The sequence below is a fragment of the Chelmon rostratus genome, chromosome 14, assembly GCF_017976325.1.
Source record: "Chelmon rostratus isolate fCheRos1 chromosome 14, fCheRos1.pri, whole genome shotgun sequence".
NCBI classification, from domain to species: Eukaryota; Metazoa; Chordata; class Actinopteri; order Chaetodontiformes; family Chaetodontidae; genus Chelmon; species Chelmon rostratus.
Window position 1 is genome coordinate 4,814,180 of NC_055671.1, and position 286,894 is coordinate 5,101,073.

A 286,894-nucleotide genomic window follows, 5' to 3' on the forward strand; every position below is an offset into this window, starting at 1 on the left:
GTCTCAAGTGGTTGGCTTCCGGAGGTTGCCGTCTGGGTGATATCCTCAGGGATAGGAAGGCATCACCAGATTTCTGTCTCTGTTTTTCTTGTGTTCCTCTCACTGGTTCTCCCTTGATGTCATGTGCATCAATCAGGATTTAGTAATAGTTGAAACAAATCTGATGACAGTTGTAATGTTGCCAATGGCTCAAGGCTGCAGAAGCGATAGCAGCAGCACACCCAAGATCTGTCAGCAGTCAAGTTGCATTGTGGGTAATAAAGGATTTGAAAAGAAGGAAGAAAGTGGATGAAAAAGACGATCTCTCTGTGTTCTGCCCCATCGATTTTTTTTTTTTTTTTTGACCATCGGGAGTCCAATAAAGTTATAGGAGTGTAAAGCTAAATCAGCCGAGAACTCTTTCAGTGTCAGCCAAATATGATAAAACCACACCCACACAGTCCTGATGAGGCAGAGTAGCTGGGATTCATTAGTGTCGCACTCTAAATGCGTAATATCTTCAGCAAATTTTCCAACTTTAACTTTAATTATTGCCCTTTTCAGTCATAAATGTGAACTGTTACAGAGAAATACTCCAAATTTGAAACAGATTTTCAGGGATTTTAAGACTGATGCATAAACGTACACTGTTCAATGTTCCTACAGGCCCCGTTTGGAAGTGGTTTATCCATACTGAGCCACATTTTCTTCAGAGGTCTTCAGTCTTCTAAAGATGAACCCACTTGCCATTACATGCTTATCATCCTTGGTGAGCTTCCGAGGCCGTGTGTCCTTTGTGGAGTTGCAGCTGTTCTGCTAATCCCGATACTGTTATTGATAGTTGTTATTATTGTAGTTGATGCCGGGCCTCCACCACCTACTAAAACACACCAGTGACTGACAGGGCTGACTGCTCGCTCCAAAAAAGGGTCAACTCACAGAAAAAAGCTACACACACATGATAAACAAACCTTTTTGTCATGGTTTCACAGGCACATCAGCACATGACACACACTTGTCCGCCCACATGTTTACAGAACTAATGAAACATACAAAGTCATTGACCTTGTGCATACAAACACATGACAAATTGACTTGTATGCAAAACAGATGTCCACCCTCTTTTGCTTGAAATATCTCTTGCCAATCTCATTCTCTTCCTCATCACTTACAACATTTTACAGAACCATCAGGCACTCTGGAGAAAACGGCCATCCAGTTCCAGATTGCACCAGATTCGAAGTTGGGGGAGAAAAGGGCTGAGGTGTTAAAAGTTAGTAGGAGGTCTGATCACCTCTATGAGAGCTGTGCTGCGAAGCATCGAAGCCCCAGAGAAATGGTGCTGCCCACGTTACAGTCTTTAAATAAAACGCTGCCCTGATTATACCGCTCTCTTCCCGGCGCAGAGCTCAGTTTCAGACACATGCAGCAGAAGGCAGCTTGCCTACGTGGCCTAGATGCAAAGCCCGGCTCAGTGCAGTATGGTGCAGTGCAACACGACGCAAACACCAAAGCTCAAACAAGAGTGAGAGCGGTCAGATCACGATACGGTGAGCCTCGTGTAGTCAAAGACGGCACCGACACTACAAAACCCTGCCAGAGCAGTGAGAGGATTTCACCTGTTTCCAAAGCAAAGCCGAGGAGAGTCTGAAAAGTTCCTGAATGAGGTGACTTCATTTGTCCACTTCATTTGTTTTGGCTAAAAGAGGCAAATCTGCATTAAGATTAGGTAAAACCTTGATTTTACACTTTACATTTTACAGCCTACTCACCCGAAGGAGTGCTGCTCAGCCTGCATTATGTCTGAGCAAATGCCCCCTATGTGATGTCATCAGGGTTATCTTGGGTCAGGTTTGGCTTCTTATCAAAAACAATACGCCTGCTTTACAAACTGGGATCTTGAAAGGCATGATGTCCTTCTCATTCTGTGTTCTTGTCTGCACTTGTGTTCTTGCACAGCCTACTTGAGAGATCATCGGTCACAGCTCAGGTACTGCTCCATTTCAAAACCCGCATCTAACCGAGGACAGTTCCAGCGACCGGATCTCTTGCTCCGTCCATGTTATCGAGGACACACCGGGAGCTGCCCTGTGAGGACTTTTTCAGTCAGTTTTTTCAAAGACGTGAGGATCAATCATTTCAACAGCTGGCCAGCCAGGGGGGACGGGGGAAGCAGAAGGGGTGGGTCTTCCGACTTCTGAGCTGCATTGTGGAAATTGTACAATCCAGTGTTTTTGGACCTTAACTTATGTCGGGGACATTTTTAGTCCCCTCTATGGGTCGGGCATTTGAAGATGTCTTGGCCACTGCTGCATCAATGTTGACCGTTCTAACCTGATGTATACTAACCTAAGATTTAGTATGTTTATTTCCGAAACAAAGACAATAGCACATTATTCAGTGCACCAACAGGAAGCAAGAATAAACCTGTTTACTGTTGTGGGCCCTCTGACAGGACATTAAGTGAGGGTTTGCCGACCTGAAGCATATTTGCCTAACAAATGATGGCAAGCAGGACTGGACTGGATGCAAACGAGGCTGAGATAATAGCGACTGAGGCTGGTTTCCCTGTATCACACACACTGTTAGTGTGTGTATTATGGCTGTTACCTATATGCTACCTTTAAAAAAAAGGGCAGACGTTATCATTCAGGTTAAATAAAAAATCTGCAAAGGATGGAATCTAAGCAGTATTTCAGATAATTAAACATAAAGCTTGCTTTTTGGGGGATATTAATGACACCTGTGGGCCAAATTCTGATGCACTTCCAGAAATGTGTGCACAAGCTCCTTGTTCCAATTATGTAAAAATCTCCCTCGGTTTCTCTGTTGTGCTTCAGGCTGTTTATCTTCAACCAGCTCTTAAAGAAGAGATAAGAAGAGTCTTACACAGAAGGGTAGAGAGACTTAGAGGCTCTAATTTAGCTTTGGAGTTATCAGACTCTAATTTAGATGGTAATGAGCGAGCACAGTGGTTTCATGATATGATTAGTGCTCAGTTGAGGCATAGCTATCGATGTGAAGTTGTGTCAGAAGCAGCATTCTTGGCACAGGGCCACGTTTGCAATCAGGCATAAATTCTCCATCCCCTAATTCTCTGAAAACAGGCTGGGGCTCACTTGATGTGATAGTGATGCATTAGAGCACGTCGAGTGGAAATAGATCATTTGAAAGCTGTGTTAAAGGACGTTGCGTATAAAGATGCGTTGAAAGGAAGTTCCCTATCTGCACTACTCATTCCTGGACTCCATTACGGCGTGTGTAATGGAAAATTTTTCGGTTTATGTGCGGGCTTCCACGCAGGTGGCTGAGACACCCGACTCTTAAACGCAGTGACAAACCAGCTGCCTCTGACAGATAGTCAGAAAGCTGCTTGCTACACCGTGAGTACATTTACTCCACGACTGTCTCTCTTTGCACTCTCAGCAGTTAAGAGGTGACACTCTGGAGAAGGGAAATCCCAAAGAAATCATTGTCTGGCATTATTTTTCCTCTCAGTGTTTTAACGATTTATTTTCCACAGTCATTCCTGCTGACATGAACGTTTCCAATCATTTCCAACTATTAAAGCAGCAATAATTTAAGACCTTTTCCTTTGGTCATCTGTCAACACAAAGGTTTCCTTAATAGCAAAAAAGCGGACCGTGTTTTTCTAACGCACACACAGCCTAGCATAAAAAACATGCATGCACACAGGCTCTGCTGCTCCCAAGTTCAAGTAATAATAGAGATGGCCATTAACTATTAACCAGCTCCTATTCATTTATGCTGAGGCTTCTTTGTCTGTCAAGGTCATTCGGAGAGAAAGGATACCGAGCCAGGAGGGCTCTATAAAAATGAGGGAATTAAAATATCATCTTTCGCAGCCATGACTCCACTGGACCGTCCACATTCAACCTGAATGAGTTCTAGTACAGTGATCACTTAAGAAGATCACATTGTGCAGCAGGGCTGCGAGTTAATGATAGAGTTACAAGCAGACTGCTGCAGCACATTGCTGTGCATCAGCGTGTGACCTGAATCCAGGGTGAGTGGATATAGAACAAGTGAGGCACGAGTTGCAGAGCGCTGTAAAAAATTTTGTCAGGCTTCATGAGTTTAAAAGCCATGTAAATCTTTACATTCCACTTAAATCAGACACTATAGATGCATAAACTGGATACGTATACAGAGTGTTGGTTCCGTGTGTGTGCACTCGCACTCCTGTCTGACTTTTCCATTTAAACCAAGAGCACCTGAGCTAAAATAAGTTGATGCAGGCAGTGAGTAACACACTTCTCACTCTGGCTCTGACTTGTGCACGTGTGCTGCACGATGAAACGCACATTTAAGAAATCAAGGCAAGGTCATCGATGGTGTGCAAAGCTTATTAACTTCTAATCAAATCGAGTCAAGTCAGTTTTATCTAAATAGCCCAGAATAACAAATCACAGTTCACCTCGAGGAGCTTTACAATCCGCAAACACAGGACGCCCTCAGTCTTCAGAGCCTGGTCATAGTTTTGACTACTGTAAAAAAAAAAAAAAAAAGAAAAGAAAGAAAAACATGGCTCGGGCCATACATCTGATTTTTCTCTTCAATGTCATTGTGCCCTCGCTGAAAAGAGGAATGATGCAGCTGAAGGTGTAATAGTTTTCCATTTAATGTTCGTGTGCATGTGTGCCGGTTTATCCTGATAAAGCCCAGTGGTGTAAAAGCAATAACCTTGCAGAGCAGAGGCTGGGTTCTGGATTCTCTGCTGCATAATGTCCTCTCTGTTCCTTATTACCCACCATCCCTTCCTCTCCCTGTCTCCCCGTCTTATTCATCATCTTAATAAACCCCAGTGTGTGTTGTGGGGTAAGGAGTATCCTGCCAGTCCCCTGGGCCCGGTTGAACAAGCTTTATCCCTGCAGGAGGCAGATCATTAACAGAACACCCAATATTTTCCCAAAAGCAGCTGTTTTAGAGTCATGAAAGTACGCAGTGAGCCTGTGTGCAGTGCCTGGTAAAGGCTGCTGTATATGAAGTGGTGGAGGAAGTATTCACTAACTTATGATATAAAAATGACATGTATTCAAAATAAAAAAAGTGAAGAGAGCAGCAAAAGGCAAAATCAACGGCACTTGTTTCGCCAAATGATCCCTTTCATAGTATGATTGTTATAACTGATGTGTATCTGGTTCAGGCAAATACTGTATTAAGGATTCAACCTGCAAAAACCTTGATCATACAAAGACATTTCCGGGTGTAGTTGGGACCATAAAACCTTAATTTGCAGAACAGAATATTTCAACCATGACAGAACAAGGCAGATCGGCACCAGACAAATTGATTTCAGAAAGTCCTTGAAGGATGACTTGCATTGAAAATGGGTTGAAATGCCTGATTTGGCATATTTTTTAGTATGAAAATTCACCTCAAAGGATTCAGTTCTAGTCTAAAATGACTGTATGAAATTGCAAATTAACTAGTAAGTCCATTTATCAGATGAACGTAGTGGAGTTAAAAGCACAATATTCCCCTCTGAAATGTAGTGGAGTAGACGCATAAAGTAGCATAAAATGGAAATACCATGTTCAAGTACCTTGCTGTTCTGTCACTGATGCCATGCCCCTTCTTCCACGTGCATTTCTTACCAATGAAGTATGTATTTATCCTGAGATCCTTTAGTCTGTGAGTGGCTGGAGACACGTGTGAAAGCTCAGCGTAGTCATAGCACCCAAGCAGTGAAGTGTTTCAGTCAAACTGCAAAGTTTCAGGATCATAGAGCTGACTTACTGTATAAAACCCTGATGTTTGACCAGACTTGTTTGTCACAGAGGAGCCGGCGAGAAGGACAGAATGATGGTGAAAGAATCGACGAGGAGGACAAAGCGAGAGGGCGGCAAAGGAGCAGAGAAGAGAGAGAGAGACGAGGGAGAGACACTGCTGTCCTCGAGGCGTGCAGGTGGGTAGGTTCACCAGGCGTGGGCAGGCGGCTGCGAAGCGTCGAGACACACAACAGGGACTAATGGAGGGTTTATGATTCTCTACCAGCTTTCGGCTGTCTCTCAGCACCTGACAGCCTCCTACAAGAGCATCATAACGAGCGGGCCTCCTGTGTCACAGATGAGCAGCGAGGAGAGAAGCGGGGAGAGACTGCACAGCTGATGGCAGCGCATCCCGAGGATATTTCATTACTTGATCCTTGCTGCGCTTGTTACAAGCCTTGAGATGTTTTCCAGCAGGAAGGAGGAAGCATAATACACAAACTCAACTCTGACTGACATTTGTTTGGAAAACAAAAGGCGAAGCCGGTGACGGCCCACTTGAGGTTTAAGAGTCAGCGATTTCTTCAGGAGCCATGTTTATGCTGTAGCTGGAGAAAGAATCAACACCCCGTAGGAGTGAAGCTGGCTGAGCAACATTTGGCCTGGCTGTTCACATGTGAATTAAAAAAAAACTCTCACAAAGGTAACTGAGACATGATTAGCTTAGCTTAGCACAAAGACTGGAAACAGGGGGAAACAGCTAGCCTGGCTGTGTCCAGAGGTAACTAAATTCACCCACCAGCATCCCTACCTCTCACAGTTTTCAGCTTGGTTGTATAGCAGGTAGTGTGCAGAGGTCTTGTGTCTGGGCCATGCATCTCTGTGGGCCTGGGGCAGTGACTTCCAGAAGCCTCTGCTGGCCGTCTGACTATCACTGAGACAAGCCTGCAGGGAGTCACTGCTCCCAGCCAGGACCAGGCCGGCACGAACCCCGGATACAAACAAGCAAGATGCAACATTTTTATTAGTAAGCTTTATAAGTGCTGGTTGGTGGACAGAGTGAGGCTAGCTGCTTCCCCTTGATGTTCTTGTTTCAATAAATCATTGAATTTTAGAGTGAAGGCTTGGGTTAAGCTCAGGTTTAGGTTTAGGTTAAGCTTAGGGTTAGGCAAGTAGTGGCTATGTTTATAGTGAGGGTAAGGCTAGAGGAAATGAATGTGAGTCTATGTAATGTATCCAAAAATGATGGAAGCACGACTGCATGTGTGTGTGTGTGTGTGTTTGTGTGAACCTTTCGCTCATACCAGCTGCTCTACCGAGGCGATTATATTCCTCCTCCAGGGACAAAATGCCAAAAGGATTGGAGGACATCTTGCGTAACTCTTTAAAGGCCTTGTCGTGTTTACCTGTGACATCCTCTCCCATAAGACAGAGCTGACTCAGAGGAGGCCCGCCGGCCCACAGACGGCGGATTTGATTAGCGTTTGTTTGTTGTTGGTTATCGGTGCACCATTCGCCGCTGTGCTCCTCAGTTTGGAGAGCATTATGGGTATATTATCATCTAAAAATCTTTGGTGCTCCCCTCCCTGGTGACCGAGAGCACCATTGTTAGCTGAGCCTTGATAAATGCTACATGCTGTTCATTAAAAGATGTCGGCCACACGAGCAATAATGATGTGATAACTCGCACTTGAGCGTGCGATAGCTTAGCATAACACCTGAACAAACGACACACCAACTCTGAGTCTTTGAATTGAACTGAATGAAACAACTCAAAGTGATTGGGAATGCGCCTGGTTGGCATCAGCTGTTTCATTCATGATTCACAGTCAGCGGCTCATTCACAGCTGTGCGTTGATCAGCTGACTGCTAGCTTCCAGCCACATTCATAAGGCCATCACTACCTGACCCCGCTGACTATTTCTGTGCTGAGACGCTCGTACCAGCGCTGTTTGCTGCTGCAGCTCCATCCTCCTCCTTATGTGATATGTTTCACTTTCGGTGCTTTAACTAAGGTTTAATTGACATGTTTGTTGATTAAGCGGAGGTAAATGCTAAAAATGGCCAGTTCCATGACGTACAGTGTTTCTGACTGGTCTGTGCCTGCCAGCTGGTACACATTAAGCAGCTTAACTCTATTTTGGCAAAGCTGTATCCAAAATAGATTGGTTTAAAGATATCTCATAAGGAGTCAAAGCTGGGGTTGGGTGAGTTAGGCAACCATCCAAAATCTCAACTGCTCCGTCTCTTACACGCTGGGCCTGACCCAGAGTGGTGTGTCCTTCAGTTAATTTGGCTGTTAGTGACCAGTCGCTGGTCAAGGTCGGGAACAAACATACCAGCTTCCATTTGACACAGGCTCAGGGCACAGCAGGGCAGTCCATCTCCTCTCATCTTCATCACATTAGAGCCACTATCTCCTTTTGGTCATACACGGCCCTCATCCTAATGATCCAGATTAGTTAACAGCCTTGGCACTGCGGCTGTCATGTTGGAACCCTCGGATATCCATTATAGTCCACCTTCTCCTGGTGCCACAGGTGGCCGTTCCAATAACAGCCCACCTCTAACCCAGATAGGAGACAGGCGAGAAATTAGATCAAAAGCAGCAAGCTTCTCTCTCCGCATGTGCGGAGCTGCTAAATATGGCTGTCGGGCTTCGCTGTGCCTTATTCTCACTGGATTGTTTAAACTACCCAATTATCCCCGAGCCTCATGAGAGGTGACCCACAATGGGCCCCCGGTCCCAGGAGGGCGAGAGGAAGTAGGTCTCATTATGACAAGGTGGAGTTCCCTCCAGCGTGGCAGCAGTTCTCATCAGCGGGGCTGTGGGTTCAGAGGGGGTCAAAGGTGCAGGAGGAATCGACGAGGAAACGCTGGTAATGGACCAGAGAGGACTCATGGCACCAACCCAGAACACGACCAGTGAACCCAAACACTCTCTTAAGCCTGTCTGCATGAATTAAGATACTTTATTCCTGATACAATCTGTAAAAACCTGTCTTTTTCACATGATTTGCAAATGCAAAATGTATTATTCATATGCAAAAATTCCATTTAATTTTAACAAGATTGCAAGCTTGAAAGTGCTTTTTACATTTTTTGATGATTTTAATGTAAAACACGCCCTCTGTCCTGCATCATTACTATTTTCACTAGTTTTCCTACTTGGATAGACTTCTAGTGTAATGACGTCTACATTAGTGTTTTATATTTGTAATTAATTTAGATCACGCTGCAGGAATCCCTTTGACATTAAAGGGTCTTTTTCTGTCGATCACTGTCAAAAAATCTACTTTGACTCAATGTTGTTTAGCAATAAAACATGAAAACTACAAAGGGGAGGTGAATGCTTTTTATAGGCACTGCATATTGGCTGAACTTCTGAAACGCTTGCATTATTCACAAAAACAAAAACCCATTAAAGTGACAGCAGACGTGAACGCTGCACCATTTTACCACAGACGAAAGGATCAATAAATTAAACAAAGTTGTGGGAGATAAGCTCCCACAGAAAAGAGAGCACGGCCACCCCAGAGCGGAGCTCTGAGGACACGTCTCTGCACCGGCGGCATCACCACAGACACAATCTGCAATCAAAACAAGTGACCACACATGAGCAGCCATTTGATTGTGTGCCTCCGAAATGACGCAAATGACACACTTAGCATATGTCTGGTGACAGCAAAGCTCCCCCGACGGGAGGAGGCAGGGAAGATCCACAGCAGGAGACAGAAAAGATGCAGAGGATTCAAACGGGCAACTTGTCCCCGAGCTGACCTCAATAATTGGAGTCATACTGCAGTTTCCTAATTTATCTGAATGATCTAACGGGAAGATGATGTGAGACGAGGGGGGGCGGCATGGAAATGCACGGGTACGGGTAGGAGGCTGCTGAGTTTCTGCTCCAGGCGACATTTTGGAAAACATTAAAAAATCTGATTCATTTCATGCTCATGGTGGTTCGTGATTCACAAGTGTAAACAACTGAGGGAGATGATCATGAAAAGCAAATGAGGTCCGAGACAAAATGTTGTGCTCAGTGACCATGGCCCCACGAAAAACAAGCGCGCTCTTGTGAATTTCACCCTTTTGTTTTTTAACTTTACTTCAGAGATGGGAGGCATGTCGACACTGCAGTCTAGTGTGCATATATAAAACAGAGAGGTAAAGGTGACGGAGGTAACTCTGAAGCTGCTGCTGTTGACGGTGTCTCTTCACTTTGATGCTTTGAGTGAAATAAACAACCAGGCAGGACGCATGTGCAGCCTTAAGATAAATAAACAGAAGGTGTGCTGTGTGTGTTTACAGCAGCGGCTGGAGGGCTGAGTCAGAATGACTTTCACATTGTTGCTGGTCAGCTAACAGGAGCTAGCTGGCTAAATGTGGTAGCATCGTGGAGCAGACAGGGTGCGTGTGATTGGCTGAAAGGTGAGAGGGTGATGACAACATCACCATGAAAACTGGCATTATGAAATAAAAACAGACTTTTGAAAAATTGCATTTTGAATTAAAAATAATTAAATAAATATTAAGCTCTGTTGTAATGAAACTAAGAACAAAGAAACAGATTTTTAATTATTTCCATTGTTTCTTTTATAAAATTTACAGAATTTGAGTATTTATTTTATACTTTATTTTGGGTTTCTGTCTGCTCAAACTGTCTAATATGGTACACTGTATGAATTAATTGCAATGGAAGCAATGTTTATTCTAACCAAAGTGACTCATTTATCATCTCAACAAGGCATCAGCCAGCTGTAGCAGGGCTCCCCCATATCATGGCATCACAGTTACTGTAAGCCTTTGTGTTTTCTCTCTGCCTCCTTTCACCTGGGTAAACGAGAGCTCGGGGATCCTGGGTGAAAACGAAGGAGACAGAGCAGGAGGAGGGGAGGCAGGAGAACTGACTCACTCCAGTGTGGGGGCTTTGATGGCGCAGAGGGGCACTAAATCATCTGGAACCTTATTGAATATTTCCTCCATTTGATGTCATTATCGCCCCAGTGATCATCACTCCCATCAGCAGCGCTGTCCCTGTGCCTCCAGATTACAGGCAGTGGAGAGATAGAGGAGGCAGGCAGGCAGACCAGGGGCTGGAGGGGCTTTGAAGAAAAACCCAGCATGCAAGAGGAGACTGAATAAACAGAAGGAATAGCAATGCTCTTGCTTGGACAAATAGCAGAGAAAATGATGTTTGTTATAAGGTGCTGGAGATGTACTTGTTTACTTAGAGGTAAAAGGAATAGAAGCAGCGAGAAAGCAAACTTTTGATGGCGTCGGATCACTGAGTACAGTATCTGCTGGCAGTGAGTGTGTGGGCTCTAATCAATGCGGACTAAACGATCAATACATTATTTGTTGCTGCACAGAAATGGCTCTGTTGAGCCTACACATAAAAAAAGATGACAGCAGGAGTCGCATAAGTCATTTCTATTTTTATTAGAAATGGATCACATTTCAACCCAAGCAGTATTTTTGAACCATCAATGTGCCATGCATACAAAATCAGAATCAAACTGTCCCTCTTTTAGTGCCCAGTAGAGTTTAGAATTGTAAGGGGTTGATATCAAAGTCTTTCTTCTGTGCAATTAATATTCACAGATATGTACATTCAAATTAGTCAGCCTCAAATGTCAAGCATCCTTGCAAAAAGAAACCAACATTAAAAGTAAAAAGATACAAAAACCTTCAAATTAAACAATATATCTCTCTTTTAAAATAGAATTAATAACTATTCGGCTAACATGAGTTAAATTATGATTGCTTCATTTTTAACCATAGGCACATCGTAGATAGGTGAGGCGTCGTAGAAGCCAAATGGAGGCCATGTATCTCTTCCTCTCTCCTCACTGCAGCTGATGTTTGTGTAAACAAAACCACCGAGCTATTCCGCGGCCCTCGCAGGGACCACTTCAAAAACAACGCAAGTAAAAAATGAAAAACGAAAAACAGAACAATGTCGAAAGGTTTCCTCTGCTCCGGCGTCTCACAGGGCAGCTATCTGATATGTGATCAACGGAGAAGGAACTCTGCCAGGAGCTCTTTCAGAGATGGTTCATGGCTCACAATGATTGGTTTCTTTGGTATAAACCACCATGACTTCCTCCAACTAAAAGAATCTTCTTCGTCTGATATGAATACAGAAATGACCGGAAACCAACCCCCATCGGATGTTTAGATTCATCGACGAACAAAACGTGATGCCTTCTTTAACACCAAAGCACATGACTGACCTCTGTGGGCGTGGCTACAAGTGGATGGCAGCTTTAATAAAAATGTGGGGTTAGCGAGATGTGATTGAACGCCACGTTAAACATTTAAGGAAGAGTCACACCAATTACCTGTTTAATTACAAAGGATGAGGTAATAAAGTGTTAAGAATCCAGCTTCCTCGTGTGTTTCTCAGGTGGATAATGTGTCTATTTTACAGTCACCTCTATGTTTATCAGTGTATCAACTTCAACACTTACAATGAGAGTCAACTAAGACTTTATAAATGAAGTGAGGGACCCATCTGTGTGTTAGTGGGAATCATCAGCCTTTGCTCAGTTAAAGATATTTGTGTAAGGACACCACTATTCTCACATTCATTACGGTACACAGAGTATGGGGACATGATAGTGTGATTAATTATGATTCAGCTTTTCTTTCACTGTTTTGAAAAATGACTCAGGTGCCTCATAAATTGTTGAACTTAATCATACATTAGATAAAAAAAACAACAGTTAATAATAAATAAATCGGTGGATAAAACTGAAGGCCTTTAAGAGATTCATCGTTTCTCAATGACACTTTTTTTTTTGCTGTTATTCATTTTCATGAACATCATTTGACATCATAATGGTCTTTCATTCATTCACTAGTAATGGAGTGAAAATTCTTCAACATATTGGTAGAATAACATGGAGGAATGCTTTGCAATAGTGTATTATCACAGTTTTCCCTCAGCTGTAAAGTTAATTCTCATCCTATGCAAAGACTATGGCTATTGTGAGTATCATCTTCATCCCGTACGGCACCATCAAACTGTCGTCAGTTCTTAAGTGGGTCTTAGTGCGTGTCAACATGACATGCTGCAGATCAGATACATGTTTAGGATGCCTATGATGATATATTGATCCTTCCCTTCAACAAGAGCCCTAAAAGTACTGTAATCTACTTCTGTTGTCTGAAAAGGAAAGAAGTAAACAGGGAAGGAAGAATGGGAGAAGGTGAGCAGGAAGAAAGGAAGTGTAGATAAAACAAAAGAAGGAAGGAAGGAAGGAAGGAGGGAAGGAGCAGAATGAGCTAGTAGGTCAGTACTTTCTCCCCATGGTGACTAATGAGACTCCACTGTCCTGGACAGTATTTTTAGGATGCTCTACATGTCCACTGAGACATGCAAGTCGCCAAGGTGACCTGTTTTCACCATGATCAACTATGTAACCCAGAGTGGCTGCTGTTTAGGAGGAAGAAAGGCAGGACAAAAAGGAATATATTTCCCCTTGAAAGTTGTGAATTTGGCACACTTCATGTCCTTTAGCACAGCATCTTCAAGTAAAAACATAATTTAAAAAAAAAAAAAAAAAAAAAAAAAAACAGACCTCGCAACTGTTCCTGTCCAAGTGAATGCACATGCTGATATAACTGATTCACCTAAGGCAAAAAGGATTGTGAGTAAGTGTGAAAAGTGCTCTTTGAGTACCCCTCCACAGCCCGTGTGCAGAGAACTGCAGAGAGTTACCGGAGTGGAGGGGATCCTGTTGGAGGGAAAGCACCGGATGGTCGGGAGGGGGGGCTTTTCTCCCTCGCATCTCGGCTCCTCGTTCAAAGCCGACCGGCTGAGTCAGGCTGTGTCCCCTTCAGGTTGTTCTCCTCCTTTCTCTCGGCAGAGCTCTCAAGGGGACATGTTGAGTAGCTTGGTAGATTTATTGGGATAATTGATGGCCAGGCTGATGGCAGCGATGTTCTTCAGAGCCTACACAATAAAATAAAGCATGTGAGTGAAATACAGGAGAAAAGCCGCGGGGAGAGAAAATCGAGCAGAGTGAACTGAGCGAATGAGACGTGAAAAACCTTGTTTTTCACCTGTGCTGTGCACTGCATGTTCACTGATGATAAACAGGTGAGTTGAGGGTGACTAAACTGATAATGCAAGTGCTTAACAGACTGAACTGCTTTCAATACTTTTGTTCTCTCCACTGACATTTGTTCACTGCGACCTGCGGGTGGTGTTATCGGTGAGCTGCTGTTGTTATGTGATTAAATCTGGTATGGTTTTCCACAGGAGGATTTCTTTTGATCACTCATTCTTTCAATTTCTTTCAGTTTCAATCAAAGTCTTGATTGATCTGAAAAACTTTCAATTGACTTGCTCTCTGTGGAGTCCCCAGAACAGCCCCATATCCACAGGAGACTTCCTGGAGTATTTCTGTTCATCTATCATTTAAAGCAATAATGGGAAATAATGGAAATATTGCAGACAGTATTGCTGGATGGATTTCAGGCATAGATTGAGGACTGAGAAGCTGCTGCATCTTTTGCATTATGATCCTCATGCAAGATTCACAATTGTTTTTTTTTTTTTTGTTTTTCTTGCTAAACCCATTTCTGCATGTATTTGTAATTTAGCCAATAAAACCACAACATCACGGTGACACTTCTGTAAATTTTGTGCAAAAGATGTTCTTTGCGACATAATAAATCACATTTTGACAGCACCATATGAGATGCGAGCCAGACAATGACAGTATAATAATGCCATAGAAGAAGAAATCAAGGTAAGTGTAATGACAGCACACTCATGACAAAGCACACATTGTTAAGTGCTGCTGCCGCTGGTTGAAGGCTGTATTTGAACTATATTTTGTTAATGCTAGAGAGGCTGTCTGATTCTGATCCAGACCTGCCTGCTACAACAGATGAACAGGCCTGTGGACAAATGACTACACGACACGATGCAAAATGCTATCGGAAAACACATGGAAAGGCCCAATGGCTGCCCATGGTGCGGGCCCACCCAAAAAGTGAATCTTTGCATACACTTTGTGTGTGTGTGTGTGTGTGTGTGTGTGTGTGTGTGTGCTCACATCACTGACATACGACACAACACATTTTAAAGCAAACTTTTTACACATTCAACAGCCACAGGGCAACATTAGCATCCATCTGAAGTCACGCTTCTGGCCACCTGATGAATGCTAGCCCAATATTGACTTTTTTCTAGTTAGCAAGTCTTTAGCCAGTTGCTAATTCGGTCTGCTGTTCGGTGAAGGTAGCTTAAAGTAGTTCTATTTCATCCTTCCTGACCGCCAGAGGCGGTGCTTTAAGCACTGAATGAGTCCGTCTCGCGCATGCGCAGGTCGAGAAGTAATACCAACAAAGTCACCTGTGAGTGACCCCCTGACGACCTCGGACAGGCTATAACTTCCGATGTCGCCAGGGGATCTGTTCCTTTTTTCTTCTCGCTTCGCAGGTGTACTACGGTCATAGCATTAGCTTAGAGCTAGTTATCACCGCTACGTACAGCAGTCTTGCAGCTTGTCGCCGGTAGCCTTGTGACCGCTCATTGCTGGTCGGAGCTGCGAGGTGCTCGCCCTCCAAGGGCTGCGTCAAGCTGTCACTCCGGGAGGCGGTGTATGCGGTTTCACCGGCATCGCCCCGGGCAGTGAGGCGCTCCATCCTTCGGATTATCCTGCATCACACGGTTGGATCCGACTGGTAAAGTACCGCTAATCAGACACATATTGTACTTTGTTGGTGACGGCAGTGTTTTCGCTCCCTCTCCCGGCTTAGTTGTGCTCTGTTACCCTCACAGTTAGCCGCAGTGTGTCCGCTTAAGCTAACTTTATTAATTGGCAGCAACTTTGGTTGCACCTGTTTTATTTAGTAGCTTTACAGTTACGACTTGTTGGTGACGGCAGTGTTTTCGCTCCCTCTCCCAGCTTAGTTATGTTCCGTTATCTTTTCAGTTAGCTGCAGTGTGTCCACTTAAGCTCACTTTACTAATTGGCAGCGACTTGGTTGCACCCGTTTTGTTTAGAAGCTTACAGTGACGACTTGTTGGTGACGGTAGTGTTTTCGCTCCCTCTCCCGGCGTAGTTGTGCTCTGTTATCTTTACAGTTAGCCGCAGTGTGTCCGCTTAAGCTAACTTTATTATTTCGTGGCAACTTTGTTTGTACTTGTTTTGGGCTAGTAATCTTGCAGTAGCGACCTGTTGGTGACGGCTGTGGTTTCGCTCCCTCTCCCAGCATAGGTGTGTTTTTTTCTTCGGTCTCGTTACGGTTAGCAGCAGTGCTTTCGCTCGAGCTAATCTGGTTGTTGTGGCAAGGACCTCGTACTTCGCAGCGTCCCTTTTGATTTAGAGTTGGCAATAGCAACTCGATCGTACCTATTATGATGAATTCTCACTCCTGTACCGCCTGTATGGCGCCTCTGCAGCCTGAGGACGGTCATGACCTTTGCCCCTCATGTCTTGGCATCGAGCACCTGAAGGAGGGTCTGTCAGAGGACCCCTGCATGAATTGCAGCTTCATGCCCCGGGCAGTGAGGGTTGCAAGACTGGCTGAGGTGGAACAATTTTTTAGTGGTGTCCCCTCACCGGAAGTCCTAACTGATACTCGCAGGCGGTCCCCAGCCCGACCTAGCCGGCCAAAACGTCGGGCTCCGGACACTGAAGGTGCTTCCTCCAGGAAGAAGACAAAAAAGTGTGAGCTTGCTTCCAGAGTTGACCACTTGACAGCAGAGCTTAATCAGATGAAGTCCATCTTTTTAGCCCTCCAGACAGGGACTGGTACAGGGAGTGCGTCTGCATCCGCTCCTCGGGTGACCTTGTCTGGTCCAGAGGATGACATCCTCTCAACGGCAGCTTCAGCCACTGAGTTTGGGGAATATGGGACAGACACTGTCTCTCATGACACTGTTTCCCATCCCTCACAAGCAGGCTCTCGTTCCTCGACCCATAGTTCAGGTGGTTGCTCAGAGGGTAGCTCCATGGGGGCCATCATACGTATGGCCTTGGCGCGCCTGCAGCTAGATGCACCGCAGGCCCAGTCGGCTCCAGCGAGCGCATTTTTTAGGCGCAGCACAGCCCCTGCCGCATTCTCTGTGCCTCCTTCAGAGGAGTACCTAAAGGAGTTGCATGCATGTTGGAGAGATTCTAAGGCTCTTTCTCATGCAACGTCTGATGGCCGAACACTAGCAGCCATGCAGGATGCGGCCAAGTCTGGTCTTGGCCGCATGCCGGCTGTTGAGCCCACGGTGGCCTCACTCATAGTCTCTCCTGATGAGGCCTTGAGGCCGAATGCGAGGTGTCCTTCACCCCAGTGTCGCATCACGGATGACTTACTTTCTAAGGCCTATGATGCAGCGGCTCGTATGGGCCGCATCGGGAACTCAATGTCTCACCTCATGCTCGCCCTCTCAGCCTGCCTTCAAGAGATTACACAAGACACATCAGCTCATAATTTTAGTGATGCGTCTCTGCAGGCCTTCGCCCTGATGACCAGGGAGCTAGGGCGTGTGATGTCCACCCTGGTCCAGGCTCGCCGGCAGGTTTGGCTGGTTCAGTCACCCTTCTCAGAGGCATGCAGAAGGACCCTTCGCAGCATCCCGGTGGAGCCAGGAGAGTTGTTTGGGTCGGCTGCTTTAGAGGCACTGGAACGGACGGTCCAAGCCAGACAGACCAGACAGCAGCTCTCAGGTCTCCACAGGAGTGTGCCCCCCCCTGCTCGACCTAGAGGTTCTTCAGCAGTTGTGCAGCGCCGCTCTCAGCCACAGCCTGGCTCTGGTAGCTACCAGAGGCCTCGGCAGGCAGTGCAGCGACCAGTGCAACGGTCAGCGCTGCAGCCTGCTCGACGGGCAGCTCAGGATGTCCGGGCCCCTGATTGGCAGCCCTCTAGCCAGCCTCGGGCCTTGGATGTTAACCGGCGCCCCCCCAGAGCCTCCAAAGGCCGGGGGGCCAGGAACTGAAGTTCCGGGGCCGGTCGTGGGCTGCTTTTCCCAGCAACAGCTCAGTTATTGGGCTGCTTACACCTCGGACCCCTGGGTGATGTCCACCCTAGCCCTGGGGTACAAACTGCAGTTCCGACGCCGGCCCCCTGCCTTCAGCCGGGTCAAAATGACCATCATAAGCGACCCGGCAAAAGCCTTAGCCTTGGACCAAGAGCTGTCTGCCCTCCTGGTCAAAGGTGCCATCGAGCCAGTAGATCCCCTGTCACAGCCCGGGGGATACTACTCGACGTACTTTCTGGTGGAGAAGAAAGATGGCGGATTTCGCCCCATCCTCGATCTCAGGGGCCTCAACAGATTCCTGAAGGTAATGCCATTTCACATGCTCACCGTTGCAGAGGTTGTACAGGTGGTTGCCAGAGGGGAGTGGTTTACTTCCATCGACCTGAAGGATGCCTATTTTCATGTTCCCATCATACCTCACCACAGGCACTTCCTCCGGTTTGCCTTTCAAGGCCGTCACTTTCAGTTCAGAGTGCTACCCTTTGGTCTCTCCCTCTCCCCACGGGTGTTCACCCGCTGTGTGGCAGCAGCCCTCTCTCCCCTGCAATCACGGGGCATAAAGATCCTTCCCTATCTAGACGACTGGCTGGTGTGTGCGCCTTCCCAGTCTCAAGTGGTGCAAGATACGGCTGCTCTTCTGGCTCACGTGGCCCGGCTGGGTCTCAGGGTGAACGTCAGCAAGAGCTGTCTGACACCTTCCCAAAGTATAACCTTCCTAGGTGTGGCTCTGGACTCTGTAACCATGAAGGCTTGCCCTTCACTTCGGCGGGTGGACGACATCCTCCACCTCCTTCCCCTCTTCCGGCAGGGCAAGTGGTTGCCCTACGTGCAGTATCTACGCCTCCTGGGCAAGTTGACAGCTGCTGCAACTGTTGTTCCTTTAGACTTGCTGTCACTTCGCCCTCTTCAACGGTGGCTGAACAGCCTTCACTTGGATGCCAAGTGGCACAGGCACAGGAGGATCAGGGCATCATGGCGCTGCCTCCTTGCTCTGTCTCCATGGAGGAAAAGGGCCTTCATGTTACAGGGTGTGCCAATGGGGTCTGTTCCGTTCCGTCGGGAGACTGTTACAATGGATGCTTCCCTCTCAGGGTGGGGTGCAGTGTGGCAGAACAGAACGGCTCAGGGACAGTGGTCTGCTCAGGCTCGCACGGAGCATATCAATGTACTAGAGTTACGGGCTGTGCACCTGGCGCTCAAGCACTTTCTCCCATACTTGAGGGGGAGGCACGTGCTGATACGGTCAGACAACATGTCGACCGTTTCTCAAATAAATCATCAAGGGAGTACCAGGTCAATGCGGTTGCTGCAGGTGACCTGGAGCCTCTTGACTTGGACAGCCCACCGTCTGGCCAGCCTCAGGGCAATGTATCTACCGGGGAAGCGGAACGACGTAGCAGACTTTCTTTCCCGCCGCAAGCCTCCCCCAGGGGAGTGGCGGCTTCACCCGGAGGTGGTGCTCCACATCTGGGGCCTCTTTGGCAGGGCAGAGGTGGATCTCTTTGCCTCAGAAGAGACTACCCATTGTCCTCTTTGGTTCTCCTGGATGGAGGAGACCAGCACTCTGGGGCAGGATGCCCTGGCACACGAGTGGCCAGAGGGTCTCTTGTACGCATTCCCGCCAGTCCCTCTGATTATGGCAACGCTGCAGAGGGTTCTTCAGCGGGGCCACAGACTGCTGCTGGTGGCCCCCTTCTGGCCGGGGCGGACGTGGTTTCCTCTCCTTCGCAGGCTCTGTCACGGCTCACCATGGCGCCTCCCCGACAGGAAGGACCTCCTGTCTCAGCTGGGGGGCCGGGTGTGGCATCCCAACCCTCGTCGTCTTCAGCTGTGGGTCTGGCCTCTGCAGGGTCCGATCCGCTGCTGAATGAGTGTATAGGCACCGTCCGCAATACTGTCCTGAACGCCAGGGCACCGTCTACCCGTGCACAGTATGAGAACAGGTGGCGGCTGTTCTCTGGGTGGTGTTCAGGAAGGCATGAGGACCCTGTGCACTGCTCTGTGCCTATTATTTTGGAGTTTTTGCAGTCCCTCCTGGATAGCGGTCGGTCACCCTCTACCCTGAAGGTGTACGTAGCCGCCATTTCATCTCGGCACGTTTTAATCAATAACAACACGGTGGGATGTCACAGGTTGGTGACGCTCTTCTTGAAGGGGGCTCTGAGACTACGTCCCCCACGACTGCCGAGAGCTCCAGCGTGGGACCTGCCTCTGGTGTTGGATGCTCTGTGCTCGCCACCCTTTGAGCCCCTGGCACAGGCAGGCCTACGGTGGTTGTCAGTGAAGACTGCCTTCCTACTTGCTATCACCTCGGCAAAACGTGTTAGCGAGCTTCATGCTCTGTCGGTCAGCAGTTCTTGCCTACGCTGGAACTCAGACGGTTCAGGGGTCACCTTATGGCCGAATCCTGCATTCTTGCCTAAGGTTTTGTCAAACTCGCACCTTAATCAGCCTATCCACCTGGCTCGGTTTGACCCACCAGTAGGGGAAGGGGATGGGAAGTCGGTGCTGTTGTGTCCTGTGCGTGCTCTGAGAGCCTATGTGGACAGAACTGTGGGTATACGCCAGTCGGACCAGCTTTTCGTGTGCTTTGGCGGTCCAAAGAAAGGTTTTCCTCTCTCCAAACAGCGTCTCGCTCACTGGATCGTGGAAGCCATTTGTCACGCATATAAGGCAGGTGGTCATCCTCTGCCATCTGGCGTGAGATGCCACTCTGTGAGAAGCGTCTCCACATCATGGGCTGCGCTGAGAGGAGTGCCTCTGGAGGCAATATGTGCCGCAGCCTCGTGGGCATCGCCAAGCACTTTTGCAAGGTTCTATCGGGTAAACATTGCCTCTCCTCACCCACTGGGTGTGGTCCTCCTACCAAGCTCTTCTGCTTCCAGTCAATAAGGTCTGTATTTCGGATTCCTCGTGACTTTGTTGGTATTGGTCATCCAGTGCTTAAAGCACCGCCTCTGGCGGTCAGGAAGGATGAAATAGAACGATAGTTACGCATGTAACTACGGTTCTATGAATCCTGGATGACCGCCAGAGCGTTCAGTCCCTCAGAATCCTTGTGGCTTCGCAAGAAGATTCTGCAGGAACAGATCCCCTGGCGACATCGGAAGTTATAGCCTGTCCGAGGTCGTCAGGGGGTCACTCACAGGTGACTTTGTTGGTATTACTTCTCGACCTGCGCATGCGCGAGACGGACTCATTCAGTGCTTAAAGCACCGCCTCTGGCGGTCATCCAGGATTCATAGAACCGTAGTTACATGCGTAACTATCGTTTTATCTGCTGCTGTTGCTGGAAATGAGGGCGATGAGAGCAGTGAGACTGAACCAAAACGGTAAAGTTGCAGGTTATAAAACCACAACAGTGAGCTGAAAGATACTAAAAAGCTCAGTAGAGCTGAGGGGGACTGTAGCATCAGATGAGGACTGTCTGTGGATTTGTTACTACAAGTGACCCCTTTCACAAGACACAAAGTCATCTGATCTGCTGATACTATAAAAATAACTATTAGCGCAGCTGCCTCCCGGCCACAGTGGTACTTAAAATAATTTGTTATTTTCAATAAAAGTTTGCCGCAGAGGAGACCAAACTTATTCATTTTACGTCTTTTTATGCTCCCTTCTGCACTTTTGTTCTTGTGGCTGTTGAATGATTTGTCATTTTTGAACACTCCAAAATTCCTGCTCCTTCAAAAGAGCCCTGCACCCAGTGATTTTTTTGGAGCTGAGAAGTCCAATACAGCTCCAGGTAATGCCCGGACACATAGTCATACTTGCTGATCTGCCTGTTGATGTGCTCAGGAGGTTTGGTGGGCGATTCCTTTGAAACGTCAAAAACGCAGGTATCTGTCACTGTTATCAGTGTTTAACTGAGTGAATGGCAGAATGAATAAAAGCTAGGGAGCAGTGAAGTGAACATGATTCTCTGAATACTGTCCAACTTGTGCTGTAGTATAATAAACATCAGAAAATAAGGAGCCACTTGAGAAGATAAAGCCTTCAAGAGACCTTGGAGAAAACATAGTCCCCAGTAAGTGAACCTGTTTGGTTTTGAATGGCTTTGGAGCATTTTTTCAGCCCTTTAAAATCTTTTATCTTGGACTTTTCATTGCTGCTATCATAACAGTTATGACTACTGCCAAGTCACCTATGGTTTTGTTTTCGAGCTGACAGGTATTAGGTAACCGCTCAACAGAACCACCCACAATGTTTTTTTCACCACCCCGCATCCTCTGCTCCTCTTAACTGCCTTCAGGCTCCTCTGTTGTATTACGGGGTCCACAGTACAGAGAATGCTGTGGCTCGCTCTGCCGCAAATGCTAATGGACTGTAATTACCAAATACATTAGTCCTGAGTGAGGCCCACACATATTCAAAACAAGGAGGGGGGGGGGGGGTGCCGAGGGATCTGCTGGGTGTCAACAGCTTGGTGATTCATTACCAAAAGAGACTCTGGCCGTGAGCTGACTCACAGCGGCTGAAGACTGTTCGATCAACGGAACTGCGTGTTTAAGAAAGAGAGTTGCATAATATTACAACACTTGAGGGTGCACGGACAACTTCTTCGAGCCACTAGCATCCATGTCAGGCAGCAGTTCACTACTGGAAACATCAAAGATGACCTGAGAGAGCCTGGCAGAAGGCAAGACTTTGAATTTAGAAAGGCAGAGATGTAATTCACAAGTGCAAACATCAAAGGTGACCTCAGAGAGCCTGGCAGAAGGCAAGACGTTGAATTTAGAAAGGCAAAGTTGTAAAAGTCATCAATGGTCATATTCAAAAACAGAAAAATGGTTTCAATCTTACCATCGCAGTGTGATTGAGAAGCTGCTCATCAGTGGTCATGGCTAACAAGTACTCCTGGAGGATGCCCTGTGACTGGAAAACACATCAAAGGCTGGTAAAAAGGGTGCACTCTGCCATGTTTCCAACTCCAGCTTGCAAAGAAACACAGATAACCTCACAGACCAGATACGAATAGAAGGAACTTCCCGGGACAGACTACCCTAAGAGGTTGCATAAGGGATGAATTCAATTAGAAATGAGGCATGGTTCCCTAACAACTCTTCATCTCCATCTCAGCATCAAACTGAATGGTGGAATGTTGGAATAGTCATTCAAAACTATAAACAAACTAGAGAGCGCTTCCACGAAGAAGCCCTTTGGGAGAGACATACCTCGGCTTACGTAAGCACGAGGAGTTGGGGAACACAGATAAGACTACATAGCAGCTAAATGGGCTGAGACTGGCCAAACGGAGCCTTTACAGCACTGGAGACACAGTCCAGAGCCCGGGCCTGCCATTCATCTCGCAGCACCCTGAATGTTTATGCTGGGGAACATCCTAGGACGATTTGTACAGTCAGTAGTGCATGACATACCGTTTTGATTCCGAATATAACTTTCACTTCCTGGAGTGGAGAGTTCATTGAATCTCAGTGGACCTGTCTGTGAACTTCATGTGCATACAAAGAACAAGGACTGACACTGGAATGTGAGCAGCACCGGCCACTAAACCTTTAAAAATAAGCTGCCTCTAGGCTCGGACCTAATATGGGCACAGAGGAGTCCACGATGTGACCGGCCACTCACTAGCTTCCCATGATTTTACAGTAGAGTCCACATGGAGCTGTTGAAGTCAAATGTTTGTCACCACTGCAGTGCAGCTCATATGTCAACATGACATGAGGGCCACCAAAATTAGTCCACACTAATCTTTACTTTTTAGGAAGGTGGGGACAGATGGTGCGGTGTGTTGGAGGTAGAGCACCAATCCCTACAGCTGATGAGGGTTTTCCAATATTTACATGTATATCAGGTTAAATAGTGACTTTCCCCTTTACACTGGTCTCAGAACAGTCCTGCCTCGTTCTAAAATCCTCTGTGAACTAATGCAGGAGTGCTGGAGCAGTGTAGCTGCAGTATGTCCACTTTCACTTGAGTCCAATCTTGTTGGTGCATAGCCGAGTTGTCGCCTGTGTAACCCAGTTTACAACCACACTCACTGGCTTTATTCAGGTTCACCTGACAGCTATATGCTGAAACTTCTTGGAATACTTTCAACCACATCCTGAACCAACAGCGACCAGCAGTCACTGTGATGGCTGCCACAAGAGGTGGCAGGTGTGTGGTTTAAAAGAAAAGAAAAGAAAAGAACGTGTTTCACTGTTTTATCTGGATATTGCTGGAAAAAGCTGTGGGAAGTGAATGGGTCAATGTATCTCTTTTGGACCAACTGTGCACCTGTGCAAAACACTCCTTACCACTAACAATACCATCCATTCATCCTCATTTACCTCTGTTAAGGCCTTCATCTCATACTACCTCAAACTGTGGATAAAGAGCTGGAGGTGATGAACCACTGCAGCACACACATTTGTGCTGTGCCAATAAAAGACGGGTCATGCTCTGTGATGATGCTCTGCTGGATGGAGGAGAGCTACGTGCCACACACCTAAATGTGTCCATCATTACTAACACAACACTGGAGTGTCCATGAAGGGCATCCCAGGAAAAACTGCTGAGTACTGCTACTGCCCCCTGGTGTTTATCATCAGGTAACTGCTCCACCTGAGAGCCCCATTCTCCCTAGCATGAAATAACATTCAGTCGGTGCAGATGGGAGTACACAATCCATCCTGAACGACAAATCAACTGATGTCATTTTACTGTCAGATCAGCAGCCTCGGGCCTCAGTGACCAGACCTGAGGGGAAGAGGAGAGGTAGTGCTTTTCTGGGACTGTCTGGTTCAATTGCATCTACAGATGGGAAACTCCTGGCTGACGGCATGCTCATAATCTTTGAGACTTCTCTTAATCAATAATTCAAGACAACTGAGAGAGAGAGGGCCCGTACACATCACAGAATGGATAGCATCTCTTCCTCTCCCAAGCAGTCTGCAGGGAGCCAGCGTGGAACTGTGCTGTCTGGCAGATGGCAGGGCCGGCTTTGGCCCCGAGCCCAGCAGAGAACAGGTGGGTGGAGGAAAAACATGCTCATCTCACAGAGAGACAGATATATACAGAGAGAGGGGAGGAAAGACCAAGGTAAAGAATAAGATGTTATTTCATAATGTCATTCAAATGGCCTTGAACTGAACACCACAAGAGAAAGGCGGACTAAACGCTTTCAACACAATCAGCCTTGTTGAATCTATTCTATATTTAATCTACAAAGTCAATCATGCTGTCATCGCAGCAAAAACAACCAACATCACTAAACAAACGCCACTCCCCCAGCTTTAACAGCAACACCTGTACAATACTAGATGTTTTTTTTGGTGGCCTGCATGTGTGTGTGTGTGTGTTTCACTCACAATGGCACGGGCCTCTGCAATGAAGAAGAGTTCAGTGAGGGCTCTGTGAAGAGGCAGCAGCACAGTGACACTGGTGGGATCCTGGCTCAGGCTGTTTTCCATGGACATAAAGAGCTGCCACAGAGGTCGCAGCAGAGTCAGCTTACAGGCTCTGGAGTGCAAACAAATCAATAGTTAGACGAACAAACACAAGCAAACAGGCAGGACAGAACAATGAAGTTACATTCTGAGAAAAGCAAAACTGTGGCTGAAAAACACAACCAACAAGAGCCACTTCATGCATTCATCATGGCTTAACAGCACATTTTGTAGACGCCTACAGTCATAAACGGAGCAAAACTTGATTGTTCAAATGTGGGGATGGACCTTTCATTGTGACTTGATGGGTCAGAAAGAATACAAATTTCAGAAAAGAACAAAGCAAGGCTTGTGAGACGCTATTAATACTGATAAATCTGTAATGTTTTCATTAACAACAAATCACTCCTGTATCTGTATGGTGAAGCATCATAACACACATACCTACACACACTTACAGTGCTCAGAAAGAGAAATCCTCAACATCTGTGTTGCGTTTCATTCTCAACTGACTGCTCTGATTCGTGCCTCTGACTGGCCAAAGGTGGATTAGGCTCATAAGTAGCATTTAGACACAGTGAAACATCCAGGCGAAGTAACAATAAGCGAAACACATTTGATTAAAGGAAACCTTAATGCCTAGAATTCAGTTCTAACAATGTGTTTTCTGTCTGTGTGAGCACTCCTTTGCATAAATTGTGTGATGTTGTCATTGTGACCAGCACTGGCTGAGTCAGGCTGCACATATGAAAATTTCTAAACACATCCTTTACCTCATTTCCGTGGTGGTGACATAAGGTATTTATGCAGGCTTTTAGGCAAACAGTGTGTGGAGGTGCAATCCTGCACCTCAAGGAGAAATACACCGCCGAGGTAAAAATGAGCACTGGATCCACTCACTCAAATTAGCATTACTTACGTCCAGGTGGATGGGCCTCATGCTCAAGAGACAATGTTTGTGCATATTACTTTAGGTGGCGACACATGCAACAAGTGTGAGAATTAGAAGGAAAGACACAGAAATGTAGAAGGAGGCTGGACTCTTACGTCTGGGACTGGCACTGCAGGAGGCGGAGCAACAAGTGAATGGCTTTGAGTCGCTGGCTCCCAGTCTGGCGACAGGCCACGCCCACCTGCCACTCCCAGATGTCAGCCAATGGCAGGTGACTGAGCACCTGGTCATCTGCTAACATTTGCTTCAGTATCTCAAATCCTGAGTGGAGACAAAATGGCAGAGAGGGTGACAACGTGACCAACCTGCAGATTCATTTTGAGGTTATGTGCATTTTACTGAGTAGTTTGCAGAGTTAGTCTCTAACAAAGGAAGCAGGTATGCTCAAATTTTAAAGGAGTGTGTATCTGTTCCAATGTGAAGCACCTGTCTGGAAACGTCCTCTGTGGCCTCCTGTAATGGTGAACTTGTAGCCCCACTCTGTGTTGCTCATGTCTGACATAAATCTGTAGTATAGGGTGTCACCTAAGAGAAACCCACATAGATAACACATGATGATAATCCTGATTTTAACAAAATGCTCACTACTTCACTACTGCTGAAATGTGCACAAATAGACACAAAGAGCAGAAAAGAAATAAACAACTTTTTTTTTTAAATTTCCTCACCTGGAATCTCAAAATCAGACCATTTCTGAGGAGAGCCGCTGAAGTTGTGGACGTCCTGGAGGAAATCACTGCTGCTGGACACGATGAGCTCATCACAGCCTTCCTCCGTGTAGCAGCGGGAGTCAAACTTTACTGACAGGTAGATGGCTCCTGGAATGTGCACCTTGTCCTTAAGGGAGAAAAGATGGAAACAACAGAGATAGATTGATAGTCTGACAGTCTTAAACTGAATTGGAAAAAGCATACAGTGTGGGAGTAAATGGAGAACACAATGGCACACTCCTGCTCACGCTCCTTTTCAAATAAGTATCTGTACTAATAGTTCTTTTTTGCCAAATCACCTTTAGTTGAACAATATACATTTAAGTCCAGCTCAAAGACTGACACTGATGAGATGGCACGACAAATGAGGAAATAATAAACCTCTTAAAAACAGTTGCTGTTCATCATGTAATTGATAATAAAAAGAAACAAAGACAGTTTACCCACCTCAAAGTTGGTGTTGTTGTCATATGGGTGTTTGGACTCTCTGACCTGTACGGCCGTACCTGGCTCCTCCATGAACTGGCAAGCAGTGAGAGACAGGCTACACAGCATGCTCTGGCTGCAACCCTTCAGCACCCTCTTGAGAATCTGATCATTAATGGATGAACACAATCGCATTAATCCACAGAACACATATAATGCATCGTTTGTGGAAACCACATTTTGTTCTCTTCACACACGACACAAACTCCACATTCTCCTCCCTTCTGCCCACCTTCTCCCAGAGAGGCTTCTCCTCCAGCTGCATTAACATGTCCAGGATGTAGGCCATGTGTGAGGCGCCGCTCAGTTCCAGAGCCTCCTCGCTCAGCGCAGACTCTGCAGGCCAGTCAGCCAGCAGTGAGGCCAGCACGTGGCGGGCGTACAGCGTGGCGATGGCCTGGTTGACCTTCACCAGGTATTGACGAACTGCCCGATTGCTGCGCACATCCAGTTCCTTGTGCAAGAGAGCTGAACTTTTGGTGCGCCTCTGTTTGGCATAGCTGAGCTGTAAGTCGCTCTCTGGATTTGTGATGAGCTTCTGGGTCACTACGTTGATCTCCTCCGTGGCCTTTTCACAGTGACTGGGTTTAGACTGTGGGAGTAAGGCAATGATGGGGATGTATCAGAATGTTACATCACCTCCAAACATTTTCTAAAAAGTCTCTCCTCTTCTACTTGTCCTAGTTAGTGATGCTAATATTGGTGATGTGCCAAACAGCCATTTCTGAGCAGTGCTTTTTGAATCTCACACTCACCATGCATGACACCACGATCATATCAGTGTCCACAGCCTTGGTGTTCCTCTCCTCAGAGCGAGGCCGCCTGGTAGAGTGCCATTTCTGAGCCAGCGTACGGATTGTCTCATCTGTTTTTATCTCTTCTCCATCAAATCTGAAAATAACACAACAGAGAGGGGCGATATTAAACTGTAAAATGTGACCTTTTCCATGGTGGACTATATAAAAAAGTAAAACAAAAAGAATTCTCTATTTGGAAATTGACGCTGACCTCTTCTGCACCTCCAGGAAGAAGGAGTCTGTTCTCTTCATCTGCAACTCATACATTGCTCGCAGGATGGGCAGAGGGGCGTTTAAGGCATCGTGGGTGATCTGCATTGAAAAAAAAAAAAAAGGGACTTCAGATGATTACATTATACACATACACATATACATTATTTTGCTGCTTGTATTGTATGAATAGTATCCTTCATCACCTGGAAGCAAATCTTTGTCTCCTCATCGAGACCCTCCAAGGGGTCGGCCTTGTTGACATCAGTGTCGTCAGTGCAACAACTGGAGTGGTCAGAGTCGTGCTCCTTGTCCTGCTCTCTCTGGTCTCGCTCTGGGTCCTGGGCCATGGAGTGGATCTCCCTCTTGGAGGAGTAGAGCATGATGGAGAGAATCTCCAGATCTCGCAGCAACCACAGCTTGCTGAAGCCTGTCCCTTTGCTGCACTTCCTCACCAGCAGCTGGGTCAGTCCTGCCTCCTGGATGTCCTCCTGAGCTTGCTCTACTCCGTGCTTCTACACAAGAGGACAAAACAGATACTTTCATATCATCTAAGCCAGTTGTACCTTCCAGGTCCCAGATATTGCTAATATGTATCAAATTATGGAATGGTAATGAAACAAATACCACTCCACCATTGCAGATTCCTATATCATGGCAGGTACCTTCAGTGTATTGTAGAGGCCTTTAAGGGCCAAGGACAGAACCCAGGATGCCTCCACAGCGTCAGGACAGCCATTGTCCTGGCTGGTCTGCAGCAGGTGGCTGATGATAGAGATGTAATTGCTCAGGTAGCGGCTGAGCAGGGTCTTTGGGCAGCCCTGGCCCTCAGACTGGCCTGGGAGACTGGCGGTAGTGGAATCCTGAGACTGGATGAGTTGGTAGTCCTTCACTAGAAAGAGCAGAATGCACACAGAGGGTTAATTCCACGTTTATTTCTACACACAGGCAAAGCTGTCTGAACTGCTACAACTACACAAACCTGTTTTCCTCTTGCGTGTCTTAACATCCACCACCGCAGCATGGTTCTTTTCTGTGAAGTGTTTGAGCAAGATCATGTTGTGCTGTTCATTTGCGTTGTCGATAAACACCGTCTGGGTGCCCACGCACAGCACCTGAGAGACACAGAGGAGTCACGGCTGAGCTTAGAAAGTCACGGAGCACAGTGTACAACCCTACACAGCGGTACGTGTTCCGCCTACCTCAGGGAAGCCCACAAGCACCAGCAGGGTGAAGAGGTTGGTGCGTTTGAGAGTTTGTGGCAGCTGATGGATACAATGGTCAGTGAAGGCAGCGATGACTGGGCTCCACTCAGGACAAGCATTCAGACTGTGTAAGACATCTGCAACTGTGCACGCCCAATCCAGACCAATACGACTGCCAAACACAGGAACAAGAACAGAAAAAAACGATTCACATTTCAAAATAACAATAACAGCTGATGGGTGGCCATTTCTATTTTAGTATTATTAAATGTTATAAATATCATTAAAGATGGAAATCAATCCCATGCCTACACATTCAGCCTATGATCACATTTCTAACTTTTATTTTGTGTCTGTACATAGTAAAAAACACAAATTTGCTTCAAAGATAACACTGAAAATAACTGGAACCACTTACTTACAACCCAATAGCTTAAAGCATATAAGTAATTTTATTTTCATCTTTCTTTGTGTTGATCTGGATAGGACAATATTTCGCATGGTTGTTCTGGATCAGCTAAAATCCATGGACCTATAAATTACGATAATAGTAAATTTCGCAGGCATCATAAGGTTTTCCTTCTTTTACCTGTCTAAACAGACAGCCCCTAGGCTGAAAAGCAGCTGGGTGGTCTTCCAGCCCTGGGTGTCTGAACTGGCTGCCTCTCCTTGTGTTAGCAACTCAAATTTGTCAGCCAGGGCCTCTGTGACGGCAGTGTCAGCCTCCATCGGAGGGATTCGGAGCAGCAGCTGACCCAGTAGTCCCAGGGTGAGGTGGAAGGTCTCGTTGAGAGAGCCAGCATTGGAAAAGACTGTCTTGAAAAGCTGGGGCAGGATGGAGCTCAGACTGGGCAGGGACAGGGTGCCACCCTGAGGATGCAAGAAAGATGATGTAAATGTTCTCTGTAGATAAACGGAAAATGTCAGTATATCAATATTGTAAACAGTGAGGTGAGCCTTCCCTGGTTGCCTGGCAACCTGGAGGTGACAAGAAGATCTAGGAAATCACTGCACCAAGCCAAGAAACAGTCCAGTCCCCCATAAAACATTTCTCTACGGATTAATGGCATAACGTGTCAGAATTGGCTGTTTGACGACATGGAATGGAATGCTGAGGTGATTTACAGCAACTCCAACCGGGACTCTGACACCAGGGACAATGAAGAGGTGTGAAGCGGGAGAGGAGCAGCACCAACACCTGGAATATTTTCACATCTAACTCTGAGAACCAGACTAGAATTTGTCTGATTGTTGCAACAGTGGAAAGACAAGATTTTTTTTTTTTGCTTGCTCGTATCAGTCAAGTTTGAATGAAGTGTGTTTATGATGAGTTAACTTGGCAGTTAAGCTTGCCTTAGTTCAGTAAAAGAGAGAAACTTGAATTTAGAAGGTGTACAGTTGTATTTATCTGTTTGATAAGGAAAAGAGTTGTAAGAATATTTTATTTCTTGACATTTTGTCACTTGATTTTGTTTATTTATTAGAATATAAAAGCTGAGAGAGCTTGTGAAACGTAGCGAACTTGCTGTTCGTATAACATCTTCCAGCTGAAACTACAGGGAGAAGGCCTGAGTTACGCTATCAGACTATCGCCTCTCGAGGTACAAAGTGCTATTATGAAACAGGATGGCAACTAACTTCAGTAGATATCTCTGCAACACAATACGCAGACGCCTTTGACATAATGTCAGAACTATTACTTGTGCACATTCTAGTATATTTTTTGAACATTTTAAATTAAAATTGCACCTGTAAACAAAATAGATAAAACATTAATTAGCGAGCTTTAGAGTGATAGTATGCAGATTTTGTTACCTATGCACAGTGCCAAACTAGCTGTTTTGCAGCCTTAATGCTGAGTTAAGATAACTTGCTGCTATGGCCATAACCAACCTAAGTCACGTAGTTTTCTGAAGGAAAGTGTATAAGCATATTCCCCAAATATTGAGCAAATCCTTTAGCATTACATAGAATCTCAACCCTAAAAACTGGTCTCACATACTGGTTTGGCTGGAGGCAGCATGGCTGCTAGTAGTCCCAGGATCCTCTCTCTGGAGCACTCTGAAAACACATGCTCCTGAAGGGGAACCTGAGGCAGCCTCTCATCTGTCTCCTTGACAACGTCAGATGCTGGAGAGCTGACTGTTCCTGGTCCAGACTCTGAAGCTGAGAAAGGTAAAAAACATACAAGGTTGACAGCTAAGGGATAGCCATAACCACAAGTGAGCAAAACCGGAGTTGTAAACACCCTGATGGAGGTAATCTCGGTACTTACGTCGGACCACAGGAGAGAGGGGGTCCTCACTGGACACAGAAGGTGTCTGGCTGAGACTGGGGGAGTCGAGGGTGTCTTGGGTAACCAGCTTCTTTTTCCCTCCCTCGCCAGTGCTTGGGGGGGATGACACCTCTGACGGAACAGGGGGAGGAGAGCCCACCTCCTTCACCTTTTTCTCTTTACCTGATGGTTTACTCTAATAGTGAGAGGATGACGACAGTTCAGTAGGTTCACAGACCAACAGTATGTATTATCAACATTAAAGACATAACAAGTACATGTATGATCTACCTGTTTTTCCAGTTATTCTGTGAATCAAATAGTGTGACACTTCTACTCTTGCACTCAACTCAACGGTGTGTATGGTACAAATACCTGCTCTATTTGCTTTTTTTTAGTGTTCTTTTTTCTACCACCGAAATGATCTACTCCCCCGACAGAACTCATTCAACCTTCACATTATCTTATAACATGGCTTCTGTTCCTCACCTTGTCTTTGGGAGAGGATGGGGAGCAGATCGCTGCAGTGCTGCCAGGGAGGGAGGAGGTGTCAGTGGCTGTACTGAGCTCCTGAGAGGACTCTGGAGACACTGGACACAGCTCACTATCAGAAGCTGATTCATTGGATGACAGCAGAGCGAGTAAGGCTGAGGAACGAAGACCTACATGGACGATGGCGTCGAAAGGTTTGCCATAAAGGGATAAAACATGTAAACACAGGTTAGAAGAATCTGAGATACCAGATAGTAAAAATGAATGGATCGAGGAAAGATACCATAATTTTTGTTTAAAGGAATCACTCTACATTTTGGGAAATGCGCTTGTTTTCTTGCTGAGAGTTATGTGACAAGATGAATACGACTCTTATTATCTGTACGCTAAACATGAAGCTGGAGGTAACAGGCCATTACCTTAGCTTAGCATGAGACTTCATGGTAGGGGGAAATGTGAACCATCATTCACATGTCAGTTTTTTTTCTTACAGAGCCAGGCTAGCTTAGCTAAGCTAACCAACTGAATCTCAGGAAGAAAGCACATGAGCATTTCAAACTATTCCCAAAAAACACACCGAAATTCTGGTTTAGATTTACCTTTGCCAGTCTGCCCCTTCAGCAAGCAGTCAGTGATGAGCTGGGAGCAGTGTGTCTGCAGGGCGGAGGCCTGGCTCAAGGTGTTGCTGTCCAAAGCCTCTCCCTCCATCTGCTTCTCACTGCTCAGCTCTGACGTGTAGAGAGCCAAAGCAGCAAACAGTAGCCAGGAGTAGTTGTGAATGTACGGCTGGATTAAGCGGTGACGATCGCTGATTCGTATGGTCACCATGGGGTACACAGTGATCCGATGGGTGGGCAGGTGGCTAGAGATGGGATGAAAAATAATTAGAGAGGCGAACCACTACAAAGTAAGTGTGTTTAAACAGAGCATGATCAGACTTGAGATGTGTCACCTGTCGGGATACTTCTTTGCATGGTAACAACCAAAGCACAGGTCAAAGTCCTCACAGACGTTGCAGTTGATCCTGCTGCCGACAATGAGGCCCTGGCAGTGGTCACAAGCATATTCCATATTCACCATCTCATGGTCATCCTCATGGCCTTCAGGCTTGGCACCACCTGGTTATAAACACACACATTCACATTTAGGTATGCTCTGTTGGCCTTATGCAACTTACAATTAGTGTAGTTAACCTGTTTCTCAAAACTCTGGACCAACAGATACTTCTGTATGTGTAGGGTAGTGAAATGTATGAACTTACTGAGGAAGCAGGTCTTGCAGAGGTCCATATCCATGCACTGTAGGCATCGGTAGCGGTGCCAAGGTGCCATCCTCTCACAGCCGTCACAGGAGATCACAACATTGAGCAGGTCACAATAGCGTGCAATGAACATGTGCATCTGTGGATTAAACCAGTTAATTATTTAAGGTACACGGTATTATTATCATCATCAAACTTTCCCATCTGTGCTAAGCAAACCTAGATCCTAGCTCAATCATCTACATAATACTTTCACACCTACAGCTTAACAAACTCTGTTTAGAGGTGTTTTGGGGATTTTGGATTGGATAATATTACGATAGGAAATAGATATTACAGCATTTATGTCAGTCATAACCATTATTGTGTATATGTGCTTGTCTCGTTAAATAGATTTGCACAAAATATTAATGTGATGCTTTCAAACACTTGCAAAAATAGTTCAATATGCAACTTTGTGTGATGTGATGCTAACATGTTACACTAACAGGAAAATGCTTGACATCAAACCAGATCAAGATCAGCATATTAGCAATGTCACTGTGAGCATTTGGCATGTTAATGTTCAAAGAAGCTCAAGCTCAAAGAAGAGCTGTGCAGTACAGTTTCACAGAGCCGCTAGCATGGCTTCATGTCTCATTGTTTCGTTCTAACCTTGTTGACAGATGCTGGACATATTCATTGATATTACACCATCCTTTCTAAATGACAGGCTGTAAGGTTGCAGCTTATCTTTCAATGAGTTGCCTGCAGGACTATATCTGCTCTATTCTCAGGATGCACAGAAAAAAAACAAAGAGCAGGGAAGCACTTTGGCCAGTCAGATTAACCAGAGTTCCACTTCTTTCCCCAGACAGCTCAGACACGAGACAATTTTCCTCGTTTGCTAATGACTGCACTATTAATGTATGTCTTTCATGCACTGTGATGTACCTTCCTCCTGTCCTCCATGGACTCCTCTTCATCGATTTTGTCATACCACTTCTCGAACATCCCATCCATACAATCATCCATCCACTCCTGGTTCTTTTTGTAGTCTGCGATTTCATCCTCCTCTGTCCATTGACTGAAGATCAATGAAAACCACAGACATAATCTATCATCTCTGCAAATTTAAGTAGCTGGGACACTACTTAACATATTGAATATGTAGAGATTTGAAATAGACACATGAAGCACAAAGCAGTTTAGACTCGATTTGTTAAAATGTAAAAATGAGAACTGTGTCTTTTGCTAGTCTTAGGTTATCAATAAGAAAAACATTGGATTTCCAATGTGCCATGCCTTGTTTTCTAAGATGGGTCTGATATTACCTGATGGCAATGTCATGAACACTGATGTTCTCCTGGGCCATGCTGAGCAGGAGGTCAGGAAGCTTGATATTCAGGAAGAGAGAAAGGTCATGTACCTCCCAGCTCATGTCAAGAAGGTGCAGCAAGCAGGTCTGCACACATGAGAGGGCTGGTAGCAGGGCTCTGGAGAGCAGAGGTGAGGGTCAGTTTACACCACTGCATACACACACACTTGGGATTACACTAATCATTGCAGCAAGCACAATTTCAGTAAATCTAGTTACACAAGAACATGGTATGTTAGATAAAAGCTTACTTCTCATTGAGGCTGCTGAAGCCTTGTACTGCCTCCACCAGCATGAGCACCAGCTGATGGTAGGAACACCTCACCTCCTCTCCTAGCTTCTGTCCACTGTCTGACAGCTGAGAGAAATAACTGAAAGAGACAAAGCAAAAGAAAATCTTGGGTCAAATACTGATCTACAGTTGTACCTTGGCATCCAGGGTTTTTTTTCTTAAACTTCATTATTTTCTCAAAATGTACCTAATATTCATATGTCTTGAACTGTTGAATTAATATCGATGAATGCTAACAACAACCTTTGTTGGCACCTCAATATCGTCATCAGGGATAGAAGTCAAGACAATCTTTTTTAGTACAACTATGATCCGTCTCAGTCTAGCAACTAAGAAACAAATCTGTAATGTTATTCCATAATTCCAGAGTTTGGGACAACCTTGTTCAAAATCACAAATATTTACTGAACTGTGAATGAGACTTTAGAATCAACCTACAGCAAATTTTCTGTTGTTCCACTTGAACTAGAAACATTTCCTACAGAAGTACCTGGTGAAGTCTTTCTGGCATGCCAGCAGCTCCTGTAGGAACAGGATGCAGGGCGCTTGGAAGAGGTGTGGCTTTCCCAGGGAATGTAAACACTGCTGAACCATCTCCAGGACCTTGCACACACTCACAGCCTGGGCTTTGCTCAGGGACAGGGTCTGCAGGATGCTGCAGGAGGAAGAATTGGATGACTTAACCCTGTTTGATGCAATACCACATATGAGCAACACAAAATAGAGGACATGGGGTCAGTCACCTTGCCGTTGTGAGAGCCTGGTCCCTTATAAAGTTCAGGATGTGTTTGAGTATTGGGTAGCGATCCTTGACAGAGGGGGTCATGCGGGGCTCTTCGACAGATCGACAGGACAGGAGGCGCAGGCGTGCCCGGCTGAATGGGGCTTTACGGGGGAAGGCGGAAGGTGAGGCTGGTTCCCCTGGCTGGGAGGAGAGGCTCTCTGTGGAGCCTCTGTGGCCTTGCCTGCTGTGCACACAAGAGGATGTGTTTTGGGCTTGAGCACCAGAGGGCGGCCTCTGTTCTGTCCTGGCCTCACCTCCCTCCTCAGTCCCTGAAGTCTGATGTCCCAGAGAGGGGCTGGCCTGGAAGTCCCCTTCCGAGATTGAATTTGAGCGAACAAGTGGAGCACTGTCTCCCTCTGCAGCTTTGCAAGAGTCACTGTCCTGACAAGGTACTCCACAAGGAGCAAATCTGAAGAGCAAGAGGCTCTTCTCAATGCACGTGTCAGCTAGACAGACAGAAAATAACACAAGTCAGCAAAGTAGAAAAAGAGATAACAGAGGGGTGGGCTTTAGCTTTATATCAGCTGGAGTCTCACCGAGTGTCTCCATGGTAACCTCATCATGACCCCCTTCCTTCTCATTAGGACCATTCATTTTGCCAACTAGGTATCTCTGCTTCATCTCCAACTGACAGGAAAAAAGAACATAATAGTTAAATAACATTATCATATATAAACTCAGCAGCAGACAGTCAACAGAGAGACGAATCCTGTTGGCAAACACTCACCATCCATGTTCTGATGTTGTCTGCGAATGAATAGACCTGCATGAACTCTTCGCTTAAGCAAGACTTGCAGTCCTGATTAACTAACCATACAAAGACAAAACAGACAAATCAACTGAGTGACTCAGCCAAGTTAATCAACCCTGTGGAATAACCACGTTAAACCACAGCAAGAAACTTAATACATAATACACCTTTTGCTCTGTGACCACTGATTATAGCCAAGCATTACCGTAGCTCCTCAGGGCATGGTTGAGGGCTGGTGTGTGGTATACCATGGCTGCCCAAATGGCATTCACAGCTTGGTCTGTCTTTGACCCGGCAGCAATCTCGTTCCTCATGAGCTGTTTTCTGCAGGACTGCATGAGGGTCCTCATCAGCTCTGTTCTACTGTCTGTTGGCTCCTGGGAAGGGTTCCAACGGGCATAGTCCTCCAGGAAGCTCATTAACTCATCAAGAGTCCATGCATTTGTCTACCACATGGAAAAAGTAGGATTAGCTTCTAGCTTCTGAGGTCAATAAGCAATGGAATAATATAAAGCTGAGAATAGAACGTGTAACTGGACTAAGCAGATTTGAAAATACCTGGTCTGTGGGTGTTTTAGTACAATTCGTCTCCCTTGTTTCACACAAACCGTGTCTCAGAATAGGTTTCCAAAGAGGAGAAGACTGAACATGGGACATTTTCCCTGCTGGAAGCTCCTTAACAGTGCGGACCTCTGGAATAGACAGCAACCCACATATATCAGCATTTCAGTCTATCATCAAGGGTCTGAAAAATGCTCCAGTATGATATAACTCTGAAGCAGTCTGAAATTACGTTTTCTCAAACCAAAATCAAGCATGTTTTACAAATCCCTAATCCCTGTTTACAAAAGTCCCAATGTACAAGATTAGAAAGATTCTATAGTAACTATGGTCCGAGTCACACAGAGACTCACTTTAGATGACAGGTGTTCACTTGATAAAGGTTTTGAAAACAGGCTCACCGTGAGGGGATTTCAGGGCGAGTGTTCTGGAAGCAAGACGACCCATCAGGCGAGCCACCAGCAGTTGCAGGTCTGACATCCAAGAAATAGTGATATCTGGGAGGCCCAGGGCTGTCACAGTGAACTTGTAACCCCACTCGTTATTACTGGTATCAGAGTGGAAAAGGAACTGGAGTTGAGGGCCGGCGTCAAATGTCACCTTCTGCAGGAGCCAGGAGGAGCAACAGACAAGTGTAAGGGAATTAAGAAACAACAGCGTTTCACATGGAGAAACTGAGTGCTTTCCCATATCCTACCTTTGGCCACTTCTCAGTTCCAACCTTCATGTCATAGCGGAATTTCCCGCCTCTAGAATCAGTGAATTCTAGGTAGTCGTACCTGTGAATATCGAGAGCATTGAGGATGGGTTCGAAAAATTCTCGCAAGAAAACATCTGAATATATAATATTTGACATTGGTCACCTCTTCTCTGTCTCACAGCGTTCGTCAAACTCCACCTCAAAGGAGGTAGCGCCAGGGCAGGCATAGATGGCGGTTTCATGGCGGCTGTTTTCGTAGTTGTGAGGGGACTCCATGTTCCAGGTCCTCAGCACCACTGGCTGCTGGGGCTGGTGCCAGCTGTCCTGATCCGCCTATAAGTGACATGGCACACAATCAATGTTTGCTACAGTCAATGGTAACTAAGTACATTTACTCAAGTATTTCATTTAAGTACAAATTTGAGGTACTTATATTTTAGTTGAAGATTAAAATGAATCACTGCACAGTAAAATGACATTACTGTGATTTTATTTGGATTTTATTTGCCTGTAGCTTCGTCAGGCTTGCTCAGCAACATTACACAAGCACTCACATGTGTGATAAATACATATGAGTCACATGACTAATCATCACAGTTTTGAAAAACAATGGAGTCTGCATACTGCAATATCGCTAATTTTACTTAAGTAAGGATCTGAGCCGGATCTGAACTTCTACTACCACTTGTTACAGCAGTGTTGCTGTGCATCACAAACCTCGACACCCCAAAATGGTCTGCATTTTCAGCTTTCCGTTCATGCTCATAAATTTTGGTACACTAAAGTCTACAGTTAGATTGGACTGACCTTAGAAAAGATATCTCCAGTATCACTGGCTAGGCTTTTGAGTAGCTCGACCAGAGAAGAGAAGCTCTTCAGCAGCACACTGTGAGGGATGTCCAGAGAGCACAGCTCCAGGAGTAAAATCATCTGCCAAGAACAATATTACAATCAATGAAAACACTCACTCACATAGTGGCAAGGCAATTGAAAATCAGGAGATAAAAGTGTGTTACCAGTTGTCTGAAGACTGTGGCTAGGATGGAGCTGCCTAGTTTGTCTGTAATTTCAGCACCGGTGTACCTCTCCAGCAGGGAACCAAGGGAAGCTTTCATACTTCCCAGGAACTGAGCCACATCTATTGAAACAAATCATTCAGTCAGACTGAAAGTACATCCTCTCGTCCACTCAACAATGAATTCTACTCAGTGTCAGTGTTCATACTGAACTGTTCTGCAACTTATTCAGACATTTTTTTTCTGCTGGACTGTGACATTTGGCTGCTCAGCAGCAGGCTGTGTGCCCTTACAAACACAAAATCTAAAATAGGAAGCTGTAATTAGGTCATTGGTGTCATGCAACATTGTTGCTATGTCTCACATTGTATTAGGATGTCTCTGGCCAGGTCCGCAGCAACACCAGTGGAGGCTCCTCCTTTGAGCTGCAGGTAGCACCAGGAGAGCAGGCTATCCTGCAGAGCCCAGAACAAGGACAGCAACACTGTCCTGCTGGCTCCACCACTCCCATCCACCATCATGACCTCACACTGAGAGATGGGAGGTGATTGAACACAGAACATCAGAAAAGTAGATAGAAACATGACATTTTGTATCATTGTGTCACGGAGGCCTCACCTCTCTTGTTGCCACCAGCAGCAGCGTCTCCATGACTGACAGTATGGGGCTGATGTCAAAGTCTGAGGGAGCTCCTTTAGGCGGGAGCAGGAGAAGGCCACTTGGATCCTGGTTACTGTGTTGAGAAAACCAAGCTGTTGTTGATCCACTGTGATCTGGATGCATACCAGCACAAGTGTTTGTATATTTACAGTATGCTTACCTGAAGTAATTACAAAGCGATTCAAACGTCACCTTCACTGACTCTGGCTGATCCTCTTCTGTAATATTCTTCTGCAAAAGGCATATTATTATATCAGATCACCATTATTTAAATTGACTTTATTAACTTTTTCAGTAACCTCACCATCATGTGGAAGAGCTTGTCGCGCCTGACGTGTTTATCAGGGAAGAAAACAGCCGCTCCATTCAGAATGGCTTTGACTGCTTCCTTGTGCAGAGCTTTTTCCACTAATGTCTCACCCTCTGGACCACCCACAACTGAAACACAAACATGACAAATATTACTGCTGCAGAGATTTTCACACATTCATAGAAACCGATTATGATCTGCTGCTACTGTCCAAGGCCTCTCAACAGAGAAAGTTAATCATTTGACCAAGTTTAAACATTCAACCAAATCCTTTCGCTCCGCCAAGCTGTATGAAAGCTGACAGGTTCTTACTTTGGCAGAGGTGAGTGTAGAGTTCCCAGACAGCCCTAACAGAGTCGGGCAGAGGCTCCGCATCGCTGGACGTGGATGGACAAGCTGCTGCTGTGGCTTCCTCCTGTGGCCCTCTGCTCTCCCCTTGGCCCTTGGCCCCCAGTGGGTTGGGCAGCATGGAGAAACAGTTCTGCATCAACTGGAGCAGCAGAACTCTGCTCTTCAACACCTCCTCTCCCTCACTAAGAAAAAGACACACACTCCATTACAGGTCTGTCTATACATGTCCCACTTACTGACCGATGAGCCTGATCATGCCGAATGGTAATTATTGTTTAACTAATGACTGTAGCAGGCGTGTGGATACATTAAAAAACAGCAGTGACACTGCTAATACTCACATCTCCCTGAGTTTACTGTAGAGGGTCCAGAAGAGTTTCAGACTGAGACCACTGAAGTCCAGAAGATACTTCTGCTTAAAGTGAGAGGAATCCTGCAGAAATGGAGAGAGAGGGAAACTGTCTGACAGCATTCACCAACAATAAAAAAAACAACACAGGACACGCAGCATTATAAATACGAAGCATCCGATCACTCTCACATAATGGCCACAAGAGGGCAGAATGAAAGTGAATAAAGAAAAATCACACATATAATTTAACTAATTTAACATATGAAATGTGGTATTTGTCCAAGTCTTAATACAAGACCACAGTCAAGTCTCTATCTTGGGCCAGTGGTATGTCAACTGCTAATACTTCTCATAAAACACTTCCTACAAATTAAACATGCTGGCACATGATGCTGTGTTATGAGAAGCTCACAGTGTTATGGTTATGGTTTTTCAAGGCAGCCATACTAACAATCCAATAATGATATTTAATTGAGTAGTGATTCCTGTAGTATTCGTTCGTGAAGCAGAGAGTGAAGTCCTTTGAGGCAGATTTGTGATGTTGGGCTATGTAAATAAAATTTGACTTGACTGGTTACCATGTCTCGTGTAAGCTGTTGTATGAAGAATAGCGTCTTGTTAAGTAGACAAAGGCCAGAGACCACATGACTGTCGAAGCGCTCTGCCTCTGGACTGAGGTTGTCCAGGTCTCCAAGCCTCTCTGCCCCGGGGCACAGGTAGCCACTGAAGCTGAGGGTCTGCACTCCAAGGCGCTCTGCTATCCAGTCCTGCCTGGTGCAGAGGAATTTTACCATCAGGAACTGGGAAGACAAGAAGACAGAGGAATAAGAGGTGTGATGACTAGATAGTGACAACTCATTTGCAACAGTATGAAAACATAATTTAAGTAAGACAACACACTGTTACAGAGGAACTTAATAACGTTCAAATGTGTAGAAAGAAGAGAAAAAAGTCTTCATTTTAATTGGATGCTGTATGTACCTTTACAATGCGACACTGCTGCAGCTTGATCTCCACATCGTTCCAGTCATTCTCAAGCTCAAACCAGCCAATCGGCTCGTCCTCTGACTGTGCTGACGTCTTCGCACTGCAGGTCAGGTGACAGCATGGTGTGTCAGTCATTCACACAGACAGCTGAGGCAGACCCCAACACTGCTGAGGGGTTCCATAACTCAGACAAACTTTACTCTGTTAGTATTGTCTTATTAGATTGGACAGTTCACTGAAGTGTTAACGTGCAGTCTTCGACACCAGTACAGCCATAGCTGTCTTCTCCCATTAAGCGATTGTCAAGATGTGAATCAACAAACACAAGGGCACACTAAACTAAAATATCAGTAATAATAATATTCAGACAGCTATAAAATGATCCTTACTTGTCTTGTACAAACTCTTTGTAGTCCTTGTAGTCCCACGCGTCATACTTCTTGAACCTTTTGAAATGTTTCTCTGCATCAAAAGGGTCTTCCTCCTTGTACGCAAACACCAAGCCGCATTTCGCTCCAATGGCTCCTTTTCGCACCTTAATCACACAAACCAGAGAGCAAGTGTTATCCAAAGTAATCCTCTATCGTTGTCTGTGTTCTCACACTTCTCAGTGAAATGGTGAAATAAAACAGAGCCTCACTTTGATCCTCATCTGAGTGACCTGGAAGTTACTCTGGTCCTCTGTCGACAGGATCACGCTGGCTTTCTTCTTGCCACTTTCTGTAAGAAAACCTTCAGACCAATGAAAACATTGCGTTACTCTTGAGGACGTGTTCAAAGTTAAGCTGAAGGCATCTTTAGCTTGAGTGTGAACTCCATGTTATTGTTATTTTCTCAGTGAATAAGGACGGTCTCAGGTCGTACCGTCTCCAGTGGCGGATTCTGTGAGCATGTTCTCTGGCCCGGATTTTTCCTCTTTACTCTTCACATCACAGGCTTGTAAGTGTAACTGGAGAGGCTTCCCTGTGATGGGAAATAAATCATTGTAAATGCATTTTCTTGAACACCACCGTTAATCACTTGATCATTTTCCACATAGGCTGTAATTTCAAATCTATACGGGGAGATAACTGCAGCTTTGCTACAGAATTAGCAATTTTCCACAGCATGACCCACTAATGCATCTCTTGTAGGAGATGCACTTTCTCTCCTCGGTATATGGTTTCAAATGATCTCATGTGAATGAGAGTAAGGAAGGGCTGGTCACGTTACCATTGCGATTAAGCAGCCGCAGCCGGACGGAAGCCATAGACACGATGAGGGAGGTGGCCTTGTACTCGGTTTCTAAATGATCGCTGATGCAGGACAGGGCCTGGAGCACCTTTGCCACACTGCCTCTGGCCAGGGCAAAGGCCAGGAGGGTCAATTCTGCTTCAGGACTCACACAGCAGCTACACAGAAGCAAAGACACAACACAAGTTGATTTTGGGGTGTTTTTAGTCACATTACATGCTCATCTGTGTCTCTATTTCAGAGTGTTGATCACATACTCATATGATCATATGTACACTGACAGCATAATTGGTCACTATAATTATATCAACTGTTCATGCTGTCTGTAGAGCATAATATCTAGACTGCTGAAGCCAGATTTTAGGTATACCTCAACTTTAAAAAAGCATTTTTGACTGAAACGAAGAGGCTTTCCGCTGTCACACACACTGAAATTGCTTTCAGAAGGGATCTCAGCAGATCACACGGCAACCAATAACCCTTTAACCCCACATCACAATTTAACCCAATTTAATTCTGGGTCAATACGGATTAGTGGCAATTACTATTGCCATGAATACTGAATATTGATATGTTGAAGAGTGTGGTTTAAACAGACCACCAGACAGCTCCGGGGTCTCACCTAAACACTGCATATCTGTGTATGTGTGTATGCAAACTGTTTTTACTACAACCTTTCAGTGTTTGAAATTTTAGCAATTGAAGTTTGAAGATTCGCAAGCAAAATGTTTTTTGACTGAGGGTTTGCAAAAGAAAACCCAGCAAACACCAAAAGACCAGACCATAAAATATTTCTCACAACATCAAATGCATGTGTGAATAAAAATAGTGTACTGTAATGGTTTTGATATTGAACTGATAATAGCTGGTGAGATTATTTCAGCCATGTTGCTGTTGCTGTTGTTGACTCTGACCACATCTGAAGGGTGTATAGTACATTCAGTGGAATGGAAATGGTGCGTCATCACCCACTGAATCAATACTTTTAGTCTGTTTTCACTGTGATGATGTCAGCATTATGAGCTCAGTGTGGCAGTGATGGGTGAGGGCGCTGAGGTAATCCCAGCAGGTCATTACTCTGCTATCCTGAGGAGAAATCCATCCACCTCCTCCAGGATGTTCAAAGAGAAGAACTTGGGGAACTCTGTGGATGACGGCGTTAGCGACAACGGCGGCATGTGCCGTAAGGCTTTTCTAGAAGAAAACAACACAAAAAAAACCTCAGAACCCAACCGCTGGACAAATGACTACACTTAAAACAATGCAATGAGAATGGAAACATCATATTCCTTTGTTTACATACATTTGTAAGAGAATGAGTAGTGTGTCTTACTGTGTGCTCTGGAGGACAGTCTGAGCCAATGCAGGGTTAGTCTCCATGGATGCAGTGACCAAGGAGGTGAGGAGAGACAGGTACCAGATGGCTGAAGCATCCGAAACAGACACCTCTTTACTCTTGGTAATCTGATAGCCCAGCGTCTTCAAGCCATGAATCCGCGTGTCACATCCGTCACTCAGGCACCGCTTAATGTTGATTTGGATGTCTGGGGTTTGGTGAAGAGACAATGTAGTTAGCACACTGATGGAAAACGTGATGCAAAAATGCCATAATCGGTTGCTTCATCCTGTAACAATGACATAATAGATGTTGTTTAAATTGGACACAAATTAAACAAATCCTTTCTACTTGTAACCAGAGAAGTGAAATCCATGCAAAGCCAGCCAATGAATTTCAATTTGCTTACTGTGATTTAGCAATACAGCCACAAAGCATATTATCATTTACAACCCTGATTCCAAATAAGTTTGGACGCTGTGTAAAACAGAAATTTAAACAGAATGCAATCATTTGCAACACTTATACAAAGTGTTCCTGTAGTAACATCCTTCTTTTGTTGCTCCTGTCCCAACTTGTTGAAAATGTGCTGCTGGCATTGACTACATGTCAAAAAGGATTAGCAAATTATAAAAATTCTGTTTTTGTTTATGTTTTTCTCTTGGCCACTCTTTACCAGCACCCCCCTGTGGCCATGGGCTCAACTTCCTACAGGCTTCCCCAGTGAATCAATACCAATAAAAACAAAGCTGCATTTCCGTGCACTACTTGCAAATCCTCAGATTGCCTCCACATTCCTACTGTTCTAACAAAATTAAGTCCCAGGAAAGCAAAAGACATAATGTGACTAAATGCCACAAAGAAAATTTAATCACTGTCACCGTAGGACCGCAGCAAGAACGGTCAGACAATGATGTTAGAGCACTTGATATCATCTCTGAGCACAATCTTGATTTTGTGTTTTGAACTAAAACATCGCTAAGAACTGATGGTGCGGCTATTTTTACTTAATCATGGAAGGAAAGAAAGGGAGCTTCTAGCTACGCAAAAAATATTAGATGCAAAAATCCAGACCTTGGAAAACAGTGCATGTAAAAAGCTTGCCATTAAAATATTGTGCAAGATGCCAGTTCTGCTGCTGAGCATTTATTTCACTTTCATCTTAACAAAATGACAGACACCACAGCAGAGGACTTCATGAAAATGCTGCTTTCTTTTGTATTAGCTCAGCACCTAACAGTGCCCAAACACATTAAAAGACGTACTCTTGTTCTGGTGATTGCTTATGGCCTTAACAAAGCCGTAAGTCGAGTCGCTGAAATTGCCAACAGATTCTACTTTTCCGAGCATTATTTTCTAAATGTGAGGACTCTGCCCTGTTCTTTGATCAGAAATCTGAAAACTCAGAGCAGATATAATGCACATTGGACTGTCAAACACAGTACACGTTGCATGCTGCCAAAGGGCTGCTATGGAAACTTTCAAATATTTTGGATGTCACCGAAGAAAAATTGCTACTCAGCTCAAAACAGCCACATGCTCTTTAAATCCTTTCCCTACTTTCTTCTTCAAGTATCTCATAGACATAGACCTCTCCACCAGCAAACTATGAATACTGAACCTATCACTGCAAGCAGGCATAAGCAGGCATCTATAATAATATCTAATAATATATAATACATCTTAGACCCTATTTGTCATTTCAGGATGCAACTAAACTGACCCATGTTTTTGTCTTCTCATGACTAGATTACTGTCCTGCCCAAAGACGTTAATTAGAAAAGCTTTGACTTTGTGCAGTGCTAACAAATCCAGAAGAAGAGATGTCGCTCCATTGCTCACCTCTCTGCACTGGCTGCCTATAATAACGTTCTTTTATTGGTTTTTAAAGATGTTAATGGTGAGGCACTCCCATACACAGCAGAATGTGTATCATACTATGCTACAGATTGCCCACAACAATCATCAGACTCTAGATTATTAACAGCTCCATGGATTCAAAATAAAATAAAATAAAATAAAAACTCACTGAAGCAGCCTTTCGTGTCTTTGCCCCTAAACTATAGAGCACACTACCAATGCCCTGTGCCGCCTTCTTTTAGACCAAGAATCTGACCTTTTAACCAGCCTATTTTACTATTCTTATTTATGCTGCAGCTCTATTTGACTCTGACATGATCATTGGCTGTGCCCTTTTATTGTTTTTGTTTTTTACCATGGCTCTTGGTCACTTAATACCTATTTATTTTACTATTGTCATTATTACTATTTATGTTTTGACTCTTAGAACAATTTTGCACATTTTATTGCTTTGTGAACTTCTATATGCTTTTTTGCAAGGTGGTATATAAATAAAAAATAATTATTATTACTTAACATAGTGATTCCAAACCTTTTTGGAATCGGGGTTGTACAAAATACGGAGCAGAGACTGATTCAGTCTGTAGAGCTGCAAAACAGCATGACTGCTTTCAAAATACATTTTAAATCTGAAAATGGCACCACTATGTGAGCCTCTGCTAATATTTGACTGTTGCTCTTAGCTGCCTGGCTGAATCGATTCTCACTTGATGTTGCACACACACACACACACAGACACACACACAGACACACACACAGACACACACTAATCTTAGCAAAGAAAAACAAAGAAAAAACAGCATGTCTTAGCAAAAACCGAGCATGAGTTTTAGCCAAGCTTCTGTGTGACTTGATAACTTTCAATGAAGGCAGATGTGTGGCCTTTTAGCTTTACAGATGGTCCTTAAGACCTGAGGAAGAAGATGTACATCCTGAGTTTAACCCCTGCTGAAAACAGACCAATAAATAGCCCCACCAATGCCTGGATTTGATGCCTGGATTCTAGCAACATGCAATCCTCGGCTCATGAAAGCTTGCATGTGGATTCAAAAGTGAGGCACTTAACCATCCAACTATCTATGAACCCAGTGGTGCTCTTCTGTAGCTGACACCATGCCCTATCTTCACAGAAGCAGGAGGAAATGAGAAAGATAGTTTCTCCTTAAGCACCAGAAGAAACACACAAGGAGAAAATAAAAAAAAACACTCAACAAAGCATACAGAGGGACAGGTGGTGACTCACAGGGGTGTGAGACGTTGGCATTCTCCAAGAGAGGTACGTAGCCCGTGACATTGCTGGGGATGCGGATATCTCTGACCTCCTGCAGGGAACCCCGGTTTTTCCCAACAGCAACTGAAACAAGCTGGGGCATATAGCTGTGGTCGTTAGAAGCCACAGCAATGGCCAGACGTCTCAAAACCACATCTGGCTTCATTTTCAATCTGCGAACAGAAAAGCGACGAGTTTCCACTTCAAAATTGACCATGTACACATTGACAACAAAACCCAATAATCCAAGGATTAGGCGCACACGACAATCGGCTGCAAAGCCTCGAGTCACATTTTACAGAGCGGATGCCCTTGCCTGATCCAGTGCGAGCGTGCACTGCCGTCTGACTGCCAGAAAGACGCAGTTTCTCCATTTGTCATCTTGTAAATGTCTGCAGCGTTGGATGAAGCTTCTATTGCGCTGTAGCACTGTGTGACCACCTTGACCCTGTCCACCTCTGGATCATGGTCCAGCTCTGCTCTGTACTGGATATCCAAATCTTAAAGACACAAATACAGATTTCCATGACAGTCTAAAAAGGGTGCAGCAGTGGGAGACAGATACAAGTCTAAATATGTCTTTAGTTTTACCATATTTTTCAAAATACACAGGGGAACATTCAGAAATGTACAGTTAAACCTCTTATTCAGCACTATATGGTTATTCTATTCATCAGAAGCTCTGGTGCTCACCTTTCTCCTTCTGCAAGAGGAATTCCAAGTAGTCCTGGACCACACTGGACCTCATGGTGCAGATACTGTTGTAGCCCTCTAAAACAGGGAAAGTCATGGCACTGCTGGGAATACGATTCCTGTGTAAGAATTTAAGGATCTTAGAGGCATGTGCCCCTAACCGGTCTTTGGTCTTGGAGAATATGTCAACAAAACCTGTGGGAAAAAAAAAAAATACAAGACAAAGGGTGAAAAAGATCTACATCCTGCTGGCAATACCTATCCAAATAAGGTTGACCTTGTTGATCCTGACAAACAAATCACATCTCCTACCTGGAGTTAGGGAGCACGCCTGTAGCTGTCTTATCACATGACTCAGCTCTCCCTTTAGATTAGCTCCATTGGAGTTCTTCAGAGCAACCAGCATGCTCTCTACATCCACCACCCCATCCCCCTCTGCATCGAACTGTCCAAAGGCCTGACACAGGGAAAAAGACAGTTTACATTGTGATACTAACCATAGTGACACAATCACTCCCATTTGTGCCCACCATTGCAAACCTATACTGATAAGACTATAAACACAAACGAGCCAACAACTGGTATCTCTTATATACGAGGCACACAATATAATCCACCTCTGCTGCTCATTATTAAGTTATACATATTTTATGTCTGTTGAACAAGTCATCTCTTGTTATCTTTGGGTCTTATAAGGGTTGGCTTATTACATGACACAAAGCATCATGTGGTGTTTACAGTATAGCTGTGGCGTTTCATGTGGACTCACACAAAGCCAAATGCAGAGTGAAGTACACATTCATTAGTTAACCCATTCATCTGCAACAACAGATGTCAGCCAACAAAGCAGCGAGTTATGCTGCAAGAGGCCAAAGCTGAATACCCAGTGATAATAGACCTGACAAGCAAAGGTGACATCATGATGGCTCATTACTTTAGATTTACTGCACATCCTTAAGGTTACCAAACGATTACAGGTTTATCCCCACTCCTGACCTCCCATGGCAACCATATCTTCTCATTAATCATTATAAATGGGCATGGCCACAGCTATAAACTGTGCAGTCCTTGTCCAAGAGTTCAGGGGTGGGCATGACATTCCAAACAATGACATTAACAAAGCTGTATGAGAGGTACGTTGGCTTTTCTATGGTTATATACCTCTTCACACTCATCTCTCGAGGCATCTCTGCTCTCCAACATCTCACAAAATTGTTCCACATTGACAGATTCCTCTCCTCGGTTTAACCGGTCCTCCAGCCACCGCACCAGCACACTTTCATTCCCGGACAGGACAGACTCCCGAATGGCGATCCCTGAGTCGCTAATGCGAGCCGCCGCTTCTCTCAGTTTGACTTGTTCTAGGAGGACCCCGGGGCTAGGTGGTCCACTTGTGGGCACGGACACGTTATTCGATCCCCTTCCGCTTCTACCAGAACCGGAGCCTCCACCGCCTCCGACGCCAGTGGCCGCAGAGGCCGGACTGTCTTCCGCGAAGCCCGGGCTCTCAGTTTCTATGTCTTCCTCGTCGCCGCTGCCTCCACCGCAGCCGCTCTCGGCGTTCCCCATGTTTGTTTCACCGACCTAGGACTCCCCCGAAAATCTCTGCGGCACTCTGGATGTCAGTTTTGAAACGGTTACACCGGTCTGTACACAGACCTCTAACCCGCAGCTAGAGCTCCGCCGTTCACTACTACCGCATTGACGTACTGTACGTGAGCTTCCTTAGCACGAACGTCCTTTGCGTCACGAATTTACGCATGCGCGGTAGAGTTACCGTAGTCGGAAGCACCTGAGTTGTTGTCATAGGGTGTGTGCTGTGATGTAAATGGATCACAGGCTAACATGCTCAGCTATGTGTTTGTCGCGTGTTTATCACTGGCAGTGTTGTTCCTTTCTCGCGAGTGGGTCGTTAAATTTAGAAGTGAATCAACTCCGGGGCCTTCTGTGCGCGTCCTGAGCAGCCGTGAATTATCACTGTACGACGGGGAGGAAGGCAGCAAGGGCCTTTACCTGGCCGTACTGGGCCAGGTGTTTGATGTACACAAGGGGCACAGGCACTATGGACCTGGTGGTGCTTATCACTTTATGGCAGGTGATTGACCGCTTGTCTATGGTGCCCACATTGTGTTAGCATAAATTTAACTCTAACCCTTGCACCCGACGTTCAATCTTAAACCACAGAGATCTTTTTATGTTTACAACAATGTTGTAAACATTATCTGTTGCTGTTTAATACCCCAAACCCTCAACAGACCTAAATCAGGAACATGAATTCCACTTTAACAATAGCACATAATAGTGCCATTATCCTCACTACTGTACTGTACATGTCTGTGTGTGCATTTTCAGGCAAAGATGCGTCACTGGCTTTCATCACTGGGGACTTCACAGAGAGTGGCCTGACAGATGATGTGTCCAGTCTGTCCCCACTGCAGGTGCTGGCTCTTTATGACTGGCTGGCCTTCTATCAGAGGGACTACCAAGCTGTAGGTATGTGATGCAACAACATGTGCATTTCTTCATTCAGCCAGTAGTTGCACTTCAAGCATCTTGTAAGATCAGGTTCAGCTTTATTCAGATAAATTGCTGTTGTTTGTCCCCTTTTCCTCCTTCACAATTGTTTGTTACTGGTTACTTTTCACATAAAAAATAACATATATGTATGATGCAGAACCATACTACTAATGTTGTATTGTCTTAATTTGTTTTTTATGTAAATGGGACTGCGGATGTAAATTAGCATCTTTACATGTTTTAACATGTTCATCAATATGCACTGTCCCATTCAAATAAACAAATAAAATGAATAAATAAAATAAATTTACCCAGCTGTAAAACTGAAATGCTCTTAGATGTAGTTGTTCGTAATAAAAACTGAATAAAATGATATTCTATAATTACACTGTGAAAGGAGCCATTCTGCAATATGAGCACTTTTACTTTTGACACTTTTTCCCAGGAGTACCAGGACTTTTTCCTGGTACTCCTGTCCTTTTCTGTATGTATTGTGTGAATTCAGGACTTTGACTTGTAATGAAGCATTTTTATTTCATGATATCTCTACTTAAGGAAAGGATTTAAGTACTTCCTCCACCACTGACATTCGTCCTTCTATCCCATTTTTGCATTAAATTCCTCATCATCCTGTTAAGATCTCTTGATTCCTTAACTCTATTACATTAAGGGCCTTAATATCAGATATATGAAAACCAGAGCTATGAAGGGGTCCTTCAAAAACTAAAAAATAAGCCAGTACTACCAGTGTTTGTATAACTCCAGAGTGTGCGGTATGAGATAGTGAAGCTACTGTTTCTCCATACCTTTTACAAGCTGGGTGCACACATGGAAACATCCTGGAGAGCTACAGCTTGTGCAGTATTTTGAACTGCAAAAGCTTATGGCTGAAGTGTTGCTCACTCAGGCGCTTCACCTCATTTCTCCTCATTAAAGGACATCCATCACTATCCTTAGTAGAATACCAGCCTCTCCTGTGTTGAATTTCAGGTCTGGTAATAGGCCGGTTCTATAGCGAGACCGGGCAGCCCACAGAGGCCCTGTTGCAGGCAGAAGCATCTCTAGCAGAGGGCCAGCAAATCAAGGCGCAGTCTGCAGCTGAGATGCTACGCTTTCCAGCCTGCAACTCACAGTGGAGTGCTGCCAGTGGAGGGAGAGTGTGGTGCTCCACAAAGAGGTATGGAAATAGTTCTGGCCTAATCAAATATTAAGAAGCTTACAGGGCAAATCATGCAATGTTGATGTGCTGCTTATCTGTAATGGAGCATGTCTTATGCCAGCAGGTTTTATTGGTATACATAAGGATTTGCAGGAATGAATTGGATCGTTTTTCTCTCCAGTGGTGGAGTGGAAAGAGCCTGGACCGGTGTCCCACGAAAGCTCTTCTCTCCTCGAACCAGTGGTGTTCGTTGTGTCTGTGTTGAAGACCCGTCTGCAGCAGAGGAAGACCCCAACCTGCAGAAGTATGATGGCTGCCCTCCACATGCTGACTCATGCTCTGTTAAAGAGTACTAGTCTCTGGGCCAGCCCAGAAAATGGACCTATTCATGGCCTGCTTTTTAGCAACACAAAACTCAGGAAAACACAGGGACTTTTGCCAGTAAATCACAGCGATGAACTGAAGTGTAATAAAAAGGTAGAATGACACAAACTTAATCCACTGGTTTTTGATAACCTTTATGTAAAGTTGTCCTCCCTTTCTCTAAAAGGATACACCAGGAAGAGACAGGCTAGATATCTGAGCATACAGATACAATATAATGTGCATAAAAGATTAAACAATGTGCATAAAAGATTAACAGAGGCAAGATTTAGGTTTGTCACAATGACAAGCACAAACTGCATTAAAGTACAAAACAGTTGTAGTGGTCAAAAATATCACACATTTATCTGTACAATTTAACAATACTTAAAGAGGCCCCACTACCAGGCCATCCCTCTGCTCCACATTCTCCCCAATGATCGGAAATGCCATGTGATCTTGATAAAGTGCACCTGTTAGGCTTGGAAATCAAGAAGTTAAATGTGATGGGCCAAGACAACAACTTGACTTGAGGCAACATTGTGGGGGCTATGATAACAACTTCCAATGCAGACCTCATGGCAGATCAAAAATGGAATGTAATCATTTGGTGACTGATTTTGAAATATGACTTATGATTATGACAATGACATGTACAGGCTACAAATTAAATGACATGCATAGGCATATTAGGCATTTCTGTAACTTAGGAGGAAGATTGCTAACAGAATTTGTTTTGGGGAGCACATTTCTATTCCTGTTTTGTTAAAATACGCTTTCTCAGGTCACATGTTCCCAACTTGCCATGTTAAAAAGTAAACATCGCATTTAATTTGGCTGATGCCCACACATGATAGACTATGTATCAATCATGGAGAAAAAACAATCCCATTTCATGAGGAATTTCATCTTTGTCCAGTGGTGCCATCTTTCACCTCGAACAGCAAAGTAATGCAACGTCAATATTACAATTCTGAATCTAACTGAATTAGATCTTTGAAAATGATGCCGATTTAAAAAATAAGTTGAGCTGCTTTCCTCTCCTCCTTGTCTGTCCCACTTAAACCAGTCAACACAGAATTGGGGTGACAGAAAAGTGGAAGATAAAAGATTACAGAGAACATGCTGATAGTTCAGTCTTTGTAGATCTAGAGATCTAGGGGCATTTTCGTTTTCATCAGCGCTCATATAAATGTAAATATTCATGATGTAGCATGGAATTTGTTTTTCTTTGGGCAGGTAGCATAGCATGAAGGCTGCTGATGGTGAAATATCCCAACAGAACAGGAAAAAACCCCTCCAAAGGTGACTTGACCATTCAAATGTTCATCACTGAGTTGAATGTCTACTTGCCACAGCTACCTGCTTGTGATGATAAGAGCTACTCATGACAAACATCATTGAACTTGGGAAAGTGATTAACAAACTCAGTCCAGCCATGACTGAGCTGGAGAGCTGCTTATATGCACTTTAAGATACTTTGATCAAAACAGAAACAAAAAGACAATGTTTCACTTTCTATTTGAAACACCTCTCTAGAACATTAATAATTTTTCATAGACTGGAATAGTATAAAGGTGATGGTCCATAACTGTCCGGGAATCTCTTGTTAGTATGTCCTGCTACTGATGTCCCTTCTCCTGGTGTGCCTGAATAATTGTGCCAAGTTGGGCCTGGCATGGCCAGTGTCACAGGGTGGAGGATATCCAGGCTGCTGCATTACGATACCCCACCCAGAGTTAGTACATCAAAGCAGATGTCACACACCCTCACCGGCTTGTTCAAGTCAAACTTGATGATGGGGATCTCCTTTATAGAGCACTTGTGGCACAACAGGCGCCCACAGTGGCGGCTAGAGAACAGTCAAGGAGAAACAGGATTAATCATGCAGTCTGACACAAAATCAAATATAAGTGAAATTAATCCAAACAAATGTACGGTACATTTCTATTATTAAAAAAAAACAACAACAAACGACTAACCAGTGATGTTTCCGTGTAGTAACACCAAACTTGGCAGCACATTCATAGCAATTGGACCCATCACACCAAGGGGGCTCTTTGGACAGCATATCTAAAGAACAATTACCTGGTTATTAACCCACAGATCACCATGGGGGTCAAATGAATCATATCAGAGCATATCACTTTAATGTGGGGCTGTCATTTTAACATACGCTGAATGCCTCACAGAAAATGAAGAGTGAAAAGTTACCTAGAAGGCGGAAGAGCAACTGCTTGGTTGCAACTTGGTAGTTGAAAATGTTGATGCCCTGATTATTATTGATGCCCAGTCGAGCCCCAGCCCTTACAATGGCACGGCACAGGTTTGCGTTTCCTTTCATGTAGGCCAGGAGCAGAACTGTAATGAAATACAGGTCACAGTCATTCTTTCACAAGTGTACCACTGGTAGTAATATGCTATTGCTATACTGTTAACAGCAGTAATAATTTAGCCAGCTACTGTACCTGTGTTCCCTTCATTATCTGGTTTGTCCAAGGGGTATTCAGGCATACACTCCAGGAACAACTCAAAAATGGCAGCGGCATTCTCTTTTCCATAATGGCCTAGCACATGCATTGGTGACTGACCCCTAAGCAGACACATTAGATGAAAGGGAGACAGGCAAGTCGACATTAGAGACTACAGAAGGTTGTAAGTTATGTCTAAAAACTGACAGCTTCTACATTGTTAATATTCAGTTTCTATCCAATTTTCTACATTCTGTTACGTTAATGTACTGCTGCAATGACTAAAAGCATGACCCCACTGACCTCAAGGTAACATCTGACTGTAAAAGAGAGTACCTGAGATTGAAGGCCTCAGCATCAATGTTGGACTCTGTGAGAAGGGTTCTGACATTGTTAAGGCGACCCTGCATCACAGCCAGATGCAGAGCTGGGGAGACAACAAGAAGGACAGACAAAAGAGTCAAATGTCTTACACATGGATTACGGTATGTTGGGGTGGTGGGATGATAATAAATAATACAACACACACAATAACTTCAACTGTTATTTTTAAAGCTGAATGCAATTACTCCTTTGAACAAGACGATATTGACATCAAGTAAATGACAATCCTCACTGTAAAACTTAAAGACACACTGCACTGCTTATCTGGCAGTATAGGATACTGGTATTTGGAAGGTAACATACTTTATCATGGCTAGAGACTGATAACTGTTTTGAGATGAATGAGAGACAGGCTGGACTCTAAGTTAATCAGTAATCTGAACATTGTGTACATTGGAAAGTTGGGTGCCATTTATTTAACAGAGGCCTTCCAGATCACAAAGAAACAAAAGCAGAATAGTAATACAACGTTAATGTACCATTATTGCCATTCTCATCCTCAGCAGCAAAGTCTACACCATTCTCCAGCAGCACAGAACAAATAGTGGCTAGGTCCTGCTGTGCAGCCAAATGTAGTGCTGTCTGCCTGTGTTTGGTCAGCTCGTTTACTTTGGCTCCGGCAAGCAGCTGAAAGTAGAAAAATGCGGAATAAAAACTCCACTTCTCTTCAATAGCACTTCAGTGGGCATGAATAGTAAATGCAGAAGACCAAGAAAGTCTGAGGTGTCTACCAGGTTGCGGACAATGATCTCAGATCCGGCCTGGACAGCCAGATGGAGAGGGGTGAGTTTGGCTGCATCCTGAACCCTGGAGTTGACATTAGCTTGGACGCTGATAAGGAACAGGACACTTTCGATGTCTGAATTTTGCACAGCCACGTGGAGAAAATTCCGTCCTTTGTTGTCCACCTGGACAGAAATAAAGAGGCAGAGATCGGGAGAGATTAACACTGTAACCTTGCATTATTTTTGTAGCACTACAGTGACACAGACTGGTGCATTTATGTCAGTGCTACCTGTTCAGCAGCACCTGGCTCCCGCTTAAGGATAGCCTCTGCTGCCTTATTGTTCTTGTGCGTCATGGCACAAGCAAAGGGGGTCATTCCTTGACGGTCGCGAATGTTGAGACGAATGTCCGGATGGGAAATGAGGAGCTGTATGATGACGTTGTGCTGGCTGCTAATGGCAGCATGGATAGGAGCTCTGCCCTCTGCATCCTGACAGAAATGGACAGACACCGGAACACAAAAAGGACACGTTGATAACCCACTCAGTAATCTCTCATTAGCTGTATGCTGTAATGGCAGGAAAAAAGTATAAGTAGACTGACCTGTGCATTAACATTTGCTCCAAACTCTAGAAGGCACTGCACCACCTCCTCCAATCCCCAGCTGCTTGCCAGGTGGAGGGGCGTTTGTCCATCTCGGGCTTCTTCGTCTCCTTCCCCATTAGGGCCTGGCCGTCTGCAGCTATTCACGTCACAACCACTATACACACACACACACACATTAGGCAGACACTAAGTTAAGACAGCAAGGTTCATGCATCTCAATAACACCAAGCTTAAAAACAAGCAGGTTGTTGGTATTGGATGGATAATATTTTAAACTGTACCATCGTACTAATTGGAAAACTTTGTTAAAAGCTGCAATGTTTCTAAAGATAATGTTTTGCCCACTGGCAAAGGTTCCAAGTTGAGGCTAATATGTGCATCCCCAGCTAGGATTAGGTTTCCCAAACCGTAATGATAAGGAGAATATCTGACCTGCGGATTAGGAAGCAAGCAGAGACCTCATTATTCTCATCAACAGCTCTGTGCAGGAGGGTCTGCTGGCAGCCAGAGGGCCCTGTGCTCCAACAGGTTGCATCACAGCCATGGCGGACCTTGATGGGACAAACAGGACCCAAACAGTCAGAATGCAAGAAAATGTTATGTTTCCCAGCCAGAAATCTATAAAACATATACAGTTTACAGCATATGTCAAGGCTTTCATGCAGAATTAGTTCTACAGGTGTGAATACTGGTCACTATTAGGGCTGTCAACAAATATTCTTAATTAGAATATACTGTATTCAAATTGTAAAAAACCCAAACAAAACGGCATTTGATTGTGTAAATTAATATTCAATTGTGGGGAAAAAAGCAGCACTGCCGCAGCTGTTCTTGTGTGGGTTTGGTATAAGACATAATTTTAGTTAAGTTTGTATCGTGTAGGTTTGTAGATCTTTTAAAATACATATTCATGTTAAAATAATATAACTAGTTTTGCCCTCTTATGGACATAATGTGCAAACATGGATATCCGAATGGTTCAATCCTATGTGTGTGGGTTTTTTTTCTTTTTTAAAGAAGAAATAATTGAAGAAATGTTTGAGGTCAACTTTGACAGCCCTGGTCACGATAGGGTTCTGTGCAGCTGTTTGCCTTCAGAACTTCAGTGATTCATCGTCATTTTGTTTTTTCCTCTTTCTGGAAAGATGCTTACTCACTTCAGATGTTTTGGATAAGGCTGACATAAACCTGCGCAATGTGCTGCATGTTACATGGACATACAAACATCAACATTGTTTCAGTTAATACAAGTATTAACATAGTTTTCCCATGTTGGATAAAGTATTCCTCTCAGTCAAATTCCTTTTTTATCCAAATAAGTGGGAAAAAGCACTTTGAAGTGCAGACGGAACAGGAAAAACAAGACTGTGGATGTTTGTTGCAAACATAACAACCACATGCATCTATCCCTGAGGCATTCTCTGATTCATGTTTCATCTTGAATTCAGTTTCATAACATTTAATAACTGACAGTGTACAAATGTGCAACTAAGACGTAACTATCAAATTGGTTGCATTTGCATTTCTCTCACCAGCGTGGATGCAATATCTTCCAGGCCATTCTCCAGAGCCAGCCACAAGGGAGGGTCTCCTTTGTCATTTACCACCGACATATCAGCTCCTCTTGTGCAAATGGCATCCACCACCAGTGGCAGCTGATTACTGATGGCCAACTGTAGTGCCGTTTGTCCCTCCTGGGTCCTGATAGTAGAATAAGGGAAAAAAACAAGCAGGTTGTTGATATTGAAGCCCACTTTCCGGCCACACAATCTTAATTCCATTTTTTAATCTAAAACATCTGTATTTTGGGTCCCATCTGAAGTTGTTAAGGCGGGGGCCTTTAACAGTAATGAACCCTGTTCACATCTGGCCAGGGACCTTCATCACATGTAATTCTCCATCTGTGTCGCCCCTCATTTCCCATCATCTCTGTACTGTCATCTAACTAATAAAAGACATAAAATGGTCAAAACAATTACAAATGCTTTCCAAATGCCATATAACCCAGGCGTTACCTAACATTGATGTCTGCCTGATGCTCAAGAAGGAAGAGGGCACTCTTGCTGTCCTGTCTTTGGATGGCCATGTGAAGCAGTGTTTGTCCATTGGACATCGTGTCATTGATAGAAGCCCCTGAGCCCAGCAGCTGAGCTGCGATGGTGTGCATACCTGACAGGGACAGATTTTACATCTTAAGTCATCTCATACACAGATCATGATGCAGTTTTGCAATAAGGTCATTCACTCCAAAACACAATTTGTAGAATGCAGAATCAATCAGTATTACAATTTCCCCATGGGGGTATAGTGCTGTGTACCTGTCCAGAGAGCCAAGCCCAGTACTGTCTGGTCCATGGAGTCTTTGAGGCTGAAGTCTGGAATGATCTGGAAGTTGTTGGTGGCATGAAGCGCATTGGCTGCAATAGAGCCATCAAGGGAGAAATAAGTGGATCCATTTCAGGACATTTGAGGATATTAACGATGCAGGTGAGGTGAATCCTTTAACACATGTGCCATATTTGCAGTTTAGTTAAAGGCAGTCAGGTGTATAAAAGTCCAGAACACATGCTGACCTTTTTGCTCGAGGATGACAGACACCACATCTGGGTGGTTGTGAGCAATGGCCATGTGGAGGGGCGTCTGCAAAGCCACACCAAGGGTGTCATCAGGCTGAGCCTTCTGGGTCTGCAGGTTGGGGTTGGCCCCTTGCTGGAGCAGCTCTGCTGTCAGGCTCGCCAGGCCACAGCGACACGCTGTATGAAGTGGGCTCTCACCCTGAAGAAAGGCAAAGGGATTAGTAACATCTTCATTGGTAAAGATATACGTACATCTTATGATTTAAGGATATGTTATTAAGTTACTTTTTAAGGTCTGCAGTTATAAAGATTAAGACGTTTTGTGATCAATGACTGCAGTCCACTGTATGAAACAGAGCATGTTACTGGTGCACAGGTGCCACACCTGTGTTGCATTATATGAACTAAGAAACCTCCTCAATGACCTGGAGAGTACAGCGTATCTTTTTTCATTTTACTTTCTTTTTTACCCATGAACAAAGGTGGGATGAGACCAAAGCTGCATCTGTCTTTTTCTCCAGCTATCTGTAAAATGTTAGACTGTATCTGAGTTAACAAAACTCGGAAAGGGTGAATCTTGGCAGCATGTTTGGACCTTCCGCTGACTGGCCTAGAGACACTGCAATAAAGGTGAACATTCAGTGCTATGTGCCCATCAGATCTGATTATCAAAGCTGTGTAGTTGTTTGGCTGTTATGTGGCCTAATGTTCATACACACCCATTTGTTGACATGGTTGACCTTTGCTCCATGAGTGGCTAGGAAAAGAGCAGCTGGCTCGTTGCCTGCCCGAGCCGCTCTCTGCATGAGACAGTTTCCTGCAGGGGATCAAACACAGGCAGATGAAGATGAAAATGTGTTGAAAGGCACGAGCATCACTCCGTGCAAGATGTGACTGTGAGGTGAGGTTATGAAAGGGCACCTGTGGTAGTGTCAGGCGCATCAGGATTGCTTCCTCTCTGAATGAGCAGGGCTGCAAAGCTATTCTCATCGAACGAGGTGCCGTTCACTACTGGTGCATCATCCTCAAATGGATTTACCGAGGTGTCTGAAGACACTGTGATGTACTGCAGGGCCAGCCACAGAGCTGTGCTGCCCTCGTGGTCCTTGAGTTCCAGGTCAAGTCTGACAAGATGGACAGATTACATCAGGTTACACGCAACATTATTATAAGAGTTGAATGAATATTTTTACAATTCATGAGCTGTAATGTATACTGTTTTTTTTTTTTTTTATTAACAGAGCTCATGAAAGTAGGTTACACTTGCTGTCTGCTCTTCATATTTGTCAGCATGGCACATAAAAAGAAAAAAATTCAAAAGGGTATAAAAAGAATTGTATGTAATCCATTTTAGTCACTTAGCTAGCTATGGTGATCTCATGATTCAACTACCTGAACACTAAGCATGCTGTGTGTGGGACTTCCCATGTCAGAAACAAACTCAATAATATAATTTGAAGGCAGAACGAAACTCACTGTTTGCACTGTAGTAGCTGGTTGAACACTGGCTCATTCCCTGATGCCACAGCTTCATGCAACGGAGTTCTAAAAACAACAAGACAAAGCCGAAGCACCGTCACACTTTGCAAGGTCGTAGGCCACCTTTGCAATCCAAGAAAGTTCATAAACCAAGAGCAGCATGACTAACCGGCCCTTGCTGTTCTGCATATTGGGGTTAGCTCCGGTCTTGAGCAGAGCCTCTGCAATCCGTGCCATGCCGCTCATCACTTCCACAGAGTGTTTCTTGGGGCTGAAAGAACAGACCAGGTGAAGTGGAGTTTCCACTGCCCCCACTGTAGCTGCATTCACCTGAGCCGAGTGGCGAATCAGGAAGATGGAGGCAAATTCATCACCTGGAAGAAGAGGGAATAAGAATTTTTTTTTAATTTACCTCAATGCATTAACTTTTACATCTAGTGCTCACACAACAACCAAGTCTGTACAAGAAAAAACCTTATAGTGGGTGAGTGACATTTCACGTTTATTGAATAATTTGATAAAGTGGGAATCATGGCAGGTATATTTTTAAGCCTATGAAAACAGACTGGCTGCAGAAGGTTGTTGTTTGCATAATCTTCTTTAAATTGTTCTAAAATAAAAAAAACATAATCGCTACAGCATCACCACATTGTGCACTCATTCGCAAGTTGGTGACATTAAGTTAGGCAGTGCAGCGCCAGAGGAGCATAGCAGCGACAGTTCATGTCAGACAGACATAATCAGTCAGGAGTTTAAAGCATAGTTTCCATCAGTTATTCATATTTTTATATTAAATTAAGATTCTGTTTTGGGTCAATATGTGAGATTATTTATTCACATTTGATGAAAAATCAGACAGTTTTGTTTTTCTTAATTTATGACACAGTTTCAGTCATTTTATAAATCATTATGGTTTATTGGCTTACGCAACCTTTTATCTTAGGTTGTACAGATTTTAGGTAAATGAAGCTTTTTAAAATAATCCAGGAAATGACATCACAATAAGCCACCAATGTAGGGATTGACAGACCACTTCAGAGTTCAACGGGTTAAGTCAGGGGTCGGGAACCTTTTTGGCTGAGAGAGCCATGAACACCACATGTTTTTGAATGAAATTCCAGGAGAGCCATACAATATGTTTAAAACTAAAAATACAAGTAAATGTGTGCATTTTATGTAATTTCAACACTTTTTAAAGTAAGTCTTAAGTCTCTGAATTCTTTTTAATAACATTGTTATGCTGTTGCTAATTAATGATGAGTATTTCTTTAATAATTACTAATTAGTTAGCTGACAGCGGGATTAACGACAAGCCGTAGTGCGCCCCTTTGCGCATGCGCACATCGACCGCTATTTTCGACAGCAAAATACGGCAGCCTCACTTAAACAGTGCCTGTCACTACCCGATCTGCGTTGCCTTTGTGATTGATGGATAGATAGATAAATAGATAGACACAACAACATGTATGTTTGCCACTTTCCCACTGAAATGACTGCGAACCGGCTTTCTAGTCGCTGGCTCGCGCGTGCGCAAAGGATTTGTCGAGCCATTGGTTCCCGACCCCTGGGTTCAGTGAACACCTTGACAGCTACGCTAAATGTTTATTTTGGACCCCACTTATATATGAAACACAAATGTAGTAACAATGACAGCCCCCACACCTCTTTGGATGGCCTTATGCAAGAGGCTCCAGCCACTCTGGTCCACCATGTCCACATCGGCTTTGTTGTTAACAAGAGTGGTAGCAATACTTTCCAATTTACGAGAGAGCGCCAGGTCTAGTGCCAGGTCACCGTTGTTGTCAAGCTCGTTCAGCTTGCCAGGTAGCTGAAAGCAAGAGATAACACCATCAAAAACAAAGCAGAAGCCTGTTTACAGCATAATGGGGAAAGCACTAGTTAATAAAGGGAGTCTGAGGGGGGCTGACCTGTGAGTCCATCTCGATGAGGTAGAGAAAGACCACATCTTCTCGCTCAACTTTGATGGCTTTGTGGAGAGGATACTCTGTTTTAGACTTGATCATCTTGTACAGAAGTTGGGCACTCATGGTGCTGAAATCTTCTTTCCGCAGATCGTCCTAATAAAACAGAATCAATGAAACACAACAAGCATCATTGTCAAGTATTAGAACTGGCCCATGAACATAAACAAGTGTCATCCATTTTTTTCTTTGCTTTCATGAAAAACAGTTATCAGTGGCCGAGCCAATAAAACCACAAAAAAAGGTGACAGTCTCATTTTCTAAAGCAAAGTCATAAAGATAGTCTTGAAAGTTGCTGAGCTGTGGCCTCTCTGAATTTATTGTATCGTAAATGATGAGATGACACACCAGTGACAACATAAATCTGATCTGTCAAACAAGAACATGATGATTGATTGAGGATTGAGGAGATTTCGATGCCTAGGACTGATGAGAACTAAAAAGTATGTAGATGATGTCATAATCCAGACAGCTAGTAGCAGATAGCAAACTAATATGATTTGGTAACCCATCATTTTTAGTGTCAACAGCTCTCTGAGTACATGACTGAACAAAATCATTCATTCCACGCATGTATGCCAATGCATGTACACAGGACCACCCCCTAAATTGCCTAGTTGGCCTTGTACAAACACTGTGCAGGTACTCACCCAGTGACTGGCTATGATCTCCCCACAGTAGTTCATCAGGGTGGTGGCATTTAGCTCCTCAGCTGTTTGGTAGAAGCGAATGCAGTTCCTGACATTCACTGAGGACATCACGCCTTTTTCACACCTGTCCCAGCAGAGAAACATGGATTTTCAGGCCATTAAGCCACATATAGTGCTCCACAAGATGTTATGAAACAGTAATGCTGCCACTAGCAACAATTAAAGTTTAATTGTAGCCTGCAAAAGTCGGTATTGAGCTGACCTCTCCCTGAGCAGCTGAAGCTGAAAGCGGTTGGCCAGCTTCATCAAGTCAATAAGAAAGGCATCATCCTCACTGAGTTCCAACTCATCAGTGTATGCCCAGCGCAACATTGCCATGGCAACCTCAGGTTTGCAATCTGGAAATCAAAAATGGAAGCAAAGTGATCAATTACTAATCTGCTGTAATTCTAACATGATGATCATTTTGGACAAATAATGACGGGAAAAAAAACATGATTTTTTTCATTATTTTGAAATGCTGGAGTGCCCTCTACAAAAACAGATTTCATTTGCTGTCATTTATAAGAATTCCAACCTTACTGATTAGCTCACTGACAAATAGGCATGATGGCCAAAACTCTGTCCAATATTGGACTTTGACAGTCTGCATAATCTACTCCAAGATAAATATTCACTCACATTATAATCATTATCTATTAGCCGATAAGAATGTTGACTGACAGAGGGGTACGTAGGTAGCAACTAGATGCTAATAATGATTTAAAGTTACTCCTTCAACACTGTGACATCACACCGGGGTCGCTCACCAGATAGGTCCAGTTCAGAGGTGGAGGCCAGGTTGGCCAAACTCCAGACATCACTGCGAGCAGCCAACACAAACTTATGGGCACTGAGCTTCTCCCCTGCGACTTTCACCTTCAGATCACTGCAAAACCAACAAATTCATTTCTGAGAAACCACGTACACATCGCAAATATTCTGGGGAAAAAAAAGGAAAATCTGCAATTGACCTTTTAGAAAATTCTCTCAATATGTTGCCTGGAGCACTCAACAGCACTTATAGCATAACTTACAGTCACAGGTTTTCATGATGTTATCTGAAAAAGCCCATCAACTGCAACAATGTAGCAGTATAAGCAGGTTGTATCACAAAACACACACAAGGGTAGACACATAACTACTATACAAAATAGCATTTGCAGGTCTGTTAAATAAGCGAAATCTTAAACAAAACTTGTTCCCATTCGGTCCAACCGTGGTCCTCACCTGTACTGGTCCTGCTGATAGAGGTCGGCCACAATGTCCAGCAGACGGCTAATGAAGGTGTCTGCAGCTGCGGGGTTGGGGGAACCCTGGCCAGCGGTCTGAGCGGCGAGCACGGCACAGCGCCTCTCTGTGTCAGCCAGCTTCTGCTGCATCTTTACATACTCCTGCCTGAGCAGGGCCAGGTGCTTCTGCAGCTTGGCCACCTCCTCTGTCACACATCAAGGTGAAGGAGACAGAGAGGACAAAAACAAGATGCAGGGATACAAAAGGTAGGTTAGAAAGACCCATTTCTGGACACATGTTGGATTTGGACCCTTTAAAGCACCTTACCCTTTTGGTCCAAAGTACAATGGTTACAATATACAGTAGCTAGTATTTGTGATTTATTTTCCACAATTTAGTTTCCTTTTTTTTTTTTTTTCTTTTTTTTTTTTTTTAACAAGAATATCTGTTGTTTAAAGATTATTCTTATGGCAGTGACAATATGTCAGGGAAGAAGCACACCAAAAAGGCTGAGTTTGAGAAACGTGATTTGAGTCATTATTAGTTTTCCTAATACTGGTCTATTTCTTGATGAACTCACTTTTCTGTGTCTCCCAAATGCCACAGAAAAAAAATCAGCATTTCCCACATAAGGCATACAAGATGCAAATTTTCAAATCTTAAAAATGGACCAAGGCAGAAAGTAAAGACAGTATTTTTGGGACAATGCTTTCTGTCTTCCTCTTAAGTGTTTCTACAGATCTTCATGTTACAACACAAATTCATGTCTCAGCCCAGATTCCACTGAGTTGCACTGAGGCCCATTTCCTTCCTTTAAACCAGTTAAGTTTTAGTGAGGAAAGAATGCTGAGACGGCACGTTACTCTGGCCTCGTCCTTGTAAACCGTTACTGGCACAGCTAGTGGTCATGAGGAACAGAGGGGGTGTTTCTCAAAACCACCTGATCAGCTCAACACAGGAAGGGTGGTATGGTGGAGCAGCAGCTTAGGACCAAACTACCAGCTACTGGACAAATTCTTACAACACACTAAAATCCATCTTCATTTTGCAGGCATCACTAATGCATTTGCGAAGCAAAGGTACATCCTGTAACAACCGTGTATGCAACACACCTTTAACATTTAAAAACAGTGCAGCTTCAACAAAACTGCACTTCACTTTGTCAGGACTTAAACATGGTCTTGTCTCTTCCAGACTTTGCAAAACAATGAATTCAATTGAAGTGCAATCAAACTATCACACCAGAGGACAGGCATTATAAAGGTTATTTTAAACTAAAAATAACGCCTTTTTTCCAAGTAACTGTTTTTTTATTCAAGTGAAGGCTCATGTGCAGAGAGAGAAAGATGCTTTCTAGTTAGTAGCAAAGACGCAGCTTCATATACAACCCAAACAGCACAGAGTGGAGAGTTTGTTCTCTGGATCAGGCAGGTAAGCAGATTTCCCTTAAGGAGGCACACACAGCAGACATTCCCTTATGTCTAGGCCAAATATAGGTGGTGCCCTTGGCCATGCCACTCCTGCCAGGTGGTGCAGATGATACCTTGCAGGGAGTGACACCTGCTCTGTCCAGTGAAGTCTCCTCCTTCGTATTTGCCATTCATTTAACAGAAGTGATATCAAATTGTGTTTTTAAAAAGTATATATTCATGAACAAAACAGCGTTTTACTGAAAACCATAGCTAGTATAGATAACGTATACCGATTAACGGGATACACGGCGTTGACATTTAGCTAAACATTAATACCAACAATACCAGCAAATTCCGTAAGTTAACATGAGGGTATTTTTTCCTACGTAGCAAACCTGCAGTCTGGCTAAACAAAACTGCTCTCCGCAGTCCGACCCACAAACATGTCTTGTCCGGTTCGGCTAAGTCGTAGCTATAAAATTCTGCTAGCAACATCAACGAGCGCTAACGACAGGGCTTGCTCACTGGCAAGCCGAGTGTGACAAGACAAGTGTCGCAGTGCTTCGTATTTTTAACCACAGACAATGTACGGTTTATCTAAATGCCAAGACACTAGTTGATTCAGTCGAGCGGATCAACAAGCACACAAGGAAAACAGGGAGTGTACCAAATAGTGAAAAACCCAATCTCATACCTTCCGCCATGTTGCTCAGCGTTAGCTCCGTGGCCTGATGGTCTCTATCGCGATATAACGAGGAGGCAGATAGTAGGCAGCGGTGCTGCGTTCAAGTGCTTACACAAAAAACGGTTATTGATAGATTAAATTATGAACGTTACTCTTGTTCTTGCACGGAATTAGTTATGTCATTAAAGTGCGAATCTTACACGCCTGGCTAGATTTACAGTAGATTAGTATCAGCTCTGAAGTTAACGATTTTCTATACTAAAGAGGAAAAGATGTTAATTTGTTGTACAAAAACAGAAGTCCTCGATGATGACCAGTATCATTGGTTATTGTTTCATTGTGAGCGTGAGAATGTGGAGGTTTGTCTCCACTGATGAAGAGTGAAAGGAGTTTCTGATCCGAAGAGGTAAGGTATGGCAGATACGTTCACAATGATGAACGGCTGTCACATTTGTGGTGCCTTCAGGTGCTCCTGCTAAACTCCTACGTCTGCGATTAAGAGTCGGACTCATGTATTCGGTATAGTTGTACAGAAGACAGGGTAGATTCAATTCAAGTCCCCTTATCCATGATGCTGTGATTACAAAAACAACAACAACAAGACTGACCAATTTCTGGCAAGAATAGCATTGTACTTTTCTGACACTACTATTAAGATCCATGACAACTGAATATTGTCATGGTCTGCTCTTTTGGGGTCACGTATGGCACTGTGGTGCATCTCTTCCCTAGAAATAAATCAAATTAAAGGTCCACTGTAGGTACATTTGCTGTCACACCAAGATAGCCCCAGAGACGGTGACCAAGTTAATAATCTGCTGACTGAATTCTTCAAAAAGTAGCATATTCTGAGGATAAGGTATATAGCATATAAAGCATGATGCTGTTTAATGAATGAAAACCTGACAATGTTTTCTCTGCTGATAAAACTCAGAGGATTCTGTTTACCAAATCACTGAAGACACATTTAGTTAATCAAAGTACTGTATGGTTAAAAAAGACTCCTCTTATACTTGTATCATGTTCACAGTCTTGTTTTACCAAAATCATGATTGAAGGTCATTTTGCATTAGTTTACTTTTGTGCACTAAATATGACTTTCTTGATCAGTTACTGAATGGAAACAACAGGACAATCGTATGGGATTCAGTTTGTGTGACAATTCGAATTCTAAAACTTTCTAAGCTGACAGTCACGTGCTTGTGCAGAGGCAAGCCTGAACAAGAGAAACTGTTTACACAACTTCAGATGTCTGTGAGCCCCAACTGAAAACATCTTCTATACAGTTAACCTGTCATTGTGTTAGTCGCTCTGATAATTCATACATTTAGCAGTGTGGTTTGTCATCAACAAAACTGGATAAATTAAGTGACTCTAAGCCAAAAAAAAAAAAGGAAAATTCGCTGAATGAAAACAGTTTAGCAGAATTTACAAAAAATGAGTAGAAGAGTAAATTACATGCTCTGAACACAATCCCCTAAATCCACCATAAACTCATGTAAAGAATATATCAAAATGAGTGATTCGAAGAGTGATCTTGCTGAGAAAACAGATTGACGTTAACATTTTAACTAATGAAATGCTTTTGTAGTAACTGTCTACATATCAGCCACATTTAGTGGACTTTTTGTCTGAAATGCTGATAATAAAAAGGCCATTCTATAAATGTAATTATTGCAATGAAAACACTTTGTGTACATGAAGGTTTTCTGTTGTCTTTGTCACGAGCAACATGTAATTAATGTTGTGTCCAAAACACGGCTGAATTAAATACACAAGTAAATATTGAAAAAAAGTCATATTTTAGAAGAACTCACTACAGGTGACAGGTTTCATAACATGAAAAATATACATCAGTATTTTGTCTTTGTACAATAGGCAAAACTGCAACAGTTCAGTGAGCAGAATAAGGATGAGATTGTGGATCAGGGGAAAGAACGGCAAAACAAAAAGGGCACACATACTGGATCACAAACACTCAACATTCGCAAACAAAATCCCAGAAACATTCTGCGAAAAACAAACAAAACAAAAAATACAATAAAGCATGCATAACAATTCCTACTGAGGACAACACACACAAGGAAAAGAGAGGCTGCTAAAATAATGGAATATTGGAGAAGAGGGCCTCAACCTGTATCAGGATATCAAAAATTAACATGTGTACACTTCATATTATAGGAGTTATTGCTACACCAAATTGTTATCCTATTTATACAGATGCCCTGTGTACTGGATATTAAACAGATTCATACATGGGTGGTACACGATTTTTCCATCTTTTCGATCGACATTTTTAACACTTGTTCAATGCGGGGTGAAGTGGCCAAGCATTTTATTAGGAGGCACTTTTGAAAAAAGATAGACAGAATTTAGCATGCACAAAAATTAAGGGGTATGTTGCCTTTCTGAAGTCAACTGAGCAGGATGGTAAGACTTGTAACTGATAAAGAAAAACAAAATCATTCAGGTGCACGTATGATGTCGAGCTCTGAGAGTGTTAAAGCACCCACGAGAACAGCTATGTTTTCTAATATGGCGGTATCCCTCGAAAAAAAACCCTTCGTCAGTCATGTCATTCATGCCTTGGTTGAATCAATGAGGTTCTTCACAGGTGACATTCCTCCAAAAGCATCACAAGTCTCTTTCTACTAAAGACCTCCTGTTAAAACAATCTAAAGAGAACTAATGCATGCTGGACTTGAGAAAGGAAAATGGACAAACATAAATCTATCTGAACCAGTGCTACTCATTTGGTCTAAGTGTCTTGATGGATGGAAAGGGAGCTTATATATTATCCGGTTTAGTCTGTGCTATTTACATGTCTTTACAATATCTTCCTGAATGTTGAAGCAGTTCATAGACTTGAAAAATGTATTATCATCTTCTGGGTGTTTTGTTTTTCGAGTTGGCACTTGCTTGGCAGTTTTCTGTCAGCCTTGGTAGTCACTGTTATGTTCTATTGCAGCCTACAGTAGCCAGTCTGTTCCTGCCAAAACAAAGGAGGACAAGCCTGACAGGGTGGAAGAGTGCAGGAAACAGTGCCATGTTGATTTTCAATTGGAGACCTGTGGGAAAGCACACATGAAATCACAGGGAAAAAATTGTTAAGAAGCAGCCAGGGCTATGACAAACGTCATAATGTCAACAGACACAAATACGAAATGATAAAAAGAGCAGCAAACAACCTGCAGCAGACCAGCTGGATGTGTCTGCAATTAAAGGTTAAGGTGTAAAGTCTGCACTGCTTGTTGCTCTTAAGATAGTCGGTTTGACATTAGTTAAGTTGCATCACTGGGTCAGGTGACACAGTGTAAAATGACTGCTTCAACAAACCCTTTCATCTGAGTGGCCAGTTACACTGTCACACTGTATAACATTCACACAGGTGAATCAACACCTCTCTGAAACAGTTCCTACAAAAACAGAACACTGGAACTTTCACAAAGGGATTTATTGCAGGATTAATGTATCAGACTGCATTAGTTTTAGCTAGGTGTAAAAAATAAAACTGGCAACTCAGTGTAGTTTACATTCCAACTACTAGACAAATAACTTAAATGTACCGGTACAACAAACAGCCACTTCAACAGTGGAACCTTGCTGTGATTTGTGAATCAAAGGTTTAAAAAGTCAAGAATACTTGCCCTGAAAACATGAAGCTAGATCCTTGCTAAATATCACTCAAACGCAGTCTCTTGGCTTTTTCGTACACAACGGGCAACTTTCCTCTTGAATGCGCCGTGTCTGTCCTCCCTCCACTCTTTCTGTAGAGGACAAAAAAAAAAGGTAATTCAGTTGTATATCTTTCTAGTATATTGCGTATCTCTCTTTCTTAATTTCATATTTTCCATAATCACAAGATTTGAGGTATAGGTCGAAGATGTTTGTAGCTTTGTTTATACAACATCAAAATGCAAAATGCAAAAACAGAAACCTGCAAATTCTTCGATTTTACTGTACGTTGTGGACTAAAAAGGCATTAGACAAACATTTATACACCCATTACATAAACCATCACATGTTGTTTGGAATAGAAAAGCATATCCATTTTACTCATCATACCATTTTATTCAACTTTTCTAATCAACAAGTACACTTACTGCAGCGTCCACATTTGCTGGTGAGTCACCATTTGGATCTGCCAGCATGGAGATAACACTAATCATGATGGTTTCCACTGTGTGGATAGGCAGCCAGCGCTCCTCTGGTTTCTCATAGCCGTACTTGTCCTCCCCAGGCTCGTGCAAAATAGAAATACATACATCTCCATTCTTGTCCACTGGAACAAAAAAAAAATTAAATACAACTAATGAAACAGAAAATGTTGTCACTACTTCTACATAATACATATTAATGTCTGCTTATAACATTTGCATGACATTTAGCCAATCAGCTACCAAACTGATTAATGATATTGTTTATAGACAGTGCCTAAAAATACCTGCCTTTACTTTTTGAGTCAATATTTAGCAGAGGCACCTTTGCTAGCAGTTACAGCTGTGAGTTTACAGGATGTGGATTCAAGTTCTATTAAATAGCATGGAAACAATGAGTGAACAGCAATTATCCTGTCCTACTGCATACAGTGCAATGGATTGACATATTGATTTTGACTGGCCCACTCCAGGATACTAACATTCTTATTTTAAATTCATTCCTGTCTAGCTTCTCCATTTCAATAATTCATACAATTATTGATCATTCTGTTTAATTGTGTTACTACTAGCTTAAACAAACTCGAACTCTTCTATTTTTAATTCAACATGGGCAAAAACTCAAAGGGTGTACTACCTTTTCAAAGCATTGTTTATTCAACATAATAAACATAAACATACTAGAACACAGAACTTGTAACACATGTCATAAGGAAAAGTGAGTAAAATAGCTTTAAGTTGTACTCCTGCTTCATGAACAGTATGTAAATATTCCTTGGTATTAACACATATCACAAAAGGTAAAATCCTCAGCATTTCTAAAATGACATAATGCATAAAATAACACTAGGCTTTATGTATTTAATGCTTTGAGAGAAATATAACCTCCACTTTTGCAAACAGGTCTATAAACAAGGGCAAATATTATTCACAGTGTTCTTCACCTGTACCTACCATTAGGGTGCCAAATATCTGTGATAAATTTCATTTTAGGTGGCCTGAGAGGGTAGTCTTTGGGAAATGTCAGATGAGCTTTAAACACACCACCTTCACTGTGAACAAAAAAAATCAAAGACAAAAATTAATACAATAAACAAACATTATACAAGTATCAAAACACCTCTCTAAAAATAACTGATCACATCTCACAAAACATCTCTCCTACTGAATCCCATGTTTAGTCACATTTCAACCAAACACTTGAGGTATAGTGCCCTTGAAACCCACACCTAACCCATACCTCCATGTACTTAAACTGTTAATCCGATTTTTCCATCACAGACAGTCTTCTTAAATGTAGGTGGTGTTGTAAACGGGGCTTCGGGCTGACCAATTTCACTTTTCCAGCAGGTAGAAACAACAGATGAGGGTTTCTTGGTCTTGAAAAGCTGTAGCCTTTACTAACTGACATGCTAAAATCTATATTGTGCATTTACTGTCAGACTGACAACTTCCTGCTAACCTTTACCTCTGCTCCACTAGCATTCACCATCACTTTTCTGCCACTCTGTCTCACTCCCTCAACCACACACTTAACAAACAGAGCTATGCTACTCTTATAAGAATAAGAACACAATAGAGGACAGTGAATGTTTTGTGTTCTTTATTCTTGGTATGTGGCTGTTAATGACAAGGAGACATGCTTCGTTTGAGAAAAGGCTGCAAGATGAAAGAGTGTGGGAAATCGACATCTACATGAAGGCACAGAAGATGACTCTGGTTGCTTCAATTGTCCGTGACCACTCAAGAGACTGCAGTGTTTCTAGCTCACCCTGTAAGTACCAGATCAGTTTGCTAGGTACCTCAACAGAGGGGTGGCAAAAAACAGGAAAAAAATGAAATGGTTCTACTGGTACTATCCACAACTTTTGACAGTGGAAATACAAAAATAATCATTCTAATGTCAGAAACAGAATCCTTCATTGATCCCTGAGGGGAAATTGAATCAGTTGCTTTTGCTCCCATTGTCAGTTCCTTAATTTGTAAGGAACTGAACTGAACAAAACTGTTTGCCGGAAACGTAGCTTGTGAGACAGTCACAGACTTACTAAAGTGTGTCTGGAGGTCCGATGATAAGGACTTCCCATCTGTAGAGATCATTATCCTCGATCAGGCCTGCCGAGAATCCCTCCACTGGGTTTTTGTTCAGCTCTAGAAATACCAAAGTCAAATCATTATTAGCTCATATCATGGTACCTACAGTATGTTAACTAGACTGATTTTGTGCTTTTCTGAAGACTGCTGGGGAGACAACATAACCCTCACCAAGGAGGCCTAGCTTTGTGGTTCAGTAAAAAGCAGCATGGTGCTGAAACGACACACCACCCAAATAGTCGTGCGTTAACTCTTACTCACATTGCAATTCACACGATCTGTTTTGCACCATGCAACTCCTAACTTTAAACATAATTTAATTTAGTATTATTAATTGCAAAATAACTACTTACTAAAATACCATAATGACTTATATACTGTACGCAGTAATTAGTCTGTGGTGCTTTTAGGCAACATACTGAGAGAGGAAGTTTAGCAGTGCCATTTGTCTGTTAGTGACCATAAAATCTCTCATTTATTATTATGTTAGTATAACTAATAAATTTATTTAAATGTTATACAATGGGTAAAGGATAAACACATTTATTACGGTGCAGATAATGTAGATATATGGCCACTGTTGAAGACAGAACGTTTCTTTATAGAAAAGCATGTTTCATCATCTGTTCATTTGCCAGCCTTGGGAGCAGGAGAGTATGTGGTCTTATTTCTCACTCAGTGGACAAACTCACTGGTATGCTACCTTTCTGCACATTCAGCTCCACAGCCCTATTTCAAAATAGATGCTTTGTTACAAGGCAAGTCTGACACGTTGATGCAATTATTTGATGTCTTCCAATCACCACTGCGTCACTTAAAACCTAAAGTGGGTTTAAATACCACTTTAGATTCAAGATTGTATTATTAGTGCAGGTCTACAGCAATAGACATTTATTTCAATTTTTTTCAACAGCCTCTATAACAAATCCAAGTATGTTTACTAAGGAAATTAAAAACTAACAGTAACAAAAATTGTCTGACAATAACTTATTACCTAATTTCAGTCAATAAAAAAATTATGCAAGTTAAGGTCATCTGCCCATGACTATGGAGATACCTTTAAAACTACAGAGAAGCACATTATGTCCCTGCCAGGTTGCATACGGAAATTACAATCCAAACCTGCAATGTAACATTAATGCTACAAACCCGAAACGTTATAAGATGTGTGTTCGGCTTTTGGAAAGTGGCTTACATATAAACAGATATTCAATTCGCAGGTGACTCTACTGAGATAATGAGCACAGATAACGTTAATGCTTGTTTCAACATTAGTTAGCCTGTTAGCTCGGGGTGTTTGTGCTAACAACAGTGACAGCGGCTAACTTTAGATGTAGCGAGTTGGCTACATATGTTATTCAATATGATTAGCAAGGCAACCTGGGTCAACTAGTGCAACGTTGCGTAGATGTATGCATAAATGTAGTAAGTAACATCACGTCAATCACATTACTAGCAAACTCATGTCTTTAAAAGGAAAACGCCACTTGTTATGTCGGTTAAAATATATGTAAACACATCCGAGTCAGTCGAGCCAGCTGGATGCTAACGTTAGGCTAACTGCTTTTAGCTAGCCCGACACTAGAAAGTCGTCGGGACTTCTGACAGCGGCTTTCAACTGAAATCAGTGTGCAACGTCGAAACACACATCTAAATGAGTTGGTCTTCCAACACACTGAAGGCGTTTATTTTTCAACAGAGAAACGGGTCTGTCGACTGCCACTGCTACAATCTCCACACAGTTTATTTGTCATGGGACATTAACGTTAGTGTGGAAGGTTCAAGAAAACAGTTTGCGCCAGCAACATCGTTTGAATCACAGCTAACGTTAGTGTTCGCGCAAGTGCCACAGTTAGCTAGCCATCCAGCATCAGTTATCGCTAAGGTTTAATTACCTGCAAGCTGTCTCCCGAGTAACAGCGCTGACTGAGGCTCTGTCATAGTGTAATGCAGCTATGTTCAATGGCAATATTTTGAGGTAACGGCGTTAATTTAACGTTCAACAAACAGTACTCCGTCCCCTCTATTTTCCGTCTAGCATTCTCGTCATTCTTCTTCTTCGCCTTAACCTGCTCCTGCTGGTGCTCTTCTTCGTGGAGATTGTACCGCAGCCGGCATCCTTATTGATGCCTTACTGCCATCTTCTGGACAATCTCTCGATCGCAGTCTTCTCATAGTCGAATAAATAAATGTTTGCTATCTTTAAACTAGACAAAATCACTTAAAAAGTTTCAATTTCCTCTCTTACACATGATATTAACCCTATTCCTAATTGAAAATAGATGACATGATGCCCCTTGTGCATTTTCTTCCACCATACTCCTTTAGGTAGCGTCGCTCACAGATTAGCCTGTTCCAACTGGACAGTCGCAGTACAAGGCAGCCTTTAGAATGACAAAGACAACAGAGGGCCAAGACTACATCGTGGGCTCTCAAATGTTTTCCTTTCATAAACCTTAAAATAGACATGCTAATGTAAATCATAAATGTTGAAATGTTGTGTCTGGCTGCGTGCAAAATGACTCAAAGCCTGGACAACACTTTGGCCCAGGCGTGCCCAATCCATGTGAAAGATTTGCCATTGTCAGTTAAACTCTGAATCAAAGGCTGTTTAGTGCAGAGTGATTATCACCAGGTTATACTGTTCTCAAATATGAGATTAATTTGTGCCAAAATTATGTCGCATATGTGCTACAGTTATGACAAGCAGCAAAGGGTAGTGTAATTAATAAACCAGTGACTGTATTTAACCTAATTTTTATGGCAAATTACATGTTAACAATATAGCATCAAGCAGCATTGATCTGGGTCCAAGCAGGTTGCAAGCATTTGGATGCTTGTTTCTTATTAAAAAGAAAATGTCTGTTTCTCATTTATGTGACAAGATGCACTCGAAAATACATGCACTTAAATGAATCGCCACATTTTTGACAAGTAGGACTTGGCCACCTGGGGATTTAAACCATGGACCTTTTATCACAAAAGAAGGTGACTAACTGCCTCTACTTGAGAGTCACGATTGGCCACTCAACTTGGAGCCAATTACATAACATGCGCTAAACTGGGGTATTTTTTGACTAGTTATCGCTTACGAAAGTCAAAATATGGTGATAAAATTCTGAAAGAACACACATCATTTTGGTAGTTTTGGGTTCAAATACTTCTGTGAGGTTTGATCAAACATTTGGTGAATTAGAGACTGTCAGGTCCAGCTGTCCAGGACCTCTGGTGAAATGGAAATAATTATTGGCAGTTTTGACAGCAATATTGATCAAAAATTGACTGAAACTTGTCTGACTGGCTTGGATGTGGAATCCTCCCTGAACATTAATGGCTTTGTCTTTCTAAAGTACTTCAACCCCCATCACAGGAAGGGAAAGTCCACCTGGTGGTTCAGCAGGTCGGAGGAAAACTGCTTTAGAAAGGGAGGGGCATTCATTCTTCAGCAGGTTAAGCGCACAACCAGAGATGAGCCAGGAGAGTGATCCTTGGGTTTTGGGTCTTGTTTTGTGGTCTTCTGTAAGAGACAGGTGGTGCAACACTTTACTCCTCTTCTTCTGTACTCTTCCTGTCTTAAACTTGTACTCGCTTTAATGTCTGTCTAAAGACTTAATAAAGTTTGCTACATGTCTAATACTTGCATGTTTAAAAGCGTGGCGCTCTCTCCTCTGAATGATACCAAACACACCACATATGAATTAACAGGATATCATACACCGAGTGATAAATGAGTGATAGACAGTGTTAACCCAGGTCAAATGGCAGTCATGTACAACATCAGGTATATACCAAACATGAATACACATTGTAGACGCACAGGAATGGGATACATAAAAAAGTGAAAATGAAAAAGAGAGGAATGTATTTTAGATTTTTTTTTTGTCTGTCTTCCCTTGGGGAGATTGAGGAATGCAGATTTAACACACACACACACACACACACACACACACACACATCTGCTCTCTGTGGTCACTGTTTTCAGCAGAGTGGCATTTCAGCTGTAATCTTCTTTGTGGATCCGGGTATGTAAAACACGCAGCTGTTAGCTCAGTCCTATTGTATGGCCAGAGGGGGGTTAAGGATCAGTTTATCAGATCACTTCTATAACAAGAGTCTTGATATTAATGTCATTGGATGGAACGTAGACTTGGTGACAGACAGGTTGCAGTGTTCAGAGTTTACTCATCTACTGGTTCACCTCAAAGATGTCCACTCAATGTCATTGAGTGGAAAATCACAAGTATTTGGGTACTGTGTTTAACAACAAGTTGGGCCTCCAGCCAAATGTAGACATACAACGTCTGTGCTTATTGAGAAGAATGAACTCTTTTAGCATGTGCACAACACTGATGGCTCTGTTTTATAGAAGTTTCCTCGAGTCTGATCCGTCCCTCTGTATTGCAGCACGGTTTAAGAGCCTGAGACTGGCCAATAAGAGCAGGCTTGGTGTCCAGTGTCCAGTAAAGTTATTGGGATGAGTCAGCTGTAGCTCTCTGACCTCCAGTAAACGCAGGTCCAAAGGAGGAACCAGGTCATATTGAACTGTCCTGACCCCACAGAGGGAGTTCAAGCTCTTGCCTTCAGGCGTAGATACAGAGTTCCTGTTCACAGGTCATAGATACAAAGTCTCTTTTATCTGCACAGCAACTAAAAGCCTGCTTTTGCGCAGGTGATCCCTGCACCAAAGCACATTACATATTCTGTATTCAGCTGGTCTCTGTCTTCATTTCAAGTGAGTTTGTACTTGTACTGTTTGTCCCTGTCATCTGTCCAAACTGTACTGTGTTTGTACGGATCAGTGTGTCTTTTTGCAAACATACCTGCAACCAAGGTTTGACTTGGCTGAGTTGAACTGAACTTGTAGAATTTGTGCAGGAGCACTTAAACTGTACAAGTGGCAAAAAATATGCGTAAGGGAGGAATAATTTAATTTGCCCGTGAGCATGTTTTATTACGCTGGTGACACATGACATAAATCTGATGCTATACAGCTCCCTTTTCTGAGCGTGAGGTCAGTAATTATATATTGTGCTGATAACTACGACAGAATTTAATTTTAAAGGGGGTAAGAGGATAACATTTTAGAGGTAACGTTCACCCAAAAATGAAAGTGAAGACTGGCCATTTACACTCAGATCTTATGGTGGTCAGTGGAACTGGGTGAAATAATCATTTCAGGAAATCATGTTAATTGTCATGAAAATTATAACTTTGGGAAAAAATATGATTCACAAAGGCTGAGTGATACTGCATTGGTTTATGGTTCAGAATGACCCAAACTACCTGTTAATGTACCACTTTAAAAGAATGTTCTATCTAAAATTCACCAGGAAGTAAAAACACCATATCATTGGCTGGATAGTTCCATTCTTGTTGTCATTATCCCTCACTGAGCTGCTGTGGACCACAAAACATTTGCAGATGATATGCTGCGATTGTCAAATGTTTGTCGGAGGAGGCGGAGGTTGCTCACAGCACCACTGACCCACAGACAGGGAATATCACGGCAGATGTAACAAGGTGTGTGGTCCTCTAACAAATGCTTGTTTATCAAGAATATTTGTTTTGTTTGTTCAGTTTATTTCATTTACTCTCGTGTGCCCTTGTATTACTTTTGCATAGCGAAATATTGAAGATATTATTTGGTTGATGGACATTTTTATTCAGCAAGAGACACAGCTTCTTAAAATGCTCTTGATTACTTTAATTGGTGCAGCTGAGGACACAATGACTAAATGTTTGTACATTTACTCTTGGTACAAAGTGCATTTTTCATTTTTTATCAAATAAAAAAAAAAATTATTTCCTTCCTTTCCTACTTTGGCTGCAATAGTGATGGAAATGTGAGTTTCACTTATGAAGCACTACCCCTTTTGCCACTAATGACCAGCCTTCATGCAGTGAATTGAACAGAAACACTGAACATGGAAACATTTTCACTCAAATCAGTGTTGTGTTTTTTACTGTATTGTTTGTGTGTGTGAGATAAAGACAGTTTTGCGTTGTGAATGAAGGTTCGAGGTGACTAATGTCAACTTCCCATGAACAAACCCCACTGACACCCACTAAGATCTGGCTTTTGTCTTCAGTGGGAAAGGGTAGTCACATGTGTTTATTGGCAGTGATGGAAACACCCAAGTGCACATGCTAATTTTAAGCCCTTTTAGACAAAAAGATGATGCATGCTACCAACGTTGACTCGTAAATATTGCCTGATGTCAGGCAGATCTCATCAGATTGGGAGAACCTGTGTGCGTCTGCATTGTTTTCACCTTCAACTGCTGCCATTAGCAAGGTCCACACTCACAACCTTTGGATGGAAAAGGGGTGCAGATGTGGCAAAATCTTAAACCACTGCACTATTCAGATATGCTTTTATTGGACATTTAAAGGTGACTATACATGGAAGAGGTTTCACTCAAATCCACATTTATGGTGTCCCTTAAAGCCTTATGGAATATCAAAAATCCAGAAAAACAATTTTTTTTCTGTATTGTCTAAATATATTATGCAACCAAATTGATGCAGATTGCTCAAATATTTGTAGGAAGACTAGAAAAAAAAAGCAGGACACAATTCTAAATGCCTGAAAATGTATCAAGGCCAAGTGGGCGTGGCCTGTATGGATAGATTCATCTCGGCCCACAGTGTGACCTACAGTTCAACAGTTATAGACCAAAATGTAAAGCTGATAGTTCACCATCTGGCAGGGTAGCAAACAAACAGCTTTCACAGACCACATTCTGACAGAGGCAACGTTCTGCAGGCAGGTTTAGTGGTGAGCGAGCTAATAGCTCAGAAGCTGAAGCCTCATTCAGAAGGAGGATCTGTGAAGGAGAGCCTTGTTGCTGCCAGACAAAGTCAAACTGTTCAGTGTCAGCGTGTCTGGAAGAATTCACAGAGATGAAGAGAAACCTGACGAGGAAACTCAGTGATAACAAGTGACCTTCATGGTGGACATGACCAAAAACCTCTCAGAGCTGGACATCAAGCTCCAGCAGCTTCTCAGCTCTCTGCTTTAAAATGTGAAACCATCTGAAAGCTGCGGCAACTGGAAAGAGCAAACACTGAGCATGTTCCTACTCTGCAACTATGATATCTGAATATGCTGCTGAGTGTGAAAGCTCCTTCAGGCATTTGGTGAGAGGTTTCAGGACATGAAGAGCAAACAAAAGGAACTGAACATATTTGCAACAAGTTGTTTAATATGGAAGCAGCTGATGTTCCCGACAACCTTCAACACGAAGTCATTAAGCTGCAAAGCAACGATAGACTACTGTGAGCAGCCCTTTTCAAAACGGACCAGACAGACTCAAACCTGGAAAACCAGCTGTAAGTAGCATCATCATCATCATCATCATCATCATCATCATCATCACGTTGATGACATTTTGACAGCATTTAAGTTTTTTAAAAAACTATTGCATATATCTTGTCTGGAGGTTTGGTTGAATGGTTGAGTGATTCAGATTTTTGAGGAGAATCCAGGCAGTGGCTGTCTTGGACAAAAGATAAAGTACAGTATTGACACTATGGTAGACACTAGATGGCAGCAACTGACCTCATCCAAATGAGAAAAATGACTTGCTACTGCCAGCACTAATTCTACTAATAATGCCAACAGTGAGGTAAAAAAAAAACAAAAAAAAACATCACAATGCATAGTAGAAAAAGAAAAAAAGCATAGTGAATGTTTAGGTGATTTAGTTAGTTAGTCTCTGACCCAAAACAACCACAGAAAAACCCCTTCTGACCACCAAATCCATGAGACATGAAAGCAAGAGACAAAGTTCCAGGCTATGAGCCAGCCAGACCACACTAGAAGCCTCTCTGATGCTGGCACAGGAGCTTTTAGTCCGGGTTAGATGCATCTCAGCCAGCAATCAGGTGAGGCTCACCTGAGCAGAGCTAGAGAGGACAGGAGAGGAAAAGGGACAAGCAGCGCAGGTGTTAGCTGTTAAATGGATCATTGCTAAAGAAATGATCTCAGACCCTTACAGGGGTGGTTCTCTCTCTAGTAGAGTAGATTGTAAGATGACTGTGATGAAGAATTCTTGGTGAGCAGTGACCACATATGCATCTGCGTTGGCGGCTGATGGGTCTGTACCTGTGTGCCTCTGGTTTTTCCACAGAGTCTGTTATATTTTATCTAGTGAGGCCAGAAAGCAGCTGAACTAGATGACACAGTTCAGTACTGTAGGGTCAGTTCTTGAATCAGAGGCCACGTTGTACGAATGTACGCCTGCTATAAAATCTTCACGCCCAACATGAATTTACAAGCTAAATAGTAATGCTCACCATGTTGCTGAATCAAGATTTTTTTTTTATCATAATTAGCTTGGTGTTCAGAGAGCCACCCAGATAGATCTGTGGTCTCTTAGTGATTCTCCAAACCTGCTGACAAAAACATCAATTTTCGGGGTCAGTTCTTGAGACAGAGCATTTATTTCACAATGTCCTGGTAAAGATTTGGAGCTTTCCTTTCACACATGTAACCAACCATCCTACAGATCGCTTTTGGAGAGCTGAAAATAGTCCCTTGGTTTGTTTTCCAAGGAACGTGACAGAATGATCAGTGATGGAAAAACAGCAGATTAATGTCACTTCATCATCTGTGCTGAACATTCAAGCTGAAAACAAATAATTTCCCATGGATGAAAAGGCAGAGATGCAGCTTTTTACTGTCACATGCTCCCCTGACCGCTGTGAAGTAAATGCTCTATGGAATTTAATACACTTACATTATTATATGTAACATGCTACCAATGACAGAACAGCAACCACTGATGAAAGTCATAACACACTTATTTATAGCTTACCACCTGACCTGCACCATCAAAACATTTCACTTTACTGTTTTATTCCCTGCTTTTTATAAGAAAGAATGAAAAAAAAGCAAAGAAAAGTGATATTTGAATTGTTTACAGCGTTGCATCACAGTGAAGGTCTGTGTGAAAGCATATGACCAACCCAGTGTGGGCTGGTCCCTCCGCTAACTTAATATCTCTTGAGGCATGTTAGAGCCGTGGCCTCTGTTCACTTCTTGAAGCCTCAGAGACGCACTGCGAGCCACAGCTTCCTCTGACAACTGCAAATATGGAATGAACTGTGGAAATACATAAACAAGACCTTATCATCAGTACGTGAGTCTATTTCTTATCCATATTTTAAAGGAAACTGAAAGTGCATGCATGTATAATGTAAATACATCAGCAACTGCTAAAAGAGCCAGTTCTTTTTTTTTTAACAGTGGGAAAGTTTTCCACTATGTTGTCTAGAGAAAATGTTTAATGCACAATAGTGTCATTGTTGTGACTGAGTCAGTATTGTTGCACTGACTCTCTAACCAGAGCAGAACGCCGGCCCTTTACACAAAATTATCCACTTAAATTATTTTATTTAATAATGACCATAATTACCTAAAACATCTACTTTAGGTTTGGCTGTTGTGGTATTGTAAGAGCCGTAAAACAGCAGAAAACAACTGAAAACCCTCCTTCTCCTTCCTGTCTGTATTTTGACATAGTGTGTGTGCAACAGTAGTTGGGTCATGGCTTTTTCTGTCATAAGGGCTATTTCTTAACTGTTTCCACTAACCACCTTAACTGATTTCCCCATAATTAGGTCACTTGAGGGGCACACAACTTCAAAAGCAGCACGTAAGAAATGTAGCACTCTCCTCGCTATGTGCCATTAGGTTGACACATGTGCAGTGGGATAGAGACAGTCGCTTGTTCTGTCATGTAATCAGATTTTATTTTAAAGATGAAAGCAAGAGGGGCTGTAATTCCTATCCACTCCCCCCCCCCCCCCCCCCCCCCCCCAATAAAGTTCTGTCCTGTCGCTGAGCTTTATTGAGTTGTCTTGTTACACTTGTTGGCAAACCACAGTGCACAGAGTGTCAATGACTTCTCCAAAACTGGGTCATATACTCTGCATTTCCAGGTGAAGAAAGAGCCGATCGCCATGGAGCCAAATGGATCAGCGACATCCCCCCAGGACAGGCCGATGCCCCGATGGAGCCTGAGCTCCGGCTCCGGTCTACATTATGGCTCTTTCGTAAACAGCCTTTCATCACTCACACCACAGGCGGTGGAGAAATCCGCCATACCTCCCAGACGTGCCTATATAGCTGTAGCTGTGCTGTGCTACGTCAACCTGATCAACTACATGGAACGGTACACAATAGCAGGTTAGATGATCCCTCGTGTACACATGACAGCACCGCCTCTCAACAAACACCACATGCTGCTTCTCTTCAGTGGACTCATGCACGAATTGTTTCCAATGTCATATAGGCGTCCTCCTCAACATTCAGAAGTTCTTTGTTATAAGCGACAGCACAGCTGCACTTCTGCAAACAGGTATGATGATGCAGCTCCATGTCAGACACACTCACACACCATCCCTCTGAGCGATTAAGGTTTAAAACTCTTGGAAAACACTCACACACATTTTGAAGGTCCCCATTTTACCTTGAATTACTTAAGATGAACTTGTGTAACATGTGCTGTAAGGGAATTGCAGAGTGCTGTTGGTACAGAGGTTGACAGAAATATAAAGTTAGACTCTCTCTATCTCTCTCTCTATCTCTCTCTCTCACACACTCACTCTCACACACACACACACACACACACACACACACACACACACACACTTGCATGGCACTTGTTTGTTCTAATTAGTCAGAGCTCTATGCGTTAATAGTCCACGTCCTTGCAGGTCTTTTATTGTGAAAAGTTTCTTCAAGTCAAGTCACACTTGTCACATTGTAAAGAAGGAATTAACACTTATTGATGTACTTACAGTCTTCATCTGCAGCTTCTTACTCATGGCCCCTCTCTTTGGTTACCTTGGGGACCGCTACAATCGGAAATACATCATGATTGGTGGTTTGAGCGTGTGGCTTGTGACTGCGGCCGCCAGCTCTTTCGTCACTGAGTCGGTAAGTCAGAAATAGATGCAACTGCACACGAGAAACAAGAAATGAGAAGCGACAAGATCATACGATGCCACTTCCTGACGCTTGTAATTAGTTTTTCTTCCTTCCCTTATTCACTCCTCAAATGGAAATGCTTGAATTTCAGTGTATCAGTTGTAGTGTTTGTGACTGTATGAATGGCGTGTGTTAAACTGTGAGAGGAACCTTGTGGTATTTGTGTCTGAATCCTGTCAAACTGCTTCTACGCTGTTGTCTTGATCTCTTCAGTACTTCTGGCTTCTGATGGTGTTGCGAGGCCTGGTGGGGATAGGAGAGGCCAGCTACTCCACCATTGCTCCCACCATCATCGGTGACCTCTTTTTTGGGGCTCAACGGAGCACTATGATCTGCATCTTCTACATCTTTATCCCTGTGGGAAGGTTAGAAGCCAACTCCGCCTAAAGTCCCTTTTTTTTTTTGCACTCCAGCGTTTTTTCATTTACAGACAGACTAGAAAGTCAAAAATGAGCAATAAACAGCCATGCATGCTGTGAAACCAAGGATGTGAATGTTGGCTTCGTCCTCAATGCATTTGTCTCAAAAGTCTCAGATTTTGTCTCACTCTGCAAGTTGATCTTCAGAATGTACTGAAATTAATTGAAAGCTTTTACTTGCCACATTATGCAATGGGTTGAAAAATGGCAGACAGTGGTGTAAGGTCATATTCTTTTAGCAACTCAACTACCATCCAAATCACAGATATTTAAACAAAAAAAACATGCAAAGAGGTTTATATTGACCACAGGACATCTCCACCCTGGTAAAGGAGCACAGAAATATTTTGTAAGGATGCAAAATACCTGTGCCGAGTTCTTGTAAACTTTTACCCAGGAGCAATAGCAAGCATCCTGACTGGAAACAGCATGAGATGTGCATGAGCCAGAACAGGAGGGCTATCAGTGGTATCCATCGTCTAAGCATCGGTGGTATCAGCGAGGTGAGGGGCCTGCACAGAGCCTGAAGCACCCACCCCGCCCACAGCCTGTTCATGCTGCTGCTCTCTGGCAAGCAATACATAAGTATCTGCTGCTGTACCACCAAAACCACAGAGCAGCATCTGCTCTCAGGCTGTGACACTCCTCAATTCATCATCTGCACTTTGTCCATTAAAATCATTTTTGTTTTTGTGAGCAGCATCAAGGGACTTCAACTTGCATTTCATTGTATAACCCTGTGTTATAAAAGAATAAAGAAATTAAGCTTGTTAAACTTGTTTACATCATTATGATCACTCAAGTGTTTCCACCATTGCTCGTGTTTTCAGTGGTCTTGGATACATAACAGGGGCAGGGATCGCGACCCTCACAGGGGACTGGCACTGGGCTCTCAGGGTGAGAACATTTTCACCATCAGTAACTGTAAATGTCAGCTGAGCACTGACAGACACAGAGTGACGCATGTCTTCACATTTTTCTGCCCTATCAGATCACTCCGATCATGGGTGTAGTGGGACTTGTCTTGCTGGTCCTCTTATGCCCTAACCCACCCAGGGGTGCTGCTGAAACCTGCGGGGAGGGAGTTACAAGGAAGAGCTCATACCTGGAAGATGTCAAGTATCTTCTGAAAAAGTAGGGCATGGAACAAATACTATATTAATACTATATACTGTAATTCTGTATCTTTAAGCCATTCTATATTGATTGAGACTATAAAAAATGTATTATGATGCAGTTTTTTCACATAAACATTGAACAAAATTAATGATAGATGAGGACCTGTGAAATTAGGAGAAGGATGTAAAAATGCATGTCAGGGCTGTGTGGTGGAAAAACGAAGGAGTCACTGCTCTTAAATGATTTCAAACAAATGTTCAGTATTTCTGCAATGCAATTTTGGTTTAAATAATACACCAATACTGTATATTCACAATATGGTAACATCAGTTGGAATTGGTCCAGCTGATTTATTGGTCAAGTTCTAGTTAATACTGTGATACTTTGCATTGGTTTACAGAGAGAAGTTTTTGATTACCATTGACTAATACTGGACTGTTTCTCTGACCCTAGTAAAAGTTATGTGTGGTCATCACTGGGAGTGACGGCGACTGCCTTCCTCGTCGGAGCCCTGGCTTTCTGGACGCCCACTTTCCTCTCCAGAGCTCGGGTCTTTCAGGGGCTCCTGCCTGCATGCAGCGCAGAGCCCTGCAACGCCACAGACAGGTGCAGTGTGACCTTTGACCTACATCGCCCTCCATATGCTTCATTTCTGCTTCATCCTTCATGTCTGCCTCTGCTTCCTGTGCAGTTATATCTTCGGAGCTGTGACGGTGGTGACGGGCATTCTGGGAGGGTGTCTTGGCACTCTTTTATCAAGACGGTTTAGGGGCAACATGCCAAACGTGGACCCTCTCATCTGTGCAGTAGGCCTGCTGGGATCAGGCCCCTGCCTCTTTATTGCCATCTTTGTGGCATCGGCGAGCATTCCCACCACTTATGTAAGAGACAAACCTCTGTCTTTGCTGGTGTGCTGGTGACTTTGGTGATCTCCTGACTTTACCTTCACACGCACGCACGCACGCACACACGCACACACACGTTTAGAAGATACAATTTCAGAGTAAAATCAAAATTCAAGCCATGAACTCATTAACTTATTACCTTTAATTGATGTACTGATCGGTGGCATAAATGTCTCATTTCAGGTATTCATTTTCTTAGGTGAAGTATTGATATCTCTGAACTGGGCTGTCATGGCTGATATATTGCTGGTGAGTTTGAAGGGTGTGTGTGGGAACATGAATATGAACTCTTCTCCTGGAACATAAAGCCAATGGGTTGCTTTCTGTTTTTGACTTTTTACCTCAGTACATCGTTATACCAACCAGACGGTCAACAGGTGAGGCTCTCCAGATTACAGTCTGCCATCTCCTGGGTGATGCTGGGAGTCCTTACCTAGTAGGAGTGGTGAGATATAGTTCCTCTTTGCCACTGTCAGCTTCCTTTAAACCAGGCATGTCAAACTGATTCCATAAAGGGCTGTGTGGCTGCAGGTTTTTATTCCAACCAAGGAGGAGCACACCAGGCTGGAATCAATTAATCAGCTGATCTCAGTCTTCAGCTGATAACTTAGTGATCCCATGATGTTGATTGGTTGGCCTGGTGCGCTCCTTCTCAGTTGGAACGAAAACCTGCAGCCACACGGCCCTTTATGGAATCAGTTTGACATATGTGCTTTGAACTGTACTGTTTCATCAATTGAACCTCTGCAAGCTTTCTCTGTGCATCTTTGAGGCTTAATGCTGTCTTCACACCTGTACCAGTAGATTTCTGATGCTATACGGAGATCCAATCCTGAGACTCATGGTTGGAACTTCCGCAGTCTGAAGTACAGCCTCATGGTGTGCGTATTTGTTGGGATCCTGGGCGGAGTGTTTTTCCTCATGACTGCAGTCTACATTAGCGAAGACAAGAAAGCTGTTCTGCAATTCATTGAAGGTACATGTATTGTAAATGAATTGTTACTGCCCTTTTATTCTCTTGTGAACAAAACGTCAAAACTAAATGGTGACACAGTTTAACTACGAATCCAACAGCACATTTTGCTGTTTTTTGAGCTTTCCATGCTAAAATCGACATATTCTGAGGATGATTAGGTTTGGATTTTTGTGCAGGATGCATGTGTGGATGACACACCGGCACCATTGTGCTTGCTTGTTAATTCCTCCGGCCCATCCGGAACAACTGCACTCTATCACGCTCACTTACTACGAGCTAGCACCCATCCTTATTCAGTTAAGAACAAATTCTCCTTATCTGCACACATGCCCCAAAAACACTCTGGCAGTCTAGTCCTTCTGGCAACTCAGAGGCACAGATGGGCCAAACTTGATAAAGACAACATTGTCTTTGTACTTTGGAGCTGAGTTGACCTCATTCTCTCCATGCTATCGGATTGTTAATTGTAGTGTGAGGCAGCTGCACAGGGCGACTTAGTTAGCATCACTGCAACGTGGTCTGACTTCTCTGATCCTGCACCGACTGGTGTGTGTGTGTGTGTACCTATACCTGGTCACTGACATGTTGGTGTGTTTGTGTGTGTGTTACCAGATGATCTTCCACCACAACAGGGGCCTGCATCTGAGCCCTCCACAGAACTCAGCAACCAGGAGAAATGAGTAATGCTGGACAAAAGCGACCATGCAGTTAACTTATGTGTAAATATTTGGAGCAAAGTTAATATCTGCTGCTGTGGACAGCAGGATGTTGATGCTGACTTGAAAAGGTCTTTTTTTTTAAATCACTTTACAGCCGCACACTGATGACAAATGCAGAGGAAACTTGTTTTCACATTGTCAGAGCATCAAATGCCTTTTAAAAAATGTTTGCTTGCCAGGTTCAAATTATACTTCCTTTAGATGAGCTCAAGTCCATTTTGTGTGTAGCCTATAACCCAAAGTCAGCATACGACAGCCTCTACCACTGGACCCTCCATTCGGATGAGGAAGACTCACTCCAGCAGGGGAACAAAGGAAGAAAAGTGCAATCACTGAAATTTTGACGAAAAAAAAAATCTGATCTTATTACAATAATACCTCTCATTCAGGTGTACTGTGCAGTGCAGTTGTAAAGCAAATGATTACGTTTTCTGAATTAAATATTGTTTTTAACTTTTCAATAAATGCCAGCACAAGCATCACTGAGCATTCTCTTGTCTCTTCATTCCAGCCTTGGAGAACTATCGTCAGCCAGCTCGTAGCTGGTCAGCTAAAGCTATCTAGACAGGTAGACATTTTCAAGAAGATATTTCCGTATGTTTTGTTCTCATTTTAAAACTTACTTTTTTTCTGAATACATGAATTTATAGCAACAGGCAACAGGAGGTCTTCCAAAAGAAAAAGCAAATGAGCCAATACTCCATCAAGTGAAAGTAATAGAGTTCTAGTGAAATCTATAGGTATATTATCTATATTTGGTCATTACATTCTAAAATATACAGAAGAAACATTGAGCTTTCTGTAAGTGGTAGTCCAGAGAATTGCATTGCTGACAGAAGGATTTCAAAATGGCCGGGTTCAACTGTATCATCCCCTTGGTTTTCTTTCTTAATAATTTGCCTGGATTTTGCTGACGTCCATCTACACTCCTGTGACCAGTTCATAAACCCGAGGCAGAATAAGATGAATTTGCCCATGTATCCATATTGAGGATCATCCGATTAACCTCTCTATCAATGAACGTCCCTGCCAACACGCAGCTGCTGTCTGCTAATGAGGACCAGAGGGGCCTCAGGCTGAACCACAGCATATGCACATAATGGAGTTAAATACGGAGGATTTCCTTTCTCCACTCGCTCTCTATCAGTCGCTGGAAATTCATGTCATAATTACCTTATTACGACCCATTTCAGTGGATCTGCCCTGGAAGTGTCTCAAATTTCTGATGGTCTGTTGTCCATGCACTTATAAGAAAATCAGTGTTTCTATGTAAACATAAATAAAAATGTATTATCAGTTTTCTCCTTAGTTATTTTGAGTGTATCCACTAGATGGCGCAGCTGCATTGCTGAAAAAATGCTTTCATGAAAATCCTAGTTGTCCTCAATTACTGAGGTACAATAGATTTGCCAGATGTTCACTGAGACCTCCAGTAGAATTCCCCATAAACATGATAATGTTTGCAGCCGAGGCAGCACATGCATAATGTGTAGATGGACTGTAATGGTCTTTAACATCCCTGTGTGTCTTGGGCAGCACTATTACATGTAATGATCTTACTGTAATGATATGACATAAATAATGAGCATTCCTGTTGGAGAACCGTTTGCAAGGTAATATCATGCCCTGCCTTCTAAGAAAAAAAGGAATAAAACACAGACACACGCACACACATGCACAAAACCTCATTCATATTTTATGTTTTTTGTTTTCATTATCTATGTTGTTTTCTTTGTGTGAACGCCCATCTCCACACCCCAACCACACAAACAACAAAGTGTTAAAGCACTGCAACATAAACCCACAGAGTTCATATATGTACCTGTGAAGGGTGGCTGAAACCAGCCTACCATAACAGAAGGTGTGGTAACAATACATACCCTGGCGTGATAAATGCATGCGTAATCTCCTACAGGATGTGGCCTAATTATATTCAGTATTTAAAGAAAAACAAGTCCCTGGTTTCTGACCACAGTCTGCTCCTAGTCATTACCTTGAGCTACCGTGTTCTTCCACACAAAATACAGCCTCAAAATAATGCTGCCCAGTCCTGCACATGGATTTATACGCTCTGCAGACATATGGAAAACATATTTTAACACCACCTCATATTTGGTCAAGAATTCATTTTCACAGGTGTTACTCCTTAAAGAGTTTTTCTCTTTTCTTCTAAGAGTGGGCTTTTCATTTTCCTTTCTAGTATCATCGTGTTTTCATATTGTACAGTAAAGGCAGGAGTGATATTAAAGAGTGAAGGTGACAGCAATGTAACATGAGCACAACACAGACTGAAATCTTGGACTTTTGCACAAGCATGAAGGTTATATGACTCCATTTAGTTAATGGAGTCATATAACTCTCATTCTCTCACATGCTGGAGGATCCCCTCATTAGTAAAACTGTCAGGGACGCCTACAGTTGTCTGTGTGATGTTTTACTACACTAACCATGTGTCTACCTCTGCCTCTTCCAGAGCGTTTGAGTGTTTACTTTTGATATTTGCTGAACCCTAAACTGTGAGTGTAAGTCTGTGACCTCTCCTGAGTTCATGGAACATGATCGGTGTGAGCGTTCATCATCTTCAGCTTGGCTGCTCTTGTCAAAGACGAGACCAGACAAACAGGCCATATTTCCATACCCTCGTACGACAGCTGCTTGTCAGCCAGTTTCCAAACTGTGCAGACTGCTGCTGCAGAGGTGTCCCCTGGCAAATCCTGACTGCGGCATGTCATTGCATGTCTCCATTGTTTTGTACTGGAGTAAACCATGCAGGGAGGTCAAAGGTCACTGCCCCTGGCATTCTCAGGTACAAGTTCAGTTAATAATTGAGCTGAATTGTCATCATAGTTTGTTTACTCTCCATAGCTGCTGCACAGAAGAACAACTTGGCTGGAATGCTGTCGCAGAATTCATCTGCTGATTCATTTCTTACTAAATATTTCCTACTGAAGTGTCGAAACTGCGGGCTGAACTCGTCATTTACGGATGGATGAAAGCTATAGTTCAAGGACGCTGAGCCATTGTTATAGGTTTAATTGCTTTATTGTGGAATTCTCGGGAATTTCCTCTTGTTTTTGAGCATTTCAGCCTTAAGCTTGTCATTTTCCAGAAGTTATGCGATCACTCAGTATGCTGAGGGAATAGACTGGGCAGCAGGACGTGCATGTGGAATAACAAACAAGCACACACGCACACTGAAAGGTATGTGGAAAACATTCTAGAGGTAACAGTTCAACCTGCAATTAAAACACAATAGGTATTGTGAACAATGTTTCGGAGCACTTTATCTGCATACCTCTCCGTTTCCCCTGTCGACCCTGGCTGTACAGGAAACTGTCACAATGGCTAATAAATTGTCCAGGCCGATCAATGAGGGAGCCGGGAGCCAGAGGGAGAGCGGATACAGTCAGTGTTTACTCAGGGATAGGGAGCGTTTTAGCCGTGAAAAACAGCCCCCCTTCAGACGCAGTCGCACGAAACAACGCGCTGATACTTATAATATGGGAGCGGTGAGGATTCAATCAGTATGCTGTCATGATATCAGTAATAACCAGGAAATGGCTCATGTGCATCACACATATTTACTTGGAAGAGAAGAAGCAGCCTATCTGCTCCACGTTCGTGTTTTTCTCACCCTTCCACCGATCGGTCGCAAGACATTGATAAGAGGAGTCAAACCACATTTGTGGATGTGATGTTGCCCTCTGTCCTTATCGCCCGAGAACTGCTGCGGTGACATGACATCATATGGAGGAAGAGCCCTCTCCACCCTCTGCACTGCCCCTTCTGTGAACAATTACATCATATGGGCCTTCCTGTCTTCACACCCCACTTCATAAAGAAGAGCCGTGTTGCTTATGCAAAAAAGAAAAAAAAAAACAGGACTAACACTAACACCCCACTGCACAGTTATTGATGCATTTGACGTGTGATACAAGAACAAATTAAACGTGTTGATTGGACCGTTGGGGGTGATGATTCATACGGGTTTACACACACATGCAACATTTAAAAAATTGCCGGCATTAATAAACGCAGGAGTTTTGGTGATTGTAAATGCAAATACGCCAGTTGCAGTCAAAGAGTGAAATATCACTGGAAGAAAAACAGCAGTGTGGAAAAAAGTGTTATTATGCGAATGATTGCTGCTGCTGGTGCATGATTCACTTCCTGATACAGGGCTGCATAGCAGATCAATCAAGCCATTTCTCACTGTCATGCAAATGTCTTTGTTTGGAGCAGGGAGTACAAACGTGGACTACAATGGAAATGAAGCCAAATCTGAGGTTTGCCATATAATGGCATATGCACATTCTGGTCCTATGTATTTAGCATTCCGGTTTCAGAGGCTCGCTGGCCACTGGGCTGGAGAGAGCTGATTCACAGACACAGCCATGGCCATGGGGTAATTACAAAGACCCATGCAGTCTATAAATATGACCTACAGCACCACATAGATCTGGTCTCACTGCAAGTCAACCTCTGCCACATAGAAGCTCAAATTTCTCCAATTAGGTAGAGCTTGATGGAAGTTTTTCAGCTGTATAAAGAATGCAGTTTTGTGGAGAAATCATCCAAACAAAGGAGATCAACATGCTGATATGGGGAAAGACATCAGAGTCAGGGCTGGTTTTACCTCCCAGACACATCAACTGAGACTGATGACCCCCGACCAGGGAGTCCAGCTTGGATGGAGCTGTCAAATAAATAATTAAATGAGCAGATAAAAGAAGCTGTCTCTGCCCCTGAATGCTATATTTAGTCACTGCTGTACTTTATAGCCCCCGGATCATGCTTCCAAGGAGCGGAGACATCAGGCCAGATCTATTCAAATCCTCAGCTGCTCTGCCGCCAGACACCCTGTAGCTTGAGTTTGGGAGGACGTGGCAGGGGCAGGGTGGGGGGTTGCCGCAGCTACAGCAAGCTGCTGTCAGGCACAGACAGTCCAGAAGCCAGGAGGTCGCAGCGGATGAGAAAAGGTCAGAATGGCACAGCCCACACCTCAAGGCCGACCGAAGCCGAGACGGCTCCGGCTCCAAAAACAAATGAATGCGAGGAGAGTGGAAGTGGGGTGGTCCGGTGCTCCCAGACATCAGTGAGGGCAGGAGCTCACTGTGCAAAGTCACAGTTTGTAATATGTGTAATTTGCTGCACCAACCAAATATTCTGGCAATACTATAGCATGATTCTGTTGAAGTTATAGAGGCCTACGTCAAAGCTATCAGTCCGAGCTCTTATGAATGAACGGAGTGAGATCTTCCTCAGTCTCTTCTGCTCACTGGCCTGTGTGAAAGAGTTAAATGCTTCACTGCCTAACTGTTGGGTCAACCATTTCTATCAATTGCATGAATTGATTACATGGGTCAAATAGAAATGGAACAAGTTCAATTCTATTCCAAGAATAGAACAATTGCAGAAGATTTAAAAATATTCAATTGGTTGAACTGATCACACACACCCACACACACACATGATCTAGTGGCAGTTGAGGTGGATCTGCTCCTCGGCCTGGTTCAAACAGCATGCAGCTCATCAGAAGTGACAGTTTTAGTCACTACCTGATGTGACTTGGCACCACCGCTGGCTGTTTATTAGGGAATAAAACCATATCAGTGTGACTTTAGGCCGCCATCCTGCCGACAGGACAAAGACAGATGTTAGATGTCGAAATCCACTCCGCTGAAACATCTCATCTCCTCTGAAAAGAATGTACAACTGGTTGTTTTTTCCTTAGCAAAACCAAACATCAGGGAGGCCTATTCATCCCGTCCGTCCGGGTCTTTAATGTACACAGTGTACTCGGGGAAACTGGGACACTTGTTCCTTGGTACAGGAAGGGAAAATGTGCATATTTAACCGGATGTAAAAGCGGCTGATAAGGCAACAATAGGAGAATCACAAGTTGTGGTGTGATTACTGTATTTCAACAGTTCCTTGATTGCTTTAATTGCTTAACTTTTTGTTGATTTATTTCAATCTAAATTCACTTCGTTTCCAGAGTCAAGGTTCACAGAAGAAAAAAGCTAAAAGACAGAGAACAAAATAGGGATTTAAATACATTAAAAACGACAATCAGACGAAAACATCAGCGCTGTCAATTACACATTGTGGAAATGTCCAGATAGACTCAGTGTGCAGCTTTAGGGGGGATTAATAAGAAATGTTGAAGAGCAGAACTGCAAGAAGAATTGAAATAACCAAAAATTAGACCCATTGAACAGCCTGAACAAAAAATCCATAAACCAGTTAAACAACAATAGAAATATTTTATCTTGTCTAACTAATTGTTGACCTGAAAAGATACCTCAAACCTGCATATCTATTAGTTTAAGTAAATCTTGTTGAAATCTGCTTGATGACAGTGAAAACACAAAGGCTATAATGGCTGGATACGCCGTAGTTCTTGTGAACTTCATGAGTTTAAAGAGGCAGGGAGGTGTTCACCCGATGCACAGCTGCTGGACACACAGCTGATAGACACGTGTCAGTGGGACATTTAAACTTCACTGGCAGCCACATGATAGGATGCACAGAGAGCCGGCCTTATCGTCCCGCAGCCGCTGGGCCCGCCGATTAGCAGGTTATCTGCCATCCTGCACTGGATGTTCGGCCTGAGCCGAGACAGGAAGGAAGGCCGGGGCAGTGACTCAGCGGCTCCGGGCCACATAGCAGAATAATACAAGAGATAGGTCCGGGTCCACCGAGCCATTCTGCCATTCGATGGAAAAACACACAGGATCCCACAGACATGACCAGCATATCAAACACATCCCAGAGAAAGAGGAGGGGAGGTGGGGGCTCCAGAGAGGGAGACAGGAACAACTGTTTACTGGGGCTCCCTCCTAAGCCCTCCGCGTGAGACCGCTGGCTGGGTTTGGCTCTCTTCTCTTTTCCTGCATCCTCTTATCCTGGATGTCAGTCTGCAGCGTTACAAAAACAATTCTTGTCAGTAGCACTTGATCGCTTTCTGCTGAGGCTCCCAGGCTGCGCTGTTTGCATCATACTTTCCAGATTCAAACAGAGGGGATTTTCAGACATCAAAGTTATCGGGAAGTAAGTGGATGATTGCTTTGAAAGTTGTTCTGCAAAACAAATACCATGAGGGGCTTTAGGTTGTGCTGGCAGAACTTTTTCATTATAGTCTGAATGAAACAATATAGGTCAACTCGGTGCATGCGAATGGATTCAGACCTCAGCTCTGATACCCTTGCTATGCCAAACGCCTGCAGAGCAGAGCCAGGCAGGCGCCCAGCCTTCTCCCAAACTGATGCCAGAATTCATCCTCCCTCATCTTCTATCTACCTCCCTCCCACATTTAGCTTAGCTTTCGCAAGTTTAAATACCAACAAAAAGGTTGATCTTATTTACTTATCTTACTTTCAGTTTATATGACTGTATACTTTTATTTCTACACCGGAGCGTATGGTAGAAATAAACTCGAGCACAGTATCTGTCACGCAGTCATTATTTGAAATAAGAGCCTACTTTGGACAATGTCCCGTCCGGCTCAGTGAAATCAAACTGGTGCAGTTTGTCAGGAGTGCCCCCTCACTGCTTCCACCTCACACTCAATCACTGAACTCGTCCTACATCGACAACATCCCAGCTTCTCTTGCTCTGCCTCACACCTTTCTGTTCAAATTCATTCAGCGTGTCCTGGTTCAGTGTTACAAAACTCCCTAAGCTCCTCCCGCTGATATCGGTGATCATGCTGGGGACAGTTTTGGATTCCTGTCTTGGCAGAGTCAGAATAGTTCTTATCTATGTACACAATGGGATATGTAACAATTAGCTGGAGACGTTTTGGCACCTCTCTGACAGAACACAGATGGCACAGAAACACTCATCTGCATGCAGGATTGGCCTGTTCTCACCCATTCAGACACAGCTCATTTTCCTTATCAGGCGCACAGTCAGCTCACAACAGAAGCTCATCGCACGAAAAGTCATCCCGCCGAAAACTCATTGAGCCGCGAGCGCTCCAATATCTCACATCACACAACAACAACACGATGTGCAGTGCTACAAGGCACCGTCACCTTTGTCAGTGGTGTTTAAGTCATGGTTGTGATTAATTAAAAACCCAGCAGCCTTCCAGTAGCTTTAAGACAGAGAGTATGGGACCAGAGGAGAGCAAAGTCCCTGCAAGCAGTTAAAGCTTCCTGTAGCATCTCTGCCATAGATTGTAATGAAGTTGGGGACAGCAGTGGCTGTACACAAACTGCTGACACTGTCAGAACTGAGCCAGTTACATTGTGTTCATCTTTTCTTAACCGAACCAGATTATTTTTTCCTCTGTGTTTATCCTGTAGCCACCAGGAATGCCGCAGACAAACATACCCAATAGTAGGATTCATGCAGCATTACCGCTTCACTCTTCATTGGCTGCTGCGCCAAGCCCTTCTGTTGTGATGAAGATTGTTTGTGAATATGCTTCACAAGCAAAACGGGACTTCACTGCTCTCAGATTACAAATTTACTCTGCTAAGTTTTGTGTTTTTCATTTTGCAGCCACAAATGTTTATCTAATAAGAGTATTTTTGGAGCGAAGCTCATTCAGAACCCCCCCGACGAGCTGACATATGGGCCAGAGTGAAAATCAGCACTGTGATGGGTCTGCTGTGACTGTGAGTGAAAATGTACTTTTGGTAATTTCAGCACTGCAATTAAAATAATCAGCCATTTTCAGCGTCATCTGGAGACTTCTTAAAGCACCGCTGTTGTTTTTAATGTAAGCGTCTCCTGAATGTATGCAGTGCAGAGATGGACACTGATTCACTCGGCTCAGACAGACGGTATGAAACAAATCATTTGCCCCGACATGTAGTGATGGGCAGAATTCTCCGAAATAACGTTTTAAGATGATGATGATATCAGCCCCCACAGGACAAACTCCACTGAAACTCTCATTTCTTCTTTGTGCTCTACATTACTGTGGACAAACTCCCCCTCTGTTGGATTTCCAGTGTACAACCACGGCTTACCCCTAAAAGTGGTCATAGCTGTCACTGCTACTGTAAAGTTAGAGTTTATTGTTTATTGGGATCCTTGGCTGCAACAACTCTTCCGTGTTCAAAGAAAACAATCAGCGATTTTTGGTCTTACACTGCATACAAGAAAGAAAAAGTACCATTAACATCGCATTCAACGACAGAACATGAAAACCATTCAAAACATTCAAATATGAGTTGACTAAACAGCAATAATAATCTCAGTTCACTTGCACTGCTGTCAGAGCTCATTGCTCGAGGTGGGAAAGCCCAGTAACCAGTGAAATGTTGTCGTGTTCTCACACACCTTGACAGCAGTTCCTCTAAACCTGACCAGATCTTTCATTCAGAAAAGGAAACAGCCTGTTTCCTTTGGTCAGTAATTAGTATAGATCGCTTTTGACCATTGTGAGGCTTCCTCTGAACACATTAATCTAACTCACTTCACAATTCAACACATCTTTAGTTCGTTGTTTATTAAGTCATGCACAAGTGTCCACCTTGCATGGGCTTATGAGACACCAGAAATTACTGTGGCAGTGCTGAAACATATGTCTGAAATGAACAGAACTTCTTCCGTAACACTGCCAACAAAGAACTTGTCTTCTGCCACAAAAAGGTTTGCTTTCTTTAACATCATCAATTCAGAAGAATTCATCAAACGTGAAAGATGACAACAGCAAAGTCTTTCCCCTGCAGGGAGACAAAGCTGCCTGTTCCTACACTGTAGCTGTGCTTCACATAAGGCCCGATGCTGTGGCTGTTTTTCATGATGCAACATCTTCATAAAATGCACTCCATCTCTCATTAATCTCTGCTCCAACACAGCAATCAACACTGTCGGCCCTCTGTCATTGAATGTAAATTCGCACTCAAGAAGTCTTGGTGTTATCTCTGATTCTAGTTTAAAATTCAACGCACGAATCAGCTCTGTTGTCGGCACTATCTCTTCCATCTTAGATCACTTGCAGAATTAAAATCAGTCCCGCCTGTTGAGGATTCAGAGACATCGTTCATGCTTGTATTTATTCTTATTTTCCCTGTTAAAATGCAGCAGAGAGGCCATATATCACCTATTCTTGCTTGTGAGGCACAGAATTGATTTGAAGATTGTCTTGTTTGTTCTTAAAGTGCTGCATGGACTGGCATCAGGTCATACCTCTGAACTCCTCGTCCGCTCTTCACACTCCAGACCCAATCACTGCTCCTCAACGCTCCCACCATAAATCCAGGGGTCCTAATCTAATTAACACCCGTCTAAAGACCCATCTCATCAAAGTCATCATGAAGACATGACTGCTCACACTATGTTTTTCATTTGATTGTTTTTATGGATTTGTTCTCTCTGCAATGTTGTTGTCCTTTTATGACAATTAATTTACTTATATCATCTCAATTATGTGTGTTTATTTTTACTAATGGCAGATTATCTCTCACGATCTCAGCTCTTGACATAACAAAATGCTCCACATTATTTTTAAATTTGCTGTACAAATACATATAGTTGACTTTGATCAGAAAAAATGCATCAGAATAGTCATATTTTGATATTTCAGATTCACGGAGAGAGGAAAAATATCTGAAAATCTAAAAGTAAATGCAGCAATGTTTTTGGGACCTTGTGCTGAAAATATGAGCACACCAGGGCCGGATCAGTAGCCTCCTCTCATCTCTAAATGTGTCTGTGCAACACACTTTAGTGACCCACTTCTATCAGCCTGCAGTTATTCAGTAGTAATATGTCTCATAGTCAGCATCACAGCAAATGTGATCGATGACGATTGATAAATATATAAATAAACTTCATCACACCCACCCACCTATTTCCCACCACTGTCAGCTTCCCGAAATAACAGAGAGCTTTTTCCAACCGCACCACACTCCGGTTGCAATTCCGTAGCATCTGCGGCACAGGATCAGGTGCGGCTCCATCATTCGCTGCAGGGTTTCAGGGGGGCGGAGTCTTTCGAGCCGGGTCACGCCCCCTGCACTACAGCGCCTGGTCCTCAGAAAAAAAAACTCAGGAGCGCACTGCTAGAAAAATATGAGCCCGAGAGGAGAAGCTCCTGCGCTTCAGCACACAAGACAACAACCCCACCGCGAATAATCCCACTTCAGATCACAGACCATCGCTGAGTCCGCTCCTTCTTCAGCTCTTTTCTCTCTCTACACCTTTTTTTTTCACCCCCTCCTGCGCTGGATCTTTCGTGCCAGAAAATGTGCGTGGAGAGCGATGGGTGCGAGATTGAGGGCTGCAGCAGTTCGGATGAGGTGCGCACGCTGTCGGGCAGCATGAGTCCCGGACTGAAGTCCAACCCGGACCTTCACCCGTGCAAGCCGGGCCAGAAATTCCGCGCCGCGCTGCTCAGATGCCGCTCACCGGCCGCTGCCGCCGGGATCCTCAGCTTTGGGAACGTCCTCAATTACATGGATAGATACACTGTAGTCGGTAAGAGCCCTCCCTTCTTAGACCTGTATGAGAATATTTGTGTTCATTGATCTTTAGTGGCTGGATGATGGTTCTTGCACTAATTTGCCTGTGAGAGCTGCCGGCTCACCTCAGCTGAGGCGGGCGGAACAATGGGCTTGCCCAAGCGCAGTGGACAATCTGCTGAAACCACAAGGCTGTTTGTGTCTCCACGCATGTGGACCGTGTGCTGTAGTCCAAACAGATAACACACACGTCCTCGCTATCACCCGAGGAAATGCCTGACATTCAGGATTTTTTTCCCTCCGGGGTTGGTAGATAATTGCAGATCGATCAATTAAGGCGATCACATCCACCAACCTGACTGCATGCTTTCGCACTGTGCGTGCGCCCGTGTATGTGTGTGTGTATGTGTGTGTGAGTGAGAGAGGTGTCCCCGTGGGCTCATCTGTCAGACCTATGAGGGATCAGTCATGTCGATGTGGTCCAGGCTGTAGTCTGTGCTGTGCGGCAGCTCGACGCGTGATGCTGCGATGAGGCCATGTGGTCGATCCTCCTCAAGTGTCCGCATCTCTTGTCAGTGTAGCTGAGACCCACGGCGTAGTTTATCCAGACTGAGCGCTCTGCACAGATGGAAAATAAGCCTGTGGTCTTGGAGTGTGTTAAAATGTGTGAAGTGCATTAGTTTGAGCCCGATTATGATGAAGTGATGAGTTAATTCAATGTGGCTAAGATGACTAATTATAGATGTATTAAATGTGTTTTTATGAGATATTACTCTGTTATAAGGCAGAAAAACATGATTTAAATTGTTCTGTTTGTAATCTCACACCATGTTTCTGTCTGGGTATCAATAAGGTTTATTTATCATTTTATTTGTAGTTCATCATCAGCCCATGAATTCCTTTAAAACAAAAATCAGGTATCCTGTTGTTATGATTAATGACTCAGGTCAACATTTTAACCTCACCTCAGGTTCCCCAGTATTTGGGAGCTGGATTATGTATTGAGGCTCCTTGTCAAGGCTTGGACATCGGACTATGGCACTGCATGGGTTAAAGATATTGCTGCAGCATGGAGAATGGAGGGAAGTGTGGTCACGGGGAGAGTGGGCTCCTCTGTACAAAGAGATGCCGTCCTGGTTAAAGTGCGAGTGTCCGTTGATACTCTGAAGGACTTTCTTATGTGATACAGACACACAACAGAAGTCTACTTCAAAATCTTATTTGAGATCGTCTTCTTTTATTTCTTCACACATTTTTCGCTGCTTAGCATGTAATTACCCTGCATTAAGATTTCTGAAGTGATAAGTCTGGATAAATGTGTGTAATTTCACTTTGTAGCCCCTGGCACAAAGAAGGAGTGGCGAGCTCAAACAGAACAATGTGTGCACTTAATCCACAGCCACATGCCTACAGCTCCTCGTCCTGGAGGCTTCAGGTCCAGTCTGTCAGTTGTAAAGAGTCAAGCCGCAAAGCCTGAATGATCATTACAGCGGGAACGCTTTAGCTGCTCGGCCTACAACCGCACCAGGAATGCATTCATGTGGCATATCTAATCTTAACATCTTCAAGCACCACTCGGTCGCAGCAGATTGCATGAAAAGCTGCATCCTCATCCTCAGTCACAGATGAATCAGTCTCCCTCTACAGCAGCGATTTGTACTTCTGTCCCCGTACACCTCCGGATGCTTTGATCAGAGGAAACCCCTCATTAGGGGGCTTGCAAACAATTCTATTCTCCTCTGTCCTCTCCATCATGATCCTGCCACCGCTGTCTCTGCTCCTCCCATCACATGAATTGCAAGGCAGAAAAATCCCTCGCAGGCCCTCCGAGCGCTCGCTGCGCTGTGACAGGAAGACGAGTGACTGAAGAGAGATGAGGAGAAAGTGGAAAAGGGAGGAGGAAGGGAGCGCAGGGCGATGGGGTTGGGGTGGGGTGTTGGGTCGCAGCAGCTCGGGCTAACCCTCGTGGGAAGAGGCTGTGCTCGTGTGGTGCAGAGGGGTCCCTTCCCATCCCGTCCCTGCCACCTTGTTTTGCATTATGCATGTGCAGCATGTGCGTCGGACCCTCGTACAGAGTGAGGACCAGCAACCATGTGCATCCGACACAGCTAAGACGTGAAGCAAGAGCCGATCTGCCATTCTCCCTCCCGCATCCACCTTCCATCTCCGTCTGTCACTCTTCAAGCCCTCCTCTCCATTGCACTCTCCACATTGCAGTAGTAATTAGGGGGTGGAAGCAGCACTCCAAGTGCGTGTGTGTGTGTGTGTGTGGGAGAGTGGGAGAGGGGGAACAGGGCTTTATAATATATCTATATAATATCAGTATTGCGCTTGTTTATTGCTAAAATAGGACATTTTGCTTCAATGTTGTGTCGTCCTGATGCAGTTTCCGGTGTCTGCTTTCCATCACCACCTTCTTCCTCCCTGTGTTCCATCAGGACTCCATCTACCATCAGCATTCTGTCTCTTCTTCTTGTTTCTAATCGCTCTGCTGTCTTCTTCTTCTCCAGCTTTCTTGTTCACATTCAAACCTTTTCAGTAGCAGGTACCCAAAGCACATCCCATAGATCTTAATGTCAGTTAGGCAAGCATGAGCGCACACCCACAGAAAGCGCTCACAGACACACACACACAAAATAAAAAAAGACTTTCCCGACCATCTCAAGAGGGGCTGAATGAGAGAGAGGGGAGTTGTGAGGGGAGGGGCCGCCTGCTGCAGTGGCCGGCAGTCAGAGGGAAGTGGACGCGGAGCGCTGGCAGCATTGAGCCCGAGCGCTGCCGGTCCCCCCGTCGTCAAAAGCTCTTTGTACCGACAGCCATTACTGTAGTGTGTGTGGATCACTAAAGCATTGTCACCAAGACAGAGGGCGACCATTCCAGACACCAGAGCCATTCTGCTCCACAACAATGATGGGAAAATTGCACAGCAGCAGAGTCAAAGACTTGGATCTTTCTGTCGTTCCCCAGTGTCAGAGGTGAAGCCCCACACACACACACATAAAAAAACACCATATAATCACAAACTGGTGTTTATGATTCCAACCCCTGACTGATCCAAGATGATGGTGAGAGCCACAAAAGAATGGAGAAGTCACACCGTCTTTTTTTTTTCTTTTATGGGACTTTGTTTTGTTCTGGGTTTGATAGATGTCCTGCCAGCATGTTTTATACAAGACTTGAATATTTAATACCACCAGTTTGTTAGGAGGCTCTGCTTCAAAACAAAGTAATTGTACGAGACTTGAGACTTAAGCTGCTGCATATTGGAAGGCATGTTTTTGATCTCAGCGTGGCACTAGAATGAGAATTAAAAAAGCAAACTCAATACTGATTGTATCATCCTTGAAATTTTTAACAGCGAGTTACTTCAGCTTGGGAATGAAATTTAGTGTAATTTAAGCAAATGAATGCATGAACTTTTGAACCTCTCCATCCCTTTTAAAAAGGATTTAGCATTCAGTATCTGTTTCACTCTTGTAACGAGGTGTGTTCAACTAGGAATCATCAGAGAGCTACAAGCAGCTCAAATTTCTGCTATTTCCATTTTTCCTTGTTGCGGAATGCCAAATCTAAGTGTGAAGAGGCGCAGAGGAGACCACGATTAGGTCTGAGTGGTGCTGAAGAGAAGGAGGCTGTGAGAGACAGCAGTCAGCTGCAGACTCTATGCAGTGAGCTTGCTCCTTCAGGCGACAGTGTGTGATGCGGACGAGGCAGAGATGGGGAGCGTCAGCGGGTGTCTGAGGGTGTCCTGATGAGGTATGCGGGGGAATGAGATAGATGGAGATCCCGGCGTGCAAGATTGGAGTGGAGGCCGAAGCAGAGCCGGATGAGTTACGATGCCCCGGCTGGGTCACTTGTTTCTGGCCTTTGGAAGCAGCCATTTAATCCACAGCCACTTACTGTATACTCCATTTGCTTTTTGGAGTGCATACGAGCTCTGAGATTTAGAGGGCCACTATGTTTAATTTAATTTGAGGTGGCTTTGAAACCTTAAATCCCGTTGTTGGTCTCGGGGTAGACGGTCCAAGCTCCTCGACAGCTTATCATAAAGAAGGGATTAAGTGTTTTTTTTTTTTTTTCAGAGAATATGAGGATATCTGGGCAGACACTCAGCACTTAAAGTTATTTGCTTGCTAAATCAGTAGACCCTGGTGTGTGTTAACTCTATCCACCCCCCCTCCTGCGCGCACCCAGACTCACCCGCTTCTCAGATCACAAAGGAGCAATTTGGGGGGTACAGTCTGCCGCCTAATCTGTGGTGAACAGAAATGTCGGGGAGCTGCAGATTAGCGCTTCTTCCAGGCACTTTAAGATGAGTTAGCTCTGTCAAGCTGTCATTCCAGGAACGCCCCAACAGGGACACATCCCACTGGACAAGTGCAGGGCCGTTGCATGTGAACTTTTGACATATAGACACAGATGACAGCGAGGTAATAATCCTCTTAAGGCAAGCTCTTTGGCACACTAGAAAGATGGATGCAATCTATCCAGTCTGACAGGCTATGCAGATTCATTCCGGATAGTTTTTACCACTTCCTTTGTGGCTAGTCATTATCACCGTCCACGTACGCCTAGGGCAGTCCTCCGCATTAGCATTTCCTCATAAAGCAATCACAGGGCACACACTGAGCATATTTTCTGTCTTCTTTGTGATTTCCCGTCTGATGCTGCAACAGCGCTCTTTCCGGGTGCTCAAAATGCAAGAAAGTGCAGCGCTTTCAGTTCCACAGAGGCCAGCGGAGAAGAGAAGTGAAGATAGTGTAGTCGTCTGTCTGGAGGGATTCGGGATTACATCAAGGTCTGCACAAATACAGCGCAGATAACTGTGCTGCTGCGCAACGAGCCCAAATGCTGGAAGCGAGTCACCGCAGATCTTCTCAGTAACATGAAGCGCTGCAGCGAAATATGTCAGGATTAGACACACAGGAAGTGTCTCCCCACTGCCGAACTGTGTGAGAGGCTGCGTGGGCCCTGCTGGAGTAGCTTTGGGGTTTAGCCGTCGGGTCGCTTCACCCTCTCTTGTTTTATAGCTTTCACATTAAAGGACCCCAAACAACAGCCGAGGCGTTAAAAAGATGGAAGGGCCTCTAGTAATTTGCTTTATAGGGTTGCTGCCTCTTTCTTATCGTGCTTTTTCCATCTGATGTCGAGCTGTTCCGAATTAGACGAACGACGCTGTACAGTATGAGACGTCTCTGTGAAAGCCAACATCAGCACGGCTGCACTTTAGTAATACATTTCAACATCTTTCAAAATCTTTTCCTTCACTGTTGACAGCACAATATTGACACTATTCAACAGAGGTTGCGTGGAGTCATTAACAATTACACGATATGTGACCGCGTGGACTTTTCCAGACTGGTTTCCCACAGATATCCCACTAATCTCTTTATGTCTATATCCTGGCGTGCCATTCCCACTGCTGTGCGAAAACAGTCTGTGTGTTCTTTAGGCTCCGATTTAGCCGACGTCTGTAATAGTAACCGGTGGAATTAGACAGAGCTTCTTCCTCTGCCAGCGCAGGCTCTTTCATGTGGCTACTCCAGATTTTACCATCGAGCAGACGCACTTCCCTCGCAGCAGCTTTCGCCCCGTGACCCCGTGAACGCGCCATTTCATGGCTGCGCTGACGGTCGCTGTGCTGGGACTCTTTGACTCTTCCCCTCCGCACAGCTGTTATTCTGGCATCAACCCAACCTCGCACCCTGCATCACTCATCACAGCCATGAGGCAGGATATTTATACTCTGTGCTGCCCATGCTATAGATTTTCTTGCGGAGGGTGAGATTTTAGGGGAAGATACTGCGTGAGGGGCGAGGGACAGGCGCATGCAGGAAGTTAGATGTTGTACTTTGGCTCGCTGGCAAACATTGTCAGGAGTTGGAGCTGCAGCGGCAAGACAGCTCATTGAGGTGATTAAGGTACTTTATAACCCTACAGCAGGATTTGCATTTGCATCTAACGATATACTTCTTCTGTGAGTCAGAACTCAGCCAACTGGCAGTTGTCTGGATTCTGTCTGAGGGTGGGGGGCTCTCAGTGTCAGACTTTGAAATCCCTCACCGTGCATCCATTTAGAAGAAAGCTTCACCTCATGTTCTCCGCAAAATCCAATATCAGCCAAGAAGAGAGGCTGTTTCAACACACAGGGCCCTTTTTATCATTGAAACCCTCAACAGACTCTTATCTTTTCACTTCCAGCAGCTTGACGAGCCGACGTGTAAAAGACGGCAGCCTGTTGATCTTTGCCGTTTGAAGGTGAGGGTGGGCTGATAATCGCTGACCTCCCCTTTGTCATCAGAGGAGTGTGTGTGGACATAAGGACGGGCCGCTCCTGTTTCCTTTGGTCTTGTGCTCGCCACCTACAAGCTCGCTTTAGGATGACGGCCCTGAGATAAACACAGCATCTGCTCAGTCCAGTTTGGAGTTTTTAAGACATGTCGGAGTGACAGCGACATGATCCGAGCACCCAGTCGCAGTTTGACGCCCCTCTCTTCCTGTCTCGTTATCTAAGTGTTCACCTGAAGAAAGAGGTGAAACCCGTCTTTTCGTGCATAAGGCAGGAGTGCAGGAAGGGGGGGAGGAGATTTGGGATGTGTTTAGTGCTTTGCAGCGTTTGACGTGCTGTCAAATAACAGCTCATCCCTGCTGAAAAAATGTGATAGGGTTTGTTCACTCCCTGCATTCCATCTCTTCTGATTAGCACAGCAAATTTTAACAGGGGCATGTTTGAGCCGCGATGTTGTTGGAATTAAAATACGTATGCATGTGTTTAAACAGTTTCTGCATCCATAGTGCGCTGTATGGAACAACAGAGAAAATAGCCTTGTGCCTTATTCTACAGTTGAACGGTCAACAGCGCATGGATCCCGGCTTTTTTTCACTTCTCAGACTACAGTGTGCATTTCCCTTTCCTCCAGCCACCCCCACACTCTGTGACATTGTCATCCCTTTCAACACACACACCGAGAGGCATTTAAAAAGGAGGGAAAAAACAAAGAGACACAAACAAGTGAAATGTCTATGTTGTGAAGGTCATTCAGATGTTCCCCTGAGTGCAGAGCTTCGGCTCGGACCGCTGACACACGTGATGAAGACATGGAAATGCAACGCAATCCCTTTCGTACCCACGTGAAACACACACACAGCCTCTGAATATTGATCAACAGAACGGCAGCTTGGAATTTGTTACAAGTGATGAAACCGTAATGTCCTGAGACTCCCTGAAATTGGATTTTTTTTTCTCTGACACATTAACAAGTCGTTCTAGAGAGGATCGGAATCTAATATTGACCAGCTCGCGGCACGAGCTCCAGCCAGCTGTTGTGAAAGCAGACCTGCAGCTCGCAGTGATATTAGCTCTCGGCTCCTGGAAGCTCACAGCTGCTAGAATAATATTTAGACTGCTTATTTACAGCAGCCCTATATTTGAGAAACCTTCCCTCCTGAGGAAAAATGTAATCTTTCCCCCCATTTAGATGCGATAGAGTAAATAGCGGAGCCTTGCAGAGGGATTATGCAATTTTTTTTATATCCACTAATCAGGCCCAGGATAAGGGCTTGTGTGTGTTTGCTGTGTTTTCATCACTTCTTGTATGATTTCGTTTGTGGATATCTGTCATGTTGTCAGAGCTGGGAGAGACTGCAGCAGGATTTTTTCATTACTGTGTTTGGCGTATGCGTTACTGTGTTTGTGGGAAGAACCGGGGTTGAATGAGGGCGCTGACCTCTGTCGAAGACTGTCTGTTAATGTTTTGGGTCAGAGATGGACACGCTCACGCACGCACACGCATTCACGCCTGTCGTTTAGTGTGTTTTTCTGCTGTAAAATGTTCACACTCAGGATTGAACTCCTATGAGGATGTGCCACTGGTTTTGTGTTTCCAAGATGTCAGCGCTGTCAGGGGGCGAACACATAGGTCCACATGTATAGTCTGACAGCATCATGTCATGTTTTCTTATCAGTTCAACCTCTCAGCTAAATTCTGGCTAGTTTAGCTCTGCGCAGCTTGATTAGCAGGCAAGTAGACTTCTGTGTTGTCTTTTTCTGGCTGCGCTGTGTGAGAATTTGCTTATGAGACAATGACAGGCTGAGTTTATGTGTTTGTTTCTGCAGTGCAGTTGTCCACCAGAATGGTTGGTTACACCTCACTGCCTATGGTAGGTTATTATAGCATTCTCTCGATTCTTCAGCACCATAAATGTTTACTGGCCCATGTTTAAATGCATAAATCTGCAGGCAGCCTGTCACCACACCACTTCAAAAATGATTACGTTTTGATTGCATGTATTTATAACAATGAACATGATGCACTGAGCTGAAGATGTTGCTGTGTGTGGTAGCTGTGGTGTAAAACGCTGTGGCATTTTTTCTGTTCTGTGATGTTTTGGAGACAGCCTCCTGCAGTAGCCCATGTTGTCATTCAGGTTGTTGATGGAAGTATCTGGGCTGCAAAGCCTCATTTGCATAGAGTGCAGGTTAACGACTGCTGATAAGTGCATGTAAGGCCTGAGGCTGTGTGCTGTAGGTATGTGGATTGTTCTTTAATGAAACAGGCCTGGTATGTGAAGGAAGCCAGACATTAGCAGAAAAGATGCCTTGGCGTGCTTTCCCATGGCAAGAAGAACTGAAACTCATGTCACACTCTCACGACTGAGACGTCGGACTGGAAAGTTAGAGAGTTAAGTTTTTTATCATGTAAAATGAGATCAGACGCATTGTCAGAGAAATCAAGTTGTGTTTCATAGTAATTTTCCTTTGTGAGCTTTGAGATTCAAACCGGCCTCTGAGGTCATTTTTATAAGTTTGTGCAAGAAGACATATTTGGGTTTCTCAGAGTGTTTGATGAAACAGCAGAGGAAGTAATGAGGTGCATATCTAATTCATGAGACAATGAAAGATGAGCCCCACGGCCTCAACTAAACTGCTCTCCCCATAACCGGGATGAAATAGAGTCGGAAATTAGTGGCTTCCCCCTTAAATGAAGACACAGTGTGTGAGTGCCATTGGTAGGACTGCTTGTGAGTACTGAGGCGTGTACAGCTATAGAGAGGTCACCTTGGCAGCATCTCAGAATTAAAATGCTTTTATGTGTCTGACTGGTCTTCCCCCTGGCTGTAGTTGTGATGGGAATACAGGAGGAAGTCTGAAGATGGAAGAAAAACAAGTGTGACATTCATATTTCTACAGCTATAAAACTCCAGGAGTCATTGATAACAGATGTTATCGCTGTGTACATAAAGAGCAGATATGGTGGACAGTCCCTCCTTGTTTCATGAGTTACACTTAAGATTCCACGCGGTCCACTCGAAAACAGCCTTGTGACAAACTACACGGCAGAGTTGTGGTGACAACCCAGTACCAAGAGCAAGATTTAAGTAATTAATTAATTTAAGTTGAAAAAAATAAAGATATTTCAATTTCTACCTAAATTTTATGTCCATACACACTAGAAAGTTGCTGCTGTTTGTATTGTTGGTGTTTTTAATTTTCACTCAGTTGGACCCAGTTTTATGAATAAAAATCATGTTTGATTTTTTTTTTTGTCTTAAAATAAAACTGCCGTACATCATCCATATAGAAGCAGCTGGGCTCATATTGCCCCTGAATTCTCCATTTCGTGAAGTCGAAGCGCTGTGATTATCCAGAGAAGATAGCTGCACTGTAGCGGTTTGACGCTAAATTGAGCTGAAAATACAAATCTTCACCCATTTTCTCCTCTTTTTATCAGGCTTGGTGTCGCCTTGCACCCTCTCTTCTCCAGAAACAGCACTGAGGTCTCGGCAGTCAGTCTGACAGCCTGTGGACATCCCATCCTGATGCTCTACAGCTCACGCTGTGAGCGAATCAAGGGGAAGTCGGATGAGTCAGCTGTCAAGCCGAGAAATATATATACAGAAATATATTCTTTTCATCGTCGATAGGTAAAATATTTAAATGAATGCATGAGCAGCATTTCAGAGCGTGCTGCTGTATCTTCGGATAAGTAAAGATGCTTTGTCTAAATAAGTGTCATTAAGTAAGATCAAGTGAGAAAGCTTGTCCTGGCTTTACGTACAGTTTATGATAATTATGCAGCGCCTCGTTTCAGTATCCCTCGCAGTGGATTCCCTACATCCCCATCAAACCACAGAGAGAGCAGAAAACACAGGAGAGAGGAGGAGTGAAATCTCATTAAAAACACTACAGAACGACTTTAATCCCGCACACTGTTATGTAAAAAAGCACTGGGATTAATGACTGGATTTTTCCAATTCACATGTGCTGACACTGGCAGACGCACGCACACACATAAACACACACACACACACACACAGTAAGTAATGCAATGTAATGTAAGTGAACTCTTAACATTGTTTTAATGGACAAACTGTTCCTACATCGACATAACACCACATTTCCATAATTAAAAAAAGCACAGCATGGTGTGTGTGTGTATGTGTGTGTATTGTTTGTTGATTGCTGGGTTCACTTCTTTGGTCCAAACTGAAATATCTCAACATCTATTTGAGGGATTTCCATGAAATCTTCTGCAGACATTCATGAATCTTGTCAAGTGTGACGACCCCCCCACTTTTGACTCATCCAGTGACATAAAATAGATTGGCACAATTTTTGGACATTCACATTGGATAAACTGCAATTGATGAGTCCATAATTTTTCCAAATTTCTCTCTGCTCCGCACTTTGTTCTATGGCCAAATAGGTGACAGCCTCGCAGAGCTGCTAGCATGGCTGGACACTCTTCGTCTTGTTGTGTTTTAATCTGAGTGTGTGAGAGATTACTGCCCCTGTTGCTTTTCATTCCAACTTTCTTGAAAGTTCATTATTTCATCCATCTTTAAAGTGCTTCTTTCAAATAGGCCTCCATATTTCAGACATTATTCTATGCATTAGTATGCATTGCATGAATGGCATAATACCGTTGTGGATACTGGAGGCTGGTTTCTGGGATTATGTTTAAATGGTCGGAGACTCAGCCAAACTGAATGTAAGCATTTTTGTTGGTTTTGGAAAGGGACGCTGTCCGTATCACTTCTCTATTAGATAAAGCCAGACACTATTTGAGCGTCTCTCAATGATTTGCTCCGGTCAATGTGGCTCCTTTTCAAAATTCCACACAAAAAACCTCTCCTCCGGGTCCACATTCAAGGTTGAGTTCAACTGCTGTTCAGTATTCCTGAGAGGCGCCGGTGTGAACGAGTGCAGCTCGCGGAGATCCCCTGATAGCCAGACACTCTCATCTCAAATACCTTTGCTTCGCTTCACTGCACCTCTTTCCAATACATCTAATGCATTATCTCATACGAACAAGTGGGCTAGCCCCGGATGTATTATTGATGAGCTATATGTTTAGTCTGCTCCCTCGATGCTTCACAATACATCCTCTCCACTACCATCAAATATTTAGCACGCTCCGGCTTGGACTAATGCACCACGGCCCTTGAGCTGAATTCAAGCTTTTGATTAGTGAAAGAAAATTAGGATAAAAAAAAGCCCTATTAATCAAAGTGGTAAGGCTGGCAAACCTACAGGCCTTTAATTTGATTTCGCCCCAGTTTGGCTGTCACAAATTTAGAAGATTAGAGTGAAAGCTGTCTCAGACGTCACAGTGGTTTTATCACTGAAACAGAAGTGAGCAGCAGATTCCTCCTCACACACAGGCATGAGTTCGGCTTTGTCTTGGAAGTTAGTGAACTGTCGTCTTTAAGGAGTTACTCTGGCTTCAAATGGCTTCCACACCAGAATCAGAACTGAAAAGAAACAGGAACTAAACCCGGCCGTGCACTTAAAGTACACTTTTTGTTTTGAGCTTTTTATAGCACACACAGATGTTAGAGTCATAGTGAATAGCTTAAAGCATAAAGACCATGATATGAAACTAAAACTCTGAACCCTGACTCAACATCCACACATCAAAATCAGCAAAATAACTTTTTGTATTGTGATTTTTTTAGTGAGTGGATATTGTGAGTAGATATCGGTGGGTTTCACAAACAAGAACTTTTTACCTTGATGGAAAGCACTGAAGCGCTGGTGTGGACGTGTTGCTGCAGTTCAGAAGATGAAACATTATCCAGGAAGAACAGTTTGAGTAATACATCCATCGCTTATCACATGCCAAAACACTGCACAGCGGGTTAGAACATTATGACTAAGTAAGCAATAGTTTTGTCATTCCTCTCCATTACAGCGAGATAAACAGTCGAATTACACTATTCATGTTACACAGTAATCTACCAGGAATGTGGACTTGCATGTATTTGAATAAATGGTCTGTTGCCAGATGACATCAAATTGTGTTTGAGTATGAGCTATTTGTCCTGAAAGATAGTTTTGTTTAATGTTTTCATTTTTAAACGCAGCATTAATGTTGGTCTGGACGCAGCTCCAGACTAAAACTCTTTTATCGTTAGCAGACCCACTGCAGTCATGGGAGTGGAGGGACCCAAATGAGGAATCAATACGTGTAATGGAACAGCTAAACTGAATGAATGTGCAAAGAAACAGATGCTGTCAGGTGTAATGTCCTGAATGGTTCATCCTGACCTTAATGTATGTGGATTATCCACATCATGCAGGTTTCAGCGGATTTTCTCTCCTCTGCATCAATGGTGTCAGCAGCTGCACTTAAAGGTGTCCTGTGGAGTTTTCTTGTATCCAGACAAGTTATGTTTACATTCAGTTTCTTACCAAAAACCACTTTAGAATCAGCATGTTGCGTGTTTTTATATTGCATTGCATATGGTAATGCCAGCAGCCTTCTTTACTGCCCTTATTGGTGCATTGCTGCATTTCTCAGCGTGTTGATCAGTAGCATAGAAACCATCAGCAGGATGTAAATCCCACCGCCCATCCACTTGCCTGCGTGTATGTGCATCCTTGTTTGTGTGCGCAATACAAACAAAACAGGAACCCACATGTACCAGCATTACGCCACAGCACTGCAAGTGGCAAATCTCCACAGGGTACCTTTAATCAACATGGCGCAACTGTATTTCTCACGCGGTGTACAGTACAAGCGGCTTTTGGGTGAAGTTTGGTGTTCGCTCGCTACCAGCAGGGCGGAAGGACTTGACCTTCCTAGCGCCCTCAGGCACGCCCCATCTCTTGGTGATTTTACCCTCATGTTCGAGCTCTGAAGCCATCCCATGCAGGCAGCTCTACGTTGTTTCCCAGACATCTGCAGCACGTTTCCTTTCTGTGTGGCAGGGAAAGGAAGTGGAATGGAAAAACGTCCCCCACCCACTGCGGCCACATGGCAAGGGAGGAGAGCAGTCGGTCAGGAGCCCGCCGGCCACAGTCGGGCATATTTGTGGTCTGCTTTCTCTTCGCTGCAGTCTGAGGCGCTCTGCGCCTCGGCCTGCCTCTGCACTCTGTCGCTCTCTCCCTGCGCCCTTTCTTACTGCCTCTCACACGCTTAAATCCAAAAAGTGGTCAAAAGAACAACCAGAAGAGATGCACTTTCTCCTCACTCATTATATCCCCCCCGTTCTTCCTTTCCCAGACTATTTATACTGATGGGGTTGACACATGAAAAGGGATCACCCTTTTGCAGGAATGAAGGGGAAGGATCTGGCCACATCAGCAGAGCGGTTCACCGCTGCCCGTCACACTCTGGCCAGAATGAATGACTTCCATCCACTGGCTCCCTCTCACTCAGAAACACACACACAGTGAAACCAGGGGAAAGGGGAACACACACGCACACACATACTATATATATAAACAATGGAAACATGTGCTTTACAAGACAAATCCAACCCAGACTGACCCGACTATAGCCACCACCTATTTCCCTGCTCCTCATGACTCCTCTCCTCTATATCCGTCTCTCTATGTGTCTCTAAATTGGACCGCTATTCTCTCCTTCCTCTTAGCCTAGTTTCTCTGAGCAGAAATAGAACCAAGGGGGGGCCGGAGATCCTCGAGTCTGGGATATGAGTCGGGGATCTGATAGAAAATCTGTCCCCTCTTAGCTGATGGAGTTCTGTGTGTGCACGTCTGCGTGTGGCTGCACGGGGGTGTGGCGTGTGCGGCCTTGCGTGTGTGCTCACTTATGGTGTGTGTGTGAGTGTATGGTGGTCCCAGAGGAGCAGTGCTGGCAGCGTGCGTCACTGCACGAAAGCTGGCCTTGCAAAAACAGCAAGCTGTATCCTCATTTAAAGCGTCCCTCTGTATCACACTGTCATGTGGTTCAAGACTTCAAGCAAATGAACATGCAAAAAACACGAAAAAATCACTGTTATGTGGCGTCATGGTTGTTTTCTTTTTTTAACATGATGCTAAAAAAGTGGTGCTTGTCTCAGTGCATCGATCTACATGATTCATACATCCTAGCCTGTGCAGTTAGTCAAAAGTCCATTGGTCGCCTTATAATGGAAAAGGCAAGGAGTGAAAGAAGGCGCTGTTCATATTGAAGAGCGATCGCTCACAATTCACTGCTGTAAATGCAGCGTTTGTGGCATGTTAACGTTCACCAGTTTGAGTCATTTCTTCTTCAGCCACGCTGAAAAAAGTGGTCATAAAGGCAGACTTTATGAGAGGGTGGAAAAAGTGTCAGCTCCACACGGGCCCGGACTCTGTGTCAACTCTGTGTTTTGACTGCAGGGAGCAACTGTCTGCAGCAGTATGTATGTACAGCACGGCATCAGGATGCATTCATGAAAGGGGTCCCTTAATGTCACAAATGTGCCTCTGGATTGGGCTGTTATACACCGCAGGACAAAGCAGCTGACTCATTTGAATCAACCTGAAGCAAATGGACTAATCGTTAGCTATGTATTCAAAGTCAGAACGTCAAAGAAATGACAAAACACAAACTTTAACCCTTGATCATTTACCCACTTATCTCGCATTTACCTTCTTCAAGCTAAACTGAGAGAGTGCGCAGCATATTCTGTGTGTGTGTGTCAGAGGGAGTGGCCTACAAAGTGCTTTGCTGTTACCTTGAATGAAGGTTGAAGTAGCTGGTGTTATTGTTGTGTGCTGTCAGGAAGATCCACATTCCTGCGATGTTTCATGCCTGGCATCATGCTCAGATGAGCACGGACCCCTGGAGGCCCGAGACTTGAGAAACTCATTAACGTTGTTCAGTTAAATGGATCCGTTGGGTTATATTTGCAATGTTGCCACAGCCACAGTGTTGACCTGATATGCAGCTGTAATGGAAAATAGTGCTATTTCCAGTGTTGCTATGGTGTTATACTTGGCATTTCTGGCATCATGTAATAACCTATGTCATTTGGCTGCGTTTTAGAAGATGCTGCATTGTGAGATGCAGCCACAATTAGAGGATTAGAAAAAGGCAGAGATTTGGAAAGCTGAGTTCCTTTGTGGTCTCTTGACCTTTATCTCTGTGAGTGCCCGACAGCATTGCCATGGCAACGAAACTGGGCGCTGCCAGCTTGGGCGAGGGCTGTGGTACCTCAGATACATTACTGAATCTCTTTGTCTTCATAACACACATGTCCTCAAAATCTTAAAACATGAATCCCAGGTTGAATAAGGGGGAAAAAATCAGAAAAGAAGACAGAGGTTGATTGCCAGGTATTGAAAGGCCTCACTGAGAGTCGAGATGATCGTTGTGATAGGCTGCTACACAAACACAGAGCTGCTGGCGCTCTATAATCCTTTACAGATTAGCACAGTTCATTACACAGATCATTGCTCTTGAATCTAGTACAATAACCACTGCTGCTTTGATCTGACTCCTTATTTAAATGGATGTAACATGTAGCTGCTGGAGTAAAGAATGTTATTTCTGCCTTATTAACTTCTCGTACAACATTTTCATGTTTTTAATAGATCTAATCTTGTTATCACAAGCGGAGCAGAGGCTGTAGCTTGGGTTTATCCAACATCCACAGCTCGGTTTTCCTAATCTTACAGTAGATAGCATTTTGCCAACTCTACCTTTATTAATTGTCTGGTAATTGTAGACGGGGTGTGGCTCAGACAAATGCAGACTCTGTCCAGGAGGGACGCTCCACCATCTGGCCTCGGAATCCCCCTCCCAGCAGGCTGTGTGTATGTGTGTGTGTGTGCACTTCTTCCAGGTTAATTAGAGTGCAGCTGCAGTTGTACAGTACACTGCTGTCGCTGTTTGATAGGCTTGGGGGGCCAGAGTCGCTGTCACAGCCAACCTGTCTGCCAAGGCCATGTAGGGATGACAACCTGAGGTGTTTTGTGATTATAAGTGGTTTCAAGTGTGTGTGTGTGTGTGAGAGCGGAGGATGGCAGATCAGCTCAGCAAACACCTACCTGCTTTCTTATTTTGGGCTTCAGCTCAATCCTAAGGTGCATAGAAATGTGATCTGAATTCTGAACTCTGCTTCCGCTCTAACTTGGACTCGACATGAACTGAGTCGTACCTGCCTTGAGGCAGCTGCTGCATACTTGCCACATTGTGTGCTAACAAGATCCACGGCTAAAACAACTTCAGAGCAGAGGTGATGTTGCAAAATCGAAAATGTGTTTTTAATTAAACTTCTCCTCATTGAAACTGGGTGATGACCAGCATACCAGCGCCATTAAGCCACATCATTATGAAAAAGAAACAAGGCGAAGCATCTGAATAAGAATGCCGCCCGTGGTGTGAGAATGTGAGCAGGTGGTTTGACTCAGATGACAGGAATCTGACGTATGTCTCCGCTCCAAGTCCCACCTGCACCTGCTTCTCCACCGCACCGCCTCGGAAACATGCTGCGGCTCTCTGCTGTCTCGCCTATCAGACAAGCAAGGCGAGGCAAAGCCGAGGATCGCAGAACCAACAACATCCATTATGTCGGCCGCAGCTATTTGCCAGCGTGGCTGCGATCTTTCTCATCATCCACCAAGGCAAAATCCCCGACGTGACAGGGACGCTGCGCATGAGCTATTTCTCGAAGTTACCGCATCTCAGGTGCACCAGAGGTCAGGTCACGCTGGGTTAGACTGGTCTGCCGGGCTCGGTCGAGAGCCGCAGACAGATCAGACGCGGCCAGCTTTTTAAAATGTTAGTCATGCTGCTGTTCCATTTTCATGAGCTGTGTTGCAATCCCCAGGACCAGCCTGCCAGCTTCACAGAGAGTCAGCTCGCACTACCAAGCACACCACATTGCATCTGGACTGCAAGGATTTCTGTGAGATGCATTATTCCTTTTCTGCTCTCTTTTCACTTACAAAATAAGGCTTTGAACCTCTCCAGGCTGGTGGTCTCAAGAGGAGCAGAGCTCATTTGATGAGACTTGTTGCCTCTTGTTTACTGGTGCTTAAAATTGTATGGCAGCCATAAAGGGATTTCTTTAACCCTAATTTATCCTCCTCTCATCTTCTTCTTGATCTTCGTCTTCGTCAGATGTTTACGATGTGTTAAAAAGTTTATGAGATTTCTTGTACATGCTTCACCCACAAGTCATAATGTTGTGACGGGCAGATATTCAGCCGTTCACGCTACCTTTGGCCGAGCATCAGGTGCCGTTCCCTTCATTACGGCGTCAGAGCCATGCACAGTATGTGAGCTTCCTCCATTCCACCGTGACTGCTCTTGGGTTACAGTAACAGGATTAAGACTTCAAAGACGTTGTGGTTTCTCACACTGAAGCAATGCTACGGTGTGGCTGTGTGTGTGTGTGACTGATGAGAGCCACCAAAAATATTGACCGCAGTCAGTTGCAGCGTCATCTGGTAAAGTCAGAATAAAGCCCAGTCAATGCGCCGGAGCTGCTCCCCAGACATGAGCCAGTAAGAAGCTCATGGTGGAGGAAGGTGTGTGTGGGTGCGTTTTGTTTTTCTGTGCTTAACAGAAGGTGTATTTGTTGAATTAACACCAGGAATTGTTCATATATAACACCCTTCAGTTAAAGTCTTTTCATGTACTTAAGTTTAACGCTGTCTGGCAGCCAAGAGAGCACTTATCAGGGATGTTCTACTGCTCCTCAGGGATGTTAAGTGAATAATGGCCTTTGGCTGCTGTCTATCCATCATATCTAGCAATAATTACAAGCCACAAAAGACTACCATAAAGCCACAATTAATTTAGCTATGAAGTCAAATAGAGTTCAGCGTTTCATACATGTGATTATGATTATTGTTGGGCCTTGAAACCACATTTACGTTTTCCCTCTCCTCCTGTTTACAGGTGTTCTGCTCGACATCCAGCGGCATTACGGCGTAACAGACAGTGGAATCGGCTTGCTGCAAACAGGTAAATCTCCCATAATCTAATAATTACAGGTGTGAAAAATCTTAGCTCGACACCTAAACACATTCTCCGCATGATGAGAGTAATTACTGTGTAACTCTGATGTTTTGGTGTTAGCTAAATTAGATGGAACGATGGAAAGGCAGGGGCTCTGATCGGCCTCTGGTCGAATGGTGACGCTGAAATACAAGCTGAGCCCCAGTGAACAGCAACAATGCTTGCCACGTTTTCCTGATTTCACACACAGTAAAAGGGTTTAGATGTATTGACAGCAGACAGTTTATAGGTAGCAACGCTGCATGTTATTAAGTTAATTACATAATGCAATTTACTTACTTAAGTTAATCTTGGTGTGTTGTATGCATTAAGGTGCTCTAATTGTAGGATTTAAAAAGAAACCAGTTTCAGTTTTCTCAACAAAACAGATAAAAATTGGCTCGATGCTCCTGCCTATGATTTATATAAGTCTGCCAAGAAATAAACTCTTGTTGCCCACATTCTTCAAAACCACAAGATAAAGCACTGCCTCAGCTTTTGCAAGAATTTATCTTCACGTGATACCACTGAAACTGCAGCACTAATTGGAAGAGTATCTAGAAGTTATACACCACCAGCAATTCCGATGTGTTTGACGTGTGCACATTTTTTAGGTGTTTGTAAATATATCAGTTTGTATGAGTGAGGGAGTGCGATTTCCTCACAGCAGCGGCAGCAGCTCAGGTCAGTAGAAAAGAAAACACAGGCGGGAGCCAGGCAGGCTGCCTGCATGTACCCGGAGCGTCTGAGGACGGCCGAGGCGGGGTTTCCTGTCCCACTCCGACCCCGATGAATTCACCTTTTTGGGAGATACCTTGCAAAGCCCTCTTATTGGAGGACAGGACCCGGCCTTGTCTCCATGTGCCCTCAGACTCATTCAAACACCAACAAACTTGCACACAAAGTGCCATTGAGGGCGAGCGGGCAGGTTTGAGTTTAAGGGGGAAAGAATACAGCCCAGTGTTTTCCTCCTTCACTTGATGTTCGCGGAGGAGGTGAGCTGAATGGTGTGTTGAGGACAAAAATATCTCGCAGGAAAGAAGAAATCAGTGTTGTAATTTCTGTCGGCTCTTCAGTGAATAAGCCATTTCATCATTTTCAAAACTCATTTCCACCCATTTTCACTCTGGTAATGAACAATCTATATTTCACTCAAATTAATTTTCTTTCGGCGGCTCTTTCTCCTTTACACACTTTTCTTCTTTATCTCCCCTTTTATATTTTTGTCGATTTTAATGCAGCACTAGCCAAAAAATTCAATAGGCAGTCTGGCGTTTCAAAGCAACCAATTTCACGTCAGACCTTTTCGTGGGTTGCCTGTCCAGACCGGTAATGGTCCCGATGTGTCAAATCAAACACGTTTTATTAGTTTGTTTAATCAGCAGGGTGCCTGAATTTGTGAAAACACACTGACGTGGTGTCACCACCCGGGTGATGTCAGTCCTGACCAGCACACTCTGCAGATTTGTATGAAATCTCGACAAGAAACAGGAAACTGTAAGTGCAAGGGGTGTTTGACTCTTAGTTCTGTTTGCATGGGCTCATTATGCACACCGCCACATTGGCAGCGGCTCACACACATTTGAACACATTCACAGTATGTTAGTGGAGGGGCGTGTGTCGCGGACTTGCCCTCTGTAACGTCTGCATTTGCAGGTCTCTAAGAGGCGCCCAGCTGAGCCGGCTGCAAGCAGGACTGCTGCGTGTTTGATTTGCCCGGCCTGTCCCGACCTGTCATGGCTCAGACTCCGCTTGGCCCCTGATCCCCAGGCGACCTCTTCCTCACACCGGCCTGAGGAATTCTGGGCGTCCGGGCCTTGAGGTGTGAGAGCGGGTGGGCACAGACAGAGAGCCTAGGTGTGAAGAAGAGGTTAGGAGGTTGACGTAATCAGGCTGCTGGAAGGGAGAGTCTCAGTGTGTGCGTGGACATGTTTACAATATGTCCCTTCGGTCCCCCCCCCCACCCCCCCCTTCCCTCTCCGGAGGGAACAATCCCTGCCTCTGTGAGCACCTGCAGGCCAGGCCAGCTCTGCCTTCTCTCCGTCCTCGCTCTCTGCGCCCTGGCAGCTTTCGTCCACCTGAGAACGCAAACTGCCAGCGTAGGTGTTTTACAGGCCGTGGGCTGAGGCTTTCTCTCTTCCTCCGCTGCCAGGTCACCCTCACACTTTTAAAAACACACTGACCACACACTGCAGGATCCAAGTCGGAGAACAAACACACGTCTGAGTCAGAATCACTTTGTGAACTCTGCTCGGGTTCAGTTTGAGCAAAGGATAGCTTTGGCCCTTTTCTTTGGCTGTTGATCAGAACTACTGGAATGAAAAATTTCCCATATCTAAGAGTTACTGACAAGTTGTTTGCTTTTGGGAAATACTTCCCTGACTGAGCACTGGGAGAGCCCTTTAGATCTGCTGCAGTGTTTGCATTTTGATTGTTGCACTAGAAAAGTATCTATGTTTTGAAATTTAATTTTCTTATAACAAGCCAACAATCAGTGAGTGGAATTAGATAATTGTATCTGTTTCCTATACAAACTCTTTGCTTAGCATGTTTTTATCCACTATTGGAATGTGCCTCTCCCCAGCTTGTTTCAAGATATTGATATTCATTTCAGTTCTAAAGAAAAAAATAACAGCCTTATTGGCAGGAAAAAAGCAAACATATGTCTTGAGACTGAATGGCATGGGAGGATGGATGCTTTTTACAGTGTTTTCATGCAAAAGGACAACCCATGGAAAATACCCTGTGGTCAGCTCAGCCTCCGCAGCACCAGTTATTTCTGTTATTTGGCAACACCGACCCTTTCAAAAGCAGCTTACACAACACAAATTGTCTTGAGGTATGTGCTCATTTCTATTGTGCATGCGTGTGTGTGTGTGTGCACGAGTGTCATTATTGCCTGAGGCGCTGAGGTCTCGGCTCTCTGCGTAAGAGGATGAGGTGTTCATAGCTGTCAGTCAGGTGAGGTTAAAGGCACGCCGTGTGAGCCTGGAGCTGTAAGTCCAGTCCATCAGCGCAGGGAGAGGGGGTTCACCTGAGCTCAGCAGGCCTGTCAGAGCACCAGGACAGCTCAGCTCTCCAACTGGAAATGACAGGCCTCTGTGCTAATGGCCCAGCAGCTATCAGAAGTGAGTGACACCCACACGCAGCTGCGAACAGGACCAGTCCCGAGGGTACGAAACGTTAATGGAAGAGAGGCAGGGGAGAGGGGAGGGGGTTCACCTGGATGGTATTACCTTTGGTTGGGGGGAGTGCGGAGGTCTTTTCTGAGCCAGACAGAGAAATCTGAGGGCAGGATTTCTCCTCCTTTTAACATGCTATGGTTATTGTATTCCAGTGCTTTTAAGCAAATCAGAAAGAAGCCTTAATGGGTCGAATAACCCCTTACAAAGGGAGCTGGCATAGTAATTATCCACCCCTGGTACAGCATGGGAGTCATTGGGGTCAGTCGGGCTGGACGTACAGTGGGGCGGCGGCTTAATAAGGAGCCGGCGCTCAAAACAGCTCACAGACTGTCTGTGCCCTGTTCTGTGTGTGGCTGCCCACCTTGTCCGAAACATGACACCAGCACGCGCACACACACTCACACACACACACACACACCAACTGACATTGCCCAAGTCTTAACATGGTGTCAGTCTGCCATTCAGCCAGTATGTGAGCTGTAAGGAATGAGGCCACAGGTGCTGTGTGAGACTTATGGCTTGAGCTCCGCTAACGCATCAGACTTATACTGCCCACAAAGAGTTTTCAGCCTAAACCGCAAGAAGTCAGCATTGTACTCAGCAGAAGTTAGGTTTTTGCCCCTGAGGGTTCATCCCATGCTGCATGCGGCTGTCTGGAACCTCTTATTTACTGAGGTGCAGACAATTGTTATGGTCTATGGTCAGTGTCAGTCAAACATTTCTACCGTTGAACGGAGGCCTCTCTGATTTCCTTTGACACAGTGGGAAGTTGAGCGAGCAGTGCTTGATCAGCTGTTTCGACCGCTCACAGCTGCTCCCATTTTGTCTCTTGGCCTCGTTGGTATCCCTCGGTACGTCCTCGCTCCCTATCAGCAGTTTGGCAGCTGTTGTTGCCTTGTTGTCACTCCCGCTGGCACCTTACAGGAGTTAGAGGAGGCGGAGGGATGAAGGGAAAGGTAGCGAGAAGAAAGAGCCACCTGTGACTTCCTCCCTCTGGTCACGCATGACAGCGAGGTTTAATCTTCTCCACTATTGATTCCCAAAGCCAAATAATTGCAATGCGATGGTGTTCAGCGGCCCCTCTCCTGCTGAGACGAGAATAGAACGATAACTTGATGATGCATCGACATTGCGGGGGGCGTGTGTGTGTTGACATGTATTACTCGCACTGTGGGGACATAAATCTATATACACAGTTACATTTTGGGGGCAATCTGCAAGCCCCCACAATGCAAATCATTACATTTTAGGGTGAAGACTTGTGTTAAGGTTATAGTTGAGGTTAATCTACATCCATGTAACGTCCCCAAAAGTGATGGACACACCACTGTGTGTGTGTGTGTGTGTGTGTGTGTGTGTGTGTGTGTGTGTGTGTGTGTGTGCGCGCGCTTCCATCTCAGGCTGTTTTTATAGGCCATGTCTCGGAGGAGGGCAGCTGTTGGGCGATGATTGGCACCCTGCTCCCCGTCTCCCTCCCCCTCACTTCCTCTCAACAAACCAATAGCATTGCCAGCGAGTGACTGCCAATCCAATCAGGATTTTAAGGCCAATTAAATAAGCGTGCTGTCAGCCCCTCTTCATGTAAAGATCTGTACTCGCCCCTGATTTTTAAGCGCCACACAGCGGGGAGGTGGGGGTGAAATAGGTCTGTTATTTCATCATCTTTGTTAGCTGTCATGGGAGTGATCGAGCATCGCTGGTAACAAGACATTTGGTGATGTTTTCTCTCGCTTCTCCCAAAAACGGGCTGAACACTGATCGATTGCTTGACGCCACAGGAGGCTGCTCCGCTCTTGCTGCTCCGAGTGGCATCAACAGATCAATTAGAAACACACACACACACACACACACACACACACACATTGCACACCCCTCCCCGCCAAACACATGTGCTCGCCTCATACATACCTCAGCAAGTCAAGGTCAAAGATAGGGCTGCTGCTTCCTCTCTTTGGTCTGTTTTCGTTCATCATGACACAAGTGTGTGCATCGTATGTGTCATTCGTGCCTATATGTTATGACTATCCCATTAGCCCCAATAACAAGGGTAGCATACAGGAACACAAACACAGACAAGCAGGGTCCTCTGTCATTTCAGCCAGAGCATGTCATTAAGTTCACTGCTCCTGTAGTTACTGCAGGAAAATGGCAGGAAAGAAAAACTACTCACCCAGTGCAACAGCGCTCTGCTGGGTCTGCATTCGGCACCATGTCATCAGCCACAGGAAAGGAACTCTGGGAAAAAAATAACTGCATGTTTTTAATAACGCTGCAGCTTGGATTGCAGTCTGGAACTTAACCGATTGCACATCTCACTGCTGTCTCCTGTTTTTAGGACTGAAGCAAGCACCTTTCTTTATTCTTACCACGTGTGTTTGCTCATAGTTTGCGCTGGTAATGCACAAAAGATGATGTGCCAGTGCAATATTGCCAGGCGGCCGAGTGCTTGTAGCAGCGTGTAATTCTCTCCAGCTGCAGTCTGCACACTGAGCAGGTAGTAGAGAGGTCTGCTGCAGCTGCACCGACAGTCTATCAGGTCTCAGAGTAGCTGAAAGATTGAATAAAAGAAAGGGCTTAAGTTGGCATTAGGTAGCACTTGATGGCAGCTTCTGCAGGATTTAACCACTGAGTTGCTGAAACAGGCGAGAGAGCGCTGCACGGGTATTTCCCAGGCTGCGTTTGGCATTAATCAAACAGCAGCCAACGCATTGGTAATCCAACACTGCTCAAGTCTGAACGGAGGGGTTTCGGAGAGAATTAGTGGTGGTCAGAAATTCGAGGAATGCAGAAATGTTTGTGGCGCCGCATGAAGCGGAATCCGGTAGGCAGAGATGTGATGTGTGAGAATGTCTGAGTTAAGACATATTGGTCGGCTCTGGTGTCCTACTCAGACCAAAGTTATGTGTCACACCCTGCGCAGGCAGTCCCATTAATCATTAAAGGAACACAACACAAAACTGCCACTCCCACCGGTACTGCACACCTGATGGAAAACACAACAAACTGCTGCCACACTGCAGTGGACAGCACTGATTGCTTGGTGATGACTGAGAGAAAGATTTTGCTTTTACAGTGCCGTGTTTCAGAGAGAGCGGAATAGCTTCTTTATTCCACTCTCAATTATCAGTCAGCGGTAGCAAGATCAAGATAATAAAATAAATGCAACTTTTTCTCTCAATCTTTGTAGCCATGAATATTGATTTTCTCTCGTTCTTATTTCATCTGAATATCGTAGCGAGCAGGCAAAGGGAAGTTACTGTGCTCCATATGGATACACAGCTGCCTTTTATGAGACCCAGCACTCCACTAAACGGCATTAGATTTAGTGTTGTGTTAAATATAATACACCAGAGACGGTGCAAATCTCCAGGCTGCATTCTGTTAAACAAATACACGCTGGGAAGTCTCCACAGCGGCAATTCAGCAGTAAACTTATCATGCTATTTCAACCACTGTATTACTGTAATTACACATTTGCTTTGCGCTGATTAATTATCAGATGTCATGCCATACTGTAACACAAGTAATCCTAAATAAAACACTCCTCTCATAGAGAGAGCAGCTGCTACCAAAAGATATCTGAACGATATAAATCGAACACATAATAATACATTTCCATTTGAGCAGTTTCTGTTTCCAGTGTTTGCTATTAATTATTAACTGTTTGACTATCAGCTCCTTCTTGGAAACCGTGAGGATTCATTCAGTAGGAATTCATGAAGAGTTGCCTCACATGTTTCAGTGGAAAGCTTCAGGTGCTTTTCCAGTTTGCATCAGGACACCTGTGGCTTCAAAAGAGACAGCAGGCGCTAATGACACGAGCGGCGAAGAAGTTTCTTCAAAAACGTGCTTTATTATGAAAGGCTCGCCCTCGTGAGAAAAAGCTAAAGCAGAATGTTGTTGTTGCCACAGGTTTAGTGGGCGGTGTTGTCAGAGATGTGTCAGCCAGCAGCTCATGCCAAATACACAGTAGTGGCAGTCCAACACCGTGGACAGACTCATTCATTTGGTGTCTTTTGATCAGCGTCCATGCGTCTCTGTTGTAGAGTGGAACTTTTATGTAATAGACTACATGGTATTACAGTCGCGCTTTGTATTATTTGCAGTTTTCAAGCTGTTTGAAGCAGTGATTTCTGTGATTGGTACTTTTGCTGTGAAGAAACATTGACATAAAATGAATGATTTAATCTGAATAAGGATAATATTAGGTTAGACTTGAGACCGTCTTGGACTGAGCCGGTACAGGAGCGAGGACAGAGCTCTGGAGCTGTTCTGCTGACTAACAGACGTTACTCATCCGCAGTTTACTGTTCACACAAACGCCTCCGGTTGCAGCAAGCCGATAACCTTGCAATGATGAAAGGGCATGAAGGTGGAGGGGAGTCAACAGACACTGAAGAGGGAAGCTGTATTTATGGAAGCGGCGTGTTTGCGATGTGACGAACGCTGACACCTAGACGCACACCTCGTCCGCAGTGAACAGGTCAAAGTGACACTCGGCCGTGCTGTAAATGGCACCGCATGACAACGCCCTGCCTGCAGACATGCACAGACCTGCAGATAGGATGAGCTTCTCTTATTCCTCTAATTCTGTCTCTGGCAGCTGACGGACAGTCAGATTCCTCGAGCTGTTGTCCCTTGGTGAGACGGTCTGTCCTGACTGTCAGGTTTCACAGCTGCAAGAATGATACTGCCTCTGGCCACGATGGGAAATACCCAAATCGCCTGAAAGAACAAAAAAATAGATGACAGAGAAGCAGGAATTTTCAATGCAGATGACTGATATGCCTTAAGAGGGTAGAAAGCATAATAATGATGTAATATATTACTGTACATTATTGGTCTGCATCCCTTGTAGTGCCGTTGAATATTGCTATTTTCCTCTGTTCGGCTTCTTGTGGTAATTTATTTTCATATTCAATAACCTAAAGAATCAAACGTGTCCCTGAAATAGCTTCTCCTCCATTTTGCCACTGCAGCATAAAGTAGCTCTGTGCCACTTGATTTCTATATTGAATAAAAAAAATGATTTTATTTTCAAGGAGCACCTGAATCTGTGACAAAACATATTTACTTCAAAAGTCTTAATCTCAGAGGTGGGAGCTTAGAGGGAGCACTTGAAAGCAGCAGAGTACTCTCTGTGTGTCTGCATCGGCGGGGGATTAAGATGCCTCTCAGGACATTCATTTCCACTTTTTCAAACTAAATCACTGTCAGTCGCCTTCAAGAGATTTGAGAGTTATCCCATGTACAGCGAGATAAGGGTATTTTTGTTTGCTTTAAAAAAAGTGATCAAATGAGCTGCTGAGTGTTTGGTATCCCACAGCCGGATGCTCTACAGGGGAAACAGGGGAATCTGCACAGGCTCAGTGAATATCAATCACAACACACACATAAACACACTCCACATAGGTGTGTCTGCATCTCCACTTGATGGGCTATTCACAGTGGCATTGAATCATAGGGGGTGAGTCATCCCTGGAGGTTTTGTTCTACTGGCCAATCAAAGCCAGAGCTGGATGTCCGGTGTTTGTAGCCTCCCTCTGTGTGCAGCAGGAGAATAGTGTGTAGCCTCCACTGCACCATCTTTATTTTACAGCCCAACATCAGACAGCCAGAAGAAATCACACCAACCAGTTTAATTCATTTTCAGAGTTAAGTGCTTCAGTGATAAAAATGCTTCGTTACCATGAGACACTTGATAAGGTGCAGAAGGTGCCACGAATGATCAAAGATAATAAATGATGATGATAATAAAGGATGACAAATGATGAAGTCAGGACTCACTGGCATTCACCATACAGCTTAAAACTGCAGACTTAATGGCTTATTGTTAATTGAGAAACATTTACTTGTTAAATGTCAAGCATTGTTCCACTCAACATAGACTCTAAGTATCAGTAAGTGATTACGACATATATTTGGGCCAGGAGGGGCTCTGAGTATGAAGCCACCAGGCTGATAAACAACGTCCCAGCTTCCTCAGCACACGTCCTCCAGTGTTGTGGGTAATCCAGGGCCTCAACCACATCAGAAAGAGGTAACCATTGGACACACGCAGCGTGATTCACCTGTGTCTGACACCAGGCTGACAGCGAAGTAATGTTACACTTCAAAACCTGACTGCAGTGTCTCCAGTACACCTGTTATTGTGTCCTCTTTCAGACTTCTCACACAGCCATTGTCCTCTCATGGAATGTGTTAAGACTCTGGTAATTGATGTAATTTGCTCTCTGAGAGACTGTGAGAAATACGCAGAGCATCTTATTTGGAATTCGAAGTCAGAACCGGTTTGGCACTCCTACCCGAAGCACATATAAGACTGAAGTTACATCTTACTGTACTCTATTCACTGGACTGCTGTTATTTATTCTGTCAGAAGTACACAGAGAGTTCAAGAAACTTTGAGGTTTTCGCTTTAACTCCTGACTACAAAGAGATTGAAATAGATAAGAAAGAGAAATGATTAATTCATCTGCTCTGTAGAGGCTTTAAAATACAAAACCACTTCTCCTAGACTGGCCTCAAAAGGGTCCCTGTAGTCAGATGAGGCAACACTGATAAATGACCTTTATTGTTCAAACAGCTCAGTAAGGTTACAGTGAATCATCTCCATATTTGCCATGCGGCCCTATGCAGCAAAGTTTTGAGCATACATAATAATTTAGTCACAGATGTCCTTGCCATTAATGAAACGCTCGCAACTTATGCAGCTGGTGTGGATTTAGAGGAGGGAGTTATGAGATAAACAATGGTTTTAATAGAGAGGAGCGTCTTTGTTAATCTAATAGTGGAGGATATGTCATACAAGCCTCGTGATGACGGCAGGATGTCAGACAGAGCTGATCCTGGAGGGTTTGTGTAAGTTGTTAAGTTGTTCTGTCTGTGGTTGAGCCACTTCCGTCAGATAATCTCAACGTAATGCCACCATTGTCACTAATAGCTATCATAATTACACGCTAGCAGTGGAAACTAGTTATCAAATTAAGAGTAATTCCTCCAGGTATATATCCTGCCTTATAGAAAAGGCCGTTATCCCATCATCTTTACATTTATTATGTTCTTGTCTAATCTCTCAAATATTGAACTCTTAGATGCAAACAGATTTGTTTGACATCAATAAAGCTCAGCTGTAAAAGGAAATTCAGAATCTGCCACCCTGGAAATGCAGCCTGAGTCAGTCGCTGGCTGAAGACGTAGTCAAAGCTGACCATTGTTCTATAAATGAGGTTATGAAAACTTTTCCTGCCCTTTGGCCTGCAGTGTCATCATCCACAGAGCGCGCCTGCTCCGAACACCAGCTCCCCGCCGCGAGGCCTTTCCTGCTGAATATTTGTTGCACATGCGCTTTATTTGTGAGAGATTGGCATCTCTGGCGATTAGCCAGGACTTATCTCTGATGGCACTGCGGAGATCACACAAACAAGTGGCTTTGTGGTGTGCCACTGCAAAAACAAGAGTAAACAAAGAGACAATGGTGGTCAGCGCAGGAATGTGACTTGAGAGGAGAGGCAGCATTTTACACATGTTTCATATTCAAAGCTATTTACTGTATGCCAATCAAACCTTCCCAGTTGTCACAGCTACCTGTTCAACTGGCCCATTTAAAGTGCTTCAGACCACACAAATTGGACATATCCTCTGCAAATTGAGTTATGAATAATGAAGTTTTTCCTATCAATTCTCACTGCCTGCACTGAGAGTTTTGGGTGTGGCCTGGCATCTGTGAAGACTTATTGTTAGTCATGGTTTGTTTGTCCTTCCCGAAATGTCTTGGAATAGACTGAACACATTCATTTTCTTGACATTGAGCCCGTTCTCGCTAATGTAGCCAAACACGTCTTACACTAAGTCTGCGCTGCCCATTATGCTGCATGTGGAACACTCAGCAATCACGTGACGCCTTTTCAAACATTTTACTCTCAGATAAATCCATATATAACGTGTGTTGTAGCCTTGTGGACATGTTTTGAGCAGCATTTTATTTTTTTTAAGGAAAACATACCGTATCCCTCAACATGAGCTGCGGCGGGAGGAGGGAATCGTTGTGTCCAAGCATGACAGATCTCTTTATTTGGGCTCTCGTAGGTTTGCAGCCTTCAAAGCAGACTGACAGGAGAACAGTGTGATCCTTTTAAAGACAGTGTTTTTGGTGACAGGGCATTTCCTGGGAGCAGATGAGCCTCCGTAAAGGTTACATGTGATATCAGTGTGCATCTGGCCTCAGTGACAGCATGTGTCTTATATAATGCTGATTATTCCCTCGGTACGTCAACACTGGATTAATTACAAAATGACACCATGAAAGTTTCCTGTTCCTGATTTTTATATCCTGAAAAGAACCAGGTGTGTCCTCTGTGAATCCACGTAATACTGCACATTGTGTGTTTTAATCCTTAAAACATCTTGTTTTATTGGCACTCTTGCGTTTTCTACAATGCAGGAGATGTGTCTTCTTGTCATTCCAAACAAAGGCCTGTTTCAGATATTGTACCCCCTTGCAGGTCTACAATTTAGGTCAAAGAGAACAAGAGAGCCACATCCGAACCTTTGGAGCGCAGCGGGGTTGTCAGTGCTGAGTTTGATGAGAGAAAATGCAGTAATGTTGAAAAGAACACACCCTGATTCTGCAGAATGGTGTACCTGTTTTTGCTTAAAATAAACCTGACAGTATTCCCCTATGGCTCACGTCAAGCAAACAAAGAGTCTATTTGTAGCTCAAGTGTGACAGCAGTTCGTCATCTTATTATTCTGTCAGATCAAAGCGGCTTCTGGAGAAAATGTTTATCTGACACATGTGCTTTGTTTGGTGGCTCAGTTGAAGTGACTGTTGGTCCCAAATACTCCTGTGCAGGTTTTTACTACATTAAAACCAATAATGGTTTTATGGACATTGGTTTTGTTTTTGCCAAGTTTTGTAGCAATGTGCTGATGTTATCTCTGTCTCCTTAGTACCGAGCTAAACTCACTCCAAACATGACAAGATATGAAACCAATATAAACACAAGGCGCCTTTCCCCAGTTCAGGAAGCGAGGTTAATAAGCAGCAAGGCTAATAAGCAGCCAGGTTAACGCTAAATAAATGCAAGCACACTGTCAAGACCTGCCGCATTCCCATGTGCTGACGCTGCTAAGAGGTGATAATGGGCCTGAAGAAAATGGTGTGGCTTATCAAACAAATCACAAAATTACAAGAAATAAGACACAGAGAGAGTTGCTGATGTGTGGTCCTGCTAATGACTTAAAATAACCCATTTAATGAAGTGTGGATATTTATTTTTGACATGCTGAGTAATGATCTCCAGGCCCCTGCCCACGTGGAGCCAGCTGGTGGTGGGTGATTGTGGACCTCTCCCTCATCTTATCTCCAATGTGCACTGCAGAACACCCTGCTCTGCGTGTGTGTGTGAGTGTGTGTGTGTGTGTGCATGGTCTCTCCAGCAGTGCTGTGGCTGCTGGCTGAGCTGGCAGAGCTCTTTAGAGAGCCGGACCTGCACCAAGCAGTCATTACAGTCATTTAGCATTATACAATAGACCTGCAGCACTAAGCCACATAAATGCTCATGACAGCGGCCGAAGAAAGAGACAGAAGGAGGGAAAAGCAGGCAACAAGAGGGAGAGAAGAAGAGGAGAGCAGTGATAATAGCAGAGAGAAAATGTGTAGAGATGAGGTGGGTGAGACTCATTATCTGTAATGAGCAGATAAAGTAATCCCAGCCCCTGTGAAAACCCAAACTGTGACTGATTCACTCATTAATAGTAATTCAAATTAGATTTAAATTAGATTTTAAATTGCATTTCACTGTCTGAAATGGCTTCTTTTTTTCTTTTTCTCAAAATGACACCATGAGCTCACACTGGAGGACACCTGTACCAGAACGAGTGTTACATGGATAAGATAGCAAGAATTAAGTAAACTTAAAAAGTTTTGATATTGTCTCTATTTATAAGTATGCTTTCAGAAGTGCTCTTAGTCTGAAAAGCCCGTTTTTCTGCCAGAATCACGGACACTTTGACGTGCTTTTATGTGCATGTTGCTGCTCCTTTTTTAAGGTTTTGTCCCTTTTTTAGTTTCAGTGTGAAGCCCTTTTCTTTTTTGATATCTCTTTTTTTCAAAAGGAAGCAAAACATCACATCATCAACATCAAAACCACACTGCACACAATGCTAACAACAACAGAAAAGAAAAGGAATAGCGGTAACAAAGTAATATAACAGGAGTGCCTGTACAATGTTTTTGCACAACTCTTCCCCCAAAATAGGGTTATGAGAGGATATTTTTTCTTTTTATCATCAAATAATATCACATGTATAAAACTACAGTTATGCTATAATCTGATTATGTGTTGGTTGGCCTCAGCAGCTGTGGGGCTGCGCTGCCCGTGTCTTATATAACACCCCCTCCTCTCCTCTCTCTCATCTCCTCCTCTGTATGTTTATGCTGATGATCTGTCAAAACACTCCAGCCCGTCTCCCCAGCTCCCCTCGCCGCTGTCAAGAGCAACATCTCTGCCCTTTCTCCTCTGCAAAGACACAAAACTCGGTTTGAGAGCATTAAAAATTCAGCTCTGTTTGGGTCGGTCGTCCTCATAAATACTGACTAAAAGCTCTGAGAATGAGGGCCTACTTGTCCACTCAGCAGTGGGGCAATTACGGGAACACATTTTAAAGCACTTGTGTTCCTTTCACTGGGATGTAGGTTTGGTTGTAAGAAATTAAGGTGGAGGAATGATTTATGCCCACGCAGCCACCTAACCCTAACCCTCTCCGTGGAATAAGTGCTGGTATGTGATATATTGCTATTAATCGCCTTGCATCTGCTGAGTTTAATTGCAATTCCAGTCGTGATGCATTAAACCCTGACATGTTTTTTTTTTTTTACCTCCACCACCTTTTTTGATTTGTTTGATTGAACAAACCGAGAGCATACAATCCCCTCCCTGCTCTCTTTTCTCCCTCTCCGTCTCTTTTAACAGCTACTGTATTTGGCTGCATTCCAAACTGTAGCTTTTCCTACAATCCCTCCTACTGTGGGGCGCTACGTTTGTACAACTCCTTCTCCTCCCCTCTCTTGTTACAAATTGAATCCTTTACAACCGGCACCACCTTTCACACTGACATTTCCCGGTGCTGTATCATCTGTATTTAATATTCTTTTGCCGGGTTTCTTGTAGTAGGTGTAGGTGAGGTGTAATGGAATCCTAATTGGTTGGAGTTGAACGGAGGTGTCCTCTGGCAGTCCTTCACTCTGGCCGACTGGTATCGCCCAGTCGATCTGGACAGGTCTTGGCTCAATAAGTGGCTCTGAAAGCTGAAATACATGCCTCAGTCCAGCTGGAATTCATGGATTTTTACAGCAAAGCACAATGAAGTTACACATGTTACTGTAAATAGCTGTGCAATGAAACACAAAGACCGACAGAAATATGTCTACGTCAGAAACATTTCCTGTCACCACATCCTCAGTAACATTTTCTTTTCTCCTTCCACAGTCTTCATCTGCAGCTTCATGGTAGCAGCTCCCATCTTTGGTTACCTGGGCGACCGCTTCAACAGAAAGGTCATCCTGAGCTGTGGCATTTTCTTCTGGTCCATTGTTACTCTGTCGAGCTCCTTCATCAGTAAAGAGGTACGCCATCGCATTCGCTCTGATGGAAAAGGGTGAACAATGACAGCACAAGCACTCCAGTGTTATTCTATTAGGCTGCCGTCCTGGTGATGCAGTCTACACCCACGAGCTAATTATTCTGTTACGGTCTGGATATGCTTGATGTTAAGGCTAGTGAAATGAAATGATATGCTCGTTAAGTCAGACACCCGCGTTGCCTTTGTAGACGTTCTTTATATCTCCCTCCCTCCCTCCCTGTCTCTCTCTTGCTGGCTAACAGCCAATCAACTAATGAAGGCCCATGCCTCAGACTTGTCTCAATTACAATGCTTTAGAAGATAAGACTCTCGTGTTTCACTGCCCCTTGACAAGTGGATCTAAATCTGATATCTCCAAAGGCCCCTGTGTGCAGGGCGGTGTTGGATGCATTAAATAATAACATTATTCTTGTTGGGGATGATGTGGGGGAGGGGTGTCCCGCTGAGAGTAGTCATCGCATTGCAGTAAAGGCTCTGTATATGTTATGTTGTACAGTCGTGATGGACAGTTGTAATAAAAAGTCTCACAGACTCACAACCTGAAGGCTGAGCTGGCAGAGATATGTGGCATTAAAAGCTACATGAGTTGGATTTATGCGGAGCCCCGCAGTGTTGTCTCTGCAATGAGTAAGTCCATACAGCGCTGAAGCTCTTCAGCCAGGAGCTGTGAAAGGGAATGACAGCTCAGAGATGCTGATGGTCTCAGGAGTGCGTCCTTTGACTTCAGTCCCCTATAGACTCGTCTGCAGGGAGACAAGATGGCAGCCATTTGCTTAAGCAGGAAATACATTCAGGCTGCATATGGCTAAACTGAAATTAAGGCCCTCTTCCCATCTGACAAATGCCACAAAGGCCGCTGACTGCCGATGAGGAGATGAGGAGTGATCCTCAGCACCCGCAGTCCTTTGCCACAAACTTTAACTTCACCCTCAAGACATGTCCCTGAGTGTGCCAATCAAACGAGACAAGAGTAGATGTCGCTTATGTAATAGCTCCACGACGCTGTCGCCTTGAGAGATGAAAGACATGACATGTAATGAAATGTTAATGACCACTTACAACTGAGTCCTATCATTACGCATTTAAGACACTCTGGGGCATTTTGGAAGGATTTGCAGCAGATATGGAATTCAGATCTTATGTAACAGAAATTTGCAACTGCCATAAAGTGAAATTGCACCCTTTTTTTCTGCATGACCACAACAGATTATCGTCATAAAATGGTCACTTTTAGGTCATTTGAAATTTGAAACACATTAGTGGCAGTCTATTTATAATTTTATCCAATGGAAGGCATGACTCATTTTATTCACTCCCATCCTGTGAATATAAAGAGGGTGAGACAAGGATAATGACCATTCAGCTACTATTGTAATAAAGCCTGGTTGTATTAAGACAATTTATCTTATTTTTAATGCCATACCCTGAGAGGCAAGTGAGAATAAAATTTCTGGTGATCAATTTCTCCTGAGTTTATGACTTAAGAACATATGAAAATAAAAAGTTTTGCCAGGATAATGCTGTTAGCATGGCTGTAGACTCTTAGTCCTGTTTGAAAATAGGATTGAATCAGTCGACAGCGTAGATTTTCCATAACCCTCGTGATCCCTTAACTTTCCTTGCAATCTTCAATCTGCCTGTACAGTTTCCAAACTTCATTTTTGTGGCGCTTCCCTGGCATTGCTCCTTTTTGTTGTTGTCACAGCTACTAGCATTTCTGCTCCAAGTGGCGATAACAATCTGGTGACCACACAAACATAAAGCACTGCCATCGTGATCCCACGAAACTGCGGGCCATTAAAAGAAGAAAACAGACTGATTCTAAATCACTGGAAAGGATGCGACAAACTCAGAGACATACAGCAGTGAAAGCTCAGCTGTGATCGACACAAACACAGCGGCTCACATATAACACAAAAGAAGGAAAGCGGTTTAAGATGACTGTAAACACATAGAATTGTAAATAATATGGGTGAATGCCGCAGCAGACACAGCTTTTCTGCATGCATCCCCTGAGTGTCATCTTACAGTGAGGTGTGTGTGTGGCGTAGTCTCCAGAGGATGTTTGATGGCTGTGTTTGTGACCTCGTGACACGATGTCCCATCCACCAGCGTGAAGCCTGGAGTGACAGCTGAGAGCTCAGGTCAGCGCAGGGATCACCTTCCGCCATCTCAGCTCCGCCTCTGCTGCCTACAGCACCCTCATTAATCTCTTTTCATTGCAGACAAACCTTACTGCAGGTGACCTTATCGCGCGCACACACACCACAGTCCGACATTAATAGTGGCCACAATGTGCTGTCATATGTTTAAGGTGAGAACAGAAAAAAATCCTACATGATGTAAAGGAATGTTAATGCAAAAAAAGATAAGAAGGAACACACTCCTTGCAGCAGATATATATCACCATTAACCAACGTTAATTCACTGCACCGTTAACAAGTTGCACAAGTTGTACATGCAACTAATTGGGGCTAACAGACAGCATCCAAATTAGTGGCCAGTATTTGCAGTTTGCATCATTTCAGTGTGTGGGGGAACCAGATTTCTTTGTAGCTTCACAAGCAGACATGGGAGTCCGTATCCAGTGAGTAGTAGTTGCCATGGAAACAGTTAACAATCCAGCTGCCTACACAGGTGCCCCCGCCAGCGTGCATGCTCCTATTAAAGCCTTTAAAGTATTCATCCTTTTATTTATCAGTTTATTACATCTGATGGAAGATAATAGGCCACGGTAATTTAATAAAGCGAAATGGGATTAAACATATTAAAACGCTGACGTGGTGTTATTTCACAGTTTCATTAAATAGAATTTATCTGGTTGATCAATATAACCTCCAATTTTTTTGGGCCGCATGCAGAAACATTTCACCATTCAAGTGAGCGTGGTACTCTGCATGTTTGTGTGTTCGTGTGCAGGGATGCAGCAGTAACGTGGGAGTGAGCTTGGGAGCGTCAGTGATGTTGTGTCCTGTTTCAGGAGTGTCTGCCTCTGATCATCTGGCAGATGTATCAGGAAATACACGTGGGCTGACAGCTAGTAATTGCATCTTGTACAGCATGTGCACTGTGAGCCTGGTTGTAATGACAGCACAGACATTTACAGACCTGCTACTGAGGGCTAAGTGCTAAAGGTGGAGTTGGACTGTTTTCTGCTCGGATGAAAAGTTTGTGAGGAAGCCGAGGATGATTGGGGAGCCATTTGGTCGACAATGTGCTCTGGCAGAAGGTTTCCTCTGGAGCTCGATAATAAATGTATATCTTCTCTCTCTGTGTCTCTTTCCCTTTTCTCTCTCTGCAGTACTACTGGCTGTTTGTGCTCTCCAGGGGACTGGTAGGCATCGGAGAGTCCAGCTACTCCTCCATCTCTCCCACCATCATAGGAGACTTGTTCACTAATAACAGCCGCACCATGATGCTCTCTGTCTTCTACCTGGCCATCCCTCTAGGAAGGTAAGAGCCAGACAGATCCTGTATTGTTGAAGCAGACACAAGGACACAAGGTATATGATCATGTATTGGTATTAAATGTGGTAATCATTTCATCCAGTCCAGCCGGTTCTTCACATGTTCAATCCAAAGGTGCAAAGCAATCAGGAGCATTAGCATGGATAGTTTACATCATCCTCACATAGAGGAGGTCAGGCTCTTATCTGGTTTTTGTTTTTGGTCAGAAGCAGCCACACAAAGAGCTCAGGCTGTCTGCAGAACTTGCAATTGGCTGCATGAAGCTTAAAGGAGGGTGGGAGGCTTTTTGGAGATGTGGCGCGGGGTTGTGGGAGTAGGAGGTATTATTAAGCTCAAATCTCCAGCCTTTTTCAGTTCATTCAATCAGAAAAAGGGCCACAGGGAGAAAACAAACAAAGCCAAGTAATAAAAGATGAATGTGCCGGTGGATGCGCCACAGGAGCCACTTGAGGTTTATCGTTATATACAGTGCTTAGCAGCATGTGCCTGGGCTGCCGCATGCTGCGCTGTTTTCCAGCTCCTGCATGCACAATCACACACACGGAAATGCTAATGTGCTGCAGTCTCTCCAACACTACAAACACGCATGTACAGCATGTCACTTAAATTTGTTGTTGCAAAGCAAACCACAGGGATGAATGGTGATATAGCTCATTTAGTATAGTAATCATAGTTTTTAATGGTAAATCAGAGACAGTTGGAAAAATGAGGAAAGGAAAGTCTAAACTGGCCTCTGTGCTGCCAAAATGTTCAGGTCACAGTAAACTGCCCGGCAACACAGACAATAGAAGGTAAGAGTGGGCCTCAGAAAAGAGCAGTCAAACATCCTATCCAGTCTCCCACTTGTTTGTCTTTACTGAGGTTGTTATGGTCGTTTCCAGGAAATGACCTCAGGAATTAGACCGGATTCACAGGAAATGGATTCCCCTGCCCTCCTTTTTCCCCCATAATTTTTAAACTTGGTCCCGCAGACAGGTTTCTGTGTGACGCCGGCGTTTGATGTGAGCGTATTTTTCATGCTGGAGTTTTATTGTTGGTGTTGAACTTCCAAACACTCTCTGGGTGGACTCTGATAAGATTAGCTGTTAGTCACTCACTGGAAATATCATATGCTGTCTGAGCCTGTTTATACTGCACTGTTATTTTGGGAGACCTAATCATGGAAGCACAACCGTGGACGTTTCCCCCTTTGCTCTGAGTGCGTAGATGTGTGTGTGTTTATAAAACCAGTTAAACATGCTCTGGCCCTTTAGCAGATTTAACCAATGTATTTCTCCAGTCCACAATACCACACATTCTGCACATGCAGACAAACAGGATCTAATCAGGAAGTCTGATTGACTCCCACTGACTAATTCTAGGTTTGCAAAGTAGTTTCTGATTATTTTTCTGTCAGTCGACCAATCAATTGATCACTAATCGTTGCAGTTTCGGCTCAGGTCATGCTGATCGCTAAGAAATATCACAAAGATGAATCAGCTCTTTATTTACTACAGAATTTCTGTGTTGCAGATAACGCTCACATACTTAACTCCTCTGCCACTCATACCTCTACAACTTGAATCCTCTTTGTCCTTTAAATGCTGATGCTATCTTGCAGCAGAGGCTTATCTCAGCATAGGGGCCACTTTATCTGATCTGATGTGATCCAGCAACATTCCCCTCTAAGCGTTTCACTGTTATTTCCCTTTATGACACACAAAACACCCTTAAACTCAAACAAAAGGGTTGCAATGCAATTTGATTACAGCCAGTCACCCATGTTTGTAGTGCGCTGTGTTAGCTCATTCGTGCACCTGCGTTTTGTGACTACATGCACAAATCACATGTCCACAAATAGACCAATTAGCCATGTTGCTACCAGAGCTTTGATCAGTTACACTGTCATGAGCTCTCCATGTCACGTATCCAAACACTTTAATCACACTGCAAACAGCATGTGTGCAGTGTAGGCGTAAGCTTAAGTAATTTAGATGACAGACTCAGCTAACTCAGGACACTGACTCATATTCTTGATATATAACTTGCACTGACAGACCTCAGTGGAGCAGGTTCACAGCAATACAAGAGGTGTTTTATGTTGCTAATATGCAGTCTTTCTCTCTGCAGCGGGTTGGGCTACATCCTAGGCTCCAGCGCCAAGGTGGCTGCAGGAGACTGGCACTGGGCACTGAGGGTAAGCGCATCATCATCAACATCCTCTAACACTGCACACAAACATGCACACACAGATGAAGAGCCCCTCCTGCAGGGCTGGACGGGGAGGCCCGTGATGGATCCGGGGTCAGAGGGGTCAGTGGTGGCAGAAGCACCGGGGGACAGACACGGCTGAACAGGCGGTCCAGGCCCTGACATTGCAAGGAAGTGACAGAGCCGGGAGAGCTAAAGGCTGGACAACTCTCACACATGTCCACATCAGTGGCAGCTCAGCCTCCAGCCTCCTACAGAACCACATCTAAAAATGTTTTAACATCAAACTCACTCAGCATCTTCTAATACTGTATCTGTTTGCGCAAAAAAAAAACAATTTCTGTGGTTCAGTTCTGATTTCTGATAAGATAGCTGCAGCAGGGACAGTGGGTTTCTATTAAATATCAAGGCTGATGCTAGATTTTCTTTCTCAGTTGCTGTAAACACATTTATCTTTCATTGCACTTAACCTGCGGAGGTCGTCTCCAGTGAAGCGGGATCAGTGTCAGCCTCAGTGTAACAACAAGGTGTCAGTGCATCCCCAGCTTGTGTATAGCACCTTTTTCAGCGCAGGAGCTTAATGAAACAGCACAAGGTTTAATCGGTGGCTGCAGATCTTGTGGAGAGGTTGCTGGAGGCACATTTTGGCCCTGCAGGAGGCAATATTAAATGCATGATCCGGGTCCTCTTAGGGGTGCTAGTTGTGCCGTGGCTTGTGCTTATTAGACAAGGGAGAACAATGGAAAGTGCATGAAAGGGAAATGGTGACGTCCAAGCCTTGATTAGCATTTGAGATGAAGATGGTGTTCACCTGTAATAAATGAAAATGTGTACCAGAGATGGCACTAAAGCTCTGTGCAGGGCAGTGGTAGAGAGGAGAACAGGGTTTCAGTGTGGCCTGGCACACATTTCTTACTACGTACTGGCTCCCAAGATGCCCTAAATGTGCTCCAAGAGCATTAAGCAGGATCCCTTTTAATTAAAGGCTATTTTCAAATTCATCTGTAGAAATTGGCTGAGATGTCCCATCTTAATAGGCTATTGCTTCAAGACAAAAATCCTTCCTGGACTGTTTCGTTTTTTTGCAGTTGCACACTTACTGCGTACTTACGAGCAGACACAGGTGTTAAATCAGGAGCATAAATCACTGTTGTCACAGCACTTTTTTAGTGGGACTCCACCGAGGACTTGAGACAAAACATTCAAAAGTGGACAGCTCTATAAGGCATACCAGCAGTATTGCAGAGGACCAATGAAAGGTCTAACAGGACACCACAGGAGCCGCTGACTTCAGGGTCAGCTTTTAAAATCCTTAAAACAAATGATGGCCTGCCTCCTCTTACGAGCTGCCTGACATTTAAAGGAAGGCATTAAACATTCTCTCACATGTGGTGGTGGAAGAGATTCCTGGACATGACAGGTCGCTGGGTTTGAGGAAACAGAAAAAAAAACCCCACAAAGAGCAGGGCAGTTTGTTCCACGGCAGTCACAATGACATTCCAATAAAACAATCTCAAAGCCAATTAATCACCGGTGTGGCATGCAGAGGAAAACAAATACCAAGACATGAAACAGCTTCCTTGCAGCAGTATCCTGCTTTAAGGAAAAAACACTGCAGCGCTTCCGTTTGTTTTTGCCCGACGTGTTCCAGCTACCTTCCTTGTTTGGCTGAAATGTGGATGATAAGAAGGAGCAGGGGGACACATAGAAATGAGGAGCGAGAGAGGGCAGGAGCTAATTTGTTTGATTGCCAACCGTCCAAAGGGGAAGTTGGTAATGGACCCTGTGGGAGTCAAGGTCAAAGGTCACAGTAATTCTGAAGGGACTTGAGTGCAAAACAAAGCTAATATTTATTTTCTGGAGATGAGCTGTGCATGCTCCATTGCGCTGCCTCTCCCTAAACGCACATCATATGATTCTGATGCAAATGTGGATCCAGTTAAGTTGCTCCACACAAGCAGAAGAAGACCAGCGAGCAGACACAATATAGGAAAGGAAATAATCAGTGTTGGTGTAATCCTCACACCTCTGAGACCAAACCACCGTGCTGAGCTGCATTATTAGCCACATTATGAGCCACATCAGACTCAGAATTACTCCCTCAATGGAAAATTTGAGGACACACTCACACACATACATATACATGCCTGCACGCACACGCTTCCCAGTACCACAGTGCTTATGCATATAAATGGGCTGCAAAATATAATATGATGAATTTCCCCTGACAGATGAAATTGGTTTTGCTTTTGTGAGCAATTTGTATTACTTGAACAAATCCTCTCCCACACATCCCATCCTGCCTTTTGTCTTTGTTTCCCCCACACAGACACACACATGCACAAACATGCAACCTCATAACCCATGAAAGATGATAGTGAGCATTATAGCAGATGGGCACTTATGAGGTTTTCACCTTGGTGCAGAGCTCACAAAGCAGCTCTCAAAGCCAAAAAGAGTCTTAGGGTCTTGTGTGCTTATGCGCATAGGCAAGCCCACGTACACACACACACATTAACACACACACACAGTGCCGATAGAGTAAGCAGAGGGAATGTTCTCAGCTCCAGAGGGCTTGTATAGGATGTCAGGCGTATCGGCAAACACAGTGGCCATCCATTCAGATTATAAACACACTGTTCTTTGTGCTGGATATCATGCCCCCCCTCCTCCAAACCACAACCTCTCTGAATATCATGTCAGTGTGATGTGTCAACACGGTCTGAGGTCTCACAGGTCCATCTTGTCCTGGTAGGTGTCCCCAGTTTTAGGCATCACCGCGGGAACTCTGATCCTGGTCTTTGTGCCTGAGCCAAAGAGGGGCAGCGCCGACCAGATGGGAGGACGCATCAAGAGTCGCACTTCCTGGTTCTGTGACATGAAGGCACTCGCCAAGAAGTAAGGCATCCCATCATCTTTTTGGAGATCGACCTGTTTACCTGTTCAGTGACGAGTGTAGGGCCCAGGATCATCCATTTTTCTCCAACAGATCACTAAGAGCCATGCCTGCTAACAATTTAGCTTACATTTGCTGAATGCCAGGCAAGAAGTAGTACATATTAGATCTTTTTATAGTAGCCATTAGAGGCATGGAAATGTCAACACAAGACACAGTGGACCAGTATCATTCACACACCACCACTCTGCAACGCTGCTGAACTGTGAAAGGAGCTTTGCATCTGTGACACTGGAGGCCCTTGTCATTACATGAACTGTGGGACACATTTCTTAAAGAAATGTTATAAACTCTACATAGTTACTGTAATGTAGCCATGCAGGTTTATGGGAACTATTTTAGGAGAGCAACTACATATTCATCCCCTGCATCCTCTGTAACATTTAGCAGTGCACAGTCTCCCACATTCACCACCTATGGAAACACGGAAAGTGTTAAGCAGTGTTATTTTTGTCTCCTTCATAAAACTGTCAGTCTTAACTGCAAATCCTTTCAGTCACCATTTAGCACCAGAGCTGTTTTAAAAAAAACATTTTCTCACCTGTGAGATAATGCTAATGTCGTCTGACCAGACTGACCTGACTCATGTTGTTTTCCTTTATTATCTGTTCGACCCGTTGGCAATTGTTATCAGGTGAGAGAGATAGCAAGAGCGAGTGAGATGTTTGAGGTTGCGTGACAGAAAATAGTAGCTTGTTTATTTTGCCCTTGTGTAAGCCAAGATAATCACCTGTTTGATTTTGTGTGTGCGTGTGTTTCTTCGTGGTTAGTCGGAGCTACGTGTTCTCCTCCCTGGCGTCCGCGGCGGTGTCTTTTGCCACAGGTGCGTTTGGTATGTGGATTCCTCTGTACCTGGCCAGAGCCCAGGTGGTGCAGAAGACTGTGGAGGCCTGTACAAAAGAGATCTGCAGCAGCAAAGACAGGTGATTAATGACTAAACGCTGGCGTTATCTGAAACATTGTGAACACCAGCATCTTTTGTGTGCCACATGTAAAAAGCTGAATGAAGTGGATTAGGTGGATTTACAACATATATGATGTAGGTCTATTTATTTTGGACATATTTCAATGTTGCATCAATCATAATACGCATTGCTATTTTCTAAATGTGCATATCCTAGCTTCACCTGTGTGGTAACATGGGCTAAAAAGGCGCATTTGTACAAACAATTGCTTCCTCTTGTGTCCAGCCTAATCTTCGGGGCGATCACCTGCGTGACCGGCCTGTTGGGCGTGGTCATCGGGGCAGCCACCACACGCCTGTGCCGCCAGAAGACGGAGCGAGCCGACCCGCTGGTGTGCGCCGTCAGCATGCTGGGCTCAGCCATCTTCATCTGCCTCATCTTCGTGGTGGCCAAGAAGAGCATCGTTGGAGCTTATGTGAGAGTCATTTCCTGGAACTCCTTTGTATATATTGTGTCTGCAGGAGAGGAAGTGCAATCAAACAGTGGAGATGGTTGCGATTAGGTCCACTTTTGCTGTCCTGCTTTCAACTGGTCCTCGTAGAAAAATGTTTCAAAGAGCGATGTTAGTATGTTAACTATGGGTTAGCCTGAGGGGCTGAGAATTAAAAGGGAAAGTCTGGTAAGCAGTCTAACAAGGGAAGGCTTACTAACAGCTCATCGGGCGCGGTTAAGGTTTGAATCAGGAATAAAGCAGTAAGATGATACTGCCTGATGCCAGTTCCTCGCAGGCCCAGAGGCGTGAGTGGGTGTCGCTCCTCATAATGAATAGCTTTAATTGCAGGTTGGATTGAGACGGCCACAGGAGCTGCTGCAGGTAGCTGACGCTCATACCTCATCGGGGCAAAAGTTAGAGTCTCAGGCAAATAGTCAGAGAGCTTGTGTGTCTAATTGGCTTGTGAAGCAGGAAAGGGTGCAACTTAACAACCGCTGCCCTGAAACAATGCACTCTTGGCTGCTGGACTCACCAAGCACAAATTTCTTATCAGCAACAAAGGAATAGGAACTGACTCTCAACGAGTTGGACGGTAATAATGCTGGAAAGCTGGGAAAGATGGAAAATATTTCCCATGCGTGTAAGAGAACATAACAAACATGCTTCCATATCCTCGATATGTGACCTTGGCTGACCTTGGCAGGTCTGGCCTCTGACTTTATTTACTACTGGATCAGTGCGGGACTTTTTTTGCAGTGTATGTGAGGTGTGTTTAAGAATGTTCTCTTGTTTGCATGTGTTGGACATTAATGACTGGACAGTAACCAGTTTTATAAAGCTGAGATGACACACTGTTTGATTTAAAAAAAGCAGGAATAATCGTATGAATTAAATGATCCACGCTTCATATACTGTAGCTTTTCAACAGCTGACGTACGTCCTAAAAATGATAAATGATTACTGATATAAGTGGTGATTTTGATTTAATGAGTTGAACTTTATATTAAGTCCAGTTAGGTCAAAGGCACACATTTATCAGGTGTTTGACAGAGGCATGACTCAGCCAATTAGACCTGAGGTGCAGCGGTATCCATATTAATCACATAATTATAAATCTGTCCAACTCAATTTCAGACAAATGCTGTGTGACAGAAAGGGCTTGTGCTGATGCACTTGAATGACACCAGATTTCTATCTTTGTACTGTCGCAAAGGGTAAAGTCGCTCTCAAATGTTTCACATCTAGTCCTGGAAGAATAAAGCATGAAAACATACAACAGTAATACTTGTTTAACCATTTCAGCCTCACACATGTGACCTCACTCCTTCTCAGACTACTCTACTGTACGATATTAAATCACCGTACAGTGCAGCAGCAGTTGTAAGTGATCAGCTCAGGTTTCATGGCCAAGCACTGACAGATGTGTCACATTATAAGGCGTGAAGTGGCTGTAACGCGGCTCGGCTGACCCCTCGCAGCTGTTGTCTCGTCAACACGCAGCTAATCTGAGGAAAGGCTGGGCTCCTGTCCTCTAAGAGGCAACATGTCGGTCACGGTGTCTGGTTCGCAGCTCTCGGAGCAGACTTGTCTACATCTTTGCTGTCAGGCTCCTTCTGTAGCTCTCTGCACTGCACTGTAGGCCTGGCACGCTGGCAGAAGGGTTATTCCCCGAGACTGCACTGCAACCAAATCCCTCTGGGTCTGTTTTTAAGAAAGTGGCCAAACAGCAACACCAGCTGCTACCAGCCTGTGTACATACAGTAGCCTGCATGTACTTTTAGCACGCTGTATGTCAAGCCCACTGTGTTATTAAAAGTTTGCATTTTCTGTCCCACCCATTCAGAAGCAGGGCAATAATTCAAATCCTGCAGCTGGATCTAAACTTGTTCAAATGTTTCCACACTGAATATACGGCTCTGACGGGAATAAACAACCCTTATCATCCCGTGCTGTTTTTCAGCTCGTAGGCTAAATGCTCGGCTCGGTGGGACCAAAATGAAGGCCTGCACCTCCACGTATAATTGGGCCACGGCATAATAACATGTTTTTAAACCGCAGCAACCAAAGTGCTTTTATTCAGCAGTGGATTCCCACACACAGTAGAAATATCTGCATCCTCCTCTTTTGGCTTCATGTCTGGTTACCAGTCTTTTGTGCAGTGGAAATTGGCTGATCTTAATTAGCACCACTAAATGGACAATCTTTTTCCTTCTTGATTTAGGTTTGCATCTTTATAGGAGAGACGCTGCTGTTCCTGAACTGGGCCATAACGGCAGACATTTTAATGGTAAGTGCTGAGAGCCTGTACTTATCCACTGGGTCACTGGAAATTCCTGCAACAAACTATCCCAAATAACAGCCACCCAATTAGACACAGCCTTGAGTTGTGAAATGTGAGTGGACTCTGCCCTCGTTGGCTACAGTTTGGGTGGGACTGATAATTACTGTCTTCACCAACAATGATTCATACACTGCTCATGGAGACAAATGCGGCGGAGCCCTTTTCTCTGATGTATGTTTCGCTATCTAAAGGTGAAAAGAGGAGGTTGAGTGAGCCAAATGAAATGAGGTGGCTGTACCAACGAGCTCCTTAGTTTGTAATTAGGATGGAGGCCGTGTAGTATGCAGAGTCAGAGACAGGCCATACTGACATTAGTGACATCTGCTTGGGGCGTTCTGACCCAATGAGGTGGTGAATACTGCAGCAGTCGTTTCAACTTGGCCGAGTGAATCTTTCTGCCTCTGTCTCTTCATTATCTTCCATGATGTATTCTCTCTCTCTCTCTGTGCAGTTTGTCGTTATCCCCACGCGGAGAGCAACAGCAGTCGCCTTTCAGAGCTTCACTTCTCATCTCCTGGGCGATGCAGGAAGCCCGTACCTGATCGGCCTGGTAAGACTCTACTAGATGCAGTTGTGTGGGCTGATCACGGCGTGGGGGGCAATATATTTAAGATTTACCCCAGGCTGCAAGTCCCAGCTGGAACACACAGCTTCAGCATATCTGTGAGTGCCCCATTAATGCACGTGATGCGTTCAGATACCGGTTCAGCTCTTGCTTTAAGTGGGCCAGTGCAAAGTGAGGTACAAGAGGCACTTTTAGCACACGTCTCAGGAGGGCTGATGAACAGAGTTGTGATTTCACCAGTGCTCTTCAGGCTGTCAGTGGCGTTTTCTAGTAAATCTCATGATTCCCAGGAGGGGCCAGTGTTACTGTATCTGATTGGTCAGGAGATGAGAGAGTGGTTCTTACTGGGACGCGAGACCTCTCAAGGTCACATTCACTCCCCCAACCCCCAACGCCCGCCACCGCCCAAACTACATGCATGCACCCAAAGAACAGCATCCAAGAGGCCAGAATACAAGTGCTGCTCGCTATTCAATGGAGTGTGAAACATGATCCACCTCAGACTGTCAAGCGGCATTCTTTTCATTCCAAATAGAGAATGAACATTTCTGAAGTTAATTAGTAACTCCATAGGTACGCATTCTATATGGCTCATTTGAGCATACAGGACGTGAGGAAAAATGAGCTCTTGTGCAAGTAGAACGCACAAAAACAGCTGCAGGAATGCCACAGCCATAATGAATATCACAATCTACACATCACATCCAAATGTTTAACTTTTCTATCAGTGTCTAAAACGTACTTTGGTGCTGGGAGATAGTAGACGGCCTTAGTGTTTACATTGCATTTCATTGTTGTGCCTCTGGCTCACAGCCTAGGTCATGTTCACAAAGGCAAAGTGGAAGTCTTTGATTAGTGAATCAAACTGATCCTCGAGATCCTCTGTCGGGGCCTGACAGGCTGGCAGCAGACGCAGCTGTCTGCCGAGCTGCATTCAAAGTGTCCTGTTTTTTTCTTTCCTCCTTAAATAGAAATGTTTAACTCTTGTCAAGACCAGATAAAAGGAGCAGTAAGTTATCTCCAAGTACTGACAGGCCCTTCAAAAAGCCAAACAAAACTGGCATTAAAAAAACGAAATCCCGGGAAATAGAATCCGGCTCAAAGACTGGAGCTGTATTGTTCCTGCAGATCAAATAAAACCCAGTGTCATATTATATTGTACAAACTTCCGATTGACACATTTAGAGATAAAGGGCTTTGAACTGCTATGTGAGTCAGTCCGGATCACTTTAATTCTAGTGATATAGATTCTGCAACCAGTCCTGAAAAGATGAGTCGATTAAAGGATTATTTGATCCATAGTAGAAAAAATAATTTATAATAATAAGTTATTTATCAAACAAAAATGAGAAACATTTGCTGCTTTCAGCTTCTCATATTTGAGGATTGGCTGCCTTGTGGAGCTGTTTCAAATCATTGTTAATTAAATGTTTGAGGGTGTTTGACTGCTAGTGAGACAAAACAAGGAATGTACAGATGTCACCTTGGCTCCCACAGTTCTGAAGCTCCTTACAGCGTGATATGTGGAAAATGAAGGCTATCCAATACAACTGCTCTGGTAATATTCCAACAAGCTCCACATGTCAGAATAAAGCAGCCCACACACACACACACAAAGTCAGCCAGAGTTACACAGACATGGCCCCACAGGTTCCCCATCCAGCCTCCGGGGTCACGACTCTCCTCTGAGTGACACACTGAATGTTCGGGGGCTTCTCACTCCTCCACAAACCCCCGACCAACGAGGCCGGGAACGCTCCAAGTGCGTCACCACACGCTGCCTCGGTTCCTGGGCTGAGGTTTAGCACGCGAGTGTGATGAACTCGTCGTGACGCACGCTGAGCGCAGGCAGAGATACAGTCGCCCATGCAGACTGGCACAAATCCTGTGTATGAGCAAAGTAGAGAATCTCAAGAAAAACAGAATGGAGGTTATTGCTAAGCAACCACAAGAGAAAGTGAGCAAGCGAGTCAGTCCTCTCTGTTCGCAGTTGGGTTTTGACATGTGCGCCAAACAGACCTGTAGATGGTGAACTCAAGTCTACAAACCACTGTGGTGTTCCCTTTTGCGGGAATGCCTGCAGATATTTGTGCCAAAATGCCACACAACTGCCACTTCCTGTTATGTAAAAAAAAAGTGCTTTTAGTACATCTGAAATCCTCTCGAGCCAAGATCCCCCCCTCCCATCAGCACGTAGACCAAGGCAGTTGTCACATTAGAATCCCCAGAGAAACACATAATGGACTTCTCTTATACTGTATGAGCAGGACATGGCCGCAGGCAGAGTGGGTGGCAAGGGAACGCCAGCAACAATCTCTCAGCAATCTCCCAAGAAATGCCTTCTAGCTCGATAATTAGACATGCAGCAGTTCGTATTTTTAGCTAAGTCGTACTGTGCAAGTTGCAGGCAATTTACTGTACCTAGCCCCGCGCTGGCCACACACACACAGCTGCTGGACGTACACCAGATTTAGTCTCGCAGGTGTGCTTTATTTATTTTCTTCCGCCGTCCAATCTCTTCCTCCGATCACTCCTCATGATGCAAGCATATCCTCCCGCCCCTTGCACACGCACATATGAACACAGACTGCAGGCACTCCCTCCAACATCCTCCCGTCAGCAGTTCTCCAGCTTTACCCGTCGAGAATCTCGTTCTGCTGACGCTAACATGTAATCGATGTGCTCCTGCCAGGGTGACCTATGGCCGCCCGGACTCTCGCTCACACACGGACGAGAAGCCCCCTCTCGTTCCCGCTGCGCATACGTCCGCACAATCTGCTAAAAGCTACCATCAGGACTGTCAGTACGGTGATCTATGTGCGTTTGAGAGCTGCCTCGTGAGTGACACTGGGAGGCAGAAATGGTCACTTCACACTCACTGTTCTCCAGCTGTTGTTTTCCTCAGCGCCACGCACGACGGGCCGAACGCCAGCATTACTCAAGCCTTCGACAGCAATATGAGCTATTAGCTGTGAAATCCTGCCTCGCTTAAAACAAAAACAGGGCGTCTTACAGTTTTATCTGTTGCTATGATGAAACAAGCAGAACTCACTCTGGTAATGTGAGTGTGTGCACAGCACGGCGGCGTGTAGTGTGTCACAGCATGACAGGATATTTTAAGAACTTCTGCTGGATGATTAGTTAGAATAAAATCTCTCTTCTCTTTTGTCTGTGTGCGTACGTGTGGTGGGTGTGTGTTTGTGCTGGTGCGCCTGAGTGCAGATCTCTGACGGCCTTCAGCAGAGCTACGCTACGTCAGCGCTGTGGCAGTTCCTCAGTCTGGGCTATGCCCTCATGCTCTGTCCCTTCATCATCGTCCTGGGGGGCATGTTTTTCCTGGCCACTGCGCTGTTTTTCCTGGATGACAGGGAGAAGGCCGAGAAGCAGTAAGTGACTCAGACATTGTTTGAATAACTCATCATTATTTCATTTATTATTTACTCATTTATTCTTTTAATATTTAATACTTGCTTGAGATGTCCCCCACTGACTCCAAAAAATCCAAACACACCAGCTGAGTGGAAGAGGCTGAAGAAGGGGCAGTAATGTTGGTTTTATTCTGAGTGAGATACAGACACAAAGAGGGTGGAGACTGTATCTGGACAATGCTGTGCTCTTTAACCCTGATGCCGGGGTTTGACGTGTGTCAGGGACAAGCTGCCCAGAGATGCCAACAATGGTGCCAACCCTGCAAGACTCAGAAAGGCCCTCGAGCCAATAGAAAGTCCCAGTCAGCTAAAAGTGCTCCAGCGCTGACACAAGCTGTTCTAGCCATCAATTTGTTAAAGTGTGCTTACTTCGACTTTTACCAGCTACCGCCCCTCTCATTCATGCATTCATATTTTCCTCTTTCAAACACCAAAGACGTGAACCCAGAGGGCACGGTAGCTGGTCATGGCCTTAAAAGGCTAAAACAAACACACTCATCCTCTTTCAGATGGTGAGACATGACTTCTTGTTTCTTTCTTACTATTTTTTCCTACTTTTTATCACATTGACTTGCTCCCCTGTTGCCAGCTCTCTCAGAAATGACTTCCTTCCTGTTGAAGATGAGGGACATTTTTAGACAGGATGGCAGTCTGATGTCTGACGTCTGTCTGCAGCCGCCTTATTCTTCACCCTGTGGAGTTGGCTGTTGGTCTTTCCCACGCCGAAACCTTTCATTAAGAGAGATGTGAAAGATTTTAGTCCAACATAACCACAATAAGCCTATTTGGAAGCATTTGTACTGTCGAGGACAACTTAACATTTGCAAAAGATATGTGGAAACTGTCAACTTCACGTTTCAGTGGATTTACTGTATTTTACAATCCTGGGGTCAAACTGCCATCCAAGCTGTAAATAGCTCCTCTGTGTAATGTTAATATGCAGTTTTAAAGGGGTCTTTGCAAAGGCACCACTGAGCCGTGCTGTGGCTTCTGCTGGGCCTGATCCAGGAAAAAAAAGGGGAGGAAATGCAGAACAATGACTAAAAGACAAGTCACACTCCTACCGTCGTGCCAGAAATAAATTGTTTGGTCCAATATGTGGTGCAAGCTATCTGACCACATTATTGCACAGTATGGACTGATGGCACATGTTCACTCAAACTGTATCTAACCACAACCCCTTGACTTTCACACTGCACGCTGTGAGGCAGAGCTAAGAGAGCAACAGATGGAGTTTAAAAAAAAAGGCTCGGATATTAAACACAGACACTTGGAGGTCTTAGAAGAGTGAGGAAATATGATCCTTAACATAAATGTAGTACTGTTATAGACTACAGCATTTCAAAGTTGACACAGTTTCTGAACTTTTTTCACCACCCTTTTCACCCTTATTTCTGATAAGTTGTCTTAAAGCATTAATTAATCATTTACTAATGCTGCATACATCAGTTGTAAGCCATTAATTAAAGGACAACTTTAGGTTGGCATGTCGTGGAAAAATATATCAGCTATAGAGACTTTAATGGATTGAGTTCTTAAACCATTAATATAAGGCTCAAGAGTTTGCATTTACAAGTCTGCAGTTGTAAATGTTGTTAGAAAGTGGTACCACACTTTTTCCTGAACTACATTAACATGTACAGTATGTATTGATGTCAGGGCATTACACTGAGAATACACTTTGACCCTTATTTAACTGATCATTGTCTTACTTTTACTGTAACACATGTCTGTCTCTACAGACCTGTTCTGTCTGATAGTTCAATGCGTCCATGTTCACTTCCACCTTTGGTTGTATGCCTCCGCCATAGATGAGTTAATCATACACCAGCTTGCCAGATTACGTCCAGCTATATGCATACAGCACACAAACCGTTGCACACCTCACACAGCACACTACAGGCCTCTACAGAAGTGCACAGACTTGTACTAAACATCCCAATGAAGAAAAACCTCAAACTTAAACAGCAGCTCTTATGTAACAAGCTGCAAACAGCACCTCAGGGACCAAGAAAGATGACAACATCCACGACTTGTACAACTAGGGTTGTTTCATGACTGTGATATTTATAGATTCCATTCACGCTATAAAGCCCCCAATTTATAAATTCCCCCTGACTTTAGAGAGCGCTTTGCTGCTGTTTTTTTCCTGCTTTGAGTGTGTCCTCAGATACACAGCGCTATTTATAAAAGGCGCGGAGCCGAACGAGTTACCCACTGGAGCGCGCCTTTCTATTTCCAGCCTTAAAGAGTGCTTTATTATTTCTAGGTTGTTAGCTTTTTTTGGCGGCAGGGTTGCCATTTATAGCTCAGGTTCTGCGCGTGCCCCCCCTCCACACATTTACTCAGTGCACATTTACACTTAGTGAGAGCAGAACTGCCTCATCTGCCATGTCGGTGCAGACTCAGTGTGGGTCAAGGCAGGCTGAGCACTGCAGCCTGCAGGATCAGAGAAGAGGATAGTGATGATTGAAAGAGCACAGCAGACAGTCGGCATGTGATGAGTGAAACTGGGAAACATTGGTGGAGATCATTTGGAAAAAAGAGAATAATAAATGTTGAATGTGGTTTAAGAAGATCCGTCAGAGAGTTTTTGTGCATCCGTAGTAAAACTTGTTCCTCTCTCCTCAGGCTGAGCCAGCTGACACGACCACCCTCCTCAGTCAAGGTATGACCAGGTAAATTGCTTTTTCTCCTAAAGACGCTTTTACACTTTAGTGTTTCTCACATCAGCAGTTCTACAAGCAGTTTAAGTGGTTGATAACGAAGATACGGTCTTGGAACATTAGCATTTATAGGGCTCTCTTCTCATTCCCTGGCAAGCATCATGTAGAGCTCCTTTCATTAGGAGGTACAGAGATCCCAAAACAAGATTTTTCAGGACTTAAAAGACACTTTGACCTGAGGCTGTCCAGAACTTAATGACAGTGTAAACCCCGGAGGTGATACACAAAGATGATACACAAATGATTGATCTATGATCCGTTTCCCGTCCCATTGTACTCTGGGAGCGTACAGGCATTCTTGGAGTGGGGGTTATTTGACCAACTGTGCGGTATCTTATCAAGACCAAAGCTGCCTTCCTGCCTTTATCAGACTCACACTGAGTGTAAAACCCCTCTAATTATTAACTGAGCAAAGAAAAGGCACAATAATTGGCAGCATGCCGAAACCCCGCACTGTAGGACAATGGGGAGCGACTGTAGCTGCCAGTAAAGAATAACAAGATTAAACTCTGACTCACTTATTAGAAGGACAAGGAATCTGTTTTCAGTTATTTGTAAAGGTTGTCATGTTTGGCCAAAAGGTCGCAGTTCCCCCCTTCCTAATCATCTCTTTGCAACCCTGTCTAGGTTTACTTGCCGCATGTACACAAAGTGCCAAGAAAAATAGGTCACGAATGTGTGTACTGGTGGGTGTATGATCGCTACTTCCCCATAATGCTCTGTGAGCGCCTTTACTGTGAGATTAGAAGGTCGGGAAAAGAGTTATGACTGGATGACCAACAATACACTTCCTTAATTTTCATGCTAAAATTGCACCAACTTGGAGAAACCCAGGGAACGGAGGTGTGCAGGATTGCGTACAGAGCGGTTAGAGTTCACTTCAGGTTGCAGTGTCATCTGCCAGTTGCAGCTCCCTGCAGTATTTGAAGGCAACAGTGGATCTGGTGGAAAAACAGCGCAGGTAGAAGACATCCTGTCTTCCCATTAGTTACAAAAACACTTTATATCATTGCTGACTATTTCCCCCAAGCCTTCATTTACTTTTCAAGATGTATTTTTACCTTCCCGACAACCGCTAATTTCCATTCAATTTACTTTAGAACAGAAAATGTACTTTCAGGGGCATCCAGGTGATCTATCCATCTGTCTATCTATCATAAATCAGTTATGACCATTATAAAAAAGTTCCTCCTCCGTGCCTTCAAGGGCGCTTTGACTTGACGTTTGAGCATCAGCTGATGAATAGCATTGCACTCAAGGTTCAAGGTCCAGCTTTATTGTCCCTTACAATATGTAATTATAGCCCCGCCCCCAGGACTTATTTATATATATGACGAACAATAAGCAAACATGGATCACATGAAGAGGATCATGTGAAATTTGTTTCTTCTTGTTTTGTTATTGGATAATACTCAAATCTGCAGAATCAAGGAGTCCTTGAATGTTCCTAAGTGATTGTTCCAAAAAACAGTAATAGTATGATGGATTACCCATCACAAGCAACTTCGAAGGCTCTGCAAGCTGATTTGCATAGTGCACTGATGAATGGGAGGTAATGGCTGTCTAGGAGGCAGGAAATCAATCTAAGAGGCTGTGCAATGCTTTGGAGAATAGTCTGCAGAAATATCACATACACACATTTTGTAGTTAATGGGCTCCGATGTGCAAAACTACCAGGATGGTCTTTTACCGGACAGACTGCAGTGTCATTACCATTGACAGGGTGACATAAGCATGCACAGCTAATGACAGGTGACAGCAACGGCTCCCACATGGCTGCCACACATATCAGGTTTCAGTAGCAGTTTATGTTCTCAACCTGAGGGTTTCATCAGATCTCTGTCACACACAGCAGCTAAAGCATTTTCTCCCTGCTGTCAGAAGGGGCTAATTATAGAGAACAGTGATCACTGCTACATGAGGTCAGAGTTGAATATGTCTGTGAACTCATCATTTCCATTCCAAAGCGAACCACAGTGGCGCTCCGTAATTCCTTGATTGATTTTAAACATTTGTTTTGGAGGATAATCCAATCAGTGAGGCTGTATTTCCTCCCTCAGCTCTGACTCACAGATCAATACAGTTCACAGTTCAACTGCTCTCTGATGACAAGTGTTCACCATTCACACTCACTCTGACTCAGAGTTCCCTGAGGTCCAACATGCTGAAACGTAGAGAGGAAAGAAGATATATGGGGCCATTGTGAAGTGCAGCAGTGGATTAACGGGGATATTTAGAGTACAGAAAAAGAGTTTGGCTCTGACAAGGAGTGGAAGTGAAGGAGAGGAATTTAGAGGAGGAGAGAAAAGACGCACGACTGCTGAATAAATGAGGATGAAGAGAAGCAGTAATCGCCTAAGCTGTTACACATCTCAAGCTATTAATCTCCGGTGATGCAATCCCAGACAGAGATCAGATACACTGAGATCCAATTAACTTCCTCTGCAGGAGGAGCCTGCCTCCGCTGACCACACTCACCCCACACCGCATGATAACTAGAGGACATCCCCAAGCCGGGGGCCGTCAAAAGATCAGCTCTGACAGCAGGGCTTCACGCTCATTTATTCAGTGACCGCAATCCCATATTACTTCACGAGGCAAAACTCTGATTTAGTCACTAGCCTTAACTGCTAAAAGTATTTATGCAGCTGCAGGCACATACTTTCCTTCTTCACGCTCTTCTCATTCAACAAAAGCTCTGAATCCTCACTCAGCAGTGCTGACTGGGTTCATGGTGCAGCGACCACAGACCACACACACACACACACACACACACACATCGCACAGCAAGGCTCTGATGTGAAATGTCGAGGAAGGCCCTCAACTTTCAGAACTTCCTCCTAAACCAATGAATACATGAACAGGAAGAACTCAAGCAGCACTCTCTTCACAGTTATGAACGTTTGGTCTCATGTACCAGACCATTCACCGCTATCCATCAGCCACGTCAAAAGCAGTGTCCGAGTTCAGTCATGATTTGCATCTTCACAGCCAAAAACCACCACAAGTCAGTTTGATTAGAGTTTATTCGCCTGCCAGACCAATCAGACCTCCCCTTTGCTGGGGAAGCCAACAGTCTCCAGCACAGTAATAGTGAAGTCGTGAGGAGGCAGGCCAGTCTTTGACATAACAAAGCATTCACAACTCTAATTATCTCCATGTCACGCTGGCATTAGAGCGTTTTAATTTCAAGTTTGGCTCATAAACAATTCACAGAGTTTACAGCAACATCTGACGCTAATAATTGAGTAAAATGGAAGTGGATGTGCAGCTACAGGCACGAAAAGCATCCTATAATCCTCCTGTTTCGTTATTGTTCGAGTACACATCAGTGAGTCTGCATGTGTACGCTGTATATACACAAGTGTGAATGGATGTTATGTCTGTGGGTCTGTGAGTGTGTATGTGTGTGTTTGGGAGTGCGAGGCACGAGCTGGGAACATCGCTCCACGAGCTCCCTGCACTAATCCTATTGTAGCAGCAGCAGTAGCTTGTGTACCGGAGCATCCAGGGCACCGTAATGACAGACCACAGCAAACAGCGGGACGCACCGCCGTCTCTCTCATCCAATCTTAAGAGATCACAAGCGCGGCACCATGAACATTTAATGGTCTAACCTCCAACCAACTGGAGTCGAGCTTTCCCCTCCGGTGCCACGTTTTTCCCACAGATGAGCTTTCTTTATGTGTATTTCAGCAGCTGGATGAGATGTGTAAAAGTCAGGAGATAATAATCATAACATCACACTTGTACTTTTTTACTTTTTGCATTTGTACTTTTACTTGAGTCAAAAATCTGAATACTTTTACATCAATGGATTAGTTCAGATAACTTAATAGTTAACTTCACGTAAAATTTTTGACATCACTTTTATGCAGTCTGTATTCTGCCAACCCTTTCCTTCGTTAGTGTTTGTCTATGCTGAGTAATACATTTGATATGTACACTGATGCAGAAACACACTAATATCAACATCTAATGCACAGCCCCAGTGTGGATATCTGGAGGCAGCAGCTGAGTGTTACTATGGCTTATGGCTTGCTGCTGAACAGATTTGGGGCGGGGGTGTCTGCATTGAACAAACCGCGATGTGTTGGTATGCTGTGTGCAGGAGAATATTTAGGTCACAGGCTGGTCGTGGTGTGTAGGCGTTATCAGGAAGGTCCTAACAGATGGCCCAGGAGCTTTCGACCTCGACGTTAATTACATGAGAACGTCCTGTGGTGAGGCCAGACTCTAACCGCACCATTTCCTCCTTCCTCTCTCTCTTTCAGGTGACAACCAAATGAGGAGCCGTCTGACGGAGCAACCACACCCAGTAAGGGTGACAAAATGGAGGTAAAAAAGCGAGGGGCAGCTGATCCACTTCTTTACAACCACGCCCATGTTCTCTTCACCGTCATCACCGCCGCGATCATGCTCCTCTTGCTGTTGGCTCCTGTTCCTGTTCTTCTTTTTTTCCACACTCTCGGAGGCTGCTCAGAACTGGAACGAGGGAGCATCTCGCCCCTCCTAGAAACGCCTCCAAATCACAGGCTGGTGTTAAGGTGCACAGCGGCGCGCTGAAGCCGGCCGGCCGACAGCTGGTGTCCTCCTCACCTCTGTCTGCGAGGATCCACTGAACCTTCCAGGGAGGAGGTGGGGTGTCCAAATCCCCCGTGACCCCTCCGACTCCTGATGCCATACTACTGAATGCTGACCATGAACCTGCCCTGTCTGTCTGCCTGTCTGTCCAAGGGTCTGTCTCTTATGTGTCTGTCTGTCTGTCTGCTGCATCGGCTGTCAATCTGCACCAAGTGCCATCGCGTCATTACATTCCTTCAGACTTTGCACTGACCAGCATCAACCCCCATGACATCATCACTGACTATGTTTACATGCACGCTATAATTCAGCCATTGGCCATGAAATTAGTTTTATTAAGCTGCTTACATTTGCTAAACAGTAGAAGCAGCATCGTTTTAAAAGCTGCAGCTCCATTGGTGTCCCACAATTCACTCTGCCCTGGCTTTCAGCACTTGGAGCCTCTAAACAGACTGTAAAATTCAAGTTATGCGGAGCAAGTGATGCAACTCGTTAAAATGTGCTGCAGGAATATAATTCTCGAGCTGTTTATCTGTTCCAGCCTCCAGATCAGATTGCTCTGCGCATGTTAATCACAGTATTCACAACATGAACGTCAAACGTAAATACAGCGTTCGCACGATGGATGCAGTATTCTCATGATAAAACCACCACCAAACGTTTTGCCGTGCATGTCAACATAGGAGTCAAACGAGAGCCAAAAAGTGCGACTGTCCAAAGGTCAGTGAATCAGCCTTAAAATTTGGAGCTTTCCCATCAACAGCTGTTTCTCTCGACCCCCACACGTGTTTGTATTTTTAGCTTTTAGCACTTATCAGCGCAGACAGTGCCGGAGAACCCGACAGAGGCAAGAGACTTCTGCACATTATTTTTCACAAGGCTTCTTGTGATTTCTTTCTTTCTTCTTTTTTTTTTTGTCTGTGTGATGTTGGATTTGAAACTGGAGGTTACTGCCTATGATTGTTTCAGAAGGATGAAGATGCAATCCGGGCGATTTACAGTGGACACTGGACTATATGTTTTCTAATTTATAATGTACATGCTTTTCCCAAAAGTAAATGAAATGCTACTCTCTTGAATTTTAAGGAGTAACACCTTTGTTTTTGTGTACATGAGAAGCAATACAAACCTTTTTTTGAGGAAACCAACCTTTATATCCACACTGCCTTATCAGTGAGCCAGGTTTCTCTTTAAAGGGGGAGCTCTCTGATGGTTTTGAATTTCTGGACACAACACCCACACAGAGACGGAGTCACTTTTAATGATGGATTCCAGTCCAGTCCACGCTGGTTACAATAGCAAGCATTGTGAAAAGAGACCTTTCCCCCTCGCAATTGGAGATATCTCATTCCACGATTAGAAGAAAGGACCTTTGAGAGGAGCCAGAGTCACAGTCATCAGTTTATTGCTGAGGGAAATCAAAATCCCAGACAGGAACAGGAAATTCTTCGCCTCCCAGGTTACACTGATTACAAGCTCTTACCTTGATAACTGATACGGAAGGAATCCCCCTTTTGAAAGCAGACCAGCATGTCCTCAGATGTCACTGCAGGAGCTGATAAACAGAGTCCCCTTCAATACCTAAAAGACGGATCAGCATAGAGACAAAACCTGGATTTGATTCATCATCTATGCATCGACTAGTGTGTGTAATGATGCAAATTTAATGCAAAATCCCATAAAGAAAAAAGTCTGCTCTCACTAATTGCTCATATTTACAAAGATTTAGGCAAAAGATTAGAAGCTAATATTTTTTACTGTGTTGCCTGGTGAATACAGTTTTACTGAAACCTTGAAGCCACTATTGGAGTCAGAGGTTTTTAAAACTTGTGCATAAAGGGAAAAAAAAGCACTTTGCAGACCTCTAAGAAAACACAGAGGGAGGAGGAGGATGGATTGACCTTAGCGGAGGAATAAAGGAAGACGCTGAGGTGGTTCTTGTAGCATCGATGTGTGAGCATGACTCACTGGCTGTGTGTGGGGTGCTGTGTGGGCTGTGTCCTTGTTGCCAGATCATTAGCTTTAGCTTCTCTCCAACTGCGTGGAGCTCTCTGAATGTGACTCTGTCCAACCTGACATGTTTACACACCTACATCTTCTTAATGAACTAAGCTTCTTACCTTCCTGTTATCAGTTTTCTTTTTTTTAATGTTACCAAATGAGTTCTTTTTAATAACTACAATAGAGATATATATAGCTATATCACGCAGCAACTTTAATATATTGTAAATGATGGCTTGGATGCAATGTATTTATTTGTTTGTTACCATAATGAAGAATAATCTATAAAAGGAAGTTTAATGTTTGAGTATACTACACTTGTTGTATGTCATTGGGTTTAGAAATGTCTGTTTATTCATCCTTTTGTATCACAATGAAACAACACAATACCTTTCTACATCACTAAGACTCATCCTGTTTACTGTGATCATGAATTGGACATCTCACACACATTGCACGCATAAGGAACTGCGATGTGATGGTTTTCAGACAACGCATTGGTCTCGTGTTTAGGGTGCAATACCTTTGCATTCATTTTTGTAGCTCTTGTTAACGTGTTTTCCTTTTTTTTCTTTTTTTTTTAAGAACAGCTGATCAAGCCATTTTGCACACTTAATGTTCAGGGATTTATTTGAACCATAGCCTAACATCAACTTCACAGCCTCTGCCACAGAGGTCTGTCACTTCATGCTCACAGTAAGTGCTGACATATTGTCATCATCAGACGGGACGCTGGCTCTGGTCAGATGGGTCGTGAATTCAGTTTCACTTTGCCAAATTTAGTTGATTTAGCACCAATCCTTTAGGGGTAGATGTCCGTTGTATCGAGTAATTCTATGTTAATAATCACTGAAGTGATGTATTGAGAATGTGCTATTTCTTGTCATACAAGAATCATGTATAAAGAAACCTTTTTCTGACGTTGAGCAGAAAATAGAGGTTATTTTATTTTTAGAGCAAGTCAATACAACAGAAGTGTCAGAGAAATGAAAGGATGTTATTCTAGAACTGAACTGTGACGCTCCCTTGGAGGGGTTGATAGAAAATGTACATGTCTGTAAATCAAATAAACTTATTTAATCACTTCATACCACCACGTTGTCTCCGTTTCTCTTCCTTCTGTCAGACACTCATCGCGTCCAAATGGCTCAACGTTCAGGGGTGCATCCACTGAGAAGCTTTGTTTTACTTATTTACTTTCCCTCAGTCTGTTTTTTGGAAGATTTCATAAAGAGCATGCTTCACTTCAGAGCAGTCAAGTCCAGCCAATGGTAATTTGAAAAAATCGAACTGCAATGAGCCTTAGATTTAGCTATGTGTCAACGCACCACATACTGTACATGTCTGTGCTATACCTACATGTAGGTTCAGTCACTACAAACCAGAGACAGCTGGATTCACCAATAAAACTTAATCAGTTTCAGAGCACGTATTTGTTGCTATGCGCCTCCTTGTGTGATGTTCTGGAGCATTACTGATGCTGACAACACTTTTCCCCTGTTGTTTTCACAGGTCCAGGTTCAGCTCTTCTAAAGAACAGTGCATCATGAGTAGATTTAGTTCAGTGTTGGGATGTGAATATGAATGGATGTTCTGAGAAAATGCTGCTGTCTCTGGTTTGTTATTAATTGTGAACTCCTGCATAAAAACTAATTAGGGCATAGTAACTTTTCAGTATGATGCATTTTGCTTTTTTATCAAATAAATAACTAAGTCAAAGTAACTGATGATTGACAAAGTAATTAGTTATGAGCTTTGTGTTGCTCAGGAGCTGATTCAGAGCTCATCAGGAGCTAATATGAAGAAAGTGGACAGTATATTGATTCCAAATCTTTATACTGTGAGATGGTGCAGCTTGTGGATTAATCACCATTCCCACCAACTGTCCAAATTGGCTGAAAACCACATGGTTGACTGTTCTAAGTTGGTCCTTTGGACAGCAGTGAGTAAAACCATCTGCTCCACAGCACCTTTGGTAAGTGGTATTCTCATTTCCTGAGGTAATGTTGCAGGTCAGGGTTGTGCTTCAGTTTGCGTTGCTGTTTTTGCAGTTATTTACTCTGACAGATTTAGAGATTGGAATTTTACAAGATTAGAACTCCAGAATGGGAAACATTGCTGCAGATAACAGGTCACTCTTGTCTTGTTTGCTCGTATAAACGTTGACTGTGCATTGCATGAATATATGCATGATATGTAACTGGTCCATACCCAGCACTGTCTAACATAAAGACCACGATTCAGAGTAATGATTTATTCTTGCTCTCTTCTTAGTAACTAGCCCATATGTTGTGTTTCCAAGCCATCTATAGTTGTCAGAGCTGAGTTTATACACTCGTTCACAAGGATGAGTCAGGCCGAAGGTATTACATTAATGTATAGACTCTTTCATTTGAAAACACACACCACTTTTGACAACTGGATACCATTTTTCCTCCTCTCCTCGTCTTCGCAGCGGCTTACACAGACTTGATTTTTATCACAGTGGCAGAAGGCCGGAGTTAGTCCATGAATGAACTACTGTATTGTTCAAGTGCAGTCAGGCAGGCCTCTGTGAGCCTCAGTTTGTAAAGTAATCTCGCAGTCCCCAGAGTGGTTTACAGACGCACTAACACATCGCAGACATGACACGGGGCTCCATCCGTGCTGTGGATGCAGTGAGAAAAAATAACACACTATTTACCTTCACAGGAAGTGAGGAAGTCCACAGCTAAAGGCCCTCTGTGTGCTGACGTTCATTAGAGGGGGCAGAGTTGCCTCACTCTGCAGCTAATAGCACTAATGGACTTGTCTATGACAGGGCTGCACAAACACAAAGAGTAAGTATACACTGCATTTGTGACAAAAGACTTCAGATGTTGGCTGTGAGGCCTTTAATTAGGCAGATCTACATTTTAAACAGATCCTTCTATCCGGCGTGCCCTCAGTTTGAGGAGGGGAAGTGTTCACCAGAGTCAGAAATTTAGGATTAGTGTTTGGTCAATGGGTGACCCAGAGAAACCAACACCCTTTCCCACAGTGAGACCAGCATGTACCCCAAAGTCAGACGCTCCAATCTTAAAGTCAACACGCCTAGTCATGCAGCAGGCAGGAAACAGTGGGGCGTAGACAGGAAAAGGGGAGCCATTCTACAGAGCACTGGAATTTCCATTTGCACTTAAACTCACAGAGGGCAAACTTTGTACAACACGCAGGGTAAAATTAGGGTGAAAAATAGCCGCCGGTGGATGTGAAGCTTCAAAATGTCAGTTTATTCTGGGTTTAAAAGCGGCATGTTCATGCCATCCATTTTTTAAATGCTACCATGCATTTTGAATCACAGTGGCACGTTGTTTTAGAAATTTACTCAACTCATGAAGAATAAAGTCAGCTTTCTATTCAAGTAAATAAAGTGTATTGGATTTGTAATGTTTTGAAATCAAAAGCAAAATTTTAACTATACGCACGTTACACTTGAATATTCCACTTACACATGAATGTGTAAGAATGATCCAAACAGGTGTTTTTGGAGCGTTCCACAACTTTCCCAGTCTTTCGTTGCTCCTGTCCTAACAACTCAAATTCAGAATAAGCAGATATTTACAAAAATCAATGAAGCTGATGAGGTCAAACATGAAATACATCGTCTTTGTACTGGTTTCAGTCAAAAAGGATGAGCAAATGATCACATTCTGTTTGATTTATGGTTTACACAGTACTTCAGATGATCAAAATAGTCAGTTTGATGTGAGGCAGACAGCCCCTAAAGGGCTGGTGGGTCTAAACAAGTTAAAAACATGTAAAAGCTAAAATAGCTTCTTTCATAAATCAAAGCTGGAAATGGCCAATCTTGGCAGCATCTCATTTTAAAATTATAACACAACAGATTTATGTTGCGGTGACAACCACAATCATGTTCAGTCACTCTGTGACTTTAAAATAACAATCTGTCTCAAGCCAATCTTGTGGTGCAAATTTGTACATTCACCAAGAAGAAAATATATTTGATTGACATGATCAAATCCTAAAATTTGCCTGAGCTGGAACGACGCATTTGAGACAGAAGTAAGGGCTGCCCTCTGTAGGAATGCCTGAGTGTTCAGAGTGCTTCACAGAAGGTTTCTTGACATGTAATTAGACTGACCTGATAATTAATGCAGAGCTGCCAGCACAGCACAAGCAGAGGTCGGGTTAAGAAAAGGAGACGTGGTAAATTGTCTTAAACGGCACAGGCTGTCTGTAGAAGAATGCATGAAAAAGAAGAATCTGCAGTCTGCAGCATCGCACCTCCGCTGAGAATCTCTCACCTCTCTCCGTAGACACCCGCCGACTTTCCCAGCCTGCTTCACACTGCAGAGACACAGCAAACCTTCACTGAAGCAAGTGTGGCGGAAACATCACAGGAGTGCACCTGGCGGGACTCTCGTCTTGTTCCCACACTTTTAATATCATTCCTGGGTGAAATATATTAGTTCTGAGTGTGCAGCACTCTGTTTGTGTGTTCCACAGGAATAAAACATGGATGAAACATTGATGAAATGAGCAAAGACTTCAGGACACACTGTACCATGAAGCGAAGACAAAGATGCAAACTGACTTACTAATCATCCAGTGGCCCATGTAACACACATTTCACATCCCGACAGGATGGAGCATGAGGGGGATTAGAAGGAGAAACAGAGAAAACAACAGATGACTCTAAAGGCTGTTAGTGCAATTGAGGGGAAAATTTAAAAATAGATCTTTGCTTCATTAGATGTTCTCTTGCGGCGAGTACGTGTTCAACTTTTCAACCACTGTCATCACAAGGAAGCACAACACGGGGAAATCATCACATCACATCACAACATTACAAACACCGACGGCAATAAAATCCCACCTCTGTAATGCAGGAAAGCAGGAAAATCTTTTATTGCATGTATATCTAATGAGTCGAATCAAAACACTTTTATTTTCTATAAAATTACACATGAAGACAGGGAGATCCAGCTTTCCTGCCAGAGACTGTTAGTGGATGAAATGATGTGTGCCAGAAATGTGCTGATTGCTCTGTAAACACGTGTGTTGCTGCCCATTGTTGTCGCCAGCCTTTGACTTAAACTGTGGCTTTGTTTCTTCAATGTTGAGTCTGCTTTGCTGGCTGTGCAACAGTCCTGAACCTCTCCTTCCTCGACTCGTTATCTAAGGTGAGAGCTGCACATCGAAAGTCAGTCTGCTTTCCACAGCCTGTACTGTACGATACTATGAGAACAACCATATAACAGGATTAAAACAGCAATATCTAGAGAGATGGGAAACAAAACTATGATACAGCAGAGATCCACGAAAAAGAAATGACTAATAATAAGAAATGAATAACTTAATACAAAATACTAGTAAAAGAAGATTCGTAGGCCAATTTATTGTCACATCTTTCATCAAATTCAAGGCACAGTCAAACGTAATGTCTAACAAGACTCTCTAGTGATCAGTCTCTCGATGTTGAGACAGACCATTTGACCTGCTGGTGCCATGAAGTTGAAAGGTCGACCATAAATATCTGCTCCAAATTTCATGGCAATCCATCTGAACAGCTGCTGAGATAATTGTTGGAACCACAGCGGTGGACCAATCAGCTGATCTAAAAACACCTTCTGCAGCTGAGAGCTTCCTCCTCTTCTTCATTTCCCGTCTTTGAGCGTCGCTTCTTTCATGTGTGAACGGACGCTCAGGCCCGAGGAGCCCACTAACCTTCAGCTGTCAGAGTCTGCATTAATGCGTGGTTCCGCATGCGCTAGTGTGTCATTAAAGAAGCCGACACATGTTCCAGAGGAAGCACGACATGTCCTCCTCCTCTTTGCTGTCTGCCCATGTGGAAGGAATGAGAGTCGTGCTTCATGGTGGGCTGAGCAATGTCAATGAGGGAGCCAGTGTGAAACGATTCAAGAGGACGTGAATGGCAGGCGAGGGTCAGGCCTGCCGTCGCTGGAGCAGAAGACGTCATTACCCCTCAGCCACTTATAATGATCGCTCCTCGCCTCCCATCAGGCCTCGAAGCAGTGGCTTCATTTCAAACTGTGCCAGCGAGGTCCCCAACGCAATGAGCAATTAATTTGATTTGCATGCTTACTAACGAGGATGTAATATAAATTGACAGTGGAATAGTGTTACCGCGACTGTGCTTGTTATGTGCCGCAGTGGGTTCAGTGTCGCGGGTGCAGCAAGTGTGAGTTATGAATACCAGAGTTTTCTGAATTAAACATGAGCTTATGCTCGACTTGGCAAAGAGTGAATGATGTTGGTTGTCTTTAGTTGCTGTTTTTAGCTCACATGAGTCCATATTTAGAACTACTGTTTCCACTGCAGCATAAACTGATTCAGAAAAACTTCCACAGGCTATTTATGCACGCGCCCGTGTGTGCACTGCAGCATCTGCATCCATGTGTCCCACACGTGAGGCAGAGGCGGGGGCTTTGTGAATGGCTGAGGAGATGAATGGCGAACACCTCTGCGTGAATGGGAGCATGACATGCTATACATACAATATCCTCACATGCAGTAAATGGCCATCTCTTTCAGGTTACGCAGGTGTGTGGAGCCAAGACGGCCACAAACACCCTGACGTTCACTGGCACACATCAGCAAACACACACACTGGATTTTAGCTGCACGCAGGCAACCACTCTTCTACAAGAGGACAAGATGTCAAGTGGGTTAATTTCAGCATTTCTCTCATTATTAATTCAGTATATTCTGTTACTTTTTGCTGTGTAATTAAAAGTGCTTCAATCCAGGATCACATTACACATGCAGCTAGTATTGCTCTTCCCTGGGTAATGAAGTGCTCTCCAACAGGGCTGAATCAGTCCTGCTCTAACACCATGCAGCTTAGCTCACCAGCGCACCGTTACAGCGAAACCTCTCCGTGCCTAAACAGACAAGTCAGACAAGCATCAGACCAGTGTCCAAGTGTGTGGATTTTGAATGTGAATTTTTCTGATGAACTGAAGGATGAGGTTTTCCTTAATAAGATGAGAAAATTCTTCTACTTAATCTAAATAAGCCATTCAAAAACCCTCCTGGATGAGCTGAACGATCATCACAAAGCTGAAAACTGTTTTTCTGAGCTCATGAAAAGTCGACTTTTTAGAGATACGTGGTTCTCACAGAACAGCGATGCTACAATCACAGGATGATCTTAGAGAATATGATTCAACGCTGCAGATGAAAGTATATAAAACAGCTAAAATTAGCTCAACCAGACCATTTTATTGCACAATGAGTACTTACTGATGTGAACTCCTCCCCTAAGGAAAACAACACATCGACACTTTAATCACCACCAGTGGATAAGCTAATTTCTTTCTTTTTGCACTACCATATACAATTGCACTACTACATTCTCTTAATGTGTCATTGTTTAGATTGTACAGTTTTTATTTATTTCTTTTTAACATATGTCTTGTCACAGAGGTTGAGAGTAATGTAATTTCGATTCTCTGTCTTGTACATACTGCAGAATTGACAATAAAGCTGACTTTGACTTTGTCTTTGACTTTTGCTTTTAATACTTGAAGTACATTTGGCTGATACTACTTGCATACTTTTACTTTTGTAAAAGACCTAAATACTTCAGTGCATCAGAACCGCCCTCAGCATTTTCTTCAGTAAAACCTGCTCAACATTTTCAGCCAAACTGACAGCATGGCTCTGAAGATGTCAGTGTCCGTTTGTCCACTTGGGTACACACTGAAATATCTGAACAACTATCAGTTGTGAGATTTGGTGCAGACAGTCTCGTCCTCTGCAGGATGAATTCTGAAATTTTTATTTAGCACCGTCATCAGGTCGTAATTAAATAATTTGTCCAATACTTTGGTTGATGATCAGATATCTGCAAAAATAATGACATCCCATCAACCTCAGCTTATTGTGTGTTTACTACTTAGCAGACGTTAGCATGCTACACACTGAACAAAGACGGTGAACATGGTAAATATCATACACACTCAGAATGATAGCATTTTCCTTATAAGCATTTTCCTTATAAGCATGTTAGCATGCTGAGGTTAGCATTACATTGCACCTATATACAGTCTCACAGAGCTGCTACTGTGGATGTGGACTCAATTCAAAATAAAATACAATTTACTATCACATGTGGAGCTTGTCGTGCTTTAGAGTGCTCACAAGTCGTAGAATTGGGATAAGTCATTTCCATAAATGATGTTCATAAACTACACAGAGACTGTGTAAATACATTTTAAATCATCTCAGTTTTGGAGAATAATTCATCACTGATTTGTCATAATAAATAAATACAGTATCTTAAAATAAAAAAGACCTTTATGTCTCACAAATGAGGACTTCTGTTGTCAAGTATCGAAATAAATCCTGGACCGGCATCGTGTTATTCTTCCATTTATAGTTCCTTCCTCATTACATGAACAAACACACATCTGTGTCTTTTAACCTGTATTTAAATCACATATTATCCAGGCACGACTCCTGCCAGAGCCTTAATTGAACTAAGATGATTTGCGTCACTCAGGCTTCTTTTCATGCCCTGCTCTCTTTCATTCCTCACCTCTTACACAACCAGAGGAATGAGAGCAGGGAGCCGTTCGCCACAAATGAATGAATGTCATTGAGTGATAAATGGGTCTGATAGATTATTCATGACGGTAGGTGACCTACCAGCCACTGCATACTGTGACAATGATGTTGAGACTGAAAGCATGTTGCCACTCAGCCTTCAGATCAATCCAAGCAGAAAAATGCTGCAAAATGGTTTATAGAGTTTGAAAACTTTTTGATCAAACTGGAATGACACTGCTCTGAGAGGGTCTGGATGTGTTCGATGCCACATTGACCAAATTGGATAAATTTCTCCAAAGCTGTTAAAGAAGTGTGAATCTAAACATAAAGAGGCCTATAACAATGAAACCTACCAGAACATTGTTTCAACATCTAATGCTATTACTCACATGATGTTTTCAAATTCAATCAGCGTTTCTTTTCCATTGATTTCTGAATGTATTTTGGAGGCTGTCAAATCTGATGTAGCCTGTGTGCATTGTTTCACTTAGCCCTGTTTTTCCAACATCAAAGAACATACGCGTCCACCAGCGTATGTGAGCGCACATACAGTACGGTGCATTTCCATTGACCTCATTCTCAAATTTTACCACAGGAATCACACGCTCAGCCCTTTCACATATGGCAGCGAGAGAAAAAAGAACGAAGGTTTATTTTTTCTGGGAAACTTCAGGAAATGGACACAAATTCTATCCATTCAAGGGCACCACATTTCAAATGGTGTTCAAACCCTACAGTCCTATTTAAGAAAGAAAATGTGGCAAAAGAGACTCAATAATAAATATAAGAGAATAAAAAGTACACTAAAGGGGATGGTACCAAATGAACTCAAACCATTCTTATATTATGTGACCATTATTGTGTTCATGAGTCTTTTTGCATTCAAAGTTACTGGAAGACACATGACTGAGGCTAGTGTGTGACCGCATACAGTAACGATTAACTAAGAAACCAGACAAAGTCTTATTGTTGGCTGTGTAATATTCTAATTAATTCAAATTATAACCCATTAGTCTAAATAACCTCTTTCAGTTCTACATCAATGACTTCGTTGTGTGGCAAAAATAATAACATCCTCTACATGTGATTGTCTGATTGTCGTATTGTGACAATCTGAAATTCAAAAGGACTCAAACCCAAATCAGGTTGACAAGTGAAAGTATGTGTTTATCCTACCTCGAGCTGTCAATAGTTCACATCAATGAAATTGATCAACAAGTCAATTCATTTCATGATTGATGGAATCAATTTTGACATGGATACATTAAGCTAATGACATTCATACTGAAAGCTTCATTCGACTATGAGAGCGTCTGGTGACCTCTGACACAGTCAATAGTGTGGAGAGCTTTGCCGCCTGTCGGTGTGATGCAGGTGACAACGATCAGACACCATCAGCAGTGAGTTTGAAAGGTTCTTAACAGATTTCTATCTTTCCTATAGAACTAAATCGGCCGGTGGTAACTCCATGTTGAGAGATGGCAGGGTGGGGTCGTGCGATGGGGACATTTGGAGGAGGCTAGCATGGCCTGACCGTGGTGGAGAAAGGGCATCCAAATTTGTGCAGCAGGCAAAATGCCACAACATGTTAGCATGCTGTGCAGCCTTGTAGCCTGTGGACAGTGGTGTGTAGACAAAGAGTGGGAACCAGTCCAAGAAAACCTGCTCCCACACACAGGGCCTGGGCTGAATGTGACCCGCAAACAATGATTTGGACTCACAGTGACGCTGAAGAATTAGAAATGTCTTCAGGTCAGGTTTACTCAAACCCATTTTAAATATGTTGAGACTGGTGTGGTTCTGCTCAGAGGGACGATTCTGTATCTGCTCTCTAACTTCTGATTTCCACATTTTAACACAACGTCAAGCAAGTCGCAGAAATCGGCAGTCAGATAATGGGTTTATCCCAAGAGAGGCAGCACGCGCACAGTGTTTTACACACAAACAACCGAACCCTCGTGAAGTCTACCAGCTTTAATCCAACCAATGAATCCATCAGATGCCGTGGTAAGCAGCAGCCTGGTGGGACTAAGGGGGATTTATGGGATGTAGGCAGCAGGGTAATCCACGCCGGGTTCTCTCCCACCAGCACTACCCATTAAATATTCATTTCCACGTAGGAGACAGTCTGCGCTGCACTCATACTATATGCAGGTAAAATTGATTAACCTGCTCTAACTGGCTGTGGAAGAAGTGTAGCTCCTCGTTGGAGCACTGTGGGTGATGTTATGACTGGGAGTGTGGATGTGGTTTTAATAGCATTCTTGCAATAAGTCTGATTGGTTGAAAGGAAAAGTACATTTGCTGAACCAAGTGCAATATAGAGTACTTTTCATCATTTAATGCTCATATTAAAATGAATTACATAGAGCAGCCAATGCCAAGAACTACCTGAACAGCATTGTGGAAACTATAAATGTTGTCAGGGTCATCGTTATAACTGTGTTATACCATCTTCAGATGAATTAAACATCTCATGAAGCCATAATGGAATATCACAAGAAAGGAGGCTGGGATGGGATGTGCAGCAGTAAGCATCTGATTATCAGAAGAATCTAGGTGTGAGGAAGGCTGTCCCATAGTGTGTGTGTTTCTGCCAGAGCCAGGCAGCACCTGCAATGTATCAGACTGGGTGTGAGATTGAGGTGTGGACGAGCTGCAGTCATTTGCAGTATGAACTCACACCCATCATACAATAAGGAGTCTTCAATAAATTGATGCAACTGAAAGACATTTTAGGCTGTCAGCAATGCGGTTTGACTTGCTTATCAATGCTCACATTCGTCTCAGCACAGTTTGTATTGTTTGCAGAAAAGACGTCTGCGGGAGAGCAGATCTTTGGGCTCCACCTTGTGGCAGCCATTTCAAACTGTTTTTGTTGCTGCAATCATTCATATGAAGAAATCCCTATACAATACTATCCCACTGTAGGAGAAAGGGGACAAAATCAACAGCCCCTGACCAACAAACATTATTAAAGAGGAACGTTGGAGAGACTAACCCCTAAAAATCTTACTGCATTAGAGGAGGCGACCACCTGTAAAAGCTACAACACGAGACATTTAGGATTGTACAACTGAAAGCAACAGAATACCACACCCTCACTGACGAGACAGACTTTTGTACCTTACTGTGAAAAAACACTTCAGGAATTCCACAAATAAAAAATGATTTCAAGATACAGAAATATTGATGGTTAAGATTATTTTGTTGTCGTGAACAGAAAAATGGGGGCCAGGTTGTAGATTTTATGTGTGCACAAGGACAGGATTAGGTCCATTTTCTGTTTAATCATTGATTTACTCCTGCTCTCATCTCTCTCACCCCTTCCCTCCTCTTCGTTCTGTCTTTTATTGATGATGTATCCCTTCCCCGTGTTTGACCAATAGGCTTGCATACTGATAGAGAACCATCTTCACGCTCAGCTCATTAGTGGAACACAGTACAGGTGTGTAAGATACCACCTAAATGACTGATGAAGACCTATGTTGGTCGCAACACCATGATCAATTTAAATACATACTGCCATGTGAAATAAAGGCAGATTATTTTGCATGATGTGCTTGGATCATTTTTGAAGGAGACTTGTTTTTTACTTTTTTATTGGGACCCTATTGCGCCCATGTGATGAGCCCTTCACAAGATGGGAAAGGCAAAGTTCACCTTAAGTATCTGAAGAACACCTGTATGTGATCACCACAAAGACAAAGAGTCCAGCAGCACTTCTGCTCCACTGTCTCCCTGAAAATCTTGTTTTTGCTGACCTCCAGTGGTTCAACTCCACTCCTTCCTGCAGTGATGAACAGGTGTACCTGAGGACCCCGTGACATCACTGTCAGGTACGGTTCAGTGATGCTGGCTGTGGTCAGAGGTAAAACCTTGAAGCAGAGAGGACAGAGAAACACTGCTGCTCTATTAATCTACTCTCTGAATTGAGCTGAGGCGAATATGAAGCTTCAACAATCTGAGTTAGACAAATCAAGTGGAGATTGACTTGACGATAAATCTGTTCATGTGACAGGGCTCGAACAAGGCAGTGTGTCAAGGGTTTTTTTCTTACAATCATGAGAAACAGGGAAAATTATAATTAATTAAAAATTAATAATTGAAGGAAGGTCTTAGTCTTAAACTGTAGGGATCCCTGCGTGGCCCAGGACACAGGGCAACAGTCTGGGTTTGATATAATTCTCAGCACTTCAACTGAGTAATGTTGGTGGAACTGGTGCAGGTTATTCATTCAAAATGAAACTACAAACTTGCAGTATAACGCTCCAATTAATGTTTTTCCCCAATACAATCTGTTCAGCTGCATTAAAAAACGAGTGACAAACAGAAAAACAGATCATCAAAGTGTGCTTAGAAAAGCCTGTTTAATCATTTTCATAAAAATAAACCATGTAAAGAAAAGTCAAAAAAGAAGAAAACACTAAAGGAATGGATATTCCTGCCACAAGGCCTCAGTGATGAACAGAAATGTGGTGAACTCAGAATTAAGTCACATTTCAGTAAATAAACTTGAATTCAAACAATGTAGAATTAAAGGTGAACAGAGAAGAAAAACGTAGGGAAATTCTGTGAATTAAGTACATTTGAATTCTATCCGCAGTTTAATTCAATACTGAAGTAAAATCCAGTTCTGAATGACGCCAAACCCGGAGGGCGATCGACAACATAAAAACTAAGTTCGAAAACAAAGCAGTCGTCTTCATTATGACGTGTCCATTTGAGAGGCTTCTGAAATGTAAGAACAGGTACATCTTGCTTATTCAGTATGTAATGTACAGTTTAGATATTTTTAGAGAAAAAAAATCATTCACCTTCTTTTAAAATGTACATATCACAGTCTGTTTTGCATTTGCCAGAATTCCTTTTATTTTAAATGACATATTGAGACATCTGAGGCTACTCATGAAACGCTGAGCTGAGTTGGAATAGCTTGATTTTCGTGTACTTTTTTTCTTTCTCTCTTTCTTCTCTGCTTTGCCGCATAACTACAGACCAATCAGCACTATGGAGAGCAGTTTTAATAAGCATATCAAAACTGAAATCTTCTCTAATGACTGCGGCAGATTACAGCAGATGCCCCTGGGGAAGAGTCTGTTTCAGCATTCTGATGCATTGTTTGACTTTGATTTAATTTGTGCTTGTATCAAAGTGAACGGTTGCTGAGTGGGATCCAAAGCCAAGAAATTACTACCAGAGACAGAGAGGATGAACAGCAAACTCACGTGTTTCATTAAAGAGGAAGGAATCCTGATACTCCTTCATGTACTGAGAGGATCTGGCCTCATCCAGGAACAGAGAGTACACCCTTTTGATGTCCTCCACCTGAACCTCTGTCCCCTGAAGAAGCCAAAACATACAGTGGACATCAACACGAAGGCTACAGGAAGTCGTGACAAAACTACTGACATACAACCCATACGATGATTCAAAAAGCAGATACTGATAACACTGACTTCTTTACACGTGTTACAGCTGTAGAAATACAATCTGCTTGTTCAGACTGAGCTTACCTTGCGCTTGCGACACACCAGTCCAGCCGTGCTGATCAGCTGGATGGCGTAGCGCAGTGATGTCTCCATGCCGATGCGAGTCAGGACGGTGTGAGCCTCCTCGCTCAGCTCCACATCCTCCTCCTCACACCTGAAATGAACACCATGCAGGTTGACTTCCCGTTTATAACGCGGCAAAGAAGGAAACAGATGATGAACGCAGATTCTCACCTGATCTTGAGGATCTGCCTCGTCTCTTTTTCGGTGTAAGGGGAGGTGGCGATGATGAGCAGGCGGTCCAGCAGGTCGATGGGGATGCCATGAGGACTCTGATAGTTTGTGCCGCGGATACTGAGAGATAAACGAGTGGGTACTCAGTGTTATGTACACAACATTCAGAGTTACAAGTGACACATGAAATATGGTATGATTTATTTACTTCATTCTTATTGTCTCTTTAAGATGAGAAGTTTTTTTCATAGAGAAGACATGTCAGATATTTGTAAGAAGAATTCTTATTCAGAGCATTTTTCCAACTTTCAGTCAATATCTTTATAGTAGTCTATCAAGTAGCAAGATACACAGGTTATAAGAAATTAAAAAATCCCCCAAACAGGGTATCAGACGAAAAAAAAATATATTGGTGTATTCTAAATAAGACAACTGAAGTGATCAGATGGGAGAAAAATGTCAACAATACCGAGTGATCCCTCTGTTGGTGGCCATAATAAGAACTGGGGACAAGTCACTCTCCAGGGCACGGTTCAGGAAGGAAAAGCACTCCATGTCCAGCATATGGACCTCGTCAATAAATAAGACCTGGAACCACAAGCAAAGAAATTTAGCAATGTACAATCACAGACAAAGCAAATATAAGCATACACACACACATAGTTGAACTTACCCCAGGAATGATCTCAGCCTTGCCCTCTTCCCTCCACTCACACACTTTGGCGTTAATCTGCTCGCGGACTTCAGACTTGATCTCTCCGGTGTCTCCAGAGAAGAGAGCCAGGAAGCCTTGTGTGCGGCTGTTGATGACGTCGATCTCGTGCAGGGACACTGTATGGACCACCTCTTTCCTCTTCTGCAGCTCTCCCTCTGGACACTGTACGAACTGTGTCTACAAGGAGAACACACAAAAAGCCACGACCGCTGAAAATCTAGTGTTGCTTGTGAGAGTGAATAAATGACACTGAAATCTTATTGACGTGACAGCTACAGGATACCTGAGCTCCCATGGCATCATAGTCTCTGGCTCGGGTGAAGGAGCGGCCCAACTTGCTGATCTTTCCCGTGGCTTTGTCAATGGTAATAACATCTCTGATAAAAAAAAAAAACAGAGAGACAGTGTAGCTCACATATGGCTGTCGGACAGGCTAAGTGGTCCTCATACATAAAGATAAATGAACAAGAGATGAACTCACCCTGCTTGAACCTTCTCTTTACTGAGACTGTCGATCATCTTGTTGCCCAAGTCATATATCGTCTCCATCTCAGTAGTCTTTAGAGTCAGCTTGCCCACCTTGGCACCCTAGGAGACAAAGTTAAACACGTGTAAGTCTGTCAAATAGTATATTCTGTGAAATATTTTCCAAAACGGGCATAAAGAATGACCGTGTAAGACAGTAAAATATGAGTGCACTTGTAGCAGCCTACCGTTCCAGTGGCTGGTCTATCAATCTGGATTTCCACCACCTCTCCTTCAATAATCTCTGTCTCTTCTCTGTAAAAGAACCCCACTATGAAAAGTCGTTCATTTCAAACGATGAAAATTAGAAGACACAGTTATTGTGCTTCCTCACTCACTTGATCCTCACTCCAATGGCTTTTCTGAAAGCTTGGCTGAGTGCCTCGGTCTTGCTCATCTCCAAGGAGAAGATCTCACTACCAGCCAGCGCTGTGAAGGGTGTATCAGGTCCAAGAGACTGGGCGATGCCTGCATTAAAAAAACTAAATCTCAGCTGAACCTCGGCTACATCTGGGAGCAGGAACTCTTGGTTTAACAAAAACTTAAGCTTACATCAGCGCAAGGCAACAATATAACTACAAGGGGAGGACAATGACATGATATTATGCTCTGGAAAGCTACCAATGTGGCCCTTACCCATAGCGATGGCAGTCTTTCCTGTGCCAGGCTGGCCAGCGATCAGCACTGCTCTGCCAGCGATGTGTCCGTCTTTGATCATCTCCAGAATGACCCCTGCTGCCCGACGGGAGGCCAGCTGGCCAACCATCCCCTGAGACACCTGCAGGTGAATAGGAACAGGTATCCTTGAAGCCAAATTTATACACATATTAATGCACATCTGCACATTCTGTGTTGTAATCCAATATATGTGTTGAATTCACATTTCTGCTTATTATCATATACTGAGCCAGTTTAAGAATTATTTGACCTACACTGGAATCCAGATAAACACGATTACCTTACAGAGTTTGTACACTTTGTACATCTATTTAGATGTTAAATGCCAGCTCAAGAGAAAACAAGTACCATATCTAAATACTATGAAAACTTAACGTTACCTGTCTTGGCTCCAAAGCATCATCCAAACCAAGGCCACGAATGTGAGAGTGTGCTCCTAAACACAAGATAGAAGTGAACACATTAATAATAACCACATTTGGAAGAGAAAGTGAAGACAAGGTACCACTTGCAACAACTTATATTAGGGCTGACCTATCAAAGCACATTTAGCCATCATTAACTCCATGAACAGCTCAACAGTCACGGTCTGAGTATAAATGTAGACGCTTACCGATTCTCTCGATCCGCGTGATGTCACGAACCTCGGGAACCTTTGTAGTTGCCATCTGCATTTAGTTAAAGCAGACAGGAGAAATATCTTTAATATTAAAAAAATAATAAATCATTATAAAAGAAGAACACTACTCCCACCTATCTACTTCCCTTATTAATGGAAAAAGACCTTTGTCTGAGGTTAAAGAGGTGCTGTTGGACACTGGAATAACACTGTAATAAAGGAATACGCAAGAGTCCACTGAAAAATATTTGTGACTATTGCACCAAGACTCCAATCGTTGTATTCAAAGTCCTTTTAACTGTCTAGCTCTTCGGAGTCGTAATGGGAACTTGGCTCAAAACACACAACAGAGGAAAAACTAAATATTATCATTATCACTAATCCTAATCCATATTTATTATATTTTGCAGTTTTGCTTACAATAAACCCGGTGCCTGAAGTTTTCAGCGTGTGTGTACTGGTGGATCAGGACGATTTCCTTGTATGCTTTGCACCTTTGAGGACGCGTAAATTCTTTCTAACTAAATATGAAAAGCGTCAGGTTTCATACCAAATTTCAGTGTTTAATATTAAGATAGTTAACGAAGCTGGAGAACATTTATTTAATTTAGAGGACTGTCTTGTCCAGTCGGTTGTCATAGTGACAGTTGTAACGCATGCCACAACACAAGAATGAGAGCATCTTGCTGTGGCTTTTAATTTGTCATACTTGCTTTTTTTTACAAAACAAAATCCATCTCGGTTGTCAGAAACATGAATTTGAGTCAAATGATAAGCCACAAATCGTACCTGCTATCTTTTCGAGAGCGTTTGTAAAGCAAAATACTATACTAATGCTAGCTAATGTTATGTTAGCAAACTAGCTAGCTCCATTCATTGGTTTCACACAGGAACTAGCTAGTCTTACACATTGCCTCTCGATCCTAGAACGATTGGGGGGGATTTAAATTCTAGTAAACATGGTACAGCATCAGGTTATGAAAGACCGAGGTCTAAGGTTAACGCATTTATTACAGCTATCGTATGAATCTACACTCACCTGTGCAGTCACACTTGCGAAAATGCGGCGCTTCTTTCTGATGGTGCGCCGGCCAATTGTGTCCGATGAGAAACAAGTCCTTCCTTTTCAGTCTGAGTGTTGAAGTTGACTGCCCTCTATAGACAAGCTGGTAAAGAACAGCCTTACGAGTGGATAAAAAAATCATAATCTGTTTATTAAATTACAGGTCAGTTAATTCGTTCGTGTACGCTTGGAAGACAGACTGTGCCTTTAAGCCTGTAAACTATACTAGCTACCGAGAGTGTAGACTAGCGATTAGAGCCATTTCTCCATTTATGTCCGAAAAAAAAGTTTTGTAAGTTGTTCATACAAACATTTGTACAGTCTACATTGTCTCCTGCTCTATCATTTGAAAAAGAACAGCCTGCCATTGACTGTATGACAAGTTTCCTTTCACTCTTGTGCAAAATGACAGGTATGCAATCACGTCACACAATGAAGGATTTGCAAAACACACAGTACGGAGATGGATGGGGTGAATTTGTTCAGGGAGGTAGCCTCGAACATGCTCTTTGTTGTAACCAATCCCATAATGAAAGGGTGTGGTGTGTGTTTGTGAGATCTAAGCCATAGGTAAGATGGACCAGTACACTGAAGCTTTCCCAGAGGTGGCTGAATAGTGGCGGATGACAGCTCTGGTAAGCATTGCATTCATTTCTCCACCAGAGGTAGCAGGGCTCACAAGTGTTTTACACTACGACAGATACAGCAGCCGGAGTTAATGCAAATTAATGATGATGACAACCCACCATACAATCTATCAGTCTGCAATTTGCCAGCAGTTACTAGTGTTTTTTACATGATGCTTGTCACAAGCTTTTGCATGTAAAAATCAAACAATACACAAAATATATTAGTTTTTTGACCATTTCATTGCATCTCAGCAACTAAAATCAGCAACATATTGATGGAGAATGTCTCTAATACATGGACACTGAAATCCACTGATGTTTCTCTTTCTAAGTACTATATTCACTAAAATTGCACCATCGCTCACATCTCTAGTGTAAATTTTTTGAAGATTTTGTTCAAAGAGACAATGGCCACTATCTTGAGCTGCATAGTCTTAACTCCTACAACAATGAGGTGGGGCTCTTTTACAGCTACTTTTGTAAATAAAAGAGCCCATGTGTTGCATCACAAATGTAGCTGCCTGCATCCAGGCTGTTAATGAATAACTCAGAGGCTGGACCATACCTTAGTCCAGCACACCACAAACATTTGAAACTGCTGGTAGATGAGGCTCAGCGGTCTGTGAAGGAGCCTCTCAGTCACGCCTCACCTACTGCTGCGCCATTCCTCTCAAACCTCTCAGACCTCCACTGAACCAACAATGCACTGCACAGACAGAGCAGCTTTAATTACACACACACACATCCCCTCACTCTCATACTGTCTCTCAACTGTTGCATTTTATTTAACTTATTTTGAAGGTTGATGGTAATGCAAAGGCATTGTTAGTCCTCTTAAAGCATAGCAGACATGCTTGTGTTCTTACTGACCAGGAAGATGGAGTATAGAAATCTGATGCTATACATTCTCTACACCTAGGTGCTTGTGACTGTATTTATTTTTAAAAACCCATTAAACACTGAGAGGATTGCATTGAATCTGATGAGACAGAGCTTGAATGAATGATTGGATAGTTTTCTTCTATCTCCACCTTCATTTTTTGGTTATTCTGTGAAGTAAAAGTTTGTCAAAACAGAAAGAAGAAGTACGAAATAAAAATGCAACACTTGTATCCCAGCGTATCCTTGTTATAAACTGTTTTTATTGATAAAAATAAATGTAGCATAATCTATATAAATGATCACATGGCATATTTCAATCAAGTACAGCAAGTACATTTTTTGAAATAATCATTTAAACGCTCGTTCACTTTATAAACTTGATCTTACATGTTGATTTGCAAAATATTCACAGTCATCAAGAACAGTCCCCCTGATCCACATTCTGTATGGAGTCTAAATAAAAAGCAACAAAGTATCCAATCATTTCAAGTAATTACAACATATAATCAAAGGATATTCATGCTTTTGTTCTGTAAATCAATCACAAAGCTGAACCACAGTTGTACATCGATCACTGGAAGTTAATCACAGCTGGATGAGGTTGATAGCGGACTCGTACCAAACCCAGAAGCCTGGATAGACAGCCTCACTGAAGGAGACCTTGAAGCGGTGGATGAGAGACATGGTGTCCCCTACAGTGTAGAAAGAGAGGGTCCCCCCTGTGTGGTCTAGGAACACCCCTATACGTGATGAGTAGGGTGCGTTGATCTCTATCTGGTCTTTGTTGTGGCGGGCTGAGTAGCTGGAATCGGAGCAGAAGAGGCTCCACGACTTGCGGTTGTAGCCGATGCGGCAGCTGTCTCCGTAGCCCGTCCTCTTGATGCCTTTGTAGGTGACTCCGATGGCAGCCCCCTCCCCGCTCCAGTCAACCTCCCAGTAGTAAGCTCCTCCAGAGAGAGGCTCCATACACAGGACCTGGGGCAGGGAGTCGAACCGGGCAGGGTTGTCACCGTAGGACTGGGGGTCTCTTTTGAGGGCAGCTTTCCTGTTCCCCCGAGATAGGTAGAGCTGTCTGTAGGCTGTGTTCGGGTCCAGAGTGAGCTGGCAAGCATCTAAGAAGATAAATCAAACATTAACTTCACAAGGGGAAGCACGTAGCTTAAATTGCTTGACTTAAATGTGAATGAGGAAACCCAAGAGGGACAAAGCCTCACAGCAACTTAAAGCACCCCTCACCACCGCGCCACCATTTTCAACTAACTTCTGCAATAACAGGATTTGAATTAAAAGCAGGAGACCCTCTGACTATACACAGAAATCAGAAAAACCCCAGGGGCTAGATGTCACCTGCCTGCTGTGAGCCTCCACCTCTGCAGGTCACAGTTGGTGAGATACCCGGTGGCCTCGGCTAGATCTGCCCGGCCTATTATCTGGAATGCCAGAGGTATCAACACTGCTTGTGAGTTTGACCACAAACAGAAGTCCATCTAACAAAGTGCATCTTTAACTGTAAATGTAAAGTGAGACCCACAACCCTCTCCAGTGACCTTAAAGGTTGTGCAGTTTTTTTTTTTTTTTTGGATACTTGTAAAAACTGACCCCTGATAATTTGATTAATTAATTTTAATCAGCAATTTGATTGATAACTCTGATTGAAATGCAATGAATTCTTGCTTTGAACTGAGTTTAAACAAGAAGGGAGCACTTAAACTGCACACTGAAGTAACATCACAAAGGTGTGTAAGCGTGAGCTAATATATTTGTAATTAGTCAATCCCCGTCTCTGTCAGCACTGGAGGACGCACAATCAAATTTTGCGGTCAGCCACAGGGTCTGACAGAGAACTTCATCAGCATCTAATTTGCCTTTTGCGCTGAAGTGAGCAGCGAGAGCGGTGATCTGTGTCAGTGCAGAGAGCAAGAAAATAGCATCAGAGAAGCTGAGACTCACATTTCAGGAACTCGTCCCTGTACTGAGGTTCCTGGACTGGTACAGGCTTGTACATGGCAGCTTCATCACCTGTGAAAGTGAATGTGCATCATGTCAGAAAACTGTGATGGTGGGATAATGGATGATAAGAATTTAAGGGCTTGTTTATGTTGCTGATGTAGAATTACGTTCTATCACATCATGCTGTTAATTAACCATTGATAACATTATGTATTATGTATTAATAAAACCAGCGTAACGTGGGCAGTGTCGATATTCTTGTTATACTAACCCAGATTCTGTTATAGTATCTAGTCCTGTCGTCATCAGTGAAGCTGATGCCAAAGACCCTGCAGCTTAGCCAAATTCTACTCCAGAGGAGTTTGTTAATGTAAACTCACTGGCGGTTTGACATCCTAACCAGAGTAAACGTTTAACCCTGTAGCAACTGAGTGATCTAAGGCAGAGCATGGGCTCTGCTCCAACCCCACGCTGGACTTCATGAATGCAGAGAACAGTTATATTAAGGACTTTGTTAGAGTAATTGCTTGTTTCCGATGTGAAAAGTTTACTGTTTTTGTCGGGTGCACGCTGGCAGCCCAGTCTTCCGTTCTTGCCATGTTTACAAGCTACAGCATTAGTCACTTGGCAGCTATAAGGGTCTATATGATGTCTAATCGCCATAGCTCTGCTGGTTTTGTGGCTTGCTTCAAAGTAATTTGCTACTCACTTTTTATTGACCGTCTCTTTTTGGATTCATCCAGCTGGCAGAAGGACATTTTGTTAACTGCAAAAATACAAAACCAACGAGTTAACATGGTAACAGTTGTAGTATGTTCATAGCATGGCATGATGCTTTATGATGATTAAATCAGACTGTTTCGAACAGCAAGGGCTTGATGCTGGCTCCACACTCACCTGCCTTGGCCACCTTCACCAGCTCATCATTGCTGAACTCATTCAGGTGCTGTTTCATCTCAGAGACGGCCTTGGTGACTGGGCCGAAGGTGAAGTAGGGGTTAACGCTCACTGTAGGCAGCTCCTCAGCCTCCGTCTGCGCTATCAGCATGTGGTAGCTCTGATAAGAAGCAAACAGCAACACAGCTATGATAATGTGCTTTAAAGTCGTTTTGGTTTTCTGTTTCTTTTTTTCATTTTGCAGCTTGCAGTACATTTTTTACTGTTGTGCTGCACATGGCACCCTTTCACTTTCACAGTTACACATTTAGACTACAGAATGCGACTGTATGTAATACAGCGTACTAGATATGATATTTATTAACAAAAGCCTGTCTGTTGGCCTTGTGGTTGACTGGTGACCTGTCCAGGCTTTGCTGGAATTGGCTCTGCCACCCTGCACAGGATGCATTGATGGTGACATTGTGCCAGTATCATACTGTGAATGTGATGCTGAATGTAGCTCACGTCCCTGTTAAGCGGTTTTCAGCTACCTGGATGAAGTGGATGTGGTCCTCAGTGCGGGACAGCTGGGTAATCTCGTTGTCTCTCCTCTTCAGATCGGCGATCTCATGGCTCAGACGCTCCATGTGGCCCTCTGCGTTGTTCAGTGCTGCTCTCTTGTTGGAGGAGATCAGCTTGGTCATCTCCTGCTGCATCCTCTCGATGGAGCGTATCATGTCGCTAAACATCTTCTCACATTCCTGCATTGCTCTCTGGGCTGAGTTCTGCACAAGAAACATGAATGAAATGCCATCAGGTGGGTGTCACACTGGTTTTACTAGGAGTGGGAGAAGCTGTCCCCACACCTGCACGAAGGAATGTGTTGGATGCCGAGTTAACTTCCACTCAATCTGGAGCAGTTAATCTGGTCTCATCTAGCAGGTAGATGATGGTGACACAAACCTTGAGTGAGTCCACTGCTTGTTTTAGCTCCTCCATCTGCTTGAGTCGGTCGTGAATCTTCTCCTGGATCTCGGCCTGGGTGGCGCCCAGCCGTTGCTATGAGGAAAACGACAGACATTGTCGGTGAGGGTGACAGCAATTCCACAAATCAACAGCTCAGACCGGCAAAAATCATCGAATCAAGATCTTTTTTAAGCTTAAATGTGAGACGTTAACGGTGTCCAGCCGGAAGCTGACAGGTGAAGTTGTATGTGCAGGTAGCAGCAGTTTTCATACGGGCGTGTCGCACTCAGTGCTTGAGGCTTTGTTTTATGGGCTTGTTTAATCTATTGTAAGCAGCTCTTTCATGCATGACCTGCCACTGTGTCACTAGTACATTGAGCAAGATACGTACATGTGTCACCACTGATTCACAAGTGACGAAAAGGTTCATGAAACAATGCTTGTCATGTTGAGCAAAGCACATTTTAGCAGAAAAACCAGCGTTGTCACCACAATGAAAGTGTTACCTACCTGCTCTTCTGCCCTCTCCTGCTCAGCAGACACCATATCGTGACCTTTGTGTTCTTTCACCGTGCACAGCACACAGATGCACATCTGGTCGGTGCGACAGAACAGCTCCAGACCCTTCTGATGCTGGGGACAGATCTGTCTGTCCAGGTGGCCGATTTCGTCCACCAGCTTGTGCCTTTTGAACGTGGCTGACTCAAAGTGGGGCTTGAGATGCTTCTCGCAGTAGGAGGCCAGACACATCAGGCAGGTCTTGATGGCTTTGTGCTTCTTGCCAATGCAGATGTCACAACCTACGTCCTGGGGTCCTGCGTAGTTGTAGTCAGGGGACGGAGGCGGAGGTGGAAAGGCTTCGGTGCTGCGCTGCATGGTGGACTGCCGGGAGCCGCCCATGCGTCTCGGGGTGGGCCTCTTGTTGTAGGTGACCCTGCACTGTGGGCAGAGGTAGGATCCTGTGTGGTCAGCATGGTCCCAGTATGTCTTCAGACAAATGGAGCAGAAGATGTGGCCACATGGGATGGACACGGGATCCCTGAGGTATTCCTTACACAGGTAGCAGTTGTCCTGGTCGGATGACATGGAGACAAGTCAGTGTTGTCCGCTGTAATGCAGTGAAGATGCTGTGAAGACAGTCAGTGACTCGTGTCAGCACAGTGGCAAAGTGATCGCACAGGTACGACAGGCACGAGTTATATAGAGTAAACAGAGAGGGAGGCTAAACTGGTTAAGCCGAAACCAGTCAAACAAGGGCGGGGCAAGAAAAGAACACAGTGAACGCCTCCATCAGTTACAGAATCTAAAGCAGAATGAAATGTGTGGTCACAGTGTTGAAAAAAACATTTTTTTTATTATTATTTCATGTAAAATAAAAACATTTAGATAGGATTTCATGCATTTTTGAGGAAGGAGTGCAAACAGAGCACAAAAAGTGCTGTTCAGAATAATGTTAGTGGTTTTTGCATCCAATAAATAGACGAGTTAAAGCCAAAAGGCACATTCAGAGATAAGTGTGGATCTTTGAGACAGTGCAGTTTAAAGAAACCACAGGTGTGTCACTCTCTGCAGATGAGAGCCTTCTAATTGCTGAGTGTTAGAGATTTGCTGGAGACAGACTGTTCCCTTTGGGCATGTGATGACACTCACTCACAGTCACAGTACAAACTGGCCTCAAGATAAAGAGATTATTTTTCTGCACTTTGATGAATGCTTCTCTGGTGATCAACTGTGATGTCTCATCAGCAGCAGTATCAACAGTTTGTGACTTGTGGTCACTGAATGGAAAGTAACTTTCTTGGGCTTGTTCAAATCCAGTCTGCTTGGTCATGTTGACTCAGTGAGATTTCTCTGACCTTCACCTCACCTGTAACCAGTTAATTACCAGTTCTGTTTTACTCTGCATGTCATTTCTGCTGATCTGGATCTGTATTTCTGTGGCATGAGGTCAACTGGAATACGACCTCAAAATCTCAAAATGTGCTCCTTGGAGCCCAAGGCAATTATAAAAAAAAAGTTTTGCTCTTCTGATCTAAATACCTTCCTCTCTTGATGTCATCTTACAGTGAACACACCTCCCAGCCAAGATGGAGTTTCGGGGCTGTTGAAATGGAGATTGGAATGCGACTACACTTGATAGCCCAGATAACAGGAGGGCCGAGGACGCCTGCTAAAAAGATTCCATTGTGTTAGAGCCAGCAGGGCCTGAGCCGAGTGCCAGGCATTATAGGGCCTGTTGTCCATCAACAACAGTAACCACGGCTGACATGTAAGACTAAATGTAGCATCTGATTGGACAAAATGTCCCACTGACAGGGGGTGTACTCTTCAGTGAAAACAAAAACATATAGCTCATTTTTCTTCAGTTGTAATTTCATTTGTTTTTATGAATAGATGCAGATTACTGATTTTTTTCTATTCCAGATGATAATTTTGTCCTTCAAAAGACCCTGAACCACTCAATTGGGCAATATTGCAATTTTGCAAGAATGACTTTTTATGATTTAAGATCTAAATATACCATTAAATTTGCATTTTTATCTCATTGTTTGACAAAGTTGATATTCTTTTTGAATAGTAATTGCACGTAGGTGTACATACGCATGTTAATTCAATAAGTCTGGTCCTATTTCAATATTATAAATAATTGACAAATACAGCAAAAAAGTTGTAGGTGAAAATGGTTGACTTGAGTCACTCTCCAGAGTTTCAGTGAACAAACTGATACTAAAATTGGTCTTGAGTCATTTAGCACATGTTATTGTTGTCTTGCAAAGCATTTTCCCCTCCTTACAGATTTTCTGTACCTAATTGGCCCTTTAACCCTCTTTTTAAGAGATGGGGGAGGAGATGGACTTTGCTTCCATAAAACAAAGACAATTTATGGAGAAGAAGAAGCCGTCGGTCTATTATTACACCACTTAACCTTTGGTGTTTGAGCCACTGGACTCACAATGGCTCTCAGTGACTTCTGCACCTCCTGGAAATGAGTTTCACCGAAGAATCTGTTTCATAGCAGATTCTCTTATGAGAGCAAACTTGATCAAATGACCATCTGTCCTGCGTGCATTACTCGACTGCGACCCTCCCTCCACTTAAAAGTGTGCGTTACAAAACACAAACATGCTTTCCCTGAACTTCCTGTGAATTGTTTCGAAGACGAGGCCTCAGGTCTGGACTTATTTGAAGTTTTAGTTTGGCTGATCTTGAAGTCCCCCTGCACTCTAAATGTGATTTGCTTGTTGTTACTCCTCTTGCATGTCTGAGCTTCACTCTGCAGAGTGATGTACGTGCAGAGTTTGACACTAGAGCGCTGTTTTCAGATTCATCTGCTGAAGGCGGAAGTTTCTCTTGGCTCACCTTAAATCTGAGTTTATGATGTGTACGTACGAGCAGCGTTTGTGACATTGCAGCTAGTTTGAGGTCAATCGCAGTTCAATGAGCAACTTACACAGATGAGTTGTGCAAACCTGAAGCTTGTGGTGCACACACACTGACAATGGACTTTTCAGTGACGTGGGACACAGCAGTGTCCAGCAGTAAAACTTTGAAATGAATATTTGCATAGTCATTGATTCTTGATTTTTCACTCAGGGTGAAGAAATAGATTTTTTTTTTTTTTTTTTTTTCAGAAAACCCAGACAAAAATTATCATCCAAAGCCAAGTGCTTTCTAATGTCCTAAAATGTGTGTGGTGGGAATCTTCAATCGGCTCATCAGCTCAACCCATTGTTTAGCTTTTAGCCCAAATTAATTATGTAATTAATATTAATACTCTTGACAAATTATGCGCACATGTGATTGAACAATTCTATTTTGTATTTTATGTCAAATCTGCCTATTGTTATGAAAGCTTAACAATATGAGACCACTATTTTGGGATAGATCCAGTTTTTTGCACTTCTCGTTGCTGAGGTTGCCATGACAATGGTGACACTTACTAGTGGTGTGCGGCCTTTTCATTCACCCTGGTCACATCTGGTCTGATTCAGCCCTCTTCACCTTTGCGTCTACCAATATCAATAAATGTGTCCACTTGTTTTCCATAACTTGCTTGAACATTGCATCTTCCAGTTTTTATTACGCACACTCAGTGAAGTGGATCCTCGTTTCTTTTGATCAAACAGCCGTTTCTGTTGTCCTGCGCTCATTCTGCAGATTGCATGCTCACCACACCTTAATGAAGGTTGACCTCTCTCCTTGAACTTGGACTGAGCTACAGATGACTGTTTCTTTTTGCTGCATCAAAGAAGGCCAGGACTCGCTGCTCTCTTAGAGAGGCTTGTTATTAAATCTTATCACAGTGTGTTGTATCACTAACAATATCATGCTTCATGTCGACTTTCTCACATAAATACAGGTCATATGTACATTATATAGTTTAAACTTTTCTGTCGGTTAGAAACTCAAATCAAAGCTTTATTCAGAGTTTTTCCCTTGGCAGTGGTCCTCGCCACTGACAGGTAGTTAATCTGTAAGTTCAGAGTGCTCCCTTTACTGTGGAGGAAGGAAGGAAAAACTGGCTTATCAGAAACCTGACCAAATATGGAGGGGTGAAACTACCAAGTGTATGAAGTAATGCAAGATATGAATTGAAGGTGGAGCCAGTGTCCTTTTTAAAGCCTTAAATGTTTATTTCATTTGCTACATGATTGTGCATTAGACAGGAAATGCAAAACATTTATTTCAGGCACGAGCTCTTTTACAGTCGCGTCTCTAATTTTGAACGAAGACTGTTCAAGACTGTGAATGGTTCTTTAGCATTGGTAGAAACAAGGAGACCGGGCCTAATTGAAATGTAAATGAGAGGTTATGATGTCATCAGACACGTGTCGCAGAGTGAGTCAGGGTCATAGAAGGGGAAAGTTAGGCAACTATGAGAGGGGCATTTTTAGGAATGAGAGAATGCAACATAACTTGCAATGAAGCATGCACACAAATATGTGAAAAATCTGTTGCAACAACACACCTGGAGCTGGCAGGAACTTGCCCACGGGTGCACGGGCACCCGTGCACGTGTGTTTCCGTTTCTTAACCGTGAATATTTTCTCTCAGCTGCACAAACATCTACAGTTACAAACTGACTTACAAAAGTGGCCTGACTGGTTTGACCGGACAGCGTGTAAATACTGCAGCTCTGAACTCTAGCTGCTCTTCGACAAAACCGCCTACAGCAAGTTCAACTTTTAGTATTTTATAGGTGATAAGAAGGAGCAAGCAATGTTTGACATTACTTTGAAACTCTGCTTGAGCTCACAGTGTCTCTGTTTGTATATTGGGTGGTCCCCTAAATTCCTACAGTACCTTAGGCTGCATTTATGTTTGTCGGACTATAACCGGTCTAAGACAATGGCGATTCTGTCTGACAACAATAGGTGGAAATACAGCTGCCGAGAAGTGTGTGCGCAATTCAGCCTCAGATGAGCCACATGAGAAATTTGAGAATAAAGGAAACTGGAGGGAAGTGGAAGCTTTTCCTTCCACATTAGTTGTCACTTCTTGTGCTTTTTGCACTTCATTCATTCTCCTTCTTTCACTCTGCTCTCTCCCCCCCCCCCCCCTCTCTCTCTCACTCTCTCTCTCTCTCTCTCTCTCTCTCCCTCTCTCTCTCACTCTCTCTCTCTCCTGGCTGCCCGCCCTCTCTCTCTCTCTCTCTCTCTCTCCCTCTCTCTCTCTCTCTCCTTTTCCCTCCTTGCTCAACCTGCTTATCTGAACTGGGCAGGGCTCGATATACTCACAGCACAGGGGGAGGGCCTTGTCTGCTTTCAATCAATAACCTCTGGAATTCAGAAATACAAGTAGGTCCTGTCTCTGGCAGGCTGTACCACACTCTTGAGGGCGGGCTCCCAGGCACACTCGACGAAATCCCTATCTGCTCTTGGCGTTCTCTGTCTGTGTCCGCAGGTCTGACTGTGTTTTTAGTCCATCACAATGGCTGATCACACTTCTCCAGATTACTTCAGCTGCTCTCTGTGTCTGAACCTTCTGAGGGACCCTGTGGCGATCCCCTGTGGCCACAGTTTCTGTATGGACTGCATCAGTGGCTACTGGAATGAGGCTGACTACACAGGGATTTACATTTGTCCCCAATGTAAGATCACATTCACCCAGAGGCCTGTGCTGCGGCCCAACGCCACTCTGAGCATGGTGGCTGAGAAGATCAAGAAGAGCGGGCTGGCCCTCAACCTCAACACGTCCCAGGGGAACATCTACGCCGGAGTCAATGACGTCCCCTGTGACTTCTGCTCTGGGAAGAAATTAAAGGCTGTGAAGTCCTGTCTTAACTGTCTGGCGTCCTACTGCGAGAAGCACCTGAAGCCGCACTACGAATCAGCCACATTCAAGAGACACAAGCTGGTGGATGAGCTGGGAAACCTGGACAGGAAGATCTGCCCGCAGCACCAGAAGTCCCTGGAGCTCTTCTGTCGGACGGACCAGATGTGTATCTGTGCTATCTGCACAGTCAGCGAACACAGGGGCCATGACATTGTCTCTGCTGAGGCAGAGAGAAGTGAGAAACAGGTAAGAAATTCTCCCGTCTCTGCTTCTGGGACCTAAATACTGAAAAGGCACAAGAGTAGTATTGTTCACCTGTTCGAAGAATCACTTTCAATCAGCCTCTCAGAGAAAGAAAGCGTGATTTCGTGTCAGACAGATAAGCGGCGTATTCAGCTTCAAAAGAGAAACCACAAGCTGAAACGCCTCTCGTGATTCCAGTCTAATATGTTTTTCAGCCAGATTACCTTTTCAAAAGAGGCACATTCATGACACATTAGACATATATAGTCAGTGGAGTATGCTGAGTGAAAGCAAACAGGGTGTTTTTCCCAACTCCTGCGCCTGCACTACGGCTGGCAGTTGTACTTTGACCCATTTCACCAACGCTATCAGCTAAACTGGCAGGCATTCACCGCCAAAACAAATCCAGCTCTCTGATTAGCTGTAAGGCGGTCGGGGGAGTGTCTCACAGTTATCACCTCCGAAAGCTGCTTTTCAGAAAATGTGGTGTTCCAGCTGTGGGATAGATACACAGAAACCGTGGACTTCCTTCTGCCGCGTCGGTTCCCACCTGTGGGAGTGGATATGTAATGATATTGGAATGTCAGGGAGTCTAGGCCTTCATGACCGACCAATCACAATGCCGTAACCATGGCAATGCTCATTCAAATGGCTCACGATCACATCGCCTGTAAAACGACGTAGAGTAGATAAGACTGTCAACAAATAAATCTGCATCATGCACAGCAACAATGCTTCCATACATGAGTAATGTAGGAGTGTTTTTATGGCACTCGGGATTTTCAGGACATGATGGAGAAATAATTCATCCTGCTGTTGTTCTTTACAACACAAGGAGTCTGGTTTCTCTCATCTGAAGATTTACAACCTGAATCTCACACATCTCCCGCTCTCTCCCCTCCCCCTCTCATGTTCACCCCCCCCCCCCCCAGATTCCCCACATTCCTCAAGCTTATCTTGAAGAATGGGTTGGTGGGCTTGAGTAAAAGCTGAATTAGAAGGCCTCTGTTCTGCATGTCAGTGCTGTGTGCACCTTGAAACATCTCTTTAAAAGTCAGGCAGCGGTTGATTCACATTCCTAACATGGTCAGAATTCCATTACAGATTTTTTCCCCCCCTCTCCCTCCGAGATAAAAGCCGGCCGTATTAAGAAGACTCTTTGAGCGGGGTTTATGAGACATGCCGAAGGGGCCTCCCCAGATATTCCTTAATGAGAAAGAGTGTTTTTACCGTACCAACAAATATGAGGCTTTATATCTCGTACAATAAAACAGCATGACATTCTACTACATCTTGTGCATACTTCTGCATAATAAATTAAAGGAGGCCAGTACAGGCAGCCAGCATGGGAGCGCATGCTTGACAAAACAATGTAATAGATGGTTGTGTAATGTGCCTTTATTCTGCAGAAACTCTTGGGAGTCTCTCAAGCTGAGATTAGACAAAAATGCCAGGAGAGGGTGAAGGAGCTGGAGGAGCTGAAGACCGCTGTCGATTCACTCAAGGTGAGGCTTACATGTCGACAATATGTCAACCAACTTTCACGATTATTCATATTTCAACCAAAATATTTCATGCATTTCCATGCAAGAAAAAAAAAAAGACACTGCTGTGAGATGTTGAGTACAGCAGTTCTGCAAAGCGCTGACACCTTGCATGTTGTGCGCAGAACTCGGCCCAGAGAGCCATGGTGGAGAGCCAGAAGATGTTTGAGGACATGATCCGCTCCATTGAAAGGATGAGGTCGGAGGTGACCAAGCTGATTGGTATCAACGAGAAGGCCGCTTTCAACCAGGCCGAGGCTTTGATCGAGCGTCTGGAACAAGAGATTGACGAGCTGAAGAAAAAGGAGTCCGGCCTCAAGCAGCTGTACAGCACTGAGGACCACATCCACTTCTTGCAGGTACTGTTGAACTTTACAGCTGCTGTTTAGGAAGAAACACATCTGGAGTTGTAATTTCATGATGTTAATGTAATCTGGTGGTATTATCCAACATATAAGGCAGAGGGTAGACAAAGTAATTGTGAATTAATTGTTAAATATCTGTGAATTTGATGAGTTCTTGTTATGACTTTTATACATTTTTGGTCTGATTCGGGCCTAATACCAGTCAATACACATATGGTATATGGTGGTACGGTTTTTATTAAGATGACTTACTTGCACAGGCTGTTATGGAGCCCCTAAAGTTCTATAACATGTTTTTTTTTTTTATCTTGTGCAGACAAGTTATCATCTTCTGCACACAAGATAATGACCTTTGTTTCATCCGCTGCTTATATCCTCTCTTGTCTTTTGGATGATAAAAGCATCTTGTTGTCCAAAAGATAATGATCTTGTTTGCACAAGATAAAAACATCACTTCAGGGGACTTTAGGGGCTCTGTAAGTTGTCCATGATCCCAGTGACAGTGTAAAGACAACCCTATCTATTACTCAGATAGTTCATGTTTATGTATATTGATTAGTCCTCATTGAGACGCTTTCTTTTCCCATCAGAACTTCAACTACCTCTGCACCCCCACTGATGACGGCTTCATACCCAAAGTGACGGTGAACCCTGACTTCTCCTTCGGGGCTGTCAGGAAAGCTGTGGCTGAGATCAAGGAGCGCCTCGAGGAGTTTGGCAGAGAGGAGCTGCTCAAGATCTCCAAGACAGGTCTGACTTAATACTTCTTCATGATGGGCAGAAAACACCAGCAAACTCAATTTACTAAATATGAATGTGTTCTTGTCTTGTAGTGAATGAGGTCCCGGTGTACACCACAGAAAGTCGAACACTGGACAGAAGGAGCAGAGGTGAGCGCTGTCACGTCCTATTGCAATATATGACTGTAGGAGGTTAATTATTATTTAGGTTGATAATGTAATCACCGCGAATTGTTGGAGGCAAAACCACAAAGTCATTGCATCATAAATCCTTCAGTTAAAAATCCTGCAAAACCATGAGAGAAAGAAAGAGTGAAAGGCATGTGTGTGGGTGTGTGCAGTTCACATTGACCTAACACAGTGTTTCCTCATGTGCAGGCAAAGAAATGACAGTGGACAATACTCCGCCTCCAGAGCCAAAGAGCAGAGCAGACTTTGTGAAATGTAAGTATCAGGTGTATTTACCTGAAATAACAATATTAACTCTTCAGTTACCAAATAAATGCTATAAAAATGTTTTGATTCATCTGCTCCAGACTTCTGCCACTTGAAACTGGACCCTAACACAGCCTACAAGGAGCTGTACATCTCTGAAAGCAGCAGAAAAGTCATCCGCACCCGGGACCTGCAGCCCTACGGAGACAACTCGGAGAGGTTCGACAGCTTCGCCCAGGTGCTGTGCCGGGAGGCCCTGTCCGGAGGCCGCTTCTACTGGGAGATCGAGTGGACTGGAGAGTTCTCCATTGGAGTGGCCTACAAGAGCATCAGCCGCAAGGGCAAGGGCTCCCTCTGTCTGCTGGGCTACAACGACAAATCCTGGAGTCTCCTCTGCTCTGACACGGGTTACTCCGCCTGGCACAACCGGGTGGACAAAGCCATCAACGCCCCCCACTCCCCCAGGATAGCCGTGTACCTGGACCACACTGCAGGTGTGCTGGCATTTTACAGCATAGGCAACAGCATGACCCTCCTGCACAGGTTCGAGACCACATTTGTTGAGCCCCTCTATCCTGGCTTCGGAGTCGGAACCTCAGTCAAGATCTGCAGCATCAAATGAAGGCTGATATTTCAGCTCTCATTTGGAAATCTGAAAATGTGTTTCTCCTAATATACAGCAATGCTTTTGGAATATATATTTTTACAACATGTTGAAACTGTAGCACACTGCATTAATGAAGTTGTATCGCATATACCTGAAGAAAAATGTTCATCCCAAATGTGTGCATACTTTTTTTTAACTCTACACATCACATATTATGTTTTGCATTGTGCTATCAGATCACATTCTCATCATAGTTTTCTAAGACTTTAATGAAATGCATAATGACTACATAATCACACAAGTACAATATAAAGAGAAGTATTACACCTTTTAGCATCTGAAGATAACTGCTGGATAATATTACAACATGTCAGTGTGTAATAAAACTCTCAGTGAGCTACACCCGGAAACATTATCCATTCCCACTGATAATTGTGCCGTCACATTGTTACACATAACTTAATAAAGGCTGTGACACATCTCAAGTGATGATGTTATTGTAAGTCAGAATGAATGTAACCTGAGATAACGCGAGGTACATTAGCTTACGATCGCTCATTGCATTACTGCATAATTCATTTAAAATATATTGCACTCTTACAATCAGTGTGAGTAAACACAAAGATGTTCATGTTGGTGCATTAACAGGTATTAGTTTCAGGCTTCAGCACATTAAGAAGAACACGTCGGTGCCATTTCATTTTGTCATGTTTTGATATTATCTGATAGCTGTCATATCAGGTGCTGAGCGTTGTTGCAGTTTTTTTTTCACTTGAACTAACCTTTATTTAATTTCATGTATGTTTACTTATATAATGGACAAGCAGAGTATAATTGATATAAAGAAGACTTGTTTTGTAACAAAATGGTTCATTGAGAGTTCCAAATAAAGAGCTAAATGAATGGATTTTGGTGTTTCTGAGATTATTTATCTATTTCTACATTAAAACATACAGACCAAATGGTGTTAAATCTATGTTGCCAAATTAAATGTCTTACTGAATTAGAAATGGTCTTTTTGATATGGCTTTAAATGAGAAAATATAGCTACTTATTTTATTTCTTTTATTGATTGTGCTTCAGTTTGTGCTCCACAGTTGTGGTCTAAAAAACTCAAAGTTATCTGTATCAACAAAGAGATCATTTATATATGGATATAAAATATATAACTGGTCTGTGAACAACCAAAGCACCTGCTCTGAAACTCATGACAGGACTAACACTACTTGAGCACTGACAGCGCTCACGACTCCCTCTGTTGGTTGATTACGGGAACAACTATATAAAAAAAAAAGTTCTGACCATGGTTACTACTGTACTGTTACAGTCAAGCTGCCAAAATAACTGCAGTACTGCTTTGTTCTATGTTCAAATGTGCACCATGAAAGAAAATATGACATTGACTTCATACACATTTAAACAAGATGCTTCAAACTTTTCAATATAAATCGTCTACAGACCAGCAATATGCCCATTACAATACAGACAATGCACCGTTTTATCCCACTCAACAGCTCATACTGATTTATGCCTGTATATTCATCTTCAGTTGAATAAGTCAAGACTGATTTTCACTGCAGAGTCAAGTGTAAATCCAAAGTTGTCACCACAGGAGCTTTTGCTGTATCCTCACATTTGTCTAATACATGCATGGTTTATAAAAAGCAGGACTCAGAAAACAAGATGTTTTTTTTAAACAATAGATATCTGTTTATTGGTTCCCAGGATTTCTGCAGGAAGTTGAGCAGACAACGCTCAAGACAAAAAAAAAGCATGACAGTCCACAATTCAAACATCATAGCCGATGATGCCTCCTTTGCCAATGCACTCTCCGATGTAGAACCACATCAATACTTCAGTGGCCACCAGTCCATTCCTAACTGCATCCTGTGAGGAAACAAAAAATGGATTTAGACTTACTCCTGGAGAAGGACTTTAACCTGTCATTGGTTTCCTTTTGAACTGACTGAATCATGTTTTCATTTTACTCAGCATGAACTTCAACAACTTCAACTTCAGAATAATGCTGATGAATATGCCTGTTGTCACTGGTTCTCATAATTATTTTGCCAGGTTCTGAAATTTAAAAACATTTACAGTCCCCAATGTTTTGTCCTGACCCACTAGAACTTTAAGACATGTTAATTTCAACAACATGAGAATTTAAGTGTGCCAATAATTGGTTACTGTGTGCTGCTGACACCTACGAATGACATAATAAACTCCCACATTTTCATTATCACTGACAGTGATCAACAAGCGTTTCTGATTATGTGACATCCCCTCAAGTGCGAAGTAACTCTATAAAATCTCTAAATCCATAGTACATAATGGTAAATTGTGAAAACACATTGTTAATTGTTTAACTATGATCTTTTGAAGCAAAAAATGTTGGAAGCTTTATGTCAGTTTTAGTTGATTTGCCAAATTTTTGTGAGCTGTACTACTGATATTTTGGCTTCCACCCTGTCCATAAACTCACTGCAAAACAGTTTTCACTAGAAAATTTCTAACATAACTTAAATGAGAAAATAATTTGCAATGACGTCTTTGACTGACCAAGACATTCTTTCTGGGAACATTTTGTCCAAATGCAATTTACAAGATGGTATTTTTTTTAGTGCCAAGAGCAAATATTCCATTCACCTGCATTGTCAGCATTGCATATCTGACAACTGTAACAGTTTGCATGGCTAGAATCAACTAGGAGTAGGTGGGTGACTAGTTTGTTTTTTGCTTTTTTTTACTTTGTCATCTAAGTGAACGTTTCGTACACGTTCAAGATGAAGGACACTTCAAAAAGAATTGTGATCAACAAACTGTATAGTGGTTTTCATTTTGCCACGGGAGTCAAACCCTAATAGCAACACAGTCTTCAATGTGTTTCCTATTCTATCAGGATATCAGAAAGCCTTCAGTTCTAATTAATTTTGAATGTATTGTTTACAACTACAGCCGAGTGTCCTGTCAGTGACAAGTCTTGAGAACCAGGTCTAAAATGAACATGGGACATATATAAACGGACAATTTACGGGAATTTCTAATGCAATGGCATGTCACTGTGTTTTTTCATAGCAAGTACTTAACATGTTTGGAATCAATCGTTGGAGACTGACATAAGTTGTGTATATGTATTTATGTTTGGCAATAACACACGCACCTTCACTGTGGTTTGACCGAGACGGCCTGTCTGGACAGCCTTGACAAGGTTTTTGGCCCCCTCGATGGCCTTGGGGATCTCAGCAGGGGAAGGAGGGACAAGTTCAACACGGGCATAGTACCAGAAGGTTGCTAGCCGTGGTTTGGAGTAGGTGACAGCGGCTAGAAGAGAAGAAATAGTGCAAATATGAGTCTGGTGCTACTTTCCTTTGCTGTGGAATAAAGTTAGCCAGCTAAAGCTATAGAGCTCCCCTACATGCTGATTAGTAGCATTAGCTACATAGCTTTAGGTATAGTCTCAAAGAGTGTAAACAATACAAAACACGCGTACTAAGTAACACACAAGCCAAAGTGTGTAAGGGAGAAAAACGACGTGAAGTGTCAATTCAGCGTTTTCTGCACCGAATAGCATTAGTGACTGTTAGCAACATCCACTTCATTCAACTGATGCCTGGGTGTCGGTGTTATTGACAGCGTCGGCCTAGCTACGTCTTGCCGACTAAGATTATAACGTTACTGCCTACGCACAACTCAGTTCCTCGTTGTTGGATACATGTTGTGATTAATAGTACAACTAATTAACTTACCGCCGACCAGGGTAGGTACTTTAGCGACCAGTTTTTGGACTGCCTGTGCCATGTTGACGCGTTTCTCGAGGCTAACTGCTTCCCCAGATCCTGCTAGCTGACTGAATGTCACCTCCAGGACCAGGACCCGTGAGTGCAGCTGACCACGCAACTGCCTGTACAGAAATCCCGCTAGTCTAAGTCAGACCCTAGACCTTCTCGCATAATTAAGGTTTACATAATGTGACATGTTTATATGTCATATAGCATTTGAACGTTACCATAATTACATAATACAATTTCATTCTCACTCCTCCTATAGCGTCACGGAAGCTAATTGAAGTCAAACCCCTAAGCGCAAGCTGCATTTTTGCCATATGGCCACTAGAGGGCATAGTGGACCACATTGTTTTTCGAACAATTAAAATACGTGTGATGGTTCACCTATGTTTAAGTACATTAAATAAAGACAATTAATACCGGCGTTAATTAGAGACATTTAAAAAGGGATAAAAGTATACATCGATACACTCATTTTATTATGATACTTGCCTAGGTTTAAATATATTCACAGAGAAGATGTGAGATATCATGTTAAGGACATTTTCAACATTCAGCATTTTCTAAGATCCACTCTTGATTGAAGTATACCTTTCCAGGACACATAAAAGGTAAATTAATGAAAGTAACAACACAGAGACTACAAATAGGATGGAGAAGGTCCATCACCTTGGGCATGAGCCATCCATGAAATCGCTATTTTGCCAAGATCTCAACACCTCCAAATTTAGTCTTATCTTTGGTCAGATAAGTTACATGAAAGTCTTTAGTAATTCTGATAAAACATTTCTTGTGCACATCACCACTTTTACATTTATTCAGAAACTTTTATCATGTGTTCATTAATTTTTCACTGGACTATTTTTTTGTATGTATTATGTATTAAGCTATGACATTTGGAGTTCAAATGGCAAATGGTTGGTAAATATCTGGAAACATTACATTTAAAAATGTTTCACAATAGAACAAAGAATGTGTTTTCCATCACAACAGTATTTGTCAGCTCCAAATTACACAAATTACACTCTAACTGTGAGTACAAACCATTTATCTATAATGTTGTATACGTAATACATTAAACACATACACATAACACACTCCCACCTAAAGCAATACAATATGCAATTTTTATATAGCATTAAAGCGCTATAGCAGTGCTTTTCTTCCCATTTAACCCCAGTACTTTACATTGATGCAGAACATTTGTTATTTTTATTAAAAATGTTTTTTTTTTTAGTTTCTGCTTCCACACAGCTTCCATCCATCTCTATAAGAAATGCAGTTTATAAAGATTATGGTCCTTCAAGATGTGGAGTATTTTATTGTTCATATTATATATAAGATCATGTTGCAATTGCTGTCTGAGATTAGATTCTCTAAGTCTCGAGATGTATAACACTGAACCAAAAAATATTTTCATATCATACAAGTTACAAAATTTCTTTTTGGTTTATGAAATTGACACTTTTGCAGTTTCATTAGCTTATGTTTTTCTGTTTCATCATTTGGATTCCTTTGTGAAATCCTGCAATTAGATTAAGGCAATCTAAGAAGATTTTTCTTCTTCAGCTCAGTTTGAAGTCTCCTCAGCAGGTAGTGGTATCGTTGTCACCCACAAAGATGCTAGCTCATCATTTTCTTCCTCCTGCTGAGATAAAGACAAGAAAACATGGTAAACATGGTTTTCACTAATGAACGGATAAATGAGGAAGTGGATTATGTAGCAGATAAATTCTTTTTTTTTACCTCACTGTCACTGATGTCACTGGTGTGTCACTCTACTTCAACTTGTTGTAGCCAGCCTTATCCATGACCAGTAAGGAAAGAAAATGTCCTCCTTCCTTCATGAGCATGATTACATCTTCCAGATATTTCTCCTCCACATTTTGTCCATTGACTTCAATCACCACATCACCCACAAGTAATCCTGCATTCTGCCCAGAGCCCCCAGAAGCCACCTGCAGGGGGGAAAAAAGCAAAATCCTACCACCACATTTGACATAAATGATAATGTCCTGACCTGCTTGTGTCTTGTTTTTTTGCCTCAGAGACAAGGTAACACTGACTAAATGCTATATGATGTTTCATCCCCACCTGGCTGATGAAGGTCCCTGGACGATGTGGGGCACAGCCCAGATGAAAGCCAAACCCCAGAGGGCCTTTTTGGAGAGAACAGCGCCTGGGTTTGCATGAGCTATCCGTGTACTTTTCTCTCTCATCAGCATTGTCCTCACAGAAGAGAAGAGGTGATAGACCCAACTGCAGAAACATAATAACAGAAAGGACCATCCTAAGCATTTGATTATATAAAAACATTGTGTCTCAGAAAAAAACATGCATCTGGTAAGTGATGCCCACCTTGGTGTAAAACTCCATCCCCTGGGGAGTGATGGTGGTGAGTGAGATCTGTTGTCCACTCAGTCTCACTCTGTCCACAATCTCCTGATGCTTCAGTGACTCCACTGACTCTCCATTGACCTCCAGCAGAACCTCTCCATCTTGGATGCCTGCCCTCTCTGCTGGACTGCCAGGTTCCATCTCACGCAGAACGTGATCTATTATTCAAACACAAACAGATATATTTAAGTCAAATCTAAAATCTGGAATGCCTGTGTTTGAGTTTTGCGCCCTTTCTGTCCCCTCACATTTGCGTCCTGATGGCACCTTCTCCAGCTGAAGGAGGACGCCGTAGCCCTCAGAACCACAGACCAGGTGCTGTTTTCTGGGTCTGTAGGGCAGGTTATGTGGAACAGCAATGGTGGGCAGGATGGGCATCCTCTCTTGCTTGTATTTCTTCTCACTCTCGGTGTCAATCACGAGGATGGTGATGTGATCGCCACATTTTTTCATCTACAGCAAAACACATCTTAGTTAAATAACCAGCTTTGAGGTAAAAGAGCGATTTTACGTCTCTGTTTCTGACTCTGATTAGAAAAGCGGGCTGACATCATACCATCCTGCTGAGTGCAGAGTGTGAGAGATCGGACACTGTTGCTCCGTTCATCCACACCAGCCGATCTCCCTTCTGCACCCCCGCCTTTTCAGCCGCTCCTCCAGCAACCAGGTTCACAGAGAAGTGACCTTTCTCTCCTGCAGAGCAGAAACAGGAGAAGCGACAGATTTCATCTTTTCGCCTGATAGACCTGTCATCTCCAACTTTGGATTTGCGATTGTTGCAGCAGCGTTACCTTCCACAGGTGTGAAGTTGATGCCCAGACCTGAGACAGGATGCCTGGGGATGTGGCAGAGTCTGGGTGGTTTGCAGCCCTTGCCCTTGTGCATTCTGGACAGACCTCGAGGGTCCTGACCTCGGGACATAGTCTGCTCATATTCCTTCCCATCCAACACTAACAAACATAACTGGAGTCCACTGAGCTTTATCTTCCGAGCCACCTGATTCACAAAAAGAGAAACAGAGTAATTCCAGTCAGTATTCCATCAGTCCTTTGGAGAGGCTTGTGTCAGTTTAGAGATGTAGTGCTCATTTTACCTCAGGATGAGGAAGATCATCAACATAGCAGTTGTTGACCTCCAGAAGCCTGTCTCCATCTCGAAGGCCACTACGCTCTGCCACTCCACCTGCCACTATATTTCTGATTATGTGACCCTGGCACCCCTTCTCCACCCGCAGATGAAAGCCATAGGACTGCCCTTCCTCCCGTTTGAGGACACACAGACGTGGGCTGGGTGTTGACTCAAAGTCTGAGCAGGAAGAGACAGAAAAGTGCTGTCATCCCCTCTGAGAGTAGAGTTTCCTCATGATCTTATACACAGAAGATAGTCAGAAATTTGTATGCAAGATACCTGAGTCGTCTGTGATGACCATCACTGGGTTGTCTATTCCCTCTTTCGGATTAAATGTAAATTTCCTGCAAAAGGAGACATGCAAGACATTTGGCTTAAGATTTCAGTTACAAATAATTGATGATTGAATTTGGTAAATTGATGTATAGGTAAGAGAAAAAAGAAAGGTATAATATTTTGCTTCTGTTTATGACCCCTTAACTTACACATAAATTACTCTGCAGTGAAAACATCATGCTTAGCTAATGTTCAGCGAAGGTAATGCATAAATTGCATCAGTTAGAATTGACAGTTTCTAGGCAGATTAATTGCACAACCTCACATGTTATCATCAATATAATAATAATAGCATTTATCAGTACATGCAGGGTCTTATCTCAGGCCCAAAGTCTTGAAGATTACTACATTCCAAAAGTCAACATGCCAGGATGAGTCAATTACAATTTGCTTTATTCCAGTCAAGCTGTTTCTACTAAACATTAATGTGATCTAATTTTGGGGAGGCATGAACACTGTATTTCTGTTTCTCCATGTTAATATTATTTTTCTTAGCAGCAGCAGCAGTATAGTCACAGTTTGAAGTGACAGTGAAATCATCAGCACAACATTAGTGCAAACAATCAGATGAAGAGTAGACTTACTCTGTCAACCCTATGATCTCCACCAAACCTTGAAAAACAGAGATCATATCAGTTTAATTGCTTCAACAGAATAAAATTCAGGTGATGACATTTAATATTCACACATTTCCAAACCAGTTTACCTTATTTAAAGTATGTGATATAGTTACCGTAGTTATTTTTAATCTGCATTGATACCGCATACTCCAGATCAAATTTTGCAGCATAGCAACACAAATCAGACATGACATTGTGTCAAAAAGATAATAACTGTCAATCACATTATGGCGTATTCATTTGAACTTACAGCTCCGTGAACGCTTCTGTGGTGATGTCCACTGTGAAACATCAGCTGAACAGTGAGAGTGATATTTGAACCCTAGATGACATATCTGCTGACTTCAACAGTTTAACAGTCATAAAACAGGGTTTGACTTGATGTGACTATCTCAAGTCTTTGTCCTCTCGAGAAGGGGAGGGAATTACAGAACATCAAAAACCCTGAAGGTGCAAATGTCTGGTGAATATGTAAGAGATAAAGAATCCAAACTAGGCAGGAACTTGCACAATCAGTCAATCAAAGTACTTTCACTACTTTCACATAAATAAACATGTATTTTCTAAGTGTGTTATTGCATTCAGCTATCTGGGATATATCAGCGAAAAATACACATAAGCCTTCAAATAAAAACGTTCTGGTCCATGTTTCCCATGTGGCACAGCTCAGCCATCATGCACTGAGCAGGCTTCAATAACAGGCACATATTTAAATGTTTGAGCAACACAGTGAACTCATGACATCCATGGGTAGGACTGAGTCATTATCATTATCCTTATCCTGGATCCAAGCTGTGTGCTTCACCTCTTATGTAAATTAGGCTGTCTGTTCTGTGTCTGTGTGTAAACTTTACATAGACGACACCGTTCTGCTATTCTCCAGATGCAAAGATACAGATTACAGTCACATGTTTCCACTCTGGCTGTTTGATATCGAGTTGGTCACAGACTACAAATAGCTTGGCATCTGGCTTATTTAGACATTTACATTAAATATCACAAAATAAACATGATGTGCAGAAACAGCTGCTGCAGAGAGAGGACTGTTGAAGCAGTTTTCCTCTCAGATCTGGATTAGGAGACTGTCAACATGCTGCAGCCTCCACCCTGGGGGCCTGAGACTCTGCTCTCAGAGCCATTACTGGTGGTGATTTTAACACTCACCACTGTAATCTGTATGATAAACTCAGCCGGCCTTCCCTGTCTCAGAGGTAATGAATAATAGCACTTATTTATCCACAAAGGCCTTGCTGCTGTGGCACTCTGGCCTGCACTTACCCTGCTCCAGTGATGGTTAGACATCCTTGAATCAGAACTGATCCTGGACCACTGCACTGACAGCAAAGACAAACTGCTTTTGCTGTCAGTGCAGCGGTCACGTACAATAATCTGCAATGTCTTCAAAAAATGAAAACACTTCAGCATCTCTGTACCTTCTTATCATTGACAGTCTGTCCTTGTCGTTTGTTGCTATTATTGTACCAGCCTGTTAACTGGGCTTTGCCATAAAAGAGCCTGCGTGTACTCAACCAACCTACCCTCAATACATAAAGGTTAAATAAAAGTAAATGTACAATTTGCCCACGGTTACTCATCTCCCCACACTCGCCATTAGGAGGAATGAAACAAATAAAACACTAAGCGTCACTGCCCTCTGCACTGCTTATCTGTTTGGTTCACCATGTCAGTGAGACCGAGTCCTTGTTTTTCAGACACAGTGTGAAAATAAAAACTGTTACCGTGACGTACCACACTCAGTAACTCTCTGCTCCCGGATGAAATCAATCTCTCACATCACATCTACATGGCTAAGCAGCCCCTCTCCTGAATAGCTTATACCACAGGCACTTCGGTGCAGCTAATGGGTCACTGTTTGCTCTTCCCCACCATAAACATTCCTTTTTGGGTTCCAGGGTATCGTGACCCTCTGTATACACACAAAGACAAGCTGTTGGCTCTGTTGAATAGTGACAATTGGCTTTTTTACTTCATAAAGAGGAGAATTTTAAGTTATGAATGGTGTTAGAAGCACCTTGGAAGCACTGTCCAAATGGATAGGTTGAACTTGTACAACAAGAAGAGGTACAGAGATCAAGTCAAGCATTCTGTTTGAAATCTATATTTAGGCATGTAGACAATGGTTGTTAACTCTGTGTGGTCCAAATTTGGCCTTGAATGCAGCACAGTTCAATATAAACATGTCACAAAAGTTCAAAATTTCTTTTTTGATATATAGATACAATAAAATATATGGACAAAAAGGACAACACAATTGCCACAGCTCACACAAGATAGCTGGAAAACACAGATTAACTCTGCTCATACAGTTTGAATGTGAATGTATTACCTGTACTTGATCTCATGCTGTGTCTCTTTCCCATCAGGTCAGCAGTCAACCATACTGACAAATGTAACAGTGCGAGTGCGTTCAAACATTTATTCTGACCCCAGAGAGACTCCGCCCATTGAGGGACACCAAGCTTAATGTTTAATCTGTGGGGAAATTTTGAGGACACGCACCTCTACCTGCTTTGCATTGTACCGAGGACTGAGAGTATGAAGCCCAACAAGATCGTTCCCTACTGTTCTGTCTCAATGAATGACTTGCGTCTTGTTATTCTACAAAAGTTAGTTATTTGTCCACGTGTGAGGATTATATCTGCGCCTGTTCCCACGAGAATCACATCCAAGACTGACAGTGCGAAGGCCAAAGCTCAGTGACAAGCTGCACAAACATTACAATAAAATTAACAGAGTAGTGATTTACAGTTGGGCTGACGTGAAGGAATGGTGCTGATGCTCAAGGTGAGCATGACTGAGAAGTGACTGAAGGGAAATATAGAGAAAGGGAGGATGAAGGAGGATGATGAGAAATCAAAGCATTATGACTAGTCATAATGTCAAATAGTCATTTCAGTTGGAGGTGATTATCTGGGTTCATGCCACCATATTTGCATGGAATTCTTTTGCTAAATTAATTGCAATGCCTCTTCTGTCAGCATTCTACAGTCAGCCCTCGTGTGTGTGTGTGTGTGTGGGTGGGTGGGTGGGTGTACATACGTAGGTCTACATGTGATTGCTCCAAAACAAGCACAACACAGTGTCACAGCACGAAATATGTCACTTGTATTGTTCTCTGGGTTACAAATGTGGCGACAGCAATGAATCTTCATTTGGAGACCAGGAAAAAGTAGTAAAGGTAGTAGACTTTTTAAGGGGATACCATGCTGCCTTTCAGGATAAATTACATATACTTGTGCAGAGTCAGATTGGTGTTGCTAGCCTTAAGCATGCATTTAGATGCTGCTAGGGAAGTACAGTATACCAGGATTTGGTAGAGAAGTTTGCTGGTGGATAGATTATCATTACCTTCTGTGGTAATAGAGACTCAACAGGTTCATACAGCGGTGCATATGCGTATTCTGCTGCCAGAAAATGACATTATTCTGTGCAGGCTAGTTCTTAAACCACCAATTCATTTTCCACTAAAGAGACTTCTAACACAGTTTTCTATCTTTCAGGAATTAGACAAGCAGTTTGTTCAGAGATCATATTAACTAGTGCTGTACAAATTAAACTGCACCAAAAACATAGTGTCACTCATAAGAGCACAAGACACTCTTCAACAAATGAAAACAGTATCTAGTTAACCATGTCTCATTGAAGCCTCGGTCCACTAGGTGGCAACAAAATCCAATAATCCAATGAAATATGTGCAATGAAAACAGTTTTACAATTTTTAAAGGCTGAGGAAAAATGTATTTGTTGATACTTCATCATATTCTGGTATTCACGACAGGCTAAGTCAACAACAAGCTCTAAAGGAAGTAGTGAGGAGAAAAGTAAGAAAGAAATAGGTCTGACTGCCCCATTGCAGGATGTGATTCTTGACTTTTAGTGCAGCAATGGCAGGTGACTCACATCGATGTTTTACCAAAGTGCAAAGGCAGCAACAGGGTCCAAACGTTGAGCAGTTTACCATTCAGATAATTCATCAAAATGATTTGACCTCATCGGGTTAGGGATCGGTATTTGTAACCAGTGACAAACTATTATGCCTCTTGCTTGCAAGGTGCAAAGGCCCACATACAGTCAATTAGTAACTTCACCTGCACTAATGTTCAAAGGTTAGGCTGCAATATCATTTGTGGAAATGAAATGAAGCTATGGTGACTCAAGATGAGCTGTGCAAGCATTCAACTTAGCACATAGACACGCACTGCAAGAGGGAGGGGAATGAACTTGCACCTGCCAAATGACAGGCAAAAGAGAGAGAAATAGCTGAAAGTATATTTGCATACAGAATGTTTGTGTGATGACATCCTCTAACCTCTGGCTTGTTAAAGTGGAGCAGTTAAAATGATACAGAAGAGAGAGGATGGAGACAGAGACAGAGAGAGAGAGCGAGCACATTAGAGCCAATAGGGCTTCTATGGGACTTTTCAATCCTGGTTCCGGATCCAAGTGTCAGTCCTGCTCAGTCATCCCTGATGGGATCCTCCCAGCCACAGGAAGACACAGAGCTCCCATCTGTGCCTAAATCCTTGCCAAAGCACTGGAGTGCACTAACGGTCATAAATCTGTAAAGGAGACAGTTACCTTTTTGTAAGCATGATTCCATTTGCTACGCACACTGTATCTCAAGTCCAAGCATGGCTGCTCTTCTGTGGACCTCACTTGACTCCTTGTTGAGCTGCAGGAGATGAGACAGATTAAATAGAGATGGGGAAATGTTACAGTAAAGAGTCTATAAGGAAAGACAAGGGCAAATGCTGCAGAACTACTGCTGCTCTTCGCTTTGCACAAAGCCTGAGGCTACGCTCAGCCTAAGTGGGCCTGTGTGACATCCTTGCAGAGAGTCCAGAGGCCACTCTTTTATCGTGACACACATGGCTCCTCTGTCGGCGTCTGTGTCTTGTGTTTCCTCGGTCTGTGAATCCATGGCAACGGCAGCGTGAATGGTCCATTCAGGACCTCCTCCACTACACCCTCTGCCTTTAAAACTATAGATCAGCAAACAAACTGCATAGTTGGTTTGGTCCAGGTTTAGACCTGGTCCCAGGTGCAAGACAGCAAAAGAAATAATCTCTTTAAATTCATGAAAATAGGATGAAATGGGACAACTGCTGTTTATGCTCCAGGCATAAAGTGTCATCTCATTGGAGACTGATGTCCTCTGAAATTCATTCATTTATGCCCCAGAGTGCAAAAACAGTCATTTGATTATTGACTCTTTTGTTGGCTCTAACATGTACAGAAATCAAAATATAGTAATTTTAGAGGGTTTATTTGTACACTTGCTGTCAAGAACAGATAATTGTGGTACAGCAATTAAATGCAGTATCCTCTATTTTGGTATGAATTAGTTTAGGATTTGACGTAAAAACATTGGTGACTGTCTTTGTGAGTTTTAAAAGAAGTATTTAACTCTAGATTTACTTAACATGAATATGGCGATGCAGGTTTACAATGCAGAAATTCTTTCTGGAATATTTTTGAAATTATATAACCTACTCTGACACTTCCCCTTAACATTTTATTGTGAAATATTTTGTTCTGATTTTTTTTTCTTTCTTTCTTTTTTTATGGAGCTTTGGCCAGAGAGTCCTTCTGGATGGATCACAATCCAGATGTTGTCTGTAGGACTCTGATGCTCTTGAGACAATTCATTGTTATGACACCACAGAAAATAGCAAAAGTAACAACAACATCATGGGGAATTTCAACATCATTTGTAATCCAATTTAAGACCATTTCATTTACGCATGTGTTTATGAAAATAGCTTGATTTGTGATCTGTTGATGAATCTGCAGTGAATGCTCACACCTCCTTTACTTGTTCATGTCATTTACCCTCAAAAACCTGACTGAATAGTCTGCACATTAGATTATCTTGTTTCTAACATGGGGGTTGCAATGCAAATTTCATTGACATGTCATGCTCAATGACAATAAAGAAATCTTGAATCAGTAGATTATTGACACTGATATGGCTTTTCATTTGGCTCGCATCTCTATACCAGTGCTTTTAACACAAAGATTGACTTATTTTCACTGTTATTATTCAGTAGATATTAACACAATGAAATTTGTGTAAAAAAAATGTATTCTGGATTGCAGTCTTACTCTGTCATGCATCCCCACCTATTTGACAAACAACTTCTCAGATATTCATTGCATGAACACAATTTTTATTAAATAGAAGTCTGTTTTCTACAGTTTTTATATATGAAATAGATTTTATAAAACTCTATAAAACAAGTTTCGGGACCTTACTTCATTCCCCAGGCATCATGATGCGTGACAAATACAATGTGCTAATTTTTCTGATGGCTCAGCAGAATGACAGCTCTGCTAAAGGGTCAGCTCATTTGAGGGATGCTTTCCCAGCATTCAGTTTTACATTGAGCAATAAGGTAACATCCTCTGCCAACAGAAATTGTGGATGTAAAAAAGGGGAAATGATCACTTGGGTGCACACTCCACCCAACAGATATTGCATGATTCTGACCAAAACACACAAAGCCTGCTTACAGACTTTGAGGAAGATGTCACTATGTCACACTTATTTCTTATATTTAAAATGATATTTCTGTGCCAGAGGGACAATTTGGTTCTCAAAAATGCATGTATTTTGTTTTTCTTTGGCAAATAGTTTCTTTAGGACAGCTATGCCAGTGTAAAGAAGCTGTCAGCTTAGCCACTTATATCATGAAAACAGTTGTATGAAACTCTACAGTATACAGAATGTAGTGGGACAGTATACTTACTGCAGGCACGTGTTCATATACATATGATAGTTTTGTTATTGATATTTTGATAGCAATGTGCATCCATAATATCAGTGTAGGCGAAAGCTCATTTCTTTAAACTAAACTGACCATTAACATCTAACAAAAGCTAAATAAATCAAGGCAATTAATGGTCATATAATTAAATAAAGATGGGATTAAGAAAGTAACGCTTCCGACTGACAGCATATGAAATCTAATCTAAATACAATTAATGCTGAATAGATAGTTTTGAGTAGAAGAAAAAGTTGAATTTCTGGCTTGCCTTCAGAGTGTTCTAATTGGCTGAGAGGAACAAGTGTACAGCACGTGGGACTGACGTTAATTTACAAAGACGAATGATGTGGCAAAAATCAAAGGGTGAATAGAAAGAAGTAGTTCCAGTTTTACATTGGTTCTTCAATATTTTTTTGTTCAAGTCTTGTGCTGCTGTTTCGTATTTTAAATAAAATATCAAATACTGTAAATCCACATATGAAATTGTGATTATAAACGCCTTAATGTACTTTTTAAAAAGTGTGACGGCGTATTCATCCGCCTTATTGAGTGCACTTTCATTTCCGGGATGTTTTCTCTGCTGACCAACCTCCACCGCCATTGCAGGTTCGGGGAGTCGGTGTAGTGGCAGTCAGCCGTTAGCCTGGGGAAGCCAGCAAGTAAATAGTTTAGGGACAAATAAGAAAGTACCATCACACCGACAGTACGTTATACACAAGGCTTAGAATTGATTAATTTCAACTTTAGACTAGAGGCTCCCTGGCTGTCCGGCTAGGATCTGAGAGAGAAGAAGCCGTAGTTTGTTAGCATTAACGTTAGAAGAAACCGGAGGAGAGAGAGAGAGAGCAACCGCCATGTCTCAGGTCCTGCCTATTCGCTTTCAGGAGCACCTGCAGGTATGTGGATGAATGAATGGTTAAATTGTTCGGTAAAGTTTCTCTTTCAGTCGCAACCGCTATGAGATACTTAGTGGCTCCAGAGACTTTTGAAACAGAAGTTTGGGATTGCTAACAAGCTAAGTTAGCTTTTCCGAGCTATGCTAACTAGCTTGGCAGGGTGGATGACGTTTATCTTAGTTAGCATCTAGCCTTCTTGCTAACACTTTGACTAGCCACCCTTGTTCGTGATATAAATGTCGAAAGTCTGCAACACACAAATTGGAGACATATATATTTTGCTATTAAACGGTAATCCGAAACGTTGTGTTAATCTAACGTCAACCCTTATTTTTAAAATTACATCGACCATGATCAAATTCTCTGAAAAAACTATCAGTCTTCCCGGAATAGTCGTTGCTATAGCACAGACAGTCACTGTCAATGCTGCGTTAAGAATGATTGTTTAAACCAGTATAAATTCAGCATTTACTCAGTATTTTGTTAACTTTACTGAAATGATTGAATCGCATTATGTGCACCGCTTGCCATCGCCGTGTAACGTGACAGCCAAATGAAAAGTGAAAATATTAATCGTGTGACATCGACATGTTCTAAAATATGGATTGCCCTGTAACTTTGAAAGTGATTGTCCTCAGAAGAATATCACGTTGGCTGGTTGTAGAAACGGTCATGTGGTGTGTTGGCTTGTCTGATAGCTATCCGACTGCCCATGTTGAATGACTTTGCCAAAGTTGGCCGAGGCTCAAGCATTCGCTGAGAATGACTTCTGTTTCTATTGAATCATTTTTTGTAGCAGGTGAGGCAAACTCTTCATTTAACATTTCAGTAATAACAGTGCTGTTGCACATTATTTGTAGTAGTAGACATAAAGGTGTATTCCTCGGTTGTGCAGCCCTGTGTACTATTTGCACCGTGCTTGCTACTTGGTTTAAAAGGCCACACCTATTACCATAACCCCAGTCAAACTGCCAGTCGGTCAGGTTGAGGAAGCAGAAACATTCATGGCTCCCCAAGCTTATGGATTCTGGACTGCATACTTTCAAGATGTAATGAATAAATTATAGCGACTTTTGGTGTTTCAGTCAAGCTTCAAATGAGACATGTGATCTGTCTACCTCTCTGCTCTGAGAGGATCATTTGTGTATTCAATCTTTTTTCATATTTTTTCTCGCCTGGAGTCTCCCAGCCTTGTGGGGCTGATGTCTTTGGGCCTAAATGTAAACAATTTACTTGTGATACAAGCTGTTTTTGTTGTTTGTCCAGTTTTCCACAATTTCTAAGAGGTGCTGTCTCTGCTCACACTTAGTAATGATAACAGTGTATGACAGTGACCCCTGGAAGGAGGTCAGAGGTCATGGTCAGTGCAGTTGGAGTTGATTGTGACTTTCACGATCTTGTTCAGTGACAGTTCAATAAAGTGAATGTTTGATCTTATTATCTTCCTGCTACTACCAAACATAAACTGTTTATACAGATCTCATGAGAATAGTGAGTATGGTGCTGTTTTTGTTCAAAGCAGGTGGATGCCTTCCTCAGACTTAGTCATTTTTATTAGCGGTTAATGATAAAACAAAAGACTTGCAAGAATTCCTCAAAAACTTCACCGAAGTGACAGAGCAGCACAGCACTCTGTGTTATTGCAATCTTATTTTATGTGATAGCAATTGATGAGTTAATATGTAGGCCTATGAAAAGAGATTGTATGGAGACTGATCTTCACAAAGCTATGCAAAGGTCTTTTGTTCATACAGTTACAATGAAATTATTATGGATGGCTTTTTAACTCCTGTGTTAAGTCCTCTTGATTGCAGGAGTGGGAGTGAAAAGAGAGCAATACAGAAGCCTTGAATCACTGTGAGTTATACGCATTAAAATTGAACTAATATTTTACCGTCAGCCAAGGGAAAGGCTTGTGTAATCATCCTCTGACTCTACATATTTTCAGTGAAACAATACTGGAAGAATTTGAATTTAAGCACATTATTTCATTCAAGGAACCAGTATAATTCACAACTCTTCTTGTCATTCATACATGTTACATATTTTACGTTTATGGACATCTTTTGCATATCAATGCAAGAAGTTGTTGTACCTCTCTCTGTGCTTTCACTGATTTGTGTCATTAGCACAGCACAAGGTCATTTTGTGTGACTAATCAACTCCCAAGAGATCTCCAGCAGCCACCTATCACTAATGCATGACCTGCATATGCTGTTTCATGAATGTTTCACACCGTATATCACTTGAGCAGATAATGCAGAATATTAGAGCTGGATGATATGACCTAAAATCTATATGAGGATAATTTGTCACGAGTACCACAATAATTACAAATATTTTCCTTTTTTTGTAATGGTTCATTTTTGATTTGTCCATTAAGACTTGTTGGATGTCAGTTTGTCAGGTATTGTGAGATGCTGACATAGTTCCTTACAAAAGCACCCAGAGAGCAGAAGGGAAGTCCTCCTAACTGGCAGAGTACAGTCATAGGATCCTGGAGAGACGAACCTAACATCAGGCCGTAGTTCTGCTTCGGTGCTGTCATGATTTTTCACACAGCTATTACAGCATGCATGCTCAGCAAAGCAGGTTGAGATACTACAGTTTTTTTTTTTAACAAGCCTTGTTTGCTTTACCACTTATGCAGAAAGTTGAACCCACTTGATAACTGTGATTTTGATCATTTTGATATTTTGACTCTCCAGACAAGATATCAATGGAGTCACTATTTCCCATTTCCTTTGTACAAGAAGCTGCTGTGTATATTTTTTTTAACTAATGCTTCAACAAAAACATGTCTTTGAGAGGCTTTAAACTTCTGTAGATTGTTGTGATAAGTTTTTTTAACAGTGGCCTTTTTAAAAATGACATTTTTTTTAGGCCTCAGAGTTATCTTGGGGCAATTACAGGTGACATTAAGATTGTATTGTGCAGTTGATTACAAGCTAATCTCTCATTTCTGCCAAGTCTCGTTAAACAACTCAAAGAACTCCGATTATGTATGTATTGGTTAAAGATGCTAGTATAAGTAGTGAAGAAGTTCATGTTAAATGTTCTTATACCAAATCTTCCATGAAGCTGTCTTTCTTTGTATGTGATGTAGATAACCGCAAAGCACTGGTAGTACTAATACACTATGTTTAAATCCTAAGTTTTAAACAACCCTTTTGCCATATTGAGATAAACATGGTCGGATCCTTCAAAATTAAGGTAATACTAAATAAATAATTTGTTGTACTTACTACTATACAGAGCCATCTCTACATTGGCTATGACAGCATAAAAGTAAGCATTTACCTCAGTCTGTCCTCTATCTCTCTCGTCTCCCTCCCCCTCAAACTTAGCAGTTGTGTGTCTTCTGTCATCCGGTCAACTTGCATAGCTTGCATTTTTATATGTCATCCATTTATATAGTGTAGTGTAGACTGCAGTTAAAGAACTGCAGTGGCACGAGTGTCAAGTAAAATACCTGTAACTTAAGGCTAAGTTTTCTCATGCAACATAGTATATGCACTGACTTTTTTTTATGGGTCTGCACTTAACTTTGTACACTTATCTAAGCAAACTGAAAATATGTAATGTAAAAAGAATGAATGAATGACCTTCACATACACTACCTACTCCCCAGGATGTTATCAGTGTTATTGTTATGAGCAATCAGCTACCTGTATCAATTAAAACTGGTCCTGATACACATCCCTTCCTGGGAGTGGGCTGCTGTAATAGTTAAAAATGGCTATTGGGTCCATGTAATGATACTACAGTCCCCATTCTGTTTTGACAAAGGATCCCTTTGCAAATAGTATTTAGTAGGCAGGGTTTGATAAGCCAGGTTTCCTTTCTGGAGCCAAATAGGCATTGTTGATGATTTGTGGAGGGAAAAGCAAAAGCTTAAGCTTATTGAATAGTGTGTTAATTCAGCACAGTATTTCACATACAAGTCTATAATGACATGTTGCTGTTAATTTACTGCATACGTGGATATTTTGTAAGTATACACAGTAATCGGTTATGTTTATAAAACATGTCATCAGTTAACTCTTCTGGCTAAACCAATGACAGAACACCCACCAAGAGCCTTATTGTTAAATGTGAAATATAGTTCACATTTTGGAGGGTCTCCCCAGAACACCTATCTACACCACCTAACTTTTTTTTCTTATTTAGACGTTGATGTTGTCATTCCTAACAGAAATTAAAACATTTTACTGACTAAACTTATGACACTGTCTGTCCATCGTAAACATCCATTAGGAGTTAGTTACCTTCAGGGCACAGTATCCTCAGACCCCACCAGTCAACTTTATGAATTAGATGTTATTATATTATTCCAAAAGGAATAAGATAAGGCTGCTAAAAAGGGAATTCATTCAAATATCATGTTTTGGAAGGTGGATGACAGCCATGTATGATTTGGCAGCACCATTGTTCCGTTATCTAAAGAAAACCAGGGTGTTTAAGAAATTTTCCCAGAATACTGACTTTGTATGAGAGAGAAAGAATAAGTGTAATTGGTAGTCATGTGCATTATATAAATGTGCATAGTTTTAAATAAGATGTTTGTGGTCTGAGAAAGGATTTATTTCCCTGAATATTCTGCAAAGATGGGACATTAAATCTGGCAGTACTGACACAAATTGTAAATGCTGCTGTTTGATAGTAAATTTAACTTGTAACGGTATCGGTCAATACTGTACATCGGTCGAAAGGAGCTTTCAATGTCAGGAACAAAATTTCAAGCAAAATCAGTGATTCTCCCAGTATATTTTTCTCTCCACCTGACTATATCCGCATGTCCGAGGGGGGGTTACTTCAAAGAATTGTATCCAGTTCTTTGATTGACCCTATCTACTGTCGCTACAGTTATCTAGCAGCAAGTGCAGTGTTTCCACTGGTAACATTTATCCATGGTAGTAGCATTTCACACAACTCTGCTTTGGAAAATGCAGGAGATGCTGTACTAACATTGCATGAACAGGGGCTTTTTATTTCTCTTCTGTGACAGCATAATGCTTATCTAGATAAGTTACGGCTGACTAAAGTAACTTAACTACCTCGTATGGTATACACTGCAGCAACGTGCTGGCACTGGGGGAGACTCACTTCCTACAACAAACCTTCTAGTCTACGTCACACGACCCTAAAAGGGGCCTGGTGGCTTTTTGCAGGTTAGAAAAATTGGGCTGTTGTTGCAAACTAATGTTCTGCCATCTTGAACATTGACCAGTGAAATTGGTTGTTGTTATTACATTTAAAATAAATTCTGTCATATTTGACCATATGGCCTTCGTGGAGTGTGTTGCAAAAAATTATGTATCACTTATATCACGTCGGTTGATACTATGTAGCTTATCTTTTAAAACAAGAAAATGAAAAATGGAAATGACATTTGTCAGGGCATAGAACTAATGATCTGCTGATCATTGACTTGATAGGCACCGTGCTGGAAAATAATTGAATTGTTACCTTAATATTGAAAGTCAAATCAAATTGGAGAATGTTGATCCTTCCATTTCTGTATGTATTGTTTGCCTGGTGGGAAGCGCATGCCATGCTCACCTTACAAGGTTTGCATGTTGCACTTTGAACTGTGCTGGTAACTTACCAGCTGATATCTTGTGACAGACTGTTGAGGATGCAGATCTGCTGAACACTTGACATTCTGCAGCACTGTGTAAATGTATGATAAAGCATGCATTTGGGGGAAAAGGGAAACTGCAATCCCAAAACCACCTCAGCAGAAGTGGCCTGAAGTGGAGATGGATGGGGTCCAGAAAGACATGCATTCCTTCCTGTGACCTCCGCCCCCCCTTATCTAACAGTGAAGGCAGCCCTCTTGCTCCTCACCCCTGGGCTGGTCACATGTCCCCCACCAGTGTCACATGGTCGTGGAGGAGGCAGAACTGGGCAGGCCTGTTGTTTCAGTCGTGGTAGACAATGGGTCCCTGGTTTCCTGTTGTGGAGCACTGCAATGAAGTGCTGCAAGCCTCAGCACATTACATAGCACATCCTTCCCTGCCCTGCCTTGAACTTTACATGTGTGGGACACATACAGAGGGCTTTTTTCTGCTGAGCAAGATGCTGCTTTCCTTTGAAGGAAGAGCATACAGGTTAAATCAACAGATGGTACTCCCCTGGGATGCTTCAGAATAGTTCAAATCCACTGACTCATTTCTTATCTCTGTGAGATTCCTTGGCAGCCATCAGCTCAATTTAATGGCTTTTAAGGGAAATTTACTCAGTGTGACTCTCCTCCAAGCTGGATGGCTGTCCTCTATGGATCAGTTCAATTGAGCAACACAATCCTTGCTAGGGCTGCATGATCAGTTATTTGTATGAGGCAAGAGTTGCATTAAAAAAAATTTCTTTATTTTGGGACCCATTTTAAATGTATGCCTGATATAATGCACTATTTACAGCGAAGCTTTCAATGATCCACAAACTAAAGAACAATTCAAAGATGTAATTTTATGCTAGAGTTAATGTTTTCTACATTTAAGTTGAAGTACTTTGTTTTTTAATTCCTTTAAATTATTTCAGACACTAGGAAGCATTGTTCCTTTATAAATCAGGACAGGTACAAATAAAACAGCCTTTCTTAGTGTGTTATATTCACAGCATAAACTGTTTGCGTTTGATTGTGCAGTATCACCAGTATAAGCCAAGATGATCCGTAGGCCTCACTTAAATTATATGCAAGTGAACTCTATGTCAGGATGTTCATTACCTCACTTTCCCATTAGTTCTCATTCACTGATGAAAGGATAGGAACTGCTTGGACTTTTGCTGATGTGTTTTGGTTCCTCTCCATAGTGCTCTTGCTCACACTCACTGTGAATAGAGCTGATAATAGCAGAGGATCCTGCCCTATGATCCAAGCTCCTACTGTGCCCTCAGAAAGAAGATTTATTGCTTTTAGTCCTTCTATGATATATAGAGGAGGGTTGTGAGTGTTTACATGCTTGGCTGCATAATTTGAAGTCTGTTGTTTCCACTGCTATGTTCAGTAGTGGTGTTGTGTTACACCACCTGATTTTATCTTTCATGGACTTGAATGGCTTAATTTCATTAAGTACTTTGATAACATGTTGTAGTGCAAAAGTGTCAACTGTGACATTCTTTATCGTAGTTGTGGTATATCATATGTCAACTCATTCCTGCAAGCAGTAGTAGATTATCACAAGTTAGCAATTATTGGCACTCACCTGACACTGCCTTGATAAAATTCCTGTATGCCTAACTAGCTGTCTTCTTTCCTGGTTGACATTAACCTAGACGGTTTCACAGAGGCTCCCATCCTTTGACGTATTTACATAGCAATTTTGTCTCTGCCTCTCCTGCAAAAATAATGCCTTGCAGAGACACTAATTTGGGACATGCCCTACTATAATGTCATATCATTGAAGAAGCAGTTCTGAAAATGATTAGAACTGAGTGAGGCAGAGAGGTGGAATTAATGGTTTGTCAAGGGACTAATGATAGTAATGCATAATGTAATGAGTGAGTCACCCTGCCTTTTGCTGGTATTTTGTTGCGGCTGGCTAGCTGGCTGAGTTTTGTAACATTAGCTCTCTGGTGCTCATGTGAGTTGATTGTGGTATTCCTACTTTTGACTGTGCTTTTTTCTCTACTTACAATCTTCATACTACATGCTTTCCTCATCCTTTCAAAGTATTAGACATTTTGACTTTCATTAGTAATTCCTTTCTAAACTGCCCAATACACTCAACCGATTTGCTTGTTTATCATGCTAGAGTATAATTGACACTCTCCTCATTCTTTCCTTTGATTGCTGTGCAGTCTCTTTTGTGCTGTTTTCTCGCTACCTTGTTGTTAATTAGCTGCTGATGGATTGAAAAGTTTTGGGCTAGCATCTGCCCATCAACGCTTGTGCTAAAAGCTAAGCTAAAAGTAGCAACACCAAGGCCAGTGCAAGCTAGACTAAACAACTAAATGATTTTCCACATTGGTTGTAGCTCCACTGGTTTGACCTGCTTTCGCCCAAATTCCTGCTTATTGATGTCACAGCAGCTTTAGCCCACAGCAGTGTTTTACTATAAGGTTTCCATAGCAAGCCAGTCGACAGACCAAACCGTGGTGTGGTTTGTCTTCCAGCAGTGCAACATCTGTCTGTTTATTGTCCTTTATTCCAAGGGACAGAGGTTCCATATTCATTGTGATAAGGCTGTGCCGTTCTTTCCTGTTTTACGAATGCTTTTCATTGTGAATGAAAGGGCTTCCTGCTGATCCCAGAATAGATGGCAGATGGTAGTGAGTGAGAGAGAGCACGTAAATCTGTCTAGAAAACTATTGTGTAATAATAGATGATAACCCTCCTCTTGTGCTTAATACGTAGACATGCCTCAGTCTGGTTTGCAGAGACTAGACAAACAATTTTAAGAAAGACAAACATTTAATTCACACAGTCATAGATCTCTGAGCCACTGCATGAGATCTTGTAATTTTGTTTCAAAAGAAGGGTGTGCTCTTGGTTTGAATCCCTGTCCATTTCAAGGAAGATGGCTGTATTTAGTGATCTAATCAAGCAAAGTGTTGCTAGTTAACCCTGAAAGCACATTTATACACCATCTACAGTATATTCTGTCCCTAGGACCTTTCCCTTTGCTTGATGTATGAATGAATGTTGCTTTGTAAACAAGGCCTCCAGACTGGACAGTGGCAGTAATCAGAGGCATGGAAGCAGCAGTGACGTTACTGTATGATGTCACCCTCCACAGTAATAAAAAAAACATGAACACTGTGGGGAAAGCTTGCCACAGACCAGTTTTCAGTTCTTTCTTCATACAAGTAGTAACACTGGTTCTGTAATGTCGCAGTGTCATTGAGAGGGAAGAGAACCAGCTTACACACTAGTGAAAGAATGTGGGTGGGTCAGGGCTGCGGGGTGGGTGTGACCTGTCATTGATAAAAGGTGTTCCCATTTCGTTGTGCTGTTCCTGGAACTGTGGTTTGTGTTTGCTGATTACGACTCAACTACTTCAAATTATTGACAGTGGAGCCACATTATGTCCTTAGCAAGCCTTGAAATGAACACTCACCACCAAGCACGGGTAAATTGTGGCTGTGGCTGGCCAACCTAGTAGGCTCTTTGGCAGATATCTACTTTGTGTTCACAAAAATACTGTTCATATTTAGGGGGGCACAAATTCTGAGTCTGCTAACGTCTATGGTTGGTTAGGTAAAGCATATTATTATTAACAATTTACAGAATACAGAACACAGGCCATTAGAATCTGAATTTCCCTGCTCAGCTAATGCCATGAGCTAAATGGTCTTTGTAATTTTTTTCATAGAGTTGTCAGTTATTCATCATGACCACAGGTCAACATCCAAACAACAACAACAAACAAACAACAAACTACCTGCTTAAGAGAGGTCTTGTCAGATTTTCTCACAGCTTAGATCTCTGTGCACACAACTTAATGCTACTATAATAATATTTTAGAGAAGTTGTGAATTCCATTTTCATAAACCACTTACTGTACATAAGAGACTTTTGCAATCTTGATGACAGGAAAGTATTTTTAACAAGTTAATTGTATTTGTATAGATGTACTTCTTTTGTTTGTTATTAAATGTTCAAGGTATGATGATGTCTCAATGTGTAGAAATTATTTAATCTTGTGAACCATGTCACAACGAAGTTGCCCACAAAAAAAGCTTGCAAAGATTTGTCTGCGCAGCAATGATCAGGAAATCGTGCTCCAAATAGCTTCAGGTAATTCTACTACAGCATTTGTACAACTGGTGTATTGCTGACAGTTTGTGAAAAAAGAGGAAGTTTCCACAGCAAAACATGGTCGCTACGAAATGGTTTCGTAGTTTCATTTCCTTCAGATTTACTTCTGAACAGTGATGCCATTTGCAATTTCTTTTAGCAGGAAGATAGAGAAGTTCCTTCTGTTTGTGCAGTGATTGCATTTTGTCATGTTCAGTGTTGTTGTTAGAATTTGGTTTGTATTAGGTTGATTGTATGCTTGTAATCATACCTGGTTTTGCACTTGTACCAGGGTCTTGACACTCCTGCCCAGAGCTGTTATGGCACTCACTAGGTAGTACTGTGTCAGGGATTGTGTAAGGCAGGCAGTATGCCCTGTTTCCAGCTTTGGCAGTAAGCTGGGCTGCAGAGCTTGCTGGTGTTCTATGCTGCAAAGCATTTGACCCACAGCCACGGCCTTTTGTTTTTATGCAGGTTTAACCTCTTTAAGTCCTGTATCGCATTGTTTGTTCTGCTGGGACACCAGTAAGTTAGGGAAACTGAGGCAACATTGCCGAACTTTGGTGTACTTTTATTGGTTGATTGCACTAGCCTTATGATTCAAATTAGTATTTAGCTTAACACTGTGATTCTTCATCACAGGTGACTGTCGGGACAGGTTTGATGGCAAAATACTAGACTTTGCAAATTGCATCTTAACTAAATGCAAGAAGCCAGACCTTGATGGCCAGTAGTCATATTGCAGTGAGACTACAGTGTTGTGTAATATGTTTGTAGTTTCCTCTTTGGTGCATGCTTTGAGAACTTGGCGCTGGACTAGCCCTCCACCCAGCCCAGCTCTTGAACCATTGTGACCACTCCACAGCTCCATGTGTCCAAAGAGCTGCTGCTCAGTGTCGAGCTTGGTGACCTCATCGGCTGGCTGTGGGAGTGCTCAGCAGCTGAGCAGACAGTCTAAGCCTTCTTATTAGGCACTGTTGTTGTTGTTTGGTCAGCACCAGGCATTTTAATTAATTTGACTGTTAAAAATCATCATCATTAACTATGAAACTGGGGTTGTGAGCCCCATGACACTCACTCACAGTCATATCCTGCTGTCTGACAAGTGAGGTTGTTTTTCCTCCCTCCTTAATTTTGCCACATGGTTGCCTAGGTATCTCTTGGGAAACACTGCACTGGTTTACAGTGAAATTAAAGTAAACTAGAACTACCTCCTCCCAAATGGCACCCTGGATATGAGATTGTAGCAGGAAGAATGTGATCTCAACAATGTAGTTGATTTTCTTTACAAATTATGTTTAACTGGAACTTTTTGCAGGCTATGTCTGTTGAACCTAACACCCCCCACGCACACTTTTCTTCCCTTTTCTCTTAGCTCCAAAACTTAGGGATCAATCCGGCCAATATAGGCTTCAGCACCCTGACCATGGAGTCGGATAAGTTCATCTGTATCCGGGAGAAGGTCGGCGAGCAGACTCAAGTGGTGATCATTGACATGGCGGACCCCAATACACCTATCCGCAGGCCCATCTCAGCTGACAGCGCCATCATGAATCCGGCCAGCAAGGTCATTGCACTTAAAGGTAAGGCATTGTATTGCAGAGGTATTGGTATTGCAGAGGCCACATTTCTTTAAATAAGTGTATGAATTACCAGAGATAATGAGAGCTAACCCCCTGTAAGGGGCCTGCAGCATTCAGCACTGACATGTTTGTTCAATATAGAGACATTATCCATTAAATGATCAAGAGTATTTTTAAATTATTTTCATCTGTTTATGTCCATACACATCCAGCTACTTTAGTTTTATGCTGTGAAGTAGTTTTTATTGGCCAACATATGTTTTTTTCCCAAACATTTGTCCTGTAAATATTCAAAATAGCATATTTCTAATTCTTTTTGTCCAGCATCCATGATTGCTTTGACTTTTTTGTTGTTTTTGTTTTTGTCTTTTCTATGTTCTTTTTTTTTTCTTTACTGCTTTCTTATGTGTTTGCAGACGGTGAGTTGAAATTTAACTACTTAGTTGTGGAAGTAAAATCCTGTTTTCAAGACAGTATTTATGAAATTATCACATTCAGTATTGTCCTCTTCAATTACAAAAATAAAGCGAACAGGCTATGTTTATTACAGCTGACATGACATTATCCACCATTGTGTACCAGTGGGATGGCCTTGCGAAGTTGATGTCCTAGCTTTTAATATTTTGCATATTTCTTAACCAATTTCTGGATAATTCTTTGTACCTTATTCCACATCGAGGCCAATAAAAATATTTCTTTGTAAACAGGATTTAGCTTTCACAGCCTTATAGCTTGCTGGCATTCCATCATTTTTATTACATGTATAAGTGATTTAGAACCTGTTTTACATGTGGTACTACTATGGGTAATTAAATGATTTCATTTTAATTCACATTTCTTCTTAATTTTCATTTGAAATCCATGTCTTATTCCACCTGTGTGAAGTGGTAATTACCCAAACCTGTTGTTTCACTTGTTTCCCACCTGTGTTTAATAAATGTTTCATTTTGACAAACTCATGGTTCTCCATACTAAGGACTAAAGATTAATGTTTGCTCCAACTACCAGAGAGCGTAGGCTTAATATGCTTTGACTTAGAACCTGTGTTGGAAGTCTGATGGCATCTGATAGCCACATTGATTTATTTTCACATGTTCCTGATGGGACAGTAATCCCAGATGAGGAATGAGCTGGTTCAAGAGACTTTGGATAATAGCCTATGAGGTTCACTTGTCAGGGCATGAAATGTAGAGTTAAGGAGCACTTGCTAGATGTGCTGTCCAGCAGATGCAAGAGCCCAACAGCCTTGTGTGTCCATCTGTCTGTGTTCAGCTCTTGGCCGTGCCCCTATCCAACTATTAAAATTACATTTTATGGGCCAAACAGCTTGTGTTTTCAGATTTATGACAGAACTATCTCCCCATGGTCGTAAATTTATGCTTTGAAATGAGTGGACGTCTAAACCCCACTGGATCTTCAGATTTCTTTTTGAAATGACTGTATTACTTTGTTTAGGTAAAATTATCTTTAGGGCATTGACATGACTAAATTTTTTAACCCAGTTCATTTTACTTGTATAAGTATGTAAACTCTTAACCAGGCTTGAAGGTATTGATTTCAAGTAAACAAACCAAGTGAACATAGTCATTTTTGTTGGGTTGATGCTAGGGTGTTGATGGTAAAAGAACTTTGCAGGTGTGACGGTGTGGAGCCCTCCTCCTTTTAAATATCTTTGTTAAGATGAGTTAAGCCACCTTTCTTTTATGACTGTGCAGTTATAAATCATGTGCTAAACTTTTATAGAGTTCTAGCTCGTTGCTGACAATCATGTGACTTGCAAACATGAGCTCATTATGCTGGCTGATTGAATGGTACACAGCAAACACAGGGCTGTTCGTTTCCAGTTTTTTAGGAAAAGCAGGTTGTTCGAAAGCAGCTTAAATGTATAAAAATTTGATTGCCTTAATGCTGCAAAGAAGAAGACGCTGATCCCCAGTTTGCGGTAAATGCAGTTCTCTTGTAATAAGGACAGCTCTGAAAATGTTTCCTGAAAAAATGAGGAGAAAATGCATTTTTTTTTTTTTTAATTAAAGTTAGTCGTGCAAATACAGTAACATTTCAGCAGTGCGCATTCCTCATCGGCCCCAGCACACAAGTTATGTGATTAGGGAGGATATGTTGTGACTTATGTTAGGAGAGGAATAGTTGTAATTGCTCAGCAGTGGATGGAGAGCTCCAGATCCATATTAACTCGAGTTGTATTACCTGTCTTGTCCTTGCTAATTATGTAGCGTAGGATCAGCATAGACCCTTCCTCCCTCTTTCTATCGCCACTGTCTTCCCTGCTCAGTCTACCGTAATGATGCTTCTCAGCCAACATTGTCATGTGACACAGTAGAGCCTTAATCTTTTCATGTCACTGTGTCTGAAGGACGGACATAGTGCACACACACCTCCATGATTCAGTTAAAAACCCCTTTGCTTGCTCTTTGAAATTTGGCTGCTGCTTCAAGTGGTCGATTTACCACACTGCTTATTGTACTGTACTCTGATCCCATGGCTTAGTGATGGCGAAATGATCTTGACGGTTGTGCTAACGCATTGGTCTTTGCTTTTTCTCACTTTGTTGATGAGTATTGAATAATGAGCAAACAAGGAAGTCACACTGCTTCTTAACAAAGCTTTAGCTCACAAAATTAACCCTAACTACTTAACAAAAAGTGCAGGTGAGTGAACCTTTTTTAAACACTTAGCGTCTGATCTGTTCTCAGGACATCATCAAACATATATAACTTTAATGGTCGACAATCAACCATGATCATTATTGGCAACCTTCCTGCGACTATTGTCCAAAAGTCTCTCAATTGCTTAAAATGTACCCTTCCCTCTTAATCTTGTCTCAACGTATCTGTTTAATTGTTGTATTCCACCGTTATACATTTTTGACTCAGATGCAGATGTGTTTGCCTTCTTTGTGAGTTGTTTGTTTCTTGCTTCTACCCTGTCTGCTTTGTTTCTCTCAATGAGGCTTGTTTATTTGATGGGGTGGGCCAGGTAGTCGGACATAACGGCACATTATATATACTCACTACATTTATTAAACATCTTTTCAGAGCTGTGGTCACTTAAGTTACGTTAGGTGTTTATTGGTTTATATTCATAATTTGCAATGAGAAGAAAGAGATATGCATGTATTCAGCCATTCACACTCATGGACTACAAGGGGTACCTGTAACCAATATTGTCTCGTAGTTATGCTCACTGGATTGTTTGTTAAGTTGGTGCACATTGAAAATAACTTTCCTCTTACTCGTAACTTATTTGTTTGCATAGACTTCTACATGCATCTGGCATTAGGCAGCTCTGCAGTTGTTATGTCTTCTTATTGACCTGCCAATTCCTTTAGAGTTTAGAATAGAAAAATGGATTTGCTTGAAATGCACATAATTGACACAATGGCACCTTGTGTAGCCTCTCAGGAGGCCGAAATTGAATGCACTTCATTTTTTTCTATGCCAGTTGTCTCACCACACTTTAGATACGACACGATTTCCGACTACAGCATGTATGGCATCCCCTCTCTATCAGTCATGGCGTTGTTGCTTGATGACCTCTGTGCCATGACTACCAGTGTTTCAATTGAATCCCTTTTCTCTTGAAATTTGGTGTGTTTCTTTTCCTATGAATGTATGTGTATGTATATGTACTGTTGCCAGAGACTAAAACATTCTTCTGGGGCCTGGCTCCTGCCCCCTTTCTCCCTGCTCTAGCCGCCAAAACCCTTCAGATCTTCAACATTGAGATGAAGAGCAAGATGAAGGCACACACCATGACAGATGATGTTACCTTCTGGAAGTGGATCTCCCTTAACACGGTTGCACTCGTGACTGACAATGCAGTCTACCACTGGAGCATGGAGGGTGACTCACAACCTGTGAAAATCTTCGACCGCCACTCCAGCCTGGCAGGCTGCCAGATCATCAACTACCGCACTGACGCCAAGCAGAAATGGCTCCTGCTCATCGGCATCTCAGCCCAGGTTATTTGCTGCTTTAGTTTAGTAACACCAAGCATATTTAGTTCAGTGGTGTAGAACTGTAACATTTGAAATGTGCCTTCATCACAGAAACTTTACAGTAGATTGGCTGTTTGCATTAAAAAGTAACCATGGATTAACGGTTCCTTCGCCTTAGTGTTGGTTAGCCAGTCAGTTCATACATATTTATGGATGTTGTTTTGCCTTTTTCAGCAAAATCGGGTGGTGGGAGCCATGCAGCTCTACTCTGTTGACAGAAAGGTTTCTCAGCCCATTGAAGGCCATGCTGCCGGCTTCGCCCAGTTCAAGATGGAGGGAAATACAGAGGAGTCCACTTTGTTCTGCTTTGCTGTCAGAGGCCAGGCTGGAGGGAAGGTCACTGATGTTAATAGCTCATAGGGAAATAGGAGGAACAGATTTTAATGTTACTGGCATTCTCATAGCATAACCTTCCTGAGTCTGGTTCTCACTTGTGTTTTCTCTCTTTCGACACAGTTGCACATCATTGAAGTGGGAACTCCACCAACTGGCAACCAGCCATTTCCAAAGAAGGCAGTGGATGTGTTCTTCCCTCCAGAAGCCCAGAACGACTTCCCTGTGGCCATGCAGGTGTGGACTTGGCTAGACTAGGGCCGTCACTTTAAGAAAAAAAAAAAAAACACTTTGAACAAATTTAAACTCATACGTAATTTGCTGGAATACATTTGGTTACAACCCATAGAGTCACCATATCGCCATCTACAGTGTAGAACCAAAAATACTTCTACTCACTGATTTTCAGATGCTTCATTGTCAGTAAATATCAGATCAGCACAGCTTAACTCCCCAGTAACCTCTGTTTTTATTAGCTTAATTTATTGATGGGTCAATAGGGCATGTAATAGGTCAAGCTGATGGTGAATTTTAGAATGCCCACTGCTGGACCTCAAGTTAATTCAAATGGTCTTATAGGTAGAAGTTGGCTGATAAAGCAAAATAGACTATATGGTTTTATGTGAGGTCTTTTTTATTCTTTTTACCACAATCAGTTTTACAGACACAATATTTCTTCTTTGTTTTTTGACAGATAAGCTCCAAGCAAGACGTGGTTTTCCTTATTACCAAATATGGCTACATTCACTTGTATGACTTGGAGACAGGCACCTGCATCTACATGAACCGCATCAGCGGGGAGACCATCTTTGTTACTGCTCCACATGAGGCCACCTCAGGCATCATCGGGGTCAACAGGAAGGGACAGGTAAGAATGTCAACAAGTGCTTAAGGAAATGAAATGTACGTTGAGCATGGCTGCTCAGTCTTGGTAAAATAAAATTTTGCTGATGAAACCAAATATTCTTCCCAACGTCTATCTACCCCTTATGTCATAAGCAATCGCATGCCCAGCAAATCTGACACAGAATATAAACAAGCCCAACATCAACATCAGTGTCTGCATGGGGTAATAACAACAACTCCCTGCTTGTCTGTCATCATCAGGCAAGCTCGGACTTTTCCAGGAGGCATTATAAATAATCCAGAGTCTAGTGTTTCACACAGAGAGGGGAGAGGGTTGTGTCTTACTGCTTTTGTAAAGCTGAACCAGAGAGGAAAACTGGATCCAGCCAGCTGATGAATAATGTTCCAGCCAGGCCACACACCACATGAATAATTGAGTGAAGAGAGGAAAGCTGATCTTGGGCAGTGACGGATCTCGCTGTCTGCCGGGGCACTGAAGTGCGTATGTGTGTACACACATCACATGCACACAAACAGGAACACAGAGGCAGTGATCTGAGAGATAATAGGCCACTGTCTAGGCCCCTCAGTGCCTCCAGATAAGTGGGTTGGTTACCAACAATATTGGTAACCTGATACTAAGTAATACATTACTACAGTGCTTTTACCATGCATTTCTTTTAAGTCAGGCGCAGCCTTTGGGCAACAAACAACGTACAGACTTGCATAAAGGAAAGCTAACAAGATGACTGGAAACCCAGAAGTGATTTTTTCTATGTATTTCTATATCTGTTCCTGGTGGGACTGAACAAGCACAGCAGTGAAGAATGCAATGAAAGGGGGACGGTTGTGTGGCTGTTCTGCTCCAGGATGATATAATGTAGTTTGAGTCAAGTTAAGTCAAGTTGTAGTTGAATATTTATGTTGTGGTATTACAGTACTGAAATTTAATGGTAAGCAAGCAAAGTAAACAATAACCCCCCTGAAAAAATATGTTCCCGACACTCTCACTGGCAATAATGATCCAGTGTGTGGAGTTGTCAACAAATACATTACAGAACTACATGGTGGTTTACCAAAGGGCTGCACTGTCTTGTCACTGCAGTGAGGGAAAAAATCAATACCGCTACAACCCCAATCTAAGGTCAGGTGCGAAGATCTTGACATCATGAATGGACATGAAAATCTGTAGCAATATGAACATAAACCTCCTGAATTCTTTTTGCAAGTTAATGTCTAATATCTCCAGTATTACTGCTTCCACACTGCCTAAACTTCACCCTATAGTTGTCAGCAAGTTTCCTATCAGGAGTTATGGACTTGGCAGGGCAGGGCCTGCTTGTGCGTTTGAGTCTCAGCATCAGGATCTCTGATACCATGACTCAGAGTAGGAAGTGTGCGTGTGCCGGACCAGGCCTGACAGTGACATGCAGTGGTGAAAGCTGCAGCACAGAACTGCTGCCCACACACCAGAGAGTGGGACAGCAGAGGGAAAGAAGTAAGCGAAAGCAACAGAACAAGAGGGGTAAAAAAGGGCCCACCACCCTACAGCACATGATGTGAAGTGGGAGGCACAGCCTGGTGCCCTCAATCCTCTTAGCGCTGGTCCTGTCATCCAATCACAGCCACCACCTGATCCACGTCATCAGCATGGCCGAGAGCTGTGATGTCTGCCTTACAGTTTTACTCTTCTGTGTGTGTGTGTTTGTGTCTGGGTCAGTGTATCACTTGATACGACAGCTCATGTGTCATCTGACGCTTGGTGCTCTCTAGTTGTTCTGGCAAGTTTGTCTCTTTTTTTCCATCAAACTTGGTCATTGTATTTAAATGGCAACTGAAGTATTGGTTTGCCTGTCCAGAGGATATCTTTAATCTGCCATGTTTCATTCACAGGTTTCTGTTTGTAATTGTTCCTGACTTTAACTTTAGTATCTCTTTCGGATGCTGTTTCATTCCTCCCTGACCACACATACCAAGTCGAAGACAGAATGTCCACTAATGGGCCTTTTTTTTTTTACTCCTCCTTTCTGTTCATTTCTTAATTCAACTACCTCCCATCAGTCCACCCATGGTATAGTGAGTAAGCAACTCTGCTTTAATTGCAGGAATAATGAGGTCTAGTCACCCATGTTAAAAGCTGGGGCACTGACCTGCTGAGCTTGCTTGTAGAGGGGCCAACACTGGCTGTCTTTCTCCTTCGCCCCCCCCTTCCCTTTCCTTCATCCTGCCCTTTTCACTCGATTCATTCTCTCTCTCTCTGTTGCCAGACTGCTCACAAAAGCCATGCGTTACACTGACCCACTAATAATACATTTGCATTCAGCAGCCACAACCCAAGTCCAGACAGCATTTAATGGAGTTTAATGCTAATGCTCACAGTTCTATTCAGCTGAACTTGCTCACTCTTTTGATTTCTGGCACAGGGCATGAATGGAATGCTTTTTAAGCCACTATCATCTAGATGTGTCGAAGATGAGTTAAAACAAACAAGCCTTGCTAAATAATTGTGGGTGTGGGGGTTGGGGTCAGTGCATATGGTTTTATTTGATTTGATGCTTCATGGATGACAGAAGCACATGACAGGAAATATTTACACAAATAAGGTGGCTGGTATGGTGATAATTGAGTGAATAGCTCCATGCCTTACTGGGGATTAATTTACTGCAGATGGACTAACATAGTTGTAACTCCTTATAGACAAACTTTTGCCATCCACCAAAAGGCAATAGTAAAACATACTGAACTGACTGCAAGCATATACGTCATAAGGAAATGTGGTATTTCTCATCAGATTTACACAAACAAAAAGCTTTAAAAGGAGGTCAAATCTGGCAGTGTGATTACAGTGTTACCATGGCTGTGGTCTCTGGTGTACTTTATTACAAAAGTCTTTATTTTTCCCCATAACACAGGTGCTGTCAGTCTGCGTGGAAGAGGAAAACATCATTCCCTACATAACTAACGTGCTCCAGAATCCAGACCTGGCTCTCCGTTTAGCTGTCCGCAACAACCTCGCTGGCGCTGAAGAGCTCTTTGCACGCAAGTTCAACAACCTGTTCGCTGCTGCCAACTATTCGGAGGCTGCCAAGGTGGCTGCCAATGCACCAAAGGTAATCATCCTGCTAGCACGGAGTCGATCAACAACCCTCTGACGTAGTCTGAACAAAAATGTGATCCACATGGTTGTATTTATTACATGGGGATTGGATTGCATTATATTCTACCTACTTATTTTGCCTTTTATCAGTCATTTAGCTGTCCTCTGACCTTCAGTTGAACTTCCCCCTCTCAGGGTATCCTGCGAACTCCAGACACCATCCGTCGTTTCCAGAGCGTTCCGAATCAGCCAGGCCAGACCTCCCCCTTGCTGCAGTACTTTGGTATCCTGTTGGACCAGGGCCAGCTCAACAAGTTCGAGTCCCTGGAGCTTTGCAGGCCTGTCCTCCAGCAGGGCCGAAAGCAGCTTCTGGAGAAGTGGCTGAAGGAAGACAAGGTATTGCATATCTCCATCTCAACCTCCACTCACAGGAAGAGGCTCTTCCTGAGCTGCCTGTTTGTTTATATGACTCGCCTGTTATCCCGGGTCATGTGAGAACATATTCTATGGAAGGAATTTGCATAATTTCCTGAAGACACTGAACATTTTGTGATTCTTAGCTGCCTCGATGTTAAGTAAGAGAATCTGGACTGGGCATTCACTAATTTTATGTTCATCATATATTATTCTATGTTAATGGGTTTTTGTTTCACACATACATTTACCAAGTTTGCCTCTCATCATTTGGTAGAGCATCAAATTGGACAGCATAAAAATTGCAACATATACTAAAATAGGAATGAAAAAACAAAAGAAAGAACCTTAAGGCATATAAAAGAAAGAAAAAAAGTTAGGGAAAGATAAAAGAAAAACACTGCATGTTCTTTTTAAAATGGTCCAGAATAGCTTCCGGTGCTGATGTTACCTGTTCTATGTTTCAGTTGGAGTGTTCAGAGGAGCTAGGTGACCTGGTGAAGGCAGTGGATCCCACTCTGGCTCTCAGTGTCTACCTGAGGGCCAATGTCCCCAACAAGGTCATCCAGTGCTTTGCGGAGACTGGTCAGTTCCCCAAGATCGTCCTGTACGCCAAGAAGGTATGTCTGTCTGGCTGAGATGGTGTTAGAGCTGTGGAGATTTTATAATTTCCAAATGATGAAATGTAGGGCCAATAAAGGAGAAGACAAACATCTGAACTACATTTCAAACCAAAAACCCTGCCTATTGCTCAATTCAAGAGTTTCAATAAAGTGTATTGAAAAAAAAGTTGCATTGCAAGCGAAGATGCATTTATTTGATGCATAGAAGAGCACAACTTGTTGGACTTTGTAACCAAAATTAATTGATTTCAACAATAGCCTTAAATATGACTACAATGTAGATTGAATTTTGTTATGTAATTTTATTTTTTACTCAGTTCATTTTTTGGTTCCAGGTGGGCTACACTCCAGACTGGATCTTCCTGCTTAGGAATGTGATGCGGATCAACCCAGAACAAGGCCTGCAGTTTGCTCAGATGCTGGTCCAGGACGAAGAGCCACTGGCTGACATCACACAGGTCAGAAGACGGAGGAGGGATTTTCAATCAGGAATACATGGATTTTCTAATGACGCATTTCCAAGCAGATAGAGATAGAGTTTGGCTGTCTGCTGTGATATCATATTAAGGAGTGGAATAGGTCTCTGTCTTATTCTGGTTGGAAGTTTCCAAGTTGAGTTCAGTAGAAGTTTAAACACCAACTGTTGCTGCACAGGCTAGATTGAGTTGTGCTGCTGAGTCTTTGAGGTTAGGGTGAGACCTAACTACACTTTTCTGAATTAAAAACTTTCCTTGAAGCTGGACAAAGTATTTGACTGAGTCACACACATTCCAACATCTGTGATCCTCAGCTGTCCTGCAGAATGCAGGAAATGCACATTTTCCTTTGCTTCCTGCCACTGCAGACACTCTGTACTGCAAATGTCAACTGCTGACACAGCTTTCTGTGTTGCATAAAGTGCTGTACTGGCAGGGAACAAGAATTTCAAGAATAAAACTCATTGCATCAGATCAGGAGGAAATATGTTACATTCAGCCAACTTTGAATTTGCATCACAAGTAGCCTCAAAGCAGCTTTAAAGACATTTGAACTTCTTGCATTTTTCAAGTTTAATCCTGTCAGTGGTGTAGAATTTTAGGAGGTGTTATGTTGGAGGGACCTTCTTGTCAGGATTTTAGCAGCTACTCAAACATGGTTTCTCTTTCTGTCTTGAGTTATAGTTCTCACCTGTGTGTCTCTCTTTCTTCAGATTGTGGATGTTTTCATGGAGTACAACCTAATCCAGCAGTGCACCTCGTTCCTTCTGGATGCTCTGAAGAACAACAGACCTTCAGAGGGACCACTGCAGACTCGCCTGCTGGAGATGAACCTCATGCATGCTCCACAGGTGGACACATCTACACGTACTTCACTAAAAATAATCCAGTGAATAGAGCTGGGATGCATTTTTTTCTAACTTTTTCATTGCCTTATGTCATGGGTGCAGGTTGCGGATGCCATCCTGGGCAACCAGATGTTCACCAACTACGATCGTGCCCACATTGCCCAACTGTGTGAGAAAGCTGGACTCCTGCAAAGGGCGCTGGAGCACTACACCGACCTGTACGACATCAAGCGCGCTGTGGTGCACACACACCTGCTCAACCCAGAGGTCGGCTTCAGTTACCAACTGAGTGAAATATAATTAAAACTGAAGGCCATTTTCCTTTCTTGTCATATGTTCATTGCTTATTGCAGAATTTTTCATTAACTTGATGATAAATATTGCATGACCTATGACTTTAAGCACATTCCCTCCTCCACCACCAGTGGCTGGTGAACTTCTTTGGCTCACTGTCGGTCGAAGACTCTCTTGAGTGCCTCAGGGCCATGCTGTCAGCCAACATCCGCCAGAACCTGCAGATCTGTGTCCAGGTGGCTTCCAAGTACCATGAACAGCTCACCACACAGGCTCTCACTGAGCTCTTTGAGTCCTTCAAGAGCTTTGAAGGTGAGATCCCAAACTTTATACTGTCACACTGCTTCATTTGATATGTAAAGCTTTTTTTTTATGTTATGTATGTTCCCTTCCACCAATGTACTGGGATAGATGTCCCCTAACTTTCAACTAATGATAAGTAGACCAGACACATCTTTTGAAGCTAAGTGACTAAGTGTCTGTGTCTCTCAGGTCTGTTCTATTTCCTGGGCTCTATTGTAAACTTCAGCCAGGACCCTGAAGTTCACTTCAAATACATCCAGGCTGCCTGCAAGACGGGCCAGATCAAAGAGGTGGAGAGGATCTGCAGAGAGAGCAACTGCTACGACCCTGAGCGCGTCAAGAACTTCCTCAAGGTAAAGCCGCCGGGACAGCTGGAGTGATCAAACACTTACATTTAACAGCTGATTTCTTCATTTACTGGGTCTTTTGTGAATGTCTTTCTGACCCAGATCTACTTTGTTGCTTTTTTCCTTATTAAATCGTGTCTGAACAGTTTTTCAGAATGCCACACTATGTTGGTCTTAAGAGAAAACTTTCTAGTATTGCAATTTTGGAATTGGTTCTGTCTGTTTTCATTCATATCACTTTACACGTGCTTAGTTAGTCTTTTAAATGCTACATGCTATGAAAAGAAAAGCTTCACAGATTAACATTTTGGTCCCTTCCTAAAGAAGAGAAAATAATTACTAGCATATCCCCAGCAATCTGCCTGTATCCCCAGATTTCTTCCCTGGAGGATCAGTGAAGGATGATCTCATTCTTATTTTATTGGTTAAAAATGTTCAACAATCCTGATGGCAGTCAATTATCTTTTGTGCTTTTCCTCTTTTTGTCTTTGGAATGGCAGGACATGTATCAGGTAAATCTATCCTTCCCCACAGTACAGGACCTCCCCCTTCTTTTTTTACTTTCATCCCTACCCCTTACCTATAGGCACAGGATTGAAACTGGGATTTGTATGGAGGTGTATATGGGTATATACCATAATCCATACACCTACTGGGGTGCAACCAGTGCTCTCTGAGCCTTATATAGTCCTAGTCATTCATTGGATGTTTTGTGTGTAATTAAAGTTAATGGTGAATAAGTTGGGGTTCTGTAATTCATATTTGAAGACATTAAGGTGTCTGTGTGTATGTTGTGGTCCCATAACAGTCAGTACAGCATGTTCTTGGATGATATCGGCAAGGTGCACAATCCCAGTTTGTTAATCCTGTATGAGTGTGGGTGGCAGCAGTGTGTCAGTTCACCAGTGCATTGTGGTAAAGAGGATTGTATTGGTCAGCACTGTTTCGTGTTGATCTGACCACTGGCAGCTCTCTGCCTGTTAATAAGTAGGAAAGCTACTTTAGAATATTTAGAGGTCTTGCTTTTTGTCTCTACCGTGTAACACACTAATTTTGGGATGTGACTTCCATTTGTGGTAGTGACAAACCTGTTATTTTTCCCCCCTTCATACTGTATTAGTGTTTAATTTTTGAATGAAGGAGACTTGACTCTGGAGCTGGAAAATGATATTTTAAAATTTCATTTTCAGTGACTCTGATAAATGTCTAACCTCCTACACAGTGTACCAGTAAGTGCAGTGGTAAAGTATCATCCCTGTCGCATCAGGGTTGGTTGATGTATTGTGGCTTGTATAGACGTGTTTTGTTGGTTGTGTTATGTTACTCAGTGTGGTCTCTTTCCCTCTACTATGTGTGATGGACAGGAAGCGAAACTGACCGACCAGCTGCCACTGATCATCGTCTGTGACCGTTTTGATTTTGTCCACGACCTGGTCCTCTACTTGTACCGTAACAACCTGCAGAAATACATAGAGATCTATGTTCAGAAGGTAAGGCTCAATGGAGAAGCATCCAAATGCATCATGACAATTATACTTCTTTGTATTAGAGAAATAGGTTATTGAGATTTATTGCTAAATTTGTGTCTCAGGTGAATCCTAGCCGTCTGCCTGTTGTGGTGGGTGGTCTCTTAGACGTGGACTGCTCAGAGGATGTCATCAAGAGCCTGATCCTGGTTGTGAGAGGACAGTTCTCTACTGATGAACTGGTTGCTGAGGTGGAAAAGAGGAACAGGTGCGGCACAATTCCACCTACATCTTTCTAAACATTTACAACTAATGTTGTTAATGTATTCTCCTTGGAAGTGATCTGCTCTGTGTCTCAGACCCCATGTAGATCAAATTTAAAAAAACGGAAGGATTTGTGTTATTTGATGTGTTGTATTTGCTTTATTTTTCGTCAACCAAAAGATACATTTTGCAGGACTATAACATTATCATTTACAAGAGAGTGGAAATTATTATACAGGTTTTTAAAAGTAAGGTAGTTTTATTGTATTGTATTGGACGCAAGTAGTGGAAAACAAGTAATGTTCTACAAGTTACGACAATGTTTTTAAAATCAAATTGTTCATAAATTACAGCAATGTAAAGAAAAATGTCTGACATATGCTGCATAACGAGAAACATGAAGAAACTTGTCTATCAAGTGCTCCAAGTAGCATGTCCATTTTTGTCTGAGAGAGTCCTGACATCCTTTTTCAAACAGACTGAAGCTGCTGCTGCCCTGGCTGGAGTCTCGCATCCACGAAGGCTGTGAGGAGCCCGCCACCCATAATGCTCTGGCCAAGATCTACATTGACAGCAACAACAACCCAGAACGCTTCCTGAGGGAAAACCCTTACTATGACAGCCGTGTAGTTGGAAAGTACTGCGAGAAGAGAGACCCCCACCTGGCCTGTGTGGCCTACGAGAGAGGACAGTGTGACCAGGAGCTGATCAATGTGAGGATGAATTTTTGTACTTGCCTGCTCTCCTACCTGTGTACCCAAAGTCTGTTTCAGTTGAGTTTCTTATTTTGATGTAGAACATTAAACAGCCTCGTCCTTTTTGTTCTTTTTATATTAGGTCTGCAATGAGAACTCCCTCTTCAAGAGCTTGTCTCGCTACCTTGTCCGCCGCAAAGACCCTGAGCTGTGGGCCAGCGTGCTGCTGGAGAGCAACCCCTACAGACGACCACTCATTGACCAGGTAAAGTATACACAAGACGAGCCTTATCTCATTTGATATTACTGCCTGGTACCTCTCTAAGCCTCAATTCGTTTGCCCTCAGGTGGTGCAGACAGCCCTGTCAGAAACCCAGGACCCAGAGGAGGTATCAGTCACAGTCAAGGCTTTCATGACTGCAGACTTGCCCAACGAGCTCATTGAGCTGCTGGAGAAGATTGTGTTGGACAACTCTGTCTTCAGTGAACACAGGTGTTTAGCTGCAGCATTTTGCATGTTTTGCTTTGTTCCCATGAAACATTTAAAAGTCAAAACTGCCAAATAAAGTGTGCTGAGGGTTCTGTGTTCTTCTCTTTCCCACAGAAATCTGCAGAACCTGCTGATCCTAACGGCGATCAAAGCTGACCGTACCCGTGTGATGGAGTACATCAGCAGGCTCGATAACTATGATGCTCCTGATATTGCTAACATTGCCATCAGCAACGAGCTCTTTGAGGAGGCTTTTGCCATCTTCAAGAAGTTTGACGTCAACACCTCTGCTGTGCAGGTTAGTCATTAGCTCTTAAACAGCTCAACAAAAACTTAATTGACTGAAGAAGTGTTGATCGACCTTTGTTTTTTGTTTTTTAAACCTAGGTGCTGATCGAGCATATTGGCAACCTGGACCGGGCCTATGAGTTTGCAGAACGCTGCAACGAACCGGCTGTGTGGAGCCAGCTGGCCAAGGCTCAGTTACAGAAGGACTTGGTGAAAGAGGCCATTGACTCCTACATCAAAGCTGATGATCCCTCTGCATACATGGAGGTCGTACAGGCTGCCGATAAGAGTGGTAAGGAGACTTGTTGACCCCAAGTAAGAAAAGGAAGGAAAGAATACCACCTGACTGACTGTAAGCTGATCAATCACTATGAACAGATGGCAGGGTTTCAGAGAATGTGGTTAGTCATTTGCCAGTACCACTTCGATTGAAAGCAATCAATGCGGAGCTAATCAGCTGTGCTATGGATTTGCTGATAGTTGCAGCTAGTGCAGCAATTCTTTATTGAAAGTGAACACTATCAGCATAAAATACACTTGAGGCAGTGTTCGACAAAAAAAGAGAAGGATTAATTAGAATTACAGCAGCAGCTTAATATTACTGTCCATGTGTTTCAGGTAACTGGGAGGACTTGGTCAAATTCCTTCAGATGGCTCGTAAGAAGGCCCGGGAGTCCTACGTGGAGACAGAGCTCATCTTTGCCTTGGCCAAAACCAATCGCCTGGCTGAACTGGAAGAGTTCATCAACGGACCCAACAATGCTCACATCCAACAGGTTAGCCCAGCTCTTGCCTTTTGTGAATAAGCTGTCATGTCAAAAATGAAACACTGTCTCATTACTATATCTGCCATGTAGGTTGGTGACCGGTGCTATGATGAGAAAATGTATGATGCCGCTAAACTGCTATACAACAACGTCTCCAACTTCGGTCGTCTGGCGTCAACTCTTGTGCACCTCGGGGAGTACCAGGCCGCTGTGGACGGCGCCCGTAAGGCCAACAGCACACGCACCTGGAAAGAGGTGTGCTTCGCCTGCGTGGATGGAAAGGAGTTCAGGCTGGCCCAGATGTGCGGCCTCCACATTGTGGTGCATGCTGATGAGCTGGAGGAGTTGATCAACTATTACCAAGTAAGATTGAGGATTAGGAGTCATTTTTGTGTGTATGTTTGTGTTTTCAGCAGCTGGCTGGTTATTTTAAAAATAGTGATAAACACAGGCGTGCAGTGTTTGCATGTAGTTATGACACCTTATAAATTTAAGACATATCACTTAGCCCACATACATACATAAGCACACATTTACCATACTCCATCCTCCATCTTCACTCTCAGGACCGCGGTTACTTTGAGGAGCTGATCACCATGCTGGAGGCTGCGCTGGGCCTGGAGCGCGCTCACATGGGGATGTTCACAGAGCTGGCCATCCTTTACTCCAAGTTCAAGCCCCAGAAGATGAGGGAGCATCTGGAGCTCTTCTGGTCCAGAGTTAATATCCCGAAGGTCCTGAGAGCAGCGGAGCAGGCTCACCTGTGGGCCGAGCTGGTCTTCCTGTACGACAAGTACGAGGAGTACGACAACGCCATCATCACCATGATGAACCACCCAACAGACGCCTGGAAGGAGGGACAGTTCAAAGACATCGTCACCAAGGTGCAGTTTGGTTTGATGTCAAAACAAAGATTATTTTTATATTTTCATATATTCTTTATTCTGAGGTAGCTGTGTCTCAATGTATTTGAGGGAATAGGGAAATTCACTAAACTATATTTTTCACAATTGCATTTATAGTAACAATTTAGTCCTTAAAGGCTTTGAGTGACTGGAAATGTTTGGATTAGTTACCTTTTAAAGTGCTTGAATTTTACTTAGCTGTACAAACCATGTGCACTATATTCCCAGGGCAGTTTTTATGCTTCTTCAGTGATTGTTTATAAGACTTGTCTTCCCCTTTGCACCCTGTGTAGGTGGCCAATGTGGAGCTGTACTACAAAGCCATCCAGTTCTATCTGGAGTTCAAGCCCTTGTTACTGAATGATTTGCTCATAGTGCTTTCCCCCAGACTGGACCACTCCCGTGCTGTCAACTTCTTCAGCAAGGTACGCTTTAATGTCTCATTATGATAGAGAAGGAGTAGTGGATGGGAACATGAACTAGCTATTTTTTTGTAGATTTTGCAGAAATTCTGTTAAAATTCTGCCTGAATGTGGATGGAAAGTTGGCTAGTGAAATGATGATTGTACATGTGCGTCCACAGGTGAAACAGCTGCCTCTTGTCAAACCCTACCTGCGGTCAGTACAGAACCACAACAACAAATCAGTCAATGAAGCACTTAACAACCTTTTCATCACAGAGGAGGATTATCAGGTGAGAGCCTTTGACATGCTGCTGTATTTTGTTTTATTCCATAGATGCCATTGTTTGATTTAATAGTCTCCCCCTTTCCCATCACACTCTTGTTAGGCTCTGAGGACATCAATAGATGCCTACGACAACTTTGACAACATCTCTCTGGCCCAGCGTATGGAGAAGCATGAGCTGATTGAGTTCAGGAGAATCGCTGCTTACCTCTTTAAGGGCAACAACCGCTGGAAGCAGAGTGTGGAGCTCTGCAAGAAGGACAAGCTTTATAAGGTGCTGTTTCCCCCTCAACATTCACCTTTACTGTCTTTGTGAATGTGTCTGATACACCGGTTAGATTGTCTAAGACCATTCCTGACCCTGTCCATGCTGTGTCTCCCCTGCAGGATGCCATGCTGTATGCGTCAGAGTCCAAGGACACAGAGCTGGCAGAGGAGCTGCTGTCCTGGTTCTTACAGGAGAACAAGAAGGAGTGTTTCGCCGCCTGCCTGTTCACCTGCTATGACCTGCTCCGACCTGACGTGGTGCTGGAGACCGCCTGGCGGCACAACATCATGGACTTTTCTATGCCATACTTCATTCAGGTCATGAGGGAGTACCTCAGCAAGGTGGGTCAGCTTTTTTCTGGCTGGTTTTAAGTGCACTGAGGAATAAATAGGTTTTGATGTAAATGACGGCCATATAGCTGTGCAACACTGCTGTCATTCTGTCTGACAGGATCACTACAAGGTCTGCAACATCTGAACCAGGTCTTAGCCGTCGACAGTGCAGTCAGGAATTGAATCTGATCCATAAACCAGATACAGTAGTCTAGAAAACTGTAGCTAATAAAACGTCTTTTTTGTAGACAAATTGAGAATGTCACGGTGGCTGCAACTGCAAATAATCAGAACATCTGGAATGTGAACAAATGCAGAATCCTGACAGTATTCAAAATAAGAAAATACTGTTGTTTGCCTCTGATATCAGTAACAGTCATAGTTGTCAGTATCAAATGAAAGACATGCCCAGAAGAATTTCTTATGGTCGCCTGTTTACCAAATTTCTTTACAGGGAAATATTTGTAATTTTGTTCTTCTATGCTGCACCTCTTCTCTTCCAGGTTGATGCAGTTAAGGAACAGGTGAAAGCTAAATGCTCTGTTTTTGATCTCTCAGACGACTGCAGCCTTGAGTGTGCATGGTTTTAGCTCGACTCTCACTTCATCACAGTCACTGAGATGTCTGGATGATTTCTTTTAGTTGTTGAGGAACTTTCTAGATATGTAGTCTCTAATAATACTTTAAGTGTGAGGAAATTAAACTGTAGCTGTCTGCTGCAAGAATGCAGGATTGGAGAATTTTGTATTCACCACATTGACCTTAGACACATCTTGTCTTGTCTGCATGTCATAATCCCATCCCATTCATCCCAAATACCATTCAGCAATCTCTAAAGTGGGAAATGACAGTAACTCAGCTAACTATAGATTATCTAAACTCAAGATGCTGTGCCCGTTGTTACGGGACTATTGTTTGCCCCTATCCTATCCCATGCTTAAAGAACTAAAACATAGCAGCAGACTGCAACAGAAGTCAAATCAGGAGTTTAAAAAAGGGGGAGAAAATGCACTGTACACAATCATGATGAAATATCTGTTTTATTGCCCTTTCAGACACAATGCAACAACAGCAACACTGTGCTCTGAAACCAGTTGGTTCACTGCATCGAGTTAAGCGGCATGTGGAGCCCAGTGTGCCACTCGGCAAACCTGTACCTGTAGTTCAACCGAGTTGAACTACGGGTACAGGTTCGCTAACAAACTGCTCAGCCCAGCATTGTGTCTGAAAGGGCCTTGACCTTCTGAATTCCCGAAAATATCCATCACTTTGTTTTCAACTGGTGCTCAAACAGTGGAGAAGCTCTAACAAGTGTAATAATTTCTCTGCAATGCCACTTCAAAGTGCATTTCCTCACAGACATTGACACTGCACAATGTGAAGCTGTGTGTGTTTTTAAAAGGTTGTTGAGTTTTGATGTATTAGCTTGTTAATAGAACAAAGCATGTGTGGAAATATCTGTCGCTGATACATTGCAGCAGGCTGTTGGTTTTGCCTGGCTTCCTGTAGAAAGCCTTGAACTGTAGGCAGCACCTGGCCTGAGACTCACCCTCCTCCCTCCTCCTCCTCCCACTACCAAACTGCACCACAGTGCTGCAGCCTGTTCTTCACTGCCAGCAGTGGAACACATAGAGCATGGGACTGTTTCTGTATACAGCGAAGATCAGCTCGTTCGAAATGTGTGCAGAGAACCTAAAGAGCTACCGTTTATCTGAAGAGGCATGGAGATGATGAATGTACATGTACAGCACAAGATGTAGAAGTGCACTGCTGAGCAAGCCATTACATTTAGCGATAGAAATAACCCGCATCCAGCTGCTGCTTTTCTCCCTGCGGACCTGATATGAACATTTTGCTTATTGTTGCATCTGACTTGCTGCCTTAAGAAGAACTTCTTCTTTATTTATTTGTGTATTTTTATTTTTTAGAGGAAGTAAGAATTATTATTTTAAGTTATTTTTTCTTATTAAGGTAATTTAGCATCAATAGTTGGACTTTTGAATTAAATTTTAGGCACATGAAGGCAGGAAGGACAGTCCTCATTCATGCATGATGTTAAGTATGTACTGTAGAAGTCACTGTGTGTATAAAGTTGTAGAAAGTGTGAAAAGGAAACAGTCCTGGTTCAATCACCTGAAACAGCTGGGTTTTGTTGTGACTTGAAATCTGCTTAGGGTGGCGACCCAAATGAGCATCCTTGTCAGAAACGCTGTCAGTTAACAAATATACATGTAACTGTTTTGATTTTCTTTTCGTTGTTTAGTATGTTGTTTACTCATTAGCTGTTACTTGACGGTGACTTTGTATTAAATGCTATTACTTCTTTGGCTTGCAGGTAGATAAACTAGAAACCTCAGAGTCCCTAAGGAAAGAAGAGGAGCAGGCAACAGAGACGCAACCCATCGTCTATGGTAACAGTCCTCTCATGACATCAGTGTCCATTTCACTGTGGACAGAAGCAAAGACAGCAGTCTTCTTTCCACACACAGCACTTTGTGGCCCTGAGATTATCCAGTGTTCCCTGTGGTCATTAAGCTTCATAGAACCTTGAATACCAGAAATTATTGAATCCCCTGAAAACTTGTCCTCAAATATCAAACCTGCAGTAACTGATTTTCTGTCTGAAAATAGCTGCCTGCTGTGGCCAAAAAAGAAATGCCCCCATGAGAGCTGTCAGAGTGAACTAAAACAGTACAGTTGTGGGCCACACAGATAAACAATGAACAGTTACTCACTATAAGGCTCAAATTCAGGTGATCTGTTTCTATATGTCATCACTACAAGCAACCCCTTTCACAATTGTAAAAGAATGACATGATACATTGTTGACCAGAGCAGCTTTTAGTACAACAATCAAAGTTTAAAAATGTTTATAAGAGTTTAGCACTTCATTCGCTCTGGTTTGATCAATCTGACAGTGACCAAACAACCCACCAACTGTCATCACATTCAGATGTTCAATCCTGGTTAGTGCAGGAAAGCATGTGTCATAACATGCCAAACTAGTGAGAAGGACAGAGAAAAAAGAAATGCCAAAACAGTTCCCAACCTGGCAGAAAATGGTGTTCATGTAGGGTCCTGTCATAGCAAGTGGTTGATTGAGAAAACAAGTTTTCAAGGCCTTTAAAAAAAAGAATGTGATCAATGTGTAATATAGGTTATATCGAGGTATATTTACAAATGGGTTGAGGCATTTTACAATGCCCTTTTAATTCATCACAACAGATGTTAACAGCTGCCTGTAGTCCCACAGCTGAAAAGGAAACTACACCAGACTACACGGTTCACCACACAAGAACTCTGTAAAGCTAAAAAACAAGATGAACAAACCAGTGAGGAAGCACTGTGACCAAATCATGAAAGTTTTACATCAGAACTGTGGCTCTGGTTAAAATAAAGCAGACCAGTTACATGTTTGAAACCTATACTTTGTGTGTTTGTATCCTGCAGGCACACCCCAGCTGATGCTGACAGCAGGCCCCAGCGTACCTGTGGCTCCTCAGCAAGCTTACGGCTACGGCTATCAGGCACCTGCAGGATACAGTCAGCCAGCAGCTCAGCCAGGCTTTGGCTACGGCATGTAAAGACCCCGCCCCCTTCTCTCCACATGCAGGCTGGAGCTACCATCCATCCATCTCCCACAGTCCTTCACCAGACCATTATTATTGTCTCTGTGTGCCCTCTACAGGGAGCAGGGGATAATACAGACAAACTTTGTTTTCTTTTTTTCTTTTTTTTTAACTTTTTTTTTCCCCCCTTTTTAAACTGTCATGAAGGACTCAGTTTTATTTTTGTTGTCAAAGAAAAATATTGCATCGCAAAGATTAATTTTCTCACATTCCGTATTGACTAGATTAATTTTTTTTGTCTATTTTATTTGAATGGGAAATGGTTTATGTACAATGGCAATGGGGGGGCTTGTGGGAAGAGCTAGTCCTCTTCTCATTTTAAAAATAAGGTCTGTTGTGAAGCATCTGATTTGCACTCTGTAGTGAGAAGAATTAATGTAGAACCTTTTCCTTTTGATGTGTGTGAGCAGCTTTTTCTGTCCGACTGTAAAATGCATTTAATTATTGTATATTCAGACACAAAAAAAAATGCTACTATGTTCCTCTATATTTGAACATGAGACTGCCGCTTCCATGACCACAATCCTGAAACACTACGTTGTACCAGTCGTGTCCCCACACACACTCACACACACTTCAGGGCTGTTTCTTGAAGAAAACCCAAGAGAGTATTTTACATACGATTTACAGGAAAGTTTGATTCTTTCCAGGAACGCCTATGCAGGACTCTCCAAACAAATTTGCATTCAGACGATATTTCCATGTGCTTTAAATACTGCTTTAACGTGGGACCATTCCACCTCAGGAGGGACTGCAGATCTGTTTGTGTTTGACTAACATGCCCCATGCCCCCTCTTTATGCTGCGGTTTGTTTCTGCTGGATATCTTTTTGGGTTACTGAGTGTGTGCAGGAGAAATTTTTCAAACTTTACTCTCCTCACGTCCTGTCAAGGGCTGCCTTTAACCTTTTCATCTGACCCGCTCATCCAGCTCAGAAACAATATCACAGGATTTGTGGTAATTTGAAGTTTTTATCAAAGGCTTGCGTGTATACAGGAAATCAATCATTAACTCCTTTGAACTTATATTCTTATCTAAATTACCTTAGATTTAAATTGTGCACTTAAGATACTTGATTGTGCATAATCAGGATCATAATGAATGAGACAGCGGTTTTGTTTTCCACTTAAAAATAAAGGCTTCTTGTTTGTCAAGACCAGTCTGATTGTCTTACATATATGGTCATGTGTAGGAGATGAACTCAGTCAACGGTCACATTTGCTTTCCGTTTAATTTGCTGCACATTTGTCCTCAAAAAAGGGGAAGTGATGTCATGGTTCTGATAAGTGATAAATACTGAGCAAAATGATCCAAGGCTGTAAAATGTATGAAAGAGATGCTGCAGTTTGATGTGAACGCACTCTAAGAACTACAGCCTCCCCATTTCCAAACACTGTATCAGCGTTTCTATTTGCTGACCTTGCAAATTTGCAGAGGTCCGTTTCACAAAGCAGGTTTACTGAAAACTCCGAGTATGTTAACCCTGAAATGAGGGAAACTCTGAGTTTTCCGTTTCACATAGGAAGGTAAGTCAAACCAGAGAAAGAGGGGTAACTCAAGCCTGTTTCACAGACAGAGGTAAGTTAAACTCCGAGTCAGTTACCGCAGTAACTGACTCTATGAACCTAACCTGGTCGGGACCAGGTTTTACTCAAGGAACCTCGAGTTTCTCTGTGTCTCCGCCCTCTTTCAACCACACACCGCATTCATTTCCTCATTCATTCATTCAGTCAGCAGACGAGTTTTGGCATAGTTCTGCCGTCTGTTATTAAAAAAAAATCATTAAAAATATCAGTCAGTGGGAAGTCCATTAGGCACAGTAGGTGGTGACTTTTTTCGTTAACATGGCATGTTAACGTCTTTTGATCATGATCCCGTGGATGAAGGTGCAGCGATACTGCGCAGAAAATTAAACATTCGTCGGGAGATATTTATCAGACCACGATGTTCTTGCTTTTCCAGACAGTTATCGTCTTTAGGCCACCACCCGTTCTTCATGCATCTGCCTTCTTTCTGTTGGCTGAGTAAAAGTCTGTGTTAGTTTAAATATAGGCTTAATTATTTAACATAACATGATATAGATGAGAACACTTTTTTCATTTTTAAATTTTATTTCATTCGTTAACAAAAAAACAAAACATTATATGAACACAATATAACCAATTTTACAATGAAAGGGAGCCACTTAATATTTACTTTACAATGTAAAACATGATCAAAATGAGGTAGCTACCTCCATGAGATCATGCAGAGGTCTTACCTGTTTCAACCATGTTTTTATATTTGAATTTAAGCTGCTGCCAAGTGCGCTTCTCCCCCGCGGGATTGCACCTAAATGAAATAAATTAATAGGCAACCATTCAAGCAGTTTTGCCCTGTAATATTATTGTGATTTCAAAGGACTACATTTATACTCACGCATTGACCCGAGCAGCAATGTTCTCCCACGCCGTCTCCCTCTCCTTCGCAGCTGCAGCGGTGTTGGACTTCCGTCTAAAAACGTGTTCATATTCGCTGTATGAGCGCATTAAAATGTCTAATTTCCAGTGGCGTGAAGTACGCAGCCTTCCGCTTCCCCGTTGCCATGGTGACTCCTCAAATCGGGGTTCCATTGATGCTGTCTTTTTAAAGTTGCGGTGCACGCGCTTAACTCGAGGTGAACCTACTCTGAGTTAATCAAACTAACTCAAATCTGCTGTTGCGGAATCGAAAACTCAGAGTTTCCTATCTCAGAGTAGATCAACTCAGAGTTCAGGGTTACACTCAGAGTTTGTTGAACCTGCTTTGTGAAACAGACCCCAGGACAAAGGTGAACCCTGACCTGGTTGTCTGCCAGAGCCAGCACCGAAACAGGAAACACATTTTTGAATTCACACAGGCTTCAGTTGAAGTGAATATTAAGAAGTCTCTGCAGACTGGTGCGAATAGGATAGTACCTTAAAACCAATGCATCTGAAGCAAACTCATGCGACAGTTATGTCAATTTGTTGCGTGTCAGAGCTGTTGATCCAGCTGCAGGCCAATATTTGACGCAATACTCAGTTCTGAGATTGGATTCGACTTCAACGTGTTCCTGTTTATTTTGTCTCTCGTTTTATGCCTGCTACCTTGTTCATGTCCATTCAAATGCTGCAGTTTGACTCAATACACAAGCATGTAGCATTAGCACCCTCTGATGGTACAAGGCAGAGGTTGCTAGAAGTAAAGCAGACCAGTAAAATGCTCAGATCTGGTGCGAGTTATCACCAATCCTGTACCAGGTGTTATATCTCATCTCAAACAGCTCGAAGATTGTGACTGTGTTTCTTTCAGAAGATAAAGGTAAATGCACACACAACATTTATGTGAATATGATAGCTGAGTAGATGGCATTCTTATTCTTTCAGAAAATTTGACTAATGTGGCATTTAAAGGTGAGGAAAAATATTCAAGATATGTCATTGTTTCATAAAATCCAAATGACATCCAATTGAATTTCCTTTATTAGGAGAACATCATTTTAGGACCACAGGCAGTATGAACCTCGCAGCAGGAAAAGCACAGGCATAATCTATGACATCAATAACAGTGGCATTCCACTCATTAACCAATTCCAAGGTACTGCTTTTTTGCATGCTGGCTCACTGTCATTCCTTACTGGGGCATTTAGTGGAACTAAGGTGTTAATGTACTTTTCCTGCTATGACGAGTCAAAACGTCTGAGAAGAGCTCTATCGTTATTTTACAGTGTTGTAATTCTAATGAGATCAGTAATGGCTATGTTTCCCCGGAGCGTGTCTACAGACACAGGCCTCAGCAGACTGGTTGGTGTGGGGGACTCAAGAACAGAGTTTGCGGTGTGTTGCGGTGCCACTGTCATAACTACCACAGTAAAGTAACGCACATCAAGTACATAACATGTAATTGAGTCAATCGTAGTATAAAAATATAAACTCATGGTAGCCCAAAAACAATTTATATTGTAGACAGTTTTAACAACAAAAACTGTATTCAAGTCCTACAGATGCAGGCTGGAACTCTAATAGAGCTTCAAATCTCCAGTGACTCTGTCAATCAGATCAGCTGGGCCTGGACCAATACCCAGCACGGTGCGTGATCCCGGTGCTATTTGTGTCCTTCCTGCGTCCTGAATCAGGCTGACAGGAAGCCCCACTTCTTTGGCATGACCCAGCAGATCAATGAGGGTGTCCTCATTGGGGGCCTTCACCACCACCTTGGGCTGGCCGCAGTACTCCCACTGTTTGAGAAGCTCAGGGTTCCTGCGCTGAACCTGTTTGTAAGCAGATACAGCGGCATGGGAGCACTGGGCAGCGACTTTCCCTTTGCCCATCTTCAGGTCATTTCGGACTACCAGTATCATCTTGAACTCGCCACCTTCTCCCATCACGCTTGCTTCACCGGCGCCATTCCCCATCGCTGCCATCAGGGTTTTGGACGTTGGGCCGAAGCGAGCGCGAAGGTGCCAACCAAGGAAGAGCCCACAGCCCAGTCCAGCTGCTACACCCAAGCCCAGTGGACCATACAGCAAATCCATTGTTAAACCTGCAAAAAGGACAACACAGAATAATTAAAGTCTATGTCACACATCTACACCCACAAGCTTAAGAGGCTGAAAGGTTGAGATAGCAACATCATCTTTTTCACACTGAAATGAAATTCTTTCTTGGTCTTGAAAGCAGCAGTTGATAAAATGTTACTTTCTTCGCCAGTTTATGGGAATGCTCAAATTTCCCTTTCTCTGTGCACTTCCAAGGACTGTTTCTCTATTTTGGCTCTAAAACTGATACTCAAATTCATTCCTCAATGCTCCAATGCTGAATGCTATTTAGTTCGTCTTTAACTTGCTAACTAACTGTACATGTGGAACTAGCCTGGCTAACGTGAGCTTCCTGGCTAGGGACAAGACCGTTTATTCGCCAACACACCGCTTCGTTACAACAGACAACACTTCAGGAACAGACAGACTCATATTCATTCATTTCCAGTCCCCACAGAGCCAACACATTGTATCTGAATGGTTACACAGCGGATTTTACTGATATGTTTCATACCTGCCGGTTTCTTCGACGCGCTGGCGGCATGAACGAAGTTTCACCGACTTCTGTTGTGGGCGCCTGATGATGACGTCACACAACGCGGCTTTCAAAAATACGAAAACATTTATTTTTAAGTTAAACAAATGTTTTATGTGTCACATCGTCAAAACATTGTCAAGATTTTCCTTGAATAACTTTGTAAAAAAAAAAAGAAAAGAAAAAGAAAAGAAATGCTTTTGCCAAAAACTGACTGAAAATTGGAGGAGGAGGTACTCTTGGAGGATAATAATAATCATAATCTTAATCATAATGATAAAATCGCATCTATTGGCAGTTGTGAGCAGCTACAGAAAGATCTTCAAAAACAAAAAAAACTATTAAATCTTTGGGCAGATTAAACTCAGCCCACGTACACATAAGCCTACTGTTATTTAATTTCCTGTTGTTGCAAATGCTGAAGTATTTTTGTTTTATTTTATGTTATGGAAAAATAGTACCCTACGAAAGTCGGTATACTGTACATACGCCTATTGTTTACAGATGGTATGCAGCATGGGAAACAACTTCTGGTTTTAACTCACTGCTACAGTCATATTTTAGCCTTTATTTATGTAGGTAAGTTTGGCTTTAGCTCTTCCTCTGGAACACTATGTTCAGTGTCACACTCTGAAACCCGAGGAAGCGAAGTACAACCACAGAATGATCCATTGGCCACTCAGCATTTCCACTAGAAGCTCGCTCAGGAGGACCTCACTTTCCTGTCCGACACCTATCCTGCCCGTTCACCACCAGCTTTTAGTCCAACACTGCCCTCTATTGAACAAAGCAGGGAACTTCTGATGTGACTAAAACAAAGAACGCCTGAAAATACAGGCATCTGGAAATTAAACCATGGATGTAATATGATGCCATTTTTTGTTCATCAGTCTATTTCGAATAGCTGATAAATGTTTGTGAAGTGTCAGTCCATAACCTTAACAAAGCATGTACACTGCTCGAAGTGTTGATAAAGATATCAGAATGTTTATTTTGGTAGCATTCAGCCACATCTCCCTTAAATCTTACATATATAGAAATAATGTCACATTTTTTGTTATTTCAAGTAAAAAAGCAGTATATTATCTCCCTTTTTTCCCCATCATTTATGATACTGTCCTGCAGATAGGTAGTTGAACATGCCAACATTATGCTCCAACAGCATCAAGCTCATCTGCTCCACATCAGTTCTATCCAATTTAAATTTGGGAATATTTACAATTACAGCAAATATTTGGAGCATTGAGTTGTGTCAAAAACCTGTAATAGTGGAAGCTGTGATGTTTTGAAGGCACTGCAGAGTTTTGGATTATTTTGACTAAGACCTGCAAACAAAATCTGAAGAATTTTATAATGTGCACATGGCAAATGCTTTTTTTTTTTTTTTTTTTTTACATCACTAACAACAAACTGCCTGTTCTACAAAGGACATAGGTAGCTTCATTCATCCCTTGTTTGCACACAGGAGCAAAGTGAGACCACTCTACACATACCTTCTTCCTATTATGTTTCAGGCAGGTATAGGCTCCTTGCTAAATGATGCTAAGCATGACATAACACAGAGCAAATATTGACTGAAGATCCAGTCTATACATAACACACAGGTAGTGTCTGTGGGCTGACAGGTGACAGAGCAAGGAGCTATTCTTGTCTGCATGTATGTGAAGTGTTATGGATGACCATGGATTTACGTTGGAATGTAAAGGCTGAGCAGATGGATGCGTTACCGTTTGTTTATATTTTCAGCAAACCAGCTGCATACTTGAAATGAATTTACTGTATATAGATGGATAGATATATAGATTGAGGCCATTTCCTCAGGAATACGTTGCTTTATAGGTACCATGGGCTAATATCAGAAAGACATGGATTTGAGGTCCACATTTTTCACAAAAACATAAGTGACAGTGTTTTCATTATTGGATAGTGTTGCTTAACCTGTTTTCCTTCAGAGAAGCAGGCTATAATAATACACTGTTACTGGGGCAGACCCAAGGTGCCATTGTTTGAGTGGCCAATGGTACAGCGCTTTTCTGAGTGTACTGAATGTTTTCACCAGTTGTTCTTATTTCTACTTTGAAAAACCTCATTTTTGACAATGATAAATTGCTTTAGCCCTTTATTTGTAAATGTTGCGATGCCTCATTGTTTCGCTTTAGTTTTTGCCTTTAAACTGCCGGAGAGAATTCGTCACTCTTTCCTGCTTTGCCACCCATGACTGTGTCCTGCATCAGTCTCTAGTCTGACAGTCACTTTCTTTTAAACCTGACGCCCCTCTTACATGAACTAAGTGACCTCTCAGGAATATTACAGGTCAAGACCAATAAGAAGAAACTGATCTGACTTAAGTGCTAAGAGTTCTGGGCAGCCTCCAAAGGCTGTGCTTGACACAGATACCATCCATGTTTTGCTGAAGTCAAAACGGTGAATGGGACACAGAAGGCCTTGCCTGCGTCTTCCTAATCATGTCCGAAGTGACAGTAAACCAGAATATCTGAATTGTTTTCACCAGAAAGAGTTCTGAAATACTTTTCTCACTCTGATAAACAAGATGCTGCTGAAACTCAAACATGGTGATGCAGCTGAGGTCTTCTGTTTCTAGTTATGACCTGAAAAATGTGATGTCCTGAGGTGTTTTTTTTTTTTTTTTTCAATTTGGGAATTAGCTGAGCTCTCTTTGCCCAAATGCCATTCATTCACTCTCTGTGTGAAACCTACTGAGGACTGAGAAGTGTTAGAAGTGCGCTCCAGGAAAGTGATCTACTTATTTATAGACCTTTAATTAGACTGGCTCTCTGGAGGTTCCACCAGGCAAATGATGAAATCTCCCTTTTTCTGTGTCTCTCTTCTGTCAGCCTGCCCTCCCCTCCCCCGGCAACTCTGTATCAGTACTCTATCCCTCACTGGCCCCCCTCCATCACCACACCCTGCTCTCAAGTTATGATGCAGTTCATGGGGAGCGTACTTTTGCCCTACATTGCCACTGAGGCTCCACCACAGGTTCTGTTTGAGCTCAGAGTTTATCGTGGATTAATCATCAACTGAACGGTGAGTTTACCCTCTCTGCATAATGCTGTAACATAACACTGGGCTGTTATATTGCAAGCCTGCTTTGTTTTACCCTCTGCGAAATTAATGTCTCTCCAGTGCACTGCGGTTCTCTCTGTTTGAAATGGGAAAATTGATTGCAGCTTATCAAATTTCTCATCCTGAAGTATGTGCTCTGTGTTGAGTTTCTCATTGTCCCTCACACAAGAGTTACTCAACAGGTCTGGGTTGTTTTGGTGGGAGCGATTGCACAATCAAGTGCTGAAGCAGTGCTGCGCTACTCTGTTTCACACGAGCAGTAGTGTTGTCATGAAACTGTTGTACATGCTATTGATTGTGAATAATGCATTGAAATATAATTAATACGAAGTGAACGGTTGTGTTGAATACAGAACATATTTGTGCAGCTGAGTGGCATGTTTCGTACAAAGTGACCTGTTTGGCGCCAGTGTATTTAATTAGTGTCGCTGACAGGATGTCAGACACTGACGCACTTTGCTGAGCCCTTTTGCTCTACAATGCATTGTTTCCAGTGCAAGAGGAGAAATGATAGGGTGCATTAAACACTGTTGCCACAGTTCTTCTTGTGTGACTGTGTGTGTTCAAGGTTTAAGGTCTGTGATGAAAAGCTTGTGTTTGTGGTTCCCTGAGAAGGCCAAGAGTAGCTCTCTAAATGCCTCGCAGCCTGATTGTCTGAGAGGATTTTTATTTTCCTCTGTGTCACACTTCTGTTGCACAATTCACTGTTACATATCCACAACCTTATTGTTCAGTGCTTATGATGTGTGTGTGTTTGTCCTTCAGGGTAACACTGGACACCTGGATGCTGAACCTACCAAGTGATCTTAAACATACAGGCTCTAAAGATGCATCATGGCCTGTTGTAATATCAGTGCTGTACAGTGCCTGTAGCCTGACAGCCCAGCCAGGGTGAATGCGTGGAAACAGGAGCCAGAGGCCCAGACCTAGGGCACAGGATAGAGGGATTAAGCTCTGAGAGAGAGAAAGTGTGTGTGTGTGTGAGACACTGACAATTCCACCAGATGGTATGCTGCATACCTCCATCTCAGAGTCCCCACCTCACTGCTCACTGGCAGATTCCTGAGAGACCTGAGGCTCTGCAGTGAGACAGCATGTGCCTGCAGGCCTGAATGTGTGTGAAACCCCTTTAGATAAATAGATATACTTTATTTATCCCAAGCTGGGAAATTGCAGTTTGAGTATGACAATGAGGAAACAAAGCAAAATTGTGCCCTCTTTCAACCACTGCTCATATCACTGTTCCTTCCACTGTGTGCACTTTCTGAACACCAGGCGAGGTGGACTTATGAGTGTCCACACAGAACAATTAACAAGACTTCCTCCCAGAGTTGACATTCGTGCTGATTAAAGCACTCGTCAGCTCATGCAGAGACCTGAGTGGGTCACCAGTAATCTGCAGGATGCAGGAGGAAAACACAGACTGGTCAGCTGGTGGGTATACAGAAACGTCTGAGTGTGGAGAGGGTTTGGGGGTGCTGCGTGCTGTTGCATGCCAGTCAGTATTTGTTCTGGGCTTGTGTCAGTTTCAGATTTGCAGCGTACGATGTGGAGTGTGTGATGCTGTGCTGAAGGCGTGTCTTCTCTCAGCAGCACTTTCTGGTGAATACGATGGCAGAGCATTCGGCTGAAAGTGAAATACCTCAGCGGCGTCTTGGTGTCAAGGAACAGCAGAATGGAGAGCTGGCAGGTACAAGCAAAAGACATCTAATATACAGCTGAGCAACAGATCAAACCAATGCTTAAATATACATTTATATTCGTTCATCAGTGCTAAAATGCCTTTGAGATAAAGGTTTTGTTATACTTGCATGAGTTTTGTGTCAAAATGTTAATTCCTCTAATGGACATTTGTGTGTGTTTGCAATACCCTCACTGTGTGACTAGACTCAGAGCTGTCTGTGGATGAGAGAACACAGAGGGAGAGGGAGGAGCGTGAAACTCTGGTGCTATGGAGGAAACCTCTGCTCACACTCCACTACTTCACCCTGGAACTGCTCATCACCGTTAAGGAGTGGATATGGAGGTGAGGCCAAGGGTGAGATGCAACCTCCCCCCAAAACACTGCCCTGTTTCTGCAGCATTACACTTCAGGTGTTCTCTCTGTTTTCCATTTGACCGGCTGCAGAGCATGAACAAATGCATCTGGTCAATGAAAGTTTACACCTGAGGAGTCAAAACTCCAACTATGATTTAGTGAGATTAAAGCACTTGGGTGGCCAAGAAAGCATCAATTCCAGTATGTGATGATTTTGTTATGCATTATTCATGTGGTGATTCTGACAGCAGCTAAGCTGTGCTTTTGTGACGTTAGTTTTATTATAAAGGAGCTAGTGCTGCTTGTCAGTCTCAGGCAAAAAGGAGTATATGATGGTTGTGGAAAAAAAGCCATCATACACTCTCCACACTATCTCACATACACATGCACACACTCACACACATATGACCAGACAGGAAGTGACCATGATTGTCTCAGTGCTATGACCCCGGAAGGCCTTCTCGCTTACAGTTTAGTCTTCAGTCAGAGGAACCTATAATGCAAGACAAAAGAGATATTACAGGATTTGCTTATCTTCTTCTCCCCTCATTACTCCTCATCCTCACTGAGCTGACCGGGTCTTTCCACCTCACTGTCCAACATTACCTTCTCACACAGCACCGGCATCAGACCAGACTACATCAGAGTCTGCTGTGATGACAAATTCCCCACGCTGCACAAAATATGTTGACATATACAACTAAAAATCTTTGTTGACACAGAGGGCGCAAAAGAAGGTCAGAGTGTACGTTCAGGGAGGCCTTTGTGGTTAAGTATGTAAGGACAACGTGTTTATTTTCTAAACTACAAGAGGATGTGGTGAGCCGCAAGCACCACGAGCAGCGTTCTGACTGAAGGAAGCTGCTGTTCACCGACACTCAGAACACATGCTGCTGTGACTGCTGCAGGGGGGGGGTCATGTGAGCACGTTACCACTTAGCCTAGGAGAGAGAAGAGAAGTTTATCCTGTATGTTGATAGAAGTGGTTTGTAATTTAAAGCATATGCACAGGGAGTCCTCTGGGCAACATACGCTTCAGTGTTGTGGCTCCGCGCTGGCTTTGCTCAGGATGTAAACAGGGCCAATGGTGGTGAACCAGGGAGGACTGGGATGGTGGTATGTACTGAAATCAGATGATTAAAATTACTTGAAATTCTACATGTACAAACCATATACACAATAGAAGTGCAATACAATTTCTGTTGCCCACAAGACACAAATGATCTGGAAACATTAGAGAGCAGTTTAAAGACATAAGCCAGAGAGCGATGAGGACCAGTTTTTCAGTGTGATACAGGTGACCTACAGTCATGTATGGATATGCATATGGAGTGAAATAACTAACCTGCAGCAGCTTATGAGCAAGTAATTGCCTCCAAAACTGCAAAACTGTACAAGGAGGGATGTTGTCTGCACCTGACCGGGGGAGGGGCTGGGCAGGAGTGGTCGCGGCGCTCTTTTGTCACATGTCATGTCACTTTTGACATACCCAGCCTCCCGGGAAACCGGTAAGTCAATTAGCTGATGTGACAGAGAAAGAAAAAGGTGAAGTCAGACATTTAGACTGACCGGAACCTATCACGGCTGGTGGCTAACGTCTTCTAACGACATTCAGCTGCGTCCCAGGACGTTACTTAAACCAAAATACACTCCGGCTGGGGTTAGCTTACATAGCAACAAATACCAGTTTCTGTGCTGTTAGCTTGCTAACGTTAGCACTAAGTAAGTAAGTCTTTGATTCAACACTCTGAATAAAAGTACACATATTATAATATACATGTTATCATTATTATTATTAGCAAAATATAGTTGAAGTAGTTTAAGTTAAGGCGCTAACTCGTTCTGTGTGCCAGTTATTTAACAGCTAAAGCTAGCTATTTTTAGAGCGTGTCATGATTTGATTGTTAGCTAACAGTGATACATCTATGTAGCAAACGTTAAATTAAAAAAGGACTCAATTATGTTTTAGTTTTAAGGTGCTAATCATGAATTTGTCTTAATGTGAATCCATTTTCTCTTAATGTCAGCACAGGTGACAATCATTTAGCCACCCTACTGTGTAAACGTGCGCTTTTCTCAATACAGGTTGTCATGTTCTGTACCAAAGGGTTACTGTGACTGTATATGCAGCGTGTCACTGGTTTCCTGCAGATGTCCCTCTCCCCTGAAGTTGAAATGAAAATTACGTCCTCTCCACCAAAGATTTGCATCCTGTCCTCTCACTAATACTGCCTCATTCATGCATCTAATGATTCCTCATCTTTTTTTCATCTGCCCTCACACTTCGTCCTCCCTACTCACCATCTTCCTCCCCGCCTTGATTACCATTCACCTCTGCCCCCTCACACCTGCATTTATCACTTTCCGCCTTCATTCTGTTCTTCTTCACCCAGGCTCTGGCAGCAAAGACAGACTGTGTTTGGCCTGCTGATCCTGCTTATCCTCCTCTCCATTGCCTACTGTATTGAAGGAACACACCAGAAGGTGATTGAATACTCTAAGTATTGTTTAATATAGTACGTTATAACCATACTGTGGCTGCTGTGGAGGTTCAGCACCTGAACTCAGTTCTCACCTTGTTCGGCTGACATAAACCATGAAGTCTGGGTCTTTTACAGGAGGATATAATTCACTCAGTATTTAGAGGGGTTAGGTGACAGCTCCTTACCGTTTTTACCACCATAACACTGAATGTTATAGACATGTTTGTGGTGACTATGGCTCAGGAGGTAGAGTGGTTCATGATTCTCCAAATCCACAATTCAATTTGATTCACACTGATTTACAGTTTCAATTAACAACTTTTTTTTTTAGCATTGATGACTATGTTAGTCTGTTGAGTCCTGATTTGTAAAGATCAAAAGTGTTGTGTATGAATGGACCACACTCAGGCCATGTGGTCCGATTAAAACTTTTTTTTAAGTGATAACAGCAACTTATTTCAAACAAACTGTTAAACACAAAACAAAAATAGAGTCACTAGATGGCAGAATGGTTCTGTACAGCAGTGTGCGCGCACACACACACACACAGCAGCCTACAAACTGTACTTTGTCATTGTCTTAACTTATGGGGCAGGCAAAATGTTGCAGGAGGGAAGCAGGAAGATTTTCCTGTTCAGTTTCTCCATCATCTTCTACTCCAAAAGTGTCCATGCTGTCAAATTGAAAAGTGCAGCTGCAGGCTGTCGGTAAGATACGCTGTTTCATCTTTGAAATGCTTTTTTTGTCCTTCAGACATGCTGGATGCGCGTGAGAAGGTGGGGGTTGAGAGCAAAAAATCCTGACAGAATCACAGATCTTGCTTTTGACTTCACTGAAAGCTCATTTCGATCAATTTTCAAAATCGAAAATCGACAGCCCCGACTATCGACACCGCTACTATTCATTAAAGGAGTGGTAGTTTGATCCCTGGCTCCCCCTGCCCACAGGTTGAAGTGTCCTTTAACAAGGGCACTCAATCAGCACCATTGCTTTCTCCTACTAAGGTTGAAAAGTTTTATTTAATTCAGCCTGTTTACTATTTATTTAGGTCGTACATATTGACATTAAGTCTGATTATAGTACAACTGTCCCATATAGTTATCAAGGCAGAGAGCGGGATTCACAATGTAAGAACAGTGCCTGTAAGAGGATACCTGCATGAACATCATCTCGAACAAGTGTGTACTTGTGAGAGTGTGCTTACATCACAATAGTTTAATTATTCACTTCCCGCAAAGCTGCAGTTTTACCTGCTAATCCCTTACGTCCACAGAGTATGCTCCTGGAACTATGAGTGTAAACCAAAGCAGGCTATGCTATATATTATATTATATATATTTTTCCAATTTTTTGTGTTTTTCCTGCAGTCTGCTGAAGTATACTGAGACCCACTGCCATGACACATTTTTTCACTGTTATAAGCAGAGTCGGGAGTTGTGTAATCAGTTCTTAGTAACTACACGTAACAATTGCCCATGGCTGGCACTGCACTTCCCAGCATTCTGCCAGCAAAGAGAGAGGCAGTATGTGGTGTTTTTGTTTTGCTTGGTTTCCTGGGAAATGAAGTCTTTGGTCAGAGCACGCTCCCCCAATCCCCTCCACCCGTCAGTCCCCTCCCTTCTTCCCGTAATCTACACACTCCACGCTTCCTCCTGAAAACAACCTGCCTGGCTCGGGGGAGGTGTAAACGGAGTGATAGATGGAGTGATAGTGGTGTATGAACAGGAGGAAGAGGAACACAGAGAGAGATAGAGATATCTTGGCTTGCCTTACTTTACTAGTTGTGTAAGAGCTGGCTGCCACCATCAAGAATAATGGAGCTGTTCTTCTATCAGTGTGCTGAACACTCCTACCCTACGGCTCTGTCCTCTAAACTCAACAACAACCTCTGTCTCTAAAAAGGTCTCTCTCCCACTCTCTTCCTCTCCCTCTCTTTCTCTACCACTCACTTGCCCTCTCCCACCCTTTTAAGTGCCCTCTGTTTTGCACACTTTCACTCCCGTACCTTCTCTCACTCTGTGTCTGTCCCTCCCCTCCTCTCTCTGTGCCCCCCCCCCCCACCCCTTCTTGTTTTCCTCACACTCTGTGCATGTGTCTCTGCCATGTGGTTGACCGTCCCTCTCTCTGGCCTCTGCAGTATGTACGCTACATGGAGAAGAAGACGCTGTGGTGCGCCTACTGGGTTGGCCTGGGCATCCTGTCCTCGGTGGGTCTTGGCACCGGCCTGCACACTTTCCTCCTTTACCTGGTAAGAAAATGTTTTCTGTGACTCTCCATGACAAGTTGCCCGCCACTTTCACTCTGCAGTTATTCTCTTGCCTGCGCATGTTTATGACAACTGAAATGAAACTCAAACACAGTAGGTAATGGTGGTGCAGTGACGCAGGTCTCAAAAGGCTATGTTGATGCTGGTGTTGGGTTGTTGCTAAGGCTTTAGGGAGAGCATTATTAAAAGCTTTCGAAGGCTCCTTATGCATTTGCGCATGCATACGTGAGTGTGTTAGTATGGGTTTGTGTGCGTGTGCATTTCAGAGCGGGGCGGAGATGAATAGGCGCTGTGGTAGCCGCACTGTTTTGACAGGCAGTCCAGGAACAATCGCACTCACTGACCCCTCTGACTGAGTGCACACGAGGATAAAAACTCTCTCCCTCCCCCTCTCTGAGTTCTTTCTCTTTCCTTTCTCCCCAGTCTCCTGCTCCCCACTGTGTCGCTCACTCTCACTTTCTCTTACACTCCCTCCCCTGACTCGTTCTCCTTTTTATGTCTCTCACTACTTACGCTCCCCCTTTTACTCCCCCTGTCCTTCTCCCTTCCTCTTTCTTTCTGTTTTCCCCCCAGCTCTCACTGGTCTTGCTCTGTTTTGAGCATGGGGAGGTGTTGGGTCTCTACTGCTGATCAGATCACGTCCCAAAACATCTGCTTGTCTTCACTGCTCTGAGTCCATCTGTCATCAGGGAGTCCACTGTTGCACTCGTGTGCCCTTGCCCAGTGGAGCTGAACTGGAAACTTTGAAGTGCGTGTCCTCCGTTCTGCTGTTTTTAAAAGCCAAACTCTGGCGCTCCAAATGTAATTTGAGAGTTTTTTTCCTACTCTCTGTCAGTGGCCCAGCTCAGTTTTTCAGAGGGTTTTAAAGTGGGATGTCACCATCTAGTGTGCGTGGCTGCTACTGCAGGTTGTAGTGTCACTGAGTTCATGACAGAACTTAGTGCTCCTTGCTAGAGCTGCTGTCTTGCATTTTTTATAGAGTTTGACTGATATGGTTTTTTAAAGGCCGATACTAGTGCAGATATTTTCGGATTCAATCCACTGATACATGATGTTTTTGTGCAGATATTCAAATCAGATGTTTAAAATTTTTTGTCTTGTTTGCCACTGAAAAAATAGCACTTTTATGTATTCTGTGTTTCCCATCGAATGGACTTGTTGTTGGTAGTAAACGCCTCTGAAACTGCATTTAGACCATGAGACAGTGCTATAAACATTGAAAAATTGCAGGCTTGTGCAGACTGACAAGAACTGAACCTGTTGATGGCAACCCAACTTGTCCACACTGGAATGACTTCTCTGGTCAGACATCCAGATCAAATATTAAGAAAATAGTCTGTGGTCAGCGATCATTCATTACTCTGAAGATGAATGTTGTGCCTTGGCTGGCATTCAAATTTTAATAAACCTGTTGCCTAATATTGGCCTGGGTTATTAGTCTAACCATTATATGTTTATATAAGGAACCCTGTCTGATCTAGTATCTGCTTCCTCTCTTCCTCACTGTGAACCTAAACCACAAATAAGAAGCACAAAACTGACCTCAGAGAATTATAATTATACATCTTGTTTTCTATAGAAAGGCTGTTTTAAAGGAGCCATTGAGATTCCCAAGTGATTTTGTAGATTTCTGGGTCCTGACAGATATTTCTGATTTCTAGCAGTAAAAAAAATTTAAGAATTTCTGTGGTTAGTGAACAGCGCTGAGTGCCAGCAGACATGTTGTCCTGCTTTGAGGAACTAGGACTGGGTCAGTCATTATAACTGGGTCAAATCACTTTAGAACACTTGCTAAGATGTCCCTTCAAATTTACAAGTGTAACACCTGCAGCCTGACCTTTCTGGCACTGTTTTCTTTCCTGTCCGTAAGACCTAATAATGTGCTAGAAATGAGAGCTGAATTGGCCTGGGTGTTTACCAGCTCTTGAACTTGATTTACACCCATGTCAACATTTGGAAAGAACACCACCATAGTTTCACTGTAAGTGATATACGAGTGCACCAGTGGTAGTACACAGTGCTACAATGAATTTTTATTGCACAGCTTTTCACCCAGTCTACAATTTGATGAAAACACTGATTGTGAGGAACTGAGTAAACCACAGGGCAGACCTCAAACAACCAGTCGTTGAATCCACTACTTGACAGACAGAAAATTGACAGCTACAGTTTTGATAATCAGTTTTCAAGCACAATTCCCTGGTTCCAGCCTCTGAGACCTGAATATTATCTGTTTATCTTTTGCTTCCATGATGAGAAACTCATTTTCTTGTCGTTTTGTGAAGACGTCACCCTGGGCTCTGGGAAATTGTGAAGGACAAATTTTAATATTTTTCTACTTTGATAGACCAAACTAATCTAGAAAAAAAATCTTAAGACGAATAGTTGATGAAAATCATTGTTACTTGCAGCAGCACCAGATTATTCTGCAAAAATAGTTTAGATTACATTCTGCTATAGTATTGTATATTAGAATCAAATCTACTGTGATAATACTCAGTCATTAAATATTGCATATAGAAATTAATAGATTAACCAATTCATTTATTGATAGAAGTTTATTTAAGACCTTGCATTAGTAAATATTAACTGATTCATAAATTGTCAGGAAAACGTTTTCACCTGACTCAGGTCATTATTATTAACAGTCAGTAGAGGGTGCCAGTGGTCTTAAGATGACGGTAAACCAGAGCAGACTCATAGTGAAATACTTTACAATGTTGTATGATTATATCATGAACAAGTATCAATATTTTTATTCACATAAAGGTCACAGCTGAAGATTCATATATTGTCTCCGTGGCAAATTAAGATCTGGAAAACAAAAATGAGTTTGAAAGGTTTGGACTTTGGACTTTTTGACAAAAAAAACCCTAAAAATATAACAACTGACAAGACTCCACAATATATCATATAATTGGAGAGCATAGTGAAACATAAAACTACTAACTACCAACAAATGCATTTCACTGCACACCAGTTTTCTACTAACCTTATACGAATACTACATGAATACTAGCATGTCCAGTAACCATTAAGGGCCTCTGTAGTGCTGTTTTCACATGACATAACATGTGACTGTGTTGTCATGTGACTTCCCCTACCTTCCCACCAGCATCATGTGTCTGTCCTTTTTCTGACTTATTTAAGGGCCTCTGCTCCCTAATTGAAGCTAATTCCTTCTTTCCCTCCAGTTACAGTAAATGTGTGGTCACATTTTTCTCTGCCAACGCAACATTGACTTCATTGAACTGGGCACTGCAAGAAGGTTTCTGTTTAACCTCTCTGAAATTGACATGACAATCTTTTACTGCAAATAGGGGTTCTGTTAGAAATAAATGTTGACACATCACATATTGACAGCACACATCCTTAGCGGTTGGCAAGAAGCAACATTGACATGAGAATACCGTCGAGTCACCAGCAGAGGGGGATGCAGAACCAGTAACATGCAAACCATCCCAGTGCATGAAACCAGAGCAGAAGTGGCAGCTCTCCTGTTCCCTGACATGGGCAATTGCTGCCCTGTGTCTCCTCTCTGTGTTTGCATCCCGCTGAGACTGCGGGAGATCATTGTACATGGACAGGACTAGTTATTGGAGGAAGATAAAACCCTGCAACTCAAGCGTACAGAAGAAAAAAAGCACACTTCTTGGCACACCATCAAGTGTACTTTATCCAGCTGCTCTGAGGGAGGGGGTAGTGGGTGGGTGCTTATAATACAGACCATGAAAACAATAAAATCACGCAGGAACACTGGAGAGATCTCATTTCGACAGGGGCTGCAGAGGCGAGGATCAGTACACACGCATGCACACGTACGCACACTGAAAGTCCTGCACCTGCGCATGTATCCACCATAATGATTGTGAAGATCAAATTATGAGTGGGACCGGCTTTCATCCCCACTTAGGTTCTTAAGTATTTGTTTTCTAGTAACAACTAGTGTCACTGCCCTTCATAAATCCTCTTTTAACCGAGAAGGGGTTAGCGATGAGTGTGACTCTTGAAAGCTTGGGAATGCTGTAAATATTTTAGAAGAGAGCTCATCTGAGTCATCCACCATTAAATTACTTTCAGTAATGGCTGTTGCCATTAAGTCATTATGGGCAGCATGAAAATTGTTGTGCTCAACGTTAAATCAACAGCAACAAAGAATTAAAGTCATTATAATTGAAGCCGCGCACGTTGCTGTTTACATAATAGCAACTAGGGTAGTCTTTTTTTCTCTCCCTCTTGGGTTTGAGCTGTTTTATGAGCGAGAGGTGTACATGTTGTGTCTTTCTGAGAGCATGAATGTCAGTAGCCACTGGGGAAAAAACAACACAAATCCTATGGGATAACAAAAAAAAAACTAACCATGTTTGTAGCGTGTTTATGACTCTTGATTTACAGTCCCTTGTCTTTCAAAAAATAAACCAGTGGCTCAGCTAAATAAAGCAACATCGTGTAGTTTTCTATATTCAGTTTTTTTAGGATTGCTAAATTATGGGTTGCAGAGGAGGTTTGTGTAGAATATACAGATTTTCCCCAGCAAACCCCCTAAAATTAAGTTTTGGCTGTTGGCAATTACCAGGAGCACAGCTTTAATTAGCGCCAGCTATCGCTGCAAGCGCTGCACAGGTCTGAGAGTGTGGCTTCCACACACTGTCCCTGTATTGTCTTTTCTTTCTTTTCACACACTGCTGCTCAAGTCCTTATGGTTCTCCGCTTGTATGCTGTTGTACAGTTAAGTGCAGTCCCCCCGCACATTCATAGTCTGACAAGAATATGAGGGTGAGAGGAACTTGGTCACAGCATGGCATGTGTTGGACAAAGGACAAGTGTGTGTGTGTGTGTGTGTGTGTGTGTGTGTGTGTGTGTGTGTGTGTGTGTGTGTGTGTGTGTGTGTCACATGACCATTGTCTTTTACGGTAACGAGTCTTGCTACAATCCCAGAAGCAAACAATAGGGCACCTTCTCGTTCACATAGACAGAAACCTGGTTGCTTTGTTTGATTTGTGAGTCACACACTCCTGCAGGTCTCTATGACCTGGACTAAATTTTCCACCAGTGTTTCTTTTGTTTTGTTTGCCTTTTGTTTTTATGATCTCTTGACAAGTGTTGATCAGAGAGTTGTTTCTGAACTCAGAGCTGATAAGGCTCTGTGTCAGCTCTTTAGAAAGAGTTGAATTTACTGATGGGTGTGAATTTACTGCATATATATATATATATACACACATATAAACAATGCCAAGATATTGATTCAGAATTGCCTTGCCTTTGCTGTGCGTGCTTTGTGTGTCAAACAGTCTCTTCTGTTGACCAAGGAGCGAATTGATACCTTGCATGCATGTTACCCAGAACATGAGTGACACATCAGGATCAGGTTCAGCAGTTCTTTGAAAAGCTGAAAAGCTACTCTTGACTCACCACTGGCTTGCAGTAACGGATCTCTCGCTTTAACTTCAACACCTCTTAAATTCAATTTAGAGCTGTTAATTTTTAACTACATCTACGTAGATTGTGTGTCAGAACTTATCGCTTGGGTTTGATCCTCATACTACTGAACAGGCAGTATTACTTACAGACCATAAAGAGACGTTGGTTGGGAATTTTAAACTGGTAAGTAATGCATCTGCAGCTGCTCGTGAGGGGAATTATCTAACTTTGGCTTTAAATATGCAATGCCACAAAAACTTTTTACTTCCTTTGGCAAAGAAAAGAGGAGCCAAAAAAAGCAAAGAGCACATTTGCTTTTATCTATGATTTTGAAGTAATTCATTTTCTTCCTCATGAGGTTGGAGACATGGATCTGCCCAAACGTCTTGTGACTTCACCAAACTCCTTTAAGGATGAATACCAGAGAGATGTGTAAATGTGGGGGTTTGTTTGTGTTGTTTCTAATGGCTTCTCAATCTTAACTGTCACACTCCAGCCATCCAAGGCATGCGTCTGTCTGTCTGTGTCTTGAAGGCCCCGGGAGTCCTGTTAATACCAAGTACAATAACCAATCGCTCTGAAAGACTCTCTCTCTCTCTCTCTCTCTCTCTCACACACACACACACACACACACACACACACACACACACACACACACATACACACACATACACACAGAGCCCACAGGAAGCCAATTCTGGGCCAAAGTGGACTTAGTGTGTAGCCAGTCTGGAATGGCACCAACAACCTTGCCAGAACAAGCCAAACCTGACCAGACCAAACCAGAGCACCGCTGGCAGACCGCAGGTGTTTAACTTATTTGAAGCAAAGTTTTGTTATTAAATTCTAACATAAAGGTCGCTCGGTCCTTTTCAATGCCCCGTCACACCATCACACACCCTCAGGGGCCTCTGTGTAGCAGTTGCTGCATCAGCCTTCTTTGTAACCTGATGGACTTTCTATGGTTACCAACATTTTGTTCCCCTGTTGTAGTGTATGTTGCAAAAATGGAATAGACTCAAAGACGGAATGTACACCCATTGTGCTTTGATTTAATTAATTCAAAGCATCATCAACCTGAGAGAATGTAAGATGCATCAGCATATGTAATTTATTGTTTTTTGAGTTTATAATTATTTTTATAATTTCTTTATTGTCATAAGGGCTACAACGAATGATTATTTCGATTTTTGGTTTGTCTACTGATTATTTTCTCCATCTATAAAATGTGGGAAAATTGTGACGAAGGTGATATCTTCAAATTGCTTACTTTGTCCAACTAACAGTCTGAAACCCAAAAATGTTCAATTTACTGTCATATAAGTCAAAGAAAAGCAGGTGAGAACCTGAAAACATTTGGAGTACTTATTGGAAAAACACTAGACTTAAATGATTAGTTGCCATTTATTTTAATTAATCAAATTGTTTCAGCTCTCATTGTGATGATATGCAACAAAACTGAAAATAAATAAAGTAGAAAGTACAAAAAAAAGTTTTCCAATTGTGATTTGTAAAAAAGTTGTGTAGATTTCAAATGCAATTTTACATAGTATGTTATCTATGTTTTGTACAAAATATTACAATATTATGTAACTCTAGATTAAGTACACAGCATGATTATTTCACTGCTTTTTGTTGTGTTTTTAGACACAGTACTTTTTCGGTTCATTTAGAATTATTTTCATTTGCCACTTTTGAACTGGTGAGGTTAACAGAGAAAAAATATTATGAAGTGGTTGTGATGAGTGATAAAACATAGTTTAGCAGCAAATTAATCACTCAATAATGATGATCAGAAATAATTTTAGAAAGATTCAAATGTAACCCCTGCTCGGTTAAGTTGTTGCAAATGAACACAACATATTTACAATTTTCAGTTTTCCTTTTAGAATGTGATTGCACAGTGTGAGGTTATTTGACTTGCAATTGTTGTCCTGAGTTTGTACATTAAATATAAAGTCAGTTTCAAATCATTTTAATTAAAATGAAAGTGTTGTCTTTTGGGGGTATAAACTGTCACTCAGTGGGGGGTCAGAATGTGTGTCTGTCTGCTAGTCAGGGAGAGGTTTCTGAACATGAAGTCATATGGTGAAACCACATGAATAAATCACTGGGACCAGCCCCTCAAACCTCCAGCATCTCACTGTGTGTGTGTGTGTGTGTGTGTGTGTGTGTGTGTGTGTGTGTGTGTGTGTGTGTGTGTGTGTGTGTGTGTGTGTGTGTGTGTGCTTACCACCCACCTCCAAACACCCCCTGCCCCTCCTGTCTGTCTCTGCTCCATCACTGGCCTCAGTCCAGCGTTCTGTTACCTCCCTCAGAGATCCCGACCAGGGCTTCTTCATAACGAACTAACCTCTAATGTTTGCCCCGCTTTGCCTCCAGCAGTCTCCCACTGTAAGAAGCGGTTAACAGGTTATGCTAGCCGGACCGTGTCTAATGTGCTTAAATGGCCCTTGACAACCGCAGCGACCTGTTAATGACTGGACCATCCTGCGGTGGTGGTCACTGAGAACTGGTCAGGTTATGGTCACCCATTAAAGTCTGGTTTGGGGCTTCATAAGCAACTGCATTTGCCACCATAAACTAACAAGAGGAGTCCATGCCACGAATGGCGGCTAGGATGATTATGGGCTGGTAGGATCTCCTGATTAAAAACAATACATTAGGGGTCGTATAATTTTGTATTTCCCTTTATAATTTGTACCTCTTTGATCTTTGGTAATTTAAAGTATAGGCCAGTACAGAACATTTAAGGCGTGCAAGGGGAAATTTCAGTGGTTTTTAAAATGTATTTATAACCTACAGACAGCCGACACTTTGAATGTAGCTGGTGTGTGCTACTGCTTCCTAATGAAAAAGTATTGGTTTTTGAAACTCGATGTGATACGTAATGAAATTTCATCTTGAGTGCATTCACTCCACTGCGTCGTTTCAGCGTACAGAGTGAAACAGTAGTTATAATTTAAAATGTAAAAAGCCCCCTTCTTGCACAGACTGAATTGCAATTCAAGTCATCACGCCTACGCTGGTATATTAAGCTATGAGTGTGTGTGTCTGCTGAACTAATGTAAATATCACTGTCAGTGACACACAAGGTCACTCAAAAGAAAGTATTGTGTGACATATCAAGTGTTTAACAAGTCAATGCTATTCTAACAGTGGTGCTGGACCCTGTGGGGCAGAGCAGGTGGTCGACAGTCTGTGTCTGTAGCTCATCTCAGCAGCAACTATTGGCCAACCAGCTTTCACATCCTCCTTCAGTCAGCACACTGACGCACACTTTGTTCTTGCTCTGGCAGTGAGAGGAAGCTCCTTTCCGTTCATGTGCTTTAGCAACTGCCTTGCTCATAACCCAGTCCCTGTCATTTGTCCAGGATAGAGATGAAGGGACAATTTACCACACACCAAATTAATTTATCAGTTCAACCTCATCATGTCAACATTGGCCACAAAGATCGCTATGAATTAGCAAATGTTATCCCACAGCTGTCTTTGTAGACTCATCTTTGATATTTTGTAACAGGGCTCACACTGAACTGCTTGGGCTCAGGTAATTAATAGGAGCACCAATTCCTATTATCTTCAGTGTCCTAAAGTTTTTTTTGTAAACAAACAAAAAGTTATGCAATTATTCAGTATTACTCAGCAAAATGTGTTGAGTGCATTTCCTTCCTCATACAGCATTTACATATCCATTAAAGAAAAATATGTTAACTCCTGCATTGTTTACTTCAGTGATAGTCAAATGACGGCCCGCAAGCCACATCCGGCCCACAGAATATTAATGAATTCAGAAAATGCATGTAACTCCTCTGTGGAAGAGACCCAGTCCATCATGAAAGTGATAGCTTGCCAGCCCCTGGCAGCATGCCAAAAAGTCTGTAGTTCAGAGTTCACCCATTCTACAGAATTAGATTATTCTCCAACTCTGTCATGCTCTAAAGTGGACAAAATGAAAATGCAATTTTAGACTAACTTGAAAAAGAAAACAGCGTTTGGCATTATTAATTTTCAAAGACATAGCCTGCTCTAAAGTGGACAATATGGAAATACAATAAGGGAAACAGTGTCCCCAGTCTGTAGCATTTACATTTACATCACGTTCTGAAGTGGACATAATTCAAATGTAAATGTAATCTGTCAGTCCTCTCATCAAGGCAGGTCTTACAAAATTACCCTGCATCCCTGGAGACAGAGGTCCAGTCTGAATAGGGCTTCAGATGGAAATTTGCTTAAGTTTAATGTTTGGGACTATTCCTTTTAAACATCTCACACTGATAATCATACTTTGACTGTTTTGACCCTGTGCTCTCACTGACATGTGCTGTGCTCTATAGTGGCGATATATTGTCAACACACATGCAGATTCCAAATTGTGTGTGTCTCCTCAGAGTCTGTGTGGATGTACTCATATCCAGGAGTGGGGATCCCATTCATTTTGGAGGCCAGGCGTTGGTTTCTGCAGGTCGCCACAGGAATGCCAGCAATGTTGCCTCCATTGTGGATCCCATAGGGTCAGAGAGAGGAACTTTGTGCCTCTGTTAGTACCGATGTGTATTTTAGTGGCTGCAAACACATCAGTATCAGGCAAATCTCAAAGTAGACACAGTTAGGAGGTGGAATTGTTATTTCAGCATGCACACATAAACCCTCACTTTACCTTGTTTAAAATAAACAGTGTATAAGGTGGAAAATAATATTTCTTGGGTATCTTATATTTTCTCCTGATATTTATCATCTACTCTGCCTTCCTAGTATATGGAATGTGCAGTTGTGTGCCTCTTTGTCTGTGTGTGTCACAAAGTTTGAAAGAAAATGAGACAGACGGCAGCTACCTGGATGCTGTGGGTTGGGTTGTAGATTAATGGTGAGTCACCTGGACAACATGAGATGACTGGGCTTTTGTGTAAGGTGAGAAGCAGTGACACAGCATTAGACAGAGAGAGCGAGAGAGAGCAGGTACTCCGAGTCACGCAACACTCTCTGTTGGCAGCCTGTCTCCATGTGTTTGGTAAACACACATTACCTGAGAGGTGGAATGTGTGAGCAAGAGGAATATAGTCGTTCTCAGTGACACAAACATTCTGCTTAAGGAATCTGTGTGTGTGTGTGTGTGTGTGTGTGTGTGTGTGTGTGTGTGTGTGTGTGTGTGTGTGTGTGTGTGTGTGTGTGTGTGTGTGTGTGTGTGAGAGAGAGAGAGATCCCACTGGAGAGTCAATGGGGAGGATATGAAACTTTGGAGTATCCAGTCTGACTGGGTCAGTGCTGGGAGTTTCTTGACCTCTCCCTCTGGGTTACTTCAGATTTTCCCATTTTTCTACTGCTTTTGTAAGAAAACAAGTGTGTCAGCATCAGATGTTTCTCTTTTTCAGTCTTGGAGGTGATATTTTTAGATTATCAATGAATGATGTGACTGTGCCTGCTTGCTACTATGTTGTGTCCAGAAACTAATCTGTGTCATCTAAAGGGAGTGCACTGTTCCTAGAGAAGACAGGGCTGTTTCCTGTTGCCTCATACGCCACTGTCCTGCCCTCCCACGTCCCGTCCTGTCCTGCCTTGTCCCATACAGCTCCGGAAGTTCCAGCCCCACCCCAGGTTTGCCAGATTTGCTTTTGCGCTACATTGCGTAATGCCAAACTGCCCCCGTGCGTCACTGGGAGCACCCTTCCTACACACACATACGCATGAGTGTAAACACATGGAACAGACAGAGTACACAGGGGCCGCTTACATCGGCCCACTCCATGGACCTGCCTTTATTTGCAGGGATCACGCTAGTGTTACTGACTTGTTTGATCATCTCTGTCCATTCAGATCCATCCCGGTCATTGTTCAGTGTGTAACATGCGTTCTTACAGAGGAAATGCAAAGTTGCATGACCTTTTCTTCCTGACTGGATCCTGTTCAGTATACGGCTTAATCAAACATCGTGCACTCAGACGATGTTATCAACCTTATTGTCATAATGAGTCAGTGTAGAATGACCAACGGGCATTTGTACAAATAGTTTCCTTGTTCCTCTCAGACAACAATCTTTATAACTGATAACTAAATTTATGTGGGAAGACTAGCATAGTTTTCACAGGAATTGTTGTAGTTTTTGTCCCCTTTTCTGCTTAACAAACCAGCACTCACATTTTGACTTTTACCTTGACCTAAATAGGAAATTAAATTACTCATGAAAACAGGTGTTACATGAAATTACCCTTTAAAGCAGGGTGTTAAATGGAGTCCAACCATTTAATGATAAATTATTTATTAATATTATTATTAAACTCTTTTGTGAGGACACAATAGAATCTGAAATTGTTCATGTCTATAATAATAAAGGTGCAATTAGAGAAAGTAGACCTCAAAAGACCAATGCTGATGCTGATACTGGAAATGGAGATTTCACCTCTTGATATGTTTCTTTATTTTAGTATTTCTGTGTGCGTATGTGTATGTGTGTGGCCTTTCGGAGTCTCTCTACTCAGCAGCATTGTGGATAATGGGATGGTTTGTTTTAGGTTTTGCCAAGTCAAGAACACAAAGTCTGCCGCTCAATAGACTTTGACCATCCACAAGTACAACTTGCACCTCTCTTCCTTCTTTTGGTTGCTCTGTTTTCTCACTGGAAGCCTAACTGAGACGAATAAATAAACAAGAGCCAGAAATGTAAACCAGACCAGGCCTTATCAAAGACAGCAGGTCCTTAAGTTTAAAGTATTCTTACAGGAAGAATATGAATAAATTCTTTTTTGAAGACATGCCTCTTTTTCTGCTGCTCTTCATTAATATTGCTTTCCTGGGAGCGCACACATATAGCTTTGCTATATTTGTTTTTGTGTGTGTATGTGCATGTCACCTTGGTAAGATGACTGGGGAAATGGTTTCTATAACCCAGCTTTTTTTCCACCTTTTGATTGTTTTCACCCACCACCCTTTCCTCGTTGACACTTTGACTGTCTTGTATGTTTTGAAACGGCATGAAGCAGCCTTTTGCATAATGCCCCAGCTTAATAATAGGTATGTGTTTTCTCTGTTTCCTAATAGCCTTTTTAACTCATGCAGAAAGGAAAGCAGAATTGACTCTTAAAGCAGAGAAAGAGTTCCACTGCTGTAGCCACTGGAGACACAGCCTAGATACTGGCCCACATACAGCTGTCATCATGTTATCAATCAGTATTTGACTCACTGCGATCCCTCCTCCATATGCTAATAGAGTAGGGGTCTTCCTCTGACTCAAAACTGCTTCCAACAGGTGGACTCACATTACTCTTTTTCTTACTCCTCTCTCTTTTTCTCTTCATCTTCCTCTCTGTCTTTCTCTCTCTATTTCTCAGGGACCACACATAGCATCAGTGACCTTGGCGGCCTACGAATGTGGCTCAGTGGATTTCCCCGAGCCACCCTATCCAGACCAAATAGTCTGTCCCCAGCAGGAAGCACCAGCACCAGGCTCTGATGCTGAGCAGGTGGGCGTGGAGGCTGCAGGAGCGGATGGGGCGGTGGGATCGGTAGCTATCCAAGGAAGCATCTCTCTCTGGACCATCATCTCCAAAGTCCGCCTAGAAGCTTGTATGTGGGTGAGTGCCTGTTACACCCTGCACACTGTAGAACAGCTACAGAGCAGGAAATCTGCGCAGAGTTAAGCTTTAATAGACCTTGCACATCCGCCATAGGTTTGACCATTATTAAGACTGTGTGCTTTGAAATATTGTTGCTGTCAGGTGAAAACCTCATATCTCCCAAATGGCAGTTTCTTGGGAGCTTAGAAAAGCACTCTTGTTTTCAGAATGACCATGCATTTTTAAAAGATAGAGGGTGGTAGAAACATGAAAATTACCAAATTTGAACAGGCAGGGTCAAACTATACATGCCAAGGACCATGATTTTTTCTAGGTTAACTTGCAATTCATGCTGTGGTATGAGAACAGTAAAAAGTGTGTCTCTCTGTCAACATCTTTATACAAAGAACTATTTACATCTTTTAGATCTCTTGGCTTCCCATGTGAAACACTCCACGGCCCCTGCTCACTAATTTTAGAATCACTGTTACATGTTGCTATTGATTACTTACTCATTATTTTTGGCAATGCCTCTCCCAGTCGGTAGGCGTAGTAGTCTCAAGCTAGAAATTATGCAAATTTGCATTCATTCTGTGGGTGCAAATGTATTCAATGATAACTCATTTGCTTGGAAAACCCCGGCCTCTTACCGTGAATTTCCCCATGCAGTGTCAGTGGTTTCACACCTCTAACCAGCCTTGTGGCTGCTGAGAAAGATGAAATATTTTCGATCTGCGAACTTTTTCAGGGCCAGAAAGTAAACATTTTTATTGCTTTATAGTAGAAATATATAAAAATAAAATGCTGAAGTTTATAATGTCAGAGTTTCTGTTTAAAGCTTGGACTGAATTTTTAGTTACACTTAGATTGAGGCTCTGGTGGTTTATCAATGAGTCACACATGTCTCAGAATTACCACGAAACTGCGTGTACTACTCTCATATGCACATACAGGACACATGACAAGAACAAGAACAGATGTGCCACAGTGATGTAGAAGTCACACACCTTCGTCAACGTCTTTGAAACTACAGTTTTTTTTATGTCCACTGTTGTCTGCAGTTTCCTTATTTTTTTATCGTGAGAAAGGCAGAACTGCTGAATATTGAGAAAAGAGAACTTGGTCAGTAACGTATGACATGAGTTTTATCGTTCTTTGTTATCTGTTTCCCTGTTCTATGTAATGTGGAAGGGTCTATGGTGTCTGTGAGGGGGAACTTCTTCATTACCGGGAGCTCCACAGGAACCAAGCAGGCTTTCCTCAACCTGCTCCCTACTGTAATTAGCCTTCAGGCTTCCTTATTGTTTATAATACATTAATGTCACACACATACACTTTTGTTGTGCTTTGGCACTATATCAATAAATTAAATTAAATTGAATTGAATTGAATACATACAATGACACGCATACACATTTTCACTACGTTCCTCTAACCCCTACAATAACCACTTTCTTTATATGCTAAAACTAAATATTAAGATAGTGTCAAAATTATACTGGAATAAATGATGCTGTGATCCTCACCTTTTACCCCTTACAATAGCTTCATGTCATACACCCCCGTCTTACATCCTACTTAGTGTGTGTCTGCAGGCACAATGATCCTGTTTATTAAAATGTCTGTGTCTTTGATTGGTGCATCATGTGATATTGTAGGTGTGTGTGTGTGTGTGTGTGTGTGTGCGCGCGCCCAATCCTCTTGGATTCACCACCATATCCCTGTAACCTCAGCCTGGCATGGCCTCGGCTGAGGCTTGTCAGCGCTACAGTTGGAAACACCTGTTGTGCCCACCCGCGCCAGCATTCCCCCTCCTCCTGCCAGCCTGTCGTCCTCTGGATACGCTGGTGACATGAGACAAGAAACATTGCCCTCCCCACCACCACTACCACTACCTCTTCTTCTCCTCCTCTCTCCTTTCTCTTTCCTCCTTTCTCTTTGTGTCTTTTTGTTCCCTCTTGAAGCCTCTCTGTCCACTACTGCAGCTCCCTAAAGTGCTCCACTTCAAACACCACCACTGTGCAGGTGGACGTATTTCACTGCCCCCTCAAAAAACGCACACACAGGCGCATGCACGCTCACAAACAGAGGCAGAGCTATTGAATGGAGCAGCTGCCAGGGAGATTAGGGCACGTCTCCATTATGAGAAAAAACTGGCAGATTTCATCAAAGACTGCAGTGTTAACAAGAGAACAGGGTGTCCAGATTAAAGATGCAGTCTGCCAGGTTTTGGGATAGCCCCGCCTCCTGAGAATGATTGTTTGGGCTTGTTGTCGCTGCCATGGTTGCTAACTACTCACTAATCATCTTCTGGCTCAGCCATCCAACTATATACAAGTAATGCGGCTGCGATTACTTAGTCATGGTCTTCTGTGTGAGAGATTGATGCTGTGATTTTGTGCTCGTTCCACCTTAAGAACTGAATTTCAGTTCAAGAGCTTCATTTGTGTCATTGCTGTGGAGTGTGTGATGTTAGGGATGTGTTGGGACTTGAAATCATCTACATGCAATCTGTAATTGTTACTTACACCAACTGTATCCTTAGCATCTTCTCTCATCCCCCTTGCACCCCTACTCTCCCCCTATGCCTGGAAACATTAAAGTAATGAGCTGTGAGCAACTCCAAAAACACTGCATTTCTTGGCGGCTGTTTTCATTGTGTTAATTAAGTCTGTAGCCCTCACCCCCTCACCCCTTACTCCCCCCGTCCTCATGTTTTGGCGGTATGAACTTGGTGAACCGACCAAGTGCTGAGGATTTATTTCCCTCAAATCACTTCCGCTTTCTTCCTGTTAAGCCCCCCTCAATCACACAGGCTCCACCGCTTTATAGCTTCAAGCTCCTTTTGGCTGTTAGATATCGATTTCTTGGTTCCTGTAGACCCTCTGGGCTTGTTAGCACTTCTTAAATTTTCCAGAATCACTGCATTCCACATGTCCAAAATAGATTGGAACAGAGCAGTTAGCAGTGTGGTGTGTTGATATGCTGTTTAGAGGTGGCATCTGGTTTTTCACCTTCCCTGGGCCTGTGTTTTATGTATCCATGATCGTTTAATAATCTGTGGTATTTTTGTTCTCGTAAATCCTTTCCGTTTTATTCCCATTAAGTGCTCTGATCGCACAATCTCAGACGTCAAGCTTTGCAAGCTCCTTTGGATAGTGGATATTGATATTTTTGCTCCATTAACCCCCCAGGAACCATGGTAATGTGCTTGTTATAATAATTAAGATGATATGATATTAAGACAAATGTTGCATTTTTACAACCACACTACTTAATTCATAATAAAAAGCACAGTATAAAGTAATAAAATCATCCACATCATCTAAATACAATTTAATAAACAAACAGCTAACTTCTCTCTGTCTCTGTCAGAAAGCTATGTTGAATTCAGATTTATTGGCATGACGGAGCAGAATCCTGTGTTGCCAAAACAATATATGGAATAACATCACGTCAGGGCGTACTGTAAACATGAACAGCTGAGCAACGGTAATTAACAATCTCTGTATGGGCGTCTCTGTTTCTGTGTGAGCAGGGTGCAGGCACAGCTATAGGAGAGCTTCCTCCCTACTTCATGGCCCGGGCGGCACGGCTGTCCGGCGCCGATCCCGATGACGAGGACTACCAGAGGTTTGAGGAAATGCTGGACCAGACTGAGTCTGCTCAGGTGACGCACGCTGCATCATTTTCAGCCTCTTCATTGACCTCTGTTCTCTAACCCCCCTCACTTCCTCCTCCTTGTCCATCCATTCCCCATCATCTCATCTTGTTAAGCCACAACTTTTGCTTCTACCTGCTTCACTTCATTCTCACCTCTCTGCTCTTTTGCACTTGCATGCTTGTTCTTTATCACTCTGTTGCACTTGTACCATTTCAAACAGTTTTCTTTTGGTGCTGATTTTTCACAGTTCTGGCATTTAAAAAAAATCAGCCATAGCAATCTCCCTGCTGCATATGTGTATATGTGTGTGAGAGAGTGTATGTGTGTGTGTGTGTGTGTGTGTGTGTGTGTGTGTGTGTGTGTGTGTGTGTGTTGAGCACTGACCAAGCCCTTCCTCAGGGTCTCAACGGTACAGTGGGAATCAAGTGCTTTCACAACATTATGACTAAGAGAACAGCAATGATGCAGTCTAGTAAAATGTTCCCGCCGTTTCCGGCTCTTTATTTTGAAATTCCCTGTAAAAAAAAAAATGTTCTCATATCAAACAACCCTGCAAATGTTTCAACAATGCCTAACAGCTCATTATAAATATGTATTTTTCCACCCTCTTGTGATTATGAATGGAGGAGGAGGAATGAGGGGAAACATGCGTGTGGTTTTGTAAAGGTTTTTCATCAGACCTGTCTGTCCTGACACAGTCTTCATCCTCAGGAATGTTTTTCTCTCTCCAGCAGTGTGGGTCAGACGGTCAGACAGGTCAAGTGCAGTACAACAACTGCATCCATAAATGGATTTGAACTTTACAACAGATTCACTTACTCTTGTTTTGCAACTGTACTGTAGCAAACAGTACCAGGCTGTTAACAAATAAGTCCTGTTTTTTAAGGAGGGTATCCCAGATATCAGGGCATTCCTGAGTGATTCAGAGATGGTTTTCTTCTTTACAATATTCATTTTACTTTCCAGAATGCATACAGGATTCATAGTTTACAAGTGAGTCACTCAGTACTGGCATGCTGTCTTTCATAATGCAGGAATTCCAAAAGGAAAAATGCCTGAAAAGTATATAGTAGGCCATGTTTCTGGATTAGAAATGAGAAACAAGGGGAAAAAGTTAATTCTATCAAGTCATTTATTCTGATCCAGTGCCATACATTGAAATCCACATCTTTGATATGCTGTTTCCTTGTATCCCCAGATGTGTTGTTCCTCTGTCTGCTTACATATGCTAAAAATGTCACAAAAATCACATTTGTATTTATTTTAAAATGCTACCATATTCTTTTTTTCTGTAAGGTGGAAAACAAATATACATTGTGCATAACCTCAGTAAAGGGCAGAGTCTTTGAAAGTTTGATTCAAATTTCAGTGATGGAGCAGCCCAATAATCCCTTTTTCCATTTGTGTCAAATCACTTAAATCATAGTCTTTGAATCACTACATTTTGCCTCGACATCCTGTTTCATGAAAAAAAATGTCAAAAGCAATGGAAACAAATTCTAGCCATTTGTTTTGAATAAGTGGAAAAATTTACCAGCAGGATTTTGCTTGTTTCCAGTGTTGTTTTGAGTGTCAGAGTTTCTAAAAGCAAGATATTATCTTCAAACAGGTTGATCACTTCATTCTTATCAATATGGGGTTGACAGGATGTGTGGAGTAGTTACTGTGTGTTTCACTGGAATGAATTAGACTTTTTCTTATGCAAATTCAAGAATGTATAAAAAGTACTAAAATGGATTTTATTGTCACCATTATTATCTTTCAATGGACTTAGTTACAAGTCAGCACATAACCAGTCATATGGTTCTTTCCCTCTCTCTTCTCTCCCACATCAACCTGTTTAGGAGCCCCTGGACAAAAAGTCACGCTAAAAATCATATTATCAATGAATTACTGCATTCATTTCTAGTGGCAGAACATCCTCATTACACGACTCTCTCTGAACTTTGAGCTATGTTGATAGCAAGGCAGCTGTTTTTCCTCTTTCTGGGTCACATACTCACAAAACTTCCTCCAAGCTGCAATAGGTGATCTATTGTCATTATCACATGTTGGCTATCCCGAGTCTCTTAAAATTGAACTGGGTAGACATTGGCTGAAACAGCATTTTGACCATCCATAATAAAATACATCTAAGTAAGTATATAAATACAGTATACAAAATGATCTTTAAATAAATAATGTAAATATTATTTCAGAATAAAGGTATGTGAACACTGAGTTCTCATAAATGGGATTTGCTCTATGTGTGTAATTGGAGCGTTATTCTTCGGAAGGAAAATACCGCGTCAGCCTCGTTTCCCACTTTTCACTATCAGCATAGTTTAACTGACTCCCAGCACAGAAGAGACCCTTTGAGACGCTGATACTGAAACAGATTAAAGGAAGTCACAAAAAAACGTGGCGAGAAGAATCCTTGCTGCTGGATAACAAGGGGCAGCGGTGCGGCACCTGCTGTAAGGTCCACAAGTGCTAATGCTGCGGACAGCTGGGTGGGCTGGCACCAACAGCAGCCCTGGCGTTCAGACCACATGTGTGAGAGTGGAGCTCTGACATCACTTACTGATAAAGTGGCGCTTCCCACCGAAACTGAGAGAAAGCAGAGAGACAGTGGAAGAGGGAGACGAGCGGCCGGTGTGGCGAAGAGGAGATTTTGTATAAATGATCATCAGCATTGAAGAGCTCCTGTGCGTCTTTTCCCAAACAAACAGTGTGACGCAGGAGGAGCATCGCTTGTTTGTCTCGCATCCGTACGAGGGCAGACTAGAAGTGACGCTGCATGCTGCTGTCTCAGTACCCAGCCGTAGTCCTGCTCTCTCTCTGACATCGTTTCTTTTTCTGTCTCTCTCTTCCTATGCTCTTTTTCTTTCTCACGCACTGTTCGTCTCCCACTGTGCATTGCTCTCTCGCGCTCTCTCTGATGATATCTGGCAGCCGTGTGTATGTATGTAATGAATGCTTATGTGATTGGACAGCATCTGGAGGCAGGTTGCTAGCACCAGCGAGGACCTGCCACATACGGAAACATTTTCTTTCTCGCCAGGGCTTTTACCGTTACTTGGATGTTCTCTGGGTTCCCTCTTTCGCTCAAGGAGATCCCGCAACACCTCTCTGATTTTCACTATTCCACTTTTTACCCTTTTTCTACAGTTTAAGGTGGGCATGGAGGCATTAATCTGCTGTGGATTTGTGTCAAAGTTTTTGATTGAAAGTTGACAATCAATAGTAGTTGGCCAAAGTGGAAACAGCCTCCATTGGATTGAAGAAACGTCGATGTCGTTGGATCAATCATTTAACAGGAAGTAGTTAACTTTTGTCCTCAAGGATGTGACACTCCTTCAACCCTACTTCCCTAACACACACACACGCACGCACACACACGCTCAGACTCAGACTCTCCCACACACACTCTCCACCCTGTGGCAGCAGAGCTGGATTAAGATGCTGACTTTGTCCCCTTCGCTCTAGTCACAGAGGTTTGTAGGTGCCAGCAGTTTGACTTAAACCCAGTGGTATTTCTCCCAGCCTGCACGTGCCAACTTCCTGCCACAAGTGCACGTGATGCACAGCAGCACAGCACTCTGGGTTTTTTTTTTTTTCATTCATTCAACAGAGCTATTCAAGAATAATGAAGTCATGCCTTTTCTAACGGCTCCAGACGCTGATGTCATGAACATCAGCTTTTTTTCCCCTCTTAAATCTTTTGCTCAGTACGAGAGCACTCGCGTGCTGGAGAGGAATCCTCAGTATCCTCGCAGAGAGTCTCAGAGGATTGTACGTGGATCGAGTCCATGATTGCTTGTAACTTGATAATGAAGTTATTTCTTGGCTTGTGTGTGGTTTTTTTTTTTCATCCGGCACGGAAGGGGTTAACAGGCTGTGAATTCTTGATTGCCAACTCCCAGGATCGTATCTCCTGTAACTCAAATCAGGGCCATCTGCGCTGGGCGTATGCCTGCCTTCCCCCCTGGCCTACTGCACTCAAAGGCTCTCTGTGCTGTGGTTTGCCCGGCCCCGTCACGTGACTTCTCTGAAAGTGCCCCCTCCCTCCTCCTCCCTCTTTATTTCCAGTAAACTGTTTGAAAGGAGGGGGGTGAGTCAGAGTAAAACCAGCTTCCCTTTAACCACAGCTTGTTAAAGAATTTGTCAACGTGGACTCAGGGGTGCATTTTTGTGTGTGTGTATGTGTGTGTGCGTGTGTGTGTGTGAATGAATGTGCGTCCAGATTGATTTGATTGCGTAGCTCTTCTTTTTTCTTTTTTCTTGAAAGGGGACTGTAGCTTCTATTGCGTCAGGAGTCCTTAATCACTTCACTTCCTGTGCCAGAGAGAGCAGGCGCGGGCTTGTCAGGAGTTAATGAGATGAACTTTAGCCGTCATCGTGTCGGGGGGCTCACGACTGCTCCGGAGATGTGTCTTCTATGTGAAAGACTTTCATTGAGAAAAAAAAAGAAAACAGAGAGAGGGAGAGAAAAAAATGTGCGTGGGTGTTGACTTGTGTATAGGCTATGCATAGATTTTTCCTTGTCTGACACTTAAATTTTCCACATGGAGCAGTGTGCCTTGTCGCTGCCTGCTTTATGTCTATGTTTGAACTCTGTTCCCCATCAGCACTACCAAAGACTACTGAAAACAAAGTGTTTGCTTTGCCAACTTTTTTCACAATGAAAAGCCCACTTTTTTGTCAGACAACCCTCTGAGCAACTTTTCAGCAGTTCCAAAATAAACCGATATCACTTTGTACAATAATGCAACCACAGTTGTTTCTAAAACCGGACACTTGAAACAGATCCTATTTACATTTATCGTATATCAAAATGAACAACCATAGTTTTTCCTCTTAATGCTTTGGGCTTACTGTATCAAGTTCAAAAAACTGTCCTCTCACTGGTTTTTCCCTTTCGATTTTTGTAATAACTGTCATCACCTGGCAACTGTAGCCACAGACATTCAAACTATCACGTAAAATGAAGAGCTCACTCTGCTTCGTCCTCACACATTTTCATACAGGACATGCTTCTGCACTTGCAGACTTGTCATTTTTTATGCCATGTACCTAATAAGATTTTAATCAGATTTTCTATCATCCTGTTCACATAATTCCATTAACGCTAATGTTGTGACAAACACCCTGCTATGACTCATGTATTACTTTAATTATGTTTACTGTGATTAAAAAGAAAACAGACATGGTACATTATTGATGCTAGCAATGATGTACAGATTGCTCTGCCATTTTATTTAAAAAACTAGATTTTCTACCAAGTTAATCATTTTCATGCAAAAGTTCATGAAACGCAAAGCAGGAAAAAGGTTTAAAGAGACAAAAATGCTAAAATGTGGTTTCTGAGGAGTACTTATGATTTGCTTATTCAAATGGGGTATTGGCTGATCTGACTGTCAGAGGTATATGGGAGGAAAACATCCAGACCTGTAAACAACAGATCAAATGCAAGTGTTGTTCCCCACAGAGGTCGGCTCCATGTGGGGCGATTGTGCAGACTGCTGAGTAAAGCATCTGCGCCGAGCAGCAAAACCTGGAACCAAAACCTCCATGGTTTTAATGACGCTGCCCCCTTGACAAGATCTTACCAAATGTAATTGCTGCTAAGCCCAACCCTGCAGGCCGGCGGTGATGGGGGTGGAAGAGGAGGCGGGTGGGGGGTGGGGGGTGCGGCGCAGGCAGCCTTTGGCAAGCTGCCTGGCAAAGATGGTGATTTTCCATAAGCCGCCAACAACAGAGTCTGGATGTCTGAACCCCAGCCATCCAAGATAGATGCTTCCTCGGTCCAGAAATGCAGAATAGAGAGAGTCCAAGTACATAGTTCAACTGTAGTAAATCACAGTGTCACAAGTTCACACACACACACACACACACCCTTTTACACCCTCCCCTCACCTCCTCAGGGACCCTTTGTTTGCACTGCTTCGATATTTTCATGCTCGCCATCACTGCATGAGCCAAAAGCTAAACTACGGCACCTAATGTAAACAATGCATGTGTCATGACGTCAGAAAATGAACGGGATTCACAGGCCGTGTCCGTGGCAATGATTGGTTCTGCAGGATTGTGTCTGCGCTGCAACACCGGCAGTTGTCAGGTGTCCCTGGGCCAGACGCAGTCCTCAGTGGTTCAGCTGTAAACCAACCATACACATTCCTTCCCTCCCTGTCTCCCACCAGCTGAGCAGCTCACACACTCACACTCCCAAACACACACACACACATCCACACCCACACACACACACGTATGCACAAATGGGGACAGGCTAGAATTAAAACTACAGGATAGTCCAAGGAGAAACCTTCATGATTGGACATCAGTGGAGGCAGAAATTCAAATCGTGGACCAATCAGGTTCTGTGTCCCTTCGCTCCCCCCACCACCACCTTATTAGGCGACCTCCCATGTCTCTCAAATTTCCTGTCCGCTTGGTTGCACCCTGTAAAGAATGTCATCAGCACTGTACTGGTTTTGTTTACCATATTAGGTATGATCATGTATTGCCAGCCCCCTCCTGTGCCTCATTTTTTTTGAATTAATATGATGTTTTAGAAACAGAGGCCTTACTTTTTAGAAGAAAACTATTTTTTCTTGTCTGTTCATATGAAACAAATTCATTTTTTCTTTTGTTCCTTTTTCAGTTCTTTTTCAATTGATATTGATTTAGGTGAAAAAAATATGTTTTCAGTAGGATAATCTACTTCACATCGAGCAAAGATTCATTAAACATATTGAGACTTAGAATAATTAACAACAAACCACTAACTATTTAATGCTTTAATTCTAAAATGCAGGAGATGCATTTTTGCAAACAATTTGCTATGTAAACAACATCAGGAACAATTATGAAAGCATAAATGGTTTGGTTCAGAAATAATAAAACACATTTCTTAACTTGAATGTTAGCTTTAGTACTAACATAATTGTTGTGTTCATGTCAATGAGTATGTGTTTTCTTCAGATGAACAAAAGCCTTCATATGCTTATTACTAAGAACTGTATTTGCAATTATTCATTCATTACTGTGGGGTTTTTACATTAATTACAATTCTTTTCATAAATATGAGAGATGTTAAATCTGAAGGATGCTTTTAATACAAAACATTACAAAAATTCATATAGCCAGTGCAAACTATAATATATATACATTTGATTTGTTCCAGAAGCAGACACAGATTAAAAGTGTTGAAAGGTATAATTTTGGAGCATAGTTCTGTGAAAGGATAAATTTAACATACATTTAAGGCTTTATTGTGTAAAATATTTAATTAGATACAAAAGAGACACTGTTTGTATGGACAAATGACATAATATTACATATATATAATTTATTTATATATATATATAAAATGTAATTATGGAAGACTTCACAGTGCTTAAAGAAGAGGCAGTATTACTACATTTGTTACATTAACTTTGCAAGGAAGAATAATCTAATTGTTTTTCTTGATAAAAGTGTAACAACTTCAAGTAAAGTTCAGACACATATAGAAATAATGACAGAATGAAAGCTGTCCTGCAGTGTTAGGCTGTAAAATCCAATAGCTGAAATTATGAACACATTAAGGCCTACACAATCCGAACACCTCACATAAAATACTGAAATGTAGTATATTTTACTGTTATTAAGAATTTTGATTTCCACTTAGAATTCAACAATTTCTGTGCAAAAACAAACAATTAATTAAACAATTGGTAAGTTTAGCATGGTGTGGAAGTAATTATTTTATATATTACCTAGATATTAAATGAGTCATCCAGAAATGTAGAAGGTCCTGGGTCTGGGGGTTCCTTTGCATTCCCACTGTGTTCCCAGAACTAGTTCATGTAAAATCCAAACAGATTAGGGCTCCTCTTCCCAGAAAAGGTATATTGAGGAAAAATCTGTGTCACTGCTTTGAAAAGAGGCTTTTGTGGAGCTGTCAAGAGGGATAGGGCAAGACCAGCTGAAAAAGTAAGAATTTGTGAGTCACTGCAATGGCCAAAGTCTGCTGCCTTGTTCTCACACTCCCAGTGACAATGGAATTAATAACTGGCACTAGAGGTAAGATACAGACAAGCTAAAACCAGTTTATCATTCTCCCAGAATCAAGAAGCATGTTTAGAGAGGAGCCTTGTAATTATTTGAGAACATGTGGCAGGTGAATCAGTGCATTTTAGCTGTGAACTTGAACATACTTGTGTTGGCAGGATGGTTATGAATGCAGCATAGGACTTGTACTAATTGTGAAACTTTTTTCATTCAAGCATTTCAATAAATATATTTTCCCTCCAAGAGGTTGTTAATTATTAGACACGTTCTCTTGTTTTGTGATAAATGTACACGGGCAGGAAACTCTTCCCCACTCAGAGTCCCTCATCACTTCCACTGTTTGCATTTACTTTGGTAAATGTGGATAAAGTAGAATTACAACAGCGCAAATATTTTGAAAAGCACATGCATAAATATTAGGTTGTAGAGATTTTTGACATTAAAGATTAAACTCCTAATCCACGCAGGGCTTAGAAACACCAATTCTAAGATTTAGTGAGTAAAAGTCACCCTGATGTTTACTCCATTGAAATATATCTATTTTCAAATATTTGACACTTTCAACTGCTCTGCATCTAGTTTGTGAGTGTCTAATTATTTGTCTTATCAGTTGCCACCTTGCTCAATAATTTCTGAAAACTTTTTTGTTGAGGGCACATTTACAGGCGGTAGAAAATCCTCCTGTTGCTGCTGCTGCCCCTTTGCATTTATTTAAAAACAAGCAGAGATTAAAAAACCTAGTTATTCACAAATTTTTCGTTTCATTTGGACACCAGGAGGATTTTAGATATAAAATGGACAGGATTAATGACAACACACACACAATAACTAGTATCCTAACTAAGATGAAACATGAACATTCAGAGATGACGGAGAAATCCTAAAAGCAGATCTTTGATTATAAGATGTTACTCCAAATTAAGATGTTATCCTAAATTCCTCATTTATTTTAATGTCACATTTGAGTGGGTTTCAAAGCTTTCATTAAAAACCACTTCAAAAACAAGACTGCAGCTGGTCACACACTTTTATTTCACACACCTCTGTGATATTCCCCCTTCTACATAAATGCTTAGAAAAACAGTGAAAATACTCTTTGCTCGATTTTGCCCTTAATAAAAGTTTCAGTAATTCAATGAATGATTTGAATCCAAAAACAATTTGCATATAAATCTGAAATATAGCAGAAATGAATTGAGAATAATTTATCATCTAAAATATAAATCATTAATAATCTCTGTTGGACTCTATCAGACATAATCCAGTATTTATAAAGACACTAAGATCTGTAGCTGGTAAAAACTCTAAAACAGAAATTATAAGAATAAATTACTGTTTTTTGTAATTTGCCATCTAGTAAAAATCTGCGAAGCAGGTTTGAGAGGTCTCCTGTGAACAAAGTGGTGTGTGTATTGTATATATGTATACACATGCAGTACACATTATCGGCTAAACATCAGCAAGTCTCCAGTGAAACATTAATCACACATTTTTCCTACTTCTGCTCTTTTGCAGGACTTTGCCACCCGAGCAAAAGTAGCAGTGCAGAAACTCATCCAGAGGGTTGGATTCTTTGGGATTTTAGCCTGCGCTTCTGTAAGTCAAAACACACATTTAAAAAAAAAAAACTGAAATATTCTTCAGCTTCACTGTGAGGTGCATCAGTTTAAATCACTTTGTCACATTCACATTGATGCTGTCCTGACATTTCTCCATCCTTCAAAGGAAATGGCAGTTCTGAATTGTTCAACATATGAAGAAAAAGTGATATTTATTTAATGTACATTTGACAACCGTCAGATATTCTCATGGAAGTATTAGTGACCTTGTGTAGGTGTACCTGTTGCAGATGTTCCATGAATTTCAGTGCTGCGCTGCATTGTTTCATGTCTACCTCTATATAATTTGTTCTGCATTTCTTGAGGTGAATTCACGCAGTATCAGCACAAACCGTCTCTGTTGTTTTTTCCCCAGATTCCAAATCCCTTGTTCGACCTGGCAGGAATAACATGTGGACATTTTTTAGTCCCCTTCTGGACTTTTTTTGGTGCCACACTGATTGGGAAAGCAGTCATCAAAATGCACATTCAGGTGAGCTGCTGCAGTTCAGTAACATCCATCCATGTAAATAAAGCCAGGGCTTATTTAAAAAAAATAAAATAAAAAAATAAAAATCTCTTTAAAATACAGAGACTTGTAGCACTAAAGCACACTTTCACAGCCCTGGATATGGAGAACTCCGTACTCTGTATTGCAGAGAAGCCACAAAACTTATGTGTGGCAAAGTGTGAGATGTGCGTGCATCCTTAATTTTGTTCAGACAAAGACGTGTTTTAAATAATGAATCACTCGTGCACACTCATGCACACTCTCTTTACTGTACCCGGCTGGTAGTGAGGAGGCCATTTTGTGCAGCCAAAGTAAGGGGAGTCAACCATTTTGTGATTGCAGCTGCAGCACCTCCACTACATTGTACAGTAGGTCAGACTGCAGCAGATTGAAAAGTCATAGGAAAATAAAAGATACAACCTAACCCCGTAAGAAGAAAGTGATGTTTGGAGACTTGGCATCACAAATGTTTCTTCTAATCCTAGAAAATCCTCAATTTGCGTCCAGGAATTTGCAGCATGTCTGTGATTACCGCCAGGGGCTCGACTTTCTGTTTTCTAAGCAAACGCTGGAATTTTCTCAGTGTGACACAGAGAGGAAGGGTTAAAAGCTAAGCATTTTCTTTTCACTCGGCTTCATTCCTTATCATACGCAGAAAGCATTGTCCTGCACCAAACTGAGAAAAAAGGTGGGGGTGAACCTAGTGAGCAAGAGCTAAAGCAGATAAACATTGTCTGTGGGAGGTGATGGAGAAAGAGAGAGGGAGAGAGGGGGTGAAGTTTGAGGGAGGGAGGGGGGTTGCATGCATGGCAGGCACAATCACACACACAGTACCAGATAACACCCAGGGGTCCCAGGGGCCTCCACTGACAGAGGTGTGTCCGTCCCTGTCTCACGGAAAGAAAGACTTCACCCGCTTCTCCGGCATGTCTGGGGGCCCCAATCTCTCCTGTAGCTGCTTGGTTTAATTTTCCTCAAGCTGAGCTCGTGCTTCTAATGCAAATGATTCAGTAGTTTCAGCAGAACACAGGAAGCATTAGAAGAAAGCGCACTGGAGAGCAGGTGACGTTCTCCCTCATGGGCCAAGAGGGAACAAAAGGGGATTTTGAAGCTTGTGGTGTGTGGGTGTGTGTATGTGTGTGTGTGTGTGTGCTTCAAAGAGTGTTTTTGATCTGGGTTTGTACCTGTGCTTCAGGTGTGTTCCCAGCATTCTCTAAGGAGAGGCTGTTTTTATTCTGCGTTGCCTCCGTCTTTTATGCTCGTTGAGCCTTGCGTCTGAATGTCCACTGTTGAGCGGTTCACACCTTTGTGACGCAGCAGGCCTCTGGAGGATGACGGGCGGCGTCATGGAAATACACATGTTGAGAGGACAGCAGAGTTGGTTTGGCAGAGGATGTAGGAAGTGAAATGAGAGGACTGTTACTGTTTCACCCCTTTTAAATCTAAATTGTCAGAGTCACAAAGACATTTCATTTAAAGCAGGATGCTTTCACTTCCATATTACTGTCAATTCACTCAGTTCAGCTTCTTGATAATAAACGTTCCTTTTCTGTTGAAAAGTGCTGTAATGCTTCCTCCTTGTTAGTGTGCGTGTATGTGTGGCTGTGCGTACATGCGTGCATGCGTGCATGCGTACATGTGTGTGAGAGGGACAGATTTGTTATGACTGGGATGTGTGCAGCTCTTATCACAGTTATCAGTTGACTGAAATCGGCGAGTCAAGACCAAGTCACCGTCAATTTCCGAGCAGACACATTTAAGGCATGTTAGTCAGCTTTCCTGTGTCGGCCATCTTGCTGTCCCTTCCTCTTTGCTTCGTGTTGGATGATACATCAGTTGTCAGTGTCTTTTGAGGAGATGTGGGTGTACAAAAACCCTATTGAAGTGCATTGCTCCTTAACTTGCTGAAGTTGCAGTGAGGGATTTACTCACTGCAGCGTCTCATCTTTACTTTCTGCGAGGCAGAGAAATAGAACAGCAGCATATGTCAGTCTTTTTTTTTTTTTTTTTGCTGTTGCAATTGTCAATTTAAGTTTCGTTATTTTTATGACATTGCCAACATTTTGACTGCAAGCCTCTCGTTCATTCTGTCTCACCTGCACTGAAGTCCTGAGGCTTAACACTCACACAACTTTAAAGACAACCAAATGACAATACATGTATGGCCTGGACGACATGTTAGACAACCTCACAATGAATGCTGCAACTCAAAAAAGCACTGTCATGTAAAATTCAAATTGTCATAGAGGCATCCTGATGCAGTGCTGCATTCAGTGTAATCATGTAAAAGTGATGCAGCATAGTTTTACTTGCTACATGGTTCATAGTCCACACTTTTGTTTTTCAACTTCTTTGAAGTTTTTGATGGGCCTCATTAAAATGATGTAAAAATCCTCCCAATTAGACCAGCATACAGCATTTGTACTTAAAAACATCCATCCAGTATAGTTACTTTACTCAATAGGGTCTTCTGTTGCCATAGATCTGTATGTCAGGAAGCAGTGGTACATTTCATTTTATCAGCACCGATTAGCCTGTTGCAAAAGCATCATGAAAAATATTCTGCTTATCATGAGGCTCAATGTACATAATTACTAATACAATAACATCAACAACATGAGATATAACACGAGACATTTGACCACTGGTGGCCCAGGTTAGATCAGACATTTTTCAACAGTTTCACACTAAATATTCTTCTAATTGAAGCTACACATTTATATTGAGTGAAATATTCAAACCCAAGATGACATTTTTATGGCTCCATCATTACATAAAATGGAAAATTCTAGATGTCTCGTGTATCATTTTGTACACTTTTCCCTGTAATTCGGCAGTATATATTTAGTATCTTTGGAAACCTTGGGATCTGGACTAGGATTTAAAATAAGGTTCTGCGGGTTTGAACAATCCTTTTTTGCACAACATGAGTTTGTAATGATGGACCCGCCAAAAGCTCTGTTGGGTTAAGCCTTTCTAATGTCATGTTGAAGGCAACCTAGATGTTACTGGATCAAACCACATTTTTAGTGGTCAAAACGCATGTTTTGTTTATGAGAATACAGTAACCTACAACAACTCAGAGGGCAAGTAAAGGACCTTGAAAAATCTGGTCAATTATTGGGTGCGTGTTACTGCCCCCCTGCAGGTGGACACACGGCTGGTATGAGCCAGAATGGCAAGCAGTCGCCTGTCTGTCCATTCTGGCCCGGTGACTAACAGGAATCAGTCCGAGCAGGAGCCGGCCTGCAGACCCCCTCTGGAGCAATGACACATCTCCTTTGATTCCTGTACTCCTCCATCCATCCATCCTTTACACACACACACACACACACACACACACACACACACACACTGACAGCCAGTGCGATATGCTGATCTAGTGCACTGTGTCAGTTATGTGTCATAGAGCCCAGGCCTTTTATTTCTTGCCCTCCATGACAAAAGCTGCTTTTAGACCAAACCGCCTCGGTGGTGCAAGGCATGGGCTCAGGCATAATGGGTAGGGTGTGTGTGTGTGGGGGGGAGTTAAGGAATTACTGATCAAACTATGATGCACTTACTGCCTTGTTCTGAACCCCAGCAGTGACCTCATGGTTCAGTAACTGATTCGCTCTTTCTGTGTCTTTCTTTGTCATACAGAAACTGTTTGTGATCGTCACCTTCAGCAGGCACATTGTGGAGCAGATGGTCTCCCTCATCGGGTGAGTAAGCCTCAACGGGTGTGTGCGTGTGTGCTTGTGCTCACCAAAAGTACCCTGTGGGGCATGCAGCTATCATGCACCAAAGAGTTAATACAGAACTTGACAGTTGAGGGACCTTTTGGGTGGTCATGTGGCATTCAGGTAATTTACGTCTCTTTGTGGGAAATGTGCCTCCTCCTCTTTGTGACGCAGATGAAGGTCACGCAGTGTCAGAGGTGGCTTTCAGTGGTGCTTCCAGAAGATGGCTTGTTGCTGTATCGTGCTTGAAATACGTTGTACAGACCTTGAAACAGAGGTTTTGTCACATTTTGTTCCCCTTTTGGCTCCTCGCTCTGCTGTAATAGCCTACATGGTGATTAATGGCTTGGATTTTTCCACTGAATGACTATGGGCATGAACATGTTCTGGCTGCTTCACAGGACGGGATGAACTCTTGTCTATCATAGAAACCTCCCTTCTGCTTTATCTCTCATGATGCACTCTTGTCGCCCTTTTAACCAATAGGTAGTTACCTACCTGATCTCATCAGGAGCTCACGCCAAACGAGGGGGCTGCTTCAGAGTGTCCAAAGATGGATCACTATGATCCTCTTATCTTTTTGATAAAATAAGGCCCTTCAGGTGTCAGACCTCTCAGGCAGGATGTGATAATGTTTAGTAGCCTGGAAGTTTTGGGGAGGAAAGAAAAAATGAAGTGTGAGTTTCCGCTGAGATAGATTTCACTGAGGAAATTTCTATGTCAGTTTTTGTGTTTGCCCAGCTGGAAACAGCATCGGTGTAGTGTTTACTATACCAACGGCATTCTTATTTTGTAGGATTAAGAGACTGGTTTTACCATGAAGCCATCAAACACAGACTGGTTTTGAAGATGCAAAACCAGTAAAACTTTTTGATAAAAAATATGTAATAAAAATCTACCTACACACACACACAGACACACACACAGACACACACACCCTCTTCGCTTCTTTCAAATATGGGCTAAATGTAAAAGAAGTTGAAAGAGACTTGTTGCTGGGTGTGGGTGCTGATGGGTGCCATGATGAGTGTCCTTGTAGAGATGCCAGGGGCTGCAGCTGGAAACTGCCCTCAACACACCTGCTGGTGGGAGTGCCATTTATTACAAACACACACACACACACACACACACACATTCATTCACTCATGCACGCTTGGTCTCTCTCACACACACGCTGGCTGAAATAACGCGATGAGATTGCATCAGCTCTCTTCCGTTTCATGTTGTCTTTTTGCACACTTGCTTTGTAAAATGTAATTTGGAAGACTTTGGTCTTCTGTTGCTGCTCCTCTCTCTGTGTTTATAGACCGCACTTGTACCCCGTTTTAATTCCACAACATAAGATAAGTTGCAGTTGAGGTGTGATGAATGAAGCTTAGATCGCACAAGCTTTACAAGAAATTGAAAACACTTTTGGATGCTCTGCACAGTCTTTGTGTGTGTGTGTGTGTGTGTGTGTGGTTGTGAAAGACCTGTCCCCTCTGTCAGTCACTGTTCATTGAGCTGCAGACTCAGATCATTGGTTATTGACAGGTTTCAGTCTGACTCACGGCCCGCTTCTTCTCTACAGGAAGTTTCCCTCATTACAACC

General features: G+C 43.0%; 14 protein-coding genes across 19 annotated transcripts in view; 6 read left to right on the forward strand and 8 right to left on the reverse strand.

Annotated features, from left to right (window-relative positions):
* Positions 1–11,136: 11,136 nt before the first annotated feature.
* On the reverse strand, positions 11,137–49,613 carry zzef1 (zinc finger, ZZ-type with EF hand domain 1). The gene is made up of 54 exons (XM_041951831.1): positions 49,160–49,613; positions 48,311–48,455; positions 47,999–48,193; positions 47,622–47,805; positions 47,279–47,478; positions 44,173–44,383; positions 43,917–44,033; positions 42,819–42,997; positions 42,471–42,569; positions 42,247–42,338; positions 41,996–42,141; positions 41,601–41,706; positions 41,198–41,419; positions 40,609–40,700; positions 40,229–40,449; positions 39,911–40,044; positions 39,767–39,837; positions 39,565–39,679; positions 39,311–39,476; positions 38,947–39,068; positions 38,738–38,860; positions 38,094–38,263; positions 37,928–38,009; positions 37,632–37,833; positions 37,228–37,361; positions 36,875–37,115; positions 36,646–36,725; positions 36,455–36,545; positions 35,878–36,364; positions 35,625–35,789; positions 35,094–35,213; positions 34,799–34,960; positions 34,419–34,551; positions 33,486–33,624; positions 33,177–33,342; positions 32,824–33,086; positions 32,222–32,394; positions 31,733–31,928; positions 31,460–31,623; positions 30,047–30,327; positions 29,455–29,629; positions 29,235–29,367; positions 28,918–29,144; positions 28,459–28,767; positions 28,254–28,354; positions 28,001–28,136; positions 27,478–27,837; positions 27,207–27,350; positions 26,718–26,886; positions 26,476–26,574; positions 26,145–26,310; positions 25,020–25,170; positions 22,510–22,581; positions 11,137–13,671 (listed from the first exon to the last, which is right to left on the reverse strand). Exons 1-54 carry the CDS (start codon positions 49,565–49,567, stop codon positions 13,591–13,593), a joined length of 9,120 nt encoding a protein of 3,039 aa, XP_041807765.1. The 5' UTR covers positions 49,568–49,613; the 3' UTR covers positions 11,137–13,590.
* Positions 49,614–49,797: 184 nt separating this feature from the next.
* On the forward strand, positions 49,798–55,017 carry LOC121617297 (neuferricin). The gene is made up of 4 exons (XM_041952431.1): positions 49,798–50,093; positions 50,351–50,491; positions 51,506–51,692; positions 51,856–55,017. The coding sequence occupies exons 1-4, from the start codon at positions 49,844–49,846 to the stop codon at positions 52,028–52,030; spliced, it is 753 nt and encodes a 250-aa protein (XP_041808365.1). The 5' UTR covers positions 49,798–49,843; the 3' UTR covers positions 52,031–55,017.
* Positions 52,177–66,323, reverse strand: ankfy1 (ankyrin repeat and FYVE domain containing 1). The gene is made up of 25 exons (XM_041952430.1): positions 66,290–66,323; positions 64,181–64,388; positions 63,721–63,839; positions 63,174–63,309; positions 62,912–63,035; positions 62,208–62,357; positions 61,942–62,107; positions 60,449–60,653; positions 60,277–60,345; positions 59,722–59,924; positions 59,520–59,617; positions 58,798–58,999; positions 58,543–58,641; positions 58,240–58,393; positions 57,757–57,925; positions 56,657–56,775; positions 56,222–56,378; positions 55,908–56,108; positions 55,624–55,800; positions 55,372–55,519; positions 54,845–54,935; positions 54,506–54,630; positions 54,252–54,398; positions 54,020–54,110; positions 52,177–53,889 (listed from the first exon to the last, which is right to left on the reverse strand). The coding sequence occupies exons 1-25, from the start codon at positions 66,297–66,299 to the stop codon at positions 53,757–53,759; spliced, it is 3,501 nt and encodes a 1,166-aa protein (XP_041808364.1). The 5' UTR covers positions 66,300–66,323; the 3' UTR covers positions 52,177–53,756.
* Positions 66,324–67,151: 828 nt separating this feature from the next.
* ube2g1a (ubiquitin-conjugating enzyme E2G 1a (UBC7 homolog, yeast)) lies at positions 67,152–74,594 on the reverse strand. Its single transcript, XM_041952077.1, has 6 exons — positions 74,427–74,594; positions 72,486–72,588; positions 71,392–71,489; positions 70,384–70,562; positions 69,928–70,047; positions 67,152–69,348 (listed from the first exon to the last, which is right to left on the reverse strand). Exons 1-5 carry the CDS (start codon positions 74,470–74,472, stop codon positions 69,961–69,963), a joined length of 513 nt encoding a protein of 170 aa, XP_041808011.1. The 5' UTR covers positions 74,473–74,594; the 3' UTR covers positions 67,152–69,348; positions 69,928–69,960.
* Positions 74,595–81,548: 6,954 nt separating this feature from the next.
* spns3 (spinster homolog 3 (Drosophila)) lies at positions 81,549–88,130 on the forward strand. 2 transcript variants are annotated; one of them, XM_041952346.1, is made up of 13 exons: positions 81,549–81,670; positions 82,477–82,723; positions 82,830–82,895; positions 83,340–83,476; positions 83,741–83,892; positions 84,777–84,843; positions 84,938–85,080; positions 85,519–85,671; positions 85,757–85,946; positions 86,154–86,219; positions 86,317–86,415; positions 86,775–86,946; positions 87,559–88,130. In XM_041952346.1, exons 2-13 carry the CDS (start codon positions 82,498–82,500, stop codon positions 87,624–87,626), a joined length of 1,539 nt encoding a protein of 512 aa, XP_041808280.1. In that variant the 5' UTR covers positions 81,549–81,670; positions 82,477–82,497; the 3' UTR covers positions 87,627–88,130. The 2 variants fall into 2 exon arrangements, with proteins under 2 accessions (XP_041808280.1, XP_041808281.1); XM_041952347.1 differs by having other exon boundaries at positions 81,571–81,674.
* Positions 88,131–98,701: 10,571 nt separating this feature from the next.
* spns2 (spinster homolog 2 (Drosophila)) lies at positions 98,702–158,890 on the forward strand. 2 transcript variants are annotated; one of them, XM_041952937.1, is made up of 13 exons: positions 98,702–99,104; positions 117,211–117,276; positions 131,987–132,123; positions 135,442–135,593; positions 137,718–137,784; positions 140,554–140,696; positions 141,525–141,677; positions 141,945–142,134; positions 144,374–144,439; positions 144,945–145,043; positions 148,281–148,444; positions 151,118–151,164; positions 155,487–158,890. In XM_041952937.1, the coding sequence occupies exons 1-12, from the start codon at positions 98,873–98,875 to the stop codon at positions 151,158–151,160; spliced, it is 1,512 nt and encodes a 503-aa protein (XP_041808871.1). In that variant the 5' UTR covers positions 98,702–98,872; the 3' UTR covers positions 151,161–151,164; positions 155,487–158,890. The 2 variants fall into 2 exon arrangements, with proteins under 2 accessions (XP_041808871.1, XP_041808870.1); XM_041952936.1 differs by having other exon boundaries at positions 151,118–151,154.
* An 11,820-nt stretch (positions 158,891–170,710) lies between these two features.
* ruvbl2 (RuvB-like AAA ATPase 2) lies at positions 170,711–175,703 on the reverse strand. The gene is made up of 14 exons (XM_041952076.1): positions 175,656–175,703; positions 174,611–174,665; positions 174,378–174,433; positions 173,956–174,097; positions 173,658–173,787; positions 173,508–173,574; positions 173,276–173,382; positions 173,078–173,171; positions 172,753–172,971; positions 172,549–172,667; positions 172,080–172,199; positions 171,870–171,999; positions 171,582–171,696; positions 170,711–171,087 (listed from the first exon to the last, which is right to left on the reverse strand). The coding sequence occupies exons 2-14, from the start codon at positions 174,663–174,665 to the stop codon at positions 171,062–171,064; spliced, it is 1,380 nt and encodes a 459-aa protein (XP_041808010.1). The 5' UTR covers positions 175,656–175,703; the 3' UTR covers positions 170,711–171,061.
* Positions 175,704–177,430: 1,727 nt separating this feature from the next.
* On the reverse strand, positions 177,431–182,166 carry ftr83 (finTRIM family, member 83). Its single transcript, XM_041952075.1, has 7 exons — positions 181,496–182,166; positions 180,983–181,078; positions 180,571–180,804; positions 180,038–180,197; positions 179,850–179,906; positions 179,141–179,209; positions 177,431–178,302 (listed from the first exon to the last, which is right to left on the reverse strand). Exons 1-7 carry the CDS (start codon positions 182,069–182,071, stop codon positions 177,776–177,778), a joined length of 1,719 nt encoding a protein of 572 aa, XP_041808009.1. The 5' UTR covers positions 182,072–182,166; the 3' UTR covers positions 177,431–177,775.
* Positions 182,167–186,793: 4,627 nt separating this feature from the next.
* ftr82 (finTRIM family, member 82) lies at positions 186,794–192,102 on the forward strand. The gene is made up of 7 exons (XM_041952311.1): positions 186,794–187,507; positions 188,914–189,009; positions 189,174–189,407; positions 190,004–190,163; positions 190,247–190,303; positions 190,532–190,597; positions 190,690–192,102. Exons 1-7 carry the CDS (start codon positions 186,917–186,919, stop codon positions 191,208–191,210), a joined length of 1,725 nt encoding a protein of 574 aa, XP_041808245.1. The 5' UTR covers positions 186,794–186,916; the 3' UTR covers positions 191,211–192,102.
* A 798-nt stretch (positions 192,103–192,900) lies between these two features.
* Positions 192,901–195,098, reverse strand: atp5l (ATP synthase, H+ transporting, mitochondrial F0 complex, subunit g). Its single transcript, XM_041952312.1, has 3 exons — positions 194,942–195,098; positions 194,356–194,516; positions 192,901–193,082 (listed from the first exon to the last, which is right to left on the reverse strand). Exons 1-3 carry the CDS (start codon positions 194,991–194,993, stop codon positions 192,984–192,986), a joined length of 312 nt encoding a protein of 103 aa, XP_041808246.1. The 5' UTR covers positions 194,994–195,098; the 3' UTR covers positions 192,901–192,983.
* Positions 195,099–195,892: 794 nt separating this feature from the next.
* Positions 195,893–202,874, reverse strand: pdzd3b (PDZ domain containing 3b). The gene is given in 13 exon segments (XM_041952712.1): positions 195,893–196,628; positions 196,727–196,746; positions 196,749–196,938; positions 197,075–197,239; positions 197,339–197,535; positions 197,626–197,830; positions 197,934–198,070; positions 198,169–198,373; positions 198,471–198,682; positions 198,785–198,849; positions 199,426–199,453; positions 201,809–201,954; positions 202,831–202,874. Coding segments are annotated over 13 exon segments (1,692 nt in total). The 3' UTR covers positions 195,893–196,550.
* Positions 202,875–206,843: 3,969 nt separating this feature from the next.
* cltca (clathrin, heavy chain a (Hc)) lies at positions 206,844–241,011 on the forward strand. Of its 2 annotated transcripts, XM_041953100.1 has the most exons (31): positions 206,844–207,145; positions 218,263–218,470; positions 218,887–218,889; positions 222,181–222,449; positions 222,660–222,821; positions 222,942–223,055; positions 223,513–223,686; positions 226,577–226,774; positions 226,957–227,157; positions 227,643–227,795; positions 228,134–228,256; positions 228,988–229,125; positions 229,225–229,389; positions 229,548–229,728; positions 229,909–230,072; positions 231,431–231,556; positions 231,658–231,800; positions 232,275–232,509; positions 232,634–232,756; positions 232,839–232,984; positions 233,096–233,279; positions 233,369–233,561; positions 233,888–234,045; positions 234,127–234,399; positions 234,603–234,920; positions 235,235–235,366; positions 235,525–235,635; positions 235,732–235,902; positions 236,016–236,237; positions 238,564–238,639; positions 239,679–241,011. In XM_041953100.1, exons 1-31 carry the CDS (start codon positions 207,104–207,106, stop codon positions 239,810–239,812), a joined length of 5,040 nt encoding a protein of 1,679 aa, XP_041809034.1. In that variant the 5' UTR covers positions 206,844–207,103; the 3' UTR covers positions 239,813–241,011. The 2 variants fall into 2 exon arrangements, with proteins under 2 accessions (XP_041809034.1, XP_041809035.1); XM_041953101.1 differs by lacking the exon at positions 218,887–218,889.
* A 2,123-nt stretch (positions 241,012–243,134) lies between these two features.
* On the reverse strand, positions 243,135–244,968 carry ptrh2 (peptidyl-tRNA hydrolase 2). Its single transcript, XM_041952868.1, has 2 exons — positions 244,909–244,968; positions 243,135–244,399 (listed from the first exon to the last, which is right to left on the reverse strand). Exon 2 carries the CDS (start codon positions 244,389–244,391, stop codon positions 243,876–243,878), a length of 516 nt encoding a protein of 171 aa, XP_041808802.1. The 5' UTR covers positions 244,392–244,399; positions 244,909–244,968; the 3' UTR covers positions 243,135–243,875.
* Positions 244,969–249,236: 4,268 nt separating this feature from the next.
* Positions 249,237–286,894, forward strand: part of LOC121616825 (vacuole membrane protein 1-like) — a 54,003-nt gene continuing 16,345 nt past the window's right edge. For 2 of the 3 annotated variants that reach the window (XM_041951642.1, XM_041951641.1), the window contains exons 1-8: positions 251,130–251,170; positions 252,448–252,538; positions 254,675–254,785; positions 267,550–267,792; positions 271,313–271,444; positions 280,988–281,068; positions 281,447–281,563; positions 285,224–285,285. In XM_041951642.1, coding sequence (XP_041807576.1) covers positions 251,139–251,170; positions 252,448–252,538; positions 254,675–254,785; positions 267,550–267,792; positions 271,313–271,444; positions 280,988–281,068; positions 281,447–281,563; positions 285,224–285,285 — 869 coding nt within the window. In that variant the 5' untranslated portion in view covers positions 251,130–251,138. Of the gene's footprint in view, positions 249,451–249,609; positions 249,707–249,903; positions 250,043–251,129; positions 251,171–252,447; positions 252,539–254,674; positions 254,786–267,549; positions 267,793–271,312; positions 271,445–280,987; positions 281,069–281,446; positions 281,564–285,223; positions 285,286–286,894 lie in introns of those variants that run through there. The other variant, XM_041951643.1, reaches the window with a different exon arrangement.

What these genes read in the sequence shown, in the direction of transcription:
- zzef1 (XM_041951831.1), bottom strand. Translation starts at nt 49,567, where the DNA reads ATGGGGAACGCCGAGAGCGGCTGCGGTGGAGGCAGCGGCGACGAGGAA. An exon ending in TTCAGCAGCCTCAATGAGAA is followed by an intron (nt 34,961 to 35,093) that starts GTAAGCTTTTAT and finishes TCTGCTCTCCAG; the next exon opens with AGCCCTGCTACCAGCCCTCT. An exon ending in GCAAAGAAGTATCCCGACAG is followed by an intron (nt 33,087 to 33,176) that starts GTGACACATCTC and finishes TCCCATCTCTAG; the next exon opens with CCACCTGCCCACCCATCGGA.
- LOC121617297 (XM_041952431.1), top strand. Translation starts at nt 49,844, where the DNA reads ATGCTCAGCTATGTGTTTGTCGCGTGTTTATCACTGGCAGTGTTGTTC. An exon ending in TGCTTATCACTTTATGGCAG is followed by an intron (nt 50,094 to 50,350) that starts GTGATTGACCGC and finishes GTGCATTTTCAG; the next exon opens with GCAAAGATGCGTCACTGGCT. An exon ending in GAGGGACTACCAAGCTGTAG is followed by an intron (nt 50,492 to 51,505) that starts GTATGTGATGCA and finishes GTTGAATTTCAG; the next exon opens with GTCTGGTAATAGGCCGGTTC.
- ankfy1 (XM_041952430.1), bottom strand. An exon ending in GCATAAGGCCATCCAAAGAG is followed by an intron (nt 60,654 to 61,941) that starts GTGTGGGGGCTG and finishes CTCTTCTTCCAG; the next exon opens with GTGATGAATTTGCCTCCATC. An exon ending in CAGGCAGACATCAATGTTAG is followed by an intron (nt 57,926 to 58,239) that starts GTAACGCCTGGG and finishes TTCTACTATCAG; the next exon opens with GACCCAGGAGGGACAAACGG.
- ube2g1a (XM_041952077.1), bottom strand. Translation starts at nt 74,472, where the DNA reads ATGACAGAGCCTCAGTCAGCGCTGTTACTCGGGAGACAGCTTGCAG. An exon ending in ACTCGGGAGACAGCTTGCAG is followed by an intron (nt 72,589 to 74,426) that starts GTAATTAAACCT and finishes TGGTATTTCTAG; the next exon opens with AGCTGAACAAAAACCCAGTG. An exon ending in GGACCTCCAGACACACTTTA is followed by an intron (nt 71,490 to 72,485) that starts GTAAGTCTGTGA and finishes TTTTGTTCACAG; the next exon opens with TGAAGGTGGTGTGTTTAAAG.
- spns3 (XM_041952346.1), top strand. Translation starts at nt 82,498, where the DNA reads ATGGAGCCAAATGGATCAGCGACATCCCCCCAGGACAGGCCGATGCCC. An exon ending in ATCTTTATCCCTGTGGGAAG is followed by an intron (nt 83,893 to 84,776) that starts GTTAGAAGCCAA and finishes TCGTGTTTTCAG; the next exon opens with TGGTCTTGGATACATAACAG. An exon ending in GTCCTTACCTAGTAGGAGTG is followed by an intron (nt 86,416 to 86,774) that starts GTGAGATATAGT and finishes CTGTACCAGTAG; the next exon opens with ATTTCTGATGCTATACGGAG.
- spns2 (XM_041952936.1), top strand. Translation starts at nt 98,873, where the DNA reads ATGTGCGTGGAGAGCGATGGGTGCGAGATTGAGGGCTGCAGCAGTTCG. An exon ending in ACTGGCACTGGGCACTGAGG is followed by an intron (nt 137,785 to 140,553) that starts GTAAGCGCATCA and finishes TTGTCCTGGTAG; the next exon opens with GTGTCCCCAGTTTTAGGCAT. An exon ending in AGAGCATCGTTGGAGCTTAT is followed by an intron (nt 142,135 to 144,373) that starts GTGAGAGTCATT and finishes TTCTTGATTTAG; the next exon opens with GTTTGCATCTTTATAGGAGA.
- ruvbl2 (XM_041952076.1), bottom strand. Translation starts at nt 174,665, where the DNA reads ATGGCAACTACAAAGGTTCCCGAGGTTCGTGACATCACGCGGATCGAG. An exon ending in ATGATGCCATGGGAGCTCAG is followed by an intron (nt 172,972 to 173,077) that starts GTATCCTGTAGC and finishes TTCTCCTTGTAG; the next exon opens with ACACAGTTCGTACAGTGTCC. An exon ending in AGGCTGAGATCATTCCTGGG is followed by an intron (nt 172,668 to 172,752) that starts GTAAGTTCAACT and finishes TTGTGGTTCCAG; the next exon opens with GTCTTATTTATTGACGAGGT.
- ftr83 (XM_041952075.1), bottom strand. Translation starts at nt 182,071, where the DNA reads ATGTCATCCGACCAGGACAACTGCTACCTGTGTAAGGAATACCTCAGG. An exon ending in GGTGAAGGTGGCCAAGGCAG is followed by an intron (nt 179,907 to 180,037) that starts GTGAGTGTGGAG and finishes GTATTTTTGCAG; the next exon opens with TTAACAAAATGTCCTTCTGC. An exon ending in AAAGAGACGGTCAATAAAAA is followed by an intron (nt 179,210 to 179,849) that starts GTGAGTAGCAAA and finishes TCACTTTCACAG; the next exon opens with GTGATGAAGCTGCCATGTAC.
- ftr82 (XM_041952311.1), top strand. Translation starts at nt 186,917, where the DNA reads ATGGCTGATCACACTTCTCCAGATTACTTCAGCTGCTCTCTGTGTCTG. An exon ending in ACCACATCCACTTCTTGCAG is followed by an intron (nt 189,408 to 190,003) that starts GTACTGTTGAAC and finishes TTTTCCCATCAG; the next exon opens with AACTTCAACTACCTCTGCAC. An exon ending in ACTGGACAGAAGGAGCAGAG is followed by an intron (nt 190,304 to 190,531) that starts GTGAGCGCTGTC and finishes CCTCATGTGCAG; the next exon opens with GCAAAGAAATGACAGTGGAC.
- atp5l (XM_041952312.1), bottom strand. Translation starts at nt 194,993, where the DNA reads ATGGCACAGGCAGTCCAAAAACTGGTCGCTAAAGTACCTACCCTGGTC. An exon ending in AGTACCTACCCTGGTCGGCG is followed by an intron (nt 194,517 to 194,941) that starts GTAAGTTAATTA and finishes CTTCTCTTCTAG; the next exon opens with CCGCTGTCACCTACTCCAAA. An exon ending in TCGGTCAAACCACAGTGAAG is followed by an intron (nt 193,083 to 194,355) that starts GTGCGTGTGTTA and finishes GTTTCCTCACAG; the next exon opens with GATGCAGTTAGGAATGGACT.
- cltca (XM_041953100.1), top strand. Translation starts at nt 207,104, where the DNA reads ATGTCTCAGGTCCTGCCTATTCGCTTTCAGGAGCACCTGCAG. An exon ending in CACTGGCTGACATCACACAG is followed by an intron (nt 228,257 to 228,987) that starts GTCAGAAGACGG and finishes CTCTTTCTTCAG; the next exon opens with ATTGTGGATGTTTTCATGGA. An exon ending in GAGGTGGAAAAGAGGAACAG is followed by an intron (nt 231,801 to 232,274) that starts GTGCGGCACAAT and finishes TTTTTCAAACAG; the next exon opens with ACTGAAGCTGCTGCTGCCCT.
- ptrh2 (XM_041952868.1), bottom strand. Translation starts at nt 244,391, where the DNA reads ATGGATTTGCTGTATGGTCCACTGGGCTTGGGTGTAGCAGCTGGACTG.